Genomic DNA, 288358 nt, shown 5'->3' with positions numbered 1-288358 from the left:
TGAAAGGGCATAAAATTGCTCATGCTTGCCAGACATCTTCTGAAAGGGTATAACGCATTTTAACTGAAGAATTAGAAATGAAAAAATTATCTGCAAGATGGTTGCTGCGAGGTGACACACACATGTGCTGTCGCCATGGCAAAATTGCACGAACTAAGGTATGAATTGTTGCCAAATCCCCTTATTCACCTGATATGGCTCCGTCAGACTTCCGTCTCTTCCCAACTGTGAAAGTTTTTCTTGGCAGATGAAGATTCACTCCAAACGGAGAATTGATAGCAGGAGTTGACAGCTATTTAGCAGATCTAGAGGAAACTCATTTTTGAGATGGGATCAAGGCACTGGAACATCGTTGGACCAAGTGCATTCATCTATGAAGAGATTACAATTAAAAATAAAAAGGTTTCTGTGATGTAAGCACTTTTTTTCTATTACATTTCGAGAACTTTTCAAACCACCCTTGTACAACTTCTTGAGTGACACAGGCAATGGAGGTTATAAGAACATTTTGAAAAAGGCCAAAGCATGAAGGGATACAGCTGCTAAACTGGATCAAAATGGTAAATATTTTTGCAAAAATTTTAATTTTCACACATGTAATATGTTGCATTAAATGAAGTAAAATACAGTACAGTATCAACTACTGGAAATCAGCTAGTGCACCAGTATATTACATCTCGTAGCACCTGAAGGATTTACTGGAAGTATGTTAGCACCAATCTGATCAGAACGGAATGCAATATGTAGAAAACTGAAACAGAAAGAACTGCCATCTTTGTTGAAATCAGACTTCATATGAGCCAATGGTCTCTCATTCAAATGAAAATTGTCTAGCCACACATGGTATTTCTGATGTTGAAGCAAAGTGTTTCCGTGTTTGCTTCTAACACTAACAACTGAATATGTTATTGCACCCAGCTGTTTCATAATACAACTTTCAGCAATACTTTGGATCTTATGACAAACTGTGTGCTAAACATTTGCAGTCAATGGAGAGCTTGCTTACTTGTTAGAACTGAACAAAGGTGCCAGACCTGATAGAATCCATGTCAGATTCTATACCCAGTTCGTGGCTGTGCTAACCCTTGTATTAACTATAACCTATCGTAGATCTCTTGAACAAAAAATCATGCCTGATACTTGGAAGAAAGCGTAGATCACACCCATCTACAAGTCGTGTATCAGAAGTGAATAAGAATAAGAATCTTTATTAGCTGTTCAGTATTTTCTTATACAATGGGCTTCGTCAATAAGTTCAATTACAGTATAAAAATGGTTATATTCTCATAACAATGTATATATAAATCATATGAAATTTAGTGTAGTACAATAGCACACATTTGGAATTTTATATATTATTAATTTTACAATAAAAAGGAAAACATTATACAGATTTATATTAAGCAGGGAGTATTCATGTTGATGACACTATGTCATTATCATATACATGTTGATAACACTATGTCATTATCCTAAGCTATTGATACAAATTTAGGTCCTACTACAGGCAGAGGTACCTTTCTCTATGTTAAAACAGCAAATCTGCCATATTACAATCTTTAATTTCATCAACTGAGTAAAACGCTTTACCTTTGAGCCATTGACCCAATGTTGTCTTAAATTTACTTTTAGACACTATTTGTACAATTTTAGGGAGCATATTAAACAGTTCAAGGCCTACATATTTATAACTATTATGTATCTTAGACAGTCTAGAGTATGGCAGATCAATTGTGTGGTTTCGTCTTGTATTGTGGGTGCGGACAGATGACCTAAGGGGATATTGAGCTATGTTTTGTTTTACGTGTAGTAAGCAATAATAGATGTACAAACAAGGAACTGTCATGATGTTAAGTTTTTTGAAATGTTCCCTGCATGTATCCCTAGGAGATAAATCCACTACACATTGAAGAGCTTTTTTTTGCCATCTGAAAATTGATATTGAATTGGGAGAATTTCCCCAAAGCAGAATACCATATGAAAGATGGGGGTGACATAAGCAAAATATGAATGCAGCAGTAAGTTTTGGCTGACATTACTCCTGAGCTTATAAAGTAGGAACATAGCACGTGCAAGTTTAGAACAGATGTATGTGATATGTTTATCCCAGCTAAGTTTCTGGTCAATCATCATTCCTAACAGTTTAACGGACTTATTTTCTTTGTTTGATACCTTCAAATTAAAGAATATTTCCTCAGTTTTTGTTTCATTTATGAATAGGGAGTTTCCACTAAACCAATGAACCGATTTTTCAAATATTATATTATTTTTTTCTTGTACAGATTCAAGAGTCTATCCTGAATTGATAAAAGTTGTATCGTCTGCATAGAGGACTGTTTTACAGGGTAAGTACTGTGGCATATCATTAACATACACTACAAACAGGAAGGGCCCAAGTATGGAGCACTGTGGCACACCTCTTTTTATTGTTTGTGGGTTTGACAGCTGCCCATTTACACTAACAAATTGTACTCTGTTGCTTAAGTAGGGTTCTAATAATTTCAGGGTGTCCTCTTCCATGCCGTAGTGTCTTAATTTCATGATCAAAGTACTATGAGATACAGTGTCAAATGCTTTACTCAGGTCTAGGAGAGTAGCACATGAGATTAATTTATTTTCAAAGCCATCATATATATCACTAACAATATTTTCAACTGCTTTAACTGTGGATAGTTTAGACCTGAATCCATACTGTGAGTTACTTAACAAATTATTCCTCTCAAAATAGTGATTCATTTGTTGGTGAACACAGTCTTCGATTATTTTAGATATTATTGGGATTAATGAGATAGGGCTATAGTTACTTGGATTTGATTCATCTCCTTTCTTAAATATGGGAATAGTTACTGCTATTTTCAAGCAGTCGGGGAAAATCACTTGCTGTAATATACGGTTAATGAGATTGGTTAGAGGGGGCTGAAGATCACTTGATATCTTCTTTATGACAAAGTTTGACAGACCATAGAAGTCCTCTGCTCTGGAACTACTTAGTTTGCCTATTGCTTTGCTAACATCATTTTCAGTTACTGTTGCCCAGCTGAATTTATGGACTACATACTTATTTGAACCTAAAAGAGTTTTAGCATCAGGCATGGCGTTGAGGGGAGACAAATCTTGTTGTAAACTGAAGTTAACAAAGTGTGAGTTTAAGATATCTGGGGCTATGGGTATAGCTAGTTGAGTTGTTGGTCTATTTATTTCACTTTTAATTACTTCCCAGGCAGCTTTACAGCTGTTTCTGGATTTAAGAATATAGTTATCATTCGCCCTACGTTTTGCCAAACTTATTTCAGATCTATAAATTTTTCTTATTCTAATGTACATCTCTTTGTGCTCGTTGCTGTTATGAGATCTGTCCTTAAACATAAGAAGCATAATCCTGATGCTGTTGAGGTATGGTGTAAACCAATTATTTAGTCTCTGTGATTTATGAGCTTGGTTATTATTCTGTCCTTTTACTAATCTGGGACAACACTCATCAAATATTCTTGCAATTTCCTCTATAAATAATTTGCTTGTGTTATTCACACACATATCTTTGTATAAGATGTCATTCCAGTTAACTGACCTTAATCTAGTTCTAAACTCTCTTATGTTGCATTCATTCACAGGTCTAACAGTTTTGTGTTGTTCATCTGGAATGCTGACTGGAAATGTAATCCATAGGCCATCATGGTCAGCTAGGCCTAACTTCACTACTCCAATTTCAACATTATTTTCATGGATATTACTTATTATATTGTCTAAGCATGCATTATATCTTGTAGGCTTATCATTTAGACAATAGCAATCAAAAGCTCTTAGGCTATCCAAGAATTCCAATATGATATGACTCTGTACCCTGATATCCATATTAATATCACCAAAAATTAAGATTCTTTCGTATTTATATTTAGGCTTAGTTAGTAAGACTAACAGTTTTTTAAATTTACCATAAATTCATATTCACTAGAAGATGGTGTGCGATATACAGATGCAACAATAATATTAAGTTTAGGTATATGTACAACTGCAGCCTCAAAAATGGTGTCTATACACAGGTCTGTGACATCAATAGTAAAGTATTGTAGATTGAGTCTATTGTTGAGCTGGCCGCAGTGGTCTAGCGGTTCTGGCGCTGCAGTCCGGAACCGCGGGACTGCTCCGGTCGCAGGTTCGAATCCTGCCTCGGGCATGGGTGTGTGTGATGTCCTTAGGTTAGTTAGGTTTAAGTAGTTCTAAGTTCTAGGGGACTTATGACCTAAGATGTTGAGTCCCATAGTGCTCAGAGCCATTTGAACCATTTTTTTCTATTGTTGATCCAGGAAAGTAACTCCAATATCCTTCACATCCATTTGTTGCACAATCTTAGAACATATTCTGACCTCAAACGTAAAGAGGTATCTCAAAGAGAATGACTTGCTCCATGCCAACCAGCATGGATTTTGAAAACATGGATCACGTGAAAACAAACTCGCAGTTTTTTCACAACGTACTGGAAGTTGCACTTTTCTCAAATGGCATACTGTGCTGAAAGGCATGAATAAAGAGACTCAGACAGATGTGTTATTCTGAAAAGTATTTGACTGGTACCATACCTACAATTATCATCAAAAGTATGATAATATGGGTGTATCAAGCGAAACTTGTGACTGAACTGATGATCTTCTTGTTAGGGATGACACACAAAGTTATCTTGGATGGAGAGTCTTAGACAAAAGTAGAGGTAACTCTGGGCGTACCCCAGGGAAGTCTGTTGAGACACTTGTTGTTCAGGTTTGTGTTTAAGACCTTGCAGACAATATTAATAGTGACCTTAGATTTTTCTAGATGTGTAATTAATTCACTGTAGAGGAGTACTATCTGCAAAAAAGTTGCACAATACTGCTAATATTTCAGTGTGGTGCACTGATTAGTAACTAGCTTCAAGGGGACTTGGGCGTCATGAGAGCCCAAAAAATGGAGTTTTTTATTTTATTTTAATAAAATTCTATGACTTTTCCCAATTCTAAAAATATACACTTTATGTATAATACCCCACCATTGTCATGTTCAATGCCTTTCTAAAGCAGATGTGACACATGAATGTCTAGCTGTTACACTAGTGTCAAACACAAAATCTTGCCTATTTCTACATCTACATCTACATGGATACTCTGCAAATCACATTTAAGTGCCTGGCAGAGGGTTCATCGAACCACCTTCACAATTCTCTATTATTCCAATCTCGTATAGCGTGCGGAAAGAATGAACACCTATATCTTTCCGTACAAGCTCTGATTTCCCTTATTTTATCGTGGTGATCGTTTCTCCCTATGTAGGTCAGTGCCAACATAATATTTTCGCATTTGGAGGAGAAAGTTGGTGATTGGAATTTCGTGAGAAGATTCCATCGCAACGAAAAACGCCTTTCTTTTAATGATTTCCACCCCAAATCCTGCATCATTTCTGTGACACTCTCTCCCATATTTCGCGATAATACAAAACGTGCTGCCCTTCTTTGAACTTTTTCGATGTACTCCGTCAGTCCTATCTGGTAAGGATCCCACACCGCACAGCAGTAGTCTAAAAGAGATGGACAAGCGTAGTGTAGGCAGTCTCCTTAGTAGATCTGTTACATTTTCTAAGTGTCCTGCCAATAAAACGCAGCCTTTGGTTTGCCTTCCCCACAACATTTTCTATGTGTTCTTTGCAATTTAAGTTGTTTGTATTTTGTTACTTAATTTTGGCGTTGCTATTTCCATAGTGACTCATTTGTGTAATATGGGTTGTAATATGAGCAGGGATTTATTGCAATTAACCTTTTGGTTATACAAGTAGGTCTTTTTTTTATATGGCCCTCAATGTGAGTACACTATGTAGCCACTAACAGTCAAAACTGGAGTATCTTAAACTTACACATGAACATGATTTATTAACAAAACTAAACATTATGTAAATAAAGGCAAACTTAGTTTCTAAACACTGGAGTTTTCGATTTTTTTTTTTTAGTTCATCTACTCTAAGGTTCTGTGGTCCAATTTTAAAATTGCTCACTAAAATAAATCTAGAAGGACAGCAAGACACTGCGCTCTCATTCCTCATTAAAAGACCAATAATACTTGCAGAGAATGGAACCCTAAGATAGTTGAGATCTGAAAGGAACTGTTCTCTATGTTGACCGTACTACAAGCAGGCGAAAATTAAATGATTAATGTTCATGACATCTGAGCTGTTGCAATGACAGGGGGTTGAATTTCTTAGATGCATATGAAATAAATGGGTAGCAAAACTGCCGTGATTAAATCTCATCCTCATGATTGTAGAAAAGCTTTTTGATGTATAGACATGTTGTGAAACCAGGGAAAGCTGGGTATATGGGGTTGTATCCAAGTATAATATTTTCCTTTATTAACAGATGATGTCTTCCATTCCTCTTCCCACTGGGATGTGATATCCATTTTAATTTGATGTAATAAATTGGTGAAGGTAAGTTGATTTCTAAGAGAGTTCCAGATAAGGCAGCTTCCTTGGCCAACAGGTCTACACTTTTGTTAAACGAAATGCCTGCATGACTTTTAATCCAAAGTAAATAAATATATTTGTTTCTTCATGAACATTCCATTATTTTGTTAGCTATGTCAGCAGGAAGTTTACTGCTGTGTTTATCCCTTATTTCCATTCTGAGTGGCATGAGGGATGCTTTTTGAATGAGAAATAATTACAATCCTTTCACCATTCTGGGTCAAAGAGTACTTAATGGCCTTAATGATTGCTACTCCTACCATAGTACAAGAAGAGGATGGTGAAGGAAGCTTACACTGTTCAAAGTGACCCGTTCTTGGACTTAAGATAGCACATCCTAAGTTACCTTCTGACACAGTTCTGGAACCATCTGTGTAGATATTTCCCCATTTCTCCTGAACCATCTGTGTAGATATTTCCCCATTTCTCCTGGAAATATGTGCTAGTTATCACATTAAGGTTACTGCCAATCTATACCCCAAAGTCCAAGTAAAGCAGTAGATCAGAGAACGTGCAGATGTAAAGCAGCCCCTCATAAATAGGAAGTCTTCGTGTTGAAAGATGGTTCAAGATCTTAAAACTTCTAAAAAATCTGGTGGTCAATACAGTATTCTGTTGTCCAAGACATTGTGTAGCATTTCATACTTCTTAATTACTGGACGAGTTGTAAATGCTATCCTTTCTAGTATATATTTGCTGGCAAGACATTGACGCCTAAAATGAAGTGGCATTTCCAGTGCCTCTAAGAGAGGATTAAGAGGTGTTGCTCTCATAGCCCCTGACAAGTTCAGATACAATTATATTGTAAAATATTTAATTTTACAAATATGTTTGATGCTGGCATTGCCATACACCATGCAACCATAACGGATCCTGCCCCTAATTAACACCCTATATATGATCAATAGAACATTGGAGTTCACACCCCACCAAATTATGATTAAAGATCTGATGATGTTCATGATTGGGAGACAAGTATTTATAATGGAATTAATGTGAGGAATCCAACTGAGCCTGGAAGTGAACCACATTCCCAATAATTTGGCTGACAGTTCAACTTGGAATGAATAATTCCTTGTATGAACTTCGCCATGATACATGTCATCTTGAAAATGGAAGACTTAAAAGAAAAAAAATATCGAGGCCATTTGAATATAACCAGTCCTTCACTTCTGCTATTGCTTCTATCAGCTTGTCAACTGCAGAATCCTCTGTAGAACCAGAAGAATATAAGCATACATCATCAGCATACTGCAGTGAACATTTTGAGGAAAAATTTCTCCAAGATCACTACAATAAATTCGGTATAACAAGGGGCTAAGGATAACTCCTAAAGCTAAGCCTCTGAATAGAACCAGAGAGCCTATAAATTGTTTCTGATATTTGACATAAATTGTTCTCTTTGTGAGGAAAATATTGTCATATATGCAGCTGACAGTAAGACCAATTCGCTACAGATTTTCTAACAAGATTGAGACACGAACATTTTCATAAGTTGAGGTCACATCTGAAACTAAAGATGTTAAGAACTTCTTTCCATGTAAAGCTGATAGAATGACATAGTACAATAATGTTATGTTGTCCAGTGTTCATTAACCTTTAATAAATTCAAAAACTTTGTTTAGCCACAGCTTTGGAACACCCAGAGTCCCACCAGAAAGCATGTTGTTTTGCAGAGTGAATCTCTGTTTACTGCTGACAGATACACTGCCTGCTAGATCTATGTCTGACATAAGTGCAGCATAAGCTTCCATTGTTGTCCATGCCAGATACTGTTTTTTGAGAGCTTCCCATATAGATTTTTGATATTTTTTTCCAAGCAAGCATCCTTTATTTTCCATGGCTGCTTGAATAATACTTCCTTCTCAAAACTTATCTCTAGGTCCAATACTATTTTAATGAAGAAATGCTCTGAACTCATAGGCTACCTTAAGATTTCCCACTTAGAAATTCTGTAGAAATCAAGAGACACAAGACTTAAGTCCATTGCACATTATCGTTTATAAGGGGAAGGCAACATTGTTGGAGTGCTATCATTCAGAATGACCAAATTGAGATGATCTATTGCACTAAAGAAACAACAAGCCTCTGGGCCACTGACATCTCTGGTTCAAGCACTGTGATGAGAGTTGAAATCCCCACAGATAAGCAAGGGAGGAGGTAGCTGAGTAAACAGCTAATACCCAGAATCGCTACTAGTTATAGACTGTAGTGATTTATAAATGGACATGATACAGGAGTTCCCATTCGTTGTTTCTATTTCTGCAGTGCCACTTGAAATACCAGACTGCTTAAGCTTAAACGAATTCTGTTGTACCTGATGAATAGTGCCACTTCTCCTTTACCGTATGGTCTTTCTGACGTTACTAAATTGAATCCTTTGCAATTAACTTGCATTTGTGGCTTAAACCACGTTTCATGGAGAGCTACAATGGTGATATTGTTATTCAGTTCCTTTTCCAGTGTTTCCCTGTTTGAAATAGCTGATGTCACATTCCATTATAATAAATTAAGGACCATCTTGAAATGAGAAGATAGTTTTGGTCCCTTTTTACTTCCTATTAAACCAGAGGAAACCATCTACATCTACATCATCTACATCTATACTCCACGAGCCACCTTACGGTGTGTGGCGGAGGGTACTTATTGTACCACTATCTGATCCCCCCTTCCCTGTTCCATTCACGAATTGTGCGTGGGAAGAACGACTGCTTGTAAGTCTCCGTATTTGCTCTAATTTCTCGGATCTTTTCGTTGTGATCATTACGCGAGATATATGTGGGCGGTAGTAATATGTTGCCCATCTCTTCCCGGAATGTGCTCTCTCGTAATTTCGATAATAAACCTCTCCGTATTGCGTAACGCCTTTCTTGAAGTGTCCGCCACTGGAGCTTGTTCAGCATCTCCGTAACGCTCTCGCGCTGACTAAATGTCCCCATGATGAATCGCGCTGCTTTTCGCTGGATCATGTCTATCTCTTCTATTAATCCAACCTGGTAAGGGTCCCATATTGTAGATGTTTGCATGCTGTAAACTGTTGTATTAAACTAGGTTAACTGTGTTATCATATTTAATATTCCACACACTAGCTTTTCAATCAGTGCTGTGTTCTTGTTCTCCCCTTCAGGAAGTTGACCACATGTGTCTAATTGATTGCTGGGAAGCTGCAGCCTGTAGCATGGTAAGTAAGGATTCTCAGCGATAGGGAACGCCAACAGGTTTATAATGGCAAAGAGATTGGGAGGTGTCAGCAAAGGCTGTGAAGGTTTTGGTGTATTAGGATGAACAATTGTTGTGGATCTGTGCTGAGAGGTTTGTGAGGGAAGAAATTCCTTCTCCCAATCCAATTTGCTCTTAGTAACGTTTCCTGTCACTGTAGCATACGGTCAGCGATTTACATATTCCTCAGCTTCCTTGATTGAAATGTTGAGTGTAGTTGAAGTCTTCTTAATCTCCTGCTGTTTCAGATACATTGGACAAGATTTATCTCTCAACGTGTGATCTCCTTTGCAATGCAAACAACAAGTAATTTGGCACGTACACAGTGTTGCCTCATGGTTACCTCCACAAGCATTACAACAGGATTCTGATCTGCACTGAAAGCTTAGGTTACCAAATTGTAGACAACAGAAGCATTGTTTGACAAGTATAGTGTACATCGCATACCATATACTGAAACATATTCTGGTAAGAAATGTGATGCAAATGTAAGAACACACGTTTGTCATGGGACAGTGCCCAAGTGAATTATGTGTTTGGACATCCTATGAATATGTGTAAAAGGTATCATAAACTGAACTGCATCCTTTAGCTTTTGCTCTGACAGATCAATATCTACATTTCTTATAACTCGCTGGTACCAAGTTCTGTGACTTGGTATATATAAGCAATCACCTTTTCTGGGCCTCAGTGCGTTGATTTCTACAAATTTATTGGTGACTTCCCTTGTAGCCAAATCAGTTCAAATTCCATTCTTCCCAACGACTCTGAGATGTGCAATTTTATTTTCATAATTGGAGTGTGAGGTGAACAAATTTTCCCAGAACCGTGGGATGATTCTTAGTGACGTTCCCTTTAATTCCATCGACAACACAGAAAAAGGGTCAACTACATCAACTTGATACTTGTTGGATTTATTATGATCATAGATTATATTTATATTTCGATGAGTTGTAACTTCACTCTGTGCAGTCTGTGGTTCTTGCAAACGTTGTTCTCTAGCTGTGTTAATACCCAACAACTGGACTAACATCTCTGTGTGGGAAGGGCGACTTGGACCCTTATTTAAAGGAAAATTGCCAGGCATAACTATGTTGAACAATGTACTGTTCATTGCCACTGTAGTTTCTTGTTATTTGTTGAGTTGAATGGTGATCACTATGGTAGTCTTTTCTCCTTTAGATCTCTCGTCCCTTCTAACATACATTTCATTCCAGATCTTGTCAATTGATCGACTTCCATAATCAAGCACACGAGAGCTTCAGCACACTGCAACTTGCGAACATGCTATAGAACATCTGAAGAGGGACCTCCTCCCTCCCCTATGGGCCCACTGTCCATACCTAGTGAACCACTGCCTCATGAGATTATGTATACATTAGCTCATGACGTAAAAATCATACACACAAGTTTTAAGTGCCTTGAAAGGTCTACCTGTAGAGGCACAATTTCTATCGTTGCTAATCGAAGATCCATACAAGTAGATTACATAATAGTAATACACACATATGAATACAAAAAACATGATGCATGGAATGTTAGAATCAAAGGTGGCAATCCCTTCTGATGATAACTGGTGGTGGTAGAAAGAAAGTGGTGTCACTAAGTTAGTTTTTAAATTTGGAAAATAGCTTTTTTTCCTCTCATATATTCATAAATCTTGTCTGTTTGTTCCAGTAACTGATGACAGAGTTTAAAGTACTTGCCACCGTCTTTTTGAGACATATATCACCCATTTACATGCATTTGACATCTTTTTAATGGCAAACACCACAGTACAGCACTTGTCTCCAAGCATAGACCTGTCATTGTATCCATCCCATCATTGGTGGTTAAAATCTAACCTACTTCATACACAGAATAGATTCTAACATAACGTAACTTAACCTCTTTGAGAGAAGCAAAAATTAACATAGGAGATCAGACGAACCATGACCAAGCTGTCAGGCAATGTTACTGGGTGACTTCTGGTGATGGCACCTGATGTCCCTTGTCAGTGCCATTGTGAACACAGCCTTATCGATCGGGCCAGTCACACAGAGGATGGCTTTTTTGTGTTGGCCACTAGCCACCTGTCATGTGCAGCTACAGTCTGTCTCACAATACAGATTCGCTGCTGTGGCCGGCAGCTGTTACTGCCCACAGGCCCATTCTTTCCTATGTTCTCACACTGATGGCTGAACCAGTAGAAGCAGGAGGCACATCTGTTGTATCGGTGGGTACATAACGCACACAGTGGAAATGATGGAAACAGAAAAACTTATGGACAATTGAGGAAGTGCAGCTTCTTGTGCGATACAGGAAATGGATGTTATAAGAACATTTTGAAGAAGGTCAAAGCATGAAGGGATATGGCTGCTAAACTGGATCGAAATGGGACGTATTTTTGCAAAAATTTTAATTTCCACACATGCAATATGTTACACAAAATTAAGTACAGTACAGTATTAACTACTGGAAATCAATTAATGTGCCAGCATATTACATCTTAAAAGCAGCTGAAGGATATTGTTTCACACATGTAAGCAACAATGTGATCAAAATTGAATGCAATATGTATAAAATTGAAACAGAAGGAATTGCCACTTTTGTTGAAATCAGATTTCATACAAGAAAATTGTGTCTCATTCAAACAAAAATTAATTCTCTAGCCTCACACGGCATTTCTGATATTGAAACAAATTATGTCTGTGCTTGCATCTAACACTAACAACTCAATATGTTACTCCACCCAGCTGTTACACAATACAATTTTAAACAATACCTCCGATTTTAAGAGAAATTGTGCACTTAAAATCTGCATTAAGTAAAGACTTTACCTACTTGTTAAAATTGAACAAAGCCACATGGCTCAATGGAACACCTGTCAGAAACTATACCCAGTTTGCAGCTGAGTTAATCGCTCTCTTAACTATAATCTATTGCACATCCATCGAACAGAAAACCACTTTGAGACTTAGAAGAAAGGATAGGTACACAGCCACCTACTAGAAGTGTATCTGGAGTAATCAACAGAACTACCATCCATCTATCGTTAAAGATGATGCCGATCGGACTAGCGGGTGTAAATAGTTCTGATAAAAAGGATAAAAGTGAAGTGAAAAGTGGTGATAATTGCAAGTTATGTAACAAAAAAAGTCAGGAAAGGTATCCAGTGCAAATAATGTAAATGATGGTTTCACGAAAACTGTTGCAAAATAAACATAAAATTAATGACTGTGGACTACTCGTAGTCGTGTGATGTGAGTGTAACAGAAATGTGTGAAAAGAAGTATATAAACATTATCAGAGACAAGGATTCAATTATTGAAATGCTGCAAAGTGATATTAAAGTGGAGAACCCAAGTGGGAAATCTTGGGGAGCAGCAATAATTTAAAAGTGAATGACAACAAATATACTGTGACTGTTAAATTACGTGAACCCAAAAATTGTGCTGCAGCTGCAAAAATAGAACACAACAACTCAGGTAAAAATAGTGTAAGAATAGCAGACGAGCACCAACGTTCCATAAATATTCAAAACCCGAACAAAAAAAAGCTTGTGTCTGACAATGTTGAAGACAGCTCTGCAGTGTTAAAAATCACAAAAACAAATAAGAAATCTCCAAAGAACAATTCTTCAACCATGCAAAAACAAATACATCATGAATTCAAATTAAAAATATTTGGAGACAGCCATGCACACAATGTTTCAAACTTGGTATCAAGCTCTGCTAAGGAGAACGTGAGTGTGTCAGCTGTTGTTAAGCCTGGAGTGAAATTCGGAAATGTAACCAGCTATATACAAAAATAATGTGCCAGTTCCACTAAAAGTGACTGTGTTGTTCTCATAGCGGGATCAAACGATGTTTACTGCAATGAGGCCAGTGCATTTATAAGAAATCTGATTGTTATCTTGCAGTTGCTATCAATTACAAATGTCATAGTAGTGTATTTACCTCTGAAATTTGATCTGGTGGACTGGTCTTGTATAAATAGTGAAATTGGATGAACAAATCAAAAATTACAACATTTCTGCTCCAAGTTTAAAAACTTAAGACTTCTTGACGGCAACAGCTACGAAAACACTAGTTTCACAATGCATAGTCAACATTTAAATCTATCTGGTAAAAAGAGACTTGCATCAGACATAAACAAAGCTGTTGACGTAATAATTCGTGAAAACAGCTGTGAAAACAGACGGGCTATCGCCCTAAATCCCTACACGCAGGGAAACTAGTGGAAAGGGCCAACTCCAACCAGATTTGGCCCAATATAAACAATCCAAAACAGGAGGAAATTCAAAGTGACAAACTAAAAGTACCATTAAGGCTCATGCACTTAACTATACAATATCTTAAAAATAAGCTCAATGTTTTGCAGATCTTTGTACATGATCATTCACCTCATGTAGTTATGTTAACCAAGCATGGACTGAAATCTGAGGAAATTATTTACTTTAAACTAGATGGCTATTTCCTAGGAAATAGCTACTGTAGACAGCATCATAAAGGTGGAGGTGTAGCAATATTTGTTAGAGAGCAGCTCAAAGTAAATAAATTAAACCATCTAGATCTGTATAATAATGAAGGCTTGACTGAAGTGACAGGCGCTGAACTCCATATCAAAGGTTGCGGTAAGGGCATGGTGAAACAGAAAATTATTGGGATTTATCATCCACCAAAATCAGAGGTAAGGTATTTCATAGGTATTTTAGTAGAATAGTGGCACACTGTGACCCAAATGAGGTAACAATACTTGGTGACTTGAATATAGAGGCAACATCTTGCAATAACCATAACAGTAGGCTAATAGATACCCTTAACTGCTATAATCTTATGAATGCAGTAAATTCAGATACAAGAGTTACTCACTGTCCTTCTAGGATAATAGACTACATAATACTAAGTAAAGAGGTAAAAGATAGTATTAGATACTGGAATGTGGACTTCCACTACTCAGACCACAAATGTCAATTTGTAGACTATGAACACACAAGCATCCAAGAAAGGATTTAGGTCGTAGAACATAAAAGAATGCTTAAAGAGAAAAACATTAATGCTTTTAAAAGTAAACTAGCATCTGAGGAATGGCAACTAGTTCTTCAGCAAACAGGGTCCGATTACAAATGGGCCAAATTTTATGATATTATTTTACAATATCTTAATTTTTGCTGCCCAGTAAAAGAAATTAAGAAAGTAGTAACTCACAACCAAAATGTAAAAAACACCAGACTGACTCTTCCAGCTTACCTGATTAAAGTTGGGCAAAATATCGAGGATCTAAGTTTGCTACTTAAGTCAACTAAATTGCAAATACAAGCAATCTAAAAAACAATTTCAGGAACAGCTCTCAAATTTAAGAAAACAGATCCTAGATAAGGAAATAGCTCAGTCAACAAATATAGAGAAGACTTCATGGAATATAATAAATAGATATTGCAAAGCCACCCCTAAGTTAGATGCTCAAAGTGACAGAACCCAACATGAAGGAAACCTTATTAATGATCCAGATAAAATCTGCAATACATTTAATGAATATTTTATATCTTCAGCTGAGAATCCAGTTAATAACACAGGTCTGACTCGGATGATAAAGCATTATCCTAGGCTGGACACTGCTTTTGAATTTAAGGAAGTGAGTGTGGAAGAAATAGGAAAAATAATAAATAACTTAAAGAATAAGACTTCATCTGGCTGGGATGGACTGAGTAGTATTATAATTAAAAAATGCAATAATGAAATAGTTGGAATTATTACCCGTATGATCAACAGTAGTATCAGTGAGCACACATTTCCAAATACATTGAAGAAAAGTACAGTTAAACCATGCATAAAAAAGGATCGAAAGAAGAGCTATCAAGCTTCAGGCTCATATCACTAATACCAATTTTCAGTAAAACATTTGAAGTTGTTCTGTTGACATGACTTATGGATTATTTCACAAAGAATAATTTACTAGTAGAAACACAGCATAGCTTCAGAAAGCATTACAGCACCATTATGGCAATTACCGAATTTCTCCACATGGTGTATGGTGCCCTGGATGAGGGAATGCAGACAGCAGGGATATTTCTAGGCCTTACTAAAGCATTTGACTCAGTGAACCATGAGCTACTACTAAGCAAACTGGAAACTTACAATATAAATGGCACATCCTTACAACTACTGATCACTTATCTAACCAATTGTAAGCAGTGTACAAAGCTAAGTTATGAAATTAATGATCAGATCAAACATTTCCAATTCAGTTATGAAACAATAAAACAAGGTGTACCTCAGGGCTCCGTATTGGGCCCTTTCCTTTTTCTGGTCTACATTAATGATTTAGAGGCACCTCTGTACTCCCAATTAGTAAGTTATGCAGATGATACCTCACTTTTGTTCTTTTGCAAACAAACTAATGACTTGACATTGGCTGCAACTGATGGCTTAAGTCAAATAACTACTTACTTCCATGATCAAGGTCTAAAAGTCAATATTAGCAAATCCCAGCTATTACCATTTAAACTTGGTAATTCATACCAAACCTGTATTGATAATATAAGTGGCATCAGAAAAGTAGACACTGACAAATGTAAATTTTTGGGGATATTCCTAGACGAAAATCTTAGATGGGTAGACCATATCAATTTTATACAATTTTGGTAAACATTTTTGGAAAACAGTGATCAATTAATTATTATATTTTGACTAAAGTTCAGTCTTGATCACACCATCTATGTTTTAATGATATAGGTAACTGGTTTCGGTTCTTTTTACAAAACCATCATCAGACCCATGGCTCCCTTAGGATGGTAGGCGGAGCTCTCCTTGCTGCTATGCAGTCAACTCTATATCATTAAAACATAAATGGTGTGATCAAGACTGAACTTTAGTCAAAATATCATATCAATTTTGTATGCAATAAAATCAGCAGTTCACTGTACTTAATTAGCAAACTATCAAAATTAGTCTCTGAACAAATATTACAAACTGCTTATTATGGGACAATATTTGCATATATTAATTATGGAATAGAGGTACGGGGATGTGCTGCTGATAGACACATGAACAGCATCCTAACACTGCAGAAAAGAGCAATCAGGACAGGACACAGAGATTCATGTAGGGAAACCTTTGTACAATAAAAATATCTAACAGTATATTCCTTATATCTGCACAAATTAATAACATTCTTTGTGGACCATAAAAATAATGAAACTAAGTGCTCTGATGTTCATACCCATAACACAAGACAAAAAGATTGCTTCTTCAGAAACAGAACTAAACTAAAGACAACAGATCATAATCCTTGGATTAATGGCCAGATATGGTTTAACAAACTGCCAAGTGCTATAAGATGCCACAGAGGTAAAGTATTCAAAAGGGAATTAAAATCATTCTTAACTCTCAAATGTTTATACTCACTGAATGAATACTGATATTAAAATATAGCTATTCTTAAATGTAGGCCTAACTCTTCCATCTGTATGATGTACTATTCTGAGGTGATCGTAATATATATTATTTTTGTAACAACATGCTGTAAATTCAAATACCTATACTATGTGACAACTGTATGTTGCATTATGAAGTACTGTACCATATATTGCCAAGTGCATAACCCGTAAGTGGCTTCTTGACATGTGAATTACAAATTCCTACTGTTTCTACAAAAATTGTATAAAAATACTATGACGTTTGCAAAAGTCACCAGTTGGTGACTACATACAAAAAAGATAATAAATAAATCTTTCACATTCATTTGTCATACAATCTTAGAATATATTCTGACCTCAAACTTAATGAGGTACATCAAAGACAATGACTTGCTCCAAGCCATCCAGCACAGATTTCGAAAACATGGATCATGTGAAAACCAACCTGCAGTTTTCTAGTGACATACTGAAAGCCACACTTTTCTCAAATGACCTACTCTACTGAAAGACATGAATAAAGACACTCAGACAGATGTATTATTTCTCAGTTTCTGAAAATCATTTGACTGGTACCACACCTAGAATTATTAGCAAAGGACTGTTGTATGGTTATAATGTGACATTTGTGACTGGATTGATGATTTTTTTTGTTTTTGTTTGGGAGGACACACGAAATTACCTTGGATGGAGAGTCATAGACAGATGTAGAGGCATAACTTTGGGCAAACCCAGGGAAGTGTGTTGAGACCTTGTTCACATTGCGTATTTAAGACCTTGTGGACAATATTAATAGTAACCTCAGATTTTTGCTGATGTGAAATTATCTGTACAGAAGAACTGTCTGAAAAAAAGTCGCACAAATATTAATTCAGTTATTGCTAATATTTCCATGTGGTAGACTGATTGGTAACTTGCTTCAAGGGAACCTGGATATCATGAGGGAACAAAAATGGATTTTCTTTTTATTTAATAGAATTCTGTGATGCTTCTTGATTGTAAACATATAAATTTAATGTATAGTATCTCGTGTCCGCCCCGGTAGCTGAGTGGTCAGCGTGACAGACTATCAATCCTAAGGGCCCGGGTTCGATTCCCGGCTGGGTCGGAAATTTTCTCCGCTCAGGGACTGGGTGTTGTGTTGTCCTAATCATCATCATTTCATCCCCATCGACGCGCAGGTCGCCGAAGTGGCGTCAAATCGAAAGACCTGCACCAGGCGAACGGTCTACCCGACGGGAGGCCCTAGCCACACGACATTTCCATTTTTTATCATCTCTGTGTTCAAACATCTTTCTGAAACAGATGTGGCATCTGAATGCCTAGCTGTCACATTACGGTCATACACAAAACCTCATCTGATTATTTAATTCTAGCACCACTATTCACATTGCAACTTATTTGTGAAATATCCTTGAAGAACACATTGACTGTACTATGACCAGGGATTTATTGCCATGAATCTTTCTGCTATACAAGTAGATTACTCGAGTTTACTTATGGTTTCTGTGTGTGTTTGTTTTGTAATCTAGTTGTGACTCCACACTTCAACCATTTTACATTAGAAAATGCCAAAAATGAAGAAATTTAATTGCAGTTGTAACTTTTATGGTAATCAACATAAGTGTGTTGTCGGAAATTGTAAAATTGAAGGAACTGTTGGATCGCAGTCAAGTGAGGTTACCAAAATTGAACAAGATGTTAGTGTTGTAAACAGAGAAAATAACGATTACATTTTAATTAGTAAGTGCAAGCTTTCAAAATTGCAATTGTAAATACGTAACAGTAAAAAATCCCTTACATTTAGTCAGGACAAGTAAGAGAAGAGTCCTATCCAGCAAAACTATAGTGGAATGTAAAGTGGTACATTAACAAAATGTGCAATGACATCTCCTGATACGTGCACAGAATATATTGAAGTCAACATTCATCTTGCTTATGCCATGAGGTGTATTGGGAAGTAATGGTGTAAAAATGGCTGCAAGTAGAAGTGCAACATTTCTTAGTCTATGTAAGGACCCTAATTTAGATGATGAAAAGTGTAGAAAATGTGAAACATTGTTGAAAACTGGCATCATGTGTGTGGAATGTAAACATTCTTTCCATTTTTGATGTGCTAGAATTGATCCATCAGTGAAAGAAAGCAACAGATTCATGACAGGCTGGAAGTGTATTCAACACTGCCTCAAAGAGACAGGTAAAATAACAAATGTGAATAACTATGACTGTAAGTGCGAAATTTCAGCATTAGTTGAAGACTTAATAAGTGAAATTCTGTGTCTAAAAGCTGAGGTTTCTCTACTAAATAAAAAGGTGAATGAACTAGATCACAGTACCTGCTCAACAACTGTAGGCCTAAATTAAAAACAAAAGGAAACTTTCCGGCCATTATTACTAAAAACAGGTATCATAGTCCTGATGAAAGCAACATTCCAAACTGCAAAAAAAGCTGCTGGTAATAAGTCCAAAAAAGAAGCCCTAACCTCATGTGCTAACCTAAGTGAACGTAAACAAACTGTCCAAGATAACAACGAAAACCGTGAAAGTGCATGGAAGAAGAAACTGGCCCAAGAGAACAGTAGAAGATGCGAGGTGAATCAAAAGCAAAAGAAGGGACGGATTCTGATATACGGAGACAATCACAGTCGTGGAATAGCGCACACCATCGCAAGTATCCAGGACGACTTTACAGCTGTGGCTCACATTCAACCTGGAGCCCCTCTTTCTACTGTGGTGAAACCGTGTGTGCAAAATAGTGAGTCTTTTTCATCAACTGATTGTGTTGTAATCATGGGAGGTACAAATGAAGTAGCAAAAAATCAAGCACATGGAAGTGGCACTTGGTAAGTTGATTAACACTAAAGTAATTATCATTAATATTCCATAGAGACATGATCTAATGAAACAATCTATAGTGAACTTCGAAGTGCACAAGGCAAATGATAGGGTTAAAACAACATGTAATAAATTTCACAATTTGTCCCTGGTTAATGTCGGCAATCTAGAAAGCACCTGCACACAACTCATGGTATGCACATGAATAAAAGATGCAAAAAGACTGTCAGCAAATTAATTGTCGAGGAAATTAAACAAAATTCTCCACAAAGTGGTGTAAGTAAGTGCATTGCCGTGGAATGGTACAATCCCCCAAATCAGAAACTGCCACACAAACAGCCACTGCAGGCAAGCCTGGGAAACTTCTAAAGCCTGTTGGACAGTTTGGTAGACTTAAATCATCCTGTATAGTCCAGCTGGAGAAGCTCAGGCTTAATGTCATACACCAGAATTTTGAGAGTCTTAAAAACAGGCACAATGATCTGGATATTATTACATGTCTTGATAAACCCGATACTTTTAGTCATAACCGAACATTGTTATACTGAAGACCTAATTAGCATTAGCCAACCACTCTCCACGAAATTTTGTTCTGACTTTAGAAGGAAAAACAAGTCTGGGGGTGGCATAGCAATCTTCACTGTTACAGCTAGTAATTTCAGTGTTATTGATGTACGTACATTCTGCATAGAAGGAATGACAGAATTTGTTGCAATAAATCTAAAATGGGGTAGAGAAAATATAGCAATTATCGGTTTGTATAGGCCACCTGGGGCATGTACGGATACATTTTTTCAAAAATCTATCTGACTTGCTGATATATTACATTTTCTGGGTTGAAACTTCCTGGCAGATTAAAACTGTGTGCCCGACCGAGACTCGAACTCGGGACCTTTGATTTTCGCGGGCAAGTGCTCTACCATCTGAGCTACCGAAGCACGACTCACGCCCGGTACTCACAGCTTTACTTCTGCCAGTATCTCATCTCCTACATTCCAAACTTTACAGAAGCTCTCCTGCGAACCTTGCAGAACTAGCACTCCTGAAAGAAAGGATACTGCAGAGAAATATCAGTGCACACTCCACTGCAGAGTGAAAATCTCATTCTGGAAACATCCCCCAGGCTGTGGCTAAGCCATGTCTCCGCAGTATCCTTTCTTTCAGGAGTGCTAGTTCTGCAAGGTTCGCAGGAGAGCTTCTGTAAAGTTTGGAATGTAGGAGACGAGATACTGACAGAAGTAAAGGTGTGAGTACCGGGCGTGAGTCGTGCTTCGGTAGCTCAGATGGTAGAGCACTGGCCCGCGAAAGGCAAAGGTCCCTAGTTCGAGTCTCGGTCGGGCACACAGTTTTAATCTGCCAGGAAGTTTCATATCAGCGCACACTCCGCTGTAGAGTGAAAATCTCATTCTGGATTTTCTGGGTTAAATGGCCATGTACGAGGGTAAGTCAATTATTATCCACAATTTATTTATATTTTTGTTTATTTTGGTAGTATTGTCATTTCACATTGATGACGCACGCTTTGTTGATTTGTTGTTATACCTTTGCAATTTTCAAGCTGCTAGGTTAGTTCCATTATTGCTACCGTGCTGTTAATCATGGCTGCTCCGTTGTCTATTTGCACCAAAGAAGAGCATCATTCAGTGATCCGTTTTTTGTGGTTGGAAGGCGTATCAGGGGCCAAAATTCATCGAAGACTTTTGGTACAGTCACAGAGTAACATATACAGAGAGGAAGCCCCCCCTAAACCACTGTCCCGGGGGTGTGCTCGTAGTTCCGTTAGACGACAGTAGATGTCAGGCGTGTCGCCTGGTTAGTTTCGGAAGATCACGCTAGAGGCGCTTCGGCAACAGGCTCCCTGACGTCAAGGGTAGCAAGGTGGGGTGACAGAGGGGTGAGACGGAGAGAGCGTAGCCGCATCTGTGTAGGCAGCAACAAGCAATACTTATATAGAAAATTTGGGCCAACGCTTCCGCGTGACGTCACTGTCGAGAAGAGTCGATTTTTCACGTTCGTGCATGGCCGTATTCCGCTTAAACCACCATTAATTTGCTAAACTGAAGGGCGATGTAATAAGATATGAGTTCGATTGAAACTTACCTACACAGGGACTTACTGCTTCCTACGGCAATGAAATTATCATATTGTCTTTCTAGTAATGACAGATGTATAACTACGTATTTGGATCACCTTGACATATACATTCTATTGGTTAACATTTTCTATGAGATAAGTTATAACTTGGCATCCGTCAGTCGTTATTAAGTATTACACATTTTTAATAGTACAGGAAACGCAACAATCATAAGAGCTTTCAGTTTCTAAACGGCGATCAATACTGAAGCTTCAGGATCATCAAACGCAGAAATGACAAGTAAATGGAATTATATCGTTTCCTTTCTACTTAATATCTGCACGAAAAAAAATGTTATACACGTAACCTTCCGCAGCGACTAAATGTCTCAGAACTGGATGGTGCCCTGTGCCGGCATTTGAGGGGAAGTGGTGGTGGGGATTTCCACTGCCACGGCCTCGTGTGCAGTTACCTGCTGCCCGCTGTCCGAGCAGTTTCGCACCCCAGCGCCATCCCGTGTCATCTGACAGAACTGCTGTAACCCCCCCGTCCCGCACCCCTGTCCACGTCAACAGGCCCTTACGGAGGTTGCCTGTCTGTATATCTTTGTCTGTGGTACAGTACAGGAACAGTGCTTTGCCACCACGGAGTGTCTACGAATGGACTGAAAAATCCCGAAATGGTCGCACAAGTGTTACATACGATGAAGGAGCCGGATGACTTTACTGGCACAAATGAAGAAACCATAGAGTGTTCACATGAAATGATTCTCTTAGAAAGACAATCTACTATTGACAAAGTGGCAAATCATCTGCAAATTAGTCACGGTTCTGCCTACGAAATCATCCGCAATAGACTTGGTTTTCATAAAGTTTGTGCAAGATGGCTCCCAAAACAACTCACACAGTTGTATAAACAAATGTGCTTGGACATCTGCAAAAATCATTTGTATCACTATGGTAATGAAGGGGACAACTTCTCTGACAGGATCATTACTAGTGACGAAACATCGATCCATCGTTATGAGCCGGAGATTAAACGGCAGACTATGGAACAGAAACATCCAAATTCGCCATGCAAGAAAACATTCAAGACCCAATCGTCCCCAGGAAAACTGATGCTTATCATTTTTTGGGACGCACAAGGTCCAGTACTGGAACATTATGGGAAAAGGGGCACAACAATAAACAGTGTATATTATAGCCTGCAAATCGAAGCAAACACCGAGGACTGCTGTCAAAAGCTGTTGTGTTGTTGCACAACAATGCCCGTCTGCATACTGCTACCCACACTGCTGAAATGCTCCAGAAACTCAAACTTGAAGAACTGGATCACCCTCTATATAGTCCTGATCTTGTTTGGTCCACTCAAACAGGCATTAAGGAGCCGTCGAATTGCCTCAGACGAAGTTGTGAAAGAAGTGGTGCATTCCTGACTTGCAGCTCAACTGAGAACCTTCTTTTATGAGGGCATCAGGAAGCTTGTACAATGATGGATCAAGTGCGTTGAAATGCAAGGAGACTATGTTGAAAAATGATGTTCTTGTAAGTTTCCTATTTGATAACAATAAAATTTTATAACTACTTTGTGGGTAATAATTGACTTACCCTCATAAATACTATAATAACAGGGTATATAAATATAGACTTATTAGCCAATGATACCAACACCTAAAAGTTATACATCCTACTCGATGAATTAAATCTGATGCCACTTATCTGTGAACCAACTAGAGAGATTGGCAACTGCAAAACTTGTCTGGATAATATAATAACAAACATGACCCATCTTTCCTACAGTAAAGTTATTCTAAAACTAGCCATCTCTGATCACCATGCAGTACAGCTTCAATTGGAGACAAATGAGATGCCCTTTGTCACTAAAAAGAAACTACATGCAAGCAAAAGAATTATGTATAATGGTAACACCAATAGACTAAACTGCATGTTAGCACACATACTATGGTTTGAGAATGATAGGTTTTCCTATGATAGCTTTACTGCTGACTTCTAATATTATTTTGATGCCACATGCCCAGTTGTAGCCACAAAAGTTAAACAAACTAAAAATATAAAGAAAGGTATATGGATAAATAATGATGACATTGAAGCATAGGAAAAGTTAAAATTATTCCACAGTGCAATATGGAATAATAGACTAATCTCAAGCTAAAGGAGGTCTTCAAAGCTTCAAGAATACTATAAAGATTTATTAATACAGACAAGGAGCACCTACGTTGCAAACAAGCTACAAGCTTCACGCTTCACACAGTGTCATTATTGGTGTCTAGGTAGTGATAAACAGTTTTAGAACAGGCAGAGACAAATGCTGTATGGACTTCAATATTGACCACAATGGAATGGTAGTAAAAGATCAACTTGAAATTGCTAATATATTCAATGAATATTTTTCTTCAGCAGGGGAAGCCCTCAATGACAAACATAATAACCTGCAGTATAATTCTAAAGGCAATCCATCTGAGCATTGCATATACCTAGCCCCCACAAAATGAAAATAAATAATTAACACCATTATCTCTCTAAAATCTTCCAGTTCCGCAGGGCATGGTGGTCTCAGTATTAAAAGTGTGCAGACAAAGTGTGTCTCTACCTCTGTTTGTAGCAATAAGTAATATAATAGAACCAGGCATCTTCCCAGACAGACTAAAAATAGCTCCGGCAAAACCAATCTTTAGAAAAGTATTATTATATTATTAAGAAAAGCAGCCTAGATATTCTGTGCTATGATGACTTCCCACCACTACCTGTCAAATCTGAGAGGTATTAGAAACATTTTCATAATGCCCTATCGGATTTCAGTGAAGTATGTATGAAGAGAGCAGCAAAAGAAACTGTTGACATTTGCCAATCTACTGACATTTTTGCTGAATTGGATGGCTTCTGGGGGAAGAGAGGCCATACATGGGTTGTCAGTTACCTCTGTAGATACAGGCAAGGTGCTGGACTATGAATGTCTGATGAATCACTGCCAAGGTTGTGCCAATAAGGTAAATGAACACAGATGTGACAAAAACTATGAAGGTTTCAGTGGTGGTATGGTATGGAAAGCAGTAGTCTCTATTTTTAGTAGGTCAATTGCTAAACACATGTGTGCAATACACTCACTACCCTGGTGTGGTGACTCTAAAGGCTTCAAAAGTATTGTGGCTGCTAAATCCTAAGGTGAAAACAGAATGTAAAGGAAATGTGCAGAAGAGAATGAGGCAAGACTTAGGAAACTTTGCAATGAAAAAGACAGGAAAAAAAAACTGTTTGATGGCAAAGTAACTGGAGGACAAGGCAGGCTCAACAAATCAGAAATAGAAAAGCTCACAGAATATTATGCTGTTGCCATCAGGAGAAACAGTGAAAATGTCAGGGAGATATTTGTTAATTTTAAATACACCCAAGATCAATGCGATTTAACAGTGTTCCCCTTTCAGGCCACAAATCAGTGTCCATAATGTATGCTAATAGGATCAGCTCTGTCACTCCTAGTGGTGCATTGTCCAAATCAAAAATGGTGACCGCTAGGCCAATGAATGAAAGAACAATTGACAAGTTCAAGGCTTGGTTTTGCCAGAAAAATGATAGTAATATTTGTGTATCAAATAATGCGACAGCTAAGGTAATGTTTGAATATTTCTTCAACTCATTTCTGCAAACATTCAATGACAGTATTCCCATTAGAAGATTTAAGATAACAGACAGTGGCTGTAAAAAAAAAGGGGGCCGAAAAAGAAAAATACCTGGTACACAAAAACGCTGTACGATATGAAGGGTCATGTAAGGACTCTGTTAGATATATACAAAACTACTATTACTGATAATGTAAAATCCTCATATGTAAGATGATTATAAAAAAGTAATTATTGAAGTTAAAAAGACACACAATGCCCAATGCACTGAGAGTGCTAACAATAAATGTAAAGCTGCTTGGAACATCATAAACAGTGCTGTCAAAGAACAACATAAGGTCAAACTCAGCATCTCTTCACAAGAGTTCAGAGAGTATTTTATTAAATCTGTGGAGGAATTAAGCAATTGCATTAGTAAGCCTAATAAAAGTGCAGCTGAACTGTTAGAAAGAAACTATCATGGAACAGCCTATGATAACACTCTCACTTTCTCTGAGGTTGCACCTAATACAGTATTGAAAATAGTAAGAAACTTCAAATCATTACCTAGTGTTGATATCTATGACATGTCACGCAACTTACTGAAAAAAATAATTGATTCTATTGTGTATCCATTGACGCATTGCATAAAAAATTTATAACAGGGGGCTACTTTCCAGAGCAGCTGAAACTATCTAGGGTGGTCCCTGTCTACAAAAAGGGTAACAAAGACAACCCTGCAAGCTTCAGACCAATATCAATAGTTCCAATCTTGGCCAAAATAATAGAATATATCATATACCATCAGCTGTCAGCTCACTTTGAAAAACTTGGAATATTTAATGAACCACAATATGCTTGGTTGGTTGATTGATTGGGGTTGAAGGGACTAAACAGCAAGGTCATCAGTCCCTTGTTTCAAATGTGGTCCATTCAGATAGTTTGAAATCTCAGAAAAGTCATAACGATAAAAGGGAAAAAGACTAAAAAACGTAAAAGTTCAGTCGTGTTATCAATGGTAAAAACAAAATGAGGTAAGCCAGCAAGAGAGCCACCCCAACGCTATGCTAGAGGCTGGAAATATCCCACCTCTGAAACAGTAGAGGCAAGACCACCTGCTATTTAAAAGCGTTCAACTGCTAGAATGTAGAAGTGTCTATGGGAAAAGGAGACTAACCAATTCTAAAAAGTGATAAAAACAGAGTAAAAGGGAAAGAAAAGAGGATCTTGGCCAGGGAGGGGAGTCGGGAATCTCCAAACACAGCTTACAGTGGGAGACACCCCAACCATCACCGCCCTGCCCCAACACCAGAGTGAGATTAAAAACCTTAAAACTGAGAATAAAAACCACTTTCACAGAGGAAACAGAGAACCAGTTTGACCATTCGGGAATCGTCAGCCAACATTAAAGGTAAAGTGCGGGAAAGTCTGTACTTAGTATGCGGACCCAAAAGAAGGGGGCATTCCACCAAAATGTGGGCTATGACTGGAAGACTCCACAACCACAAAGTGGGGGTGGTTCATTACGCAAAAGAAAACCATAGGTCAGCCTGGTATGGCCGATGCAGAGACGACACAGGGTGGTTGAGGCCTTTTGGGAGAGGCGGAAGGAAGAACGCCATGGGACAGGTGTCACATTAATCGCACTAAGTTTATTAGACAGGGAGGTAGCCTCCCAGAGTTGGCCCACGATTGCGCGAAGTGGGATTTGATGTGAAGCCGTAAATCCGCTGTAGGAGGGGGTTACAGAGAAGGGGGGTAAGTGACTGCTCCCCCAGCCAAATGATCAGCAAGCTCATTAGCTGGGATACCCACATGGCCAGGGACCCAAAAGAAGTCAGCAGAACAAGCAGCATGGTGAAGATCAGCAAGATGGTCATGGATGGTTGAGACCAAGGGATGGCAGGAAAAACACTGGTAAATAGCCAGAAGGCCACTCATTGAGTCCGAACATAACAAAACGAGGTTGTGTTGGGACTGTTTAATAAAGGTAAGGGCCTGGGAAATTGCCATCAATTCCGCAGTAAACTCCCCACATATAGGTGGCAGCAGATGATTTTCCATGCCAACAGAGGACGTGCAGGCATATCCCACACTATCAGCAGATTTACAGCCATTGGTGTGAAAAACAACAGCATCCCGAAACTCCTACAAAATTCGTCGGAAAAAACAGTGGGACACCATCGGGGGAACGGAATCTTTCAGACCTCAGCGGAGATCCATCCGAATTTGGGGCCAAGGAACTAACCAAGGAGGGGTGTTGGGGAGAGAGTGCGAGGGACAGGACAAAGAAGAAAGCTGAAAATCACGGCGAAGAGACGCAAGGCAGAGCCCAACCGGTAAACCTGCCCGAGGGCAGGAATCAGATGGGTGACGTCCATGGTCTGGGAACAGGATAAAATAGGAAGGATGAGTGGTAGAGGAACGGAAAGCGATTGCATAAGAAACCAGAAATTGGGACCGCCGAACAGAAAGGGGGGGGGGGGAAGGGGGATCCTAGCTTCAAACAGGAGACTATCAACAGAGCTAGTAGGGAACGCACCGTGGCCAAATGGATACCATGATGGTGGACCAGATCCAGCTGGTGGAGTGTGGAAGGAGCAGCCGAACCATAAACTTGACAACCATAGTCCAATTGAGACAGCATTAAAGCCCAATAAAAGCGGAGAAGGATGGAGCGGTCTGCACCCCAAGAGGTGTGGGCAAGGAAGCAAAGGACATTGAGTTTACCTTCAAAAGTCTGATATGAGGCAGCCAAGTGAGCTTTTTGTCGAAAAGAAGACCCAGGAAACGAAACTGTGGGACCACAGGTAATCGTTGCACATTGAGATAGAGCTCTGGATCAGGGTGGATCGTAGTATGGCGACAGAAGTGGACCACCCATGATTTTAAAGGAAAGAATTGAAACCCGTGTGAAAGGGTCCATGTAGAGGCACGCCGTATAGCTCCCTTGAGCTGCCATTCTGCAGAGGCCATTGAAGAGGAACTAACCCAAATGCAGAAATCATCCACATACAGAGCAGGGGTGGGCATAGGACCGACAGAGACCACAAGTCCATCAATAGCAATGAGGAAAAGAAGTACACTCAATACGGAACCCTGTGGGATGCCATTCTCCTGGGCCTATGGAGAACTAAAAACAGTACCAACCCGAAACCTGAATGATCGATGGAACAGAAACTGGCAGATAAAAATCGGGTGTGGGACCCGAAGACCCAACTCATGAAGTGTAAGAAAGATGTGATGGCGCCAGCCATGTCATAGGCCTTGTGAAGGTCGAAAAATACTGCAACCAAATGGCGGCGCTGGGAAAAAGCCTGCCGAACTGCGGATTCCAAGCGAAGTAAATGATTGATAGATCGTCCCTCTCGGAAGGCACACTGGTATGGGGACAATAAATCCCGAGATTCGAGGACCCAATTGAGCCAATGGGATACCATCCGTTCAAGTAATTTGCAAACATTTGTCAGACTAACTGACCGATAGTTTTCGACAAACAGGGGGTTCTTACCAGGTTTAAGGACAGGAACCATGATGCTACCCCTCCACTGAGAAGGGAAGTCACCCTGGAGCCAAATACGGTTAAACACCCGGATAAGATGTTGCCATTGTGGAGCACTGAGATGTTGAAGCAGTTGGTTATGAATGGAGTGTGGGCCAGGGGCCATATCATGAGAAGAAGAAAGTGCAGAAAGAAGTTCGCATTCAGTAAAAGGTTCATTGTAAGATTCTGACTGACAAGGGGTTGGTTGGTTTGTGGGATGAAAGGGACCAGACTGCGATGGTCATCGGTCCCTTTTTCCAAATACTCAAAACACCCACAGAGAATAAAAACGAGTAACAGAATAGATCACAGACAACACAGAACAAGAGAGACTTAGACAAAGACCAGACAAGACAAACGAAAATCACACAGAGTGTGACGGTGGTTGGCCGACCATAGAAACAAAAAAAGGAAAAGACAACCACCGAGAAATGCATTAAAAACTCAGATTAAAATCGTAGGCCAATGGCCAGAATCAACACAAAAGAACATAACAAACACTCAGAGTAAACAATAAAAACCCCCTTCCCGAATAAAACGTAAAACTAAGCCAACCATAACAGGGTCATCAGATAAAAGGGCAGGGAGCGTATCAGGCAGCGCAAATGTCTGCCTGACCACCGCTAAAAGAGGGCAAGCCAACAAAATGTGGGCCACTGTCAAAGCCGCCCCGCAGCGAGACAAAGGAGCGTCCTCCCGACTCAGTAAGTAACTGTGTGTCAGCCGAGAGTGGCCAATGCGAAGTCGGCAAAGGATGACTGAGTCCTGGCGGTTGGCTCGCATGGATGACCGCCACACAGTCGTCATCTCCTTAATGTCACGGAGTTTACTGGGCGTGATCCGACCGCGCCATTCAGTGTCCCAAAGCGAGAGAACTTCGTGGCGTAAGACTGCCTGCAAATCAGTCTCCGGGAGACCAATGTCCAGGATGGGTTCACCAGTGGCCTGTTTGGCCACGCTGTCAACATGTTCATTGCCCGGGATACCGACATGACCGGGGCTCCACACAAAGACCACAGAACGGCCGCAACGGGCAAGAGTATGCAGGGACTCATGGATAGCCATCACTGGTCGAGAGCTCGTAAACCGCTCAGGGAATCGCTACAGATAACGAAGGACTCACCTGAGCAGGAGTGGATATACTCTAGGGCACGAAAGATGGCGACCAGCTCAGCAGTGTAAACGCTGCAGCCAGCTACCAAGGAACGTTGTTCAGAATGATCCCCTAGAGATAGCGCATAACCGACTCGACCAGCGACCATCAAGCCATCGGTGTAAACAACTCCAGAGGCCTGATACGTGGCCAGGATGGAATAAAAGTGGCATCGGAAGGCCTCCGGAGGCACTGAGTCCTTCGGGCTCTGTGCCAAATCGAGCCGAAGACAAGGGTGAGGCACACACCAGGGGGCGTGCGCAGAGGTGCCCGGAAAGGAGGTGGAACTGGGAAAAACCCAAGTCCAGAGAGGAGCTCTTTGATGCGTACGGCGATCGGACAACCCGACTGGGGCCGACAGTCTGGCAGATGGACGACTGACTGCGGGAACAGGACACGGTAATTTGGATGCCCGGGCAAGCTAAAAACATGGGCAGCATAAGCAGCCAGTAATTGTTGGCGTCGGAACCGCAGTGGAGGGACATCTGCCTCCACTAGTATGCTGTCCACAGGGCTGGTGCGGAAAGCACCAGTGGCAAGGAGTATCCCGCTGTGGAGAATTGGGTCCAGCACCCGCAACGCAGATGGGGATGCTGAGCCATAAGCCGGGCTCCCATAATCCAGACAGGACTGGATTAACGCCTGGTAGAGCCGCAACAGGGTAGATCGGTCGGCACCCTAGCGGGTGTGGCTCAAGCATCTCAGAGCGTTTAGATGCCGCCAACACGCCTGTTTAAGCTGCCGGATATGAGGCAGCCAAGTCAACTGGGCATCGAAACCCACCCCCAAAAACATGTGTGATTCCACCACTGAAAGAAGTTCGCCGGCAAGATAAAGCTGCGGCTCCAGGTGGACAGTACGTCGCCGGCAGTAATGCATAACGCAGGTCTTGGCTGCCGAAAACTGGAACCCATGAGCTACAGCCCAAGACTGCGCCTTGCGGATAGCGCCCTGTAGCTGACATTCAACAGCTGCAATGCCAGTAGAGCTGTAGTAAAGGCAGAAGTCGTCAGCATACAGGGAAGTGGAGACAGAATTTCCCACAGCCGCAGCGAGTGCGTTAATGGCTATTAAAAACAGGCAGACACTTAAAACAGAACCCTGTGGCACACCGGTCTCCTGGACGTGGGAGGAACTATATGAGGCTGCGACTTGCACGCGGAAGGTACGATACGACAGAAAATTTCTGATAAAGATCGGCAGAGGGCCCCGAAGACCCCATCCATGAAGCGTAGAAAGGATGTGATGACGCCATGTCGTATCGTACGCCTTCCACATGTCAAAAAAGACAGCGACCAGGTGCTGACGGCGGGCAAAGGCAGTATGGATGGCCGACTCCAGGCTCACCAGATTGTCGGTGGCGGAGCAGCCTTTACGGAACCCACTCTGAGACGGAGCCAGAAGGCCCTGAGACTCCAGTACCCAATTCAAGCGCCGGCTCACCATCCATTCAAGCAACTTGCAAAGAACGTTGGTGAGGCTAATGGGACGGTAGCTATCCACCTCCAGAGGGCTCTTTCCAGGTTTCAAAACGGGGATGACAATGCTTTCCCGCCATTGTGACGGAAACTCCCCCTCGACCCAAAGACGGTTGTAAAGATCGAGGAGGCGCCGCTGGCAGTCCACTGAAAGGTGTTTCAGCATCTGACAGTGGATGCCATCTGGCCCAGGAGCGGTATCAGGGCAAGCGGCTAGGGCACTGCGAAATTCCCACTCACTGAATGGAGCATTGTAAGATTCTGGGTGGTGGGTGCGAAACGAAAGGCTCCGACGTTCCATCCACTCTTTAATGGAGTGGAAGGCCTGGAGGTAATTCGCAGAAGCGGAACTCATAGCAAAATGTTCTGCTAAGCAGTTTGCAATGACGTCGGAGTCAGTACAAACTGCTCCATTCAGTGAGAGCGCAGGGACGCTGGCAGGGGTCCGATAGCCGTAGACGCGTCGAATCTCGGCCCAGACCTGCGATGGAGTGACAAGGAGGCCAATGGTGGACACATACCGGTCCCAGCACTCCTTCTTGCCTTGGCGGATAAGGAGAAGGGCCCGCGCACGCAGCCGTTTGAAGGCGATAATGTGGTCTATGGAGGGATGTCGCTTGTGACGCTGTAGTTCCCGCCGGCAATCTTTAATCGCTTCAGCGATCTCAGGCGACCACCAAGGCACAGCCCTCTGCCGAGGGGACCCAGAAGAACGGGGAATGGCAGATTCAGCGGCAGTAACGATGCCGGTGGTGACTGATTGAACCACCGCATCAATGTCGTCACTTGAGAGAGGCTCAATAGCGGCAGTGGAGGAAAACAAGTCCCAGTCAGCCTTATTCATAGCCCATCTGCTGGGGCACCCAGAAGAGTGACGTGGCAGTGACAGAAGGATCGGAAAGTGGTCACTGCCACACAGGTCGTCATGCACACTCCATTGGACAGACGGTAAGAGGCGAGGGCTACAGATCGAAAGGTCGATGGCGGAGTACGTGCCGTGCGCCATGCTGAAGTGTGTGAAGGAACCATCACTTAAGAGTGAAAGATCGAGCTGTGCCAATAAATGCTCAATGGTGGCACCTCGACCTGACGCCACTGACCCACCCCACAGAGGGTTATGGGCGTTGAAGTCGCCCAGCAACAAGAAAGATGACGGCAATTGGGCTATCAGCGCAGCCAGCTCATGCTGCGCGACATCACCATCCGGTGGAAGGTAAAGACTGCAGACGGTAATAGCCTGCGGCATCCACACCCTAACAGCGACAGCCTCTAAAGCTGTTTGTAGAGGGACAGACTCGCTGTGAAGAGAGTTAAGGACATATATGCAGACGCCACCAGACACCCTTTCGTAAGCTGCTCGGTTCTTATAATAACCCCGATAGCCACAGAGGGCGGGGGTGCACATTGCCGGAAACCAAGTTTCCTGCAGAGCAGTGCAGAGGAAAGGATGAAGGCTGATAAGTTGGCGGAGCTCAGCTAGATGGTGGAAGAAACTGCTGCAGTTCCACTGGAGGATGGAATTGTCCATGGCTGAGAAAGGCGTGACGGGACTGGGAAGGCAGATTACGCCGTTGGGTCACTTGCTGTCTCCAACTGAGCACTGGTGCTAGCGCTATCCATGGCGTCTGAGGGACCGGCGAGATTGAGGTCCTCAGCAGACGCCAGAATCTCCACCTCGTCCTCAGACGCAGAGCTTGTAGGAAGCGGCGGGACGGGTGCCACCACAATGTCGGTATTCTTGGGGACGTTCTTCTGTTTCTGTTTCTGTTTCCCTTGTTGTGCCTTCGGTGGTTCAGGCTTGGAGAGCTTCACAGGGTCAGCCTCAGGGACGGACGATGACCGTGAGGCCCTACGACCAGGGACTGGTGGTTGTTTGAGCCACTTGCGGGTGTCTACTGTGCCGCCGCTGGTCGGAAATTGTGAAGGGAGGTCCCCAAGGGACCCCTTCCTTGTGAGAGTAGCCGAAGAAGTCTTATGCTTCTCCGGCTGGGATGGGGGAACTGATGTCCCCGATTGTTGGGGGGGGGGGGGGTGTGTTGCTCCTGAAGTAGATGGAGCAGGAGCAACAGGTTGTAAAGTGCCCCCCACAAGCAAGGGGGCTGGTGGATGCTGACCGATCTTAGAGCCGATTCGTGATGATGGGAGAACCGTCGTTGCAGCAGCGGCGTAGGTTGACGTCATTGCCACAGGATGGAGCCGCTCGTATTTCCGTCTAGCCTCTGGGTAGGTCAGGCAGTCCAGGGTCTTATATTCCATTATCTTCCTTTCTTTCTGGAATATCCTACAGTCCGGCGAGCAGGGGGAATGGTGCTCTCCGCAGTTAACACAGATAGGAGGCGGGGCACATGGAGTATCGGGATGCGAAGGACGTCCGCAATCCCGACACGTGATGCTGGAAGTACAGCGAGATGACATGTGCCCGAACTTCCAGCATTTAAAACACCGCATCGGAGGAGGGATATATGGCTTCACATCACAACGGTAAACCATCACCTTAACCTTTTCGGGTAAGACATCACCCTCAAAGGCCAAGATGAAGGCACCGGTGGCTACCTGATTATCCCTCGGACCCCGATGGACGGCCGGACAAAGTGAACACCTCGTCGTTCTAGGTTGGCGCGTAGTTCATCGTCGGACTGCAGAAGAAGATCCCTGTGCAATATAATACCCTGGACCATGTTTAAAATTTTATGGGGAGTGATGGTGACAGAAACATCCCCCAACTTGTCACAAGTGAGCAACCTCCGTGACTGGGCAGAGGATGCTGTTTTGATGAGAACCAACCCAGAGCGCATTTTGGACAAGCCCTCCACCTCCCCGAACTTGTCCTCTAAATGCTCCACAAAAAACTGAGGCTTAGTTTGCATAAAAGATTCACCATCGACCCGCGTACAGACAAGGTACCGGGGTGAATAATCTCCACTGCTGTCTTTAACCATGCGTTCCTCCCATGGAGTGGCCAGGGAGGGAAATGATCTTGGATTGAATTGCTTGCCGTTGAGGTTAGACCTCGATCACTTAGAGACTGCTGGTGGAGGCCCACCAGCGAGAGATGATGTACCACACTTCATTGCGGGTCATCCGCCCTGATGCCACCCACTCCGACCAGGGGCTCTCCCCACGGGCGCCACCCAGCCACAGCAAAGACCACCTGGCAGGATGGCCTTTGCCGGGAGTCCCGATGCCCCAGAGGGATAAGCATCTACTCCTCGGCATACGTGGGGAGGTAGCAGCTCAGGAATCAGCAGTGTGATCCCTGTGTAGTCAGGGGGCTACCACCAAGAGGATAAATGATGACCCCACCACAACAGACTGGCTACCGTGCTGGATGTCGGGTGTCGAATATCCACATGTGTCAGGAGGGCAAAGATGGAAGTTCATAATGGAGGGCATGTATGCTGCCCGGAACACACAGCAGCTGATGTGGCTGGAAGAAAGTTGTAAGGCCAACTACATGACAATATTGGGTGTGCCAGATCTTCGGGCAAGATGGATATATAATACACCACGTAAGGTGTCCTTCCCCAAATGGTACGCACTAACAGAAAATTTTGAAAGGTAGTGGTCAAACCCCTTAGGGGACCATCACATTAAGGTCGAAACGTTTGAGACTCCTTTTAGTCGCCTCTTACTACAGGCAGGAATACCGCGGGCCTATTCTTACCCCCGAACCCGCAGGGGGAAACAAGGGGTAAAACATAAGCTTCGGCCCGCTGTTTCTGGTGAACGAAAGCAGCCAGATAGGAGGCTGATGCTGATGCTGTTGCAAAATGGGTCACAAGATGTTCCGCGAGAATCAATGGGTCTGTGCAAAGGCCATTCGGGAGGTGAAGGCCCGGGAGGGTAGGCTGACGATGGCAACCTTGGAGAGAACGAAGTGTAGCCCATACCCGTGACATAGGGACAGTAGAACCGAGGGAAGAAACAAAGCTTTCCCAACACATCTGTTTGCTCTGTTTGATTAAGTAACGGGCAGGCGTTTAAAGGTAATAAAGTTGGCAATGGGTAGGTGCCTCTCAAGGTGTTGTAAAGCTCGACGGCGATTACGGATGACAAGGGCAATGGGCGTACTCCACCATGGGACTTGCCGGAGGCAAAATGGTCCAGATGAGCACGATACAGCAAGGCTAGCAGTTCGAACAATCGCGTCAGACACGTCATGCAGGACATCATCAATACAACCCGACAAAGAGGGAGAAAAAACAACCTGTGCAGTATATAGAGGCCAATAGGTGCATTGGAAAAACCAACGAGGGAACCTGTCCATCAGGGAGCAGGAAGGGAGTGAGAGAATCTATGGGAAATGGTCACTATCACAAAGGTCATCGTGTGGTGACCAGTGTAATGAAGGGAGGAGGGAGGGGGTGAGAAGAAAGAGAAAGATCAATGGCAAAAAAGGTACCATGACCAGCACTAAAATGAGTAGGGGAGCCATCATTAAGAAGGCAGAAGTCGTGGTCTGCAAGAAACTTGTCTATGAGAAGACCCCGACTAGATGGAAAGGCACTGCTCCACAAGGGATGATGAGCTTTAAAATCCCCGAGGAGGAGGAAGGGAGGAGGAAGTTGCTGAAGAAGGGCAGTAAAGGCAGCAGGTGTAAGAGTCCTGTCAGGAGGGAGATAAAGATTGCAAACCATGACCTCAAAGTCCAGGTGGACCCTAAAAGCAACCGCTTCCAATGTAGTTTGAAGAGGAATCCACGTGCTAGCAACATCCGTATGGACCAACGTACAAACGCCACCAGAGGCCAGCAGGAGGTTGAACCGATTTTGATAGAAAACACGGAACCCACAGAGGGTCGGTGAGTGATAATCAGTAAAATGAGATTCCTGTAGAACCACACAAGCTGCAGAGTAAGATGAAATAAGGGATTTCAACTCCTGAAGGTGACGGTAATATCCATCACAATTCCATTGGATAACCACAGAATGATGATTCAAATGGGGGTTGAACAGGCTAAAGCCAGTCATGCTGCCAAGTCACCACCCGTCACCGACAAGAAGGGGGTGACGTACATGAACAACAGGTCAGAATCAGGTTGCGAAGGTGGGGATGAGACCTCTGGTGACAGCAGAGGCTCCTTGTCCCGGGACTAATGTTTCTTCATCTTTTCTGTTTGAGATCGAGGAGGGCTGTGCGGCATAAAGGAGCCAGCTGCAGCAGGATCGGGAACAGAAAGAGATTGGGCAACCTGGGGGCCTACAGACCGTGGCTCTCCCAGCCGTCACGTGGCAGCAGACCTTTGGCCTAGAAGGTGCTGGGAAGGGGTATCCTGAATCACAACATCGATTTAGAAAAAAATTATCAACAGTTGATGCAATAGACACAATAATTAAATATATACTTAGAGTGTTTGAGGAGAAGGGCTATGCTGAGGCCACTTTTTGTGACATGAGTAAAGCATTTGACTGTGTAGGACATGACACACTGCTAAAGAAACTCCATTTCTATAGTATCAGGGATAACAGCCTTAAGCTACCAACATCGTACCTCCAAGACCATAGCCAAATTGTGTGTATTGGCTCAGAAAAGTCTTCTAAGAAACATACTAAGATGGTAGTTCCACAGAGCTCTGTCTTGGGACCATTCTTGTTTCTGGTTATGATTAATAGCTTACCCTCCTTTATAAGTCCCAGTACGGTCATATTTGCAGGTGACACAACCTTCTTAAACTACAATAATGACCTGAATAAGCTAAAATATTCTGTTGATAATACACTTGCCCAAGCATCATATTGGTTTAACTCAAATGGTTTTCTCCTGACTGAGAATGAAACACAAAACATGTTATTTAGCCCAAGGGACAAAAGCCCTATAAATGATCCCACCTATGTAAAGTTCTTGGGTATATACTCAGATGACAGCTTGTCCTGAGAACAATATATAAAATATATTAGTGTGAAACTGTCTAGAGTAATTTATTTATTAAGATGTCTTACGAAATATGTACCAGCAGCCTATGTTAAGACTTCTTACTTTGCATTCTTCCAAAGTATTATGTCATATGGACTTATTCTTTGGGTAAACTCGAGCCATGTTCAAAATATATTACTTCTGCAGAAGAAAGCAGAGTCATTACATGTTCCCAACACAAAGCACATTCTGAGCCCTTGTTCGCTGAAAGCAAAATAATGACTGTTATAAATTTATAACAGTCAATAGCTATAAGATTGTGGACCACAAACTATTTAATATGCTTCCGCAGATAGTACGAGACCTTCCAGAATGTGAATTTAAGAAAAAATTAAATAAGTGTCTTGTTGCCAACCCCTTTTATGAATTAAAAGTGTTCTTTGACTGTGACACGGAATTGTAAATCAACAATGCTTTAATATTCTTCTTACTAATGTAATGACTGTGCTGTACAAAAAAACTTGTCTATTGTACAAAAATTTGTCTATTGCTGTAACGGCCTAATGACAATAAAATTATTTGATCTTATACAAATCTTTGGTTTCAATTTCCCACAAGCAACATTTTTGCATCTTTAGATATCATTATCTTATCCAATATTAAATCCACAAAAATAAAATTTTCATTAATAATAATATAGTGCTTGTCTACACAGTAAACCACATTATTCTAAACTATATTAAATATTTTAAGCTAAATCATGTCATGTCCTTAAATTATTAGAACAACAAACTGACTTCTAAAAAATGAGGCAGCCTGAGACAGTGATCATGTGTGTGATGAAACTTCCTGGCAGATTAAAACTGTGTGCCGGACCGAGATTTGAACTCAGGACCTATGCCTTTCGCGGGCAAGTGCTCTACCAACTGAGCTACCTAAGCATGACTCACGACCCGTCCTCACAGCTTTAATTCCGCCAGTACCTCGTCTCCTACCTTCCAAACTTCACAGAAGCTCTCCTGCGAACCTTGCAGAACTAGCACTCCTGGAAGAAAGGATATTGCAGAGACATGGCATAGCCACAGCCTGGGGGATGTTTCTAGAATGAAATTTTCACTCTACAGCAGAGTGTGCACTGATATGAAACTTAGATGCATCGGTGTGAATGTGTGGGCATATGTTGTCTGATTCAGAAGGCTCTTTGGCCAAAAAGCTTACTTGTTTAGCAGTCTCTTTGTTGTGCCTGTCTGCGATTCAACATCTCCACTGTGTTGTGAGTAGCAATCTGTCCTTTTCATAATATTACCAAACTCTTACAAATTGGTAAATATTCCTGACTTACTGTTTCAACAGGTTAATAATTAAAAGAACACTTTTTTTACCTTTTATTTTGAATAGTGTGGAAGTGGAACCTAAAATAAAAATGTGACGTAGTTCAGTATGTAAGATAAAAACCAGTTTTTAATTTTTTCACATAGTGTTTGGTTAAAGTTTCATTCCAATGTGTCTTTGAAGTTTCTGAGTTATTAAATTTCAAAATATGAGTAAAAAATATAGACCACGATGTCCAGAAATTTAAAATTGTACCCTTCACAAAATGAAAAGATGTAGTATCCACACTACACAAGAGTCATTCATCATAGATCATCTACATGTACATACATACTCTGCAAACAACTATGCAGTGCACAGGGTTGCCACAAGTTACCCAAGTGAAATTCTCTGATATATCCCTGATTTCCAGACAAGCTTTAGCATTTTTCCCTGACAAATTTTGAGACCTCAAGGGAAAGTAGACATAAGTTGACAAAAAACTGTAAGGACTTCTGTATTTCTAAACATCTGAGCAAAAATCTTAAGTACTAACATCAACATCTTTTGTAATTAACTTTTTTTAGACATAGAAAGCAAGCCTAATGGTGTATATGTTTCATTAAGACCATTGACGTTATTTTATTTTTAAAAAAATGAAACACATTTGGTAACAAATTTAAAACACCTTCACTTATTTCAGAAATAACCTCAAAAAAGAAGGCCACTTGAAAGAAGTGTGCATCAGGGAAGAGTTGTGTAAACCAACACTACCGGTGATCGCCAATAGAATGTTGGTTCTACTACATTCATTACTGTTGGTTATTAGCCACTGTGTTACTTCTATTATTTTACAGGTATTTTATGGTTTTTCTTTCAAGAAATACATGAGCACATAGCGTACAAACTGCCAGCAATTGCTAGAATTTTCTTCTTCTTATTGTCCACACTTTCTAATATAGAAACTACTTTTTAAGTGCCAAAATGTACTGGAATAAATAAAATGTCTATAAAATGCTGCACTGTACAATGTACTTGCGGTGAGACAGTAGCAATCCCTGAAATCCACTGCCCGTGGCCTCTGGACTGCCGAGGAGCACTGAAGTCCTGGGTCAATGGATAAACCATGAAAGTCCACCACACTACGCCACACACAAGGGACCTGGCCTGCGGGCAGATCGGTGAAACTAGATCAGACAGGCAGGGATTGCACATTAGTGAGAAATGATGGGCTTCAGGTTGGCAGGCCCAATCCTTTAGAGATACCCACAGAAACAGCCTGCGGTTTTGCCTCGTAATGGAAGTCCATTTGTGTGTCACAGACACCATGTTGATGAAATGAGACTGCAGTAACCAATCCATGCAACAGATAACTTGTGCAAATACTCAGAGTCAATACTAATGAGGATTGGTAGCAAATCACCGTAAAGATGATTGCTGAGTCACAAGAAGGAACATATAAAAGACAATCATGCTCTGACAACTACATTTTTGGCCATAGCCTTTGTCAGAAAATGAGTGCGCACACACACAGTCACTCAGACAACTCATGCACACCACCACCTCTGGCCACTGTGTCAACAGTCTCTGAGAATTAGATCCAAACAAACCACTTCTCATGCCTCCCTGTCCCTCGTCAACAGCTGCTAGGCTAGCAGGAAGTCGTGGTGGCAGCACTGACTGCAAGCTGAGTGGAATGGTAGGAAGGGGGGAAGCAGTAAGAATGAGGGAGTAGGGAAGCAGCGCACGTACTAAGTTGCACCCAGCCAGCGACTACAAATGAAATGACATTTGAGTTAACAAACCATTCCATCTACTGAGACAAAAACCAGATTTATTTATTTTTTTTTTTTTCCAGATTTCCCTGACACATTTGAAATTCTCTGATTTTCAGAACTTGTGGCAACCCTCGGTGTATGGCAGAGGGTACCATGTACCACAAGTAGTCGTTCCCATTTCTGTTTCACTTGCAGATAGAGCGAGGAAAACAGCTGTCTATTTCGTCTCTGTATGAGCCCTAATTCCTCATGTCTTATCTTCACAGTCTGTATGCAAAATTATGTTAGTGGCCGTAGGATCGTTCTGCAGTCAGCTTCAAATGTTGGTTCTCTAAACTTTCTCAGTAGTGTTGTTTGAAATGAATGTCTTCTTCCCTCCAGGGATTCCCACTTGAGCTCCTGAAGCATATCAAAAACACTTGCATGCTGATCGAACTTACTGGTAACAAATCTAGCAGCTCGCCTCTGAATTGCTTCGATGTCTTTTTTCAATCTGACCTCATGCGGATCCCAAAAGACTCAAACAATACTCAAGAACAGGCCGCACTAGCATCCTATATGAAATCTGCTTTACAGATGAACTACACATTCCTAAAAATCTCCCAATAAACTGCAGTCGACCATTCGCCTTCCCTACCACAATCCTCACATGTTCATTCAATTTCATATTGCTTCGCATTGTTATGCCCAGATATTTAAACAATTTAACTGTGTCAAGCATGGCACTACTAATGCTGTATTCAAACATTATGGGTTTGTTTTTCCCACTCATCCACATTAACTTACATTTTTCTACATGAAGAGCCAACTGCCAGTCATCACACCAACTAGAAATTTTGTCTAGGTCATCTTGTATCTTCCTACAATCACTTATCTTTGACACTTTCCACTATATCACAGCATTATCAGCAAACAATCGCAGACTGCTGCCCACCCTGTCTGGAAGATCATAAAAAATAGCAACAGTCCTATCACACTTCCTGGGGCACTCCTGATATTACCCCTGAATCCAATGAACACTCTCCATCGAGGACAACATACTGTGTTCTATTACATAAGAAGCATTCGAGCCAGTCACATATCTGGTAGCCTATTCAGTATGCACGTATCTCCGTTAACAGTCTACAGTGGGCTACCCTGCCAAATGCTTTTCGGAAATCTAGAAATATGGAATCTGCCTCCTGCCCTTCTTCCATAGTTCACAGCATATCATGTGAGAAAAGAGAAAGCTGGGTTTCACACAAGCAATGCTTTCTAAAGCGTGCTGATTCTCGGAAATGAGCTTTTTGTTCTCTAGGAAATTTATTATATTCAAACTCAAAATATGCTCTAGAATCCTACAGTGAGCTGATGTTAAGGATATTGGTCTGTAATTTAGCGGGTCCGTTCTTTTCCCTTCTTATATGCAGGAGTCTCCTGCACTTTTTTCTAGTCACTTGGCACTTTGTGCTGGCCTAGAAATTTGCAATAAATGAAAGCTTAGTAAGGGGCCAGTGCAATAAAGTACTCTTTGTGAAACCAAAATGGCGTTCCATCCAGACCTAGTGACTTATTTGTTTTCAACTCTTTCACTTTTTTCTCTGCGCCAGGGATGCTCATTACTACGTCATCCATACGGGACTCTGTGCAAACGTCAAACAATAGTATGCCTGTACAATTCTCCTGTGTGAACAATTTTTAAACGTGGAATTTAAAACTTCGGCCTTCCATTTGCTGCCTTCTACTGCCGAACCATACTGGTCAATGAGTGACTGCACGGAAGTCCTAGAGTCGTTTAGTGATTTTACATAGGGCCAGAATTTTTTGGGTTCTCCACCAGATCTTTAGTCTAGGTATGACAGTGGTAGGTGTTGTATGCCCCAGGCGTACATATTTTCACAGGCTCACGAATCTCTACTAATCTCTGTCTGTCATAATTTGTGCATCCTCTTTAGAACCGAGAGTACAAGAGCCTTTACTTCCTTAGCATTTTCTGAATTTCATTCTTAGGCCATGGTGGGTCTTTCCCATCCCTAATCCACTTGCTAGGCAGATAGCTGTCCAGAGCACAATATACAGTCTGTTTACTCTTTGCCCATAATTCTTCTATGTCCATAATTGCATCTAAATGATTGCAGTTCATTGTCTAAGTGAGATGCCAACAACTGCTTATCTGCTCTTTCTACCAGAATGATCTCCTAGTCCTCCTGATTGATTTACTAACTTTCATAACCACAGTCACTATGGTGATGACATGATCACTAACCCCCGCCTCTATCCTGACATCACTGATAAGGTCCAGCCTGTCTGTAGTTACAAGGCCCAAGATACTTTGATTACATTTGGGCTGCCAAACAAGCTGCTCAAGACAGTTTTTGTAAAACTTTGCTCAAAAGTACTTCACAAATCTGTCTGTCTGTCTGTAGCCCCTCCAATGAATCCATTGCATCACAATCTATACTCAGTAGGTTAAAGTTAGCACCAACTACTATCGGATGTTCTGGGTATTTATGCACAACTGACCATAGAATTTCTTTGACTGACTCTAGTACTGTCACAGCAGATTCAGGTGATTGGTAAAAACAACCAACAACCAACTTGGTTTCATTTAGACCTATTATAAGGGACCACCAGATAAATTCATTGTCACACTGTATTTAAACTTAAGCAGAGACAATATTTTTGTCGACTGCAATGAACACTCCTACACCTATGGCTCCTAAACTGTGTTTCCAATAAACATTCCAAGATTAACCAAATATCTCAGAACTTTTTAGTTGGGGTTTTAGCCAGTATAATTTGAGGTTGAAAACTTTCATGGAGGGCAGTAAATTCGGGAACTTTGTTAAGAACAAATCAACAGTTTACAGATAAAATTTTTACAGTCAAACTTTCTCGACTACGGACGCAGTCTGATTTCCCTATATGCGTATCGACTGGCAAGTGTTTATGAGCGTACCTCAAACTACCGCCTAGCCTAAAAAAAAAACCGTGTGAAATCCACAGGTACCCTGCTACCTTAGTAGCTGCTTCCTTTGTGTAGTGCGATGCTGACCTATCAAGGGGTGTCCTACAGATTCCCACCCGGTAATGCAGGTCCAGATATCTGCAGCCGAGACCGTCACAGAGACAACAAAGCCTTTGGTTGAGACCCTCCACTCGGCTCTAAACCAAAGGACATCAATCAACTCTGAGAACGATGCTGCAAATTGCAAGCTCTGCTTGTACCCTGCATGAAAGGCCAGCAGTCTTCACCATTTCCGCCAGTCGCCTACAAGAACTGAGGACGGCTCAGAACCCATGCAACAGGCGTCATGGTACCAAAGTGAGCCACAAATTGCAGTCGACTGCACCACGTATGCTCAATAGCCACAGTCGAGACTGCCTCCTCATCTCAGATGAGACCCCCAGCAGACACACCAAGTGCACATTGCTTTCTTTCAAGCCCAGAATGCTACGTTCCCTCCCAATTATTGGAGCTCTCAATAACTAGCAAACCCCTGCTCACATGTTCCTGCTCGGACCCTGCTGAAGAACGACCACCTGTTCACTGACAGGGTGAATGGGCGAGGCCATATGTACAGCCTCCACACTGGCCCTCCATCTCAAGTGATGACGCAAACATGTTACCACCAACCACTCACCCTGCGTGTCCACCACGTTGGGTATGGCAGAAAGTGCCTCAGGTAGTAGAGCAACTGGGCAAAACAAGCGACACCTGAGTTGTCCCATGTGATGCTCCAGATGAGCATCGTGCTGAGCCACAGTAATGTTTGAGAACACAACATCGTCTGAGAATGGAGGTTGTAAAGAAGCTAGTTTGTAAGCCTTGAAACTTATAGGAGATCCGGGAGCAGTCTGAATGCAATGCCTCGTACTGTGTGCGACAACAGAACCAGGTGTAGGTTGATACTTAACAGTTGCAGAATGAGACACTCCTGATGTAGATGTGAGCTTGAGCGCAGTAAGATGTTCACATAATTCCTGTATTTCAGCTTGGGCAGCCTCCAATTTCTTAGAATTCACACAAATTTTGGATTGTAACACTATATTTTCAGTAGAAATGTTTGTATTTTCTTCCTCTGAGGAAATCACGGGAAGCACACTCTAAAAACTGAGAATTCTTTGGCATGTGGCTGTAAATATGAGGCCTGGAGCCACTAGAACCCAAATCAGTCATCATGGGATCTGATGCAGGACAGCAGTGAACATCGCTATGTTGTGGTGTGCCACATGTTGAGGTGCAGGGCAAGGAATTAAAGCTGCTTGCTTTACCAAGCCATACATGAACTGCCTCATATCCCATACGGATTTGTGTATTATAATGGTGCAAGAAATCAGCGCCAAGGATGGATTCTGCAATGTCCACTATAATGGCCTCCTACAGCATAGGTTCACAACCACAGTTCATGCATAGGAGTTTTGGAAGTGTTCAAATGGCTCTGAGCACTATGGGACTCAACATCTGAGGTCATCAGTCCCCTAGACTTAGAACTACTTAAACCTAAGAACATCACACACATCCATGCCCGAGGCAGGATTCAAACTTGCGACCGTAGCAGCAGCGCGGTTCCGGACTGAAGCGCCTAGAACCGCTCGGCCACCGTGGCCGGCCTTTGGAAGTGTTATCAGTGGCACACCAAGAGGCAGCTAATGTTTGTTTGTCTTGATTCACTGGCAATACTTTGACATATGCTCCTAAGCCAATGGAGCATATACACAAAACACAAGTGTCTGTGAAATATGATCAACATGGCCCTCAAGAAGTACCTAGAATGCAATGTTGCTCAAAGTTTCGTGAATGTTTATACTGCCAATGGTGGGTGTGAAGGCAGACCCATCGGCTGATTTGGAGACTGCCATTTGCTGGTCATGTTTGTTGGCAAAAGGGTTGGAAAGTTGCAAAGAACTGCAAACATCTGTTTTGTGACTGCTGATAAGTAGGCAGTGCTTCTTAGAACAGCAGCTAGCTGAGCCTAAAACTGGTCATTGTTTCCATTTGTAAGTGCAAGGAGAGATGCACTTCTTTGCTTGAGTTCACACACGCATATGGTACCACTACCTGTCAGAAGCTCATTTGTAGGTACTATGGTGTTTGTTGTGGCAGCATTTTGTTTATAACTTCTTTGGACTGCTGCTGAGAGAACTTACATCTTTTTCAGCATGTGGATCTGTTCTACTAATGGAAGCTCTAGTAGTGTCAGGTAAGAATATTGTTGTGACATCTTTATCAGTTTGAGGGGAGTCACCCGAATTACCATTTTCCAAAATATTGTACATTGTCAACAACAGTCAATGGCAAAGACATGTTGTCACTGTTAATGGAAACCACTACACTTTTAACTGTGAATGGTGGTTGATTAACACTTTCAAGACGGTGCCCCAGTTTTACTTATGCACTGGCATAATCACTGCTTGACCAAGACACGAATGCTGGCATGAAAGGGTAAAAGCAAAAGGTGCATAGGATTTTTTCTGAAATTTCTAATGTGATGTCAAAACTCATGGGGATTTGTCACCAATAGCCTCACTATATAATACCTGTCATATGTGTATGTCTCTTCATTTCCATACATGGTGAAGCACATATTCCTTGAGGTGCTGATATTTGCACACAGTGGTGGTGGCATGAATAATGTCTCTCAATAATAATAATAATAATAATAATAATAAACCCCGTGGAGGCCCGGAAAAAGGATAGGCCTCCAGTATGTCCTGCCAGTCGTAAAAGGCGACAAAAAGAACAAACCACTAATAGGGCTAACCCCCCTTTTAGTGTGATTAATTGGTTCAGGACAGAACTAATGAAGCCTCGGATAAGTGTTGTCATGGTCGGGGACGATGCTTGAACCCTATGCCCCGTCCACAATGGTAACGACACTGCTAGCCACATGGAAAATGATTTAAATTCAAATAGAGGTGTTTTGCAGGATATGGTTCCTCCAACCACTCTAGAAGGAAAACAAATACAGAGGATGAGATGGTCAGGTGAAGTTAACCGACACCTCATGTTCTGTTATTACCAAGCAACAAACTTAGGAACCAACACAACTGGATACAGATCACAAGTATACACAACATTTATTACCAGATATCCAGAATTAAAATTTTTAACAGAACAACGACTAGCTGATCAGATCCGTGTAATAATAAAAAATAACAGGATACCTCAGTCAGAATTAGAAAACATCAAACAGCAAGTACAACAAATACTGGAACAAAATAATGTGCAACCAGAAGAAGAAGAAAATACAGTAATGGACTCAAACATCCCAGAGCAAACAAACAAAGAACACCACACATCAATTAAACAATCAGAGGAAAACGACATTTTAAGACAGCCACCAGAACAAGCACAAATAGAACATGAAGTGACACACATGTTAGATATAGAAGAAAAATTTCAGCTAACGTATATAGAATACAAAGACACAAATACAGACATTAGACCATTCTTGCATAGACCACCAAATAACCCACAAGTCGAAACAACAATAACAACTATCAACACAATCATACACAACAAAATAAATGAAAATACAACTACGGAAGAGTTACAACTACTGGTTTATGTAGGAGCACTCACTACACTAAATATACACACTAGGCAGAGATCAGAACAAACCAACACACAGAAGAAACCCACAAAACCAGCATGGTAACACAGGCTACAGATCAGAATAGAAAAACTGAGAAAAGACGTCGGACAGCTAACACAATTTATAAGAAATGAAATATCAGACAAAAAACGAAAAAGATTAGGTAAAATTTCACAACAAGAAGCGATAGAGCAATTAGATGAAAAGAAGCGGAAATTACAAGCATTGGCCAAACGACTTAGAAGATACAAAAAAAATGAAAATAGAAGGAAACAGAACCAAAGATTCAACACAAACCAAAAGAAATTTTATCAGACAATAGATAACACACATTAAAATAGACAACCCATCAAACATAACAGACATGGAACTCTTCTGGAGCAACATATTGTCAAACGCGGTACAACATAACAGGCATGCACGGTGGATACAAGCAGAAACAGACACATACAAGATGATACCACAAATGCCTGAAGTGATAATTTTGCAACATGAAGTCACCCAAGCAATTAATTCTACGCACAATTGGAAAGCCCCTGGAAAAGATAAAATAGCAAATTTCTGGCTAAAGAAGTTCACCTCAACACATTCACATCTAACTAAATTATTTAACATAAAAACAAAGATGAGGTGACTTACCGAACGAAAGCGCTGGCAGGTCGATAGACACACAAACAAACACAAACATACACACAAAATTCAAGCTTTCGCAACAAACTGTTACCTCATCAGGAAAGAGAGAAGGAGAGGGAAAGACGAAAGGATGTGGGTTTTAAGGGAGAGGGTAAGGAGTCATTCCAATCCCGGGAGCGGAAAGACTTACCTTAGGGGGAAAAAAGGATGGGTATACACTCGCACACACACACATATCCATCCACACATATACAGACACAAGCAGACATTGTGTCTGTATACGTGTGGATGGATATGTGTGTGTGTGCGAGTGTATACCCGTCCTTTTTTCCCCCTAAGGTAAGTCTTTCTGCTCCCGGTATTGGAATGACTCCTTACCCTCTCCCTTAAAACCCACATCCTTTCGTCTTTCCCTCTCCTTCTCTCTTTCCTGATGAGGCAACAGTTTGTTGCGAAAGCTTGAATTTTGTGTGTATGTTTGTGTTTGTTTGTGTGTCTATCGACCTGCCAGTGCTTTCGTTCGGTAAGTCACCTCATCTTTGTTTTTATATATAATTTTTCCCACGTGGAATTTTTCCCACGTGGAATGTTTCCCTCTATTATATTAAATTATTTAACAGTTACATTGCAGACCCATACACATTCCCTGATACACTTACACATGGAATAACTTATCTGAAACCTAAAGATCAAGCAGACACAGCAAACCCAGCAAAATATTGCCCCATAACATGCCTACCAACAATATACAAAATATTAACTTCAGTCATTACACAGAAATTAATGACACATAAAACACAGAACAAAATTATAAATGAAGAACAAAAAGGCTGTTGCAAAGGAGAACGAGGATGTAAAGAGCAACTGATAATAGATGCAGAGGTGACATATCAAGCTAAAACTAAACAAAGGTCGCTACACTACGCATACATTGATTACCAAAAAGCTTTTGATAGTGTACCCCACTCATGGTTACTACAAATATTGGAAATATACAAAGTAGATCCTAAACTGATACAGTTCCTAAACATAGTAATGAAAAATTGGAAAACCACACTTAATATCCAAACAAATTCAAATAATATCACATCACAGCCAATACAGATTAAGCGTGGAATATACCAAGGAGACTCATTAAGTCCTTTCTGGTTCTGCCTTGCTCTGAACCCACTATCCAACATGCTAAATAATACAAATTATGGATACAATATTACTGGAACATACCCACACAAAATCACACATTTGCTATACATGGATGATCTAAAACTACTGGCAGCAACAAAACAACAACTCAGTCAATTACTAAAGATAACAGAAGTATTCAGCAATGATATAAATAAGGCTTTTGGAACAGACAAATGTAAGAAAAATAGCATAGTCAAGGGAAAACACACTAAACAAGAAGATTACATATTGGATAACCACAGCGACTGCATAGAAGCGATGGAAAAAACAGATGCCTATAAATATCTAGGATACAGACGAAAAATAGGAATAGATAATACAAATATTAAAGAAGAACTAAAAGAAAAATACAGACAAAGACTAACAAAAACACTGAAAACAGAACTGACAGCAAGAAACAAGACAAAAGCTATAAATACTTATGCTATACCAATATTGACCTACTCATTTGGAGTAGTGAAATGGAGTAACACAGACCTAGAAGCACTGAATACACTTACATGATCACAATGCCACAAATATAGAATACATCACATACATTCAGCAACAGAAAGATTCACATTAAGCAGAAAGGAAGGAGGAAGGGGATTTATCGACATAAAAAACCTACATTATGGACAGGTAGACAATTTAAGAAAATCCTTTCTAGAATGAGCAGAAACTAGCAAAATACACAAAGCAATCACTCATATAAATACATCGGCTACACCACTGCAATTTCATAACCACTTCTACAACCCTTTAGATCACATAACATCAACAGATACGAAGAAAGTAAATTGGAAAAAGAAAACACTACATGGCAAGCAACCGTATCATCTACCACAGCCACACATTGATCAAGACGCATCCAACACATGGCTAAGACAAGGCAATATATACAGTGAGACGGAAGGATTCATGATTGCAATACAGGATCAAACAATAAACACCAGATATTACAGCAAGCACATTATTAAAGATCCCAATACCACAACAGATAAATGCAGACTTTGGGAACAACAAATAGAAACAGTAGACCACATCACAAGCTGATGTACAATACTAGCAAATACAGAATACCCCAGAAAACATGACAATGTAGCAAAAATAATACATCAACAGCTTGCCTTACAACATAAACTTATAAAACAACATGTTCCCACATACAAGTATGCACCACAAAATGTACTGGAGAATGATGAATACAAATTATACTGGAACAGAACCATTATAACAGATAAAACAACACCACATAACAAACCTGACATCATACTCACCAATAAAAAGAAGAAATTAATACAACTAATCGAAATATCCATACCCAATACAAGAATATACAAAAGAAAGCAGGAGAAAAAATTGAAAAATACATCCAGCTGGCTGAGGAAGTCAAGGACATGTGGCATCAGGATAAAGTTGACATTATACGAATTATATTATCAACTACAGGAGTCATACCACACAATATCCACCAGTACATCAACGCAATACAGCTACATCCAAACTTATATATACAACTACAGAAATCTGTAATTATTGATACATGTTCAATTACCCGAAAGTTCCTAAATGCAATGTAACATATACCATACTGTTAAAAGGAAGTCACGCTTGATCAAGGTCCGCGTCACTTTCCATTTTTGACCAGACATAACGTCTGAGAAAAGAAATAATAATAATAATAATAATAATAATAATAATAATAATAGAGTGAGTGTCCAGGTGCCACAGATAAGTGAACTGTAAACTGTCATCATCACAAATGCCATATGCCACAAATGAAAGCTCCAGTATTTTGAACCAGCAGTCTGACTCTTGTGGCACACACAGCAGAATTACTGTCCGTTGGACATCTCACAGAGCAGACAACACCCAGTTATACTAATACAATTGAGTGCGACAGCTTCATGATTTATATGTCAGTGCCGATTCACAAATATCATTTGAACCCCTACAGTAATCAAGAATTTGTGAGTAGAAGGTGTAATGGAGAAGGGACTCTGCAATGCAGTGTGTGATAAGATGAGAATTTGGGTCGAATGGGAACCCTGTCCCCATCACTGAGAGGATTAAGGTAATAGTTCTAGAGAATGGAGCATCTGAGTATGAGCCCTGGTCCAGCACAAATTTTCAACTTTTGCCATTACGATAGCACAATGCACTGTGCGGATGGGAGCCGTGATTTCCCACCTAACCTCCTCTTTTTTTTCCTTTTTCTTTTTTTTCCCTGCCTTTACTCTATTTCAGGAAATCAAATATGAACTGTTGGTGCCAGAAGTAGATTTTTTGTATTATTTGTTTATTCTCTTACAAATACAGCTGTGCCAAGGAAGTGAACACGAAACCCTTACATCACGTAATAATGTTATATACCTAGTATTATCATGCTATCAGAATGAGATTTTCACTCTGCAGCGGAGTGTGCTCTAATATGAAACCTCCTGACAGATTAAAACTGTGTGCCAGACCAAGACTCAAACTCGGGACATTTGCCTTTCGCGGGCAAGTGCTCTACCAACTGAGCTACCCAAGCACAACTCACCACCCGTCCTCACAGCTTCAATTCTGCCAGTACCTCGTCTCCTACCTTCCAAACTTCACAGAAGCTCTTCTGCGAAGCTAGCAGAACTAGCACTCCTGGAAGGAAGGATTTGTAGAAGAGCCTCTGTGAAGTTGAAAGACTTACACCAGAGCATTGAACCACAATGAATTATTATTATTATTATTATTATTATTATTATTATTAGCTGAACTGTCAATTATATAGCCACAATGTAGTAAAGAATAATAATTTACATGTAGACTTTGCCTTCTTGTTTAGAACTGCGAATGGTGTTACGTACTCTGGTGGCAAGATATTCAACAAGTTTCCATATAACATAAAGAAACTGGGAATACTGACCAAATCAACAGAAAATTAAAAGCATACCTCTTTACCCAACTTTCCACAAGTTATCTGAATGTCTAGAGTTAGGAACTGATAAGTTGTTGCCTATGAAGCAAATACCACAGTTCTCTATGAAACTGTATGCCAAGCAGTGATGTACCATAAGTATGTATCAGTAATTAAAGGTTCATATCAGTAATTAGGTTCATATTTTGTTTGAAATATGCCACTGTAATCAAGTATATATTAAGCCATCAACAATAGATAAGCAGCAGCTATATAGTATAATCGAAATGGCAGTAGCTTTTTATTCAAAGAAGCAGATTGCCTTCCGATTAAAGTTACTCGATTAACTTTAACTGATGTAAGCATGAAAAGTGTTAAGCAGTGTATTGATAATTTAGAATTAAAGCAGTTTGCAGATTATGTTTCCACAATTTTCCTATCTCTTGTTAACAAACCACGTATGTTGGCTCATTCCACATCCCTGAAGGCTATCTTTCTTATCAGAACCTACAAAACATGATGAAGATATGAACAGAATTCTGCTCGATTTACATCTATTCCCTAATTGTCCTGTGTGGATATGAGAAAGTAATGATCCCCTATTATTATATGATCTCTTCCAAGAACCTTCCACAAAGAGCTTAAATCACAGATGAAGTCACTGGGCCATGCACTTTCACTTAAAAATACTTTAGTAACCTAGTAATCATTTACCAAAGAGTTTCAAACTAGTTCTGACATTACCACTTTTGTGGATACTGTACAGAAGTAGGCTATTTCTGTTATTCTTAAAAGTTTTTAGAGGTCCATATTGATGAGAATTTAAACTGGAAAGAATTACATTTTGTAATTCCTAAGAGAACTTCGCACTTTGAATCGCTGTAAATCCCTGGATGAGACAAATCAACATTTATTTTATTTTATTTATTTATTTTTTTTGCACGTATTCTCATTCAGTAACTTTATATGGAATACCGTTCTGACACAACTCATCTTTGACAAAGAAAGTGTCCATAGCTCAAAATGAGCTGTAAAAATAATGTGTGGTGCTCACATGTGACCATTTCTCAGACATCTGTTTAAAGAGTTGGGCTTTTTGACTACTGGCTCACTCTCTACTTATTAGCCTCATGACATTTGCTGTAAATAATCCACTGCAGTTCAAAAGGAGCAATGATACACATAATTACATTACTAGAAAACAAAAATTATTCCACAATGAGGTCGACCTTCGAACAAAAAGAGCTGCATAATGGTGCAACCATAATTTTGGTCACTTGCGCTAGAACATAAAATGTCTGACAACAGAAAAGTTAAATTTGAAACAAATAGAAAAGTTTCTTCACATTATATGAATGTGTAATGAGAATGTAAAATGAGTTGTTTCATCATCACAATGATTAATTGTACAAATGTTCCATGGAACACAAAACTAAGTAAATCAGTCTCCAAAGCATTGAAGCTACTTGAGACAGCTAGACTGAAACTAACAGACTTGCTGTGTCACCTACATCTTTGCACTGATTTAGAAGGCTTGGTGGTAATCCAGTCTTCTAGTCCAGACTAATATTACAAATGCAGAATGCAGCTCCAAAAACTGCCAACTTTTATTGCACTACTGCCAAATCTCTTTCAAGATAAGCTGCTCTTTTTCAAATACTGTGTGGCAAACGTGACAATTAGTGCATTTCCAGCCATTACAAAATTTTGTTGTTTCCCATGTAGGTTGCATTGCAACATCTCACACGAAAATAATGCTTGCATTCATCATACTGCCATTCGTGACAATTCTTTAAAAGTAGTAGTAGTAGTAGTAGTAGTAGTAGTAGTAGTAGTAGTAATTCTATTTGTCATTGGAGTACTTTTACAAGGGTAACAGGCATGTCAGGTACTACAATTTATGAACAACAAAAATAAAATATTTCACGTGTAAAGATGTTTGTATACTTACAGGTATATTTTGACAAGGATGGAACAGGTAGTCGGCTGTGGTCTTATACTATAATAGGTACGATCCTAAATTTGCCTGAAGTAATTCAAAGAAACCACGGAAAACCTAAATCAGGATGGCTGTACGAAGACTGGGGCCTTCACACTCCTGCAACAGTTTGTACACTTGTTCATTATAATACTTAACATATTTGTTCAGACGCTAGGTTAAATAAAGATAACACACAAATGATTTTTAAAACACAGTTTCTGTAAAACGGTTTGAAAATAAAATTTACTTTGCGACAAATGAGTTACATAATATAAGAGTAGATTTTAAGCTTAAATACCACGGACCGGGACACCACAATGAAATTTATTTTACGAGAGAATATGAAAAAATGTCAATTGATGATAATTTTAATCTAGATGCAGACGTTTGCCACAGAAACGGTTGTTAGGTTAGTGCACAGCTACTATCTAATTGAGATAAAACGAAGTAATTTGATGATATTCAATCAATATTTTGTGAAGACTGCAGTAAAACTATATACTAAATTTAGCTACCGCTTTGGTTTACAATGTCGATGCAATGTATTTTATAACAAGTATCATTTACTAGGTTTACATAAGCATATTATATCGCAGCAACTGTGAATGCACTGAACTTCTGTAACTATGAAACTTTGAACAGCTAATTTTGCTAACCTGAAGAGCAGTTCAATAATAAAAACCATACGCTACATTACAAATCGAGCTGTCACCTCAACCTCCATTCAAATCATGTAATTAAAAAAAACTCCAGTCTTTTGGACTGAAATATCAAGGAAACTGTAAGAAACCTCTATAGAACGTCAAACAATTTAAATTCCAGCGCTCAGAAACATTTACATCGTTCCTCGTTTCTCATTGGATACTTAAAACTGTCTTCCCATTGGCTACGTGAAACTGGCGCAGTGCCAATATAAGTGCTTGGAAAAAATATCAAAGTTCCATCAGAGGGTTGGATCCCCTCATTCGAAGGCGTCCGATTGCAAAGCCTGGGCTACTCTCAGGTTGGAATCTCCGTCTTCGAAGTTTGTGTCTGTCTGTCTGTCTGTCTGTCTGCTCGTCTGCCCGTCTGCCCGCCACTTACTGCTGTAGCTGTTCGTTCGTCCGTCCGTCCGTCCGTCTGAATGCCTGCTCGCTGTCCGTCGCCGCCGCTACCACTGTTGCCTGCAGTCCGTCCGTCCGTCCGTCCGTCCGTCTGTTCGCCGCCGCCACCGCTGCCAGCCGGTGCTCGCCACCGCCGCCGCCGCCGCCGTCTTCATCTTCCTCTGTCCTCGTCTTCCTCCGTCTTTGTCTTCATCTTCGTCTGTCCCCTGTTTGTGTCCTTTCCTTCTGTGCGTTATTGTTTCTCCCTGACGTCATGTCCACCCCCACCACCAACGCCACCACTACCACCACCGCCATAGTTTACACTTCCCCTTCCGCCGCCTCCACTACTATAACGTGGTGTGCCCAGTCCCACCCCCCTCCTTCCATCCCACCTCTTCTCACTCTCCCTTCGCCCTCGCTCTTTGTCGCCCCCTCTCCAGCTTCTTCCTCCCGCTCCTCTCGATCTGATCCTTTCCCCCCACTCCCCCAGCCTGTCACTGCAGCTCCGGCTAGGGTGGTGGCCCGTCGGGCCACTGTCCATGCCCAGCTCCCCCCGTCGCTTTCGCCATCACCGCCGCCACCGCCACCGTCATCGTCATCGTCACCGTCACCGTCACCGACTCCAGCCCCGGGACCTGCCACTCCCCGTCACATTCCAGTTGTTCCCGTCCCCCACACCTCCGCCGCCGTCAAGCGCCCCAGTGGCACCCCTGCCTCGTCTGCTCCAAAAAAGGCTCTGCCTCGTCCCCCTTCCCCCACCCCTGATGCCATGGATGTCTCCCCGCCCGTCCCTGCCCCCTCCTCCTCCTCCTCTACTCCCTCCTCCTACCGCTACTTCCTCTCCCGTCCGGATCCCTCCCGCCTTGAAGCCCGGAACCTCACCCTCTTCCTTCGCCAGCATTGTCCTGGGGCCCCCATCTCCCTCCTCACTCCTCGCCGTGATTCGGTACTCATCTCCTCCCCCAGCCCTACCCTCCACACAGACCTCCTTTCCCGCATCCCTGTCACCCACTTTGGCCCTTATGCTTCTCTCACCCCTGCTCCCTCGCCACCTCCCTCACGCCAACCTCAATCTCCGCGTCGCCCGCCGACCCTCACCGCTGTGATCACTCGGCTCAGTCCAGTGATCACGGAGGAGGAGGTGTTGGCGGAGCTTCAGGCCCATCCCCATCTGGAGGTGCGTGCGGTTCGCCAGATCCATAACGCTGCCGGCCCCACCCGCCTTATGCGGGTTTTTTCTGAGCACGCTCCCTCCATAGACCGTCTCCTGAAGGAGGGTGTCCTTTTTTTTAACCAGCGTTATAAGGTTGACCCCTCCCGTTCCCCTCCTCAATCCCTGTGCTGCCAGAGGTGTCTGCGCTATAACGCGCACCCCACAGCTGAGTGCCGCGAGGCCCCCACCTGCCCCCATTGTAAGCAAGCGCACTTCCTCAGGCAGTGCCCTAACCTCCAATCGCCTCCTTCCTGCAATACCTGCAATCTCCCCCATCCCACCTACTCCCAAAAGTGTAAAGCCCGACCCCCTCCGACCACTACTGAACTCACTGTCCCTGTCCGTCCCCTGGACGCCCCCACCCCTCCTGGCAATTCCCTTCGTCCCCCCCCCCCCCCCCCCTCTGCACAAAACGCAACACCGCTCCTGGTCACGATCGTGTCACCTCTACCGTCACCTTCGTGAAGCTCCTGTCTCTTTCCTCTCCACCCTGGCCAGGCTCTGCAATGTAGTCCTGTCCACCGGTTACTACCCCGACCTGTGGAAAACCTCCCGTATCCTCATGTTCCTTAAACCTGGCAAACCGCCGTCCGCCATCTCCTCCTACCGTCCCATCAGCCTTACCTCGGTCTTCAGCAAGGTCCTGGAATTTATCCTCACCCGACGCATCCACCAGCATCTCTGCCAGCACCGCCTCCTTCCCGTTACCCAGTGTGGCTTTCGGCCGTCCTTCTCTTCCGACGACCTTCTCCTTCACCTCACTCATCTCCTTTCCGAACAGCTTAATTCCCGTCGCTCCGCAATCTTCCTCTCCCTGGACCTCGAACGTGCATATGACCGCGTATGGCATTCCGGTCTCCTCTTCAAGCTCCAAACCTTCGCCCTTCCCATTAACTACGTCCGTTTGATCGGCTCCTTTCTCTCCCGCCGTCCTTCCTATGTCACCATCCATAACACGGATTCCTACACCTTTTTCCCCGCCACCGGTGTGCCCCAAGGCTCCGTCCTCTCCCCCCTCCTGTATCTTTTGTACACGGCGGACATGCCGCCGCCATCAGCCCCCGTCCACCTTCTCCAGTTTGCCGATGACACCGCCTTCCTTGCCCTTGCCCCCACCCTACAGCGCTCCCAACACCTTCTCCAATCCCATCTTGACCGGTTCACCGCTTGGTGCAACCAGTGGTTGCTCAAGGTCAATCCCTCCAAAACCCAGGCGATCATTGTAGGCAAAACCACGCCTTCCTTCCGCCTCCTTGATTTCTATCTCACCATCTATGGCCGTCCTATCGCCCTCACTCCCACCCTTAAGTACCTTGGCATCACCCTCGACCGTCGCCTCTCCTGGACTCCCCACCTCCGGACAATCCAAGCCAAGGCACGCTCCCGCCTCAGTCTCCTCAAGCTCCTCTCTGGCCGTACGTGGGGTCTGGACCCCTCCACCATCCTCCACACCTATAAGTCCCTCATCCGCCCTATCCTTTGTTATGCCCATCCGGCTTGGATCTCCGCCCCCCCTACCTTTTATAAATCCCTCCAAATCCTTGAACGTCATGCTCTCCGCCTCGCCTATCGCATCCGTCTCCCCTCCCCCACGCGGATCCTGTACAATCTCATCCCCTTCCCCCACCTCCTCCTTTTCCTTGAAAGGATATGGATCCTGTACACCTCCCGCAAACTCGGTCCTCCTCACCCTCTCGTCTCCCCGATCCTCTCCCACCCCCGCCCGCAGCCGCGCCTGTATTCGCACGTCCCACCCGGTCACCATCTCTCCACCCTCCTTACCCTCTCCCAAGGTGGCTTCCGCCAGCTCCCCCTCCCTGATGATGTCCTCCTCCCCTCCATCTACCCCTCCTATCAATTTTGACCCTGCCCCACCCCCCACTTCCGGTGTCCTTTCCTTTGGGAACCCTCCCTCCCTTCCCTTCCCTTCTCTTTCCTTTTCCCACGTCCCATCCCTCCGACCCTCTCCCCCGGGTTTCCCCTCCCCCTTCCTCCCTCCCCCCTTTCTCCCCTGCCCGTGGCATCTCTGCTATCCCCTCTCGTTCTCCCACTCCCCTTCCTCGTCCTCCTCTCTTGGCAGGTCCCCGGACTCGTACACGCATAGTGAACATTCGCGCGCCGGAGATCATCGACATCAGTATCTCGTGTGTGTGCTTCGTTTTGTGTTTCGTGCAGTTACGACTCCACTGTTCACATATGCCATCGCCGTTCTCCGTGTTTTGTGCGCCGTGTCCACAAGTGTTAGTGTGTTTATCGTCTAACGTGAACGGCTGCATGTTTATTGTTTTTTTGTACCTCCATTTTTTGCCCGCCGTTTTTTGTATTGTCTGTATCACCTCTTTGTCATGTTATTGTTCCACTTAAGGCTGAAGAGCAGCGTAATGTGCTGCTGCCAGCCCGCCTGTATAGGTGATAAAAATTACAATAAAGGAAAAAAAAAAAAAAAAATCAAAGTTCCAGTTATTCTTTGATAACCGGTATTTTTAACGGTTATTAATAACTGTCCAGTTATTTTTCACTACCGAATACTCCGACAGGGTCACAGTTAAATAACGACATAGTTGGAATCCATCAGTTTAGTTATGAGTATAATTGCGAGTAGTGTGAAATGGCAGGAATGTCGTATGAATCGTGTCATAACCTTAGCTAATTAACTCCGGGTACATTTCAGTTGAAGTTAGAACGATTATTAGTGTTTCATATTATATATATGTAAGTTATCGGTCGCTATTAGAAATATTATCTTCGCAGCTGCAACAGAAAGTATGCGGAACTTCGCCACAGCACTGATTAAGTAGAATGTTAACAACGTGCATTTTTTAGTATGAAGTAATATGTAAACTGAATACTGTAGGTTAAATTCGAAGCTTAATTTCTTGTGCTGCTTACTTAATAGAATAAGTGTACAGCCTTGTAATACAACAAAAAATATAATGTGACAGATTTGTTTACTCCTGTCCTGTACAAGATAGTCCTATGGGGGAAAGTGTGAGTACGCTAATCCAAGTTTTATATGAGATTTGGAAAACTGCTCGATTTCTCCAGCTACAGCATGTTTATAACATATGAAGACATGCAGATCGAAAAGGTTGACAGCGTTACATTTCTGGAAATACAACTCAATAATAAATTCAGGCAAACCTACGTTTCTAGCATTTGTAGACTTAGAGAAAGCTTTTGACAATGTTGACTGGAATACTCTCTTTCAAATTCTGAAGGCGGCAGGGGTAAAATACAGGGAGCGAAAGGCTATTTACAATTTGTACAGAAACCAGATGGCAGTTATAAGAGTCGAGGGACATGAAAGGGAAGCAGTGGTTGGGAAGGGAGTGAGACAGGGTTGTAGCTTCTCCCCTACTCCGAATTTTTCTTTTGTTTCCTTCACTGCTTGCTCAATATACAGATTGAATAGGTATTAAAATCCATGGAGAAGAAATAAAAACTTTAAGGTTCGCTGATGACATTGTAATTCTGTCAGAGACAGCAAAGGACTTACAAGAGCAGTTGAACAGAATGGATAGTGTCTTGAAAGGAGGATATAAGATGAACATCAACAAAAGCAAAACGAGGATAATGGACTGTAGTCGAACTAAGTCAGGTGATGCTGAGGGAATTAGATTAGGAAATGAGACACTTAAAGTAGTAAAGGAGTTTTGCTATTTGGGGAGCAAAATAACTGATGATGGTCAAAGTAGAGAGGATATAAAATGTAGACTGGCAATGGCAAGGAAAGCATTTCTAAAGAAGAGAAATGTATTAACATCGAGTATAGATTTACGTGTCAGGAAGTCATTTCTGAAAGTATTTGTATGGAGTGTAGCCATGTATGGAAGTGAAACATGGACGATAAATAGTTTGGACAAGAAGAGAATTGAAGCTTTCGAAATGTGGTGCTACAGAAGAATGCTGAAGATTAGATGGGTAGATCACATAACTAATGAGGAAGTATTGAATAGGATTGGGGAGAAGAGACGTTTGTGGCACAACTTGACCAGGAGAAGAGATTGGTTGGTAGGACATGTTCTGAGGCATCAAGGGATCATCAATTTAGTATTGGAGGGCAGCGTGGGGGGTAAAAATCGTAGAGGGAGACCAAGAGATGAATACACTAAGCAGATTCAGAAGGATGTAGGTTGCAGTAGGTACTGGGGGATGAAGAAGCTTGCACAGGATAGAGTAGCATGGAGAGCTGCATCAAACCAGTCTTGGGACTGAAGACCACAACAACAACAATAAATTCAGTTGGGAAGGGCGTACCACAGAATTTATGAAGTGCCTAAACAAGTCTGTATTTGCAGTGAGAATGATGTCGGATGTAGGAGACATAAATATAGAAAAGCTTACATATTTTCATTCCATTTTTTCATAAGGGATCATATTCTGTGGTAACTCATCAAACGGAGAAAATTTTTTTCGCATGTAAAAGCGTGTGATAAAAATCGTTTATGGTATAAATTCAAGAACATCATGTAGGAACTTGTTTGTGGAACTTTGAATTCTAACCACTGCTTCCTAGTATATTTATTACTTAATGAAATTTGTTGCAAGTATTTCCAGCCAATAGCTCAATACATATCAGTACTAGAAATAGGAACAGCAATGAACATAATGACCTAAAATCACTTATCTTGGTCCAAAAGGGTTCCAATATTCAGGAACATGCATTTTCAATAAACTGCCAGCAAGTCAGCAACCATTAAAAAGTTGGTTTCAGATAAAGCACCGTTTACAGAGTGTTTGAAAGACTTTTTGACACAGAAGTGTCCAATCCCACCCGTCTGCTTTGACCCAGGACGTCATCAATATGGCGGAAATGGCTATTTTAAGTGTGTCTGTGACGTCACTACACACACATAATAATAATAATAATAATAATAATAATAATAAAGATTTTATTGTCTTTAGGCCATTACAGCAATTGACAACGTCAAATGAAGTTACAATTTATAATACAGTGTGATAAGGTATTGACTACTGGCAACAAACATGAAGATGCATATAAATAATACAATAACATCTCCCACCAAAAATACAGTCAAACCAATGGGACAACTGCGGGAAGTTTGGGGTTTTTGAGTGAGGACAAGCTATAAAAAAAAAAAAAAAAAAACACCATGATTCCAAAACACAAAATGAAGAACAAAAAGGAAGAAAAAATAAAATTCAGCATCCCGCTACACAATCTGCAGGAATCGGACACTTCCGTTGAACAATATAGGTCAACCATAGGTGACCATACCAAAACACCAATACCCACAACAAAAATTACGAAAATTGGAATTGGACATTTCCCTTGACCTACACAGGTCAACCTCAGATGACGATACCAAAACATCAACACCTACAACTATGAAAATGGGAATCGGTCCACATAACATATTTTCCTTCTTTGTGTGTGAGGAGTGTTTCATGAAAGTTTGGCTGTACCTTTTTGTAACACCCTGTAGGTCCACCACAACTACTGATGCCAAAAAACCAACACCTACAACTGCGAAAAATAAAACCAAAACCACAACCTCAAAAATCCACAAATCAAACATCCCTACATAAATTAAAACACCTTCAATACTCCATAAATACACAAAGCATCACAACTAGAAAAAAAAAGTTAGTTATCACCAGCAAGATGGGTCAAATCGGATGCTTCCATTGACCCCTCCTTCTACTCTGTAGACGAATATCTTAACAGAGACTGTTAGAACAGCTTAAGTAAAAATTCTGCTATATTTCAGTTTTGACAGCACTTGGTCGCAACAGTCAAGATTGGGTATTCTGTGTACGATAAATTTATGAAAAGTGCATAACTGCGTTTCTATTCTGACGATGTATCAATTCTGTAAATATTAGCAGTTACTGTAATATATTCACATATTTTGACAATCTCCTGACAAATGATGAGGATAATAATTATTATTATATTCAAATGTATTATTTATAAAACTTCCTGTCAGATTAAAACTGTGTGCCAGACCGAGACTCGAACTCGGGACCTTCAGCGCACACTCCGCTGCAGGGTGAAAATCTCATTCTGGTATTATTTATACTTTCTGACATATTATTATTTGTCATTTGACACATTATTATTTGTCATTCGCGATGGCCAGTGGCTATTTCCGAAGCAGTACGAAAATATTTGTTCTCTCCAGTAACTATCCTCTCTAGAAATATCACCGGGGCCTACGACTGGAGTCACTGAATCAGGAACAGACACACAGTTATTCCGTTACAAACTTCCAGGTTACCTGTAGTTGTAGCCCGATAACTGCCAGAGAACAAGAACTGTGAGCCAATAACGATAACTGCCAGAGGAAAATACCGATCTCTGACAGTTATTTCATAGTCGCTCGAATTCCTTAAGGTAACTCTCTTTATACTACCCGTCCAAGCTTAATTCACATATAATCCGGTGGCTTAAGAGAACGACCGTACTTGTTAATGCCTGTACTGCAGCTCCTATCAGCCACCGCTCGGACATTAACTTTATTTAATTGTTTGTGCTAACAGTAACGAAGGCGCACGAAATGGTACACAGCTCTTATCAACAGATGGCGTGCAGTTTCACAGTTATTCCCATGGCCTATAGAACGCCTTCTACATCCCTCTCCTTCGTTCGTAGCCAGATCTCCGATGAGCTGAGGCGAAAGCGTAGTACCACACTCTAACATGTTATCGGTCACCAGATGGCGCGAGGCACTGTTGACACTAGACAAGTAGACAGTTATTGAAAGAACTGCCAGTATCAGAGGAACGGTTATTGCAGTAACTGTTACTTCTCAGTAACCGGTTATTTCTATCAGTTACGTTATTTTTTGCCGCCTCTAGTTGACACTAACCCTGATATGAACTGAAGAACTAGCATATTGGGTTTTATTTCTTCCAAGCAAGTTTTGTGCTGTTCATAGGCCTATACACGCACCAATTTATTGACCAACTGATCGTCCACATTGTTTCGACCAACAAATTATGCTGTGCGTAGCGCTGTCATGCCAACACTGTGCATGGCGTCATTTTATACGTTTGGAATAATAGCTCTGGAAATCGTCAGTAACACAAAACGAATGTTTAACATCACGAAATGAGATTTTCACTCTGCAGCGGAGTGTGCTCTGATATGAAACCTCCTGACAGATTAAAACTGTGTGCCAGACCAAGCCTCGAACTCGGGACACTTGCCTTTCGCGGGCAAGTGCTCTACCAACTGAGCTACCCAAGCACAACTCACCACCCGTCACGAAATCTTGTTTCTATTCTGAACAACAAGAGGAAAACATGACAAATGTTACATAGTAACGTATTATAACTACTACACAATACATTAATTATATGCATAAAAAGAAACATGTATTACGGGCCACAGAAGATGCTTCATAAGTAAAATCAGCAAAACGCATATGTCAGAAAAACACACTCCCTTTCATTTAATTACACACACCCCATTTACATGCGGCTCTCAAAACCGGATTTCTTAAACCAATTTCCTGATGCCGATTCTGGGTGGTCATGTAAAGGCTTCAAAATCGATTCTGGAAATCCGCTTCAATATGGGCTTATTGTACAATGAAGGAAAATCAGATATATTAGACTGAGCATTAGACTAAGATTTAAGTGAAGAGAAATAGCGATTGTACAAACAAAATCAGAAACAGGATCAGCTGTTTTCTGGGCGCTATATTTGACTGGGGTAGAAGATCCGCTTCTAACATGTAAACACATCAGCTTTCCGAAATTCGGTTTTCGTCTTTCGGAAGATGTGTCGAATGTAAAGGTAGTGCGACAGAACGTACCTTCATGGACTTTTGCACATGTTTGTAATTCCTCACTGGTTACTGGAGTTTTCTTGAAACGTTGAAATTAGCAAAAGTGAGGCCTCTGGTTGAAAAGGCTCAAAGAACAGAGATAAAAAATTACGGACCAATCTCTATACTGTGTGGCTTTTCAGAAATATTAGAAAAAATATTTTATAAGAGATTGGTTTCATTTTACAGAAGAAAATAATCTCGTCTCAAAATCACAGCATTGTTTCTGTAACTATTGGTCCACAGAAACGGACGTTTTGATTTTTGAAGCGAAGCCCTGACGTCAGTAGGTGACTTATCTGCTATATTTTTTTTACCTCACCATAGTTTTTGGTGTTATAAACCATAAATTGGAAGATGCAGGAGACTGAGACACAAATGGATACAATCATACCTGAATGAACAACAGGCAACAAATAGTGGAACTTAATTAGCAAGAAGTGAAGTAAGGGAAACAGATTGTTAAATATGGTGTGCCTCAAGGATTCATTCTAGCTTCAAACTTGTTCCTGCTGTTTATAGATGACTTACAGTCATCAACCCCTTTCTATACATGTATAAAATTTGCAGAAGACATCAATATTCTAATGAAAGGGGAGATTGTAGATGAACTGGAGAATGCTTGTTACACATAACTGACTGTTTCTCCAGAAACAGTCTTATCATAAATGCAGAAAAGACAGTTATAACGCGTTTACAATACTGCATAAAGCATACACACATCAAACCCTATCATAATGTTATGTAGCAAACAATTAGAAACTGTAAAAAGAACTAAATTTCTTGGAAAATGGGTCCAAGAAAACCTAAATTGGGACAAGCATGTAAGCTTTATCAAAAACAAATTAAGCACCACCTGGTATCAAGTGAAAATTATTACTGGCTGTGTGACAAAACAAATGATTAATATATACACTCCTGGAAATGGAAAAAAGAACACATTGACACCGGTGTGTCAGATCCACCATACTTGCTCCGGACACTGCGAGAGGGCTGTACAAGCAATGATCACACGCACGGCACAGCGGACACACCAGGAACCGCGGTGTTGGCCGTCGAATGGCGCTAGCTGCGCAGCATTTGTGCACCGCCGCCGTCAGTGTCAGCCAGTTTGCCGTGGCATACGGAGCTCCATCGCAGTCTTTAACACTGGTAGCATGCCGCGACAGCGTGGACGTGAATCGTATGTGCAGTTGACGGACTTTGAGCGAGGGCATATTGTGGGCATGCGGGAGGCCGGGTGGACGTACCGCCGAATTGCTCAACACGTGGGGCGTGAGGTCTCCACAGTACATCGATGTTGTCACCAGTGGTCGGCGGAAGGTGCACGTGCCCGTCGACCTGGGACCGGACCGCAGCGACGCACGGATGCACGCCAAGACCGTAGGATCCTACGCAGTGCCGTAGGGAACCGCACCGCCACTTCCCAGCAAATTAGGGACACTGTTGCTCCTGGGGTATCGGCGAGGACCATTCGCAACCGTCTCCATGAAGCTGGGCTACGGTCCCGCACACCGTTAGGCCGTCTTCCGCTCACGCCCCAACATCGTGCAGCCCGCCTCCAGTGGTGTCGCGACAGGCGTGAATGGAGGGACGAATGGAGATGTGTCGTCTTCAGCGATGAGAGTCGCTTCTGCCTTGGTGCCAATGATGGTCGTATGCGTGTTTGGCGCCGTGCAGGTGAGTGCCACAATCAGGACTGCATACGACCGAGGCACACAGGGCCAACACCCGGCATCATGGTGTGGGGAGCGATCTCCTACACTGGCCGTACACCACTGGTGGTCGTCGAGGGGACACTGAATAGTGCACGGTACATCCTAACCGTCATCGAACCCATCGTTCTACCATTCCTAGACCGGAAAGGGAACTTGCTGTTCCAACAGGACAATGCACGTCCGCATGTATCCCGTGCCACCCAACGTGCTCTAGAAGGTGTAAGTCAACTACCCTGGCCAGCAAGATCTCCGGATCTGTCCCCCATTGAGCATGTTTGGGACTGGATGAAGCGTCGTCTCACGCGGTCTGCACGTCCAGCACGAACGCTGGTCCAACTGAGGCGCCAGGTGGAAATGGCATGGCAAGCCGTTCCACAGGACTACATCCAGTATCTCTACGATCGTCTCCATGGGAGAATAGCAGCCTGCATTGCTGCGAAAGGTGGATATACACTGTACTAGTGCCGACATTGTGCATGCTCTGTTGCCTGCGTCTATGTGCCTGTGGTTCTGTCAGTGTGATCATGTGATGTATCTGACCCCAGGAATGTGTCAATAAAGTTTCCCCTTCCTGGGACAATGAATTCACGGTGTTCTTATTTCAATTTCCAGGAGTGTATTACACACAGGTGGAATCACGTTTGAGATATGTCACAATTTTTGGGGGCAACTCACCTGCCAGGAGAAGTTGCTTTATTGTCCAAAAAAGAAATATAAGGAAGAAAGGAGGTGAAACTGCTAGAAGCTCGTGCAGGCCACTATTTAAGTACCTACACATTCTTCCACTACCTTGCTTATATATTTTGGAAGTCACATGTTTCATTAAGAAAATAATGGACACTAAAGACCAATTAGTGCAAAAAAATGAAACAGTTCATAAGTACTACTCAACAGAAAATGGGACTGCATAGTGAGTATGAAAAAGCAGAACTAAGACAAGATGGGCCTGTATTAGCAGGGGAAAACACTGACAAGTTACAACAATGCATATAGACACAAAAAATTAAGGAACTTTAAAATTGCTCTAAAAATGTAGCTTTTAAATAAATTGTATTACAGTGTTGATGAATATATACAATCTTAAACTATACAGAAGCTAGTGAATCTAACTGTTCCAAAAATATGGACAAGTTCCTGTAGAATACTTCAGTTAGTAACATAGTGTTAGACTCTGTCACATACATTGAAAATATCTTCTAATTTTAAATTTGTGTCTTTTGTATACATGCAAAAGCTATAAACTAGTCATGAAGCTTCCACTAAAACTGTAAACATTACTCTGCTTTTTTAATTAATCCTCTTGCTTTCTAACAAGAAAACTGTTATAAATTCTTGAGACGAACGAGAAGAGAGTAATCTATATCTTTACATTTGATTCCAGTTTTATGTCTGTAAACTTATTTATATTGCAGTAGATATACAATTCGTAATTGTAAGATCACTTCACGTTGTCTCATCTCATCGTCTCACAAAAATTGACTTGCTCAGTTTCACTTTGTAACTATGTACAAAAGTGATGAAATGAACTCCGGCATTGCCAGTCACAAGCCCGGGCCCCATCTCGCAAGCAATGGGGAAGGAGGAGGAGTAACAACCTCATAAAAAAACCTAGGTCCATCTGACTCCAGATGGTAGCACCCAGTTAGGGCTCCTACCTAGGGTTACAGGCGAAGCCCAGCCAACGGTCTCGAAGGCGGAAGAGGAAACGTCACTTCCCAACGATAGAGAGAGCAGAAGAGCCACTGAAACACATCAGGTAGCGGCTGTACTCCATGTTAGGGGCGGCTATCAAAGGCATCTGTGTCCCCCATGTCAGGGGTGGCCTGAACTCATCTTCTGGGGCTAACAGCTTCAGTCTTATAACTGGACAGACACAAGCTGTGCCAACAAAAAAAATTTTTTTAGCTCACGGAATGGATCGCACTATTGAATTGAGATTACCACAGAGGGACAATTCTCGTTGACCAAGGTAACCCAACCGGGCATTCGACTGCTGGGGGACCCGCCAAAAAGGGCACAAGGGAAGAGTTGGAGCTCCCGAGAACCTCAGAGAAGATTAAAACTAAAAAGACTCAAAATTGGAACTATAAATGTACAGACAATGATTATGACTGGTAAACCTAAAAAGGTAATAGATGAGTTGAAAGAGAAAAGCATTGGAATACTATCAATGCAAGAAACATGATACACTGACGAAGATACAGTGGAGCCAGAAGGATTCATAATACTGAAAGGGAAACCACGAGTTAGAATGGGAAAGGAAAGACATGCACCTAGATGCTTTGTTATGGGGTTCATAGTAGACAAGAGATACGAGGATGGCATAACTGAAATGAAGACCAGGTCAGAAAGAACATCAACACTGACATTTCAAGCAGAGAACAAAAAGTATACAATAGTAAATGCACATGCACCTAAAAACGACAAGAATAGGAAAGACAAGAAAGTTGCAGACAGTTTCTGAGAGGAGCTAGATGATACACTGAAAAACATACCATATAGACATGTAAAGATACTCGTAGGAGATTATAATGCACAGATTGGAAGAGTGAAGCAACATAAAGGAGTAGTGGGTGATGCCCCTGCACACCAGGGTACAAACAAAAATGGAGAAAGACTAATTGAACTGTGTCGAGAACACAAAATGAGATTGATGACCAGGACCAAACTGAGTAAGAAAAAGACATGGGCAAACCCATGCACCCATCTTGGGGCATTCCAAATTGACCACATAGCAATCAGCAGGACAAAGACTAAAGAGATCATGAACACAAAGGTCAGGAGGAACACAAGAATAGAAACGGATCATTACCTTACAAAATTTAAGTGCCTTTGGATTACAAACAGGGACAGACTGCCACAGACAAATGGAAGAACCGGAAACATGTAGACAGACAGAGACAAATTAAGACACAATTGATCCAGATATGAGGAATGAATTGACTCATTGAATGAGTGGAACAACATAATGTGAAATATGGCAAAACAGGCTGAACTATGGGGTAAGGAAGGAAAGAAACGGAAGCACTGGTGGTGGAACAAGGAATGTGAGGAAGTGGTGGAGACTCGCAGGAAAACGTGGAGAGACTGGAGCAGCAAGGAGGACCCAGAAAAATGGGAAGTTTTCTTAGGAGCAAGAAAGGAAGCAGTCCGAACAATAAGATGGACCAGAAGACAGAAGATGAAGCAGGAGCTGGATGAGATTGAGACCAACTTCAGGAAAAACAACAGACATTTTTTCAGGAAATTCAAAAAGAGTCTGATTGGATATAAGTGTAGAGAACTGTTTATAAGAGATAAGAAAGGGGAGCTGGCTGTTAGAGCAAAGGAGAACTGCAGGATTATTATTATTTCCTCAAAGGTTTTAATAATTTCAACAGTTGCTCTGAAAGATCGCATTGTGCAGTAATCAGAATGTCAACATCACAGAACATGAGATAAAGTGCAACAGCCTGTTTTTGTTCCATTAGCCTTGCAAGCATATAATAGGTGGCATTCCACTGCGTACTGACGTTTTTCACCAATTCATGCTGAAGGAGATCCAAATCTTTTTGGATGGAATGCAGTTTTTCCTGTGCAGTGCAGATCCTCCTACCTGTTGCTGTCATTCCAGTCATATTTGGCTGAGCCTTCACACAATCATTAACAATTAACTGAAGAAGTACGAGGGCAGTTCAATAAGTAATGCAACACATTTTTTTTTCTGAAACAGGGATTGTTTTATTCAGCATTGAAATACACCAGGTTATTCCCCAATCTTTTAGCTACACAACACTATTTTTCAACGTAATCTCCATTCAATGCTACGGCCTTACGCCACCTTCAAATGAGGGCCTGTATGCCTGCACGGTACCATTCCACTGGTCGATGTCGGAGCCAACGTCGTACTGCATCAATAACTTCTTCATCATCCGTGTAGTGCCTCCCACGGATTGCGTCCTTCATTGGGCCAGACATATGGAAATCTGACGGTGCGAGATCGGGGCTGTAGGGTGCATGAGGAAGAACAGTCCACTGAAGTTTTGTGAGCTCCTCTCGGGTGCGAAGACTTGTGTGAGGTCTTGCGTTGTCATGAAGAAGGAGAAGTTCGTTCAGATTTTTGTGCCTACGAACACGCTGAAGTCGTTTCTTCAATTTCTGAAGAGTAGCACAATACACTTCAGAGTTGATCGTTTGACCATGGGGAAGGACATCGAACAGAATAACCCCTTCAGCGTCCCAGAAGACTGTAACCATGACTTTACCAGCTGAGGGTATGGCTTTAAACTTTTTCTTGGTAGGGGAGTGGGTGTGGCGCCACTCCATTGATTGCCGTTTTGTTTCAGGTTCGAAGTGATGAACCCATGTTTCATTGCCTGTAACAATCTTTGACAAGAAATTGTCACCCTCAGCCACATGACGAGCAAACAATTCCGCACAGATGGTTCTCCTTTGCTCTTTATGGTGTTCGGTTAGACAACGAGGGACCCAGCGGGAACAAACCTTTGAATATCCCAACTGGTGAACAACTGTGACAGCACTACCAACAGAGATGTCAAGTTGAGCACTGAGTTGTTTGATGGTGATCCGTCGATCATCTCGAACGAGTGTGTTCGCATGCTCCGCCATTGCAGGAGTCACAGCTGTGCACGGCCGGCCCGCACGCGGGAGATCAGACAGTCTTGCTTGACCTTGCGGCGATGATGACACACGCTTTGCCCAACAACTCACCGTGCTTTTGTCCACTGCCAGATCACCGTAGACATTCTGCAAGCGCCTATGAATATCTGAGATGCCCTGGTTTTCCGCCAAAAGAAACTCAATCACTGCCCGTTGTTTGCAACGCACATCTGTTACAGACGCCATTTTAACAGCTCCGTACAGCGCTGCCACCTGTCGGAAGTCAATGAAACTATACGAGACGAAGCGGGAAAGTTTGAAAATATTCCACAAGAAATTTCCGGTTTTTTCAACCAAAATTGGCCGAGAAAAAAAATGTGTTGCATTACTTATTGAACTGCCCTCGTATGAATGAAACAAGGCATTGAGGTCAATTCTATGTCACTAACGGTTTTACTAAGTATCATCAGTTATCATCAATAACGACATAAATTTTTTGCCAGCTGGGTATCCCATTAACTTGCAATTTCCAGTAAACTAATCATTATGTTTTCCGCTGTGTGTTGTCCCTCAGAATGCTTGATACTCAATACTTCATGTCTGACATTAAATTCGCAATCAATAAAATGGGCAGTAAAACTTAAAAAAAAGGAACTGTTTTGATTATGCAAGTACATCCACATGTCACATGTGACACAAATAAAATCAGTCCCTGAAAATAATCTTTTCATTGTCTCAACAACCTTACAATACATTTCTCAAATTATTTTGCTTGAAAAGTAAGGGCAGCTCGGTATTTTATTCGCGGCAAAGCACTATTGACCAGCCTCCTAAAACCGGCCTTTCTATTATATTTATTGTCTCATTGTGAAGTGCTATCATTTTGGCAACTAAAAGACGGTATTTTTTAATGTCGGGATTATTAATATCCCATAGTTTATGTATTTTAGCACATTCTTTGAGACTCAGTTGCTTTTTTGATGTCGGAGGTTTACGTACATCTGTATCTTGGTCTGTACTTTCTTGCTCCTTAGGAAGAATAGCCTGCAACTTATGATGTTTGTGTCTGTGTGTATTTTTCAAATAATTTATCATTTGTGATGTAGTCGCCTTCCTTCCAGCGCCACCAAGAGAAATTTTGCGCAATTTACATACAACAGTTTTTGAATTATTTTCATCGTTCTAGAAGTATGTCCATTAGGCGATTTTTTTTAGAGCATATAATTGATTGTTATTACTTAGACCTTCCACAGTTTCAGTTTCAAACAAATCAAAACATAGAAAGTACGATACCCTGTGATTAGGTATTGACGATGTGTATCAGATAAACTTGTCAACAAAACACACAGCACGGTAATAACTGTTCGCATGGGATGGTGCGACGAGGGAGAGAGGTAAGGCCGTGGTCACAGTAGCTCTGATATTGGTGGATTCCGCCACTGCCCAACACTGGCTGAAAGTGACCGATCTCTTCAAATCAGTACACCACTATATGTGTGGTCACACCATAGCCGACCTTACCACGCGAATGTACAGACTTCGGATGACAATTGGTGAAATTCAAACAAGTTTGTTTTCCTTGGCCAACTTGAGCGATGTTCACACACATAAAATATGGAGCCTGAGAACCTGATAAGTATCACTGCTCATCACGTGTCACCTGAACCACGCCCCCCTTTCTCACAATATATAAGTCGCTCTCAGACACCCGACCAGTCAGTCGGCAAGACTCAGCGGAGCAGTGCCTCTGAGGAAGTCCAGCGCAGTCCTGGACGAAACGTAAGGAGCAGAAAAGTTCTTGGACCACGACCTCACATCCCGGAAAGTATATCAACAGCCATGTCACCCAGTCGTGAAAGCCTTCATTCTACAACCTGATAAGTTTGTTGTATGTTAACTGGGGACCCAGAAATGATGGAGAGACTCTGTCCCCACCACAGCCACAGTGGTCCACAACCCCACGATGACTGCTGCAGTCTGCTGCACCCCTCCGCCGCCCCACACCAAACCCATGGTTATTGTGCGGTTCGGCCACCCCCCCCCCCCCCCCCCCCCCCCCTCACAGGGAATGTCTCACACCAGATGAGTGTAACCCCTATGTTTGCGTAGTAGAGTAATGGTGGTGTATGCGTACGTGGAGAACTTGCTTGTGCAGCAATCGCCGACATAGTGTAGCCGAGGCGAAATAGGGGGAACAAGCATGCATTCTCCGAGGCAGATGGAAAACCACCTAAAAACCATGCACAGACTGTGCTGGCTCACCAACCCTCGACACAAGTCCGCCAGAGGGATTCGTGCCGGGCACCAGGCACTCCTTCCCGCTTTGGAAAGCCGTGCGTTAAGACCGCTCGGCTAACCGGCAGGCACCTGATAAGTTTAGTCGAAGAGAGAGTGAGTTTGTGGCATCCTGAGGATGAAAATATCATAATTGGGATGAGTTTGTTGCATCCTGAGGGTGAAAATATTACAACTGAAATATAGTTTGGAATCTATGAACTGATATCGCAGGTTGATTCAAAATTTCAAATAGGCAAAATCTCTCTTGGAAATATTAGGCATAGAGTATAACATCAAAAAATTATTTGTTCGAGTGAAAAGGATGGCATATCTTATATGCTCATAGCTAGTGTACTGGTTCTTTTTTGTGATAGATTGTTGTTAGTTGTCTTACTGGGATTTTGTGCCAGTAGTGTAATTATGTTCATGTAAAGGACGGGTGGTAGGGACAGAGCATCGAGTGACATTATACTGAGTGCACTATCCGAAAATTACCTCGAGCAATTAAACAGAGAACCGACTCGTGGAGATAACATCTTGGACCTACTGATAACAAACAGACCCGAACTTTTCGACTCTGTATGTACAGAACAGGGAATCAGTGATCATAAGGCCGTTGCAGCATCCCTGAATATGGAAGTTAATAGGAATATAAAAAAAGGGAGGAAGGTTTATCTGTTTAGCAAGAGTAATAGAAGGCAGATTTCAGACTACCTAACAGATCAAAACGAAAATTTCTGTTCCGACACTGACAATGTTGAGTGTTTATGGAAAAAGTTCAAGGCAATCGTAAAATGCGTTTTAGACAGGTAAGTGCCGAGTAAAACTGTGAGGGACTGGAAAAACCCACCGTGGTACAACAACAAAGTTAGAAAACTACTGCGAAAGCAAAGAGAGCTCCACTCCAAGTTTAAACGCAGCCAAAACCTCTCAGACAAACAGAAGCTAAACGATGTCAAAGTTAGCGTAAGGAGGGCTATGCGTGAAGCGTTCATTGAATTCGAAAGTAAAATTCTATGTACCGACTTGACAGAAAATCCTAGGAAGTTCTGGTCTTACGTTAAATCAGTAAGTGGCTCGAAACAGCATATCCAGACACTACGGGATGATGATGGCATTGAAACAGAGGATGACACGCGTAAAGCTGAAATACTAAACACCTTTTTCCAAAGCTGTTTCACAGAGGAAGACCGCACTGCAGTTCCTTCTCTAAATCCTCGCACAAACGAAAAAATGGCTGACATCGAAATAAGTGTCCAAGGAATAGAAAAGCAACTGGAATCACTCAATAGAGGAAAGTCCACTGGACCTGACGGGATACCAATTCGATTCTACACAGAGTACGCGAAAGAACTTGCCCCCCTTCTAACAGCCGTGTACCGCAAGTCTCTAGAGGAACGGAGGGTTCCAAATGATTGGAAAAGAGCACAGATAGTCCCAATCTTCAAGAAGGGTCGTCGAGCAGATGCGCAAAACTATAGACCTATATCTCTTACGTCGATCTCTTGTAGAATTTTAGAACATGTTTTTTGCTCGAGTATCATGTCGTTTTTGGAAACCCAGAATCTACTATGTAGGAATCAACATGGATTCCGGAAACAGCGATCGTGAGAGACCCAACTCGCCTTATTTGTTCATGAGACCCAGAAAATATTAGATACAGGCTCCCAGGTAGATGCTATTTTTCTTGACTTCCGGAAGGCGTTCGATACAGTTCCACACTGTCGCCTGATAAACAAAGTAAGAGCCTACGGAATATCAGACCAGCTGTGTGGCTGGATTGAAGAGTTTTTAGCAAACAGAACACAGCATGTTGTTATCAATGGAGAGACGTCTACAGACGTTAAAGTAACCTCTGGCGTGCCACAGGGGAGTGTTATGGGACCATTGCTTTTCACAATATATATAAATGACTTAGTAGATAGTGTCGGAAGTTCCATGCGGCTTTTCGCAGATGATGCTGTAGTATACAGAGAAGTTGCAGCATTAGAAAATTGTAGCGAAATGAAGGAAGATCTGCAGCGGATAGGCACTTGGTGCAGGGAGTGGCAACTGACCCTTAACATAGACAAATGTAATGTATTGCGAATACATAGAAAGAAGGATCCTTTATTGTATGATTATATGATAGCGGAACAAACACTGGTAGTAGTTACGTCTGTAAAATATCTGGGAGTATGCATGCGGAACGATTTGAAGTGGAATGATCATATAAAATTAATTGTTGGTAAGGCGGGTACCAGGTTGGGATTCATTGGAAGAATGTTTAGAAAATTTAGTCCATCAACAAAGGAGGTGGCTTACAAAACACTCGTTCGACCTATACTTGAGTATTGCTCATCAGTGTGGCATCCGTACCAGGTCGGGTTGACGGAGGAGATAGAGAAGATCCAAAGAAGAGCGGCGCGTTTCGTCACCGGGTTATTTGGTAACCGTGATAGCGTTACGGAGATGTTTAATAAACTCAAGTGGCAGACTCTGCAAGAGAGGCGCTCTGCATCGCGGTGTAGCTTGCTCGCCAGGTTTCGAGAGGGTGCGTTTCTGGATGAGGTATCGAATATATTGCTTCCCCCTACTTATACCTCCCGAGGAGATCACGAATGTAAAATTAGAGAGATTAGAGCGCGCACGGAGGCTTTCAGACAGTCGTTCTTCCCGCGAACCATTCGCAACTGGAACAGGAAAGGGAGGTAATGACAGTGGCACGTAAAGTGCCCTCCGCCACACACCGTTGGGTGGCTTGCGGAGTATCAATGTAGATGTAGATGTAGATGTAAAGTGGTTTGCAAATGTGGTGTATGGTATGTATTTCTACTTTTAAGTTCTTTAGGTTTTCAGAGTATCTTTTGCTACACTTTATGCTTGTCTTTCACTCTAGTGCTAAATGAAGTCACTGAATTTTAAGTGATGTACTTCTGCACAACGTTAAATACAGCGAAACACCGTGTTTATAACTTGCTTTTCAAGGTTAACACAAATTATCTCAAGTAAAAGAACTTTTCTCCCCTCATCTCATTTATTTGTAAAACTTATCTGGTTATTCTGATAACTGATGCCAGTGCGTATAGAACTTGCCACATTCTTTATGAGACAAGAAAGCTCATTCACATGCATTAGGCATCTAATTAGCAGAACCAGCTATGCAGCACTCGTATCCAAGCACAGATGTGTCATGTTATCCATCCCACCCAAAGAGGTTAAAATCTAACCTACTTCATACATAGAATAGATTCCAACCTAACGTTCTTGACCCCACCAAAAACTGACGGAGGGGATCAGACACACTATGGCCACACTGTCAGCCGATGTTATCGGGCGACCTCTGGTGATGGTGTCTGACTACCATTGTCGCTGCCACTGTGAATTCAGCCTAAGTAAATTTGAGCAACAAGCGAAAAACAAACATGTCGATACAAGTTTTCCCACCATGCACCGGCCAAATACTTTTGCCTAATATTCGGCTAGATATCCCGCAGAATATTCAGTATTTGGCATATGGCTAAATATACTCTTTGTAGGAAGTCTGAAATTAAGCACTCAGGGACAGTAAAATATATATAGATTTTTTTTGATTAAACATCTGATGACTGTCTGACACTTTAAAAAAATAGAATCCAAAAAGTGAAAAATAGGCAGTTGATGAACTTTTATTCATAAACTACCCAAGGCAAATTAGTACTAAAATCAGCAAATGGGGGAAATATTTATAAAGTTTTGAAACTTTGGGAAAATACTTGTCGAAAAAAACCACTTCTGTAAGACTTGGTATATTTCATTACAGATGTCCACGTTACAACAAGCTGTACAGCCAACTGATCATGCAAGATGGAGTGGGCCATTAGGTTAACAGAGTCAAAGAACTAGCAATGGTAGAGAAATGTCATTCATTCTTGTCGACACCACAACACCCCCCCCCCCCCTCCCCCTGCCCCGCAGTGTGGAGCAATGTTTGAGCGCAGTGGAAGGGGAGCATGTCCAGCAGTGAGGGAGACAGCAGTGATGTGATGGGGATGTCCATCTCTGGAGGTTGTTGTGGCAGGGGCCATGCTGGGAGGTCGATGTGGAACTCCTGTAGGTGGTGTGGGTGGATGAGGCGTCGGCCCACGCATGAGCATGGAGCAGTGTGGGGAGGGACTGTGTCACCCACATGATCAGCTGGCAGCATTTGAACTGTAACCATCCATAGGGGGTTTACCGTAGCTCAGACAAGAGTGCGGTTGACCCTGTGCGGGAGTGGGCGATCGACTGACGAACTGGGTCCCCGGTCGGGTGGGACGAGTTTTCTTGCAGCAGGATGAAGGTGTGGTTGTTATCAATGAGGATGGTGACGTCCTCCACATGTTTGGACAGGATGTCGGTTTGCAGAACCACTAGAGGGGGTAGGGGGGAAGGAGGTAGAGGGAGAAGGCAAAAACTCAAGGAACAGCATAGATGGTGATGCAGACACATGTTCGGGTGAGGGCTATGGCGGCAGCTCTGAGGGTCATAGTTTGAGTGCGAGTCCTCAGTGCTGGGAGGCTGCATAATGCCGTCGAGCATGAAAGATGCTGGGTCAAAGTGTGCCAGTTTCACATGATGGAGAGAAACAGTGGGTGGCAAATTTTAACCCTGATATCCATTGTGTTAGCCATGCAGTGTATGACCTCGTATGGGCCTGAATATGGTGGGGCAAGTGGGGCCCGGGTGGTGTTGTTGCAGAGAAAAATGAACATGCATGGAAGGAGATTGGAGGATGCATAGGAGTGGGGGGTAGGGGGGAGTATGGCTAGATGAGGGGCCAGGGAAATGTTTGCAAAATGCATTCGGATTCGGCATACAAAGTCGGGAAGGAATTGTCGGAAGAGGTAGGTTGTAACAGCTCCCCATGGAGGACAGGGTTTTCAGCACAGACGAACTCACTCGTGGTGCCCTCAATATCCGATTTGTACGATGACTGTAGCCCGAGGAGTACCCTTGGGATGGCCTCGGTCCAAAGGTTGTCGATATACTGCAGTGTTGTCTTGAAAGTGTGATGCCACCGCTCTACAGTCTGTCTACGTGGGGGGGGGGGGGGGGAGAAGGAGTGGTAGGAAGTCATGTGACCTTGGTTGATACCACACAGCTGGCAGAGTTGGGCAAAGAGTGCTGATTCAAACTGCCGGCCCTGGTCGGTGGTGGAGGTACGGCCTCTACCCACCAAGATAAACGATCAATGCAAGAGAGACCATAACAGAAGCTCTCTGATGGGGGAAGAGGGCCAATGACATCCAGGTGTACGTGGTGAAAGTGGCCAGACAGAATGTTGAATTTGCGGAGATGTGGAACAGCGTGCCTGGTGACTTCATTGTGCTGGCAGGTGATGCAGTTTTGGGCCCAAGTCTGACAGTCGTACTTCACGTCTCGCCACATGAGGCGTGTTGATGACTTAATTCTGGGTGTGTTAGAGAATGTAGTGTGACAAAAACTGAATGACAGGGGGGGGGGGGGGGGTGAGGATGAGGAGTCAGAGGGTGCTGGTGGAGGAGTCGCACCAGGCTTTCTCTTGGACGCCAGTAAATTTTGCTTTGATCTGTAGGGATGCGAGGTCGGAAAGGTTGACAGCCATTGAGATGGTGCTAATGTTGGGAAGGAAATCTGCAACGATATTGTTGGCACCTTTGATGTGGCGGACATCAGTAGAGAACTGAGAGATGAAATCGAAATGCCAAAAGCGACAGGGGGGAGGGTCGTCAGGCATGTTGTGTATGGCATCTGCTACTGGTTTATGGTCAGGCAGGATGTGGAAACGTCTGCCCTCAACATAGGAGCGGAAGTGTTTCACCACCTCATAATGTGCTAAAAGTTCACGGTTGAAGGCTGAGTATTGAAGTGCATAAGGTATGTTGATGTGACTATATTAAGGAATGTAATGTAAGGAAACTAATTAATCAGAACGCTGCACAAGCAGATGATAAAAGTCTGAGATCCTCTTCCTCTTATCCATTTCAATTACAAGAAAGACTGTTTCATATGTGCTGAAAAGTGTGATATAGAGGTGGAAACAAAAAAACCACTCCACAAACACCGTGGAATGTTTGCAGTTCACTCTATAACTGTGGAACACATGCTGCTTGAGAAAACAGAGAAAAGCAATGATGATTTCCGTAGAAAGGCTGCTGAACACATTAAAAGTGTTGTATGTTTAGTAACTGCAGAAGCCCATTATTATCAAGAGACCACTCTCAAGTTACCAACTTTTATGCTGCTTTTCAAGAAGCATTCAAATTTATAGATAGTTCAGAGGAAATCGATTTTCACTGCTCGATTTGTTGCAGAATGTCTCCCAGAAGGAGAGACAATGACTATAAAAACTCTGAAAAATAAATTAGCTGAACACTTTGGTGATGGGGTTTTGTTCACCACAATGCCAAAAAAAAAAAAAAAACCCCAATTGTATATTTTCATGGCAGTGGCCACAAACTTTTGAATCAATGGTACAATTAACGAGCTGTTAATGAAAAAGACGAGAGAAAAAGAATAGTAGAAGCAGCAGCAACTCCCATCATCTGTGAAGATATAAGAATGAATCCTTACAGTATTGCCGATTACCCAGATGTCAATGAATTGACAGAGAATGCTGAAGTTATGGCTCCTGACACTTAACATGCATTTGTGAAAGGTGTGGTTTTGTCAAAAAAGAAAGGTTGTGAACAGCCCCCTTTAAAAAACTGTACAGCAATATCCCACGTGATTGTGTCAGCTACCAGGCCTTGTTCATTCATCTACCCACTGCAACTTGGTCTTGCAATGTACTTGCCTGTAAAGTGGGATCAAAAAAACATTGTTGAAATCGTCTTGAATGTGGGTTTCTGCTATTCATATAGCACTGTGGCTTTATTTGAGGCTTCTGCAGTTCAGTTCTGGAAAACAAATATGTCAAATGATTCATTCTGACAGTTTGTTTTCGATAATTCTGACTTCAATATTGCAGGTGTGAAAGCTAAAGATATAGTTGCAGTGGAGGCTAATGGAGGGAATGAGTGATTCACTAATGTAGTTATTCGATTAGGAGGCTTTCACTTGACAGTATCTTTTCTACGAGAAATAGGATTCTTATTGAGAGACAGTGGACTCGCTTACCTTTTGGATACTATATGTGCTGCGGCTTCTGTTTCCCATATACTTTCTGGTTGTGCGTACATGAGGGCAATTCAAGCTCACTCTGCAGTCATGTGCTCCTTCCATCATAATACTGGAGGAAATAGCAGTCATGGAGGAAGAGAAGCAACATATTAAAGACTGTATTTCTGTTACGAGTGGAATCAGTGCATCTTTTGCCGGTTCGGAAAAAGATCAAGTGATTGAAAAGCTGAAAAATAAATTTGTAAACACAATGGATGATATTGAGCAAAGAGGGAAAACTTCCCAGTTATGGATACAATACATTCAGCTTGTCATCTTGGCATTGCATTTCATCCAAGCAGAGTGTATCGGGAATTGGGAGCTCCACATAGAATGCTTGAGAGCTATGCTCCCACTATTCCATGCAACTGGACACTTTCCTTGTGCTAAGGTGTGTCATTTGTACCGCCAAGACATGGACTGAAACCATGAAACCTGCAGAGTTTGATAAATTCTTCAAGGACAGCTTCTTCACGGTTCAACGCTGTGATAACTACTGATGTGGAGTATGGACTGACATGACGATAGAACAAATGCTTATGAAGAACCTGAAGAGTGTTGGAAGTGTGTCACATGGAAGAGGTCTGACCGATAGTGTTGAACCGATGGATTTGTGGTATACTAATAGCCCATCATCACATATGTGGAGCTATGGAGCAGTTCTGCAATTCACATTTGGCTTCAAGTGATCAACACGTTGAACTGAAGAGTGGGAGGATAGAAACTGACGAGAAAATTCGCAGAAGATTTCAGCTATGGTTGCAACAACGCACTCCATTTGCTTATAAGGAGCAATTGTATTCATTAGGATCTGGATTAGTAGCTTCTCAGGAAGTAAACTGCTACAAAGCTGTATCTATTGGTGAAGAAGCTCTTTGAACAATAGTTACTGTCTCGCCAAAATTTGGTTTTCTGTAGCTTAAGCGATCCAGCATGGTTAGGACAATGTACGTGTCAACTGTTAGGCTTGAAAAAAAAATATAACCAAAGTAGATACAACTGAGTTACTTCAGAGAATACTGTGCACATTTCATTCACCTGATGATTTAAAGGATTGCTTCAGGTACGAATTATAGAGTGTACCAATGTCTCTGTTTGACAGCAGTGGATTGACAAAGAAAACAAAAAAGTTGTCACTGCACAATCTTTTCAATTAAGTAGCTGAAAGGAATATTGACAATAATGAATTGAAGTTCTTTGTTATAGACTGAGGATTTCTTATCCACCACGTCATGTGGCCCACAAATGCAACTTTTGGTGGCATTTATAAAACCTTAATAGCCTATATTCAGAGACATCATAAAGGTGATGTTGCTGTAGTATCTGACGGATATTCAGAAAGCTCTCTGAACATAAAAACTATTGAATGCCAAAGGCGAACAATGAAGCAGACCTCACGAGAAATTTTCTTTAATGATGAGACCATTTGCGTTGCATCACAGTCTGCCTTTCTTAGTAACCTCAGCAATGAGGAAAAGTTTATTATGCAGCTTGTACAAAAACTAGACAGATTTGGTATTGAAACCAGGATTGTGGATGACGATGCAAATGCTGAAATTGTTGCAAAAGCAATAAATGCCTCAAAATTTTACCAGCAGGTGATTATAGTGGGTCAAGATATGGATCCTTTTGTGCTACTTATCACGCTTGCTCCAGACAACACAGACATAAACCTGATGAAGGAAGGTAAAGGTAGCATCAGAACAAGTTGTCACGGTTCTAAAGATATACATAACATCTCACTCGTTCATGAATGCAAGAATTCAGTACAGTTTCTTCATGCAGTTAAGTGGTTGCTACAGCACTTCAGCTTTGTTTGGTAAAGGAAAGCTGCAAGCTTTCCAACTACTCAACCGGTATCCCCAACTTCATAACATTCCACAGATGTTCAATGATCCTGCTTCCTCTCTTAATACCATTGCAAAAGTAGGAGAGAAATTTATGCTTGCTCTCTACACAAAAACAGTACAAAGTCCTAATGATAACTGACATGCCATTCGAGTGAAATGTTTGAATGTACTTGTGGGTCATCCAAACAATGCTGTTATACTCTCTCATTTGCCAAACAATGCTGTCATACCCTCTCATTTTCCACCCACTACTGGTGCAGCACGCCTACAATCTTATCGAGTTTACCTACAAGTCCGACTGTGGATGGGGAACAACTTGGATCCCAGAAACTGGGGCTGGAGGGAATCAAACTCATCCCTCTCCCCGATTCATGAAACCACCACCTGCTCCAGACAAAATACTGCTACTGATTTCACGAATCTGAACTCAAGGTTGTGGAAGAAAGTGCAGATGTGTGAAGAAGGATGACCTACATTGCACAACAAAACTGTCATGGACATACGCTGCACTAACGTGCCTCACAGTGATTTGACAGAAGATTTGGATGATGGTTTTATGTTTAACAAAGTATTTACAAGAATTTCTTTATTTGATAGATATTGTTGTATTTTCTTTATCTACATGCTGTACATATGATTGTAAATACATTACAACAAAAGTTGATTAGTTTTACGGTAAATCTTAATTTTCATGAAAAATATTTTCATTCCAATTATTTAACTTGCATAAATCTAAAGTAAAAGACTATAAAGCAAAATTGTTCCATATAAATAAAAGTCTCTTTGAAAGAAATTTCACTTTTTTTACGTACAAATTTTAGCACTCATAAACTAATTACCTTGCTTAAACATGCATTTGACATTCTCTGAGTAGAATTTCACCAGAAATATTTTCTGTCATATAGATAACTTTGTTAAATGAACCATTTTCTGTAAAGTTTGGAAAAAGGAAAATAAATTACATTAAGGGTTGGAGGAGGGGGAAGCTTCCCCAATAAGGGAGGGAACTTTCCTGTATTTTTACTTCTTCATCCCCTAAGAATGTTTTCCCAAAGTTTCAAAACTTTATGAATTTTTCCTCCATTTTTCCTAATCTGCCTGGACTAAAATATATATATGCAATGTTATAGGGAGCTTTTTTGCCTACTAATGACCACATGAAATAACTTACGTATTCTTTCTTTTCTCCTTTCTTTTTTTCCAGTAATTTTTTATCCTTCCCCCATGTTTTGCTCTTCTTTTTTCTGAAATAACTTATGTATTCTTTCTTTTCTCCTTTCTTTGGCTCTGAGCACTAAGGGACTTAACATCTATGGTCATCAGTCTTTCTCCTTTCTTTCTTTCTAGTAATTTTTTATCCTTTCCCCATGTTTTGCTCTTCTTATTTCTGTCCATATCACACCTGTCTTTCTGTTTACTCCTGGTCTTTGTTTTCTCTTGAAACCTTTTACTTTTGCTCTGAACCTTTCTCTTTCTCCCATTTCTTCCTTCATTATTTCCATTTCCTTCAGGTATGCATTAACTTCTTTTGTCCGCATCATTGATGTTTTGGAGTTTCTGTCGAAGAAGTTAAAAATTCTTTTTGTTGTCCTGTTTTCATCTAGCCTTTATATGTGTACATAGGATGCAACTCTTCTCTTCTTCATTGTGTCTGATATTCATGCTATTTTTTCAAAGTTCTTTGCTGCTTCTCCGTTTCCATTTCCCATCTTCATATTTTGGCCTCAAGATTTTCCTGATTATTTTCCTTTCCTTCTTTTCTATTTCACATGATTGTTTGGCTGTATTTAATGAAAGGTGTTCTGGTGCATAAAGGCATTCTGGTTTGATGACAGTCTTGCAATGCAGAAGTTTCGCATTTATGGAAATAGATTTCTTGTTACACAGTTTTTTGTTACTTAGTTGAAAAGCAACCTCCATTTTTCTTGCCCCTGCTAGATTAGCTTCTTTGTCTTAAGTGTTTGGTTGTATTATTTAACCTAGATGTTTACATTTTTTAGCCTTTTTTATTCTACCATAATCAGTTTCCATGTTTTCAGTGCCTCCTATACATCTGTCATGCACTCTATTTTTTTCAAAAGATATACGTAGGTCTGCTTTTGAAGCTGTATCTTATAGAAGATTTATTTGCATTGTTGCATCTCCTACAGGTTCAGCAAAGATGGCAAGATCATCTGCAAAAGCCAGACAATCAAAACTCATATTATCCTCTTCGCTCCCAGTTGTGATTCTTCAAATTCCTTCTTCTGTTCTTTCCCTCCATTCCATGATTACCTTTTCTAGTGCACAACTGGACAGCTGTGGGGACACTATCTCCCTGCCTTACACCAGTTTTGATCTCAAAAACCTTGGGGGTTTAGCCTAAAAATTTAATTTTGTATTTGTTAGTGTGTCTTGTATGATTGCCACTGATTTGTTATCATTGTAGGGAGTATTACTTGTTTGTTTATTTATTTGTACACAGAAAATTTGATACAATACTGTCAGACATGTCAGAAACAAACAGAAGTAATACATACATATAAAACATTTCCAAAAGAGGATGCAATAAGGTGAGGATAGAGTAGGAAATGGGCCATGGCCTAATCAAAGAAACTATCCCAGCATTCAACTTTGTGACAAGGGTAACATATGGAAGGCTCAAGTCAGGATGGCTGGATAAGGAGTAATCCCTGTCATCCAGAACGCAAGTCCAGTACATTAAGACTGAAGTAGTCACCTCGCTTGGTACACAATTGGAAGAAGAATAACTAAATACATTGTCTGCATTGTGAGTGCAACATGTATGATACATAAATGAATGAAAAGGAATTTTGTAAATAAGAAAACTTCTGAAAAAATGAAACACACACACACACAAATTACATGACACTGCATAAAAGTACAAAATGTACAATAAGTCAATCAATGATGTAGATAAAACATGAAACTTTGATTCAAAACACCCCTCAAAAAATAAAACACAAGAGCATATTACAAAGTACTGCTAAAAGGTATGAAGCAACACGAAAACCTGCTGACACTAAAATCATCACATTTACGTTAGCATGAAAACTTGCTGATACTAAAACCATCACAATTAGGTTAGCACAGATCCTTCCTCGGCAGAGGTGCATCACACACCATCTGAAACAGAGGAAACAGAAGACAACAGCAGAAATATTCTTTGCAAAGACAAGCACAGCACCGATGATACATCAGTCAATAGAATCAAAAGAGCCCAATGATAATTGAAGGCTAGTAATCCTAAAGACTAACATATTCATTTACATTGTAGAAACACTTCTCAACAAGAAATGATTTTAGCACTGATCTCTGATCTAAAAGCTATTTCCTTTTCCGGCCTCTTAATGTATATTGGCAGTGCATTATAAAGAATGGAACCAAAGTGACTCACCTATCTTTGAATAAGGGTTGTTCTAACTTTATCTGTATTGAGGGAGCCACAGTTGCAAGTATTATAACTGTGTTAATTGGAATTTGTTAGCAGGTCACCATGTCTAGCTCTTGTCACTAACACACATTTGTATTTGTACTAGGAGGGAACAGCAAGCAAACACAACTTTTTTAAATAGGGTTTTGCAGTGAACCCTAACCAAGATACATGACAAGATTTGAATAGATGTTTTGTGTAATGTAAAAATTTCATTTAAATGACTGCTAATTTGACCCGAGAAAACTCTTCCATAAGCTACAAGGGACTGGAAGTAATCGAAATAAGTCATTCAAGAAACAACTAGGGAACAAACTTTCATAATAATTCCCACAGTAAAACATGCAGAACAGGATTTCTGGGAGAGGTTAGTTGCAAAGTGTTTCCAGTTTTAGTCTTGGTCAATACACATTCCTTAAAGTTTTGTGCATAGTACCCTTTCTACCTCATTTCCGCCCAGTACCAGATGGAGATTTGGGGTTTTGACTCTTCATCCCAAATTGTATATAATTAGTTTTCTTCACCTTCAGCATCAGCCTATATGTATTAAACCATGAATGCAAGGACTTAAGGACTTTATCACTTGTAGTGGACAGAGATTCATTAATGTCACTTGCTATTACACTAGTATCATCTGCAAACAACATGATCTTGGCAGCAGTTTTTGAGGTGTGTACATCATTTCTATATATATAAGGAACTGGAGGGGGCCTAACACACTACTCTGGGGTACATCTCTTTGACTTTCCTTACATCACATACTAGTTTGATTTTATTATTAGCATGAGCTGATGTGAGCATTACAACCTGTAATCAATTTTGCAAATATGATTAAATCCACTTGTTTTCTATACCTTTCATCTCCACTGCATCCAGCTTATCTAAAATGATTTCACGACTAATTGTATCACAAGCTTTAGAAAGATCTAAGTTTACTCCAACAACACTATTGTCGTTATCCAAATTACTATTTTGTCAGTGTGGTCATTTATTACTGTTTCTGTACTTCTACCAGTATGACAGCCATGCTGGTTATTATTCAGTAGGCTATGGTCATCTGAGTACTTGGAGGTTCTTTGTTTAATTAATCTGTCATTTACATTAGAGGATTCTGAGAGAAGTGAAATGTGTTAGTAACTTTCAGCATAATGCCTATTTCTACAACTGAATGAAGGTATCACTTCTGACATTTTTAATTTTTCGGGAAACACACCCTCAAAGAGTGATAATTAACAATGTGAGTCAAGAGCTCATTAGTTGGAACTAGCCTCATGTGGTACGCTGGTGTGCAAAACCTAAGTTTTTCCTGATTGCTAAAATTTAAGCTGTTTCTGGGAAGCATTTATAAAGTAATCATATGTAATTTGGTAGGTCTTTTTGCCAATATTGTTATCATCAGCATTTGTAAGAGTGATTTCCTGCTCTTCTTGTATCTTCCCTGTTTCCTTATTTACAATGTCCCACACAGATTTTGATTTGTTGTGGGACATTCTTATTATGTTATCATTTCTAAGCAATTTTGCTTCGCAGTTAACCGTTTATATGTTTTCCTATAAGTCTTAACATAGTCAATAAACTGGGAATCTGTGGATCTTTTCATTTGAGAACTGAGTATTTTTAAAGTCCAGCTGGAAATATTAATACCGTGGTCTGACATGAATGGGCTCAAGTCAGTTTCTTAGGAAAACTGTTGTGGATTGGCAGGAGAGCCAACCCATGGATATTAGAGGAAGCCGAAAGGCACGCGTTTTAACTCACGCAGGCTGGTGTGAGGTCTGGAACAGGACAAGGAATTTAGACTTTAGAAAAAAACGGACGTAGCTGGTGGAATACTTAACTTTGATCCATTAATGGTGAACGTTGGTCTTGCCGTTACATGATTCACAATATTAATAGCAACTGATAATGGCGCCTTGCTAGGTCGTAGCAAATGACATAGCTGAAGGCTATGCTAACTGACGTCTTGGCAAATGAGAGCGTATTTTGTCAGTGAACCATCGCTAGCAGAGTCGGTTGTATAACTGGGGCGAGTGCTAGGAAGTCTCTCTAGACCTGCCGTGTGGCGGCGCTCGGTCTGTAATCACTGATAGTGGCGACACGCGGGTCCGACGTATACTAACGGACCGCGGCCGATTTAAAGGTTACCACCTAGCAAGCGTGGTGTCTGGCGGTGACACCACAAAAACACATTTCAAAACTGGACATGAATACTGAAAACATTATAAGCATTGTTAGTACTTGACTGTGGAAGCACTTCTGATGAGGATGCATTAGTTAAGACTATAAACAAAACTAAACACAATTTTCTGCAGATAATTTCTTTTATAAGAAAGAAATACATTCCTTTCTTTCATAGGTACAGCGGGAATTGTAAGGATTAGGACATTATATTCAGATAGCGCTATGTTAGTACTAATTCCTCTCTCAGTGGTGTCAGTATTAGAAAGAATGTTGTCTATGAGATTTTCCATTCCATTTGTTATTCTTATGGGGTTATTTATAAGAGGAAACATATTTAAGCTGTGCAGTACATTAAAAAACAGCTTCCTAGATGCAAATTCATGCATAAGGTCTATATTGAAGTCCCCACAAACAATTATAGTGCTTTTTCAGTAAATATAATGTCCAGCAGATACTTCAGTTTATTAGTCTATCCTCACTAGGAGCTCTATAAAATGCTATAATTACGATGTTGCCCAGCTCGCCATGCAGTCGAACACCGGCAGCTTCGAAATGCTTTTCAATACTCAAAACTTCTGCCTCACTCCTCCTTTTGTATTTCACATTAGATTTTAGCAAAATACAAACTTCACTACCAAACTAACTAACCAACCAACATGTAATGGTTGATGTTAACAGAACTCAATTCTAGATCCCTGCACCAGCACTCCGCGATACATATACAGCCAATATTGACATTCTTAATACCAGTTCAAAAGATTTATTTCTCAGACTCTGGGTATTATACCTTAAAATATGAAAACTGCCGGGATAGAGGCTGGTGACTTGTACTCACACTTTGCCACGTTACAACGGAAGCTGTTTTGAGGCGAGATACCAAAAATCCCCGAGCACTATAAGTGTCCTGCTTCTTGCAAGTCTTCGTTTCGGCTGCACCGTAGTGCTCTCCACAGCAGTTATTGGCGAGGCCGAATCGGTAGCTGCCAGAATAGAGTTTCCCACTACTGCTGCAGTTGTCGGCGCAAGGCCCTCTGCTGCTGACGGGGGCTCCCCACTGCCACTGAGGAGTCCCCAGCCACCAGCCGCCAGCCGCCGGTGAGGAGTCCTCTGCTGCCGACGAGGTGTCCCCCCTGCCCACTGGTGATGTGTGCTCTGCTACCCGTGTGTAGTCATCTGCCAGCCTCCTCTGCAGGCAACCTGGCCTCTACTGTGGGTAATCTGATGTTTGCTGTAGGTGACCGGGCCTCAGTTGCGTGTGACCCAGCCTCGGTAGCAACAGTACTCGATTTCAATGTCCTTAGGATTCCAAATGCTGTAGCTTCTTTCCTCATTCTATTCAGAAATCCAGTTGATGGCCAAGCCTTCTGCTATCGAGAGCAAAGTGTAGCACATTTTTCCAGTTATAACAGTTGCAAACACTTCATTTCTTACCTGTCAGTTGCTATACATATTTCACAATATGCACCATTACCATTTGTAGTCCTTCTACTTCTGATCTAAAATAAGTTTCTAGTTGTTAGAATTATAGGGGATACATTTTATGCTACATCCATAAATAAATACACAAAGTGTTCACGAATAGTATTCGTTTTAGAAAACAGAGTGCTGTGTTTGAGTGACTACTAACGTATTAACCGAACATATTTTGTGTAATTTTCAAAAGTTTTCTGATGGGGGTTTCTCGAGTAAATAATACGCAAAAATGCAATTACACTTTTAGTACCAAATGCATCCAGAAGAAAGGAGAAGACTGGACCGAGGTGAAGATGGAGAGATGGTGGCAAGACAGAAGACGATGGAGAGACCTATGTTCCATACAGACCCAGCCAGAGGCTGGAAAATGTCCGTGATAATGATGATGAGTACCAAATATATATGTAATACAGATAGCTGGAGCAGAGAAAATACTGTTTATAATTACAACAGTGGTATCCTGTAATATGACAGAAAAGGTAGAGTTCTGTGATTTTTGAAATTAGGAAAAAATTAAAAAAAACTGGAAAAAGTAACTTAAATTTCGCATTTTCATTTTAAATTTGTAAGTTAAAGGAAGCCCAAAAAAGTGCGGGTGTCAACTAAATTTCAACACACTAAGGGGCAGCTTTAATGCCAAACGTTTGTCAGGTCTCTTTATTAATAGCACGCCAACCGTAATGGAATTAAATAAAGCCTTTGATACCACTTTACCAATTATCAACCAAATTGCCACTTTTTAATCTAGCTTGTGCCTCAAGTTACACTACAGATCACTACACTATGCCACCACAAGATTTCGTATTCAAATTTGTTGGCCTCGAAAATTCACAACAAACTTTTCACCTTTCAACTTCGTCTATATCTTGGGCTATGCTACAAATCACTGTCATCACAGCCTACTTTCTAAAAAATAATGTAGATACAAAAAACCTGTCACTGAGCTGTTCTTTCCCTCGTGCATGTATGATGCTACATGCCGTATCATTAGTACTGCCCGGGATACAGTTGATATCTGGTACTGATAGATTCAGTTGTCCCATTATCCAGTGTACAAAGATATGTACTTAATTACTAGTGGAATAAGAACTATTGCAGTCCATTTTTCACTTCTAAAGCTTCTTGAAACTACATACATCTTGAATGACTAGTCAATTACAGTACAGTTTCCCACCAATATTTTATAATATTGAATAATATCTTAATCAAAATATAAAACGGAACTAGAGAGCTTACTTATAATGTATGGTTTACATAACACAATACAAAACTATACGAGAATAGGTATGAACATTCAAACTGCCATTGATTACATAATTACAAATATTCAGTCTGGCAGATATGATTGCCTTATAGAAGACATGAATTTATCAGATCACAACTCACAGGCAGTAATAATAAAAGAAGTAGGGAAATTAGATTCACTCAGCTTTATCCCTTACAGAGATATGAGGAGTTTTAACCCAACAGACCTAAACATAAAACTACAAAATGAAAAGTGGCCAGAAATGTACTTATCTAACAGTGTTACTGATAAATATAACAATTTCTATATTTTTAAATCATTAAAGAGTGTTTGCCAACCAAACCTAAACCAATGAAGAAAAAGCAAGGAAATCTGCCACGGCTAACAAAAGGTCTATTAGTATCCTGCAAAAAGTTGAAACTTCTTCATGCAATTTGGAAAGCTCCAGATAGGCCTGGAAACAGGAAGGTCATAAGGAAATAACAATGAAAGCAAGAAATAACAATAAAAGCTTAAGCTCAAAAATCAATTATGTTGTAACAGAAGATCCAATAATCATTAGCAATACTTTCAACCAATATTTTACCAGCATCTGCCAACAACTTACACAGGGTAACAATAGTGATGCTCTGCAAACCCAAAAACTAGTTGAGAATAAACAAAAGTTACCCAGTAACTCATGTTACCTGTATTCGGCAACTGATCAAGAAATGAGAAAAATAATAGAGAAACTAAAAAATAAAGCAACCACAGACACAAATGGCCTGTCAAATAAAATTTTGAAGCTAACTACTAGGGAAATTGCTAAACCCCCTCTGTCACTTAATCAACACGTCTCAAAAAAGGAATCTTCCCAGATAAAATGAAGATTGCCAGAGTACTACCACTATTCAAAAAAGGTGGCCACATGTGCCCTTATAATTACAGACCAGTTAGCCTCCTTCCCATTTTGCCAAAGATCCCAGAAAGAATAATATTTGTTAGGTTAATGGCATTTTTTGATAAAAACTGTATAACACATGGTAGACAGTTTGGGTTCCAGAAGGAAAAATTTACAGTGTCAGCTGCATTTAATTATATATTTTTTAATATAATCTCTGCAGGCCTAGATTAAGGCCAAATCCCAGTTGGTGTTTTTTGTGACTTACTTAAAGCTTTTGACCTTGTCAATCACCACATATTAATAATGAAGCGACTCCACAATGGAATTCGAGCAACTGCTCTTGATATCGTAAAGTCATTTCTGCAGAACAGGGAACAAGCAGTGGAACTGTCACACAATCAAGGGAAACAGCTATCAGAACTACAAGATATAAAACATGGGGTGACACAGGGTAGTATTCTAGGACCCCTCCTTTTCCTTATATACGTAAATGATTTACCTTGTAATGTAGACAGTGAATTGATACTCTTCGCAGATGACACAACAAGCATAACTGTGAGACTGAGCTTACGGGAGGCCATAAGTAAAAGTAATCAAAGAGATGAAATGATCACCCAATAGCTTGAAGTTAATAGGTTAATTCTCAATTATGAGAAAACTAATGCAATCCTATTTAGGAACAACATAAGAAAAACAAGTGAACTGACAAATTTACAAGAGCTAGATGTAAGAGGGATGAAGTAGTGAAGGCAGCAGAGGATCAAGTAGATAAAAAGACGAGGGCTAGTAGAAATCCTTGGGTAACAGAAGAAATATTGAATTTAATTGATGAAAGGAGAAAATATAAAAATGCAGTAAGTGAAACAGGCAAAAAGGAATACAAACGTCTCAAAAATGAGATCGACAGAAAGTGCAAAATGGCTAAGCAGGGATGGTTAGAGGACAAATGTAAGGATGTAGAGGCCTATCTCACTAGGGGTAAGATAGATACCGCCTACAGGAAAATTAAAGAGACCTTTGGAGATAAGAGAACGACTTGTATGAATATCAAGAGCTCAGATGGAAACCCAGTTCTAAGCAAAGAAGGGAAAGCAGAAAGGTGGAAGGAGTATATAGAGGGTCTATACAAGGGCGATGTACTTGAGGACAATATTGTGGAAATGGAAGAGGATGTAGATGAAGATGAAATGGGAGATATGATACTGCGTGAAGAGTTTGACAGAGCACTGAAAGACCTGAGTCGAAACAAAGCCCCCGGAGTAGACAATATTCCATTGGAACTACTGACGGCCGTGGGAGAGCCAGTCCTGACAAAACTCTACCATCTGGTGAGGAAGATGTATGAGACAGGCGAAATACCCTCAGACTTCAAGAAGAATATAATAATTCCAATCCCAAAGAAAGCAGGTGTTGACAGATGTGAAAATTACCGAACTATCAGCTTAATAAGTCACTGCTGCAAAATACTATCACGAATTCTTTACAGACGAATGGAAAAACTAGTAGAAGCCAACCTCGGGGAAGATCAGTTTGGATTCCGTAGAAACACTGGAACACGTGAGGCAATACTGACCTTACGACTTATCTTAGAAGAAAGATTAAGGAAAGGCAAACCTACGTTTCTAGCATTTGTAGACTTAGAGAAAGCTTTTGACAATGTTGACTGGAATACTCTCTTTCAAATTCTGAAGGTGGCAGGGGTAAAATACAGGGAGCGAAAGGCTATTTACAATTTGTACAGAAACCAGATGGCAGTTATAAGAGTCGAGGGACATGAAAGGGAAGCAGTGGTTGGGAAGGGAGTAAGACAGGGTTGTAGCCTCTCCCCGATGTTGTTCAATCTGTATATTGAGCAAGCAGTAAAGGAAACAAAAGAAAAATTCGGAGTAGGTATTAAAATTCATGGAGAAGAAATAAAAACTTTGAGGTTCGCCGATGACATTGTAATTCTGTCAGAGACAGCAAAGGACTTGGAAGAGCAGTTGAATGGAATGGACAGTGTCTTGAAAGGAGGATATAAGATGAACATCAACAAAAGCAAAACAAGGATAATGGAATGTAGTCTAATTAAGTCGGGTGATGCTGAGGGAATTAGATTAGGAAATGAGACACTTAAAGTAGTAAAGGAGTTTTGCTATTTGGGGAGCAAAATAACTGATGATGGTCGAAGTAGAGAGGATATAAAATGTAGGCTGGCAATGGCAAGGAAAGCGTTTCTGAAGAAGAGAAATTTGTTAACATCCAGTATTGATTTAAGTGTCAGGAAGTCATTTATGAAAGTATTTGTATGGAGTGTAGCCATGTATGGAAGTGAAACATGGACGATAAATAGTTTGGACAAGAAGAGAATAGAAGCTTTCGAAATGTGGTGCTACAGAAGAATGCTGAAGATTAGATGGGTAGATCACATAACTAATGAGGAAGTATTGAATAGGATTGGGGAGAAGAGAAGTTTGTGGCACAACTTGACCAGAAGAAGGGATCGGTTGGTAGGACATGTTCTGAGGCATCAAGGGATCACCAATTTAGTATTGGAGGGCAGCGTGGAGGGTAAAAATCGTAGAGGGAGACCAAGAGATGAATACACTAAGCAGATTCAGAAGGATGTAGGTTGCAGTAGGTACTGGGAGATGAAAAAGCTGCACAGGATAGAGTAGCATGGAGAGCTGCATCAAACCAGTCTCAGGACTGAAGACCACAACAACAACAACAGATGTAAGAGTAGTCGAAAATGCTAAATTTTTAGAGATCACCGTGGACAGTTGTTTAGGATGGAAAGATCATATTTCCAATATAAGCAATAAACTTAGCAGTGCTGTTTTTGCTCCAAGACAAATTAAGTCAGTAATAACTGAAGATGATGTGCGCATGGTGTATTTTTCATACTTCAATGCTATAATGAGCTATTGTATAGAAATCTGGGGCCACTCGACTGAGGCAATTAAAATATTCAAATTACAAAAGAGAGCAACTAGAGTAATAGGAAACAAAAGAACAAGAGATATTTGCAAGCCTCTTTTCAAAAAATATAAGATTCTAACCTTCTACAGCTTGTACATACATAAAATTCTACTCCTTGCTTGGGATCATAAAGATCAATTCAACAAAAATGAAGATGTACACCTCCACCACACCAGAAACACCAAGAAATTAAGAATTCTGCAGCATAACACAACTCAATATGAGAGAATCAGTGGTTACATGGCAGTAAAGTTGTACAGCTCTTTACCACCACACATCACTAATGCCACATCGAAGGATAAGTTTAAACAGTCAATCAAACAACTGCTATTAGAAACCCCTTTATATTCAATCAGAGAATTTCTTTCAAACGAAAATAACTGAAGCAAACAGGCATAGTATACTTAAAAAAAAAAAAAAAAGTACACAGGTATAGAGAAAAAGAAAAAGTAAAATGTGTTAACTTCTTAACAGCATTGTTTTATCTAAATATTTTGTTTTCTACAGTATTATTGCTGTTAAATTTTTTTAAATGTAAACAAAGCGGGATCTACATGACTGTATTATACCACATATATAAAATGATGAACCCATAGCATAGAATTATTGCAGTTAAATGTTCAGTAATTTAGGTACACAGATTATGTATGCCTCATAAAATCCGTTCAGTTTACAGTATCTAAAATTTTATAACTATGATGTAAATTTCCAGAAATGTTGTGGCTAAAATTTAGAATCAGTAAAAGTAATATATTTTATCGGAAAACTGACAAAGCAAATATGTACTTGGACTTACTCCATAGATGTACATCATAAGCTGCTAAATAAATAAATGAACTTAGTACTCTCATTCACTGATACTGGATAAATATAGTCTAGTTATTCGAAAAGATTTTGGGCTTGCAGCCGGTCGTCGTTCGCTTCCATCCACGGTATTTCGACAGGACTACTGCCAGCCATCCTCAGGTGAGTCTAGCTATTTGGCCTTCATAAGCTACACTACTTTTTCACCCCCACCACCATCCCTTTGATAGGTAAGTGGTTCTTACCTCCAATACGATTCTTTCCAGAGAGTAAGTGATATGTGTGTCGAGTTTGGTTGAAATTGGTCCAGTGGTTTAGAAGGAGATGTGGAACTTATATACATTTTTAGAATATGTATGGACATCATGTTTTCTTTGTGAAACTTGGAAATAAATAAAATTTTTGAAAAAAAAAAGATGGGTCAAATGACTTGTATAAAAGCAAGGAAAAAACAGACCAGAGAAACATTCGATGTGCTTTTGAATTGTGCTTGAAATCATGTAGAGCAAATGAGGTGCTGGTTGAAAATTCGAAGTTCAATGTTCAGTTTAGGATCTTAGAATTTTAAAGAATAGTAGAGGATATTATGCTGGTGGAATTTCTCTTAGTGGTCACCTTATGTCACTAACATGTGAGTGTCCCAACTGCTGTACGTGATATTGAGCACCATTCAAAGGTGCTTCAAGTGTTACCCTAACCTGTTTCATTTCTTACTTTTAGACAGATCATTTTGCAAAACATTCGACCAATCTTATTCAAAATTTTTATTTATTCTGTTACATATGTGTGGATTCAAATGTGATGATCCATCCCAATCTACATAAATCAAAAACGTAAACTGGACAATGCGTACAGTGATGATATTCCAATCGTTTACAAGTATCTTAAGGTTGGACATAGTGTAAGAGACTACTCATTTGTTATGGACACAATGGACCCTCTGAACAGTGTTTAAATTTTATGTATTGAGTTTTGCTGTCCAATTTGTGGTTTCCATGTTATGTACCATGGTGTGAAATGTCATGTCATGTCATGTCAGTACTCACACAGTTATTGTGATTGGGAAATTTCTTGTGCTTGATAACGATCAGTAACAATCGAATACAACAGCAATAACAAAAATTTTCATAGCAGCTGCTGGCAATAAGGGATTTTTGATGAATCACGGAACTTCTCATTTGGCCATCTCCTACTACTCCAATACTATTTTTTTCCCACATCTTAATCACCCACCAATAATTATTGGACAGACAGTGTCAAACTTACAACAGGAATACAAACTATTAGGAATATACCCACAATCAAACAGAAATACATGAAAAACATATACAGGGTGGTCCATTGATAGTGACCGGGCCAAATATCTCACGAAATAAGCATCAAACGAAAAAACTACAAAGCAAACAAAAAAACTACAAAGAACGAACCTCGTCTGGCTTGAAGGGGGAAACCAGATGGTGCTATGGTTTGCCCGCTAGGTGGCACTGCCATATGTCAAACGGATATCAACTGTGCTTTTTTAAATAGGAACCCCCATTTTTTATTACATATTTGTGTAGTACGTAAAGAAATATGAATGTTTTAGTTGGACCACTTTTCTCGCTTTGTGATAGATAGCGCCGTAATAGTCACAAAGTTATAAGTACGTGGTATCACGTAACATTCCGCCAGTGTGAATGGTATTTGTTTCGTGATACATTACCCATGTTAAAATGGACTGTTCACCAATTGCAGTAAAGGTCGATATCGTGTTGATGTATGGCTATTGTGATCAAAATGCCCAACGGACGTGTGCTATGTATGCTGCTCGGTATCCTGGCGACATCATCCAAGTGTCCGGACCGTTCGCCGGATAGTTACGTGTTCAGCCACATGTGAAACATCAACCACGACCTGCAACAAATGATGATGCCCAAGTAGGTGTTTTAATTGCTGTTGTGGCTAATCCGCACATAAGTAGCAGACAAATTGTGCGAGAATCGGGAACCTCAAAAACGTCGGTGTTGAGAATGCTACATCAACATCGATTGCACCCGTACCATATTTCTATGCATCAGGAATTGCATGGCGACGACTTTGAACAGCGTTTACAGTTCTGCCACTGGACACAAGAGAAATTACGGGATGATGACAGATTTTTTGCACACGTTCTATTTAGCGACGAAGCGTCATTCACCAACAGCGGTAACGTAAACCGGCATGATATGCAGTATTAAGCAACGGAAAATCCACAATGGCTGCGACAAGTGGAACATCAGCGACCTTGGTGGGTTAATGTATGGTGCGGCATTATGGGAGGAAGGATAATTGGCCCCCATTTTATTGATGGCAATCTAAATGGTGCAATGTATGCTGATTTCCTATGTAGTGTTCTACCGATGTTACTACAAGATGTTTCACTGCATGACAGAATCGCGTTGTACTTCCAACACGATAGCTTGCGTGCAATTGAAGTGGTATTGAATAGCATATTTCATGAGGGAGGGAGGGAGGGAGGGAGGGAGGGAGGGAGGGAGGGAGGGAGGGAGGGAGGGGGTGTTTTATCACTTAGTAGGGTGTGAGAGTGGTAAGAGGCCATTGGCAGTGACGTCAGGAGCATAGGTGGGTGGTGTCGGCTTTGGTCAAGGGTTGTGTGGTTGATGTCAGTTCCTGGTTGCTGGGTCGGCATTGATCACGGGCTCTGTGTTTGGTGTCAGCCACAGGTTGCCTGGTTGGCATTGCTGGTGGTTATGAGTTGCACAGGTGGTGTAACCATTGCTCACAGCTTGCAGAGAGCATCCCTGAAGGCTGTGTTCACAGGGATCTCAAGATAGGTCTGGAAGGTCGCTCGCTACATTTTCTGATGTTTTGCTCTCTTATTCTCCTCCCACGTGTCGATCAGGAAACTTATTGTGTCTGTCTGCTTTTTTTGTGATGACCAAATCGCCATTAGCCACACTGTGGCTACCCATTTTGATCTTGGAAAAGCGTAAGCATCAGGGATGGTGAATGCCATGAGTGAAGTGGTTCAACGGTCAGTTCTGTTTATCAGTGCTACTTTTTTTTTTGCAGTGTCAAATGGTCTACCCATCTGCCTGAATAGAAACTGGTGCTGTAATGTGTCCGTTTCATTACAAAACTCGCATCTGTCTTTGTACCACACACCTTTGGTGTAGGATGATATGGCTTACTCTGATTTGTCCTTCCAGGCTATGTTAGCTACTTGGTACCATGGCCTCTCCACTCTAAGTCTCCCATTTCTGATGGAAAGCAATGCTGTTTTCCTGGGGTTCAACTTCGCGTCTGTTGCTTTTTCAAATGACTTCATGATCTGCTGAGTTTTGTCAATGTCTTCTTCGCCAGCTGCGAGGGCTCCCATGCCATCTGCATAGGCCACACAAGTGACTGTGGAGTGTCCTGTTTGGTAGCCTTTGATTTTGCTTCTGAGTTTACATAGCAGAGGATCTAATGCAATGGAGAATAAGTCCATGGAGAAAGGACACCCTTGGCGCACTGACTTTTTTTCCCCTTCCTGACGTCCATCCATTTATTGTAATCTTTGAATTGGCATTTGTGACAATGTTTTTGATGACTCATACGAATTTTGGACCACAACCAACTCGCATGGGTGTCTTTATTAGGTAACAGTGACTGGTCCTATTGAAAGCATTGTAGACATTGATTGATACAATCGCTGCTGTAGTATTAGTTGTTGCTGCATGTGAGATTATGTCCCTGTATGTGGTGACAACACAGAAGATGCTCCTGCCCAGCGCTACATGTCTGCCACAGGCGATGTCCTTTTTCGTGGCTACTTTTATATTTTCCGAGGAAAATTTTGCAACTGTTTTATAGTTGGCATTTAGTAGCATTATGGGCCTGCAGTCATCAATATGTTTCGCTGCCTGTTTCTTTTGGATCAGAATTACCATCCCTTCCAGGACAATTGGTGGTATTTCTTTCCCATTTATAATTTTGCTGGCCACTTCCATGATGAATTCGCCGATTACATCCCAGAAGTGTTTATAAAATTCAGTTGGTTTTCCTTTTACACTGTGTCTTAAGTTGACTTTTAGCCCAGTGTGTGGTTTGTTCTGTGAGGAGGGCTGGGTCAGAGTTTGTTAGAGCTTGTCAGGTTTCTAGGATGATTTGCTTGCATGATTTCAGTGTTGTCTATCTCAGCTTTGCCAAAGAGGTTGGTGAATTGCTCTTCGCTATGGCCCATGATTTTTCTCTTCATTGTCAGCCTGCTTCCTTCAGCGTCATGGATCTCTGAGACTGTCTTGCTGCTGGCCCTTTGTCTCTCTCTGTGCAGGTGGTGCAATGTGGCAAGTTCATCTCCGATGTCACCGTGGAGCTGCCTCCGAGTGATAACTCCTTGCATTTCTTGTTTCTTGCCATTGAGGTGTCGTGCCTTCAGCTTCCTCATGTGCGTCAGGTACAGAAGGTCATCCTCTGGGGCGTGGACCATCCTTCAAGCAGAGTGCACAGAAGTCTGCCATGTTTCTTCACCAGAATGCCTTCTCTGTTCTGGATCTTATTAACATTATTCTGATCACTGGCTTGGCTTGTTGCACCGGCCACTCTGTGATGGAACTGTGGGTGCCTCACCTCTCTGTGCATTCTTCTACTGTTTTTGTGATTTCTACATGTAAACTCCCATCAAGCAGATGCTGCATGTTCAGTTCCCATCTTCCAGTGTTTTCTTTTGCAGGAGCTAAATGTTACACTACTAATAAGTACAGTGATCAGAAAACATCGCCAGACAGATTTCTACATATGTGACAGAGCTGTCCATTTCTCTGCTCACGACAGGGTTCCCTCTACGTTGACTGCAATTCTGTGGCCGTTGAACATAGGTTTTGCTTTTCCAGTTTTGTGTCCTGTCTGACCACAACTGCAGTTGCCATGTTGAGTTTCTAGATCGATGTTGGTGAAGATGTCATATTCTGGTACCCATTCTATTCTCAAAGGTACTACATCTTGTAGCATTATTATGTCAGCTGCTATGTGCTGCAAGAAGTGCATAAGAACATCTCTTTTTATTTCGCTACTCATTTTATTTACATTGCACAAGATAATCTTGTAGTTTCCCATCCCAAGCATTTATGCATTTGGCGTAATTTACTGGGGTATTTCTTCTTTGTGCTGTGGCCGGTCTGGCTGTAGGCTGACCTCTGCGTTTTGCACTCCTGTCATTGCGGACAGTGTGTCCGACACCTCCGCACTGGACATGTCTGTCTTTTCTTTGCTCTTGCTTCCTTGTCTGCTGCTCTGGACAATGACTGCTGGTTGTCATTTGTCTCTTTTGGTTTGTCGTCTGCTTCTTTGAGGATGCATGTGAGTTTTGTGACTAGTTTCTTTATCACCATCTCACCTGCCTCGGTGTATGAAGTGCATGTGGGTGAGGCGGTGTCAGGGCTGGGCCTGGCTGTTATGATGACAGGCACAGCTGATGACTTGGTGGCATGTGTGCCTTCACCCACCGGCCAGCAGTTGGCCTCCATTGAGTTTTTGTTGTCCGAGTCGGAGCTCGGGACTGCTTGTCCCCTACGCTGCCTGTGGTGACTACTGCTGGAGCCGGTGTTGCCAGCTGGACGGCCTCAATGGCACAACCACCACCGCTACTTCTGATATGGCCAGTCCATCATTTGTGCGCAGGCTCTCGCCCATCAAAATTCCGGCATAGCTTGCTGCCTGCTCCGTCCCATTTTCAGTGTTTTCGTGTGGCAGCTGAGCCATTCTCTTGGTTATCGGGCAGCTTCCATGCATATGATTGATCGAGCTGCAGATGGAGCATGTTGGTGGTTGTCGCTGTGCTGCATGACCCCCCCCCCCCCCCCCCCGTGTCCCCTATAACCATGAAGGATGGCACATGTTTCTTAAAACTATGCTGACAGACTTGACTCCTGGCCTGCACCTCAGAAGTCTCTCCTTACAGAGAGAACTTCTCCATACAGTCTGAGGCAGTGCGTCACTTCCTGATTTGGAACCTCAAATGGGAGGTTATATACTCAATAGTTCTCACTTCAAGTCTGGCGTACATAATTTTCACATCACTACCTCGACCATCCCTGTGCTTAAATTTTCTGATTCCCCCCATTTACATTTACAAGTGTCTCGTATCTGACCTCCATTTTAAGTTTCAAGAAGAAGCTGAGCAGCGTGAAGTCTAGCTTCAGCCCTTCTATTTTGTTCTTCCCTATTCTGAGATCTTCATACATCCACTCTTGTGTATTGAAGACAGATGGTTTATGGTATTTGCAGTCAAAAGCGAATTGCACTGTGGTGTTGGACCAGTTAAACATCATCATGTTGCTTGTTGAAAAGCTCACCAAATCATTGCAAACAGGAAGATGGTCACCAATGGTGAATGGCTAGGGCTGGTGTGGTGCTGAAGTTAGCAGGTGGCGATTGCGGGTGTTGTGCTGTGAAACGTCGGGTGGCGGCAGCAGCCGGGAAGTCCTCGCTACCTGTGACGCACGATGGAGCAGTGGCACATTTGTTCACAGACAGATAGCCAGCAAAGACTTGAACCCTGGGCTCCTACTTACCAGGCAAATGTGCTAACCCCTACACCACCGTAGCGTTGGGAATATCACAGCTACCCGGACTACTGTTATCGAAGATAAAGTTGAGACTCATTTGTCTCCAGAAAAATGTAATTCCATCAGATCAACAGATCACCTGTGCCTGAGGTGCAGGCAGGATTCCCCCATAATGTACAAAGCTGGAGAGCTATTCCTCAGCCTCAGCAATACTGACAATTTAAGAATGGGAAAATGGGCTGAAGCGTGAACTGAAGTTTTTGTTAGGGAGGGTAGAGGACTAGGGTAGTTCGTGCAACTGTGGTAACCACTATGTTACAGTGGCGTAATGGTTGGCACATTTGCCTAGTAACCAGGAGGTCCAGGTAGCTGATATAAACAGGAGCGATCCACGCAACATACAAATTATAACATTCAGCATCCCTATTGCAAAACTGTTCCCCAGACAGACGCACAGACCCAGGATGTGGATATTAGCCTTGACAGCCCATGCAGTCATTGTGAAAAGACAATTGGACAGTGTGCAATTGCTTATGGGCTTGTGAGAAGAACACAAGAGGGCAAAACAACACACCAAATACTGTGAGACTTTCCTAAACTTCCTGAAGATCCCACTGACTGCCACCTTCAGGCATGCCTGCCGCAACATGACTTGATCATTGCTGCCGCCCATCCCCACAATCCCCCATACCTCACAAATGTATATATAGGGCTATGCTACACATTAATCTATTATGGCAATTGTATTTTTGTGTTGAGATTCATTGGTTGCCAACTGACAAGCAAATAATCACATTCCAAACTAACCAAACTATGTAACCAACCTTAAAATCCATGATAACCAGGTCAGTAAGAACAAAACCAAACAATGGAAAAGACACACTGGAATAACGATAATATTATGAAAAGGATAGATCACTGTTCTTTATATAGTGGATATGTTGAGTTGCAGATAGGCACAACAAAATGACTGTCAAAAGCTTTCAGCTGGCTGCCGCACTGGACACTGACATACAAAATTGTATTGACGTATAAAATTATCCCTAATGATCCCATTACAACTACCCAGACTGTGTTACAAAAATACTGAAAAAGCTAGGACTGTCATAAACACTACCAGCTGCTTACATAGCACTTCTTATACTTCCTGACCCACACAAGCCCACTTTTACCTACTTCCCAAATATCCAAGTACAACCATTCTGGCCGTCTCATAGTAGCCGGCTAAAAAGCCCCCACTGAACACATCTCAGCCCAGGTTAAGCACCACTTTAAACCCGTCACACAGAGCCTCCCATTGCACATAAAAGTCACCAATCACACTCTGGAACACTTCAAAATAATTCCCATCCGTTTTGCACATATAACCCTCCCCATCACCATCTTCACAACCTCACTTAACACAAACATCCCACATACATGTATCATGTCAGCCCAAGAACACTCTCTCTCCCATTGGTCAGCTGGAAGCCTTCCAAAAATGTTGTTTATTGTCACCTTAGCCAACTTCATCCTTACCAGATACTTCACTTCTGTGGACCATACACAGAGTCCCACTGCAAACTGTTAACAAAAAGCCCAGCATACAGATTAGGTTCCCTGATATGTAAATGGCTCAAAGACTTCTTAAGTAATAGAACCCTGTATATTGTTGTCAATGGCAAGCATGTGTTAGAAACAAGGGTATCTTCAGGAGTGCCTCAGAAAAATTGATAGGACCGTCTTGTTCTTCCAATACATAAATGATCCAACAGAGTGGCGAGCAGCAATTTGTGATTGCTTGCTGATGATGCTGTAGTGTATGGGAACATATCTTAGTTGAGTGACTGTAGAAAGATAAGGCTGACTTAGACAGAATTTGTATGTGGTGTGATGAATTGTAGCTTGCTGTAAACATAGAAAAGCATATGTTAATGCAGATGAATAGGAAAATCAAAACACAGAAGGATAGGAAAATAAAAATGCAGAAGAATAGGAAAATCAATCACGTAATGTGTGAATACAGTACTACTGGTGTGCTTCTTGACTTAGTCGCGGCAGTTAGGAATAACTTTCCAAAGTGATATGAAATGTAATGAACAGGTAAGGACAGAAGCAGGGACGGTGACAGGTCAACTTGAGTTTAGTGGGAAAATCCTAGCAAAGTGTAACTCACCTATGAAGGAGATCACAAACAGAACACTTGTGCGACCAATTCTTGGGTACTGTTAGGGAATTTTGGATCCCCACTGGGTTGGGTAAGACATTGAAGCTATTCAGAGGCGTGCTGCTACATTTGTTACGGGTAGGTTTGATCAGCATGCGAGCATTATGGAGATTCTTTGTGAACTTATGTTAATCCCTTTGGGGAAGAGGACGATGTTTTCATGAAACACTATTGAAAAACTTTAGACAACTGGCATTTGCAGCTGACTGCAGAATGATTCTACTACCCCAAACATACATTTCACATGAGGACTACAAAGACAAGAAATTAGGGATTGTACAAAGGCATATAGACAGTTGTTTTCCCCTCACTCTGTTTGAAAGTGGAACAGGAAAGAAAATGACTAGTAGTGGTACAAGGTATCCCCCACCTGGAACCATATGGTAGCTTCCAGAGGATGTACCTAGATGAGGATGTACAAAAAATGAAGAAAACTGCTGTGGGAACCAGGATGGTCCACACAAAAGAGGCACTTCTCGAGACAGATGGACTGGACCACCTGGCTCTGTACTAGTTTGTTGACAACATTTGGGTTATCCAGACTAGTGACAAAGAACACTTTCAATTCTTGCAACAACCTGACTGTTACCCCCAATTCTCATTCAGCTGGTTCAACCCAAAGTCATCATTCTTGGCTCTGACCTCACTGAAACCCACATCCAAACCTCAGCCCATGTAAAACCAGCCAATAACCTATGGCAAACATACCTGCTATACCACTGAATCACTCAACACCTATAGCAGCAATCTCTCCCAGACTTTCCTTTCCCACAACTACTTCACAGGTCTTACCCACAAACGAACCTTCTGACCAGTAGCCTCCTCCCATCCCCTGACTGATACAGTTCACGCTTTGGAAAAGAAGCTGAGAAGCACCCCTCTCATCAGTCAGTACTACCTTGGCCTCAGTGCTTTACTCTGCAGAGGGCAATGATTTTCTGAAATAGAACCCTGAAATGTGATCCTCTCTCCCCAATATCCTCCCCACTGTCACCATTCATTGCTGTCTTTACCTCAGTAAATCCTAGTTTAGCCTTACGACAGTCCTAAACAGTTACTGGTACCCCAAGGTTCCTTCCCATGCAATTGTTCCCACCATATAGTCTTTGCTGGGCCCCACCATTGGTAAATTCTACAATTCCACAGAGTAATTTGTGAAACCACAGGGATTGTTTATCAATTAATTTGTGCCCATTACTCAGCACATTACCTAGGCATGCTTGCCACTAAACTGGCTGAGCTCATAAATGGACAAACAAGAATTGTCAACCTTAGGGATAGCCAATACTCAGTTGCTCTACAGCATGTCTCAAGGGATCTGAGTGCCTGCTACACCTCATGGGCTATTTGGACTACCTCGCCTGACACTACTTTCCCTGAACTCTGAAGATAAGAACTTGCCCTCCATCACATCCTTGCATCCCAAAAACTTTCCTGTCTTAATCTCCATTAACATGCCCCATCCCCCATTTGCCATCTTTTTCATAACTTTTTATTACATGTGCAGTGACTTTTTCTGGACTGAAACAACCACAGTGCTTACTGATGTATTATCTCTGATCTACTACTCTCTCTCACCTACCCCCCCCCCCCCCCCCGCCCCTTTTCATTTACTTCTACCCACTTCTTCACTAATGATGAGTCTCCCTCATTCTGGGATCTAAGCCACCTGCACGTCCTTTTTAACCTTCACCAATCCATCCCTTTTCTCCTCACCAAGGGAAGAGCTGTTGGTTCTAAAAGCTGGGAAGTATATCACGTTCATAACTGACAGTCAGCAGTACCGTACATTTTGCTTCCTGAAGTAAGTACTGGCCAGAGGATGTGTCTCATAATTTAATCAAACAAATAACCCAACCTATAAATGAAGAAAATTCAAAACAATTTTAATTACATTGAGAATTTTAAAGCTCCAGGCAAAATGAAACAATGGAAAATATTGCTATCACCGTATAGCGGACATGTTGAGTTGCAGACAGGCAGAACAAAAGGACTGCTATACGCGTGAGCCTTCAGTCAAAAAGCCTTCTTCTAAAATAGAAAACATGCACACATTCATGCCAGTACGACTCGTACACACAAGACCAGTGTCTCTGGCCACACTGCAAATAACTGCGGCTGATGGGGAAAGCAGTTTAGGTGGAGGGGGTAAGAAAGAGGCTTGGGGGGGGGGGGGGGGGGGCAGGGAGCACAGCAGGCTTCGGGGGGCTGAGCCGTTATGTTGCTTGTGGAAGCATACAGGAGCATGGAGGGGACAGGGTAGGAGAGACTAATGGGTACACTGGTGTAACAAAAGGCTGTGCAGTACTGGTCAGGGAGTAGGGAACGGGATAGATGGGTGAAGGACAGGGACAAGTCAAGGTTGAAGCCAGGGAGATTAGGGGAATGTAGGATATATTGCAGGGAGAGTTCCCTCTTGCACAACTCAGAAACACTGATGTAGATAGGAAAGCTCCAGATGGCACAGCCTGTGAAGCAGTCTTTGGAATGAAGAACATAGTGTTGGGCAATGTGTTCCACAATAGGGTGATCCAGCTGTCTCTTGACCACAGTTTGTCAGTGGCCAGTCATGCAGACAGACATATTACTGGTTATCATGCCCACCTAGAATGCAGCACAGTGGTTGCAGCTTAATTTGTAAATGGCATGACTGCTTTCACAGATGCCTTTGATTGTATAGGTCATGCTTGTGACCAGACTAAAGTAGGTGGTGGTGGTGGTGGTGGTGGTGGGAGGATGTATGGGATAGGTCTTACATCTAGGCCTGTTGCAGAGATATGAGCCATAAGGCAAGAGCTTGGGAGCAGAGTGAAGTAGGAGTGGAAAAGGATACTGCATAAGTTTGGTGGCTGGCAGAGGAGAGTAGGCAGGATATTCTTCTCCTAGGTCATGAAGAGAGGTAGTCAAAGCCCTGGTGGAGAATGTGATTCAGCTGCTCCAGTTTGGGTGGTACTGAGTCACGAGAGAAATGCTCCTTTGTGGTGGAACGGTGGGAATGTGGGAGGTGGTAGGTGACTGGAGAGACAAGGCATGATGAGGTTGAGAGGGTCATTTCGGTCTATGGAGATCTCAATATGACCCTCGGTATATGTGGTGAGCGTCTGCTTGTCACTACACATGCGATGGCTGTGAGTGATGAAACTGTATGGCAGGGAATTTTCATATGGAATGGGTGGCAGCTGTCAAAGTGGAGGTATTTCTGGTGGTTGATAGGTTTGATATGGACAGAGGTACTGATGTTGCGATCTTTGAGGTGGATGTCAATACTGAGGAAAGTGGCTTGTTGCATTGAGGAGGACCAGGTGAAGCCAATGTGGGAGAAGGTGTTGAGGTTTTAGAGCAATGTGGATAGGATATCCTCACCCTTGATTCAGATCACGAAGATATCGTCAGTGAATCTGAACCGGGTGAGCAGTTTGGGATTCTGGATGGCTAGAAAGGATTCTTACAGATGCCAAGGAATTGAATGCCATACAATGGTGCCATGTGGGAGCCCTTTGCTGTACCACAGATTTGTTTGAAGGTGATGCATTCAAAAGTGAAGTAATTGTGGGTGAGGATATAGTTGGTCATGGTGAACAGGAAAGAGGTTGTAGGTTTGGAATCAATTGGACATTGGGTGTAGGGGATGTGAGTGAAGAGAGAGGTGGCTTCTATAATGATGAGCAGGGTGTCATGTGGTAAAGAAACAGGAACTGTGTAGAGTTGATGGAGGAAATGATTGGTGTCTTTGATATAGGAGGTAGATTATGGGTACTAGGCTGAAGGTATTGATACACAAGAGAACAGATTCTATCAGTGGGGACATAGTAACTGGACACAATGGGGCATCGTGGGTGATTGATTTTATATCCTTTGCGAAGAATGTAGAAGGTAAGGGGTCAGAGAGTGGTAGGGGTGAGGAGAGAAATAGAATGAGGGGAGATGTTTTACAATGGGCCTAAGGATTTGCGGAGAGACTGGAGATCCTGTATTTCCGGAATGCAGTCACTGTGGCAGGGCTTTATGGGTGAATAAATCTGACAGCTGGTGGAGTCCTTCTGCCAGGTAATCACTGTGGTTCAAAACCACAGTGGTGGGGCCTTTGTCAGCAGGTAGGATTATAACGTCAGTGTCAGTTTCTAGGTGGTGGAGTGTGAGTTCTGCAAGGGTTGCAGAACAGCTTCTGTAAAGTTTGGAAGGTAGGAGATGGGGTACTGGCAGAAGTAAAGCTGTGAGGACGGGGCGTGAGTCGTGCTTGGGTAGCTCAGATGGTAGAGCATTTGCCCGCGAAAGGCAAGGGTCCCAAGTTCGAGTCTCGGTCTTGCACACAGTTTTAATGAGCCAGGAAGTTTCATATCAGCGCAGACTCTGTTGCAGAGTGAAAATCTCATTTTGGAAACTTCCTTCCTGTTCACCATAGCCAACTATATGCTTATCCACAATTACTTCCCCTTTGAAGACATCACCCACAAACAAATCTGTGGTACAGCAATGAGCACCCACATGGCACCATCATATGCCAACCTGTTCATGAGCCATCTAGGGGAATCCCTCCTAACCACTCAGAATCTCAAACCCCTCACCTGGTTTAGATTCATTGATGATACCTTCATGACCCGGAACAGGGTTGATGGCAAACTATCTTCATTCCTCCAAAATCTCAACACCATCTGCCTCATTCGCTTCACCTGGTCCTCTTCAATGCAACAAGCCACCTTCCACGATGTTAACCTCAAAGATGGCCACATTGATAACTACATCCATATCAAACCTACCAATAATCAGTAATATCTTCACTTCGACAGATGCCATCCATTCCATACCAAGAAATCCCTTCCATAAACCACTGGTAGCCTTTGCACCTATAGTGACAAGCAGACCCTCTCCAAATATACCACGGGTCTCACTGAGTCCTCCATAGACCAAAATTACCCTCCTAACCTTGTACAGAAACAGATCTCCCATGCCTTGTCTCTTAAGTCACCTACCAACTCTCAGATTCCCACTGTCCGTCCAGAAAGGTGGGCTCCCTCACAACTCAGTACCACCCAGGACAGAAAAAGCTGAATCACATTCTTCACCAGGGTTTTGACTAATCCTCACCATGCCCTGAAATGAAGAATGTCTTACCCAATAGCCTCCCACCCCTCATACATTGGTATTCCGCAACACCAAACCTACGCAACATCCTTTTCCATCCCTGCTCCCAAGTCCTTGCGTCAAGGTTCATATCCTTGTAGTAGACCTAGATTCAAGACCTGCCCCAGCCACTTTCCCGCCACCACCAACTCCACTCCGGTCACAGATAATCACATATCCAATCAAAGTCAGGGCCATCTTTGAGAGCAGTCGTGTAATGTACAAATTAAGCTGCAAGCACTGTGCTGTGTGGGCATGAAAACCAACAAGCTGTCTGTCTGCATGAATGGCCACCAACAAACTGCGCCAAGATAGCTGGACCACCCAGTTGCTGAATATGTTGCCCGAAGAAACGCGCTTCACTTCAATGACTGCTTCAAACCCAGTGTCATCTGTATCCTGCCTATCAACGCCAGCTTTTCTGAATCATGCAAGAGGGAACTCTCCCTGCAGTATATCCTATGTTCCCATAACCCCCTGGTTTCAACCTTCACTAGTCCCTATCCCCTTTCCTACTCCTATTCCAGCACTACACAGCCTTCTCTCCCACCAACACATCCACTAGTCTCCCTCTCTCTTCCTCACTCCCCTCTACTTCTCTCCTTCCCCCCCCCCCCCCCCCTCTCTCTCTCTCTCTCTCTCTCTCTCTCTCTCTGTGTGTGTGTTTACTACTTATCCCTTAACTTCAATTTCCTTTCTTCCCAATATCTTCTTGGTTTTCCACACGGCTTGCTCAGTGTGCAGGCAGAACAGCGTAGGGGATGAGGTGCAACCCTGCCTAATTTCCTTCTCAAATATTTCCTTCCTTTTAGGTTCTTTGACTCATAACTGCAGTTTAGTTTCTGCACAAGTTGTGCATAAGCCTTCATCTCCGTATTTCCTACATGCGACCTTCAGAATTTGAACGAGTGTATTCCAATTGACAAAACTTCCTCTGGATCAACAAATGCTATAACTTATCCAGTGCTGTTAACTTATTCTTGCAGAATCACGTCTCCCTTCCCATCTTCATTTACTTCTTCTGGCCCTCCATCCCCCCCCACCTTCCCCTAAAAAAAAAAAAAAAAAAGTCTTTGAGTCTCTTTTCCTTTTTGAAGCCATTCCATGTATTTCTTCTGCTTTTCTGCCTTCTTTGCTAAGTCTGGTTTGTCATCTGGGCTCTTGATATACTTCTGGCTGATTTTTGTTCTCCAAAGGTCCCTTTAGTTTTCCTGTAGGCAACATCCATTATTCCATCAGTCATGCACACTTATACAGCTTTGCTTTTTTCCTCTAGGCCAATCCTGATTTGCCATTTTGCAGTTTCTATCACTACAATAATTTACAAGGTCCATTTTTATATATTTCTCTTTTCATAATTAAATTCAAGGTCTCTCTTAAAATAAAGGATTTCTACTGGACCTTGTCTTTTTGATCCTATGTTGCCTTCACTACTTTATCTCTCAAAGCTACCATTTGTCTCCTATTGTGTTTCCTTCCTCTTGAGACCATTGTCCAGTGCTACTTTTGAAATGATCATTAATCTCCTGTTCTTTAGACTTATTCAGAAGCAATCTCCTTCAATTCCATTCTGCAATTTCTTCAGTTTTAAACGGCAGTTCACTCTCTCTCTCTCTCTCTCTCTCTCTCTCTCTGCAATGTTTTCGGAAAAGTTCTAATCCATTTTCATTTTTAAGAACTGTGTAAGCATGAGGGAAAGTGCATCGTGTTTATGGCAACAGCCAGGGATGTAGCTTCTGTAAAAAAAAATTGTGCACTAAATAGAATAATGTTATTCCCACTGCAGAACTTTAAGTTGAGAAAACGGACGAAATTTTGTTTTACAGTCAGCAGGCATAGAAAAAGTGGCAGCCTGTGTACTTAGTAGAAGGGCAGACTCAAGCATAGCAAAGTTTACGCAAATGGTACTCCACACACTAGAAAACAAGACCTGCAAAGCAGATAAATTTTTAGAACTATACAATGTCACTGACACTGTTAACCATAAAATAATACCAAAGAAACTAAAATTACTAGGTTTACGAGTAGTAGTAAATGAATGGTTCTGATATAATCTGGAAAACATATCACAGAGGGCAGAGATAGTACAGGCATCAAAATGAAGCAAACTTTTTAGCAAAAATTTCAAATATATTAATACAGAATTTCCTCATTGTAGCACCTGATGACAATGGTGGAATTCATTACTGTTAATATAGCAGGTCGCCGTGGATAGGATCAAATACCTGTTGTACTGGATAGCAGGACTGCACTTTTTGTAATATAAACCGTGACAACAGGCTCCCTTCCCTCGAAAGTATCCCAACCAGTTTGGAGATTTCTACGTAGTGTACATAGATAGGATATGTCATACCAAACTGCACAACCCCTGCAGCAACTTACTCAGAATTATCGATTTTTCATCAAAATGTACAGTTCGTTAAAAATAACACACACCAACAGTGAAGTTTAATTATATTTTTTGAAAAGCACAGCCGTAAGAATTTGAGAGCACTGGTGTATTGATACTGCAACATAGCATATTGTAGTATGTTCACATGAATATACAAGTTACTACTGTAGAACTACCTTAAGTAACAGAATCCAGTATGTTGTCCTCAATGATTAGTGTTCATCACAGACAAGGGCATAGTAAGGAATCTATATACATAAATAATGTGGTGGACAGGATGGGCAGCGATCTGTGGTTGTTTGATGTGATATTTGGGTAGGTGTCGAAGTTGAGTGACTGTAGGAGGATACAAGATGACTTATACAAAATTTCTAGTTGGTGCGAGTAATGGTAGCTAGCTCTAAATGTAGAAAAATATAAGTTATTATATCTAAAAACAAAGATGATGTGACTTACCAAACAAAAGCACTGGCAGGTCAATACACACACAAACAAACACAAACATACACACAAAATTCAAGCTTTCGCAACCAACGGTTGCTTCATCAGGAAAGAGGGAAGGAGAGGGAAAGACGAAAGGATGTGGGATTTAAGGGAGAGGGTAAGGAGTCATTCCAATCCCGGGAGCGGAAAGACTTACCTTAGGGGGAAAAAGGACAGGTATACATTCGCGCGCGCGTCCTTTTTTCCCCTAAGGTAAGTCTTTCCGCTCCCGGGATTGGAATGACTCCTTACCCTCTCCTTTAAATCCCACATCCTTTCGTCTTTCCCTCTCCTTCCCTCTTTCCTGATGAAGCAACCGTTGGTTGCAAAAGCTTGAATTTTGTGTGTATGTTTGTGTGTGTATTGACCTGCCAGCGCTTTTGTTTGGTACGTCACATCATCTTTGTTTTTAGATATACACTCCTGGAAATTGAAATAAGAACACCGTGAATTCATTGTCCCAGGAAGGGGAAACTTTATTGACACATTCCTGGGGTCAGATACATCACATGATCACACTGACAGAACCACAGGCACATACACACAGGCAACAGAGCATGCACAATGTCGGCACTAGTACAGTGTATATCCACCTTTCGCAGCAATGCAGGCTGCTATTCTCCCATGGAGACGATCGTAGAGATGCTGGATGTAGTCCTGCGGAACGGCTTGTCATGCCATTTCCACCTGGCACCTCAGTTGGACCAGCGTTCGTGCTGGGCGTGCAGACCGCGTGAGACGACGCTTCATCCAGTCCCAAACATGCTCAATGGGGGACAGATCCGGAGATCTTGCTGGCCAGGGTAGTTGACTTACACCTTCTAGAGCACGTTGGGTGGCACGGGATACATGCGGACGTGCATTGTCCTTTTGGAACAGCAAGTTCCCTTGCCAGTCTAGGAATGGTAGAACGATGGGTTCGATGACGGTTTGGATGTACCGTGCACTATTCAGTGTCCCCTCGACGATCACCAGTGGTGTACGGCCAGTGTAGGAGATCGCTCCCCACACCATGATGCCGGGTGTTGGCCCTGTGTGCCTCAGTCGTATGCAGTCCTGATTGTGGCGCTCACCTGCACGGCGCCAAACACGCATACGACCATCATTGGCACCAAGGCAGAAGCGACTCTCATCGCTGAAGACGACACGTCTCCATTCGTCCCTCCATTCACGCCTGTCGCGACACCACTGGAGGCGGGCTGCACGATGTTGGGGCGTGAGCGGAAGACGGCCTAACGGTGTGCGGGACCGTAGCCCAGCTTCATGGAGACGGTTGCGAATGGTCCTCGCCGATACCCCAGGAGCAACAGTGTCCCTAATTTGCTGGGAAGTGGCGGTGCGGTCCCCTACGGCACTGCGTAGGATCCTACGGTCTTGGCGTGCATCCGTGCATCGCTGCGGTCCGGTCCCAGGTCGACGGGCACGTGCACCTTCCGCCGACCAATGGCGACAATATCGATGTACTGTGGAGACCTCACGCCCCACGTGTTGAGCAATTCGGCGGTACGTCCACCCGGCCTCCCGCATGCCCACTATACGCCCTCGCTCAAAGTCCGTCAACTGCACATACGGTTCATGTCCACGCTGTCGTGGCATGCTACCAGTGTTAAAGACTGCGATGGAGCTCCGTATGCCACGGCAAACTGGCTGACACTGACGGCGGCGGTGCACAAATGCTGCGCAGCTAGCGCCATTCGACGGCCAACACCGCGGTTCCTGGTGTGTCCGCTGTGCCGTGCGTGTGATCATTGCTTGTACAGCCCTCTCGCAGTGTCCGGAGCAAGTATGGTGGGTCTGACACACCGGTGTCAATGTGTTCTTTTTTCCATTTCCAGGAGTGTATTTTTCCCACGTGGAATGTTTTCCTCTATTGTAAAAATATAAGTTAATGTGGATGAGTAGGAATAAAAACACACAATGTTCACATACAGCATTAGTAGCGTCCTGCCTGGCATAGTCACATTGTTTAAACATCTGGGTGTAACACTGCAAAGTGACATGAAATGCAACGAGCAAGTGAGGATTGTGGTAAGGAAGGGGAATGCTCAATGTCAGTTTATTGGAAGAATTTTGGGAAAGAGTGGTTCACCTGTACAGGAGACCACACGGACACTAGTGTGATTTACTCGTCAGTACTGCTAGAATGTCTGGGATCCGTATCGGGTCAGAATAGAGGAAGACATCAAAGTAATTCAAGCCTGCTAGATTTGCTATCAGTAGGATAGAACAGAATGCAAGTGTTATGGAGATGCTTCGGAAACCCAAATGGAAATGCCTGGAGGAAGGTGATGTTCTTTAAAAACGCTACTGAGAAAATTTAGAGAACTGACTGACTGCAGAACAATTATACTGATGCCAATAAACATTACATGTAAGGACCACAAAGATAATAGATGATAAGTTAGGGCTCATGTGGAGGTATATAGACAGTCGTTTTCCCCTTGCTCTATTTGCAAGTGGAACAGGAAAGGAAATGACTAGTAATGGTACCCTTCCCCACACACCTTACAGTGGCTTATAGAGTAAGCATGCACATGTAAAGGGTGAGGGACTGTGTATTTATACGTGAAGTGGTGCACATTTTAAAGCCAAATGTGATCTGATCACAATCAGTGTAGATACACATTTCGAATTGGTGGCCATTGAACTAATATAGCTATACATTCATAATAAGTTAATCATTCTGTGTGTATACTGGTAATGTGGAAACTCCCTAACAAATTAACTGAGGTCCTGAAAAAAGTCTGAGCCACCAAAACTAACTTTACGTTATGTGGAGCCATAAGTACTAACAAAGATGTTGAGGGTGAAATTAGTAATAACTTCTTAAATGTTTTGAGCACTTTTGGCATGACACCGATGGTAAATACTGCTACTAGGATATCAAAAATCTCAGCATCAGTCTTATACCATGTACCTATAAACACCAACAGAGAATATTGTATAGTATTTATAACAGATCTTGCCATTTCTGATCATTACTGTCAGATTATAAAGTCAAAGTCAGACTTATTAGACCAGCAAAACTGCAGGTCTACATAAAGATTTTCTCAGACCATAAAACACGCACTTTTTCTAGGGCACTGGCAAGTCAAACCTGAAATGATGTCTGTAATGAAAGCAATGTGGGCGCAAAGTTCTCTAAATTCTACATATCATTTAAATTAATATTTGAGGAGGCATTTCCAAAGGTAGTCACTTCTACAGCAGCAGCTAAGGAAAATGGATAACTATGGGTATTTGAAAGTCCTCCTAAACACTTAAATTTCAAATTCTTTACAAGAGCATTACAGTAACCTACAGTTCCTAGGTTACTATAAAAGATATAAGAAATATGCACGAGGGTACTGCCGCAAAAAAAAATTATTCAAACGCACACAAGTAGTTAGAGTAACAGACAAATCAAGAATGGGAGCAGAATAATTGAAAATCCCCAAGAATTGCCACATTTTGTAAATGAATTTTTCTCTGCTACTGCAGAGGACCTGCAAATAAATCGTCCTAAAACACATGTAACACTAACGACGACATACACAGCAACTACAATGACTTTGTTCCTCATGCGAGAGCTTAAGTCAGGATGACATTATAGAAATCACAAAAATTAGAAGTCAGCTGGTATAAATACAGTTCCAGCCCCAATTATGAAGGTGTTCATGTATTTTTACAGAGTACCTAAAGCACAGAGTTGTTATGCCTTTGAAAAGAAAGGTTATGTGGCGGGTACTGAAGACCACAGGCCAGTTTCATTACTGTCTACATTCTCCAAGATAACTGAATCAATCATAATAGACTAATGAGTGACAGGAACAAATACATCTTTTTTAATGGAGCACAATCTGGTTTCCAGAATGAGAAAAGTACAATGTCAACCATTACAGAGTTTACAATAGTGGTACTTGAGGCTCTTAACAAGAATGATTGTGACACAGCCATATTTTTTGTGTGTCCAAGGCCCTTGACAATTGATTGTTAAAAACTACAAACCAAGCTAGAAGTACTATGTGTAAGAGAACTAGCAAATAAGTGGTTTCACTCTTATATTAAAAACAGAGTGCAGAAGGTAGAGAGAGTTCACACATCTGCTGACAACAAATTTTTAGTAAAACAATTGTCAAACAAGAAATATATAAACACAGGTGTTCCTCTGACATGCTTTTCTTACATATACTCAATTCATAGCTATTGGAGTCTTTTCTGGGGAATGAAGGCACACAACATGGATTTACCTTTTACGCTGCAGAAATGGGCTATAAAAATGAGAACTAGTAAACAGGCTCATTGCAAAGCTGTTTAGAAAGCTAGGTATTCTTACTGCACCAAGTGAGTAGCCTACATCTAACAGTCTGCTATGCAAATCAGTGAAAAACACTATGAAATATTGCACTAACAGTTCGAAGCATAATCATGGACCATGAGCTTTAGGACTTACATTCACTAAGGAAAAACAAGAAACTTAAAACTCCACACTCTATTAGGAAATAAAACTGTACAATAAATTGCCAAAGGATGTGTAAAAAAAATGGTTAAAACATTCATTACAATTAATATATAATACACTATTAAATATTACTTGGAGGATTCAAAGTAGTGGTTAATAATGAAAAGGGATATCTACACCACCTTGTCACATCACAACAATGTAATGCTTTTGCAAGAAAATGATGTGCCAAGATCTATAGTGCATTTTGTCAGTTTTCTGGATCGACTGGAGACAGTGCAAGGGGCATAGCAGCAGCTTCATGGTTTTACAGTTATTAGCAGGGGTCCTTGATATGTGCAGTGATATAAAGGAAAACTATGTTAGTATGAAACATCGTACAACAGGGGTCACCTGAAAGAAGCAGTGCAGCCATAATGAAGCTGACCTTATATTCATTAGAATGGAGCTTTTCTCTATCCCACCAACCTGATTTACATTTACAGGCAAATGCCAGGATCATTTCTTCGTGAAAGCCATAGCTAACCATGTGTCCTATTTTCTTAAAGCATACTTATATGTACAGTATGTCTGTAGAGTTTTGAGATATTTATTTTCATTGCATTATGTTGCAAATCCTACATTATGAAGACAGATACCGGATGGATGAATAAGTATGTTATTGTTTTTGACATACAGCTACAATTTTCCACGCAATATAACTGTCTGCGGCTCAGAATCTCCGCTATATGATGACCATACTTTTCATAATACTGTTATCTTCCAGACAATGTTAAAAATGGGGATGAACTTTTCTTGGAAACAGCAGCATTGTCATTATCGATAAAACGTCAGAAGTCCTGGTAGAGAAAGCAGATGAAATTGACTGGGACGTTTACAAATGGCAAATGAGTAATACTGAATACAAAGAAATCAAACTGCAAAAACTTCAGTTTGAATATGGAATGTGAACTGTTACATTAAACGCAGATAACAATTCCACAGATCCTACAACGTAAAATCTTTGTGGATGAACACTGTCAGTTGAAGTAAATAAGCAGAGCCTGTCATCAGTACGTTAAGCACCCATCAATAGTATGCAACAATGAGTGCCTTGTATTTAATTAGCTACATAGTAGCCCTATGTACACTCAGTCCTTAGCTACGGTATGCTATTTTTGGGCCCGAGTGCACAAAAGGTGGCTGTCATTTTCATTCTATAGAAAACAGCGATATGAATTAGAACATTAGAATTAGTATCACTGTAAAAAAAATGTGTTTCATACGATAATTGAGTGCACTGTAAAAATCTCTTTGAATTGATCTAAATTTAAACACCATCTAAGTATAGACTTATCTACCAAACTATTGTGCAAATTAAGAGATATTAGTATTTGTTACACTTACAGCTCTACTCCAGATCACAGAATAAGAGATTTAATTCTTAAGTCACATATAATTAAAAAAGTCTACCAGACAGTCCAACAGTACAATTAATTACCTAACAAACTGAAAGCAATAACTTAAACCAACGTGTTTTAAAAGGTCATCAGACAATACTTCTAAAATGATAAAAACTATACAGTACAGGATTTGCTCAAGAAAACAAACTGCGAGCTTGTAAAACATGTTAGGGCACGTAAAATTTTCAAGAATATTTTTGTGTTATCCTGTTATTTCGCAACGATATGTAACTCCACTTACAATAATAATCAATTTTTCTTTGTACTGTAGTGCCTTAGTCGTTTACACACAAATGTTTAATCATGGGCCTTAGTTATGTACGGAAAATGGTCAAGTTTTAATGTTTTGGAGACGACAATTTTTTTTGTTAATACACTCGACGTCTATCGCCATAGAATTCGGGTAAGTGCTATTCAGTTTCTTTTTAAAAAAGTTTTCTACATAAGTTATGTAGACTGACCCTGTTGGAAAAAGCGGATAAACACAGCAACTTTCATAATTTCAACAGTAAACGTAACGAGTTTTATTACAACAGACATTCAGATACATAATCTGATCAGCAAGGCTGGTCCGTTACACCAAAAGTACTAAAAGATTCAAGTTCTTGCCAGCCACGGGTCACATGACTTTGGCTTGCTTACTATACCACTGTACAGCTGTTCGCTGAAACTATTTAATCACTGGCATTTACAGGTTCATACGTTTCAGCGATTCATCAAGAGCAGATTTTATCTTCTTCCTTGTTATTGGAATTACTTTCTCGATATTATCCACACATTTCATAGCACATTTTTCAAAATCTGCAGTGTACCGCTGAACTTCCTCTTGTGTCGGATTCGGTCCCATTTTGTCCCTTACTTGGTCATTGCAATCCATGATACATCGCTGAAGTCTATTCTGTATGCTGTCGAACTCACTTGTCACAAACTTCCCTGCACTCGTCAAAGGAGCGGCACAGTCATCAACACATTTCTGGACACCTTCGATTGTGGCAGCATCATTTTCACAACATTTCGCTGCACATCGATGCATTGCGGCTTGCATTTTTCGCATATGAGACCTATCAATCTCATTGCTAAGTTCCCTAAATGAATTTTCAACCCTTGCTCTCATTTCTTCAACCATTTCGTTTGTTGAAAAGAATCGACAAGATTAACTGTTAAAATGCACTAGCTGAGTTCTTTGCCGGCTGTTATATGAGGTAGTTCCAACAAAAAGCGCTTTGAAAATATTAATGCTCTATAACCTCTACTTGTCTACTATAAACAACACCTCCACGTGATAGCGCTCCACATACAGACCAAAGGTCTTCCGCAACGATGACAGTGTAGGAAACCTACACATCCAATTGTTAATGTTATGCAGTTGCAACCAGAACAGAAATTACCTTGATCCTTGCTCCTGCTTTCGACGCGCGAACACTTGTTATACATCATCTTTCAACGTCGACTGTAACACTTCTTGCGATTTATTGCATGACATTCAGAATAAGGAAACACGGTCTGGAAAATTTAGTTTAGGACCAGTCTTTGTGTGGTTATCATACTCCCTGTCGCTTCGGCAATCATCACCTTTACGTGAGGGATCATACATTTATTGGCCAGTTGTGTTGATTAAGGCCAATTCACACTGGGCGTCACGTCACATCCCGGCGCATGAAAACATTCTACAATGCATTTCAAATGGCGGCATTCACATTCGCCGTTCCGTTCCGCCACGGTGCCGTCAAGTTTTATCTGGAGGAGTTGGTATCCATCCTTTATATAAAAAATCTGGAAGCTCTGTTGTCCCATCTCATAGTAAAAGACAAGGAAATAGTGGTTGATGGTGATTTTAATGTGGATTCATTTAAAAGCTCGGTCAGTGACTAAAGCACTGACATTCAGCTCCATTCCAACTGTGACGTTTGCAACTGCTAGTGATAATATCTTTGTAGACTAATCTAGATAGAAAGAAATATCATAGATCCAATAGTAAATGGGCTATCTGATCATGACATGCAGCATCTTGTGTTAATTGATCAAACATACAAGGATATACAAAAATCTATTAAATTTGAGTACAGGTGGGTAATAAATCAATCAAAAATTGAGAATTTTAGGAGATTCCTCAAAGATATGAACTGGATACATGTTTACAATACTTCTGACATACATACATTAATCCTTGTTCCATAGATCATGAATACGACATTTCGTAATGATGACTTGGCGTTGGGAACAGCTCGGCTCGAAACGAGTCCAACCAATAGCATTTCAAGGTAGTTAGAGCAAATAGGATTGCTTCGCTTCAGATGCACCTGGCGTCTTCGACCATAGTATCTATGGTCGAAGCCTGGCGTGGACATTTTTATCTTTGATGTTTACATGTCATCTTCAATAAAATAGAATGCATACGCACCAATCTTTTGCGATAGTTACTGTTTTTCTCATTTATAGCTGAAATCAAGCATTAAAAAGTCTTGTCATATTGCCTTTACACACGTAGAGATACAGTTAACGTAATTACTGCGAAATTCCTTATATTAGTACGATAGTTACCGTTTTTACATGCAGCTAGGTGAAACATGTTGACAACTCTTTTTACGAGCAACAAAATTACGCATCATCAGTGAATACCTGTTTTCCTTGCACCGATGGTCTTTTAGTTGTACAATTACTCAGGAGAAGAAGACAAAAATATCTGTTTGGCAACAGCTTTTTGACGATTTCACAACTATACTTGTGAAACTTCCCCTTCTGAAATTCGTCAATTGTGCAATAATGTAATATTTCACGTTTCACATCTACTTCATGTGCCGACTGTTAATGTTCAAAGAGGCACTTTTCAGAAGTATTTCTTTTATTGCACAGGGCGCACACAAACAATTTTTTCTGCTCTATTTGCAGTCCATGAACCTCTAACAAGTGTCTATTCAAATTTCCTTTTTTTTTTTAGGATAGACCTTATCACACACATGACACTGAAAAATCATGTTGGACAAAACGAAAATTTCATTGCTTATACGTACTCACTCGACAGCACAAAGTAAGAGTAAGGGCAAAATAGACTTAATTCCATTAACTACGTATTTGCCGACAAAACTGCATGTGTAAACTTTCCAAAGATAAAAATGTCCAAACCACGGCTCGTTCGAAACGAAGTAATGCTATTGGATATCGTTACTCTGAAATGCTATTGGTTATTTTTGTTTCAAGCCAAGTTCTCCCTAACATTTCTTTACACAAAATAATTAATTAATTTTTTCTTTTTTTCATTTTACCTTTTTTTTTTTTTACAGTTACTACTTCATATCTAAGAATTCATCTACCGAGTAGATGGAGTTCTCATTCAGAAATTCTTTTAATTTGCTTTTAAATGTTGGTTGGTATCTGTCAGACTTTTAATACTACACTCCTGGAAATGGAAAAAAGAACACATTGACACCGGTGTGTCAGACCCACCATACTTGCTCTGGACACTGCGAGAGGGCTGTACAAGCAATGATCACACGCACGGCACAGCGGACACACCAGGAACCGCGGTGTTGGCCGTCGAATGGCGCTAGCTGCGCAGCATTTGTGCACCGCCGCCGTCAGTGTCAGCCAGTTTGCCGTGGCATACGGAGCTCCATCGCAGTCTTTAACACTGGTAGCATGCCGCGACAGCGTGGACGTGAACCGTATGTGCAGTTGACGGACTTTGAGCGAGGGCGTATAGTGGGCATGCGGGAGGCCGGGTGGACGTACCGCCGAATTGCTCAACACGTGGGGCGTGAGGTCTCCACAGTACATCGATATTGTCGCCAGTGGTCGGCGGAAGGTGCACGTGCCCGTCGACCTGGGACCGGACCGCAGCGACGCACGGATGCACGCCAAGACCGTAGGATCCTACGCAGTGCCGTAGGGGACCGCACCGCCACTTCCCAGCAAATTAGGGACACTGTTGCTCCTGGGGTATCAGCGAGGACCATTCGCAACCGCCTCCATGAAGCTGGGCTACGGTCCCGCACACCGTTAGGCCATCTTCCGCTCACGCCCCAACATCGTGCAGCCCGCCTCCAGTGGTGTCGCGACAGGCGTGAATGGAGGGACGAATGGAGACGTGTCGTCTTCAGCTATGAGAGTCGCTTCTGCCTTGGTGCCAATGATGGTCGTATGCGTGTTTGGCGCCGTGCAGGTGAGCGCCACAATCAGGACTGCATACGACTGAGGCACACAGGGCCAACACCCGGCATCATGGTGTGGGGAGCGATCTCCTACACTGGCCGTACACCACTGGTGATCGTCGAGGGGACACTGAATAGTGCACGGTACATCCAAACCGTCATCGAACCCATCGTTCTACCATTCCTAGACCGGCAAGGGAACTTGCTGTTCCAACAGGACAATGCACGTCCGCATGTATCCCGTGCCACCCAACGTGCTCTAGAAGGTGTAAGTCAACTACCCTGGCCAGCAAGATCTCCGGATCTGTCCCCCATTGAGCATGTTTGGGACTGGATGAAGCGTCGTCTCACGCGGTCTGCACGTCCAGCACGAACGCTGGTCCAACTGAGGCGCCAGGTGGAAATGGCATGGCAAGCCGTTCCACAGGACTACATCCAGCATCTCTACGATCGTCTCCATGGGAGAATAGCAGCCTGCATTGCTGCGAAAGGTGGATATACACTGTACTAGTGCCAACATTGTGCATGCTCTGTTGCCTGTGTGTATGTGCCTGTGGTTCTGTCAGTGTGATCATGTGATGTATCTGACCCCAAGAATGTGTCAATAAAGTTTCCCCTTCCTGGAACAATGAATTCACGGTGTTCTTATTTCAATTTCCAGGAGTGTATTTGGCAAATGACCAAAGATTTTTATGGCACCATAATTCACCCCTTTCTGTGCCAAAGTGAGATGTAATCAATCCCGAGTAGTGAAGATTATTTTTTTCTTCTAGTATTGTATCTATGCACTTGAACTGGGATAGGCTATTAATGACAAATTTCATAAGTGAATATATGTATTGCAAAGGTGCTGTGAATATCCCGAGTTCCTTAAATAAATGTCTGCAAGGTGATCTTGAGTGTGCTCCAGTTATTATTCTGATTACACGCTTTTGTGCAATGAATACTTTATTTGTTAATGACGAACTGCCCCAAGATATGATGCCATATGAAATCAATGAATGAAAATAGGTGTAGTAGGCTAATTTACTGATACGTTTATCACTAAATTTTGCAATAACCCTAATAGCATAAGTAGCTGAACCTAACTGTTTCAACAGATCATCGATCATTTTTAGTATTCTGCCTTAGCAACAGACTTCTGTTCATAGTCTATATCTGTCAATGGTGTTATGCCATGTACTGTACAGAACTGAATAAACTGTGTTTTCTCAAAATTTAGTGAGAGTCCATTTGCAGAGAACCACTTAATAATTTTCTAAAAGGCATTATTTACAATTTCCTAAGCTTATTCTTGGTTGTTGGGTGTGATTACTATACTTGTATCATCAGCAAAAAGAACTAGCTTTGTATCTTTATGAATATAGAGTTCGCAAGTCGTTAATATATATTAAGAACAATAAGGGACCCAAGACTGAACCCTGTGGGATACCATTCTTGTTAACTCCGCAGTTAGAGGACTCTGCTGATTTTTGCAGACTATCTGTACTGTTAATTTCAACCTTCTGCATTCTTCCAGTTAAGTATGAATTAAACCATCTGTGCAGTGTCCCACTCACAATACTTAAGCTTATCTAGAAGAATTTCATGATTCACACAATCAAAAGTATTTAAGAGATAACAAAATATCCCAATGGGTGATGCTCGGTTATTTACTGAATTTAATATTATTTGACCAGTGAAAGCATATATAGCATTTTCTGTTGAATAGCCTTTCTGAAAACCAAATTGACATTATGTTAATACTTCATTTTTACACACATGTCATGCTACTCTTGAATAAATTACTATTTCAAGAATTTTGGATAAAGCTGTCAGAAGTGAGACTGGGCGGTAGTTGTCAGCACCAGAGCTATCCCCTTTTTTATGTATGGTTAACAATAGCGTACCTCAGTCTATCTGGAAAAATGCATTGTTTCAGTGAGCTACTACATACGAGGGGTGTCTGTAAAATAATGTTCCCACAGTGTAAAACATGTTTATTTCATGAATGCGTACATTTTTGGAAAGTTCAGACGTTAACCTATTTTTCTACATGGTAGCGACTGAGGTCAATACATTTTTGCATGGGATGTTCGAGATTTTGAATTCCCGAGTCAAAAAACTCTGCCGCCAAGCCGAGCAGATACCTGAGAATCGCTTCTTCCAGCTCTTCTCTGTTGCTGAATGCGTTCCATCAATAGCAGAAGTTGAGAGGAAGGGAAATTTTGTGAGAATTTGTTCACTTCCCAGAGCAGGCATTGGTCGGCGCTGGGAACCGACACATAATTTACGCGATTTGCGCTGCAATTGGCATAAGTGATTTTGCTGGAGGGGAAATCGAGGCGAAGAGCGGACTGGGAGAAGTCCCTGCAGTAGTCTTCCGTTCCCAGCTTGCCTAGAGTGCGGATATGGCGTCCTTTACTCAGCTTGTCTGAGAGAGAGTGAGCATCTCTGCAGCTTAGGACTTAGCAAACGGAACGATTGAGCTTGGAGATAGAAAGTTTTCCTTTAGCTATGTACTGAGCAAGATAGCTAGAAGTGAATAGGCGGGCGGAGCCTTGCAGTACCACAAGGTCGGCCGACGTCCGCATAAGGACGCCGCGCCGCCACGCTGAATTCGGTGATGTTGCACCCGCTCCGGCCACTGATTAGTTTGTTGGATCACATAGGCAAAGTTTCCACGAGGGTTTCATGGGCCGTGTATTGTAGAATTCTTCTCGCACTTCGCATTACGCCCGGGTCAGACGATAGGAATTACTTTTGATTTATCGCGCTTAACTCCACGCAAACGCAATTTACTACCACTGCCTGTTAGGAGAGTCATGTAATGTGATGATTGAAGATCGTGAGTTAAAATAAATCTGTGCTAATCGACTACATCCGTTTTCAATCAAGTAGTTGAAATCCCAAGTCACTTTCTTAATTAATTTTATGTTCAACATTTGCATCTGGTGTTCAATAGCTGAATATAACATCAATGTGCACCCATTTTTAATTAAAAGGGATCAGTTCTGAATCAATTAATGTCAACACTGCCACCGCAGTTCAATTTGGAGTCACAGGCTCGTATTACTTTCTTTGTGTTATCCGACATTGCGGCAGTTTTGCACTCTCTGTTGACCTGTTAGTCAATTATCTGGGGTGAACACACACAAAAACCAGATAAGGGATGGGTGGGATGGTCCAATATGTAGGAAAGAAGTTCCCTGTGATCACCAGTGTCGATAGACTCATTGACCTGAAGTGAGATCTTATGGCTGCCGTTTGTTTTCTCCTTCAAAGTGTCTTCGATGTCACTGGACATGTTAGTGACATACTGGCTAATTGTTTCAGGAGAGAGTGGAATTTTTGAAATTTCAGTTGCAGCTTCTGAACCAATGACCATGTTACCACTTCTTTACATGCAGGCATAAACAACGTTTCTGTTGTTGTGTGTGGGTTTTTCGCTTTATGGTCAGCAGCTACCCTATAGCTAGCTTCCTGCACTTTTTGCATAAATCGTAACAATGTACTCACGAGCTTCATTTGTCTGTTATATTGTTCCAGCTTAGTATCGCTATAATAGAGAATACTGGTGTGGCAGTTACAAAATTCACACTGTCGCAGATCCCAGCTGTGTTAGAACTGGACTGAAATACTCAAACAATAGAAAGTCCTCAATGGAATAAGAACAAAATTATTGAACTAAAATACCGTATTGTCATCTGACATTGTGTAATTCGTTTGGTGGCGAACGAAAAGAGCAATGAAATTTAAGAAGTGGTTGCAAACTGGAACAATTATCAAAACAAGGCAATAAAAATAATAAGAGAGGAACATTTTCTTTAATTCCCAGAATTTTAGGTAACAGCACAGACAGCCAGCTGTACACGAAAGAAGTAGTGTCACAAAGTACTCTCACTCTAGTGGGGAACCAGTGCAATGACGCAGGTGAGAATACCATTAACTGAAGATAAGTCAAGTATAACAGTCATACTGAGTAGATAACTTGCATGTGATTTCTATGAAAGTATAATAGTTATCAGCATATATTAAGGTATTTATGAAAGAATAAACAACAGCCTTTATATTAAAATGGAGGGAAATAGATAAATTTAAATTCTTTAAAAACATAAAAATTCGTGGTAAGTATAAATCGAAGTTTCTTAATTTCTTACAATTCTTTGTACCACAGTTTCCCACTTTGTGGCGCAGAACACTGATATAAATAATGTGAAGGAGTTTTAAGGTTTAATTAAAGAACTTACTGTTGAGAAACTTCTTCTACCTTATTGAAATGTATCTTTATACAGGGTGTTACAAAAAAGGTATGGCCAAACTTTCAGGAAACATTCCTCACACACAAATAAAGGAAAGATGTTATGTGGACATGTGTCCAGAAACACTTAATTTCCATCTTATAGCTCATTTTAGTTTCGTCAGTATGTACTGTACTTCCTCGATTCACCGCCAGTTGGCCCAATTGGAGGAAGGTAATGTTGATTTCGGTGCTTGTGTTGACATGCGATTCATTGCTCTACAGTACTAGCATCAAGCACATCAGTACGTAGCATCAAGAGGTTAGTGTTCATCACGAACGTGGTTTTGCAGTCAGTGCAATGTTTACAAATGCGGAGTTGGCAGATGCCCATTTGATGTATGGATTAGCACGGGGCAATAGCCGTGGCGCGGTACGTTTGTATCTAGACAGATTTATCAGAACGAAGGTGTCCCGACAGGAAGACGTTCGAAGCAATTCACCGGTGTCTTAGGGAGCACGGAACATTCCAGCCTATGACTCGCAACTGTGGAAGACCTAGAACGACGAGGACACCTGCAATGGACGAGGCAATTCTTCGTGCAATTGACGATAACCCTTATGTCAGGATCAGAGAAGTTGCTGCTGTACAGGGTAACATTGACCACGTCACTGTATGGAGAGTGCTACGGGAGAACCAGTTGTTTCCGTGCCATGTACAGTATGTGCGGGCACTATCAGCAGCTGATTGGCCTCTATGGGTACACTTCTGCGAATGGTTCATCCAACAATGTGTCAATCCTCATTTCAGTACAAATGTTCTCTTTACGGATGAGGCTTCATTCCAACGTGATCAAATTGTAAATTTTCACAATCAACATGTGTAGGCTGACGAGAATCCGCACGCAATTGTGCAATCACGTCATCAACACAGATTTTCTGTGAATGTTTGGGCAGGCATTGTTGGTGATGTCTTGATTGGGCCCCATGTTCTTCCACCTACGCTCAATGGAGCATGTTATCATGATTTCATACAGGATACTCCACCTGTGCTGCTAGAACATGTGCCTTCACAAGTACGACACAACATGTAGTTCATGCACGATGGAGATCCTGCACATTTCAGTCGATGTGTTCGTACGCTTCTCAACAACAGATTCGTGACCGATGGATTGGTAGAGGCGGACCAATTCCATGGCCTCCACGGTCTCCTGACCTCAACCCTCTTGACTTTCATTTATGGGGGCATTTGAAAGCTCTTGTCTACGCAACCCTGGTACCAAATGTAGAGACTCTTCGTGCTTGTATTGTGGACTGCTGTGATACAAGACGCCATTCTCAAGGGCTGCATCAGCGCATCAGGGATTCCATGCGGTGGAGGGTGGATGCATGTATCCTCGCTAATGGAGGACATTTTGAACATTTCCTGTAACAAAGTGTTTGAAGTCACGCTGGTACGTTCTGTTGCTGTGTTTCCATTCCATGACTAATGTGATTTGAAGAGAAGTAATAAAATCACATGTTCAGATAACACATTTTCTTTCTTTGTGTGTGAGGTATGTTTCCTGAAAGTTTGGCCATACCTTTTTGTAACACCCTGTATATAATTAAATTAAATGTACATTTTAACTTCTTTCCTCATCCTGAGGATCCATGGAATATGACTAATGTGATGCTATAAAACAAATAGACCAAGTACAGAATTAGACTACATAGAAATAAAAAAAAATATATTTGCATTGTGCCTATTCTGAACATGACACTGACTATTCTAAAAAAAAGGGAATAGGAAATGTGAAATTACATCGAATTATGACGGAAGTTTCACAAAGATATGGACTATTAATCCTAAAAAGACCACAGGGATCAATTCGCGAAAATGGTGACTGTTAAAACTAAAAAGAGGGAGCAACAATGAAAATAAAATCAGAACAGACAACTGTCAGTGTGATGAGAGAAAAGGGGTGTTATGATGAATCTGTTCCATACATAGACATTAAAAAGAAATTAATGTATGTTGATATTTTCTTTAAAGTGCAGAGTCATCATTGGCTAACGAAGTTCGATGATATATTATCGACTTTATCCATATCAATTCCATCAATTTAATTTCAGTAAACTGATTGTAACTGATTCATGAGGGCTACAATAAACTGCTGTGTGATGCGATAATGAAACTGTTGAGGGCCATTGTTACTACGAGTTAGTTTTAAGGAATATGTATATTTATATGTTCAGAGCAAGCCATCTGCAGAAAATTGGTTAATTAACTGTCCTAACATTACTAGTTACAGCTTTGTTTGCTACTTATTTGCTTTGATTGTTAATAACAGCAAGAAAAATAAAATGGGAGTCGGAAATAGCAATATACTACCCCTAATGCTCACAAGTTTCTTAGCCTGACAGGAAAATGTCACGGAATGGGTGGAAAACATGAAGTGGTACCCTCTTGAGAATAGAAGTAAATTATTTAGAGGAAGATCACTTACAAATTTTCAGGAACCAATATTAAGTGAAGAATCTAGAAGTATTTTTCAGCTACCTACAAATGGCTCCTATAAGGGTCGCGAAGATACAGCTAGCCTAATTATAGCACGCACAGAGGCATTGAAGATGTTATTCTTACGGCACTCCAAACGCTACTGGAATGGGAAGATACTTTTACATGTGGTACCATATCAAGAACTCACTGCCATTCATTTCACGATGGTTTGATTAGTATAGGTCTAATAGGAACTTGTGGAATACTTTATCAGTTTTCACTCTATAAATGAACTAGATTCTGTCTGTAGCTATTAAATGCATCACTTTCTCAAGTAAGCTACGGTTCCCCTATAAAATATTATTTTCTCAAATAGAATCCATTTGTGTTCTTAATTATCAAGCTTACGTCAGTTGCGTGGCAACACTGATAATTAACTCAGTGTTGCTAGCACCAGTTTTACTGTTTTGTAAGTAATTACGTTTAATTATTATTAAGGAAAATAATATGTAAGAACATGTGTATAGCCTTTCTACTACGTAGCAATCGAGATGGTTCTACTCTATGTTACGTATTATCTCCTTGTGTATTGCAACTTTTTGTTTATTGATCTTTGAGTCTTGAGAAGAAAAATGACATTTGCCTATTCGAGCAGGTAGAATGGAAGTGGTTTTTAAGTTGTTTTATGATTGTAGTACTCGTTTCGTTTTTTGTGGTCTTTCATGATGATATGTATGTTGGCGTTTGGTTTGGCTCGCGGTACTGTGTGATCGTCTGTTAAAGTTAGATTCTAATTGTGCGAGGTAAGCGTAATTGATCTATATTGTTTTAACAGAGTTTTTTTGGTATTATGTATGTGTATGTAAGCCTCCTCTTTCCAAAAGAGTGCAGAAACAACAACCATGTATCATTTTCTTTGTATCGATACGTGTGTCTGAAAATGTTGCTGTCGTATAACTCTATTGTAAAGTTGATTTGTGGTATATCGATGTATAAGTGAAATAAGATCTGGTCATCACCATTTTACAGTGCTCTTGAGCATCGTTGATGAGTAGCAATCGTGTTGTGATGTAAGAATTCTGGAAATTAGTATTGATGAATAAAGATATACCAAATCGTTAAATAAACGGTTCTCAAGTCATTTAGAAATTTCCTAGTTTTTTGCGTATCAACGAGGAACACGTTCCTATAATGTGACGATACCCCCCAAAACAGTCAGTGCTGCATAATTTTTCTGTAATTTTGTAGAGAATTGAATGACAGAATTTTGTTTTGTTTTACCGTCTCGTAACCTTTAGATGATTTGCTAGAAACATTCTCATTTTCTGCAGCAAATGTTCTGCACTTGCCTTCAGCATAACATGAAATAGACAAATTTTAAAACTGTTAGCATAATCTTTAATCAGTTCAATTTTTTATTATTTCTTCATTGTCCATAACTCTATTCGTTCTTTCTACTATAGAATTGTCTTCTAGAAGCCAAAGGGATGAATGTGATTAAAGTTGAACCGAAAGAAAACAAAAAGCATGTACTTATGCTTAAAGAGGAAAATCGTCATACAAAACAAAAATGGTGAATCTGTAGACAGCATAGCAAACACAGAATGCATATTGGAGGGCAACTGAAATTAACACACAAAGACACTGTCAAATAGAATACCAAAAATTATTCCTTTAGGGTCCTCTTATCATTTTGTAACAACCAGTGCCTCAAGGTGACATACTGTTTCTGTGTTCACTATGTAGGCCTACTTAGTAATGAAATTCATATCTGGGATTCAAATGTGCAAAACATTGACATAATTTTCAAGTTGCAGTAATGTGTCATAAGAATAACTGCTCCATATATAAATTCCTGAGAATATAGCACACACGTGCATGGGTTACATTTGTCAAGTTTCGTTGCAGGTTATCAGTTATGTAAATTGCGAATATGTTGATTTTCTCAGGGAAAATGTATCATATTTGAGAACCTACTAATATGTCACATCATGATGAGTTATGGACATGAACCATGCAACACACTAACTATACCAAATGACATAGCCAATATCGTTGTAAAAGTGATGCTCTACAAATGAATACTACTACTACTACTACTACTACTACTAGTGCCGCTGTTGGTGCTGCTACGTCATTGTCTTTGGCTTATAGATCATCCCTTTCGCTGCTCAACAATCCTCAGTTTCTAAATGGTTTGTGTGAAAAGTCCATGTGTGTATAATCATAACTCAAAACTGGTAACACACATTGACTATAACCATTGCTTCTGAAACAAATGAGAAGGTTAATTTAGTTTCATCGAAACACTTGTGCCTTTCTAACTCTGTTTATTTTATTTGCTGTCAGTTGACTTATATTCAGCTGCTTTAAAAACAATAAATCAACCAGTTCTGTGATGTCATTGTTAAATTGTACTACTTTCTTGTCAATCTATTGACTATACATTATTTATTTTTTTATGATTTATTTTCAGGAATAGAGGGTAACTTGCATGATTAAGCTCTTGAATGAACTACACTTATTGAATATAACTGTATTAGAAGCAAGCAGCAAAATTTCATAAGCAACATGTAGTTAATTAGCAAGACTGTGATATTTTATTTATTTATTTTTTTTATTTATTTATTTCGTATTCAATTAATCCGTATTGTGATAAATCACAAGGATGTGGAATGAGTCATGATTACATACAACAGATATAATACACATATATAAAATGACAAAAATGTACCATAAGATTATGAATAAGTTTGTAGGTTAAAATCAAATCAAAGGTATAGCTCAAGTAATATAAAACAATAGCTAAAAAGGAAATATAGTACATTTTCCAAATTAAACAAATAATACACATATATAAAATGACAAAAATGTACCATAAGATTATGAATAAGTTTGTAGGTTAAAATCAAATCAAAGGTATAGCTCAAGTAATATAAAACAATACCTAAAAAGGAAATATAGTACATTTTCCAAATTAAACAGTTAATGTGATCTATAGCAAACAAATTTTTATCAGTATAAAAAATAATGCAAGTGGGGTGTCTATCTTCCTTACGATTTACAGGGTGAACATTAATAAAACTGACAAACTGCAGGCGCGGATTCTTGGCTGGAAATTGAGGAAAGAAAGGTCCAATGAACATGTGCCTGGAAATGTATGATTCGTGTGATAGCTGAAATGCATCATTTCTTGATAGGGGCTCTGAGGAATGAGGGTCCTCTGATCACGTGCTGTCTGTAGCCCACATATATGACTATGCAGATTGTTGATGCCAGTTCTGGAAAATGTTGCTTTGTTGTAAAGAGGATTGATGACAGAAACCCCATAATTGTGATGGTCTGGTGCAAAAACCATCGACAAAATCCTTTCCGTATAGGGAAAATTGCTTCTGATAATCCTGGCACTCAATGCAGTTGATATGGATTGTAGCAGTTGTCATGGAGGATAAATATAACTGTACTTTGGCTTACATCATGTTGCCAGGCCACTCGCACGGAGTTTGTACTAAGGAGCCAGTGTCACGTAAATGCCCGAAAAGGGCTTGGAATGTTCTTTGATGTGGCTGCTGTCTGTGAGGGTAGTACTTTTTTTGGTATAGCCGTGCTGTCTCTTTACAGTTTCCATTTGCTTGGCCATACACACACAGCATCTCATCTTGTTCCTGACATGAATACCGGACCATTCTGCTGCTTACAGTGCGCTGTGTCAATCATTCAATCTGGAACACACGGCACTTGGTAAGAGGAACTTTCATTTGTTAGCGCCATCTACCATTGCAGTTTTCAGACACTTGTTACCACCATTTTCAGTGAGGAATCCATTCCTGCAGTTTGTTGGTTTTATTAATGTTCATCTTTTATATACTGGTCCATACTTTCCCTTTTCAATGTATATAGCATGACCAGTTTTTATTTACTTCAACTTCCAGCATAACATATCACAGCAAGCCTGAGAAACTTGTGCCCACATGTTGTCTCTTTTATGTCTGATTTGCAGAATGGAGACAGTCTTCTCGATAGTCAGAAAACTGGATGGAACCATTGATAATTCTCACAGTTGTTTGATTTTTTCCTTCTTACGTCATTGTTACTATTGACAATACATAGATATACATGGCAGTCATCACATTTTATTTATTTTTTCTGGGAGATCAAAGCACGTGTACACGTTGTTGTTGTTGTGGTCTTCAGTCCTGAGACTGGTTTGATGCAGCTCTCCATGCTACTCTATCCTCTGCAGGCTTCTTCATCTCTCAGTACCTACTGCAACCTACATACTTCTGAATCTGTTTAGTGTATTCGTGATGCCTCAGAACATGTCGTACCAATCGATCCCTTCTTCTAGTCAAGTTGTGCCACAAACGTCTCTTCTCCCCAATCCTATTCAATACCTCTTCATTAGTTATATGATCTACCCATCTAATCTTCAGCATTCTTCTGTAGTGTTGTTTATACTGACACATTCAATATTTGCTGTTCTGCGAAAATATTTTGCAGAGAGCTCTCTCTCTCTCTCTCATTATACTGTTCCATGGATCATTTTGCGCGATAGTGTCATGTTATGGAATGAGTCATTTTACATTCACATCAGAAATTAATTTGTGCGTATTGTCACATTCTGTACAATTCCAATATTTTTATTTCTTACCCACCACATCTTACACACTACAGTGATAGTAATTCTTCTGTGAAAAAGGACTTCTCGAGGAGAAGCTTTCTCCATATGTTTTTAAATTTTACTTTGTTGTCTGTCGGACATATTGTATCTCTGGGTAAATGATCAAAAATTTTTGTCACAGCAGTGTGTACCCCTTTTTTGTGCTAAAGATAACCTTGATATGGAGTAATGAGTGTAATTTTTTTCTGGTATTGTAATAATGTATATCGTTGTTTCCTTTAAGCTGTAGTGGATTATCTACGACAAACTTTGTTAGGGAATAAATACACTGCAGAGTGATAGTTGGAATTCCCAACTCCTTAAACAGATGTCTAAAAGATGATCGTGAGTGAGCACCACATATTCTTAGAGCACATTTCTGTGCAATGAAGACTCTACCTTTAAGATGAGATACCACATAACATTATTCCTTATGAGATTATTGGATGAAAATATGCAAGTTGTCAACTTGCTGATTTCTCGCTCCCAAGATTTACAATGATTCTAAGTGCAAATTTAGTTGAACTAAGTGGTTTCAGAATTTCGAAAATGTGCTTTATCAAGTTTAAATTATCATTGATATAGACCGTGTGGATTTTCAAGTTTCCATCCTACGTATTATTTCCTCACCATGTGTTACACTTATCATTGTTGTAGTACCCCTAGACGTGCAAAACCGAATAGGTTGTCACTATTTAAAATTGAGAGTGAGAGCATTTGCAGAAAACTTAAAGATACTTTTAAGGGCTTTCTTTACCATTTCTTGTATTTCTCTGTATATGCTTGGTCTGATAACAGTACTAGTGTCATCTGCAAGAACTAGTTCTGCTTGTTCCATATTAGACGGAAGATTGTTTACATATGAGGAACAATAGTGGATCTAAGACTTTGCTTTGGGGGAACGCTATACATGATTCCTTCAGTGTCAGAATTACATCCCTGGACTGTGTTGGTTGACTTACTGATCCCAACTTCTGCATTCTTTTGGTTAGATATGACATAATCCATTCATTGGTTTGCTACACCATCAGTCCCATAAAACTTCAATTTATCTAGGAGAATACTGTGATTCACACAGTCAAATGCCTTAGACAGGTCACAGAAATTACCAGTTGGTGCTGTATTATTACTTAAGGTGTTAAAATCTGGTGAGTGAACATGTAAATGGCATTCTCAGTAGAGCAACGCTTCCGAAACCCAAGCTGTGATGGCGGGTTCGTGCTTGGCTACCACAGCATCCCAGCCTTTGCAGCATCTTTCCCGTTCTGTGCTGCATGTTTGTCCTCTAGCTATTCTTTTCCCCCCTCTCTTGTGGAACATGTCTGGGATGTTTTTGGAAATGTTCTGCATTTTCAGTAACAGATTGCAGAACGGCCTCATTGTTTTTCGTATCGTTTTTCGTATTGTTTTTCTTTCTTCGCTCCCCTTCTCCTATCCTTCCTCCGCTTCGGCGTTTGAGGTTCCTCTTTTTCTTCACCCTCCCTGTGCACTGCTGAAGGCTAACCCATGCATTTGACATGTAACAGGTGACTGTATTTCCCAGCCCTGTGTCGATAGGCAGGGTTCGCATGTACCCCCTGGTACTGGCCAGGCCCTGGGAAGGGTGATTGCCTGAGCTGCTACCTTTCCAAATTGCCGATTTGCCTGAGCTGCTACCTTTCCAAATTGCTGATTGGTCCCTCTGTCTGGTGTTCGGCAGGTGTGACCTGAGATGTGAGCAGTCACCTAAGGCAGGTTCCCCCCCCACCCCCCCACCCCCCCACCCCCCACCCCTTATCGCGCCCTCTGAGGGGGCCCCCAGATGGAAGGTGTGCACCGTTGGAGGCTTTGGCTATCGTGGGGATTTTTTCACAATGAGCCGATCATCGTCTTCACAGTCAACGTCTATTAAACGTAAACGGAATGAGGCTAACGCTGCACCATGGTTTCTCATGGTTTTACATACTGAAGATGGTCATTCCTCCGCTATGATAAATCCGTAGGTGTTGATGCAGTTGCCAGCCCTATGAAATCCTGCTCTCATTTGCGCAATGGAATTTGCTTTTGGAGACAACTTCTGATTCTCAAGCACAACTACTGCTTGCAGCTTTGTTCCTCCATTGCTATCGTGTTCGTGTTGAGGCTCGTCGAACACTGAATTCTTCCTGTGGTGTTATTTACACTAGGCTGCTTGATGGTCCGACCCAAGCAGAAATCCAAACATACCTCTCTGATCAGGGTGTCATTGCTTTCCACCAGGTCATGAAAAAGAGAGATGCATCCTTAGTGTCCACACGCACTCTTTTTCTTGCTTTAAGTAGAGTGGTATTTCCATCAGAGATCAAAGCAGGCTATCACGTTATCACAGTCCGACCATACATTCCGAGCCCAGTATGCTGCTACCAGTGCCGTCATTATAACGACATGCGAATGTCTTGTCGACACCCAGCCAAATGTGTAACCTGTGGTAGCGGTGCTCACGAGGGCGATTGTCTTCCTCCCCCTACCCACTGGATGAATTGCAATGGTGACCATGCCACTTCTTCCCAAGATTATCCCATATATCTCGTGTCCCATATATCTCCATGAACAGGCAGTCCAGGAAATCTGGTGAAGGAAAAAGTGCATTACTTGGTCACTCGCAAGTTGTGCCCTGTGGAATGTTTGTCCCCTTTTTATTGTCAGGTCAAAGCAAGGTTTGTGGTTTCAACATTTCCTCATAATTGAGAAAACCGACATTGAAAAGACTCCTCCACTTTGTAATTGGGATATATGAGACTGGTGTAATAACCTCACACTTTAAGAAGAATGTAACATTTCAAATTCTAAAGAAGAGCTTTTCTAATATTACCAAACCGTTATGTTAATAAGTGCACCTCCACAACTAAGTGTCTGACTGCTACTGAGAAGGGCATCTGACAGGATTATTTCATATATTTTTTTATCTGAACATAGAATAAATATTGGAAAAGTAATTAAAGTTCAGGATTTGCCAGTGACTTTATAGTTTCATCACAGTTGGCAGAGTCTTGGAAGATCAGTCATGGTGATTGTGGTGGTGGTGGTGGTGGTGGTGGTGGTATCATCTTGAAAACACATCAGAAGATGATAGTCAACAAATGTAAAAAAGCAGTGCAGCAGTGTAATCAAATTAAGTCAGGTGGTCGTGTGGGGAAATAGATTAGGAACTGAGTCTGAAGGCAGCAGATGGAAGTGGTGGAAGTAAAGAGTGCACGAGAGGTAGATAGGCACGATTAACCCTCGAGGTAAGCAAATGCATAGTTTAATTTAGTTTAGTTAAACACTGATAAAATAAACTTACTTTACATGAGCTGAACCATTGTTTAATTGAACTTTCTTTATATCACTCTGATGCTGCGTACTGGTGTTATTCCACAGTAATGACACACTCGAAGTGTTAAACAATGCAGTTGTGTCAGATCACAGCCAACAGCTTATTCGATTACTACTTATCTTGTGTACAACTGCCACATTGTGGGATTGTGTCACTAGCTCAGAATCTTTATCATTTTCTTCTTCTACATCTACATCTATACTCCGCGAGCCACCTTACGGTGTGTGGCGGAGGGTACTTATTGTACCACTATCTGATCCCCCCTTCCCTGTTCCATTCACGAATTGTGCGTGGGAAGAACGACTGCTTGTAAGTCTCCGTATTTGCTCTAATTTCTCGGATCTTTTCGTTGTGATCATTACGCGAGATATATGTGGGCGGTAGTAATATGTTGCCCATCTCTTCCCGGAATGTGCTCTCTCGTAATTTCGATAATAAACCTCTCCGTATTGCGTAACGCCTTTCTTGAAGTGTCCGCCACTGGAGCTTGTTCAGCATCTCCGTAACGCTCTCGCGCTGACTAAATGTCCCCATGACGAATCGCGCTGCTTTTCGCTGGATCATGTCTCTCTCTTCTATTAATCCAACCTGGTAAGGGTCCCATACTGATGAGCAATACTCAAGAATCGGACGAACAAGCGTTTTGTAAGCTACTTCTTTCGTCGATGAGTCACATTTTCTTAGAATTCTTCCTATGAATCTCAACCTGGCGCCTGCTTTTCCCACTATTTGTTTTATGTGATCATTCCACTTCAGATCGCTCTGGATAGTAACTCCTAAGTATTTTACGGTCGTTACCGCTTCCAATGATTTACCACCTATGGTATAATCGTACTGGAATGGATTTCTGCCCCTATGTATGCGCATTATATTACATTTATCTACGTTTAGGGAAAGCTGCCAGCTGTCGCACCATGCATTAATCCTCTGCAGGTCCTCCTGGAGTACGTACGAGTCTTCTGATGTTGCTACTTTCTTGTAGACAACCGTGTCATCTGCAAATAGCCTCACGGAGCTACCGATGTTGTCAACTAAGTCATTTATGTATATTGTAAACAATAAAGGTCCTATCACGCTTCCCTGCGGTACTCCCGAAATTACCTCTACATCTGCAGATTTTGAACCGTTAAGAATGACATGTTGTGTTCTTTCTTCTAGGAAATCCTGAATCCAATCACAAACCTGGTCCGATATTCCGTAAGCTCGTATTTTTTTCACTAAACGTAAGTGCGGAACCGTATCAAATGCCTTCCTGAAGTCCAGGAATACGGCATCAATCTGCTCGCCAGTGTCTATGGCACTGTGAATTTCTTGGGCAAATAGGGCGAGCTGAGTTTCACATGATCTCTGTTTGCGGAATCCGTGTTGGTTATGATGAAGGAGATTTGTATTATCTAAGAACATCATAATACGAGAACACAAAACATGTTCCATTATTCTACAACAGATTGACGTAAGCGAAATAGGCCTATAATTATTCGCATCTGATTTATGACCCTTCTTGAAAATGGGAACGACCTGCGCTTTCTTCCAGTCGCTAGGTACTTTACGTTCTTCCAGCGATCTACGATAAATTGCTGATAGAAAGGGGGCAAGTTCTTTAGCATAATCACTGTAGAGTCTTAAGGGTATCTCGTCTGGTCCGGATGCTTTTCTGCTACTAAGTGATAGCAGTTGTTTTTCAATTCCGATATCGTTTATTTCAATATTTTCCATTTTGGCGTCCGTGCGACGGCTGAAGTCAGGGACCGTGTTACGATTTTCCGCAGTGAAACAGTTTCGGAACACTGAATTCAGTATTTCTGCCTTTCTTCGGTCGTCCTCTGTTTCGGTGCCATCGTGGTCAACGAGTGACTGAATAGGGGATTTAGATCCGCTTACCGATTTTACATATGACCAAAACTTTTTAGGGTTCTTGTTTAGATTGTTTGCCAATGTTTTATGTTCGAATTCGTTGAATGCTTCTCTCATTGCTCTCTTTACGCTCTTTTTCGCTTCGTTCAGCTTTTCCTTATCAGCTATGATTCGACTACTCTTAAACCTATGATGAAGCTTTCTTTGTTTCCGTAGTACCTTTCGTACATGATTGTTATACCACGGTGGATCTTTCCCCTCGCTTTGGACCTTAGTCGGTACGAACTTATCTAAGGCATACTGGACGATGTTTCTGAATTTTTTCCATTTTTGTTCCACATCCTCTTCCTCAGAAATGAACGTTTGATGGTGGTCACTCAGATATTCTGCGATTTGTGCCCTATCACTCTTGTTAAGCAAATATATTTTCCTTCCTTTCTTGGCATTTCTTATTACACTTGTAGTCATTGATGCAACCACTGACTTATGATCACTGATACCCTCTTCTACATTCACGGAGTCGAAAAGTTCCGGTCTATTTGTTGCTATGAGGTCTAAAACGTTAGCTTCACGAGTTGGTTCTCTAACTATCTGCTCGAAGTAATTCTCGGACAAGGCAGTCAGGATAATGTCACAAGAGTCTCTGTCCCTGGCTCCAGTTCTGATTGTGTGACTATCCCATTCTATACCTGGTAGATTGAAGTCTCCCCCTATTACAATAGTATGATCACGAAACTTCTTCACGACGTTCTGCAGGTTCTCTCTGAGGCGCTCAACTACTACGGTTGCTGATGCAGGTGGTCAATAGAAGCATCCGACTATCATATCTGACCCACCTTTGATACTTAACTTAACCCAGATTATTTCACATTCACATTCGCTAATAACTTCACTGGATATTATTGAATTCTTTACTGCTATAAATACTCCTCCACCATTGGCGTTTATCCTATCCTTGCGGTATATATTCCATTCTGTGTCTAGGATTTCGTTACTGTTCACTTCCGGTTTTAACCAACTTTCCGTTCCTAATATTATATGCGCACTATTTCCTTCTTGCACCAATCTTCCTTTTTTTTTTCTTTCTCACAAAGTTTACTGTTTATTTTGTATTACTGCTGATCACTTGCATGTATGACAGCGCAACTTTGCACTGTGTTAGGTACAGGCTCACAGTTGTAAAGTGACAACAGAATCGTATGAGGCAATATTGTTTGCAGTTGGTGCACTTTGTACGTGGATGCACCCGCTTGACGGTTGAGACAAGCTTCAGTGAAAGAGAGATCTGTTAACATCAGATATAAATTTGAAAGATGGAATTGTCAATTTGCTTGTTGAGGGAAGTGTAGCGGGTTCAAATTTTAGAGGGAGACCAAGGCTTAAATATTGTGAGCAGGTTAAAGTGGAAGCAGGGTACAGTAGTTATGTAGAGGTGAAAAAGCTTGCACAGGATAGACTAGTGTGGAAAACAGCATCAAGCAAGTCTTCTAACTGAAGGCTACAGCACCAGCAATTGGTACGGGACACCTCTAAAGAAATCACTGTTACTAACAGACTCTGAAGGAAGAAAACTACGAAAGAGAGGAACAGGAATGTCCTACTGTTCCATTACTAGTAGTTAGATGAACAGCACAAATTACTGTTAGTGGTTGCAGAATCAGTTCAGTTCAACTCTCCTGCTCCTAATAGCACAATTTAAGAGAATGAAGTCCTTTTATTTCTTCCTGTAATGAAAGTATATTGTCGTGGCTGAAAAGTAAGTGATTGCCTTCCAATACATCAAAATAATGGAAATCCAGGCTCACTGTCACACTCGGCACCCCTTCCAGACTCACCTCTGTAGTGCCACTGCCTGCCTGTGACAGTCAGCTGGGTCTCTGAGTCAGCTCTTCCCTACCCTCGGCTAATCTGCTCTTATCTATGTCTCTAATGACCATATTTTTGCAGGGTGTGAATCATTAATCTTTCTTTCCATATGGGGTGTAATGTGTTACGCAGAGTATCCTGCCCACACTCACCTTGCAGATTATAACTTGAGTACAATATTATTGTGCTAATGTACTGCTTATATGCCATATGAAACAGTCGTAGTCACTTGGCTTCTGCGTCATTACCGTAGTGAATTAGTTACATATGTACCTGATGCTTGAATTGTATTACTGAACGTGATGTTCTTTTCTTTTTTTTCAGATAAAGGAGGAAGAACAGTGGATCACCAGTAAGTATTTTTTATTAATTAGCAGTTTTAACTTTGCAGTAATAACTAAAAATAAGTGTGCAGTTCATTCCAGAAGTTTGTTTAAACTGTGGAGAATTCTAACAAGGGAAACTCCTCATCACATCCCTCTCAGATTTAGTGGTAAAATGGGCCAGTGGATAGCCCACCAAAAACTGAACAAAGACCAGGCATGAAAACAGGAAGAAGCTGTACTGAACTGTAAAAAAGAATCAAAATAGAAACAGTGAAAAGTCCAAGCCAAGATGTGCTGTATCAAGAACTATGAGGCTGTGATTATATGCTCATGGTTTTGGACTCACACACACACACACACACACACACACACACAATTATGGACTTTCTGTCTGGTCATTGACGTGTCTGTTCTTCTTCTGTAGTCCTGAATATTGCGATACTATACATTAATTGTAGAATTGAGTCATGTTGTAAGAATACGTTACCGTTGCAAGTAAATATAATGAATAGTGAAAGCAGGTGAGATGCTGCATAGACCTCTCACGAAATGAAAACAACAAATAAATGGGTGTGAACTACATTGTTTGTTACAACAAAGGAATTAGAGAGTCAAAACTTCCAAAACGGAATGCAAGAGTTGCAACATGTAATGCTTGTATAGTACAAGTAGGAGGTACATATGTCTGGAGGCACCTTCCTTACATCTCACTGTTGCGAACAGAGAGTATACCACGACACAGACACAAATTTGAATACAGTGAACAGATATGTCAATGACCAGATGGACAGTCCATAATTTTGTGGGAAAAAATGGGATATGAGAGAGATTTGAAGAGGGATCTCTCCCTTCACAATTCAACATCATGACCACGTAACCAGGATGCTGTGGCTATCATAAATTACTTGATATTGCGTCTTGAGCTTGGACCATTCACTGTTTCTATTTTGCTTCTTTTTTCACAGTTCGGTACACCACCTTCCTGTTTACGCACTTGATCTGTGTTCAGTTTTTGATGGGTTATCCACGGGCCACCTCGCCACTAAATCTGAGGGGGGCCACGATGGAGAGTTTCCCTGATAAGTGCAATTAGTAATTTTATTTATTTATTTTCTCATATAGGGATGATCTTGCAAGGAAGCAAGATTTGTCATCATAATACTATGAAAATAAATTGCTCAAACTCTACATAGAAATGTACAGAATTCATAAGTGTGCTGTTATGTGGATAGCACATGTGGTTGGCTGTGACCTTGATGAAGGAACCATCCTGCCTTCAGATGATTTGGGAAAGCCAAGGAAGCCTAATTCAGGATGGTTGGACAGAGCAAACTCGTATCTTTCTGAATATGACTTGACAATTAAATTGCTTCATTTGGTCAGTCCCTGTTGTAGAACATTCTTAGATACACACAAAATGTCTTCCAGATAACTTATTTTATAAAACATAGTTTTGCACTTCACCACTGCACACACTAAGAACTGTTACCGGTAACTCCTGGACAACAAATGTGCTGCTGTGCTCTTTTCATCAACTCCAGAGATTTTTCAGAAAATTGGCGTGGAGGCTCATAGATGTGTAACTGTGCCTCATGTGTGTCTTCATGTCCTCCTCTCGACCCTTCTCATCTTCTGTGAAGTCACCCTCTCCAGAAGGTGAGGAGAACGACACTTGTCAAAAACTTTATCAAAAGGAGACGAGGGACACTTATCGAAACATTGTAGAATTTGAACACGGAGAATATTTTATCACACAGTATTACCGTTCTACAATAATATTTATTTTATATTTTGTTTCTATGGGCTATTGTTAAACAACTTTATACTGGACAGACAATCTGCAATTATCATGGAGAGCCAGCTGTCCAAAGACTGTACTTTCCAAGCATATGGGAAAATTTTTCATGTAAATTCGTATTTTTCAAATTGTCACATATCTTTGAAGACACATCTTTGTACAGCTGGAAGCTTTCACTGTCCAGTTATAATCTGCCACAGTAGGCTAAAGTCAGCATTTTTTAAATTTCTACAACAGAACTTTGTGTCTTTGTGGTTCTTTATGGACCCAGTTGTAATCTAATTGTTAAAGACGAAAGCCTTTGCATTCCTACATTGCTGATATTCTGATCTCCTCTCTCCCAGTGTTGGAAGCAGAGGCACCGCAAAGTTCGAGTACCGGAGAGTCGCTATTGACTGAGAATGCCAGACTGGAGAACAAGGTGGCACAGCTCAGCAGGGAGAAGGAGGAGCTGCTGCGCAAGGTGGCCCACTACGAGGTACGTGAGTGAGTGGGGGAGGCACAGTTTGTTAAAACCACAAAAAGACGACTGCTGCGCAAGAGAGATACGACACCACACACGGGCACCACATAAAATACCAATGTACAGGGTGTTTCAAAATGAATACACAGGTTGTAAGGGTTTGTAGCACATATTACATTCACCTTACAATTATAAATAATACACCAAATGAAAGAGAAACAGAAACAGTTTTTCTTACAATTATTTAGTGTGAACACCGATCACACATCGAGTCAGTAGGTGAATTGTTCCGAAACCTTAATCAATGTGTCAGAAGTAACTGTTGTGATAACACTATTTTTAAAGTCGGATAGATGGGCTGGTATTTGAAGCATGGGCCATAGCTGTAGCATATCAAGATAAGAAAACTGTTGTGACTCGCCGATCATTCAAAGCGCCGCCGCGCAATTACGTGCATCCTCTACGTGCGGCGCTGTCTGCCAGACATGCAGCAGCTGCGCCACCTAAGCGGCCAGCCGAGCAGCGGCCGCTAGACCGAGACTCAGCGCTCATTCGAATGCTAACGTGTACACATGTCTTGCTTGTCAACTTACTCTGTGACGTATATGTGTTGTGTCGTTCTGAAATATATTTGTTAAACTTGACGTTATAACAATTGGCGACGAGGTAGTGGATTTTTCCTTTTCACCGTTGACCCACAGGGTTCCATGGCTACTGTCGAGTAACTATTGCAAAATCTCCTTGAACAGCAAATGCTTCTAACAGCGGCAATTCGCGATTACGTCGCGGCGTCAAATGCGGGACGTTTCTTGTCGTTGGCTGTACCTCCTTTTCCTCCTCACGACGAGACGGCGGAAGACTGGTCTGATTATGAAAAACGTCTTCGACAGCACTTCTTGGCATTTCATGTCACGGACGAACAACCATGTAAGTATCTGTTCCTTTCCTGGATTTCACCTCAAATGTATCAGTTGTTGTCGCAATTGGCTCCTTTGAAGGATCCTGCATCTTTTTCCTTTGCTGAAATGTGCTCACTTCTGTCTGTCTATTTTCAAAAGCAAACACATGTGGTAGCCTCTCGTGTTGCCTTTTATCGTTGTCAAAAACAGCCACATCAATCCTATCGTGCTTGGGTTGCTGAACTTCACGGTCTCAGTCGAAAGTGTCAATTTGTTACTGACGTTCACAAAGAATTCTATGCCGATTCCATGGTACGGGATGCTATTATCCGGTCGGCGCCCGACAAAGAAGTTCGGCAACGTGCCCTTCAGTTGGCGAATCCGGCTCTATATGAAGTTCTCTCCATTGCGCAGTCTTTTGAAATTTCTCGCGCCGCTGGGGCGCAAATAGAGGCGTGGGGTGATGTCAGGGAAATACAACCTCTGTGCGCTGTTGACGACGCGTGCGGCGCGTCCCCGCCGGCCGATGTGGCCGCAGTGTGCTCCCACGTGCAGCCTCGGCCTAGCCGTAAACAACCTGCTAAGAAACTGCAGCAAAACCCCCGGCAACTTTCTTCATGTCCGTGGTGTTTTACGAAACTTTCACGCAAGGATTGTCCCCAACGTTGGGCTGTGTGTTACAATTTCAAAAAGAAAGGTCATGTGTCTTCCGTTTGGAAATCTGACCGCATACATGATGTTCATGAACATGACGCTGATTCTGATTCTGTGTTGTCTGTCAATTGCACTTCTTCCCTTTCAGGGAAGTTATTCCTCACTGTCCAAATCCTTGGTTGAGATGTTCGCATGGAAGTGGATACCGGTTCTGCTGCCACTATAATTAATTGTCAGACGTATCTTCAGTTGGGTTCTCCACTCCTGTCACCTGTCACTCGGCAATTACGGACGTACAATAAACAGAAGATTTCTCTCTTGGGACAGTTTAATGCTGAGGTATCTTACAAATCTGTCGTTCGCACTGTTCCCATATTTGTGGTCGACCAGAGCAACGCAGAAAATCTTTTTGGTTTCGATGCCTTTCGCGTTTTTGGGTTCTCCATAGATGACTCTGTCAATATTGTCTCTTATGCTATTCCTTATGCTCAACTGGATTCCTTGTCGACGACATTTTCGTCCCTTTTTTCTCCTGGGTTAGGCCGTGCAAATGACTTTGAAACTCATATCACGCTCAAACCCACTGCTCGGCCTAAGTTTTTCGGGCTCGGCCCATTCCTGTGGCCCTTCGTGATCGGGTAAAACGGGAGTTGGATCGTCTCACTACTTCAGAGGTCTTGCTTCCTGTCACTTCCAATGAGTGGTCCTCTCCTGTCATTGTTGTTGCTAAGCCAAATGGTGATATTCGTCTCTGTGGCGATTTCAAAGCCACTGTAAATGCTCAATGCCTCATCGACACTTACCCTATGCCCCGTCCTGAAGAACTGTTCACTAAACTTGCTGGAGGCCAGTATTTTTCTAAAATTGACCTGTCAGAAGCTTATCATCAACTTCCTCTCGACACTGCTTCCCGGCAGTTTCTGGTCCTTAACACGCCTTTCGGCCTCTATCAATACCAATGATTGCCATTCAGGGTTGCCAGCGCCCCTGCTCTCTTTCAGTGATTCTTGGAACAATTATTGCTCCCTGTCCCTGGGTGTATCAATTACATGGACGACATTGTTGTCACTGGCTCCACCACTGAAGAACATCTTCAAAATCTCCGCACACTTTTTCATGTCTTACAGACTGCCGGTCTTAAGTGTAATCTTCAGAAATCACAATTTTTTCAGGCATCTATCGCGTACTTGGGGTTTCAACTCTCTCGGGATGGTATTCGTCCGCTTCAGCAAACTGTTGCTGCGATCGATGCCCTTCCTCGCCCTACATCTGTTAAGGAACTGCAGGCCTTCTTGGGGAAAATAGCATATTAGCATACTATCACGAGTTTTTACCGTCTGCGGCTTCGGTGGCTCAGCCATTGCATCGCCTGTTGCATAAAAACTTGCCTTTTCACTGGTCTGCGTCATGCGATGCGGCTTTCCAGAAATTGAAGACAATGCTGAAACAGGCCCCGTGCCTGGCTACTTATGGACCTGGCCAACATCTTGTTCTTGCCACAGATGCCTCTCAATACGGAGTCAGTGCAGTCCTTGCGCACCGTTTTTCTGACGGTTCGGAACAGCCCATTGCTTATGCCTCCAAAACGCTCACAGATGCCCAACAAAAGTATTCTCAAATTGAAAAAGAAGCTTTGGCCATTATTTATGCTCTTCATAAGTTTGGTGTTTTTCTCTATGACTCAAAATTTCATCTTGTTACGGATCACAAACCACTTGTTTCCTTGTTTCATCCATCAACGTCACTTCTCGACAAGGCTGCACACCGCCTCCAGTGTTGGGCTTTTTACTTGTCCCGTTTCAATTATGAGATTCATTTCCGGCCAACGGCTCAACATGCAAATGCTGATGCTCTGTCTTGCCTTCCCATGGGTCCTGATCAGGCATTCGATAGGGACGAACTTTTGTGTTTCCACCTGGATGTTGCCGAGCAGCGGGTTGTGGACGGGTTCTCCATCACTGGGGACAGGCTGGCGGCTGCTACGGGTTCTGAACCTACCCTCTCCCGGGTTTTACGCTGTATTCAGAAGGGTTGGCCAGATCGCCCATCCGCTAAGACTTCTGATCCGTTGCGGAACTACTACGCTTTGCGCTACCGCATCACGGCTAGGGATGGTGTTATCCTCCTTTCCACTGACGATGCTTCGCCGCGTGTTGTGGTACCTGCATCTTTGCGTGCTTCGGTCTTGTGCCTCCTTCACCAAGGGCACTGGGATGTGTCTCGCACAAAATCTCTGGCGCGCCGTCATGTGTACTGGCCTGGCATCGACTCTAAAATAGCACACATGGTCGTTGCCTGCGGCCCTTGTGCGTCACAGGCCGCTGCCCCGAAGTCATCTTTGTCACCGTGGCCTTCGCCTGAGAAGCCCTAGGAGCGCATTCATGCTGACTTTGTGGGACCCTTTTTAGGTACTTATTGGCTCCTCGTAATTGACGCCTACTCTGACTTTCCTTTCATTGTCCGTTGCACGTCGCCTACCACCGCGGCAACCACCAGTGCTCTCGCCCGCATTTTTTCTTCGGAAGGTCTCCCCTCTACTCCTGTTACTGATAATGGTCCGCAATTTGCCTCTTCTGAATTTGCGGATTTTTGTGCTCGTCACGGCGTTATGCATGTCACGGCCCCACCGTTCCATCCACAATCCATTGGTGAGGCTGAAAGACTGGTCCGCACATTTAAGGCTCAGATGCGGAAACTTCTGACTTCTTCTGCTGCTGATGATGCGCTTCTCCAGTTTCTGGCGTCTTACCGTTTCACCCCCATGGGCGACCACAGCCCGGCTGAGCTCTTACATGGCCGACAGCCCCGCACGCTACTTCATCTTCTGCGGCCTCCCACCTCACGGCCGTGGGTGCCTTTCCTTGGCCGGTTCACCGCCGACGACCTCGTCTGGGTACGGGGATATGGCAGGCGGCCAAAATGTAGCCCGGGCCGCATCTTAAGACACCGTGGCAGACGTCTGTATGAAATCCAGACGGACACGGGTGTTGCAGTGCGTCATTCAGACCAGCTTCGGCCTCGTGTGCCAGCAACGCCTGTTCCGAATGCCGCTACACCACTTTTGGCCCTACCTAAAGCTTGGGATCTTGGCATCTCTCAACACTCACGACGCAGCCCTCTCACCGTCATCGCGATGCCAGCACAAGAACGGACGCCACCAGGAGACGTGCCCATGCAGGAACCGGATGACCATCCTCTGTCAGAGCAAATCTACTCGTCTCCTCCTCCAACGGATGCTGACACATCGCCCATGTCTCCTACCATATCAACTGGACTTGCTGCAATGGGCAGATTGGTGCAGGGGGCCCCAACAGATTCGACCCCTACGTCTCCTGTCATCTCGACCCGTTATCATCGGGGACACTTCCGTCTGTACAGGAAGCCTCCTCCCTCGAGACTTTACGGCGAGTCAAACAGCGCCTATGGATGTTAGCCATCTCCAAGACACCTCCATCAAGACCAGTGCAACAATTTCAAAGGGGGGAAAAGTGTTGTGACTCGCCGATCATTCAAAGCACCGCCGTGCAATTACGCACGCCCCCTACATACGGCGCTGTCTGCCAGCCATGCAGCAGCTGCGCCACCTAAGCGGTCAGCCGAGCAGTGACCGCGAGACTGGGACTCAGCGCTCATTCGAATGCTAACGTGTACACATGTCTTGCTTGTCAACTTACTCTGTGACTTATATGTGTTGTGTCGTTCTGAAATATATTTGTTAAACTTGATGTTATAACAAAAACATCAGTTACAGTTGATTCACTGAAAAAAAAGAAAGGCTCATAAACTTTCCTCGGGGACATTTCTTGGGGCTAAGTGTGAAAGAATCACACTCGATCGACACTTTTTTCAGTCACTCATTGTCATTCCGTACTCTTCCCATTGTGTACAGGAATATAAACAAAACTGTTTGAGTTGCTCTTTCATTTGGTGTATTATTTACAATTGTAAGTTGAACGTAATAAATGCTACAATGCATTAAAACCAGTATGTTCATTTTGAGAAGCCCTGTAAATATTTGCACGCGATAATGATGACAAAATTATCGAAATCCATTGTGCTCTGCATGAAAAATCTTAACTGGTGCAGCATTTTATTATTTAAATCATGAATGACACAGTTGCAGTCTTCCAAAAAACATCAGTTGTGATTAATGGAATAAAATTATCTGCACAATTACTCTGCGATTCACACTTAAGCTCTTACCAGAGGTTTGTATAACCATTTTCAGACTTCCTCCAGTGTTCCATCTTGAACAGCATGTGGGGAAAATTAAAACCTAAATCTTTTCATACAAGATGTGATTTCTGTTATTTTTGACACACTGATATCATCTCCCTTTATAGGTGGGCTCAAGAAAATATGTTTGTTTTCGGAAGAGAAAGTTGAAAGGTTTCAGTGCAACAAAAAATGCCGTTGTTTTGATAACTGCCCCCTCAACTCGCTCATTGTATCTGTGACACTCTGTCCCATATTTCACTATAATGCCAAACGAGCTGCCCTTGTAAGGAGGCCACGGTGCACAGTAGTGCACCAAAAGAGGACACACACACTTGGTGTAAGTGGTCTGCATTTGTTGCATCATATAAAACGTTCTGCCAATAAAACAGTCTCTGGTTTCCCTTCCCCAAAGCATTTTTTATGTGATTATTCTAATTATAAGTTATTCTTAATTATAATCTGTAGGGATTTAATTGCCTCAACAGCCTTTAGATTTGTTCTTTGTTGTGTAACTGATATTAACAAAATATTTTTATATTGATTGACTGTTCCTTTGGTTCTTGGTAGAATATTTTATACATTGTGAATGAAAACACACATGACACTGGCATAATACTCTACAATATTAACTATTGATTTCACGAACCGAGTCCGCAGCTCGTGGTCGTGCAGTAGCATTCTCGCTTCCCGCACCCGGGTTTGATTCCCGGTGGGGTCAGGGATTTTGTCTGCCTCGTGATGACTGGGTGTTGTGTGATGTCCTTAGGTTAGTTAGGTTTAAGTAGTTCTAAGTTCTCGGGGACTGATGACCATAGATGTTAAGTCCCATAGCGCTCAGAGCCATTTGAGCCAATTTGATTTCACGAATCACATATGTGGGGCAGTAAAATTTTTGTAGGATCAAAGATATTTTAAATTGGTGCAGATAGACTATCTCCACTTCCGAAGGTGAACATTGACAACGTTAGCTTTAGGAATAAATGGAGAGGAATTATTTCAGTGAGAATGCAATTTAAGATGATTTTACTTAGATAAAATATGTTCTATATTAACTAATGAAATGTATTATGTCACATCCATAGAGGAAGGAAGGTGAACTGCCTTGGAATAATGGAAATTCATAAACGTATTTTTGTACCCCGCTTGGGGGGCGTCCTGTGGGTAAAGAACAGGAACAGGAGAAGGTACTAATCTCTCGGTACTGCAGATACAGTTAAGGCACCTTTACTAGCGGATAGCACTTGCAAACATATTACATAACTTGCAAGGTGGTATGAAGTTGAAGCGAAGTGTCCTGGCTGGCTGCACCTGATGAAATGGGCTGAAGCAGTCGCAGAGCTCGTAGACCTTGACAGCACCGGCTAGAGGGTGCTGTAGTCAGTGTCTCTCATAGTGCCAACTTAGCAGAGTGGACCTATGTTGTGGCATCGTAGCTATCGATACCACGCATATGTCCATCTGCTTAAGATAAGTACTCAATGACTAGACACAGTTCCTGTACACGCCACTCCTAACTGGAAATAGAGTCCGCACAGATAATGTGGTCAGGAGATGTTCTGTCGGCTGGGCACACGTGGGCAGAATGGTAGTGGTGGGGTTTACTGGCAAGTGCTGTAGGGGAAATGTTGAGTGCTGGAGGGGAAGTGCCATTCTAAAGTGAAGCATGTCCCCCCCGCCCCCCCTTTTTTTTTTGGTGCAAATTTTACACTTTGCCGTCCGCATGTCTCATACAAATTTATTCACTTGGTGCACAAGTACTTACAAAAACTTGTTGACGTATGTAAGTTATTGCTACCTAAACAAAACACTAACAGAATGCAAACGATACTAAAGTGCTGTCGCCAGCCACTGTGCTGACGACACCACTGTGGTGTCGTCGGCCACTGAGTGATACTATGCACACGACACCACTGGTGTCGCCGGCCGTTGACCGCTATTCCGCTCAAGACACCACTGAGGTGTCGCCAGACGCCGGTGTGTTAAGTGGAGCCTCTCCATGCCCACAATTGCGTGGTGATCATTCAGAAATATCTGCCACCACTGTTTCGGTTAGTATCTAAAAAGAATTCTGCTGCAAATTGCCTGGCTTGTTAACAGCATTTATAACTTTCAGAAAAGCATCATGAGTGACAAATTTTGTTGCCTTGTTAAAATTTGCTTCTTTTACCAAAGACAGTGGAGTTTACATGGTGTCACCTCACTAACATGTTGTGCAGACCAAACTATGAGAGAATTCTGAAATTGTGGTTTATTAGGAGAGGTACTGAGGAAATTTGGCAAATTGGATACATATGTTCATACATTTGTGGTTGTTTTAGATTAAAAAAGTGTTTTGTTTATAAAGTTGGAGTGCAAGATACTTACGGTGTTTCTTTACATATTTTCCAAACCACTTCTTCCCTCCTCGTTGGCACCAATTGACATAGAAAGAAAAAATTGTCACATATGCACTAGGCAATTTTTGCCATTCTGCTGTTTTTCAAAACAGCCAACACACGTATGACATATACTAAAAACTGACAATGACAGACGTAGTTATACATGAGACACCACAGTACCCCCATTCTCAAAAGCAGGTAGCACTTACATACATGCTCCACAAAATAACAACAGTACCATTAGACACAGACAGTTACAAAAAAAAAAGAAGTGAATACCATAATACAAATAGCCACAAGCAATGGACACAAAGGAAACTTAGTAACAAAGCTGAACAGTAAAATCAAGAAACAGAAAAGAACGAACACCCAGCTGTCATCAACAAAAGGACAGAGTATGGTACATAACGACATATGCAGAATATCTACAGAGACTGGACAGTGAACGTTGGGTGCGGCACCTGTCATCATCGCAACAAAGTCACGAAAACCTGTCCGTTCTCCCATGTGCTGCGAGGCCACACACAGCTGTGACTCGTGCAGTGTTGGAACGTGGGGCCACACTCATTGAGATGATTGATTGATTATAATTGGACACCTCGCTGCCCAACTGAACGTCTGTGTGGCTAATGCTGATACGCTCGTCCACAAGTTGGGATACTCAAAGGTCTGTGCCAACTAGGTTCCTTGCTGCCGGACAGAAGACCATAAAGGCCAACGAAGTACCATTTGTGCGGAATTGCTTGCGCCTTACAGGGCTGATCGGGACAATGTTTTGTCGAATGTGGGTTTCATCATTTTGAATCAGAAACAAAACTGCATCCGTGGAGTGGCACCACGCGACCTCTCTTTCAAAGAAAAAGTTCAAAGCTGCATCCTCAGCTGGTAAAAACGTGACGACGGTTTTTGAGCCTCTGAAGGGGCTATTCTGTACGGTGTTCTCTCTTAGTGCAACAATCAACTTGAAAGTGTATTGTTACCCCCAGGAAATTGAAGAAACAATTTCATTGTGTTTGTTACCTTAAAAATGCAAACAGACTTCTCTTTCTCCATGACAACACAAGACATCACACGTCTGCATACCCAGGGGGACTGTTCTTCCTTATCCACCCTACAGCCCAGATCCTGCATCTCAGACTTCAATCTGTTTGGCCCAATGAAGGATGCACCCTACAGGACGCAGTATATGGATGATGGGGAGGTTATTGATGCAGCAAGACATTGGCACAGATGTCAACCAGTAGAGTGGTACCATGTGGGCATAGAGGCTCTCCCAGAAAGGCAGCGTAAGACCGTTGAATTGAAAGGACATTAAGTTTAAAAGTAGAGGTTTGTAGCCAAAAGAGTGGCGAATAAAATGGTGTACAGGAATCCTGAATAAAACTAACCTGCTTTGAGAAAAAGTGTGTTTCATTGCTTATTGAACACTCTGCTTATCTCCGGAACAATATTGCCTGATATGTCTCCAAGGAAGCAGAGCTTCTGGTTTATGTGCTTGCTGACCACACGGTGTCTCAGCTATGTGGTGGATGGTTGCGTTAACTCCTTCCATTATATTTGTTTATGTTGTATTTGGAATTGAGCTAATGTGTATGATTCAGATTTTGAAATTATTCTTTAAGTGCTGTAAGTTAGTTCTGGAATCAAAATTGAGACTTGATAGTTGCTACTTCTTGTGGTACTCAATGCTGTGTATATGGAGGATGATGATCAAGGAAAATGTGTCTTAGGTGTAGGCACATTTTTGAGAAACAAATATTTCAGTGACAATCTTTATTTAGATAGAGTGCAGCTTGTGTTGTGGTGAGGTTGTGAATGTGGAGGTAGATTTTGAAAACTTTAGATGTGCATTGATGTTAATATTATCTGACAAGGAGACCTTAAGGACTGGCCTGCTCCAATGTTATTCCTCTGTGTTATACTTGGTTACCCCCCCCCCCCCCCCCCCATCCACCTCCTGCGGGCCTGGGGGTTAGAATAGGCCCGAGTTATTCCTGCCTGTTGTAAGAGCTGACTAAAAGGAGTCTCACACCTTTCGGCCATTATGTGGTGGTCCCCTGTGGGGGCGGACCGCCATTCAAAACTTTCCTGATGAGCGAGCCAGTTGGGGAAGGGTCATTGTGCGTCATGTCCATCGTGCATTGAGATCTTAAACCCAATTTCTCTTTGTGGCATAGCCACCCCGCTCATCCTTCATCTCTTGAGTGAGGATGACTTCATTGGTGCATTTTCTTCCACCCACTAAGCAGTGTCGTTTTCTGCTCTGATGAGGACCATGGAATTCTTTGCACCTCATATCCAGCACAGTAACCAGTCCGTAGTGGTGGGACTGCCATGTACCCTGTTAGTTGTAGCCCCCTGACAATGCAGGGATCGCTCTGCTGATGCCTGTGCCGTTAACTCCCCATGTATGCCATGGAGTAGATGCCCATCTCCCTGGGACATTGGTACTCCTGGCAATGGCCATCCTGCCAGGTGGCCCTTACTGAGGCTGGGTGGCACCCATGAGGAGGGCCCCTGGTTGGAGTGATTGCCATCAGGGCGGATGACACACCATGAAGCGTAGTAAGTCATCTCCTGCTGATGGTCCTCCGTCAGCAGTCTCTAAATGGCCAAAGTCTAACTTCAATGTTAATCATTTCCTTCCCTGGCCCCAACATGGGAGGAATGCCAGGCTAAGGATGGCAGTGAAGCTTATTCGCCCTGGTACGTCGTATGTACGAGAGTTGATAGGGGATCTTTCATGTCCATGAAGCCTCAGTTTTTTGTGGAGCATTTGGAGGACAAGTTTGGGGAGGTGGAGGACTTGTCCAAAATGCACTCTAGGTCATTCTTGATAAGAACAGCATCCACTGCCCAGTCACAAGCATTACTCGCTTGTGACAAGTTGGGGGATGTTTCTCTTACCACCACACCCCATAAGAGCTTAAATATGGTCCAGGGTATTATATTCCACAGGTACTTTCTTTTGCAGTCAGACAACGAGCTATGCGCCAGTTTAGAGTGACGAGGTGTTCATTTCGTCCGGCGCATCCATCAGGGTCCAAGGGGTAATCAGGCTGCCACCGGTGCCTTCATCTTGGCCTTCGAGGGTGACACATTGCCCGAGAATGTCAAGGTGTTAGTCTACTGCTGTGACGTCAAGCCATATATCCCTCCCCCAATGCGGTGCTTTAAGTGCTGGAAGTTCGTCCATATGTCTTCCCGCTGTACTTCCGGCGTCACATGTCGAGATTGTGGACCAGACTGCAGGATTTTACAGAAAGAGAGGAAAATCATGCAATATAAGACACTGGACCAACTGACCTACAGTGAGGCTAAGAGGAAATTTGAGCGCCTACATCCTGTGGTTATGACCTCCTCTTGCACCACCGCTATGAGAACAGTTGTCGCCTCTTCAGTTCCTTGCATTCCTGTCACCTCTCAGAACCAGAAGACTACACCTGCCCCCTTGATGCTGAGGGAGGGGGGGGGGGGGGGGCAGCACTTCCCTCCCTGTTGCTCCCATGTTGCTCCCACAGCACTTACTTCTGAAGCAACACCCCACCAACCATCGGGGATATCATTCCCCACTTCTGAACCAGAGAAGCATAAGTCTTCTTCACTCCTCTCACTAGGAATGGGTCCCTTGGGTCACTCCCTTCCCAGGGTTCTGCTAGTGGGTAAGATGACACCTGCCAGTGGCTGAAGAGCCCAAAAGCAGCTGGTCGTGGGGCATCACGCTCCTCCTCAACCCCGTAGACTGAATCAGTGAAGTCCTCCCAGCCGGGGAAACCCAAGGAGCAGCGAGAGAAATCCAAAAGGAAGGTACGCAAGACCAAAGGAATTGCAGTGGCACCCACACCACCACTACCTACAAGCTCATCGTCTGCGGATGAGGTGGAGACTCTGCCATTCGCTGAAAACCTAGATCTCACCGGACCCTCAGACACAATGGATATAGACTGCTCAGGCAAAAAGTCGTTGGCTCATTCAGTATTCCATGCCTTCCCAGTCTCACGATGACATCATCCTCCAGTGGAATTGTGGCAGTTTTTTCCACTGCCTGGCTGAGCTACGGCAACTGTTAAGCTCTAGATCTGCTTTCCGCATTGCCCTCCAGGAAACCTGGTTCCTGGAAATACGGACCCCTGCCCCCCACAGCTATAAGGGATACTACAGGAACTGTAGCGACTATAATAGTGTGTCAGGTGGAGTTTGCATATATGTCCTAAACTCAGTTTGTAGTGAAACTGCGCCACCGGCCGGGGTGGCCTAGCAGTTCTAGGTGCCACAATCTGGAACCGCGCGACCGCTACGGTCACAGGTTCGAGTCCTGCCTTGGGCATGGATGTGTGTGATGTCCTTAGGTTAGTTAGGTTTAAGTAGTTCTAAGTTCTAGGGGTCTGATGACCTTAGAAGTTAAGTCCCATAGTGCTCAGAACCATTTGAACCATTTGATTTTGAAACTGTGCCCCTTCAAACCCCTCTTGGAGCTGTGGCTTACAGAGTAAGGACGATGCAGGAAATAACTGTCTGCAATGTATATCTTCCTCCAGATGGTGGAGTATCCCTGAATGTATTAACTGCACTGATTGATCAACTCCCTAAACCTTTTGTACTTTCGGGAGATTTTAACGCCCATAACCTCTTATAGTGTGACACCGTGCCTACTGGCTGAGGCAGAGATGTTGAAACTTTACTGTCTCAGTTCGACCTCTGCCTCTTAAATACTGGGGCCGCCACACATTTCAGTGTGGCTCATGGTAGCTACTCGGCCATTGATTTATCAGTTTACAACCCAGGACTTCCCCATCCATCCACTGGAGAGCACATGACGACCTGTGTGGTAGTGACCACTTCCCCATCTTCATGTTACTATCCCGGTGTCAAGCCCATGGACGCCTTCCCAGATGGGCTTTAAATAAGGTGGACTGGGAAACTTTAACCTCTGCTGTCACCGTTGAATCTCCCCCACATGGTAACATCGATGTGATGGTTGAGCAGGTGACTATAACAATCGTTTTTGTGGCAGAAAACATGATCCCTCGCTCTTTAGGGTGCCCCTGGTGAAAGGCAGTCCCTTAGTGGTCGTCGGAAGTCACTGAAGCAATTAAGGAGTTTTGTGAGTTCTACAGTGGCATAAGCAGCACCCTACCCTGGAGCACCTCACAGCCTTTAAAATGCTCCATGCCCGTGTTCGCCAACTTACCAAACCACGGAAGCAGGAGTGTTGGGAGAGAGATGTCTCAACCATTGGGTGCCATACGTCACCTTCCCAAGTCTGGGCAAAGATCAAATGTGGTTTTGGGTACCAGACCCCAACAGGTGTTCCTGGTGTTAACATAAATGGCATGTTATCTACTGATGCAAACGCGATTGCCGAGCACTTTTTAGACCTCTATGCTCGAGCCTCTGCATCGGAGAACTACCCCCAGCCTTTCGCACTCTCAAACACCGGCTAGAGGGGAAAGTCCTCTCATTCACTACACGCCACAGTGAATCCAATAACGCCCCATTTATAGAGTGGGTGCCCCTCAGTGCCCTTGCACTTTGCCCCGACAGCTCCTGGGCCAGATCTGATCCACAGTCAGATGATTGAACATCTCTCATCTGACTACATGTCCTTAGTATCTTCAACCAGATCTGGTGTAATGGCATCTTTCCATCGCAATGGCGGGAGAGCACCATCATTCTGGTGCTCAAACCCGGTAAAAACCCTCTTGATGTGGATTGCTATCAGCCCATCAGCCTTACCAACGTTCTTCATAAGCTGCTGGAATGTATGGTGTGTCAGCAGTTGTTTTGGGTCTTGGAGTCATGTGGCCTACTGGCTCCATGTCAGGGCGGCTTCCACTAGGGTCGCTCTACCACTCGTAATCTTGTGTCCCTCAAGTCTGCCATCCGAACAGTCTTTTCCAGGTACCAACACCTGGTTGCCACCTTTTTTGATTTACGAAAAGTGCCCCGATTTTTATCCAAAATTTCCTGTCGCTTCATACTTTCCATGTCCAAGTTGGTGCCTCCCATAGTTCCCCCCATATCCAGGAGAATGGGGTCCTTTGCTGAGCAGTGTGTACAGGGAGCCATCCACATGGCGCAGTCATGGGCTTAGCTCACAGTTTCCAGTTTTTGGCCCCAAAGTCGTGTGTTATGCACTTCTGTCAGCGTCAAACTTTACCTGAATGATGATCCACCCACTGTAGTGGAGACATATCGATTCTTAGGACTTTTTTCGATGCCTGATTGACTTGGCTTCCTCACCTTCGTCAGCTTAAGTGGAAGTGCTGCCAGCACCTCAGTGCCCTCTGCTGCCTTAGCAACACCAACTGGGGTGCAGGTCACTCTATGCTGCTGCAGCTCTACAGAGCCCCATGTTCAATCCTGCCTTGACTATGGGAGTCTGGTTTATGGTTTGGCGGCTCTCTCAGCGTTGCATTTATTTGACTCAGTGCACCACTGTGGCGTTTGCCTAGTGACAGGAGCTTTTAGGACGAGTCCGGTGGCCAGTGTCCTTGGGGAGGCCGGAGTCCCTCCATTGCAGGTTAGGCGTGCACAACTGCTGGCCAGTTACATTGCATACATTTGTAGTTCTCCTGCGCATCCGAATCACCGTCTCCTTTTCCCCACCCACGGCGGTTCACCTCCCGCATTGGCAGCCCGGGTCAGGGCCTCAAATTGCAGTTCGTGTCTGATCCCTTCTTTCCGAACTGGAGTCCCTGCCTTTACCACCTATATTTGAGGTCCATTCACATACACATTCATGGTGTACACCTAGACTGCGGCTTCGCCTGGACCTTTCACATGGCTCTAAGGACTCGGTTAACCCCGCGGCTCTCCGCTGCCATTTCCTCTTGATTCTTGACATGTTACCTAGGCCACGAAGTGGTTTTCACTGAGGGTTTGATGGCTGATGGTCACGTCAGCTTCGCATATGTCCATTGAAGGCATATCGAACAGCATTCCTTGCCCGATGGCTACAGTGTTTTCACTGCTGAGTTGGTGGTTATATCATGAGCACATCCGTTCATGCCCTGGGTAGTTGTTTCTTCTGTCTACTGACTCCTTGAGCAGCTTACAAGCTATTGCCCAGTGCTATCCATGTCATCCTTTGGTAGCGACCATCCAGGAGATCATCTACACCCTGGAACAGTCCAGTCGTTCAGTGGTGTTTGTCTGGACCCCAGGTCATGTCAAAAATCCAGGCAACGAACTTGCCGACAGGCTGGCCAAACAGGCTATGCGGAAACCATTTATGGAGATCGGCTTCTCTGCAACTGACCTGCGTTCAGTGCTATGCCACAAGGTTTTGTGGCTTTGGGAAACAAAATGGCATAACCTCAGCAAGCACAACAAACTGTGTACCATTAAGGAGACCACCATGCGGGCCTCTTCCAGGGACACTGTGGTTCTCTGCCAGTTTCGCATTGGCCACACTTGGGTGACACATGGCTACCTCCTGCGCTGTGATGACCCATCTCAGTGTTGGTGCGGCGCCCGGCTGACAGTGGCCCATATCTTGGTGAGCTGTCCTTCTTGGTTGCCCTGCTATGGGCTCTTCAGTTACCGGACTTGTTGCCATTAATTTTAGGTGACAGCGCCTCATCGGCTAATTTAGTTTTACATTTTATACTCGACTGTGGGTTTTATCATTCTATATAAGGTCTAGCGCATGTCCTTTGTCCCATTGTGTTCTCCACTCTAATGCTTTTAGGATGGATGTTTTAATGTGTTGCAGAGTGGCTGGTTTTTCCTTTTTATTCTCATGGTCGGACAGCCACGGTCATCTGCTCTTTTTTTTACCTGTTTCTTGCTTATGTGTGGTTGTCTTTTCCTGTTTTGTCCATAGTAGTGTTGGTTGTCCTCCTTTTTGTTCTTCTGGTTCTTCCTTTCTCCTGTTATTGTGCTGTACACCTCCTTTCTTTTCTTCTTTCCCTTGAGTAAATATTTCACCGGGAACAAGGGACCGATGACCTTGCAGTTTGGTCCCTTACACCCCGTCCCCCTTCCCCCCTTCCCCTCTTTTAAACCAACCAACCAACCTACCATACTTGGTCAGTGGCCAGACATCAGTTTTCTTAGGCAGTACATGCTATTCTCAAAAGAAATTGAATAAAAATCGCCTGGCAAGATTACAGAATCAGTGACAGTTGAGTGTACACAGTAAGTGTCTCATAATCATGAAGTCACTGGTTTGATTCTCACTAGTGGCACTTTTTTATTTTATTTTGTTTAAATTCTGTATTTGTTGTCAAATGGAAGTGTTAGTTATCAAATACAGAATCCGAATTTTTAGTAAATATAAAATGTTTTTATGTTTGCTGATTTGAGGAATGCTGCTTTGGAACAGTAGGCCCACAACCGTACGATATTGAGGGAAATATCATAAATTTTTATTTTGTCTTTTTCAGTTGACTGTTCATACAATTTATTGCTGCAGTGGTTACCAGTTTCAAGCTGAGTTGGCCATTCTGAAACCACACACTTTATTAACCATAACAAGCTACAGAACATGGTGCCAAAAGGCATAAACTGCTTCATACAAGAAAGTCTGAGAGCAACAAATACACACATTGATATGACAGCATACATGTCTACTGTTTCACCTGAATGGTTGCATTGTTCAAGTTTTCCTCAGTCTTTATGTTTAATTTCAAACCATGTCAAAATAAACTAAAATGTGATACAGATGTGTGAAAAGTTTGTATTATTAAATTAAAAAAATCTGCACTTCAGTAATGCTGTTCAATCAATAGAAATAAGACTTTCTTATTGATATTGCAAATTTTTTACAGAATTTTAATTTATTGTGAATACTCTCATTTTCTAAATGTAAACTGGACCAGGGACTGAACAAATCCGAGACTTCTGCCACTCATTCACTGTTAAGACACTCCAAATATTTTGTACTTGATGGCGCTCAGATATCTTTGAAGCTCGGAAACATACCTTTTAGACTTTTTTAAAGAGTTGTGTCATATCACCTTAGGAAATTGATATTCCAGCACTGTCTCTAGTGTTAAAAGTTTGAAGAAAATCAGAGAGAGCCTATTTGCCATATCTCCTCCAGAGACTTTGTTTTAGCGATCAGTTTCCATAAACGATTAATGGAAAATCTCATATAAAGATGTGAAACAAATACTAACAAAGAGATAGAGGGGCTGGCCAGTACTTACCTCAGCTCAGTACAGCCAATAGATAACACGAAACAGAACAGAAAATTTACATTCCTAGCTTTCGGAACTATGTTCCTTCATCAGAGAGGAGAGGGGGGAAAAAAGGGGAAGAAGGGAAAGTGGATTTAGTTACTCACAACCCAGGGAAAGGTAAACAGGGAGGGTAGCAAGGATGGAGGCATGGTTGTCAGAGTGAAGCCAAAGATATTCTACTGTTAAGTACTGTGCCAGCTTCAAACCAAAGAGGATGCATACAGAAGTAAAGAGGTATATAGTATAAAGATAAACACAACTATGTGGGATGAAAAGATGCGTGAATGGCTAAAGAGGAGAGGGAAAAAGAAGAAGACTGAAGAGTAAATGGAAGTGAGGTTGGTTAATGTAGGTTCAGTCCAGGGGGATGGCGGGATGAAAGGATATGTTGGAGTGCAAGTTCCCATCTCCGCAGTTCCGAGGGACTGGTGTTGGGTGGGAGAAGCCAAATGGCACGTACATTGTAGCAGGTTCCTAGGTCCATAGAATTATGCTGGACAGCATGCTCTGCTACTGGGCATTGGACATATCCTAGGTGGACAGTTCGTCTGTGCCCGTTCATGCGCTCAGCCAGTTTAGTTATCGTCATATCGATGTAAAAGGCTATGCAGTGCAGGCATCTCAGCTGATAAATGACATGTGTTGTTTCACATGTGGCCCTGCCTTGAATTGTGTATGTTTTACCAGTAGTGGGGCTGGAGTAGGTGGTTGTGGGGGGATGCATGGGGGCAGGTTTTGCAGCGCGGTCGGTTACAGGGATAGGAACCGTTGGGTAGAGAAGTGGTCTGGGAACATTGTAGGGTTTGACAGGGATGTTATGGAGGTTAGGGGGGTGACAAAAGGCAACTCTGGGTGGTGTGGGGAGAATATTGTCAAGGGATGATCTCATTTCAGGGCTTGACTTGAGAAAGTCATATCCCTTGGTTGATGTTTTTGAGGCCAGGATAATATTGGGTGAGAAGGGGAATGCTTCTGTGTGGTCTGGGGGTAGGAACATTGTTGTTCTTCAAAACCCAAGCCATCTTCCTGGACGTTGACCTTCATCTTGTTGAAGCTCACATCCACACCTCTGTCCACATCAAACCCACAAACAAACAACAGTACCTTCACTTTGATAGCTGCCATCCGTGCCACATCAAACGCTCCCTTCCCTACAGCCTAGGTATTCGTGGCAAATGTATCTGCTCCAGTGACGAATCCCTCAACAATTACACCAATAACCTGACCAGAGCTTTCCTCTCCCACAACTATCCTGCAGACCTTGTCCACAAACAGATCTCCCAAGCAATACATTCCTCCCCATCCAACAACAATGTTCCTACCCCCAGACCACACAGAAGCATCCCCCTTGTCACCCAATGTTATCCTGGCCTCGAATACATCAACAAATTACTCCGCCAAGGATATGACTTTCTCAAGTCAAGCCCTGAAATGAGATCATCCCTTGACAAAATTCTCCCCACACCACCCAGAGTTGCCTTTTGTCGGCCCCCTAACCTCCATAACATCCTTGTCAAACCCTACAATGTTCCCAGACCACCTTCTCTACCCAGTGGTTCCTACTCCTGTAACCGACCACGCTGCAAAACCTGCCCCATGCATCCCCCCACAACCACCTGCTCCAGCCCCACTACTGGTAAAGCATACACAATTCAAGGCAGGGCCACATGTGAAACAACACATGTCAATTATCAGCTGACATACATGCACTGCACAGCCTTTTACATCGGTATGACTACAACTAAACTGGCTGAGCGCATGAACGGGCCCAGACGAACTGTCCGCCTAGGAGATGTCCAATACCCAGTAGCAGAGCATGCTGTCCAGCGTAATTCTATGGACCTAGGAACCTGCTACAACGTATGTGCCATTTGGCTTCTCCCACCCAACACCAGTCCCTCGGAACTGCGGAGATGGGAACTTGCACTCCAACACATCCTTTCATCCCGCCATCCCCCTGGACCCGAACCTACGTTAACCAACCTCACTCCCATTTACTCTTCAGTCTTCTTCTTTTTCCCTCTCCTCTTTAGCCATTCACGCATCTTTTCATCCTACATAGTTGTGTTTATCTTTATACTATATACCGCTTTACTTCTGTATGCATCCTCTTTGGTTTGAAGCTGGCACAGTACTTAACAGTAGGATATCTTTGGCTTCACTCTGACAACCATGCCTCCATCCTTGCTACCCTCCCTGTTTACCTTTCCCTGGGTTGTGAGTAACTAAATCCACTTTCCCTTCTTCCCCTTTTTCCCCCCACTCCTCTCTGATGAAGGAACATAGTTCCGAAAGCTAGGAATGTAAATTTTCTGTTCTGTTTCGTGTTATCTATTGGCTGTACTGAGCTGAGGTAAGTACTGGCCAGCCCCTCTATCTCTTTGTTAATTTCCATAAACGTAAAGTTTGACAGATTTAGGAAACAAAAAGGTTGTGGCAGGAGGGGGGAGAATTCCTACAATTCCTCACCGCATAGGCTGTCTGTCGACAGGAGTACACCAAGCGCCTGTGCACAATGCTGAGGAAGCTGAAGGGCTCAATAGACGGCCTCGCGGGCCAGAGTGCGTTGATCGGTGAAGCCCTGTCGTACAGCTGCGAGGCCGAGAACAGTGAGCAGAATGAAGAAAATGTCGTCCCCGAACAGCCGCAGATCCAGGGTGAGTCGCTGCCGTGCTAAGTGTTGCTGTGTGCTGCGAGGTCTGCCCCCACACTCTTTATATGAAGGTTATGAAGGTACCATTTACGTTTTTTCAAATGGTGGCTACTGAGGTGTGGCTTTACTGTTGTCCTAGAATTTGTCATTCATTATTGTTAAAACAACGGCAGTTCAGAAATTTAATAAACTCCTAGGCAGAACTGCCACAACCACTTAACCTCAAAAGAGGAAATGTATAATACTGCTGATACAAATGCGTCAAAGTGAGGCACTTTCACTTGTATACATGTTTATTGGCAGTTTTACACATTTTGCCTGTCGTGGGGAACTACCGACCTCTAATTCCATCTCATACTTCATTAGTTTTCTCGATATAATTTTCGTGAGTATTTAAAGAAATGCTGTTGAAGATTTTTTAATGATTTGTATGACTTTGTATAAAGGTATACCTTGACAACAGTGCCTCTGTTCGCTTAGTCCAACTTTCAGTGATCAGTCCCCTACAGAAAAGACTTTCTGTAACAGTTTTGCTGAAATTTTTAACACTTGTGATTCTGTCAATGACAAACTTTGTGGGCATTTTTTTTTATCATTCCAAATAAAAAATAGTGGTACTGTGCTCAACACGATCAAAGAAGACCAGTGGGTGACTTACCGTGAGGGGCAGGTGACAGCCGCAGTACAGTTAATTTTGTGTGAATGTTTAGCTGTGAGATGGCTCTCTTCTTGACACAGTCCACACAGTTTTACCAAAGATCAAAACTGGGCTCATATCAGTTAGTGTAATCTGTCTTATAAGATTATGATAGGAGATGAAATTTCAATTTATTTGCATGAGCAGGAAACTGAGTACATGTCGCTAGCATTGCATTAGAGAATCAAAGAACAGTTAAAGGTGAATGTTATTCACAAAATCATGAAAAATAATCTAAAATGTCACATCGTTCGTCAGTGTAACATTGCGACCTGTCACAAAATGTGCCAAACGACTGACTGACTGACTGACTGAGGGAGAAAAATACTGAATTCTGCATCTGTACTCTACAAGCCCTCTTTCATTGTGTTGTCTCATTGTCTGTATTCACCTAATTCATTGCCTATTTGCTGATAACTTCTTTTTGTTCTCTTTATGTTAAACAACAAATTCATGTACAGTGATTATCACCACCCGAATAAGTTGCTGAATCCTTCCAGGCTGTTTTTTAGGTACCATCTGAGTGTAAGGAATGTTTAGATAATTGATTTGAATGCATGTAAAAGTGTTTAAATTTTAAGAGGAGATATTTTTGAGAAACTGAAAAATAATTTGCATCCAAAATACTTTAATGGCAGATGCAGTACCATGTCTCTGATTCTGAAATGATATCTGGCTGTAATTCAGGCATTGTGCATTCGATTGGTGCATTAACAGTATTGGAGGCATTATTGATGAGCTCTTTGACAAAGACATTGTTCAAAACTAGCTTCCCCCCCCCCCCCCCCCCCCCCCATAAAGTTTCAGTTTCCTGGCTCTGGGATTAGTGTTAGAGGCTGTGCAGGATAAAGGGAGTGAGTAAACAGTGACAGACTGGAAGTTTGAGTTGGTCCAATAAAGCGTCCCATCCCTTATTGCCAAAACCGTCTGCCTCCTCCCCTTTCATTTGTTACTATAGATGTTCCACAAAGGGAAAAGATAACTATTTGACTGTGACTGTACCACCCGTTGCATGCTTGGGGAGGCCTCCCCTTTCGAGTCTTACCAAAAAAAGTGTAACAAAAACTTTTTTATTGTTCTGGTGTTTCTGAAAGTGTTTAACTTTAAAGTTCATACACTTGCTCATGGAATAATACCAGTTACGGAAATAATTTTTCCATTGTTGACACTGGTACCTCAAGAGCGTTGTTTTGGAAGAATTTAACAACTTCTCAGGGTGAAGAAAATGGCCATCTACCCATTTTTAGTTATATCAGACATTGTCAGGAATACAAAAGTGATCAAATTTAGATTTCTTAAAATTTAAGTTAAAAAAGATATTTATAATAGTCTAAATCACATACATTATCAACACGATGCCTAATTTGCTTACTCAACAGAAACTAATCATCAAATTTTAATCATCTGCAGTGTACGCAAACACGACAATTTTTTTTGAAAATATAAAAGACTTTAAGATACACATTTTTGATATACAGGAACAAAAAAAAGTCATTTTGTAATAAATAAGGGACACAGGACATTAGATGTTTCTTTCCATCAAATAATCAACTGTTTTTGTGACAGCTGTCATTGCAGTGGTGAAGAATGTTAACTTTTTAGTATTTTCTCCAGATTTTGTGATTGACTTTCTTCAAACAAATTATTGTCTCTCTTCAGCATTAACAGTTCAACACTCGAAAGCAATGGTCTAAATGTATGGAGTGTGGCCGAAGAAACAGAAGTCAATTTCTCAGAAGTGCTTTGTGAATGAACCACTAGTCATCTCGGTACACCCAGGCAGTTGATTGCTGCCCAGTTTACAGCTCATAGAAACATGTCAGAGTTTACGGTCTGTTACATGTATTTTACATTTCCTTGCTCAATTTTTTTGAGTATTTTCTTCCACAAACTGACATGAGCTTATTTCTGAGCTACAGCCACATTGTGGGGAATCCAGTGCTGATGGATCTTTTTCACAGCTAAATGTTTATGGAAAACCGAATCTGCAGCAGTCTTAAATATGAGGGTGGCTACATCTCACAGGAAGTCAAATGCCATTACCATTATTATTATTATTATTATTATTATTTTGAAACGACAATTGAAGCTGGTGGACTTTTATGCAATTGGTTGCTGACCAGAGTAAAATTCTGCATAGCAATTGTAAATAGTCCTTTCTGAATGTAAACAAAGCTATTAGACACATGCTTTGAGTTAGGTCTTTACTTGGGAAAGGGGGGGGGGGGGGGGGGGAGGGAAATCCTATGAAAAACCTCCTGTGAAATTTCCATTTTTCACAATACATCATTTTCAAATATTTACTGTAAACGAAATAATTCTGAAACTTCTGAGCTGCCATTGCATTAACAGCAACAAATGACAAATTTTAGAATAGTACTGTCACATGTCAGTAGTGCCATATAGTGCAAATAATTTGAAGAATGGGAATGTAAAAGGTTTCAAGTGCTGAATCTCACATTTATCAGCAGAATCAAATAAGCAATGCATATCTTTTTGTACGTAACTATATGTATACAAAGAAACTGAGAAGATTTTCTGATACCACAGAATAACAATGCCCACCTCAGAACTGCAAAGATAGTGAGACAAATGAGAAAATAAGTAATTTATTAAGAACTTTGTAGGTGCTGTACCAGGAAACCTGACTGGCTCTAAGTACCAATAAGAAAGTTTTTGTTTAAAATACCATTAATACAGGGGCAGAAAGTTTCATTTGTGATAACACAGAGAAAGAAATAGCAATATTTTAACTAATAGAGCTGTAGTCAACAAATCCCATTTCACATTTCTTTTAATTTTTTTAGACAAGAATCATATAATTCAATTCAAGGAAAAAATCCCCTAGTATTGACTTCTGCTTCTTACACTACTCCATTCTTGGAGACACTGGTACTGTAGAACACCATGTGCTGTTGAGGAAGAAAAGGCAACATAAAGGTTTTTTATCAAGTTGTTTGAGATGGGTGAGTATGAGACACTTTGATCATACTGCACTTGGAGATATTTCACACCTGCATCGAGAACAGTCTTTCAGCAGCATATTTAAAATAAAATTGTTGTAAGCATTGGAATTGCGTGGAATGGGTTCACAACTTTAGCTGATGCAACAATATTGTGTAAATATTGCGCAGCAAATGCCTTCTTACTTTTCTTCATTTCTCTATAATTCCAAAATCTTTACCACAGATGAAAAAGCTGTGCGTTCTCACCAAGAACTTGTGTGTTATCTCTTCAAACCATCCCAGGCTAAATGGAGGAGAGCTTGATACATAGCACTTAGAATTCCATTGGGAAGCACTGTTGGGCTCCATCCAGTAACAAACATTTGAAACATTTTCCCCAAGCCTAGAGACATGCAACAGCGTACTGAGAACACAACACTGAAAATGCATTTTGTGAAAAAATTACACTTAAAATGTGTTCCACTTCCACTCTTCATTTGTAACAACCTTATAGCTGACACATGTTTGTCCGCTGACCCCTGGTAAGTGTTCTGTTACTTTAGCTGATGGTATATCAGTACTTTCTTTGGAAACATAGTTACTTTCTATTATATAGTGGAATACATTATAGGTGGTTTTTGTGGGATGCTTCTACAAATTAGACCTGGTAATGACTTTTCAGTTTTAGGCTACACAGAAGCATTTCATTGCAAATTCATGGTTTACTGTGACAGTTGTGTCTGATTTTGATTGTGAAAACTATGTACTCAAAGTAATTTATTGTTTGAGTTTTTTAAAGGAGGAGAAGTACACAAGTAGTCTGAAAGTTTTCTCAGAACTAGTCATTTGTTTTACAGTTTTTACTTAACAGCAAAATGTATGTACATGTATTTCTCTCCATTCTTATGTTTCAGCAAAGAAACAAATGCAGACAGCTTCTGTTCTGCCCATGGTTCGTGGGTTTCCCATAAGGCGCATAATTGTGCCACTGCAGAGGTTAAATATCAATTCCCACAGGCACCGGCCAAACAGAATTCATGGTACGTACTGGTATCAAGTGCTTCTAAGGAATTCTGAGTTGCATTAGTACGTTTATAATTTATAATCTGTGGTGTCGAGCATTACAAATCAGACTTCTGCTTACTAACTCACTCTGTCCTTCGCATGATGGAAAAATTGATTAACCTACAATGATGTAACCAGCATTGTTGGTCGCAAATTATGTGATGGTTAGCTGAAAAGAAGTAGGCATGTTGAAATTGTGAAAGTTATAGGTAGTTTTGTGGAATGGCCTGATATATTTTGTGGTGCAAAATGACATTTTGTCTTACAAAACCCTGTTCCATTTTTCATTTTTAACAAGAGTGTTTATTCAGCTTCAGGATCACAATGCAAATTTTTGGACGATTACCGGTTCTGGTATTTTTAGTAGCTTTGTCTTCATATTCACTGGGACAGATCAAATAACACTATAATATTGTTCAAAGAGATATTAGGATTGCAAGTGGTCGTTGTAAACTTCACTCCACGATATTTCAGCTGGACACGTGGCAGTCATCTTCAGGTGAGCTATCGAAGACTAATGATGTTATCTGCTCCACCTTACATAGTGCGCTGATATTGTTGCTGCGCGCGCGTCAGGATGACTGTGACAGGAGAACTGCACTGCCCGGCAGCAGTGCTCTCGGTGGTGGAACTGCAAGGATCAGCTGTACCTGGTGTTGCTGCTAGCTGCAGTCAGTGGAGTATTCTGGCATCTTCATCTGGAGCAAATCTCGGAGATGGTGGGACTCCACGCATTATCCAGCTGGTAGCTGCTGTCACGGTTAATTAGATTTTCCGCAATGTATATTTCAATGAATTTTTTTATAATGGAGCCCCAAAAAGATTGTTGCTGTGACCAAAATTAATGTTTTGCCATACTTCATTGAATGTCTGTTGGAGGTACAATGTTCTGGAACTTCAGACTCGCTGAGTTGCAGAAGCAAGTGCAATGTTTATGTTCCGTGCAACGTTCTTTCACTGTGTGTGGTGTTTCTCCTATATAGGCTGTACCACACTGGCAAGGTATTTTATAAATTCTTGCCTTCCACAATAACAAATTATCCTTCACTGATCCCAGCAGGTCTGAAATCTTAGATACTGGGCGGAAATTCACTTTCACCTGAAAATAACTAAGCTTCTTGCTGTTTTGAAGGAAATGTTTCCAACAATGGTAAGAAAAGCTAGGGACTTAGCTGGCACATTTTCCTCTTTATCCAGTTCTGGGTTCTCGGTTTTAGCTGAGAATGCCCATCTGCAACTCAACATCTCCTCTATGTGATGAGTAGCAACCTGTCCTTCTTATAATATTGCCATTATGCCGTCCTGGACTTTCCATTTTTTGAGTATATAGTTATAAAACTGAGCCAGTGATAGAACAATGTTATCTTTCAGAAACTTCATATTGGCTGAAGACCTGTCAATACTGATGATAGTATTAAAATGGCACAATTTTCCTGGTCCTAGTTTGTGTAAAGCATTGTTCATTTGCGTCTCCTAAAATTGTGCACACGTAAGAAGGCAGGTGGTGCTATGGTGCGCAGTAGAAAAGAGCAGTGTGCTGCTCCAGTCGACAGCATCATTCTACTGCAGCTGTCTGTGGCACATGCTTCGGGTTAGTATTTAGTGTCGATTTACATCTCAGGTTAGGCACGTTGAGGGTATTTAGCAATTGCAGTGTTTATTACGGACAGCATAAAGCAAACGTGTAAAGTATTATGTTAGCGAGTGACAGCAATAGTTCAGAGCATGTAAGTTTTTCTAGTCAGAGTCAGAAGCAAAAACAGTGGTGCGATGCAGTGCTTACCCGGCACTGTCGGTTACTGGAGTATGCTGCAGCTGGAGTGCATGGCCCGAGGCAGATAAGGATGTGAGCACACTGGCAATATCGCAGAGTTTTCTCTCGTCTCTGTCTCCACACAGTACGCGTCACGTCCCAGCTTTCTGGCTTGCAAGTCACTCCGATTAGTTTCACCGTATTTGGAGAAATGGGCTGTGTTCCACATATCCTGTGTCTACACTGCTGACCTTAAAATTGCAGTATATTTTTCTTGTTGCTAGCTTTTGTGTAATCAGTACTTTCTAAATATTGACATACCCCAGAAAATTATTCCATAAAACATTATTAAAAGGAATTAAGCAAAATATGTCAAGAAGTTGAATTATTTGTTTCTGGGACTACCAATTATACAAAGAGCAAAATAGCTTAACTTAATTGAGCAGCACAGTAATATGCTTCTTCCAGTTTGTTTTCATCATGATGTATATCAAACGATGAATAGCATTCCACCCTGAAACTTCCTGGCAGATTAAAACTGTGTGCTGGATCGAGACCAGAACTTGGGAACTTTGCCTTTTGTGGGCAAGTGCTCTACTGTCTGAGCTACCTGAACAGGACTCACGATCCATCCACAGGAGCTCTCCTGAAGACGTTGCAGAAATAACAATACTGGAAGAAAGGATATTGACGAGACATGGCTTAGCCACAGCCTGGGGGATGTTTCCAGCATTCTACTCTGTTTACGGACTCTTGTTCATGTGCTACCTCAATTGTTGATATGATATGTTGTATAGAACTGAGTATAGCGAGTTTTCTTAAAATTTGGAGTGAGTCCATTTTAAGAGAATTGTGTAATAATTCTTTGAAAAACATCATTAACAATCTCTTGTATTGCATTCTCTCTAATGGGGTTTATTATAACACTAGTATTGAGCACAGAAAGTACCAATTCTGCTTGATGAATGTTAAATGGAAGGTCATTTGCGCATGTAAGGGAAAGGAGTGGGCCTAGATTTGAAACTTGTGGGACTCCTTTGATGTTGCGCCCACCCCCCCCCCCCCCCCTTCCCCCATTAACTAAAATTTTCTTTGGACTACTTGGCACAACATTTTGCATTCAGTTTGTTAAATACGATTGGAAACCAGTTGCATGTAAAGCCACGTATCCCATTTGTGAGGTGCCGTCTGCACGGTGTTGCAGCTTTGCTTTAATATCCGGGAGTGTAGTGTAGTGGTGCTCACTAGTCTGCGCAGTTCATTCTGTGATGTCCATTCGTGTCGGCGCTTCTGGTTTTAGGGCACAGGAGAGAGCCGTGGTGGCGCGAGACAGAGCCGGAGACACCGGAGCCGCTGCAGGAGACGCACCCGCACCCGCATCCCCACCGGCCAGGCCACGGCCAGCGGGTGCCGGTGCGGCGGCTGCAGAGGGTGGAGCGGCGCCCACACCGCGCCGTCGTCCGGCCACGGTCCCGGCCCGGTGCGCGCAGGCGGCAGGAGGCTGCCGTCGTGGTAAAGTCGCTTTATGGCCTGCTTCGATGCCTCGCTGGATGACGATAATTGGTCGCTAAACTTTGATTTGTTGAGTGCGACATGTTTCGGAAGCCAAGCTGCATGATGGGATTCTAAATGTATCTCTCAGATTGCAGTGACATTTGTTGGATTAATAAAATGGGAGGCTGTTTTCTCAAAAATCGGAATAGCGAGACTGAGTCTGTTAAAATGTGTGTCAATTCTTGCGAAAAAACTGATAACGACTATGTTAATAATCCTGTTCGTTAAGAAGTAGTTGGAATGTTGCCAGTTTTGGACAGATTGATATTAAAGTTTAAAATGACACAACGCTTACGTTGTGTGTGTGAAGTAGGCTATTTTTATTGTGGTGAAAGTAACTCAGAACGGTGGTGTCCTGGAAAATGTTGTCATTTTATACCACACTTGACTGCTTTTGAAGTAGTTCACATCTTGGTACATGCAAGCTGTGTAGAATAAGACACACAGTTAAATATTTCAGCTGCTCACAAGCAGAAGTATATTGTAGGTGGATAGATAAAAAATCTGTTCACCAGGAGGTGGCAGGAGAACACTCTTGGTAAATATAATTGCAGTTGATTGAAATTCCTGTGGAATCCAAAGATTTCAATGTTTCTAGGTGGATTGGTGACAACCACAATGGCAGTTCACCCACAGTAATGGCTGGTGTGGGCAGAGGGTGGGGGGTGGGGGGACACATATAAGAAACTGTTTGTTCAACACTGTAAATAGGTTTAATTCTTTTTTCTTATCTGACATAAGATTGGAATAAATAAGCTACCTGGCATACTAGATAATCAGGTGGTTTAACCAAAAGGAAATGTTGCTGGGGTTGAGGGGGAAGGACAGTGGCTTCAGGTATTATGTACTGTTGGAAGTTTTCAAAGTTCCAATGTAGATGTACTGTTTTCCCTGAGTTATGTTATCTGATATGTCTGAAGTGTTTCTCCCACTGTAGCCAGCTGCTGCTCTCACAGTTCATACTACCTGACCCACAAGATCTGCTCAGATGCTGCAGAAAAGCATCATACATAAGCATACTTCAGCTGCTAGTTCTCACTTGGATCTACTAATCCACATATTGCAATCTTCACCCTCGTCAGTCCTGTACTTCGACATTATCTGCCTGCCTTCCCTTGGATCATTGTCTCGGCCTTTTCATCTCTCCTAGAATCTGGCAGAAACTTCCTCGGCTCACCTGCCTTTCATTCGTCAGCTGCGTGCCCCACACACAACTCTGCTGCATTTTCGTTACAGCTGCAATTACGAGGTGTATTTGAAAGTATTGAACCTTCAGTAGGCACAAACAGTTTTTCTATTTGGAGATACAGGATTCTAATGCCATTCATAGCAGTCTTGGTAATGCACACACTATTCCCACTACTTCTACCACTCTTGGAAAACACTTTCCGAGAATGTCTTTTGGAGCCATGATAGGCTGGGCTGTTGCACTCCACGTGATGTCTTCTCTTGACTCAAATCGCATTTGGTGGGGTGAGGGGGGCATCTTCATCTGGGGAAATAGGCGAAAGTCTCATGGAGTCATTTCAGGGGAGTAGGGAACCCAACATACAACAGGAATGTTGTGTTGGTAAAAAAAGTTTAAACTGAATGAGTAGAACAGGGCGCTATGTTGTCATGATGGCGCTGCCGAGTAGTTTCTGGAGGTCAGGTAGTTCGTACCCCACAGTGTGATGAGGGCTTACCCATCTTGTTCACAGGTTATTGTAATACGATACAAAGGCCTTCCACGAGTGGGTTGCCATTTTGGTTCGGTGTGGGTCTGCCTGAAAGTGGATTGCCGTCTGCCTGTTTGCAGCAGTCTTCGAAGAGCTGGTACCACTGCTCTACCTATGAGTCACCTGTGACACTGTCCCCAAAAGCCTATTAAATCTTGTAAAAGGGTTCTATTTGGGTATCTCAGAGCTTTTGGCAAATTTTGATGCCATATAACTGCTCAATTTTTCCTTCATTTTACAACTTGCTGGAATCTGGCTCACTATGGACCTTGCTTGTGGGTTTACTACCAGCAACTGATGCTTCAAGATGGTGGGAAAAAATTCATTGCTGCACACAAATGTCATCCAACCACATCTCCACTGAAGAAAGTCTCCTGTGGTTCACCAGTTTGCATAGGAAACTGTATAATAAAAGAAAAATACAAAATTACAGTCACTATTTTATGATGCGGAGGTTTTAATGTGCACTAGGTTTTCCATAACTTGTCTCTAAAGTTAATTTTGCTAAGTTGAATATGCTGTCAGTCATATTGTTCTAGGAAAGTTATATATTTTTGAAAACAGGAAAGTTAAATCTACTAAATTGTAACAGTAAAATTTTGACAGGGTTATGTTTTTTAGATTTGTATGTTGCAGAAAATGATAAATTTCAGTAAGTCTAACTTTTGAATGAAATAGATTTTGGAAAAAGTAAGATGTTTCTTGCAAAGCAGAGAATGAAGATTTTCAACTAAGCTGTTTTGGTCGTGAAACAAACAGTTATCAGTGGGGTCAAATTTTGAAGAGCACAAGAGTTTTGTTAATCGTAAATTTTGAATATTTCTTTAAAGAAGTTTTTTCTACCAAAAGTATTGTCATCAGCACTCTGTAAATACCGTGTGGTTAAGAATTCAGCAATTTTAGGTGCTCACAGTACATGCATTGCTTGTATGATAGAAAGCAGGGAAAAAACCATATAAGAAGTGGAATCGTGGCAGGTGTAACTGTTCTAGTTAGCTATGCCCCTAGTTGGTAAAAGTCTCATCTTGTCTCTTCCTCTCGATCTCTTCCTCTCGATCTCTTCAACAGTGCGCAGATGGTGGGAATCTCGCATGACCAGTATTTGTGTTTGTCGGCAGGAACGGGCTGGTGCTCAAAACCGGAGGGGCGGTTCCTCTCACCAGATGCTGCAGGCAGGTGAGTGGAGGCTCCATTCTTATTGCCTTTAGTTACATACACACTCCAGGAATCTAGAAAGTAATGGTAAAAGTGGGTTCTCGGTGTGATTTCTATATACTGGGAAAAATATTGTTGTTTCTGCATGTTTTCTGATGTCATGTACCAACCTCCCAGTTGGTCATTGCCTTTCCCTTTTCTTATGTGGTGGAATCCAGCAAAGAACTTCCTCGGTGCATGTTCCATTCATTCACCGCCTGCATTTCCTGCCAACCTCCCACCTACAAAAAAATGGCAAACTGGTCATGCAACTTCACCATTAATTTGTAATATTTTCTTTTCGGTGTTTTTATGATACCTTGTTTTAGTTCTATCATAATTGATTTTCAGTACCATTTTCAAGCTGGCTCTGTTAAGTTGAACTACATTTTGTTTTAGTTTATCTGCATTAGAACCAAACAGCCCATTAGAGGCTAACATAAATTTCATTACGTGTTGTTCTTCCACCATCCACCCCCACCTTCCCCTCCATGATTTTTAAGGATTCAAAACTCCGTCTAGGATTTATGAAAATAGTTTTGATGATAGAGTAACATATACTTTTTAGTATATGAGACTTATAGAATAGTTGGCAAGTTTTTTGTTGTTTCCTTAACTTAATTTAAATATACGGTTCGTTGCAGTTGTTTTGCTGCAACGGCTGTCCTTAACACAGCACCAGCAGCAGCAACAGCAGAGAAGGGAGCAGGAATCTCAGCCTTCGCAAGCAGACGGCGTACGCACACCAGTCGTAATGCTGAGAGACATCTCGACAACTGTGCAGGTATGTGTTCGTGTGTCAAAATTAGCACACTTGTCAGATCTCACCTACTTATTAAACCGATCTGTGTTCGAACTGCGCAAGAAGTATCCGTATTATTATGCAGCCTAATGCACTGAGGATGTGTCTTAATGATACACACAGGTGCAAGAATTTCCCCTCTCTTTACAAATTATCTCCTTTTCTTCCCTTTTTGGGGTGTAGGAGTGAGAGAGAATGCTGTTGTTCATTAAAGGAATACAGGGTACGAAATTATCTGTGCAGTGTTGAAACTGTAAGGTTTTTCTGAAGTTTACTGTGGTAAACTTACAGCAGGATGATTGGATGAGGAGTTGAGAACTATTCTGTTGCTGCAATCTCCTAAACACTCAGTCACTGTGTCAAACCTTTACAGGTAAAGGGACTGCATTGGCACATCAGTTAATTTGAAAGCTGGAGGCAGCAGAGTAGTGTTTCAGAAATGTCTGACACTTCAGCATTTACTGAAGTACACACACAGTTTCTTACTCGTAGGGATGTTTAACCTACCACGAGGTACCGAGCTCCTCTGAAGGTGGACGCGATCGGGGTGCGGTAGCTCAGGAATTTCTGAGACACTCGAGCTTCTGTGTAGCGGCAGGTATCTGTGATGAACTGTTGCTCATAGTGCAGCTGTGCAGTGTACTTAACAAGTTATTGACAAACATTTTGACACTCAGTGAATAGATTAATAAAATCTGAGACAGAATTTCTGAGCAGTAATTACCTTCAGGAATGGAATATGTAGTGCTGGTGATACACGCCTATAAAAGTGCAAGTGACACACTGCCTTGTAGTCTGATGCCTCCCCCTTCACCTTTTCCTCCCCTCGTCCTCAGTACAGGTGAGTCCCGATCATCCTGCAGTCTGGGTGACTCGCTCTTACCTTTAATTCTTCCCCAAACCATCACTCTCTGCTCCCCGAGGAAGGTACTATCAGCTCCAAAAGCTAGGTCTGTCGGCAGTTTCATCTCGGGAGGATAAGTACTGGCAGGCAATTCTGTCTCGTTATTTATTAGTTCCGTTAACCCAATTTTCCTTCAGTACAATTGTTTACGTGGATTGACTAATCCCCAGCTATCATGCATAAACTTATCTTTCAGCTCGTTACATCTTCTGCAGTCCCAGGCCCACAGCTCCCACTCATATTTTTAAGTTGTTTCTTTATTGTGTGACTACGAATAACTTAAATGATATGCTTTTCATGAAGTTTCTGTTTTTCCTTTGTTTTTTTCCTCATTTCCAAATATAGTTTATTGTAGTGTCGATTCAGGTTGAAGTCCAGTTTTCTGTAAGATTTAGTGATTCAGAAAATGAAAGGGCACCCTCTCACAGTGACTGATCTGGATGTGTGTAAGTCATCTTTATAAGGTATTTATTGAATCAGATCTATATGAAGATAGAGAAAGTTAAAAAATCATCTTAGCAAAGAAAAAAATTAAATAGCATGTTTACTGAGAGATCACATTTTGAAATATTTTTATTTCCTCAATGACCAGTTTTGACAGAGTTGGTCCCCTTTGGTTCTGGAAATAATTATACATATTTCCAGAAAATCCTAAGATAACAGTTAGACACTGTCAATACTGTTCACGGAGAAAAAAAAAAAATTTAAATTCACAATCATGATTGCAAATATTTTTATTTATCAGCAAGTACTCAATCTTGCCCAGCAACATGTGTACCTTACAGGAGTTACTGAAATGCATCACTAGTTATTGACACTCTGCATTTACACCTTCTGAATACTTTGGTCATCATCTGTTATTTTCCTGCCCACATATCAAAACCCATCTACTACTTTTAATGTCTCATTTGCGAATATAATTCCCTCAGCATGGCCTACTTTAATTAGACTACAATCTATTACCATTGTCGTACGACTGTTGATGTACATATTGTATTCTCTTTTCAAGTACTATCCCTTTTGTTCAACTGCTCTTCCAAGTCCTTTGACACTCGTGACAGATCTGCAGTGCCGTTTGGCAATTCTCAAATTTTTAATTTCTTCTTCTTAAACATTAATTCCCTTCCTGAATTTACCCTTGTTTCCTTTATTGCTAGCTCGTGTTGTGTATTGAATAACACCAGGGGTAGACTACAATCCTGTCTTGCTCCCTTCTCAACCACTGCTTCCCTTCATGCCCCTCATTCTTATAACTCATGTCTGGTCACTGTATAAATTGTTAATAACCTTTCATTTTGTGTTTTATACTTGCTACCTTCAAAATGTCAGAGATTGTAATCTAGTCAACATTGCCTAAAGCTTTCTCAAAACGTGTTGCATAACTTGACTGAAAAAAGGATAGGCTCATAAGACACATTCAGAGGCATCAAGGAGTCATAAGTTCGGCAACAGAGGAGACTTGGGGTCATCGTCATCGTCGCCATCATCATCATCATCATCATCATCATCATCATCATCATGCCTTTCAGCGTTCAGTCTGGAGCATAGCCCCCTTATAAAATTCCTCCATGATCCCCTATTCAGTGCTAACATTGGTGCCTCTTCTGATGTTAAACCTATTACTTCAAAATCATTCTTAACCGAATCCAGGTACCTTCTCCTTGGTCTGCACTGACTCCTCCTACCCTCTACTGATGAACCCATGAGTCTCTTGGGTAACCTTGCTTCTCCCATGCGTGTAACATGACCCCACCATCTAAGCCTGTTCGCCCTGACTGCTACATCTATAGAGTTCATTCCCAGTTTTTCTTTGATTTCCTCATTGTGGACACCCTCTTGCCATTGTTCCCATCTACTAGTACCTGCCATCATCCTAGCTACTTTCATATCCGTAACCTCAACCTTGTTGATAAGGTAACCTGAATCCACCCAGCTTTCGCTCCCATACAACAAAGTTGGTCGAAAGATTGAACGGTGCACAGATAACTTAGTCGTGGTACTGACTTCCTTCTTGCGGAAGAGAGTAGATCGTAGCTGAGCGCTCACTGCATTAGCTTTGCTACACCTCGCTTCCAGTTCTTTCACTATGTTGCCATCCTGTGAGAATATGCATCCTAAGTACTTGAAACCGTCCACCTGTTCTAACTTTGTTCCTCCTATTTGGCACTCAATCGGCTTATATTTCTTTCCCACTGACATTACTTTCGTTTTGGAGATGCTAATCTTCATACCATAGTCCTTACATTTCTGATCTAGCTCTGAAATATTGCTTTGCAAACTATTGATCAAATCTGCCATCACAACTAAGTCATCCGCATATGCAAGACTGCTTATTTTGTGTTCACATATCTTAATCTCACCCAGCTAGTCTATTGTTTTCAACACATGATCCATAAATAATATGAACAACAGTGGAGACAGGTTGCAGCCTTGTCTTACCCCTGAAACTACTCTGAACCATGAAATCAATTTACCGTCAACTCTAACTGCTGCCTGACTATCCATGTTGTTGTTGTTGTGGTCTTCAGTCCTGAGACTGGTTTGATGCAGCTCTCCATGCTACTCTGTCCTGTGCATGCTTCTTCATCTCCCAGTACCTACTGCAACCTACATCCTTCTGAATCTGCTTAGTGTATTCATCTCTTGGTCTCCCCGTACGATTTTTACCCTCCGCGCTGCCCTCCAATACTAAATTGGTGATCCCTTGATGCCTCAGAACATGTCCTACCAACTGATCCCTTCTTCTGGTCCAGTTGTGCCACAAACTTCTCTTCTCCACAATCCTATTCAATACTTCCTCATTAGTTATGTGATCTACCCATCTAATCTTCAGCATTCTTCTGTAGCACCACATTTCGAAAGCTTCTATTCTCTTCTTGTCCAAACTAGTTATCGTCCATGTTTCACTTCCATACATGGCTACACTCCATACAAATACTTTCAGAAACGACTTCCTGACACTTAAATCTATACTCGATGTTAACAAATTTCTCTTCTTCAGAAACGCTTTCCTTGCCATTGCCAGTCTACATTTTGTATCCTCTCTACTACGACCATCATCAGTTATTTTGCTCCCCAAATAGCAAAACTCCTTTACTACTTTAAGTGTCTCATTTCCTAATCTAATACCCTCAACATCACCCGACTTAATTCGACTACATTCCATTATCCTCGTTTTGCTTTTGTTGATGTTCATCTTATATCCTCCCTTCAAGACACCATCCATTCCATTCAACTGCTCTTCCAAGTCCTTTGCTGTCTCTGACAGAATTACAATGTCATCGGCGAACCTCAAAGTTTTTATTTCTTCTCCATGGATTTTAATACCTACTCCGAATTTTTCTTTTGTTTCCTTTACTGCTTGTTCAATATACAGATTGAATAACATCAGGAAGAGGCTACAACCCTGTCTTACTCCCTTCCCAACCACTGCTTCCCTTTCATGTCCCTCGACTCTTATAACTGCCACCTGGTTTCTGTACAAATTGTAAATAGCCTTTCGCTCCCTCTATTTTACCCCTGCCACCTTTAGAATTTGAAAGAGAGTATTCCAGTCAACATTGTCAAAAGCTTTCTCTAAGTCTACAAATGCTAGAAACGTAGGTTTGCCTTTCCTTAATCTTTCTTCTAAGATAAGTTGTAAGGTTAGTATTGCCTCACGTGTTCCAGTATTTCTACGGAATCCAAACTGATCTTCCCCGAGGTCGGCTTCTACTAGTTTTTCCATTCGTCTGTAAAGAATTCGTGTTAGTATTTTGCAGCTGTGGCTTATTAAACTGATTGTTCGGTAATTTTCACATCTGTCAGCACCTGCTTTCTTTGGGATTGGAATAATTATATTCTTCTTGAAGTCTGAGGGTATTTCGCCTGTTTCATACATGTTGCTCACCAGATGGTAGAGTTTTGTCAGGACTGGCTCTCCCAAGGCCGTCAGTAGTTCCAATGGAATGTTGTCTACTCCGGGGGCCTTGTTTCGACTCAGGTCTTTCAGTGCTCTGTCAAACTCTTCACGCATTATTGTATCTCCCATTTCATCTTGATCTACATCCTCTTCCATTTCCATAATACTGTCCTCAAGTACATCGCCCTTGTATAGGCCCTCTATATACTCCTTCCACCTTTCTGCTTTCCCTTCTTTGCTTAGAACTGGGTTTCCATCTGAGCTCTTGATGTTCATACAAGTGGTTCTCTTATCTCCAAAGGTCTCTTTAATTTTCCTTAGGCAGTATCTATATTACCCCTAGTGAGATAAGCCTCTACTTCCTTACATTTGTCCTCTAGCCATCGCTGCTTAGCCATTTTGCACTTCCTGTCGATCTCATTTTTGAGACGTTTGTATTCCTTTTTGCCTGCTTCATTTACTGCATTTTTATATTTTCTCCTTTCATCAACTAAATTCAATATTTCTTCTGTTACCCAGTGTGCTCCCTGCCGCCGTTGGATAAGCAGCTGCAGCAGCAAGTCGTATACTCCTAGCTCACTCATTTGTTACATAGTTTAATTCTTAATTTCTTTGCGTGTTTTTGGTTCTTGCATTGTTTAATACATAAATTTCGGGCGTATTATAGTATTTGAGAGTTGTAGCATCGCGTTTTAGTACCTGAATAGTGTAAATTCGCGTAGTCGTTTGTCTACTGTTTTGTTTTGAACGGCCAGTGTCGGTTGGTCACAGTCAGTGTGCTCCCTGCCGCCGTTGGATAAGCAGCTGAGCAGCAAGTCGTATACTCCTAGCTCACTCATTTGTTACATAGTTTAATTCTTAATTTCTTTGCGTGTTTTTGGTTCTTGCATTGTTTAATACATAAATTTCGGGCGTATTATAGTATTTGAGAGTTGTAGCATCGCGTTTTAGTACCTGAATAGTGTAAATTCGCGTAGTCGTTTGTCTACTGTTTTGTTTTGAACGGCCAGTGTCGGTTGGTCGCAGTCAGTGTGCTCCCTGCCGCCGTTGGATAAGCAGCTGAGCAGCAAGTCGTATACTCCTAGCTCACTCATTTGTTACATAGTTTAATTCTTAATTTCTTTGCGTGTCTTTGGTTCTTGCATTGTTTAATACATAAATTTCGGGCGTATTATAGTATTTGAGAGTTGTAGCATCGCGTTTTAGTACCTGAATAGTGTAAATTCGCGTAGTCTCCTTCCGCCGCCGAGCAGTGTCAGCAGTGCGCAAGTAGCAGCATTACTGCATTTACTAGGCAATCTTGTATTTTAATAACCGTTTAAATTTTGTCGATTTGTTTGCGCTCTCTGTAGATTAGTTCAGACGTTCTTTGCAAAACAGTTTTTAGCATGGATAGGGACTGCAACTGCTGTGTTCGGATGCAGGCTGAGTTGGCATCCCTTCGCTCCCAGCTTCAGGCAGTGTTGGCTTCGGTCACACAGCTTGAGGCTGTTGCCAATGGGCATCACTGTGGGGGTCCGGATGGGGGTTTGTCGGGGACGGCCAGCTCGTCCCACGCATCCCCTGATCGGACTACGACTGTGGTTGCCCGGGATACTGCCCGCATTGAGGCTGATCCCTCACCTGTGGTAGAGTGGGAGGTCGTTTCAAGGTGTGGCAGGGGGCGAAAGACATTCCGGAGGGCTGAACGGAAAGCCTCTCCAGTTTGTCTGACGAACCGGTTTCAGGCTCTGTCTCAGGCTGATACTGATCTTCGGCCTGACATGGCTGCTTGTCCTGTTCCAGAGGTTGCCCCTCAGTCTGCAAGATCCGGGCAGTCGCAGAGGGTGGGCTTACTGGTAGTTGGGAGTTCCGACGTCAGGCGCGTAATGGGGCCCCTTAGGGAAATGGCAGCAAGAGAGGGGAAGAAAACCAATGTGCACTCCGTGTGCATACCGGGGGGAGTCATTCCAGATGTGGAAAGGGTCCTTCCGGATGCCATGAAGGGTACAGGGTGCACCCATCTGCAGGTGGTCGCTCATGTCGGCACCAATGATGTGTGTCGCTATGGATCGGAGGAAATCCTCTCTGGCTTCCGGCGGCTATCTGATTTGGTGAAGACTGCCAGTCTCGCTAGCGGGATGAAAGCAGAGCTCACCATCTGCAGCATCGTCGACAGGACTGACTGCGGACCTTTGGTACAGAGCCGAGTGGAGGGTCTGAATCAGAGGCTGAGACGGTTCTGCGACCGTGTGGGCTGCAGATTCCTCGACTTGCGCCATAGGGTGGTGGGGTTTCGGGTTCCGCTGGATAGGTCAGGAGTCCACTACACGCAACAAGCGGCTACACGGGTAGCAGGGGTTGTGTGGCGTGGGCTGGGCGGTTTTTTAGGTTAGATGGCCTTGGGCAAGTACAGAAAGGGCAACAGCCTCAACGGGTGCAGGGCAAAGTCAGGACATGCGGGGACCAAGCAGCAATCGGTATTGTAATTGTCAACTGTCGAAGCTGCGTTGGCAAAGTACCGGAACTTCAAGCGCTGATAGAAAGCACCGAAGCTGAAATCGTTATAGGTACAGAAAGCTGGCTTAAGCCAGAGATAAATTCTGCCGAAATTTTTACAAAGGTACAGACAGTGTTTAGAAAGGATAGATTGCATGCAACCGGTGGTGGAGTGTTCGTCGCTGTTAGTAGTAGTTTATCCTGTAGTGAAGTAGAAGTGGATAGTTCCTGTGAATTATTATGGGTGGAGGTTACACTAAACAACCGAACTAGGTTAATAATTGGCTCCTTTTACCGACCTCCCGACTCAGCAGCATTAGTGGCAGAACAACTGAGAGAAAATTTGGAATACATTTCACATAAATTTTCTCAGCATGTTATAGTCTTAGGTGGAGATTTGAATTTACCAGATATAGACTGGGACACTCAGATGTTTAGGACGGGTGGTAGGGACAGAGCATCGAGTGACATTATACTGAGTGCACTATCCGAAAATTACCTCGAGCAATTAAACAGAGAACCGACTCGTGGAGATAACATCTTGGACCTACTGATAACAAACAGACCCGAACTTTTCGACTCTGTATGTACAGAACAGGGAATCAGTGATCATAAGGCCGTTGCAGCATCCCTGAATATGGAAGTTAATAGGAATATAAAAAAAAAGGGAGGAAGGTTTATCTGTTTAGCAAGAGTAATAGAAGGCAGATTTCAGACTACCTAACAGATCAAAACGAAAATTTCTGTTCCGACACTGACAATGTTGAGTGTTTATGGAAAAAGTTCAAGGCAATCGTAAAATGCGTTTTAGACAGGTACGTGCCGAGTAAAACTGTGAGGGACGGGAAAAATCCACCGTGGTACAACAACAAAGTTAGGAAACTACTGCGAAAGCAAAGAGAGCTCCACTCCAAGTTTAAACGCAGCCAAAACCTCTCAGACAAACAGAAGCTAAACGATGTCAAAGTTAGCGTAAGGAGGGCTATGCGTGAAGCGTTCATTGAATTCGAAAGTAAAATTCTATGTACCGACTTGACAGAAAATCGTAGGAAGTTCTGGTCTTACGTTAAATCAGTAAGTGGCTCGAAACAGCATATTCAGACACTACGGGATGATGATGGCATTGAAACAGAGGATGACACTCGTAAAGCTGAAATACTAAACACCTTTTTCCAAAGCTGTTTCACAGAGGAAGACCGCACTGCAGTTCCTTCTCTAAATCCTCGCACAAACGAAAAAATGGCTGACATCGAAATAAGTGTCCAAGGAATAGAAAAGCAACTGGAATCACTCAATAGAGGAAAGTCCACTGGACCTGACGGGATACCAATTCGATTCTACACAGAGTACGCGAAAGAACTTGCCCCCCTTCTAACAGCCGTGTACCGCAAGTCTCTAGAGGAACGGAGGGTTCCAAATGATTGGAAAAGAGCACAGATAGTCCCAGTCTTCAAGAAGGGTCGTCGAGCAGATGCGCAAAACTATAGACCTATATCTCTTACGTCGATCTCTTGTAGAATTTTAGAACATGTTTTTTGCTCGCGTATCATGTCATTTCTGGAAACCCAGAATCTACTATGTAGGAATCAACATGGATTCCGGAAAAAGCGATCGTGTGAGACCCAACTCGCCTTATTTGTTCATGAGACCCAGAAAATATTAGATACAGGCTCCCAGGTAGATGCTATTTTTCTTGACTTCCGGAAGGCGTTCGATACAGTTCCGCACTGTCGCCTGATAAACAAAGTAAGAGCCTACGGAATATCAGACCAGCTGTGTGGCTGGATTGAAGAGTTTTTAGCAAACAGAACACAGCATGTTGTTATCAATGGAGAGACGTCTACAGACGTTAAAGTAACCTCTGGCGTGCCACAGGGGAGTGTTATGGGACCATTGCTTTTCACAATATATATAAATGACCTAGTAGATAGTGTCGGAAGTTCCATGCGGCTTTTCGCGGATGATGCTGTAGTATACAGAGAAGTTGCTGCATTAGAAAATTGTAGCGAAATACAGGAAGATCTGCAGCGGATAGGCACTTGGTGCAGGGAGTGGCAACTGACCCTTAACATAGACAAATGTAATGTATTGCGAATACATAGAAAGAAGGATCCTTTATTGTATGATTATATGATAGCGGGACAAACACTGGTAGCAGTTACTTCTGTAAAATATCTGGGAGTGTGCGTACGGAACGATTTGAAGTGGAATGATCATATAAAATTAATTGTTGGTAAGGCGGGTACCAGGTTGAGATTCATTGGGAGAGTGCTTAGAAAATGTAGTCCATCAACAAAGGAGGTGGCTTACAAAACACTCGTTCGACCTATACTTGAGTATTGCTCATCAGTGTGGGATCCGTACCAGATCGGGTTGACGGAGGAGATAGAGAAGATCCACAGAAGAGCGGCGCGTTTCGTCACAGGGTTATTTGGTAAGCGTGATAGCGTTACGGAGATGTTTAATGAACTCAAGTGGCAGACTCTGCAAGAGAGGCGCTCTGCATCGCGGTGTAGCTTGCTCGCCAGGTTTCGAGAGGGTGTGTTTCTGGATGAGGTATCGAATATATTGCTTCCCCCTACTTATACCTCCCGAGGAGATCACGAATGTAAAATTAGAGAGATTAGAGCGCGCACGGAGGCTTTCAGACAGTCGTTCTTCCCGCGAACCATACGCGACTGGAACAGGAAAGGGAGGTAATGACAGTGGCACGTAAAGTGCCCTCCGCCACACACCGTTGGGTGGCTTGCGGAGTATCGATGTAGATGTAGATGTAGATGTAGATTTCTACTAGCCCTCGTCTTTTTACCTATTTGATCCTCTGCTGCCTTCACTACTTCATCCCTCAAAGCTACCCATTCCTCTTCTACTGTATTTCTTTCCCCCATTCCTGTCAATTGTTCCCTTATGCTCTCCCTGAAACTCTGTACAACCTCTGGTTCTTTCAGTTTATCCAGGTCCCATCTCCTTAAATTCCCACCTTTTTGCAGTTTCTTGAGTTTTAATCTACAGCTCATAACCAATAGATTGTGGTCAGAGGCCACATCTGCCCCTGGAAATGTCTTACAATTTAAAACCTGGTTCCTAAATCTCTGTCTTACCATTATATAATCTATCTGATACCTTTTAGTATCTCCAGGGTTCTTCCATGTATACAACCTTCTATCATGATTCTTAAACCAAGTGTTAGCTATGATTAAGTTGTGCTCTGTGCAAAATTCTACCAGGCGGCTTCCTCTTTCATTTCTTAGCCCCAATCCATATTCACCTACTACGTTTCCTTCTCTCCCTTTTCCTACATTCGAATTCCAGTCACCCATGACTATTAAATTTTCGTCTCCCTTCACTATCTGAATAATTTCTTTTATTTCATCATACATTTCTTCAATTTCTTCGTCATCTGCAGAGCTAGTTGGCATATAAACTTGTACTACTGTAGTAGGTGTGGGCTTCGTATCTATCTTGGCCACAAGACTATCCCTGTAAAGACCTTTAATTGCTTGCAAAAGTTTGCCTCCTATTCCATAATCTCGTAGAACAGACAATAACTTCCTCCTAGGCACCCGGTCATATACCTTTTCTATATCTATAAAGCATAGATACAATTCTCTGTTCCACTCATAACGCTTCTCCATTATTTGCCGCAAGCTAAAGATCTGGTCCTGACAACCTCTAAGAGGCCTAAACCCACACTGATTTTCATCCAGTTGGTCCTCAACTAATTTCTCGCACTTTCCTTTCAACAATACCTGAGAAGATTTTACCCACAACGCTGATTAAAGAGATGCCTCTGTAGTTGTTACAATCTTTTCTGTTTCCATGTTTAAAGATAGGTGTGATTACTGCTTTTGTCCAGTCTGATGGAACCTGTCCCGACTCCCAGGCCATTTCAGTTATCCTGTGTAGCCATTTAAGACCTGACATTCCACTGTATTTGATGAGTTCCGACTTAATTTCATCCACCCAGCTGCTTTATTGTACTGCAATCTATTGACCATTTTCTCCACTTCCTCAAATGTGATCCTATTTCCATCATCATTCCTATCCCATTCTACCTCGAAATCTGAAACATTACTGATCGTATTTTCACCTACATTGAGCATCTCTTCAAAATATTCCCTCCATCTGCCCAAGGCATCCACAGGATTCACCAGCAGTTTTCCTGACCTGTCCAAAATACTTGTCATTTCCTTCTTACCTCCCTTTCGAAGACTGCTAATTACACTCCAGAATGGTTTTCCAGCAGCTTGACCCATAGTCTCCAAACCTGTTTCCAAAGTCTTCCCAAGATTTCTTCTTGGATGCTGCAATTATCTGTTTGGCTTTGTTTCTTTCTTCAGCATAACTTTCTCTGTCTACCTGAGTTCTAGTATGTAGCCATTTTTGATATGCCTTCTTTTTCCTTTTACAGGCTGCCTTGACTGTGTCATTCCACCAAGCTGTTTGCTTCCTCCTACTTTTACACACTACTGTTCCAAGACATTCTTTAGCCACTTCTAGTACTGTGTCCCTGTACCTTGTCCATTCCTTTTCCAATGACTGTAATTGACTACATTCAACTAACTGGTACCTTTCTGAGATCGCTGTTATGTACTTGTGCCTGATTTCCATATCCTGAAGTTTCTCCTCTCTTATCCTCCTACATATGGACCTGACCTCCTGCACTTTCGGCCTCACAATCCCAATTTCACTGCAGATTAAATAATGATCAGTGTCATCAAAGAATCCCCTGAATACACATGTGTCCCTCACAGCCTTCCTGAGTTCCTGATATGTTTATATATAGTCAATGACAGATCTGGTTCCCCTGCCTTCCCAAGTATACCGGTGAATGTTCTTATGTTTAAAAATTAGTTTGTGATTACTAAGCCCATACTGGCACAGAAATCCAAGAGTTGTTTCCCGTTCCTGTTGGCCTCCATATCCTCTCCAAATTTACCCATAACCTTTTCATACCCTTCTGTTCGATTTCCAATCCTGGCATTAAAATCACCCATGAGCAGAACACTGTCCTTGTCCTTTAACAACTACATCACTGAGTGCCTCATAAAAACTATCCATCTTATCTTGATCTGTCCCTTCACAATGCGAATATACTGACACAATCCTAATTTTCTTGCTAGGCACTGTCAAATCTATCCACATCAGCCGTTCGTTTACATACCTTATTGCAACTACGCTGGGTTCCATTTCTTTCCTGATGTAAAGCCCTATACCCCATTGTGCTATTCCTGCTTTGACTCCTGACAGGTAGACCTTGTATTCTCCCACTTCCTCTCCTTTCTCACCCCTTACCCGAATGTCACTAACAGCTAAAACGTCCAGCCCCATCTTACTTGCAGACTCTGCCAGCTCTACCTTCTTCCCAGAGTAGCCCCCATTGATATTAATACCCCCCTGCGGGTTCGGGGGTAAGAATAGGCCCGCGGTATTCCTGCCTGTCGTAAGAGGTGACTAAAAGGAGTCTCAAATGTTTCGGCCTTATGTGATGGTCCCCTCTCGGGTTTGACCTCCATCTTTCTAAATTATTCCGAAGAGCGAGCCGATTGGGGAAGGGCGCCTTACTTGGTGCATTGTGTCTATCTTGCGTTGAGAACTTTCGCCAGCTTATTCGTCGCTGCATTGCAGTCCTGCCCGCTCTCCATCTCTTGGGCATGGATCCGTTCCTGCGTGCACTTTCCGCCTTCCGATGAGCAGTGCCAGTTTCTGCACAGATGAAAACCATGGACGACGTGTCGCCTAAAATCCAGCACGGTAGCCAGTCCATTGTGGTGGGGCTGCCATGTACCCTCTTGGTTGTAGCCCCCTGACAACACAGGGATCGCTCTACTGATGCCTGCGCCGTTAACCCCCCACGTATGCCAAGGAGTAGATGCCCATCTCCCTGGGGCATCGGGACTCCCGGCAATGGCCATCCTGCCAGGTGGCCTTTGCTGTGGCTGGGTGGCGCCCGTGGGGAGGGCCCTTGGTCGGAGTAGGTGGCATCAGGGCGGATGACCCGCAATGAAGCATGGTACATCATCTCTCGCTGGCGGCCAGCCGCCAGCAGTCTCTAAGCGTTCCAAAGCTCACTTTAAGGCTCATGTGTATGACCCCAAATCGTTCCCCTCCCTGGCCACACCACGGGAGGAATGAAAGGCTATGAATGAGAGCGACAGATATTCGCCCCGGTATCTCGTCTGTACCAGAGCTGACGGGGAATCGTTTGTGTCTGTGAAGCCTCAGTTCTTTGTCGAACATTTAGAGGACAAGTTCGGGGAGGTGGAGGGCTTGTCCAAAATGCGGGCTTAAATATGGTCCAGGGCATTATTTTTCAGAGAGATCTCCTTTTACAGTCCGATGACGAGCTGCGTGCCAACTTAGAGCGACGAGGGGTCCATTTCGTCCGGCGTGTCCACCGGGGTCTGAGGGATCATCAAGTTGCCACTGGTGCCTTCATCTTGGCCCTCGAGGGTGACACGTTACCTGAGAAGGTCAAGGTGATGGTACACCGTTGTGATGTCAAGCCCTATATCCCTCCCTCGATGCGGTGCTTCAAGTGTTGGAAGTTCGGTGCTTTGTCGCGACTGTGGTCGACCATCCCATCCTGATACTCCATGTGCCCCGCCTCCCATCTGTGTCAACTGCGGGGAGCACCATCCCCCTTGCTCGCCGGACTGTAAGATTCTCCAGAAGGAGCGGAAAATAATGGAATACAAGACCCTGGATAGGCTGACCTGCACTGAGGCTAAGCGTCAGTTTGAACGACTGCATCCAGTACGTATGACGTCCACTTATGCTGCCACTGTCGCTTCTGTTACAGTTCCTATAGCTGCGCCACACAACGTTAGCTCTCAGAGCCAGAGAACCACACCTGCCCCCTTGATGGTGGGGGGCGCTACACTCCCTGTTGCTCCTGCTCCATCTACTTCAGGAGTGACGCCCACCCAACCATCGGGGACACCAGTTCCCCCTTCCCAGCCGGAGAAGCGTAAGACTCCTTCGGCTCCTGTTGCCAGGAAGGGGTCCCTTGGGGACCTCCCTTGGCAAGTTCCGACCGGTACAAAAGCAGACAGCCGCAAGTGGCTCAAACAACAACCGGTCCCTGATTGTAGGGCCTCACGGTCGTCGTCCGTCCCTGAGACTGACCCAGTGAAGCTCTCCCAGCCTGAACGATCGAAGGCAGAGCGAAGTAAGCTAAAAAAGAACAAGGTTCCCAAGAATCCCGCCATTGCGGTGGCACCCGTCGCACCGCTACCAACAAGCTCAGCATCTGAGGACGAGGTCGAGATTCTGGCGTCTGCTGAAGACCTGGATCTCGCCGGTCCCTCAGATGCCATGGATGTCACTCGTGCGGGTTCTGAATCGGAGGCCACAGGTGAACAAGCGGCGTAAATTGTCTTCCTAGTCTCTTCACACCTTCTCCGCCCTGGACAATTTCATACTCCAGTGGAACTGCAGCGGTTGCGTCCACCATCTAGCTGAGCTCCGCCAACTTATCAGCCTTCACCCTTTCTTCTGCATTGCTCTTCAGGAAACTTGGTTTCCAGCAATGCGGACCCCCGCCCTCCGTGGCTATCGGGGTTATTATAAGAACCGGGCAGCATAGGAAAGGGTGTCTGGTGGCGTCTGCCTCTATGTCCTTCACACTCCGCACAGCAAGTCTGTCCCTCTCCACACACCTTTAGAGGCTGTCGCTGTTCGGGTGTGGACGCCACAGTCTGTTACCGTCTGCAGTCTTTACCTTCCACCGGATGGTGATGTCTCGCAGCATGTCCTGGCTGCGCTGATAGCCCAATTGCCGCCACCTTTCTTCTTACTGGGCGACTTCAACGCCCATAACCCTCTGTGGGGTGGGTCAGTGGCGTCAGGTCGAGGTGCCACCATTGAGCATTTACTGGCACAGCTCGATCTTTCACTGTTAAATGATGGTTCCTTCACACACTTTTAGTGTGGCGCATGGCACGTACTCCGCCATTGACCTTTCGATCTGCAGCCCTAGTCTCTTACCGTCTGTCCAATGGAGAGTGCATGACGACCTGTGTGGTAGTGACCACTTTCCGATCTTTCTGTCACTGCCACAGCGTCAGTCTTCTGGGTGCCCTTGCAGGTGGGCAATGAATAAGGCTGACTGGGACTTGTTCTCCTCCATTGCCGCTATTGGGCCTCTCTCTAATGATGACATTGATGCGGTGGTTCAATCGGTCTCCACCGGCATCGTTACTGCCGCCGAATCTGCCATTCCCCGTTCTTCTGGGTCCCCTCGGCGGCGGACTGTGCCTTGGTGATCGCCTGAGATCGCTGAAGCGATTAAAGATCGCCGGCGGGTGCTACAGCGTCACAAGCGACATCCAGCCATAGACCACCTTATCGCCTTCAAACGGCTGCGTGCGTGAGCCCGCCTCCTTATCCGCCAAGGCAAGCAGGAGTGCTGGGAGCGGTATGTGTCCACCATTGGCCTCCATGTCACTCCATCGCAGGTCTGGGCCGAGATTCGTCGCGTCTACGGCTATCGGACCCCTGTCAGCGTCCCTGCACTCTCACTGAATGGAGCAGTTTGTACTGACTCCGGCGTCATTGCAAACTGCTTGGCAGCACATGTTGCTATGAGTTCTGCTCCTGCGAATTACCCCCTGGCCTTCCGCTCCATTAAAGAGCGGATGGAACGTCGGAGCCTTTCGTTTCGCACCCACCATCCAGAATCTTACAATGTTCCATTCAGTGAGTGGGAATTTCGCAGTGTCCTAGCCGCTTGCCCTGATACCGCTCCTGGGCCAGATGGCATCCACTGTCAGCTGCTGAAACATCTTTCAGTGGACTGCCAGCGAAGGCTCCTCAATCTTTTCAACCGCATATGGGTTGAGCGTAAGTTTCCGTCGCAATGGCGGGAAAGTATTGTTATCCCCATTCTGAAACCGGACAAGAACCCTTTGGAGGTGGACAGCTACCGTCCCATTAGCCTCACCAACGTTCTTTGCAAGTTGCTTGAACGGATGGTGAGCCAGCAGTTGAATTGGGTACTGGAGTCACGGGGCCTTCTGGTTCCATCTCAGGGTGGGTTCCGTAAAGGCCGCTCCGCCACCGACAATCTGGTGAGCCTGGAGTCGGCCATCCGTACTGCTTTTGCCTGCCGTCAGCTCCTGGTCGCTGTCTTTTTCGACATGCAGAAGGCGTACGATACGACATGGCGTCATCACATCCTTTCTACGCTTCATGGATGGGGTCTTCGGGGCCCTCTGCCGATCTTTATCCGCAATTTTCTGTCGTATCGTACCTTCCGCGTGCAAGTCGCAGCCTCATATAGTTCCTCCCACGTCCAGGAGAACGGCGTGCCACAGGGTTCTGTTTTAAGTGTCTGCCTGTTTTTAATAGCCATTAACGGGCTCGCTGCGGCCTTGGGAAATTCTGTCTCTGCTTCCCTGTATGCTGACGACTTCTGCCTTTACTACAGCTCTACTGGCATTGCAGCTGTTGAACGTCAGCTCCAGGGCGCTATCCGCAAGGCGCAGTCTTGGGCTGTAGCGCAGGGTTTTCAGTTTTCGGCTGCCAAGACCCGTGTTATGCATTTCTGCCGGCGCCCGACAGTCCATCCTGAGCTGCGGCTTTATCTTGCCGACGAACTCCTTGCTGTGGTGGAGACCCACAGGTTTTTGGGTGTAGTTTTTGATGCCCGGCTGACTTGGCTGCCTCATATTCGGCAGCTTAAACAGATGTGTTGGCGGCATTTGAATGCTCTGCGATGCCTGAGCCACACCAGGTGGGGAGCCGACCGATCTACTGTCCTACGGCTCTACCAGGCGTTAATCCACTCTCGTCTGGATTATGGGAGCCTGGCTTATGGCTCAGCATCCCCATCTGCGTTGCGGGTGCTGGACCCAATACTACACAGCGGGATCCGACTTGCCACTGGTGCCTTCCGCACCAGCCCTGTGGACAGCATACTTGTGGAGGCAGGTGTCCCTCCACTGCGGCTACGACGCCAACAATTACTGGCTGCTTATGCTGCCCATGTTTTTAGCTTGCCCGGGCATCCAAATTACCGTGTCCTGTTCCCGCAGTCAGTCATCCATCTGCCAGTTTGTCGGCCCCGATCGGGTTGTTCGATCGCTGTACGCGTCAAGGAGCTTCTCTCTGGGCTTGGGTTTTTCCATGTTCCACCTCCTTTCCAGGCACCTCTGTGTACACCCCCATGGTGTGTGCCTCGCCCTTGCCTTCGGCTCGTCTTGGCACAGGGCCCGAAGGACTCAGTCCCTCCAGAGGCCTTCCGCTGCCGCTTTTATTCCATCCTGGCCACGTATCAGGACTCTGGCATTGTTTACACTGACGGCTCGATTGTTGCTGGTCGAGTCGGTTATGCGCTAACTCTAGGGGACCATTCCGAACAATGTTCCTTGCCGGCTGGCTGCAGCGTTTACACTGCTGAGCTGGTCACCATCTTTCGAGCCCTAGAGTATATCCGCTCCTGCTCAGGTGAATCCTTCATTATCTGTAGCGATTCCTTGAGTGGTTTACGAGCTCTCGACCAGTGTTTTCCTCGTTCTCGTCTGGTGCTGGCTATCCATGAGTCCCTGCATACTCTTGCACGTCGCGGCCGCTCTGTGGTCTTTGTGTGGACCCCAGGCCATGTTGGGATACCCGGCAATGAGAATGTTGACCGCCTGGCGAAAGAGGCCACCAGTAAACCACCTCTGGAGATTGGCCTCCTGGCGACTGATTTGCGGGCACTATTACACCGCAAAGTTTTCGATTTCTGGGACACTGAATGGCGCAACCTGCCCGTGCCAAACAAACTCCGTCGTATCAAGGAGACGACGACTGTTTGGCGGTCATCCATGCGAGCCACCTGCAGGGACTCAGTCGTCCTTTGTCAGCTCCGCATTGGCCACACCCGACTGACGCACAGTTATTTACTGTGTCGTGAGGATCCACCTCTTTGTCGTTGTGGGGCGTCCTTGACGGTGGTCCATATTCTGTTGGAGTGCGCCCTTTTAACTGTGCTCAGGCAGACTTTTGCGCTGCCTGATACGCTCCCTGCGCTTTTAACTGACGACTCTACCGTAGCGGACTTAGTTTTGCGTTTTATTTGGGCAGGGGGATTTTATCGCTTAATGTAAATGTGTGTGTTTTTTGTGTTGATTCTGGCCTATGGCCTACGATTTTAGTCTGCTTTTTTAATGCATTTGTCGGTGGTTGACTTTTCCCTTTTTTCTCTATGGTCGGCCAACCACCGTCACACTCTGTGTGATTTTAATTTGTTTTGTCTGTTCTTTGTCGGAGTATTTCTTGTCCTGTGACGTCTGCCGTCTTTCCTGTTGTTTGCTTTTATTCTCTTTGAGTGGTTTTAATTTTTTTTGGAAAAAGGGACCGATGACCGTTGCAGTCTGGTCCCTTTAATCCCACAAACCAACCAACCATTGATATTAATAGCTCCCCATCTCATTACCATTTGTTTGCCAAGTTGTATCTTAGCAGTCCCTGGTTTGTCAGTTAGAGGTGGGACTCCGTCACCTCCAAAGGTGCGAGGCATTTTGCTCTGATTGTTGCCTGCATCATATTTAAAGTACCAGGGAAGCAGGTTGCTAGCCTTACTTGCCCTGAGTCTCATTGAGTTTTACCCCTAACAGTTGAGGGACTAACCGGTGGATTTGGTAGTCTTTGCCGTATGAGCACAAAGGTGACCACGACTCAGAATATGTCCAAGGTGCCAAGCCTTATTCCAAAGTAACTGGTATCCCGACTGTCGGGACCACTTACTTGGCCACTCATACGTTGCCCGTGGTTCATGAACTAGGACATGACTACAGGAACCCACACCATGAACCAGACTGGGGGTGGGGTGTACAAATTGTAGAGGGAGCCCAAGGTTTGAATACAGTAAGCAGGTTGAAACGGATTTACAGCACAGTAACAAATTGCTGACAATGGCCTTAATGGCCGAAAGCTATAATTGTGTGAATCTTTCTGTTGTGCCTAATGCGACTCAGCATCTCTGCTATATGCTATATGGTGAGTAGCAACTTTCCTTCTCTAATATTGTTACATTTCATCCTGGATCTTCGATTGTTTGATTTATAGCACAGAAGTTACATATGGATGCAGGCTTGCATAGGATAGAGCAACATGGAGACCACCTGTGTCAAAGCAGTCTTCAACTACTGCTATTACTACTTCAGCATTTCAAAACTGGTTTTGGACAGTGTCAGAAGCTTGTAGAATATCTACAACTGCTATAAAAGTGTGGCCAGCCGGAGTGGCCGAGTCTGGCTACAGTCTGGCTAGGCGCTTCAGTCTGGGACCGTGCGACCGCTACAGTCGCAGGTTTGAATCCTGCCTCGGGCATGGATGTGTGTGATGTCCTTAGGTTAGTTAGGTTTAAATAGTTAAGTCCCATAGTGCTCGGAGCCATTTGAACCATTTTTTTGCTATAAAAGAGGGTTTTTCTTTCTTCACTGTATCACCTAAAATGAATCCTTTTATCGCTTAGATAAGGTTGCAAGGTTTCTCGTAAAGCACTGTTTAATAAAGGTAAGAATTAAATGTATAAATGCATATTTGAACCCTCAGCTTTTTTTATTTTAAACCCAAATATCTACAGGTTTCGGTCTTTGACCATCTTCATAAATGAGGGTTAAAATGACATCTTGGGTTGTCGGGTGTTCTGCCGAATATCAGCGTTGTACTTGCACGATATTTCGGTCACGTAGCTCGTAACCTTCATCAGGTGCGACCTGAGACTGCTCCTCGAGTGGACCTGGTCCAGTATTTATGCCTATGGCCCTCCCCCTCCACCAACGGCTGCAGGCGCTTCCTCTGTGGTCCGCTCCCATTCCCTGCGACCTGCTGGAGCATTGCTGCTCCGTATTCCATCCGCTGCGGTTCTAGGTGTTCCCTCTGCGGTCCGCGCCCACCATATCCGCTCCTGGGGGTTTCATCTACGGTCAGGGGTACCAAGCGTTCCCCCTGCGGTCCGCACCCGCTCACCACGACCTGTTGGAGCGTTGCCACTCCGTTTTTCGTCCGCTGCGGCTCTGGATGTTCCCTCTGCGGTCCGCGCCCATCAGTCCCACTTCTGGGTGTTCCATCTTTGGTCTGGTGCGCCTGGCAGTCCGTCAGGGGCTCGTTTTCCATCTCCATGTCTCTGGTTCTTCTGTTTGTATAGTGTTGCAGCTGGCCCCGTTGCTCCTTTAACAGTTCCAGAGCCGGATCCCAGGCTCTGCTTAGCTGGTACTCTGTGTCACGGTTCATAAGATCGTCAGCCATTTTAATTTCTATCGATTCTCTTATAACACTGTCCCAAAATCTGGGTGTTTGTGCTAGAATCTTGGTATCCTCATACTTCATGGCATGATCTAGTTCTAGACAGTGTTCAGCAATGGCTGACTTAGTCACCTGTCTTAATCTAGTGTGCCCCTGATGTTCTTTTCACCTGATCTCCACAGTTCTTGTCGTCTGGCCAGTGTAGGACATGCCACATTGACAAGGTATATTGTAAATCCCTGGTTTTCGTAACCCCAGGTCGTCTTTGACACTCCCCAGCAGTCCCCCGATCTTGTTGGATGGACAGAAAACACACTTGATATTGTGTTTACGGAGGATCCTACTGATTCTGGCAGAAATAGAGCCAGCATAGGGCAGATATGCCACCTTCTTTGCTTCATCTTGGTCTTCAGGAACCTGTGGTATAGTGGCTGGTTGGAGTGCCCTCTCAATTTGTCTGTCCGTGTATCCATTCTTGGAGAAAACTGTTTTGAGATGTTCTATCTCTATAGATAGATTCTCTTGGTCTGACAGGGCCCGTGCTCTGTGGACCAAAGTCTTCAGAACCCCATTCTTCTGTGCAGGGTGGTGACAGCTGCTGGCCTGCAGATATAAATCAGTGTGTGTTGGTTTTCGGTACACACTGTGGCCAATTGATCCATCTGCTTTCCTCTGGACTAGTACATCCAGAAATGGCAGCTGGCCATTCTTCTCCAGTTCCATGGTGAACTCGATATTAGGGTGGCATGAGTTAAGATGTTCAAGAAACTCATTGAGCCTGTCCATCCCATGTGGCCAGATCACGAAGGTGTCATCCACATACCTAAAGAAGCATGTGGGTTTAAATGTGGCTGTCTCCAATGCCCTCTCCTCAAAACTCTCCATAAACATGTTGGCAACCACAGGGGACAGTGGGCTGCCCATAGCTACACCTTCAGTTTGCTCGTAATATTGGTTTCTGTACAGGAAATACGTGGATGTCAGTGTATGACTGAACAGGTCCAACAGAGCACCGTCAAATTTCTCTGCAATCAGTTCTAGTGAGTCCTTCAGTGGGACCCTGGTGAATAGCGATACCACATCAAAACTAACCATGATGTCCGAATCTGTGATGTGCAGTTGCTTGAGGCGTTGCAGGAAATCTTCTGAGTTGCGGATGTGGTGAATACATTTCCCCACATATGGAGACAGGAGACCTTTCAAGTACTTGGCTGTTGTGTACGTAGGTGCCCCAATATTACTGACAATTGGACATAGGGGCACGCCCTCCTTGTGTATTTTAGGCAGACGATACAGTCTAGGTGGCACTGGCGCTTTTTCCCGTAGTTGTCTGATGATCTTATCGGGCATCCCTGTTTCCTTCAAGAGAGCACTAGTCTTCTTGGCCAACTTGTCCGTGGGGTCACACTCCAGAATTCTGTATGCAGGGTCCTCCAGAAGTTGGCGTACTTTCTCATCATAATCCACCCGCTGCAAGATGACAGTGGAGTTCCCTTTGTCTGCTGGCAGTACCACAATGCTGTTGTCTTCCCGGAGTTTCTTGAGTGCAAGCCTCTCCTCGGTTGTGATGTTCGATTTCGGCGGCCTGGCCTTGGTGAGGGCCCTGCAGGTCTCTCGGCGGACTTCCTCTGTCACATTAGGTGGAAGTGTGGCTGCAACTTGCTCTACTGCACTGACGAAACCTGAAATGGGTACGTTTCTAGGGGTCGTAGCAAAGTTGAGACCCTTGCTGAGTACCTTTAAGAGTATATCACCAAACTGTATGCCACTCAGATTCGTCACCGTGCGTGTCTCTTCCCTCTGCTGTGCTTTCTTGCTCATGCGGTCAAACTTTGCAGATTGGCAAGATGAGGCATTCCTTCTAGCACACTCAGCTAAAGACCAGGAGGCACGGTCTACCCAATCCCAATCTTCTCTTGTTAAGGAAGCTGCCATGTACAGATGAATGTGTAACAGCTCCCTGGCCACAACATATAACCTGTGGCGCATATCTCGAATCCTCTCTCTCACCAGTGCCATGCTGGCTCTGCGTTTTATCTTGTTCGCCGCTCTGGAGTTGATGTGATGTTTAATTCTGGCAAATACTGGTACCACATCTCCATCTCGACACCTCAGCAAAAAACTGAGAGAACTCAACATCTTTCCTTTCTTCTGCCGAAGCTTGTCCATCTTCTTGATATTCTGATACATCTCCTCCCCATAGAGACTTTTGATGTAACTCTTCAGGCTTTCCCGGTGATCTAATGACATCTTGGGTTGTCGGGTGTTCTGCCAGATATCAGCGTCATTAAAATGGTTTAAGCCACTATATTGTTTTAGTCATTACTTAAAATCCGCAGTGCATGCTATGAATGTAAATATATGACACAGGACTTTAAAAGCAAATGTATGAATACTAAATGTGCACAATTTAAGTATACAAAATGCACACATTTTAAGTAATGACTAATACAGTATGGTGGCTTGAACCATTTTAACCCTCACCCGTGAAGGTGGTCAAAGACCGAAACCGGTAGATATTTTGGTTTAAAATAAAAACAGCTAATGGTACAGAAATGCGTTTCATACATTACTTAATGACTGTTGACAGGCACCTTCCAATAATGTATATAAGAATTAAACAATGGGAAGTACAGGTTGGAATTTCAGCGATATGGAAAGGATAGATTAGTACTCATCGTATGGATGACACATTGTGTTGCAGACAGGAACAAGAAGAAGACTGTTACACATAAAACTTTTGGGGAAGTCCTAAGCAGCCAGCAACAGTGGTTTTGTGTGTGTGTTTCTCTTTTCTGATGAAGGCTTTGGCTTAAAGCGTGTCATTTTTACAGTGAGTAAGGATAAGAATTAGTTCTTCACAACAGATGACACTTTCTACAACTGGTAGGTTGACAAGATGCCAAGTTCTTCTGGAAAACAGCTTTCCAATATTTCACATTAGGTGTGTGTTGCAACCGGCACATCTTGTCCTCGTAGAATGAGCAAGCCTTCATCAATTTGCAAATTGTCAACACTGCTCTGATGTCATTGGTAAGTGTATGAAGCTGATAAGGTACATTCCCATATGTACCCGCTGTTCAGATTTTGTAAGAGTATTCTGCGTTCCTGCCACATCTGTACCCATAGCTGCAAACAATGGTTTGTGTGTTCAGTGGGCTCAAATAAATGAAATTTATCCGATAAGTACCTATGGACAATATTTGCATGAATACAAAAAAAAAGAAGACTGGTACTCAGTTTTATGTCAGAGGCTACTTCTTCAGGCAGAAGGGGATGGAAGAGGGGTGAAGAAAAAGGACTGGAGAGGTCTAGGGAAAGGGGTAGATTTCGGGAAAGTCACCCAGAACTGCAGGTTGGGGGAGACTTCCCAGGCATTTTAACTGAAGGATAGTAGATCCTTCACCAAAGCAGCATGATCAAATTAAGGTTTAGGGCTTAAAGTGAGATCTTAGATAATACAGATAATTCAGGAGGGGAGAGTGCTTTAGATAAGAGGTTTAGGACACTGTACTGCTGTGACTGGTTCTTGGTATTATGGGTTGTTCTTAGCCTAGGAGGCAGTGGTGAAGGCTGTTGGTGAAGGCTGTGGGCTGTTAAGGAGGTTGGCCAAGCTCGGTTCGTAGGAGAGGAGTGTTGGTTGATGGTGTGGCTGTTTAGGGAGCTACAGAGGGACTGGAAGGGAAATACCACTGTTGAAGTAGTGTAGGAGAAGGTGGGATAGCTTTTTAAGGTGAAGTCTGGTATGTTGATGCAGTTTGAAGTTGGCTTGGTGGGTGATACCATCCAAGGAAACATGAAGTATAGATAACTGCAGGATTTTGTAGGAGGAGTGAAGTCTTGTGGAGTGGAAATTTGCAGATGAGGGATGCAGGTCACAGAATAGCCGGATAAGTGTAAGAGATTGGTGCATTTGAAACTGTAAAAGAGCCTGGTGTAGAGCAGGATTAAATCCAGAAACAGGGACTTCCACTGTTAACCCTTTGAGAGTAACTCCCAGGGATAAGTAGTTTTCAAGAAATAGACTGTAGGACATTAATTTTGATAGTGCAAAAGCATGTTTTCAAAAAGAACTGATGTGTAATGGGATGCAACATAGCAAGAATGAATGGTCTGGAGTGTTGGAAATGGTAGGAGTGTCAAAAAAGAAAAGCAGAGTTTGGAAAAAGATAGAAAAATGGAAGAAAAGCAAGGAAAAAAAATTCAGAAAAATCAGAAAGAGGTAATGAGGGGATGATCTATATGATGCAGAAAAAAAGATTGGGAAAGCCGTGAAAACAGACAAAATTTTAAAAATGGAGTAAACTGAAAGAGGTTCACAGGAGAAAAATGTAAACTACTTAGTGTAGTAATTAAAGAGATGTAGGAGACAGCAGTGAAAGTCAATCAGAGTGGTCTGGTGAAAAACAAACGCACAAAAAGCATGAAGGAATTACTTATAAACAAGGTAAGTGGAGGATGGGAAAAAAATAGCTGTCAAATTTGCAAATAAATTGGTGAAAGACGGTCAGAGAAGTGAAGAAAAGGACTAGTGAGGTTTAGGATTAGGGAGACTTTGGAAAACTCTCCCAGAACCCCATCTCAGGGAGACTTGATGGACAGGACACAAAGGAATGACTGGTTGTTGAAGACTGCACTGAATGAGATTTGGTATCCTGATAGCTAAAGGGTGGAAGATACTGCAATATGCAATAAAGAGATTACTGTCAAAACATGGTGCACAAGTTAATAAGAACTAAGTGCTTTTATATGTGGAAAAGGTGGGGGCAGGGAAAAATACACACATTTGGAAAAGAAAGGATATAGAAAACTAAAAGGAGAGGAATACTGAGACTGAAGAAATTAACCTAAATTAGGACCATGTGGGTGTCGAGAACTGAGGACTGTTGTAATGTCAGTTCCCACTTGTGGAGTTCTGAGAAACTACTGTCTGGTGGAAGAATCCAATCCACAATCTCTGTATTGCATATTGCTCTATCTTACACCCTTAAGCTCTCATCTGATGCAGCCCCCAACAGTATTTCCCTCTCATCATGTCTGGTGAGTCTCCCCTGACCCAGGGGTTCTAGTTAATCTTTGCAAACTCTCCCCATTACCCTAAACTTCACAAGCCCTTTTCCTTCTCTGCTCTTTCTTCCCCTTCAGCCCTCCTGCCAGGAGGAGGAGGAGTCACTGGCTCTGAAAGCTTTATCTGTGTATTTTCCTGCTGTTTCTTGGTGAGTAAGTTTTTTATCTATTGAATTACATTATATATATATTTTCAAAAATTAATTTCAAAGACACGTAATAAGGATAACATTGTGCTCAGCTAAACATTAACAAATTGTGATGCATGTTTGACAGACATCATGTATGGACTTGATGAATGCAGGTCCCACCAATGTATTGGCTGTCAAATACACATTATAATGTGTTAATGTTTAAATTCTGTACATAATGCCATTCTTATTATGTATCTTTGATATGTACTCATATTCTGTGATAAGACAGGTTTATAAGTACAGATATTATGTTACCTTGAAGATGACATATCATTTAGGCATGTCAGATATTTTGTGGCATTTCAACTTGCACTTGAGAATGACTGTAAAGCCGAAATCATGATGTGTGAAGTAAATTAATAGTAATTTACAGTCAAATAGCGTAAATTTCTTTCAGAAATGCACCTGCTAGATGTTTGTGGTTAAGCACCACTTACTATCTTATAGCATGTTTTTGGGCAATGAAAACATTCTTTTCTAAAGATAAAAATCAAACAATGGAAAATCCAGGATGGAATGTAACAATACCAGAGAAGGAAAGTTGCTACTCACCATATAGCGGAGATGCTGATTCGTGATAGGCACAACAAAAAGATTCACACAGTTATAGCTTTTGGCTCCTGTTGTCTCTACTGTATTTGACAAAAGACTTTTTGTTACCATTATTGTGCTGTTTATTTAGAATTGGTGGCACAAATTCCCTATAAAGGCCCAGTCAGCCTCATTTAATTTATGATCAAATTGTAGTGTTAGATATGCACGTTGATAGCATTTTTGAAAAAAATTGTTTTAAGAAAAAATTATGGCTGAGGGTGATTGATTCATTGGTTTGTCTTGTTTTCAGGTTGGGGATAGGGTGACTCCGAAACTGGAGGAGCCTGCAGCAGCAACCAGTAAGTAACATCTGTGCATTATTTGGCACTGTGGTGAGAGAGGGGGAAAGTGTGCAAGTTGTTTCAAATGTTCAATTGTGTCACCTGACATTATGGTAATTTATACTGTGTGTCAGCATTCATTTAGCTATTTTGTGTGTTTGTGGAGATTAGTAAGTAATTAACTACAGTTGACTGTTTGACCAGTGAAAGCAGCACAGGACAGATGTAGATGCACAAGTGTTGTCATCATCATCTTTGTCTTCAATCCAAAGACGGATTTGTGCCACAAATTTCTTGTCTCCCCAGTTCTGTCTAGTAACTTCTTATTAGTTATGCAATCTACTCATCTGATCTTCAGCATTCTTCTGTAGCAGCACATTTCAAAAGCCTCTATGCTCTTCTTGTCTTTGTTACTTCCATACATGGTAAACTATCTTCAGTTTTAACATATTTCTCTTCTTCAGAAACACTTTTCTTGCCGTTGCCAGTCTGCTTTTTATCTCTTCTCTACCATCAGTTATTTTGCTGCACAAATAGCAAAACTCATCTACTACTTTTACTTTTAATGCCTTGTTTCCCAATATAATCCCCTCAGCATCACCTGATGTTAATTCAACCACATTCCATAATCGTTGTTTTGCTTCTGTTGATTTTCATCTGATATCCTCCTTTCAAGACACTGTCCATTCCATTCAACTGCTCTCCAAAGTCCTTTGCTGCCTCTAACAGAATTACAATGTCATCGATAAACTTGAAAGTGTTTATTTCTTCTCCCTGAAATTTAATTCTTATTCTGAATTTTTCTTTAGTTTCGTTTACTGCTTGCTCAATGTACAAATTGAAAAATTTCAGGAACAGGCTAGAATCCAGTCTCACTACCTTCTCTATTCGTGCTTCCCTTTCATGCCGCCGACTCTTATACTTTCGTCTGGTTTCTGTAAAAGTTGTAAATACCTTTCACTCCCTGTATTTTACCACTGCTGCCTCCAGAATTTCAAAGAGATCATTTCACTCAGCTTAGTCAAAAGCATTCCTCTAAGTCTACAAATGCCATAAATATTGGTTCCTTCTGTAAATAATTTGTGTTAGTATTTTGCAACTGTGACTTATAAACCTGTAGTTCAGTAATATTCATACCTGTCAGCAGTTGCTTTCTTTGGAATTGGAATAATTACATTTTTCTTGAGCTTTGAGGGTATTTTACCTGTCTCATACATCTTGAACACCAGGTGGAATAATTTTGTCATGGCTGGCTCTCACAAGGCTATCGCTAGTTCTCACAGAATGTCATCTACCCCAGGTGCTTTGTTTCAACTTAGGTCTTTCAGTGCTCTATCAAATTCTGCTCGCAGTATTGTATCTTCTGTCTCATCTGCATCTACATCCTCTTCCCTTTCTATTATCTTAACTTCATCTCCCTTGTATAGATCCTATAAATATTCCTTCCACCTTTCTATTTTCCCTTGCAAGCTAACATCCCAAAGGTGTTCGGGGTCACATGCGGTTCCTCTTCATCGAAATGTCTTGGCTCAAACTCGTCTAGGGGTTGAACTGCATGTGTCGCGTTACACCTCTAAATTAGACACTTGTGACCCTGTGGTTAAATTGTCTGACTGATGGCAAGTTTGCGAAATTGTATGAAACGAAGTTAATGTAACATATTACAGTAATAATAATAATATTGGTAACTAAATTAATAACCCATAAATGATGTAAGCCACACAGTAGCGATTTGGTTAGAATAATGTTTATTCAGAAAGAAAACTAATAGCGAAAGTGGTCATATTTAGAATTACTATTACACGTGAGTGCATATCCGTTTGACACAGTTTGATCATTAACAGTCTCGTTGTGAAACATAAGTCCACCTTAATATTTACACCGCTCAGAGACTAAGTCCCACGATACCACACAGTGCAAAATTTTTTAAGTCGTTTCACTTCCTAGCTGCCTAAAGACCGACTGCCCGCTTTCGTGTCTCAGTCCGAACTGTACCCTTCAGTGTCTTCAGCCGAACTGTCCACTTTCGCATCTGCACCAGCCATGTCCCTCTGCTAGTCCCCAGCCGCGCTTCTCGCTCGCCGAACGTACTCGCTCAACTGACTAGCGCAGTTCCCTTTCCTGAAGTCGTCCATCTGATTGGCCACATCTTATTCTACATTATTTTACATTTTAAAATATTTAAATAATCAAAGCTTGACCAGAATGAGATTTTCACTCTGCAGCGGAGTGTGCACTGATATGAAACTTCCTGGCAGATTAAAACTGTGTGCCGGACTGAGACTTGAACTTGGGATCTTTGCCTTTCGCGGGCAAGTGCTCTACCACCTGAGCTACCTAAAAACGACTCACACCCTGTCCTCGCAGCCTTACTTCCGACAGTACCTCATCTCCTACCTTTCAAACTTCACAGAAGCTCTCCTTCGAAACTTGCAGGACTAGCACTCCTGTAAGAAAGGATATTGCAGAGACATGGCTTAGCCGCAGCCTGGGGGATGTTTCCAGAATGAGATTTCACTCTGCAGTGGAGTGTGCGCTGATATGAAACTTCCTGGCAGATTAAAACTGTGTGCTGGACTGAGACTTGAACTCGGGACCTTTACCTTTCGCGGGCAAGTGCTCTACCGTCTGAGCTTGTCCCAATTAGCTTTGTATTTGTATTTCACTGAAAATAGTGCTCAACGGTGTAAATATTGACAGAATGTACTCAGTGCCTCGTTTTATTCACTTGTGGTACCTGCTGTTGACAACAGTAATGCCCTTCTTACTTCACTGCCCTCAACTTTGCATGCAGTACTGCTCGGTTCTGTCTAGTGTTTTATATTCCGGTGTAGTTAATTGCAATACATGGCACCTTGGAAGGGTTTTCTTACGGAGGTATGCACCTCAAATACGGGTTCACGGAATGCGGTGTTCGAGTGGCACGGTGACCCTGTGCTGAACTCTCTGCTCTGATGGCAGCTGCGTCACAGTACTTCGGAATTGGTCTGAGGGTTGTTACATTACTCTGTGTTGTGTGGTGTACAATTCAGTTATTACGTGTTACGGTTTTTTTCACTGTTGGAAGGTATTTTCACAGAAATAAGGTGGATTGTGGTAGTAAACTGAATAATTCTAATTGCTTTATTACTCTGTAATCAGCTACTGGGGACCGTGGGCCCCTTATACTAAAATACTCAGAAGGTATCCCTGAACAACCTCTGCAAGTTTGTTGGTGGAGTTCTGGTTCACACTGTATACTATCTGTGATTAGGACCACACTATCAATAAAGCAGATGTTGTCAATCCACTTTTTGCTTACCTCAACCCTACCTTCTAGAGTTTGTTGAAAAATTGCTGCTGAAGAAATATGAATTTGTTTGTAGTTGGACAGGCCACTGTGCACCAGTTCAGCCTACTAGGAATGCCACTACGTTTCAGGTGTAAAGATGAAGCCCACAGAGGGGAGTACCGCCGATCCGTCAGTCCAAGAGGAGGGCGACGGAGCGGGTCTGGACGTTGCCCGAGCAGGGCCGTCAGGCTGGGCAGGTGTCGTGCTGCCTCCCCCTACAGAAGCTGACACGGTAGCTGTGGCCGGTGAGGCCGCCGGTGGCTCGCAGTCTGAAGATACCGGTGCAGCTCTGTCAGATGGGCCAGAGGCTGAAGTGGGACCCTGCCAGGAACTGCCCCCTGTTCTCACACCTGCTGAAGTACGTTACACAGTCACATATGTTTGGGACAATACAATAGTAGTAGTAGTAGTAGTAGTAGTAGTAGTAACAGCAGTAGTAGCAGGAGCATCAGCAGGTTGTCGTCATCGTCATCGTTGTCGGCCACATCCACATTTCTTCCATTGCCAAATTTAAGATTCCTAGATGCCTTAGTATGTGTTCTATCAGTCTGTTCTTTAACTCAAGTTATACCACAAATTTCTTTTCTCCCCGACTTGATTCGTTACCACCTCATTAATTATTTCATCTAACTTCCTAACCTTCTGCATTTTTTGTATCACCACATTTCAAAAACTATTAGGCACATTTCCATTCCACACATGGTTACCCTGCAGATAAATAGCTTCAAAAAGACTTCCTCATGCTTACTTCACTTTGTTAGAAAAATTTCTGTTTTTCAGAAAATATTTTCTTACTATTACCAGTCTTCATTTATATCCTCTTTACTTGTTATCGTTTCAGTTATTGGAATGTCCAAATAACAAAACTCATTTACTATTTCCATATTTCATTTCCTAATCCATTACCCTCAGCATCACATGGTTTATTTCAATTAGATGTTTTACTGTTGTTGATATTCATCTTATCTCTCTTCAAGTCACTGTGCATTGTGCTCACTACTCTTCCAAGTCTTTTGCAGTCTGGTGATCCTCAATGTTTAACAACAGTGTAGGAAAAGGTAGATTGCTGCTTACCATAAAGAATACATGTTAAGTTGCAGACAGGGACAATTAAGACACCTACACAAAGCTTCTGGCCACAGCATTCATCAGCAAAAAACACACGCACACACACACACACACACACACACACACACACACAAGTAGGCATACCTTATACATACATGACCGCCAACTTCTATCCCTGTCTTCATTTCTTCAAAACCTCAACACTTTTCCTGCCATCCACTTCACCTGGTCATCATGCACCTAGTGTGCCACCTTCCTAGAGGTTGACCACCACCTCTGATGGCTCCATCTGCACCTGTGTCCGTATTAAACCCGTCGACCACTGACAGTACCTACATTTTGATAGTTGTCATCCCTTTCACACAAAAACAAAAATCCACTGAGCGAGGTGGTCCAGTGCTGAGCACACTAGATTCGCGTTCGGGGGGTCGACAGTTCAAACCCAAGTCCGGCCATCCTGATTTAGTTTTTTTGTGATTTCCATAAATCGCTTCAGGCAAGTGCTGGGATGGTTCCTCTGAAAGGGCATGGCTAGTTTCCTTCTCCATCTTTCCCTGATCTGATGGAAGTGATGACCTCACTGTTTGGTCCCCTCCCCAAAATCAACCAAAAAATCCTTCCTGTACAGCCTGGCACTTGGCAACAGTGTATCTGCACTGAAAAGAACTCCCTTGTTCAGTATGCTGAGGGTCTCACCATGGCCTTCACAAATAGGCACTATCCTCCCAGAGGTAGTCCACAACAGATCTCCCATGCCATTTCCCGTCACAGCTGCAGCGCTCCCACCCTTCCAGAGTACAGGGCACAAAGGAGTGCCCCCCTCCGTCACTCAGTACCACTCTGGACTGGAACAACTGAACCACATCCTTTGCCATTTCCTTGATTACCTATTCTCATGCTCTGAAATGAGGACATTCTATCAGAGATCCTTCCCACCCCTCGTAACGTGGTGATGCCTCGCCTTCCCAACATCCATAACATCTCAGTCGACCTTTATGCCTCTCCCAATCCCAACCCTTTGCCACAAGGATCATATCCCTTTGGAAGATTGAGGTGCAAGACCTACCCAATCCACCTATGCAGTACATCCTATTCCAGTCCTGTCACAGGTTTATCCTGCCCCATCAGGGGCTGGGCCACCTGTGAAAGCAGCCATATCATTCAACAGCTGTGCTGCAACCATTGGACAGCTTTTTATATTGGTATGACTACCAATCAGTTGTCCACCCAGATCGACGGCCACCACCAAACTGTGGTCGAGAGCAAAATAGACACCATGTAGCACAACATGCAGCTGAGCATAACACGCTTGATTTCAATGGCAGCTTCACTACCCAAGCCATCTGGATGCTCCCTTCCACCACCAGCTTTTCTAAACTGTGCAGATGGGAATTGTTCTTCCAGCACATTCTGCACTCCCGTAATTATCCTGGCCTCAGCCTATGGTAACACACAGTCCCCACACACTCCATGGAGCAGCTTCTGTCCCCTCTGTCCTATTATCTCTTCCCCATTCTCATCTTCGAGCCTCTTGATTTGCTGCCCTCTGTCAATGCACCCACCCATCTTTTCCCACTCCTCTCATTTTTCCCTCCCCCCCCCCCCTCCCCACCTCCCAGCCAGACAATCTATTCTACTTCCTGCATGCTACTTCATACAGCTTCCTGTGCCGGCACCCCCCGCCCCTCCCCCCCCACTCCACCCTTACATTGCAGTCCCTTCATCTTTCCTGCCCCCCTCCAGAGTGCTGCTGTCATTACAAGTGATATTGCATTCTGGCCTGAGCTGCTGGAGTTGGCGGTCATGTGTGTGCATGAGGTGTGCTTGCTTGTATGTATGTATGAATGGTATGTGTCTGTCCCTTTCTGTTTTGCCGCTGAAGGCTGTGACTGAAAACCTTGTATAAATGTCTTTCAATTGTGCCTTTCTGCAACTTAAAAACACGTTTTCTTTACAGTAAGTAGCAGTCTATCGTCTACTACGTTGTTGATATTCGTACATGGAATTCCTGTTGTTTGAAACATCAATGTTTTTATTTCTTCTCCCTCCTGCGATTAGGACCTTCAGGCCCCTCTTTGCATCTATCCAGTTCCTAAACAAGTAAACATTGCTATTTGTGTGATTCATGAGCAGTATATAATTAGGATGATGTCAACAAGTATAGTAATTAACACATAGAATTTAAGAACTTTCAGTCTTGTTAACATTAAACAATTTCCTTATGTTTTTGGCAAACACGTGTAATCAAGTCTAACAGAGACATACCATAACAGACCAGAAGAAAATAATGGATCAGAGGAAGAGCAAGGAGCAGTAGGGTAAGATTAGCAGTGGAGATGGAAAGAAGAAAACATTAATAAAATGGAATGGGCAAGGTATAGTGAGGGAAGCTACACCAGTGGTAGAAGATTAAGCTTTAACCTCAACTCGAATACAGAGTAGTTTCGGGTAAGACAGAGGTCACAGGGTAGTTTGTTTCACAGTCGTCTAGATGCAGAGAGGTGCAGCTGATACTTGTATGATCTGGTTTTGCAGTTGGAGAGTGATGTAGGTATTTCTTATGTGAGGAAAGGTATTTGAGAGCACCAGTGACTGATAAACAAGTGGAGCAAAGAGTGTGAAAATAGTGCCGTCTATCTAGTCACATCTAACCTAAATGAGTGTAGGAAGGACTAATACAATCAAACAATGAGTTGTCTGTAGTTTTCATTATTTGTGCTTTATTGTACATCACAGTAGTAAGGGTTTGGCAGGATAAAGCACAGAACTAGTTTTTGTTTTGTTTGAGGTGGAAATATTTTTCTAAACTTTTAAATTGCAAGTTGCAGCAGCTGAAGTTATGCCAAGGTTGTTCACTGTTTCTTGAAATGATAATTGGATACCATTGAGGAACATCAGAGGGACTGTTTTGCGAAAATGTCGGTTGGTTGACTTTCAATGAGAGATGATAGTGACCTGTGACATGTTAGGGTCTAGTTTAGGACTTAGGTTTCATGCCCATCGTGATATAGAGAAAAGATCATCCCAACTGTTAGGTCAGCAGCAGTGTTCTGAGGGCTGGCACTCACCTACAATTGTGTATCGTCAGCATAATAGTAGTAGTTACAAGAGTGAAGCATCCATGATAAATGCCAGGAAAAGCAGTGGGTTGAGAGTGGAACTTTGAGCGCAGCACATTTCTTGATCGTGGCATCTCTGACCCACAGATTTTGAGGTAGCTATATTGATCTGTTTGAGAAATTCAGCTGTTTCAGTTTGGTAAGAACCCCATCAAAATTGATACTTTTGAAAGTTTTATATTGGCAACTTCATATTAGATGATTAGACTTACAAATTGGAAAGGGTGTCATGCCACTTGCTGGAAGACAAAGTCTTAGTGTTTGGTAAATTGACTGTTAAAAAAAGTGGTAATTGGGAGCTTTTTGATTGGAATGCTTGCTTTTGCAGAAAGCTAGAACATTTCTTCGGAAGTTGTCTTTACTTGGTTTCTTATTTTAACTCTGTTTAAGCTTTCAACAAATTATTGTTTCTGTCAAGAAACAGCATCATTTTCCCACTGGCGAACAAAATACTTCTCTGATTCAAGGCATCTCTAGACATTATTTTTCTTTTCGCACTAAATTTGATGATTATACAATCTGCAGAATACCGATTTCAATCTTTTGTGTAGTTTGGCTACATAGTTGTGTGACCTGTACTTGACAATGCAACATGTAGAGGTACTTAGTGTTTATGTAGAACTGAAAATCTCATGTTAGGTGAAGACTCTCAGCACAATTGATATATGTTCACAGGTTTTGTTTTCCGGACACTATAGTATGGACACTGGCTGTAACTGGCACTTGGCTACAAGTGTAAACACACTACAATTAAGACTGCTAGAGGGGGAAGGACAGTGCAGGGAAATCTCTCTCTCTCTCTCTCTCTCTCTCTCTCTCTCTCTCTCGGCCATTCTACACAGGTCCCTGTCGGTCCATTATGTTACATCGGCTGGTACATATTTCTCGAGTCAAAAACCTTTACCAACAGCCATATGTTTTGGTGTATTTTATTTTATATCTCAAATGTTACCAGTTTCAGCAATTCAATATTGCCATCTTCAGGCCCCAAGCGCTATTAGCGTATTAACAATCTTATCGAATGGTGCCATAAAACTGGAATCATAAATGTGATTGTTATGCATCAGATTCCTGTGAATGGTTGACACTGACTCAGTCAGTGATCGGATCTACGATTCCAGTTTTATGGCACCATTTGATAAGATTGTTAATGCGCAATAGCGTATGTGGCCTGAAGATTGCAATATTGATTTGCTGAAACTGGTGACATTTGAGATATAAAATAAAACAAACCAAAACATACGGCTGTTGGTAAAGTTTTTGAATCAAGAAATTCTACACAAGTGTTCTGTATTTAGGTAAAAGCAGATTGACACATGGTCATAGAGTTGCCAATCCATTCTCATGTTGAGCATAGTAATTGGACTCCATGGTAGACTGGGCTTAGTGTCTTAGCTCGTTTCAAAATAAGAAAGTGACACACAACGTTTGGTAATAGCTACTACGCAACAGCTTGTTGGGGTTGACAGTGTCCTAAACGAGATAGTCAAGGCTCGACTTGTACTGGTATTTGAAGCAACCCGTGGTCAAAACACTGGCCACCTAAACTACGATGTTAAAGTGTTCGCATGATATTGAGTTTTGAACTTTAGCTGGCAGACGGATGTGTTTGTTTCTTTGTTCTAAGATTCTGGGTCCCTTAACTGAGGCCCATGTTGCATTACGCCGTACACGTCTAATACTGACTGTCTGATCACCCACAGTCGGGGGGCATCGGAACTCAGAGTGCACCGATATGCCGTTACGTCCGCTTACTTTTTATTTTTCATGCTTATTCTTACACCTGTCATTTACAAACTGAACTTCACCAGGTGATGTGTGGTACTGGCGACTGCAAATTGGTTTTTGATATTTGTATTCAGAAAATAAAGCCATTTCAAACTCTGATAAAATAATTCATTTGGACACACTTTGTTACAAAATAGCATTTATTCGCATTTTGAGGCAGAATTTGCAACTGTACTTGCATATGACACAAATTCAAATTTTTCATTCCCCACTAACATCATGATTTCAGCAAGGAGAATTCACAGTGAGTGCGGAAGAAGCAGTGGGTGAGAAAGCCGCCGAGCCGCCACCGCCTCCCCTCTCTCCGTCTCCACTGTGTTGTGGTGGACACCCAGCTGGGGCTGCGGCCGATGAAGGGGCGGCTGCTGAGGATGAAGGTGGAGCTCTGCTGCCTCCCGAGGTACTGCATGCTGGCTGTGTACTGCTGCTTCATCTTCTGCGCCTAAGGCCACTGGCGGGGATTTGCATCGTGTGCGACAGTTGCTTATACATCTGGCTCAGAGCCGGCCGTTGGTTCAGAGTCCATTATTTCGTTGCTGTGTGTGAGACGGGCCGAGCAGCTATAGCTTCTTCTTAATGTTCATTCTTTTCTGTCAATAGATCGCATGGCATGTTACATACTGTCAGAAAGCTGATAAATTGATCTGTGGTGGTGTATGTCATGCTCCATTTCTTTAGATATTTTGTGAGATACGAGCAATCATTTTTGGGGTTATTTCACGAGCTTTGTAGCAGCGATCAGTGCCATACCTTAAAAAGTTTTTCTCAGAAGAGGAAAGTCCATTAAATAAAAGTGACAGTGATGTTTCTGAAAGCGATATTTCTCATAGTTCAGATAATGAAGACAGTGAGGGAAATATAACCTTTGACAATAAAATTCGGTGAATGAAGTCGGAACAGTTGATTGGGCAACACTGGCGACTCACAACACTGCACCTGTGTAGCAGCCGATGTTGATAACCTGCTCTCACCGTGGTTCAGTTGAGCATTGCGTGTGTTGTGTGTTAGACCTGTTGGATGAAGTGCGTTGGTTCTGAACTGAGAACAGGACACTGAATGAGCAAAGGATGAATTTAAAGTTTTGTTTTAAGCTTGGAAAGACACCAAAAGAAACACATCCGTTGCTGGTATGTGTTTATGGGCATCAAGGACTGTCCATGAGGTGTATATACGAGCGGTTCGCCCGTTGTCGAGGAGGTCGGGAACGTATTTCTGACAATCCCCATAGTGGACGAACGGCAACTGCTGTCAGTGACGAAAGCATTGAGAAAGTGAGGACATTAATCACAAATGACCATTGATTAACTGTGCCCGTGATAGTGGATGAACTGCAGATGAACCGTGAATCCGTGCAACAAATCCTTACTCAGGAATTAGGGAAGAGGAAAACGTGTTGTTGTCTGGCGATCAGAAGCAGACACGTTTAGAGGCTTTACAGGATTTTGTCGAAACGGTGGACGTGACACCCAATTTCTTGAACTGTATTGTCACTGAGGATGAAACCTGGTGCCTCCGGTACGGCCCTGAAACGAAATGGCAAAGCCTGGAATGGCGTTCTGACATCACCTTGTCTGAAAAAGGTCAGAGCCAAAAACTCACGCATCAAAACGATGCCCATCAACTTTTTTGATAGTTTAGGCATTAGCCACAAGGAATTTCTACCTGAGGGAACGACGTTGAACACTGCACAGTACATTGAAATTTTGATCCTTTTCATGCAATGTCTACGCAGAGTACGACTTCAGTACGCACAACAAGGTTCCTGTTTTTTTGTTCACAACAACGCTCGCCCACACACAGCCAATATTGTCAAACAGTTCCTGGAAAAAAAGGAGGTGGTACAACTTGAACATCCACCATAGTTGCCGGATCTCAATCCTCCAAACTCCTTCCTATGCCCTCGACTCAGACTTGCTTTGAAAGGAAAGGGGTTTGGTGATATTACTGACATACAAAACGGTACATGACCTTTGAACACAATCCCAAAGGAAGACTTTTTGCAAAGTTTCCAGGACATGAATCGCAGAGCTCAGCGGTGCACTGTTATGAGAGGTGACTATTTCAGAGTACAGTAAGGTTACTGTAGTTCACAGTTCATCTACGTTTATGTTACAGGACTATACACCGATCTTTATTGTCAGAGGTTGCAATATTAGTGATGACAGAGAGGCAAATGAAGCAGATAGCATGTGTTGCTGCAACAGGTGCTTGTGTTGCTAAAAAACAGAAGGTAGAAAAATGGAAATGGGGAATAAATCAGTATAAACCTTACAAAATTTCATTTTCTGCTTTTAGTGGCATCAATCTTCCAGTTCAGAGACAACATCCTCAACAACTAACCCCCTTAGATATGTACAGAAAAATGGTCCACATGTCTTTCTAGGCGGATGTAGCAGTAGAGCCAAACAGATATGCAACAGATGGTTACAAAAAATGTGCTACTTAGAGATCAAACAATGCTAGGTTTCCTACTATATCTGATGAAATTCAAGTATATTTTGCTTTATGTGTTGTTATGGCACAGGTGAAGAGGACAACACTTCAGTCATAATGGTCCTTAAAAAATTCAATTTGTACTCCTTTCTTTTCTGACGCTGTGCTATGTAGATTCTTGCATATTTCTAGGTTCCTTCGTTTTTTAAATAATGAAAATGCTGATTCTGCAAACTGTCTGAGCAAGTTGCAACCTATTGCACTGGCCATATGAAACAAAATTTCCAAAGTGTTTATTTCCCAGATGATGATGTTGCATTTGATAAAAGCCTCATGAAATTTAGAGGTAGACTGCTATATCCAATCCAATCACCAAATAGGGGCATTTTTCAGAAAGTTCTTCAAAATTTGTGAACCACTGTTCAGAATTTGATATTTATACGAAAAAAACCTGAGCCGAACAATAAACAAACACTGATCGGTGAAACTCCTGTTAAGGACCTCATGCAGCCTCATTTGGTTGGTGGCCGTACAGTACATCTCCCCTCACTGAGAGGGACACAGATGCAGTAGGGACAGTTGGATCCACACTTGTATCCTTTTCACACAAGTTCACTATCTGTACAGGTGTCAGTATGACCACAACAGGAAAAACTGATAGCCCCAGTCCAGAAGTCCCAAGGAATTGCACATTACAAAAGTTCAATGAACGCATTTTACATACAGGACCACAGTTGTCATCTTTTCTTCTCCTGAGAAGATATGCCAAAGGATATAAGAAAAAATTCTTTTACTTAATGGACATTTGTATTTTCAATTCATATGTCATACTAAATGAAGTAAGAAGGAAAAAAATCTTGTTTCAGTCTGTTTATAATTCAGCTGGCTGAGGATGTATTAGATCAGGTCACTTTACCAGACTACCGTAGGTGTGGACGGCTCCAGTCTGATATTTCCCTCATTGGGCAAATTTTGTTAGGTTTAGCTACCCCGTCCCAATCCTACGAAGAAATCGTGCCAGACACTGTGTAATGTGCAAAGCAAGTACGAAGAGTGACACACGGCACGAGTGTCAGAAACATGGAGCGCCATTACTCGCGTCTAGATGTGTCGGGTGTACTACACCGACAAAAACTTATAAAACTGTGTTGACTTCTCTCCTAGTCACTTCGATAAATAGTAAGATAAGATTTATAAAGAATTCTTATAAAAAAAATTATATAATTTTGAGAAAAGTGCGTCAGACAAAAATGCCGATTTCTGTAGATTGAAGTGGTAAATTTGGGGTTGATGGGGGAAAAAATATTAGAAGTCCATAGGTTGAACAGTATAACATCAGCTGCAAATATAGACTGCTGTGCTGTTGTCAGACTTGCAGAAATTTAAATATATCTTATAGCAGTGTGATCCTTGTGAAACATTAACTTGAATTTTACTACTACTAGATACCTTGTCTCCAAAATTGTGAAACAGAAGACTATAAATAATAGGAGGAGTAAAGGTAACAACTCGTTATGTAGCTGAGGTGTCAAATTATCGGTAGGCACGTAAGTGAGGCTGAGCGTGTTGCTGGGGAGTGAAAGATCCCTCCTTTGAATCTGTAGGAGGAGGATTTGTCTGAACAAGGTGTTGTTACCTTCACCCCTTCCATTATTTCTATTCCACCAAGGACTTTTCATTACTCTATAGACATAAAAATAGGTCCTTTAATGCTTTTTCAGACAATTCTGTCAGAGATGGAAGCAATGCCAAGCAGTGAAACTGAAACAGGTAAGTAAAACATTTCCTCTTTCTTCTTTAAAATGTAAAAGGAAAAATAACAAAATGTTGCATTGCTCAAAACACTTTATGGCTGGAACGTCAGATGCCTGAAATTTTTAAATCTAGGTTCAGTACGTGCCTTGTTTTTAAGACATAGATAGGGGTCGACTAAAGTCAGCCTCTAAATTGTGAATGGGTGGTGAATTGTGGAAGGGCACTTTTGATTTAGTTTGCTTCCTTTTAATTTTGTATCACTTTTCTCCCGTCATTTATTTTATTTGGTATGTATTTTTCAGGTAATAATTTTATTCATTGACTTTCAAGGAAGTCTGCAGGCTTCATAATATCTCAGCTTTTGCTAGAAGCTGATAATCATAATCATTAAAAAGGAAATAAATTGATATTAAAAATATAACAAAAAGTGCAAAAAGAAAAATAATGGGCGTAATTTATAATAAATTAGTGGTTTTAGGGGTTTTTAAGCTCGTGGAAACACTAATAGCTCTGTTGGAATGAAATTTTCACTCCGCTGCCAAGTATGCAGTGATGTGAAACTACCTGGCAGATTAAAACTGGGTGCTGGACCAAAATGCATACTCTGGACGTTTGCCTTTTGCGGGCAATTGCTCTACTGGCTGAACTACGCAAGCAGACCCTTGATCCACATTATGGCTTTATTTCCACCACAACCCCATCTTCTACCTTCCAGATTTCACAGAAGCTCTTTTGTGAGACTTGTAAGACCAGCGCTCTGTAAGAACGGATATTGGAAGGTACTAGATGAGGTACTGGCGGCAGAAGTAAAGCTGTTAGGACGGGCCGTGAGTCGTGCTTGGGTAGCTCAGTTGATAGAGCACTTGCCTGTGAAAGGCAAAAGTCTCGGTCTGGCTCACTGTTTTAATCTGCCAAGAAATTTCATCTCAGAATGTGTTTGACACTGACCACAGTGGAATTTTGTGTTTGTGCTGCTATATCGTCACAGACATTATCTGAGAGTGATCAGTTAATCACACTATGCCTGGGGAAGATGTCAAAACTTCACCAATGGTATATTATTAATGTGTATTTCTTATTTATCTTAATCTTTTCAAGTAGCTGTGTGATTTGTGCTTGTTTGCAGATTTTTTGAGTAGTTCCTGGTTTTATTCGCATCTGCTTCTCAAAGCATATAATACTCATAAGATACTGACTCATTTTCCGTATGAGTGGCAGGTGGTAAAGTGACATTAGAGGTTCCAACACTTCATTGTTTTGTCAGTATTCCTTGAGAGTTTCCCAGCTTTGTGTGTAATTATTAATCACATGATGCATCTATGAAGCAGAAATGCATAACATTTTGGTATAAACAGTTTTTTTGTCGGTGACATTATTCTGTTATGATGTTTACACAAACCTTCCATTTTTATACATTGAGGAGACAAGAGTCACGGGATACTCCATAATATCGCGTTGGGCTTCCTTTTGCGTAGTGCAGTGCAGCGGCTTGATGTGGCACGGACTCGACAAGTTGTTGCAAGTCCCTTGCAGAAATACTGAGTCGTGCTGTCTCTGTTGTGTCATACAGGTAATTACAAAAGTCTGCCGGTGCGGGATTTTGTGCACGAACTGACCACTCAGTTGTGTCTCATAAACGTTTGATGTGATTCACGTCAGGCAGTCTGCACGACCAAACCATTCAATCAAATTGTCCAGAATGTTCAAACCACCTCGATCAATTGTGGCTCAGTGACATGGTGCATTGTTGTCTATAAAAATTCCATCGTTTCTTTGGGAACGTGAAGTCCATGAAAAGCTGCAAATGACCCCCAAGTAGCTGAACGTATCCATTTCTAGTCTATGATCAATGATCACTTAATTTGGACCGGAGGACCCAATCCATTCCATATAAACACAGCCCACACTATTACGGAGCCACCACCAGCTTACACAGTGCCTTCTTGACAACTTGGGTCCTTGGCTTTGTGGGGTCTGCACCATGCTGGAAACCTACCAAAAGCTCTTACTAATTGAAATTGGGACTCATCTGATCAGGCCACAGTTTTCCAGTCGTCCAGTGTCCAATGGAGAGGCACTGCAGGTGGTGTAACGCTGTTAGCAAGGGCACTCGTGTTGGTCGTATGCTGCTGTAGCACATTAACACCAAATTTCGCTGCACTGTCGTAATGGATATATTCACTGTATGTCCCATATTGATTTTTGCAGTTATTTCACACAATGTTACTTGTCTATTACAGGGTGTATACAGCCCGGGACATCCGGGAGATCCGGGAAAAACCCGGGAATTTTTTCATCCGGGACAAATCCGGGAAAAACCCGGGAATTTTTTAGAATTCCGGGATTTTTCATTGTTTTAGATTTCAGTTAAAGTTTTGTAGGTTTGACGCGTAAGATCTGATACGCTGACAAAGAACTTTAGTCCACTACTGCTGAATAATACTGCAGAAATGAAACATAAATCAGAGAATAACACCAAAATAAAAGTTTAGTAGTTGCATAGAAATGGGTAATCCACACAATGCACAGACCAGTTTGCCGGCACCGAAAAGTGTCAAAGGCTTTAGGTCGAAGATTATGCAGTACGTCCATAACAACTAATGTGCATTCGATGTGCGTCACGTCACAATTCTTTACATTTCTAACAGATCACCAGAAAATATTACGAATAGTGGCTTGAGATGCATTACTTACAAATTAAATTTCCACGCAAGATGATTTATGTTACATGTGAGAATGTGCAGTGAATTTCTTAAATCGCAGGGCGTTATAACTCTCATTCAAAACAAAACACTTTGAGGATCAGCCATTTGAAAAATGTCGGGCCCAGAAGATAAGTCATTTATGCCACTATTTAAAATTTTACCGGCACATTTGTATTTGATATGAATTAACATGTAACACACACTAAAAAAAGACCGAGCTTCAAGTTAGTTTTCATATTTAACATTGTTCTTTCATAGATAAAAAATTATGCAATCGATGGCAAAAAGTGTAATTGACCTTCAAAAAGATGTGCATAATGTGTTAGTGAGCAATGTCACAAGCCTCTTCATGCCAGAACACCTCGACTTTTCTACGCAACTGATAATCATTTTGGCACGATTTTAATTGCCAAATTAGAGCCTGTTAGTAGGCGTACGGACTTCCTATCATTATAGGACTAATAACAGTGGATGCCAATAGACGATGCAATTCTCGTTCGTACATACACATCTACTTACGAGTTAACCGGTGTAGAAACGCACTTTGCTGATTTGAGCGAGCTCGGCCTACCTTCGTAACGTACGCGCCGCGGACTGTCTTTCTCGTAGGCCTCGTGCTCTGAGTAGCTGCCGTCATTCGCTAGCGAGATCACGTGACTTGAGCTATGACTGGCTGACAAAAGTGCATCGCTCAACGCAATCTCTATTTTAGAGGTTCGGAAGCTACCGTGCTGTAATTTGTGGAATTTGTGTATATACTTTCGCAATACGAAAATAAACTTTGTGCATATTGTCTTGCATCAAACAACTTTCCAAACGCATTGTTTTTCCTGGATTTCGTTTCCTAAAGTGCTGCTACGTCCTCTGCCGGTATAAGACCTTTACGATTCAAAGGACTGATGGGTTTTACAGCTCTGAGGGAAAGCATACTGTTACTTAACACGGATGTATATTCACCCTCTTTATACGTAATTTCATCCGGGAGAAATTGTGTTTTTAACCGGGAAATCCGAGAATTTTTTTTTCTTGTCCACGTAGACACCCTGTATTAGCACTGACAACTCCACACAGACGCTGTCGATCTCGGTCGTTAAGGGAAGGTTGTCATCTGCTGCGTTACCCATGGTGAGAAATAATGCCTGAAATTAGATATTTGTGGCACACTCTTGACCAGGCGCGGCTCGTGGTTTCTATACTGGGGAAGGCTGCGGCATTTATCGATCGGAACCAACATAGACCTCGAGTTACGCTACAGATTAGTCTGACACAAACAACTAAGAATTCAGAGGAAGGGGGGTGGGCAGATCACTCTCTGTCCATAATTTTACGTACTGTATCTTCTATAATCAGGTATTAAATATCATTAGAAACTAACTTCGAGTTAAAATCTTTGGTTAGTGTTTTCATACGTCCTCATTACATTTTCTGACACTTTGCAGCAAATCATATGAAAAGACGCATTTCGGAGAGATCTTTAATGCGGTGAATGTTAACTTTGCGGCTGCTTAATATTTTTGGTGTTTTCAGTTCTAAACTTAAGGCATTTATTGTGGTTTACCTCCAAAGCCCGAAGTTTACGAGTTCGCACGACGATACTGTGATGTTTTCGTGACGTCACAGGTCTTGTGCTGTGATTGGGTGGCATGAGCAATCCGTGCAACTGCCATATTAATTCACATGTTTGAGAAGCAAACAGTTCGTATTTATTGTGTATTATGAAAATATGCATTTATGTGAAATAATGCACTAAAGATCTCTCCAAAATACGTAATTTTTAGTACGGTTTGTTGTGCTAAAGTACACAAAATGTGACACTGTAGTGCAACACACTGTACCGGCACCAAAAGTGATTCGTTTCGGAAAATGTCATCACCTTTATGACTGGCCAAACATGACACTACCCTTTTTTAATCACTTCACTTAATAGGCTAAGTAGGACTTCATATAAAGAAATTACCTCTTATCAATTATGAATGCACTTTTGCTTAGCCTACCTCAATTCATTTGTATATAGACGAAGTCAGCTCGTCTCCCCTTCTGTGGAGCAAACTGGTCTACGACCATTTCATTGAAATTTGGCGGATTCAGTAATTCTTTTTCTAAGGAACACATTGCAGGCGCACGAAGTCTGTCCTCATTCATAGTGTTGCACATGAATGTTTTCACTCGCGTTAACGTAGAGAAGCAGCGTTCTGCCTCTCCGGTCGTCATACTTCAGGAAAAGCTTTAGCCAGATTGTTACCGTAAAGAAAGTTCAACAAGGTCAAAGCACCTGAAGCCTTCATAAAATCTTTTCAGCTGTACAACACATTCAGCTCATGACGTAGATCTGAAGACTGAATTGAACAAATTAACAACTATTTTAAGGGAAAAATAGTTTGATGTTTTGCAAACAACGATGAATCAAACAGCTGTGCAACCGATAAGTGATCATTGAAACTGAATCGTTCTCTGATCTGAGTTGTGATGAGGTCGCAAATGTTTCGTGCACATACTATTCTTGATTCTGTGAAACATCCCCGTTTTGCAGTCCCCACTGTCCCCAGTGATAGTTTCAAGTGAGGCCCTAATTTGCTGGACAGAATCTGCAAAGTGTGATACATATTCAACAGTTTTCACTGCATCAATCTTCCTATGCTGCAATTGATTAAAGAGAATGTCACAATGAGGCATGACTGTATTAAAAAAATTTAACCAGAAGAGGAAATCTTCGTCTTGCAGGAAACCCTTCAGTCCCGTGGCCTTGTTTATTGTCTTGTAATCACTGGCATCATCATCAATAATTCTTTCTAGGCACTCAACAATTTCCTTTTGGTATTTGTACACAGTGGTTACGCTCCGTGATTTAAAATTCCATCTGATGGACTGAGGACAGGTAGGAATACGCTTCTTCACTACATCGTCAAGAATGGCTGTACGCCTAGAAGACCGGGAAAAAAGGTGGAAATTCCTTCCAAGTTGCTAAAGAAGATCCGCACTTGTTTATTGCCCGTCACACAACGTTCAACAATTAAATTTAACTGATGGCCGTAACAGTGAATAAAGTGACCATTCCTGTACATTTCTCTAATTCTAGTTTGAACTCCACTTTTATGGCCACTCATAACAGGAGGACTGTCATAACACTGAGCTATCAGTTTTTCAGGTGTTTCCTGTACATTCATTATCTCTAGCTCGCAGAGAACAGCTGCAGTTACATCGTCTGCACTGTGACTTTTTGGGCGTACAAAGGAAATAAATCTTTCATTTATTTGTCCCAGTATCTCATAGCGAATTATTAGGACTAATTGTGACAAATTTGCACAGTCAGTAGTTTCATCAACTTCTACTGCGAGAAAGAATGCCTTCGACAGTTCACTCCTGATGAGATTGAGGCATACTTTATGAATTGATTCCAGGAGTTCATTTTGAATTGTTTTCGAGAGGCCTAAGAAAACACGGTTTTCTGATTTCTCAATGTGCTGCTTCAAGACGCAGTCCAGTTCTGCCATAAGACTGACTAATCCTCGAAAAATTCCTGGGTTTTTGGAATCTTCTGTTTCGTCATGGCCCCTTAAGGCAAGCTCGAATTTGCCGCAAAATTTAATACAGTCTATCAGTTTACCCAGAATATACCGATTTTTTTGATACATTTTCATTATATATCTTTATATTACGGCGGTAAGCACTGTCTAATTGGCACATAATGTCCACTTTCTCTAGCATCGAAAACTCAATGAAGCTATTTATTGTTTTCGCTGGAATTATGTTTTTTCACCTTTGAGTGAAAATTCTTTAAGTCAGTGATACCAGTTTCAGTCCAGGCACTATCAGTACTATTTGTAAGAAGACAGGTGAAACAGAAAAATGCATTTTTCACTTCACAACCACACAACCACTCAGCTGCATCATACATTGCTCTGTTAAAACTGCGTTTGTATCCTTGCCTAGATTTGCACTGTTTCTGTTCTTGATTGATCATTAGATCGGGTCTGGGTGCACCAAGTTCTTTCACTTTCATCCTGTGGCCGTGTTCCAAGTTTTACCTATTAAATTGCGCACTGAATTCATATTGCGCTGGTTTCATACTCGCGGTGCATCGCAGACATTCACAATACTAAAATGTAGACTTTCACGGCCGGAAATATCATGTCCATTATAATTATCCGGGCTGTTATGCCGTGGTTGATTGACGAATTCTGTGTCGATTCCCAACATTTCGTCTCCGACTGCGGGAGACATCTTCAAGAGGGTCCGTAGCTCGATGGAAGGTCCAATACACCCACTGGCTCGCTACTGACTGCTGCTAAATTCCGTGTCCGCGCGCTCCCACTCCGCGGCGTGACGTCACGTGTTTTGAAAACGTCAGTGCAATTGACCGCTGTCCGTTGCTGTCGATCGCCGTTGCCATCACCCAGTAGTGGGTGGGTGGTACACATCTTCTTTAACACCGGCATCCATATGCCATTTAATTTCACACCCTCCTCCTTACGGTTGAAATTATTAGGGTGTTTAGCGATTTTGATTGCCTCCCTGTAGAGCCTTTCGTAATATCCGCTTGTGGCCATTAGTACTTGCGTCTCCTCGAAACGAATATTGTAGTTCCCTGGCTGGAAAGCATGCTCCGCAACAGCTGATCGTTCTGTTTCTCCTCTTCTGCAATTTCCCTTATGCTCTTCCAAACGTTTAGAAACAGTTCTTTTAGTGGTACCCACATAAACATCACCACAGCTGCATGGGATCCTATGCACTCCAGCTTTTTCCAGTGGTTTGCGAGCGTCCTTGGCAGGCTTAAGGTATTCCTGTATCTTCCTGGTAGGCTTGTAAATTACGGTAATATTCCGCTTCGTCAAGATCCTCCCTATTCTTTCCGTTACATTTTTAACAAACGGCAGGAAAACCTTAGATTTTGCAGTAGCCTGTACGTCAGTATGATTTCTGCATGGGTGCCTCAACGCACGTTTTATTTCGGCGGACGAATATCCATTCTTCATTAGTGCATCTCAGTGTCGAGCAACTCAGGTTCACAAATATTTCTAGCTCTGTCCGCTAACGTCTTGATAACACCCCGCTTCTGTTGTGGGTGGTGGTCCGAATCCCGGTGTAAATAACGGTCCGTGTGCGTGGGTTTGCAGTATACTGAGTGGCCCAAACTACCATTTTCGTTTCTAAAAACAAGCACATCGAGGAAATGTAACTTGCCGTCTACCTCCTCCTCCATTGTAAACTGAATTCTCGAGTTTATACTGTTCAGATGGTCGTGGAACCGGCTTAGTTCCTCCCTACCATGTCTCCACAGCACAAACGTGTCATCCACGTATCGGAACCATACATTTGGTTTCTTGCTGGCAGTACCTAAGGCCTGTTCTTTGAATTTCTCCATAAAGAAGTTTGCAATTGCGGGACTTAGGGGGCTTTCCATAGCCACGTCATCCGTTTGCTCATAAAACTGTTCATTCCACTTGAAGTATGTGGTCGTCAAACAACACTTAAACAGTTCTGAAATATCGGCAGGAAAAATTCGATCCAGCTGTTCCAATACATCATTAAGTGGAACCATGGTAAACAGCGATACCACATCGAAGCTGACCAATATGTCCTCCGGCTGTGCCACTATGCCATTCAATCAAGCACGCGGACACGGAATTTAGCGGCAATCAGTAGCGAGCCAGTGGGTGTGTTGGACCTTCCATTGAGCTATGGACCCCCTTGAAGATGTCTCCCACAGTCAGAGACGAAACGTTGGGAATCGACACAGAATTCGTCAACCGACCACGGCATAACAGCCCGGATAATTATAATGGACAAGACATTCACAAGCAAGTAAAACTCACTAAAATCTCGCAAAATACACTCCGAAAAATAAATTTGCAAATATCAACAAAAGCAGTCAGCATCAGCAAGCAAGGAAAGTAAAGTAAAGGGGACAAATTTCGCGCGCTTTGTCCTCTAATCACTTATGAAACTCTCGCTAGATGGCAGTACTGGTATGTTACTGTAGTCTAGTGCACTCTGGCGGGATATTTGCAAACTTATTCTAAATGTAGATAAAATAGCCAATGGCGGAAACAAAACAACTATGTAAAACATTATCAAAACAATAATACTAAACATCGATTAATGACGCATCAAAGCGTAGTAGAGATGTGCAGAGACAGAGATTGGATAGCGAAGTTTCGGCCACTCTACATTCCTTTATTACATAGATAGTGGACCGTGAAAAACGTGTGGTGGTTGGTATGCCACCCTTAGGCTGCAAGCTCTGAGCCTTCGGCTCGCCCATAAAGAGCAGTACTATGTAGAAGCCACGCCCCCAAACCGCTACTACATGCAGTTTACGGACGTTCCAAGGCGCAGCCTAAACACTACTAACCATTCGGAAAACATCTATAGATACAAACAGTTCCAAAAATGTTGACCGTCGTTATTTTAAAGCCGCGCTTGCTCTTGACACAAATATTAGAATATTTAATTCCCTAACTATTTCCAAAATGGAATGTTCTAGCTCCATCTACTATTCCACACTCAAAGGCTGTTAATTCATGTCTTGCAGCCATAATCAGATCAGAAACCTTTCCGCATGGATCAACTGAGTGCAAATGACAGCTATGCCAGTGAAGTGTTATTTTTTTCCTTGTGCATGTGACACTACTGCCATCTGTGTGTGTGCATATCGCTATCCCACGACTTTTGTCCCGTCATTGTACTATGAGTGTGCGGTTGCCTCACTCTTTTTCCATGATCTAGATAACCAGTTAAAACTCCTGGTGTCTGTTATTAGCTGGTTTGTGTGCTGGAATATGGAATAAATATGTATTTAAAAACCATGAAGTCAGATTTTCGTCTTTTCAGAAATTGGTTTTGTCCCTAGTATATTTGCTGACCTCAGATTTGTGTAAATTTTTTGTAGGTGTTGACGCAAGTGCATCTGATGACACTTTAGTTGCCCAGCCAGAGCCTGCTCATCTGCATAATGGTGATACAACCACATCGGGACAGAATGAGGTACGTTATTCTGTCTATTTTGTGTCTTGTGCTTCAGAGTTTTTAACTAGAACAATATTGAGGGAAATAATGGAGTGACATTGCTCAATGATCTGTTCTGCTTCAGAAATGGTAAAGATTGGAAGCAATGCTTTTGTGCACATTTCATTGTGATGGTGGTGGTGGTGCTGATTTGTTTGGACTTTTAGGCTATTTCCTCTCTAAACATTTTGTGTTTAGAAACTGTTAATGTTGCACTGAGCCCAGATCTGATCTGTTTACAAAATGGATCCACTATACAATAATTTCCATTTGATATAAAGAGTTCTATTTGTGGGGCTTCAGTACTGCACATCATAGAGCCTGCACACAAATATTTTTTCACCGTGCACCACGTGCGTAACCATCATTCGGCAGATGTTACCAAATGGGTTTCGAGTGAAAATCATAGTGACCGTGCTATAATGTGCCTCCCTGAGCCAATAACAACGCACATTGGTAGGGTATGGCCATAGTTTGTAATTTTAAAAGTGAAACGTAAAGTGTTGCTGGCCATGCCTGACATTAATATAGATTGCCGCCAAAGATAATGCCACGTAAGGCAGATGATAGACTGGGAGTCATTGGAAGAATCCTCTGTATATGTAATCCACCCACAAGAGATGTAACTTGTCAGATCAATGCTTGAATATTGCTTGACAGTCTGGGATCTGTACCGGATAGGATGGGTAGAGCAAATAAAGATTGAAAGAAGAACAATCTGTTTCCTTACAGCTTCATATAATATGCATGAAAATGTCACAGAAATGGCCAGCCAATTCCAGTGGCAGACACTACATTCTGCATCATCATGGTGTGGTTGTTGTTGTTGTGGTCTTCAGTCCTGAGACTGGTTTGATGCAGCTCTCCATGCTACTCTATCCTGTGCAAGCTTCTTCATCTCCCAGTACTTACTGCAACCTACATCCTTCTGAATCTGCTTAGTGTATTGATCTCTTGGTCTCCCTCTACGATTTTTACCCGCCACGCTGCCCTCCAATGCTAAATTTGTGATCCCTTGATGCCTCAAAACATGTCCTACCAACCGATCCCTTCTTCTAGTCAAGTTGTGCCACAAGCTTCTCTTCTCCCCAATCCTATTCAATACCTCTTCATTAGTTACGTGATCTACCCACCTTATCTTCAGCATTCTTCTGTAGCACCACATTTCGAAAGCTTCTATTCTCTTCTTGTCCAAACTAGTTATCGTCCATGTTTCACTTCCATACATGGCTACACTCCATACAAATACTTTCAGAAACGACTTCCTGACACTTAAATCTATACTCGATGTTAACAAATTTCTCTTCTTCAGAAACGATTTCCTTGCCATTGCCAGTCTTCATTTTATATCCTCTCTACTTCGACCATCATCAGTTATTTTACTCCCTAAATAGCAAAACTCCTTTACTACTTTAAGTGTCTCATTTCCTAATCTAATTCCCTCAGCATCACCCGATTTAATTTGACTACATTCCATTATCCTCGTTTTGCTTTTGTTGATGTGCATCTTATATCCTCCTTTCAAGACACTGTCCATTCCGTTCAACTGCTCTTCCAAGTCCTTTGCGGGCTCTGACAGAATTACAATGTCATCGGCGAACCTCAAAGTTTTTACTTCTTCTCCATGAATTTTAATACCTATTCTGAATTTTTCTTTTGTTTCCTTTGCTGCTTGCTCAATATACAGATTGAATAACATCGGGGAGAGGCTACAACCCTGTCTCACTCCTTTCCCAACCACTGCTTCCCTTTCATGCCCCTCGACTCTTATAACTGCCATCTGGTTTCTGTACAAATTGTAAATAGCCTTTCGCTCCCTGTATTTTACCCCTTCCACCTTCAGAATTTGAAAGAGAGTATTCCAGTTAACATTGTCAAAAGCTTTCTCTAAGTCTACAAATGCTAGAAACGTAAGTTTGCCTTTTCTTAATCTTTCTTCTAAGGTAAGTCGTAAGGTTAGTATTGCCTCACGTGTTCCTAAATTTCTACGGAATCCAAACTGATCTTCCCCGAGGTCCGCTTCTACCAGTTTTTCCATTCGTCTGTAAAGAATTCGCGTTAGTATTTTGCAGTCTGAGGGTATTTCACCTGTCTCATACATCTTGCTCACCAGATGGTAGAGTTTTGTCATGACTGGCTCTCCCAAGGCCATCAGTAGTTCTAATGGAATGTTGTCTACTCCCGGGGCCTTGTTTCGACTCAGGTCTTTCACTGCTCTGTCAAACTCTTCACGCAGTATCTTATCTCCCATTTCATCTTCATCTACATCCTCTTCCATTTCCATAATATTGTCCTCAAGTACATCGCCCTTGTATAAACATGGTGTGGTATACTGTTAAAATTCAGTGTATGTTGCCCACCTCCATCCCTGCCCCAACTCCCACCCCACCCCTGCTTTCCATATGTTAGGTAGTAATAGTGTAGTTATGCTCCCAGAATTCCCTGCAAAAAGTGCTGAGTAATATTCTCTGTATATTAGTGACTTGTAGGTAAATTTTAATTAACACTGAAAACAATAAAGTAAGCCAAAACTAAATAACAGACAGTGCAGTACTTAAAAAATAAGCCATGAGAAAATAACACCAAAATTCACAAAAAGGGTTGCCGAAATTGGTCGTAAAACAAAACGTGCTCCACCTTCAGCCCCCCCCCCCCCCCCCCCACACACACACATTCTTTATAACTGTTGTTATTGTCAACCATTTGGTGCTTGATTTCTTTTTGTCTGAAAGTTTTTGGGTGTATTTTATCTGTAGAATTGCGGCACACACAGACTGTGTCTCTTCAGGACACCCACTAATGGTATATGGAGTTACGCTGCAACTGGGACATTGCCCACTATAACATGAGGGAGATGAGAGGCTCCATTGGACACTGTGTATCCATGTGTTTTGAATGTGATCGTGCGTACCGTATTTACTCGAATCTAAGCTGCACCTGAAAAATGAGACTCGAAATCAAGGGGAAAAAAAATTTCCTGAATCTAAGCCGCACCTGAAATTTGAGACTCTACATTCAAAGGGAGAGAAAAGTTTTAGGCCGCACCTCCAAATCGAAACAAAGTTGGTCCATTGTAATATGAGACACAATTTAGGTCGAATGAATGACGATACAGCTACGGTAGTTTGGTTCAAGTCGTAAGCTTCGCAGTTAAGCTTTACCAGTTAGCCTTTGCTATGCGTCAGGCGCTCCGTCCGTATTTATATGAGTACCCTTCCTTTTTCACGTGCTTCATCTGGTTTGAATCGATTGCTTATTTTTCTTTGATCTGATAAGTGCTGTTCTCTTTGTTATAGGTGTTTATGTCACTCTAAGCTGAAAATGCAGTACTGTACTGTGTCATGCATTGTTTGTCGCATTCTGATAATGAGTGTTTACGTCCTGTCGCCGCTCGAGGCATGGCTTGCTTTTGTGCACACTACCGCCGCTTACAATTAAATTAAAAAAAGAAAGAGAGAGAGAGAGAGAGAGAGAGAGAGAGAGGAATCGTCTCATTAGTGAAACAATGGCAAGAGGCTGCTATTTGTTGTTACTTACACTGTTGCTTTCTTTGATAATATCAACAAGAACCAAATAGTAGACTGCGTATGATAGTAGATGTTCTGAACGAGAGTTTAGTGAAAATTTTTCTCCGTTTGAAAATCTTTGCAGACGCCTCTTTAGTACGTCACATTCTGCACAGAAATTAGTCATCTTAGATTTAAAAAACTAGTCAATTGCCGTGCTTTATTTCTGACTGTATCACTATTAGGCGTAAGAGTAATACGAATATAAACATGACATGATACGTATATTCTTCCGCGTTTACTGTTGTCTCACTCTAATTTTGTAGTTTATTAGGCAGATAGGATTTAAATGAGATAGCAGCAAACACGAAAGAATACATGGCAAAATGTTTATATTCGTATTATTCTTATGGTGAAGAGAATACTGGATGTGATTTCACAATTCATAAAAGTTCCTATTAGCAACCATCTCTTCTCACAGGTAGTAAAAAATTCAGAACGTAGAGTTGGCCATATTGACATACATACCAAACAGTCTTGCCAGTCGGATTTTCGTAGTACAATGAAATGCTGCTACATTTGAAGATGAACAATACAGAATTTGTATTTACTTCGTTGGATAATGTATGAAAATACAGTGGTCGAAACTCGGGGCAGTGAAAAAAGCTCGTCTTCCACATTTTTTTAAAATTTATTTATTGACGCAGAGATTTTGGTGCCAGCATTCCTGTTCAGCACTACATATATTCGACGGCAGAAGTTAGTTGTGGCGGCACCTACCAACATTTTTCAGAACATCCAATTACTTTGCACTCGATTCTAAGCCGCAGGCGGTTTTTTGGATTACAAAAACCGGAAAAAAAAGTGCGGCTTAGGTTCGAGTAAATACGGTAACTGTCAGGGTCGCTCTGCCTGCGTCGCATCCTTCTATTGTTCTCTTATAGAGTGCTGCTGCCACCTCTGTCGCCTTTCCCACTCCTTTGTCAGTGTCTGACTGGTTTTGACGTATCTTGCCACACCTCCCACTTAGAGGCCAATCTTTTCATCTCAGAGTGAAGAAGGGATAAAGAAAAATAAGCTGTCAGAAAAAACACCAAAATCGGGAAAAAGTGACAGCGAAATAAAATGTGCCCTCATTTCTTTGATTCAATACTTGAGTAACTATGTTAACAGAATCTTCCATCGGTTCTTGGTGGAAAAACATTATAATGAATGAAAAGCACCAGTTTGCTTTTGTTCTGCAATATTACTTTGGTTGTGTTAACCGGTTTTTTGGCCCTCTTCAGACATTTACTGAGTATTGTCACCGAAGAAGTTAGTGTTTGCTAACAACATTGGAAGAGAAGTATTACGTGTAGACTGAAGCAGAAACATACAGTAAGTAACATCTTTGACAGTGTGGTGATAATGCAATGAAAAAGTAAAATAGTGAACAGTACATAAATAAAAATGGAGTAAACAGGAAAAACATCAACACAAAATAGGAACAGCATGCCTACATAAGTTTCTATTAATAAACAAAACTAATAAAATTAGTACTTGACAAGGCTACATCAGGAGGTATAAAACATGGAGAGTGATACACAAACCAGTTAGAAGAAGAAACAATTATCATTGTAACTTGATTAACTCATTCTTGTTTCATCTAAATGATTCAGTCTTGTTTTCAAACTCATTAAAAGTTGGTTTCATTTTTACTTGATATTCAAAAATGTGAACAGTGATTGAGATGCTCATTTGCTACCTTCTTGGTAAATTATTACAGTTCCTGGTAATCAAATAAAATATTGTACTGTATTAAGAGACAAGTAATATTTTCTGAGGAGAGCATTTTCCTTTTTGACTTCAGCCATACTTTAAAATCAGCCTAAATGTTTATGTATTGATACACATTAATGATGTATGAAAAGTCTTATTGGAAATTTGCTGAAATAGATTAAGAGTTTGTATAACGGTGGGACTGAATGATATTTCCTCCCGTGTTTTATGAAATTGTCAATTTTTAAGCTGAGTTAAAACCTCTGTTTGTGGCTAGTTTATAGTTTCACTTTTACTCGTGCTGCATGATTAAATGTTACGTAATGGTCTGAGCTGTGACATATTGGGAAATCTTGATCCAGTTTGAGTGCGAGTGTCCCTTGTACCTCCCTAAAAATAAATCTGCATGTGACCTCAGTGCCAAGCTTTATTTATAAATATGAGATGGCCCCTATATTAATCTGTTATACAACATAAAAATGACCTCTGCAGCAGCAGTGTAATGTACGAATGTAAGAAGACCCTGTATTTTTAAATGACTTATTTGGAAAAAAAAATCTCACCTTAAAATGAGATATGGTATTCCTTTTTGAATAATGTGGAATTGCTGTAGAACCCATTTATTGGAACTGTGTGGCTTGCGTTTTGGATGTGTGTAACTATAGCAGATTTATGTGCTTTGTTGAATCTACACAGCTGGTGATTGAGAGAGAGAGAGAGAGAGAGAGAGAGAGAGAGAGAGAGAGAGAGAGAGAACGAATGAATATCAGCAGACTGACTGCTAGTAGATAAAATTAGGAAAGGTTCGGACACTGTCTTTTTAGCCATTGGCACTTGTTAAATGGTGATCCACCACCACTTTATGCTCATTGTTATCAACCTTTGATGGTTTGCCATTTCCTGACCGAATGTCCTTTTTTTAACCTGTTGCCTTGTAGTATATGTTTGCTGTCTGAGTTATCAGCCATTGTAGCGAATGACTCACAGTTGTCAATGCATTTAACTTCTTAACCGTCATAGCTATATGGCGTCGAACATTTAATCTCCGCTGTCTCTAAGGCATTTTTCGAGGACCTCCCTCCGAGAGGAAGTCCTTATATTTAGCTCTTTCCCTCCATCGATTGGGCTTAATGTGTAGTCACTGTGAAATTATTCTTCTGGTTAGTGTTCTAAGATTATGACATGGGCACTAATGACCTCGGTTGTAGATTTTATTTTACAGTATATAGTTTTGTGTTAGACTTGAAGCAAATAAGGATGATGGATGAGTCCCAGATGTGTAGTGCCCTGCCCACATAAGCAATAAGTGCGATCGCATTAATAATTTTGTGTGACTGGCTGTGGTCATCGACATAGTGTCTCTGTCATGGACAAACATTTCTGATACTGTAATCATTGTGCTTGTTTTATTTTATTGATTAATCACTGTCTGCATGACTGTACTGTTAAGACCACACAATGTAGTGTAAAAGCTGTGGGCAGAATTGTGTGCTAATTAGCGGGTTCTTTCAGGTATCGCCACCAGAATTGTCGGGAGCCTGTTCACGTACCTCTTCTGACACTCTCTCTTCTGAAGGCAGTGGAGCACTCTCTCCGAGGCCCCTGGCCCCGCAGAATAAGGCAAGTATAGTACTTACTGGAGCCTGAAATAGTCAGCTCTCCTTGCAAGTAAAAATCCAGGATTTCATTTTCTCACACCATTGATGGTAAGAGAAAAATTCATAGACATGTGACCGGATCTTTCGTATCATATGAGCACACAGTTTTGGTAAGTGCTGTCATCAGGTGCACCAATAAAATGACTGCTGGTGGGTGAAGATGGGCCTTTTATTTCCATTCTGCCCTCCCCATCTGACAGTAGCCTGTGGCATGTCTGCTGCCACTCTGTCCCGAGTTCCGCAAGTATTAGCCCCCGTCTGACGGTACAGCCAGAGGAAAAGAAGAGCGGACACAAAGACACAGTGACTGCTGCATCTCTTCTGTGTTGTGGTGCATTATCAGAAAAAAATTGCCAGATTCTAAAGGGACTCTGGATTAAAGCAGTTTTCTCCTGCACTGTAACTACTGTGCAGTGTGAAGGGCAACCTCAGCCTACACTTATGTGGGGTCACATCCCAGTGCAGTGTGATACAAGTATGATGTTGTTTATATTATTGAATACTATTCCTGTAAGCACTTGTGACATCTTAAACTACTGTGTGAAAGAAAGTCTTGCATTTACAGAGCATTATCTCTCAGGGCTACGTGGCACAGACAACTGTACAGTGGTGGTTTCGATACAGACTTCAGACCGTATCATAAAAGAATCCATAAAGACAGCAGTAAGACAGTTTCAATGACCGTGACAGGAGTTAATACATTGGTGGGGCCTGGGATCCTGCAGTCAGACTAGGAGATATAGTCATACAGCAAAGGGCATATGGCCCTGAAAAAAAAGTTAGAAAAAACTTATGTTAGCTATTTCTTGTGAAAATAGTTCACTTTTTTGTGTAATTGCCGTTCACTATCTGTCTGAAACAACTTATTTGACACTATCCGCAGCGAGACGCCTAACGTATTGTGCCAACACTGCTGCAGTGTGCTCTGGCCACATCCTGTATGTGCTGCATCTGTGCTCCTTCCCTGCTGGATCACAGTATGTCACTGTATTGTGTGCATTGCACCTTGAGTAGAGCACTTTTTTTTTTTTTTTTTTTTTTTTTTTTTTTTTTTTTTTTTTTTTTTTTTTTTTTCAAAATAGAAACAGTAGCTGGTTTTAAGAAGCATCTATAGGTCAACAAGTTTCTGATAATTGGAGGGTCACAAGTTTGGTTTCTTTGCAGCATAAGTATGTCGGCTCAAAAGTGCTATCAGTAGTGAAGGCACATTGCCACTGGTACTGAGAGCAGAGTATTGGTCGGTGCCGAAGGCATTATTCCGATGTAAAAAAATACAGCGTAACGGTCGAACCGGTGTTCCAACAGTAATCAGTACAAGGTGTGCATCGACCTGACAAGCATACCCACAGAGTACGGTCCAACAAGTGTAGAATGTTTATACTACTTCTAGACTTGTATGCAGATGTCAGATTTGGGCACTGAGCACGAGCTATAGCTTAGTCCCAGGAATCGTGCAGTCCATGTGACAGGCGTGTGTTGACATATGTGGACCGACGTGCTACAAACATTTACGAGTAAATATGGCTACTCGTGATTTGCAAGGTGATAGATATTGCCAACCCATTTTGTAATATCCACCCTGTAGATAATACTCAGATATGCGCCGCGGCACCTGCTGGCACCGTAAATGTTGAATATTTCACCATCAGCATCTGTGCAACCCAGCCACGAGAGACTGCTTGTTGTGGGCCATACGACTCGTGCACATAGCGCAACATCTGCCGAGACGTCTGCTGGAGCCCTCTGTGCAACAGGCACTCGCTCTTGTGTTGTGGTCATAGTTATTGTCAGCAACTGTTTGTATCAGTACCTGGATTGTTTCTATGTTTGTGTCTATGTTCTCAACTGTTGTTCACTTGTATGTGGAGGAAGAATAAACTTCTGTTCATTTTGGGCCTACTGTTGTTTGTGGCTGACTTTACGACATAAAGTTTACTCATTTTGCTTTTAAGCTGCAGAATATCAATACGAGAATATTGTTAAATAATGTTGAACGTATATGGTCATGAGGTTGACATACCGTATTTACTCGAATCTAAGCCGCACTTTTTTTCCGGTTTTTGTAATCCAAAAAACCACCTGCAGCTTAGAATCGAGTGAAAAGCAAGCGGAAGCTCTGAAAAATGTTGGTAGGTGCCGCCACAACTAACTTCTGCCGTCGAATATATGTAGCGCTGCACAGGCATGCTTTGTAGGCACAAAGATAAATACTGGCGCCAAAACCTCTGCGTCAGTAAAAAAAAGAAAAAAGGGGGGGGGGGGGGGGTGGAAGACGAGCTTTTTTCTCCACCCCGAGTTTCGACCACTGCATTTTCGTATATTATTCAACAAAGTAAATACAAATTCCGTATTGTTCATCTTCGAATGTAGCAGAATTTCAATGTAATACGAAAATCCGACTGGCAAGACTGTTTGGGATGTTTGTCAATATGGCCAACTCTACGTTCTGAATTTTTTCCTACCTGTGACGAGAGATGGTTGCTAATAGGAACCTGATGAAATGTGAATCACGTGCAGTATTCTCTTCACCATAAGAGTAATACGAATATAAACATTTTGCCATGTATTCTTTCGTGTTTGCTGCTATCTCATTTAAATCCTGTCTGCCTAATAAACTACGAAACTAGAGTGAGACAACAGCAAACGCGGGAGAATATACGTATCGTTTCATGTTTATATTCGTATTATTCTTATGCCTAATAGTGATACAGTCAGAAATAAAGCACGGCAACTGACTAGATTTTTAAATCTAAGATGACTCTAATTTCTGTGCAGAATTTGATGTACTAAAGAAGCAGCAGCAAAGATTTTCAAACGGAGAAAAATTTTCGCCTAACTCTCGTTCAGAACTATGTTCTATCATACGCGCAGTCTATTATTTGGTTCTTGTTGATCATTATCAAAGAAAGCAGCAGTGTAAGTAACAACAAATAGCAGTCTCTTGTCATTGTTTCGCTAATGAGACGATTCCTCTTTTTTAATTGTAAGCGGCGGTAGTGCGCAGCGCACAAAAGCAAGCAATGCCGCGGGCGGTGACAGGCCTTAACACGGACTGTCAGAATGCGACAAACAATGCATGACACAGTACAGTAATGCATTTTCAGCTTAGAGTGATGTAAACACCTATAACAAAGAAAACGGCACTTATCAGATCAAAGCAAAATAAGCAATCGATTCAAACCAGACGAAGCACGTGAAAAAGGAAGAGTACCCGTATAAATACGGACGGAGCGCCTGACGCATAGCAATGGCTACCTGGTAAAGCTTAACTGCTAAGCTTATGACTCGAACCAAACTACTGTAGCTGCATCGTCATTCATTGGACCTAAATTGTGTCTCATATTACAATGGACCAACTTTGTTTCGATTTGGAGGTGCGGCCTAAAACGTTTTTCTCCCCTTGAATTTCGAGTCTCAGATTTCAAGTGCGGCTTAGATTCGGGAATTTTTTTTTTTTCATTTATTTCGAGTCTCATTTTTCAGGTTCGGCTTAGATTCGAGTGCAGCTTAGATTCGAGTAAATACGGTACTATGTACTGTGCTAACATTACTTAACTTTTTTTTTAGGATAAAATGTGTTCTCGAACAAGATTTTGAGACACATGTGGCAGATGTGTCAATTTTCCCCTGCTCTTTCCCTACCTTAACAGCCCACTCCACTGTACAGTACTTTATGCTCGAGCATTAGACAGTTGCAGTGGGGCAGAGCATTCAAGAAACAGCTGGTGTGTGAGAAATTTTAAAGGTGTACATTCAGAAGCTCATAACTACATACATCTGAATTATGGTCCAAATTTTCATGTGGGATTGATGTCTCAGACTTATCTCACAACTGTACTTTGTTTTCCTTAAAATATAGGTTTGATTTGTTTCCTAGTCAGCCATTGTCGTGTAGTGTTTGGTCTTTGAGTGTGTAGATATATTCTTGTTATTGTATATATATATATCTCTGGCTTCAGAGAAGGCTGAGCTCAACCTTTTTGTCCTCTATTTCTCCCTCATTACTCTGGTTTCTCCCATGTATTTAAACCTGTCCACCTTTTTGCACAGTGCCTTGTTTTCAAATCCCCACTGATATACAGTCCTCTTTTAGGTGATACCCAGTCCCTTCTGATGCTAACTTGATTAGGCTGACGAACTCTACATCATTCTGTCTCGCTTACACTTACTCTGTCATCTGCAAAGGCTAGGCAGTCCACTTGGGCCCTGTTGTTCTTTGTGTGCACCATGTGCATTTTTGGTTTTAATTGTTTATTGCTCTCCACCCCAGTTTCCCCATTGCTTTGTTGCTTCTGATAGTGTTCCTCTGAATCTTACCATTGCCTTTGTGTTCATTAGGATTTTCATTAGCAACTCTCGTGTAGTGCCATCTAGTCCCCTGTTAATCAAGATCATTCCGAAAGTATCACTCAAAGGAGCAGTAAACCTTTGTGAAGTCCACAAAGGTTACTGCGTGCTCTCTCTCTCTCTCTCTCTCTCTCTCTCTCTCTCTCTCTCTCTCTATAAAAAAAAAAGCCCTGTGTTCTCTCAGTTGTTTCAATGTGAAGCTCTTGTTCTGTGCATCCTTGTCCCGTCTTAAATCCTGCTCGATTGTCTCCAACTTTACTTCCTATCTGTTCTTCTGCTCTCTTCAGGAGTTTCAACAGCACCTTGTATCCAGCCTCTGGTAGTAATATTCTTTATAGTTGTTTGCATCTCCCTTGTCCTCCTCTGTAAATATTGCCACTGCAATCCCTTGCTTCCATATGTCTGTTAACTTCTTTGTCTTCCAGTCTGGCAGATTACCTCAGTCACATTATGTACCACTGTTTTGTCTACCCACTTTATTGTCTCAGCTACTACGACATATTCTCCAATTACCTTAAGGTTCTTTAGATTGTGACCTGAATGACCTAATCCCTGGTTGGAAGGCATTAATGTCTCTTTTCTTTGTCTGTCCACCAATTCCAGCTAATCTTCAGGCAGTTCATGGTTCAGCACGTCATGACAGTACTCACTAATGGCCAGTTCCTCTTTCCTATCTCTTATAAACTGTACTCTGCCCCTGTATCCATTCAGATCCGTTTTTAATTTTCGAAATAAGTCTTTAGTGTCATTTTTAAAGTTTTACTCAACCGTGTCCATTTTTTCCTTCATCTTCAGACTTCTGGTCCATCTTATTGTTTATGTCACTTCCTTTCTTGTTCCCATTAACATCTCCTATTTTTCGGAATCTTTCTTGTTGCCCTGATCTTTGCAGAATTTTTTGAGGTTCTTTACTGCTACCTGACAGTCATTGTTCCACTTCCAGTGTTTCATTATCTTTCCTTCTTTCCCCTTAGTTCAGTGTGCTTCCATATGTTCAGCTTCATGCCTTCCTGTTCATAATATGTTTCAGTTCCTTCCTCATTTTTGCCTTGATCTTAATTTCTCTCTGCCTGTTTTATGCCAGAGACAGGCAAAATGTACAGAAAGGTGAATAACATACATAGAACTGCCATTTTTCAGGCAAAGAAATGACTTACGCAGACACAAGTACAGGAAACATAAGGGGACTACCTTACAAAATTTTAACAGAAAAAGTGAAAACGCCACTCATCATACCAACACTGCAACAAGATAATGCCACATGAACACTTGGGTAGAGGAGCACTGAAGAACACTTACTGCAAAAACTCCTACTTGATGATGATCTAAACACAGAATACAGACACAAACCAACCTACAGACAGAACTAGAACTTGACTACAGAACAGAAACGATCATTTGTCCTTTTGCACGGGAGCAGTAATGAGACTAAAGAGGAAAAAAGCCCCTGGGCCAAATAGCATGCACACAGAAGTCCTACAGCAGGTTGCACTACTCATTACCCACTTTCTCATCCTAAACAAAGCCCTGTGACTGGGGACAATATTCACAGTGTGGAAAATAGCAAACACTAATCCTCAAGAGCGCGCGCACACACACACACACACACACACACACACACACACACACACACACACACACACACTCTTTTGCTTAAGTCAAGGACACCGACTGACTATAGTCACATAGGGAGCCAATGGGACCTGAATCAATATGGATTTTGGAAAAACAAGTCAATTAACAATACAGTAAATAGAGCCCTCCACATACTAGAAAGCAGAGATCATAAACATGTAAATGATCTAATTAGTGTATGTCCGACTGACTGCTACTTAGTCAGTCTGCAATGCCCCCGTGATTGTGCATGTCTTTTTCTTTTGTGGTTTGTCCTAGAAACGTATTCCAATAAGTCACAGTTCAGTTGCCCTTTCACAGCTTTTCCTTGCCTTCCTATAGTGATGGTTATTCATTAACTATTCCCTTATATTGGTTCTTCCTTTCAATGTGTGCATTATAGCCACCCAAGAGAATCTTCCCTTGTCTATGTAGTATGATTTTCAGAGTGTCATCCACCTCCTTCTAGAAACTGTGTACTTCTGTTAGGTCCTTCCTGTTCTTGTCATTTTTCTTTGTGTGTCCGTTTTCTGTTGTGTGAGTTTAGTTCCTTGCCCAGATGGTCAGCTTTGAGATCATCTGTTGCGACCTACTCTTCACTTCAGTTATGCCACATCTGATCTACTATGAACCCCACACAAAAGCACCTAGGGATGTATCTTTTCTTTTTCACTTCAGTTCCTAGTTTGCTTTTCAGAACTACAAAGCCATCTGACTGTGCCGTATTTTGTCTCTTGCATTGCTGTATCTCGTTGCTGCTTTCATACCATCTGCTACCTGTTTATGGTCTCAATTTTGAAAATCCACTTAATCTTAATCTTGGTTCTTGAGAGCTCCTATTCGTCCTTTATGCCATTTCTGGCAAGTCCCCCAGATTCTGGATGCTTGCTCACATCAACCTCGGTTGAGAGTGTTTGTTCCCCTTGGGATAATCTCATTTGGATTGTGCAGTCTGTTCTGTGATCTAAAAGGAATATTTGTTGGATGGCTAGTGTCCATGTAGTTTGAAGACTGAGGTTTTTACTCCCAGAAGTTGAATTCAGACTGCTTCTGATGTGGAGGCACAAGACACCTTTGGTCACTTCCCCTAACGTGGAGTACAGACACAGTGACACATTTTGGTCTCTCTGTCACTGCCTCTGCTGTTGGGAAGTCAAATTCCTCTTTCACCTGACATACTATTTGCTGGACTTCACGTGTTGTCCTAGGGAGAGGCCAGTCCTAGGAAGAGGCCGTTTATGGTTGCTACCATCCAGAGCTAGATGATTTCAATTTTTTATGGGGTTGCTACTCCTCTCCCTTCTCTTTCGCTATTTTTTTTTTTTTTATATATCTCTATAAGTGTAAGCAAACATTCTGGTCAGGGGAGGATGAAAGTTCAAAAGCGCAATCAGTACCACTGCTTTTTATGAGCATATTTGTTGCACAGCAACTCGTGTTGAATGCTATTCAAGTCCTGTTCCCTTAGTCTCACTCCTACTTGTTCATAGAGAATTAGTCTCGCTCTCAACCAACCAGTCAGTCAGTCTGCTGTCAACTATTTTAGTCATCTGTTTCTGTTTACTAGCCACTGATGAAATTCTTAACTTCGCTCGTGGACACACACATTTCCAGTCAGAACTATCTTGAAAATGACCGGTGATATTTCTTTTTCAGAATGTTGTGGTCTTACTGGCATTCCTCTTTCGATTTTTTGAATTTCCTTCCCAAAGTAACATAATATGTCTGATTTATCTGATTTTCATTGCTTGTTGCTATAAAGAAAGAAGTCATTTTCTGCTTAACACACTCCATGCCAAGCCCCTAAAATTTATGGGCCACTGGACTTCAGAAAATCGCCATGCCCGTAGAATTTACGGGCTACAGTGTTTTCGTCGAGTATCATTGCTTTGACACAGTTCTGATGGTTTTGAACAGTGGTATGGGCTTCCTAGGATCTTAGCTCGGGCTTGTGTTCGCAGATGGTGCGAGAAGTATCTTTCTCTCAGGGATATTTGAGGATAATGTATCTTCACGCCAACGTTTGCGCAAAGCGCTTTATTCGCACCAGCGCCGGCACGTGGACGAATTGTAGGTTGTGAACTTTGTTTGAAATGACACGGAGAGTACTATCCAATCGGTAAATAAGTGGCTTACTCATGATGGAAGAGGTTTTAGATGATACAGAGAGTGCAGAAGAGGATGAGGAAGAGAATGGCATTTTTAAGGTGCATGAATTATTACTTATACATTATGTGGTGGTGTTACTATTTACACAAGAAACTTACATTGTGTTATGCATTTTGTTAGGCTTTGCTCCAACCACACTGTCACAGGCTATATTATTGTTTTCAGTTGACGATCTGAACGAAAGTAGCTCGTCAGAAGGGGCTGGAAGCAATGAGGAATTTCAGTACACACTGCATGATGTTTCTGTTGCTGAAGCTGATGTCTGGAGTGCAGCTGATTTTTTACATCTTCACCTATCAACACAATGCCAAGAAAAATACTTGCAGACGTCAATTCTACAAGTTTTTCTAACGGACAAAGATGTTGGATACTTGTAAGCACAAGAAAATCTATATGCAGCACAAACAATTATAAAGAAACACAGTAAAAATGAACTGAAACCTCATTCATTATTGATTTCGTGGAAGCCAGTTACGTTGACTGAAATGAGATGTTTCTTGGGCATAATTTACCATATGTGCGTTTCCAGAACGCCAAGAATGGCAGATCACTGGTGCTCTAATCCCGTTGTAAGTTGCAATTTCTGTCCACATGTAATGAGTTGTTCACGGTATAATCAGATACTTTCTTGCTTACATCTCACTGATAACGGTAAGCAAAAAAAGCCAGGAGGAGGAGGAGGATTTCACCCACTCTTCAAAATCCTTCCTTATCACAACAGGCTGAGGGAATGTTGTATTTAAGCATTTCATCCATACGGCTTGAAGATGTACGCTGTTGCATAGACAAGCAGTGGTTATGTCCTCAGTTTTCAAGTGTATGCTGGAAAGCAGGCACTTGACAACGCATCATCAGCAGTTGTCTTGAGGCTCCTGTCTGAAGGCAACCTGTTGCATAAAGCTCACACTGTGTACTTTGATAGATTTTATTCGAGTCCAGATCTGTTTCAGCAGTTGGCTCAAGCAGGAACTGGTGCTGTAGGCACTTTGAGCAAGTCGGGGAGATCGATGCCCCAAGATTTAGTAGCAACTAAACTACAGAAGGGAGAAATGACCTACAGACGTAGAGGTAATGTGTTGGAAATGAAATGGAAGGACAAGAGGGATGTGTATTCATTATCAAGTAGGAATGACATCATTTGGTACACACACAAAAAGGAATGTTTCATTTGTACCGAAGCCACTTTAATTGCAAGAAGGCTGGGGTCGACCTAGCAGACCAACGCTTACAGTACAATGTATTTCGACACAGGACAGTAAAATGGTGGAGGAAACTGTATTTTCACCTGCTGCTTATGGGAGTGTCAAATTCATTCTTGTTGTACAATTTGGTGCACCAGAAGAAAATGAAAATCACTGACTTTTTTATAACACTTACAGCTGAGTTCACTCAGGAGGAAGTGCAACAAGTCGTTGGTACAAGTGTACAAAGTGAAACTGTGGGCAGATTATCATAAAGGCATTTTCTGCAGCACATCCCATCAACATCCAAGCAGTACACTGCACGTGTGTGCCATGTATGCAGCTCCAGGAGCAAGAAAGGAACTGGAAAAACTTCCTGCAAAGAAATGTGGTACCAATGTGAGCAGTGTGGTGTTGCATTGTAGGTGGAACTGTATTTCAAAATTTACCACACAAAGAAACATTATGATTCTGTGTGAGAATTGAGTTGAGGAATAAAGAGTGGATATAAATAAAATATTTTCACTTTATAAAATTTTTGCTGTATTTTATTTGAATATATGACTTTTTTAAATTTACAAAAACATGGCAGTTAATTATGTGATTACCTTCAAACGCTATTAAATACGCCATAAACATCTCACCATAATTTAAAAGTAGAAGGAAGTAGAATTTAGATGGTGGGCTATTTATCAAAATACATTAACAAATGCGACCATAGCAGGTATCTAAATATTGAGAAAATTGTCTGGTTTCTGAAGCCGGATAGACAGAATAGGGCTGGAACTGAAAGTGTTAATAAGAAAAGCATGTGCTTCACCTTTGCAGGAAGAGCCATCAGATCCAGTTTCTACACCATCCAGCAGCCGCAAAAGGAAGGCGTCTGCCTCTGTGGACAGCCCTGAAAAGTGTAATGGGTGAGTGCCCTTGATGATGCTTAACGTTAGACTTAGTGCTCACTGTTGCTTAAGGAACAGAGTGTGATTTTGCTGTAGGGTACCCATGTAAATGTTGAAATCAGACACACTCTTAACAATTGTCTATTTATTGTTGACCGTTTTCAGTTAACTTCCTTTTCACAAAGCATCACCAATTGACTTACTGTGGGCCATACTACTGTGTGAGACATATAGTGACAAAAATATTAGCTAGCTTTAATATTTGATTCACTGGTGTCATAGAATAGATCAGAACACTCCTCAGTGCATTTCAGATAGATCTTCACACAGTCAGTTTGCAGAATGTAATGTAATTGTCACTGTTTCTTGGGAAGAAAATTTGGCCAGTGACGTATTCTGCTAGCATCAGAAGTTAACCTATTATTGTTGTGATCTCTCGTGTTATAGTACTGGGATTTAAGCTTTTGTGACTTCTCAATCCTGCTATTATTGATTGGTTTATTTGAAGACATATTATGAAATAGCCTGAGGACTCCGTGTTCCTTCATGCATTCTCTCATGAAAGTCTCTCAGTATGGAAAGCAAAAAATTTAGTTTTTGCAGTACCTAAAAATAAAGCTGCCAATATGCATTGATAAGTGTTTTAATGAAAATTACTTAAACAGTGAAACATCTAGCTCCATTGCAGAAGAGAGTGCATTTTTTGTTGTTTTGCAGGCAGAAAGAAAACAGGATGGATAAAGTGAAAAGACAATATTTGCTACCTTGTGTTTTTTAATGTGTTTCTATGTATGTATTTTCTTGAGCAACAAAATGTTGACATTTTGTATGATAGCTTTCCTGTTCTTTCAGATTCTTATAGTGTGTGGAATTTAACATATAGGCTGTCAAGAATACCCATTATGAATGCTTTTTTGCCATCAAAAAAATTGACTGGTATTGGGAGTTCCTTGAGACTTTGTCTGCCCCACAAAAGTCAGAATAGTCTCATATTACCTCACTTTCACTCGTCAGACTGAGTGATATGCTGTTCTGTTGATGTTTGGTCTAGTGTGAAGACATCACCATTTGATGCTGCCGACCCATTCTGCTGACATCCATTGTAAATTGACCTTGACCCTACCATTTTTGTGAGAGCGAAATATGCCTCACTAAGCTCAATATTTCCACTGGTTCGTTGTCGATGGAGTCCTGTAAGTTTGATGTATACGGAAAAATTTGGTTGGCAACTCTAGTGGTAGAGGGGATCCCCTGACCAGAGCAAGCATCGCAGGAACATGGTAGCACATAACCTCATGGTGTAGTGTTCAGTTGTGGGAAAGATCGGTAAGAAGCCCCGGCAAGTGTGAGCCATGTACTGTGGTCTGCTTGCTACCCACAGAAGGGATAATGCCTCTCGAATTTTTTTCACGAATTGAATTGGTTTATGGTGAAGGTGTTATGAACAGAACAAGTGTGTTTAAGTGGTGTGGGGATTTTAGTGAATGCAGAATAAATGTTCATGATGAACTGAGGATGACCTACCGTTTTGATTGATGAATTGGTGCAGAAAATCAACTAAATTGTTAGTCAAGACCATTGATTGACAGTGGCCGAAATTTCTGTTATGTTTCCACAAGTTTCCACAAATCTTATGAGACATTCACAGAAAGACTGAGATACCAGAAACTGTGCGCTTGTGGTGTTCCAAAACAGCTGACAGATCAGCACAAGAAAAATTGCCAATAGCCCCTACAAGTTTCTCGAGTGACTTGAGATGGAGGATGTGAATTTTCTGACCTCTGTTGTGGCTGGAGATGAAATGTGGTTCGGTCATTACACACGTGATACAAAAATACAGTCGTCACAGTGATGCCAGACCAGTTCCCCATCTGCTAAAAAATTCAAAACCACAATTTTAGGCAAAAAAATAATAGCACAAGTGTTTTTGGACCAAAAAGGCATCATTTTGATCTAATTTCTGCCTCCGGAGGAGACCGTCAATGCTAAATGATATCGTGAAACCCTGATGAGAGGAGTGTGCTTGTTGCACGACAGCGCCTGCCCCCACGCAGTGTTAGCCGCTGAAGCACTCTTGGACACATTCGGTTTGGGATGTTTTGAACCCCCTCTCCCTTCTCTCCTTCTGTATTCTGTCGGCTTGGCACTTTCAGATTATCATATTTTCAGCTCCCTGAAACCACACAAGTGAAATTAAATTCTCAACTGACGAGCAGGTGTAGAAAGGAACTCGCAGGAGAGTTCTTCGAAAAAGCATAAAGAAGCTCGTGCCACGTCTCACACTGTATGCGTCGAATGGGATGGCTCTTATGTTAACAAGTGTAGCAACAGTTCCTTTTAATTTTTTTCTTGTACACTTTTGTAGAAATATATAAAAATTAGTACACTTATTTTCTGAAAATTTCTCATAGTTGGTCTAATAATTACGTGATAAGCTGATTAATCAGGTGAGCGGTTTCCAGTCAGATATCACACAGAAATGTTGGAACACGTGAGGCAATACTAACCTTACGACTTATCTTAGAAGAAAGATTAAGAAAAGGCAAACCTACATTACTAGCATTTGTAGACTTAGAGAAAGCTTTTGACAATGTTGACAGGAATACTCTCTTTCAAATTCTGAAGGTCGCAGGGGTAAAATACAGGGAGCGAAAGGCTATTTACAATTTGTACAGAAACCAGATGGCAGTTATAAGAGTCGAGGGGCATGAAAGGGAAGCAGTGGTTGGGAAAGGAGTGAGACAGGGTTGTAGCCTCTCCCCAATGTTGTTCAATCTGTATATTGAGCAAGCAGTAAAGGAAACAAAAGAAAAATTCGGAGTAGGTATTAAAATTCATGGAGAAGAAGTAAAAACTTTGAGGTTCGCCGATGACATTGTAATTCTGTCAGAGCCCGCAAAGGACTTGGAAGAGCAGTTGAACGGAATGGACAGTGTCTTGAAAGGAGGATATAAGATGAACATCAACAAAAGCAAAACGAGGATAATGGAATGTAGTCGAATTAAGTCAGGTGATGCTGAGGGAATTAGATTAGGAAATCAGACACTTAAAGTAGTTAAGGAGTTTTGCTATTTAGGGAGTAAAATAACTGATGATGGTCGAAGTAGAGAGAATATAAAATGAAGACTGGCAATGGCAAGGAAATCGTTTCTGAAGAAGAGAAATTTGTTAACATCGAGTATAGATTTAAGTGTCAGTAAGTCGTTTCTGAAAGTATTTGTATGGAGTGTAGCCATGTATGGAAGTGAAACATGGACGATAACTAGTTTGGACAAGAAGAGAATAGAAGCTTTCGAAATGTGGTGCTACAGAAGAATGCTGAAGATAAGGTGGGTAGATCACGTAACTAATGAGGAGGTATTGAATAGGATTGGGGAGAAGAGAAGCTTGTGGCACAACTTGACTAGAAGAAGGGATCGGTTGGTAGGACATGTTTTGAGGCATCAAGGGATCACAAATTTAGCATTGGAGGGCAGCGTGGAGGGTAAAAATCGTAGAGGGAGACCAAGAGATGAATACACTAAGCAGATTCAGAAGGATGTAGGTTGCAGTAAGTACTGGGAGATGAAGAAGCTTGCACAGGATAGAGTAGCATGGAGAGCTGCATCAAACCAGTCTCAGGACTGAAGACCACAACAACAACAACAACATCACACAGAATCAAAACTGCATGCAGTGAAGGAGAATTTACTTTTTGATTTTACTGAATGAACACTGTCAATCTGATGTCTAAAGTGAGCTTTCACTAGAGAAGACAGTCTCACACACTCTCCAGTAATGTCTATGCAGCTGCGGGAGAGTACGGATGTGTGCATTGGCAGGGTATGGAGTGACAATCTTAGTGTGTTTGGCTACTACACGTGTAAAGGTCACCAGAAGCCTGAGCTGAAATATTCTGGGGGCAGGTGACACGTATCTGGCAGTTCTCTCAAAATTTCATGAAATATACTATTTTGATTATACATGTTCCTTTTTTAAAAAAGCGGTTTAAAGTTGTCACATGTAACTGACCCTGTGTACTCCGCAAAAAGTAAAAGAATGTCAAGCGTACTATTTGTTGTCCAGTGACAGGAGCTGTTGCTATATATTTGCAGCTCTTAGTAATGATTTTTGATGGACTGTAAAATTTTTGTTGAAAGACATGCAGTTCACTGTCTTAAAAGTTGCCACTCTATAATGGTTATCTTGTAATGTCATGTGTGTTATAAAAGAAAAAAAAATTAATGTATGTTTTCATACAAATATTGGATCTCAGTACTTCGTTGCGATAGGCACAACAAAAAGATTCACTTAATTATAGCTTTCGGCCATTAAGGCCTTTGTTAACAATAGACACACGCGCGCGCGCACACACACACACACACACACACACACACACACACACACACACACTCACACTTATGCAAACCCAACTTGCACACACATCTGCAGTCTCAGGCAACTGAAACCACACTTGTGTATATATGTGTCTATTGTTGACAAAGTCCTTAATGGCTGAAAACTATAATTGTGTGAATCTTTTTGTTGTGCCTATCGCAACTCAACATCTCCGCTATATGGTGAGTAGCAATTTTCCTTCCCTAATATTCTGACATTCCATCCTGGATTTCCCATTGTTTGATCTCAGTACTTCGGTTAGTTAGCAACAAGAGGTCTTTATTCAGAATTTGAAGTAATATTGAAATAAATATGATTAGAATCTGTACTTGATACTGAACTGAAATATGATAAAATTGATGTTGCCCATTTGCCATTCGAGGAATTCACTGTAGATTTCCTCTCGTCTTCCAAAGCACGTTATCTCGCTGATATTACTTCTCTTGCTGTATTGTAGGGGGAGTACTGCTGTCAGTCGTTACCCAGCAGTCACTGTATGTTAGATACTACAGCAGTTTTCTTATTTTTTGTGCTGATGTATTTGTCTCGTAAAGCCTTTACTTCATTGCTTCTGGTATATGTGATCCTCGTTGCATTAGAAACGTTATTATCCATTCGAGAAATGTATTTACTTTCGTGTTCGTAATCGTATTTCCATCATCAGAATGTATTTGAATTTGAAACAAATACTTTGTCACTCATGGTTATTTCATAGTCGCCTTTAACTAGTAGCCGACACTGCCCTAGTGTTTCTATGCTTGTGAAAGCGTTAGAGTGATTGCACTGAAGTGTTATGCATAATTGAATTTGAAGTTCTCGCATTTTTGATATGTTACATTTGTTAAGTGTGGTGATGTCTGCTAGCTCAGGTTGGTAGTGACAACCGGTCGAAGTTATTTGACTCCTTTTGATTATGTGTTGGGTCACAACCTGATTGTGTTAAATTTTCTGCACAGGTCACCTCAGTCTGATGTGGAAAGAGAACAGTCACCGCATTCTGAAACTGAACAGGGTACGTATATAACTTTTTAAATCTGTGATTTCAACATCATTGCTCTTCGAGACTTGCTCATTACATTAGTAACAGGTTAAACATTGACTAAAATGTGTTGTAATCCCAAAGTGTTTTGTTACATAATGCTTGGCAGTAATTTATAAAGCAGAGTGGCACTGCGGTAAGGCCAGTTTCCTTGCTCGACACGATCTCGTGCTCCATCTTTAACGACGTCATCGTCCGTAGCGTGCAAAACCCCATTCTTCCTCCCCTCCCCTCCATTTGTCCTCGCAAAAGGTGAGCGTGTGTGAACCTCAGCTCTGACGATCTGCCCATCTGTTCTAACCTTTCACTGCCTATTTTTCTTTTCTTCCTGGGGAAAGAACTAAGTGCTGAAAGCTAGGGGTAGTTATTATACCAGAGCTGTGTGAAGTCTGTTTACCAATTTAAAAAAAATATTGTTACATAGGTAGAGGAAAAAATAGATATGCAAAATTTATCACAAAATGAAACGTAATGAAGTTTTTCCTGTTTAATACACCTCTCTACGGAACTAGTTGTCTCATCATGTTCTCTGTAGCGACCCTTTCTGTGGTGGCAGAAGCAATCAGTAACACTGTGCAGGAGGTGAATGTCCCATATGTTTGATTGAAACACTATAGCTTTAACATAACCCCATTGACAGTGGTTGAAGGGCATGTACAACTTGGTGCACTGTGGAGTGTGGTAGCTGCAACTGTGTGGCAGGCCTGGGAGCACAGTCAGAGGCAGTCCCACACGACGATCGTTTCCCTCGGCTGTCCTCTTATCAAACACTGCCACTGTCCATAAGTTTCTTGTGCCGTACACAAATTTGTGCACGTGACACCGGATCTCCTCCGCAGTAAGTCTGCATGTCACATTTTGTGTCAGTAAACAGTGATACAAACTGTGCCTTCTGTTGAAGAGTAGATGTTTTATATGGAGTTTATCAGTATCTCATCCAGCAAATATGTAACTGAAACACACAGATGAAATGCTGTTTAAAAATTTGTTAACCACCGAGTTTGTAGTAAAAAGTAAGAAAGACATCCTCATTTACCTTTGTTATAGAGTATTGAAATTGTAGAGTGACTTGTGGACACCACCACATATTTTTCAGTGTGTATCAGTAGTATTTTGAATTTTATCACCTTATGTGCGTTGTGACAAAGCACTTTCTCTTCAAAATTCCAATGTTAAAGTTCCTACATCAAGCACATAGTATGAAAATTACCAAATTGGTAGAAACAAATTCCGCTCAGAAAACATTGTCACTCAGATCATTAAGTCTGTTGTCCTGGCTGCAGTGAGCTAATTAGTTTCATCAGAAATTATGGCAATCAAAAGTTATTGCAATTATAAAATTTAATACATGTAGCCATAGGGGAAAATCTGAACTAATATGTAAATTCAGAAGGAAAGACCACTTCCAAATTAAAGAGCTATTTTTCCTCTGTACTGAAAAGTATAAGGGGCGTTCAAATGAAACTCAGTCACTAGTGTAAAGTAGCGGTAATGATTTTATTAATTCAAAAATGTAGTTATACTACACAGTACACATATTCAAAAATAGTTGCCAAAACTGTTGGCCTATGTATCCCATTGCGACACCAGCCGGCCGATTCCGTCCTTGAAGAAGCTAGTAGGCTGCTGTCAGATCCAGGCCTGGACTCACTCACACACTGCGTCGTCCGTTGCGAATCGATGTCCGCGAATAGCTTGTTTTAGAGGTCCAAGCACATGAAAGCCACACTGTGAAAGGTCGGGACATTATGGTGAATGTTGAGCATTTCCCACCGAAACTGCTGCAAAGTCGTCTTCACCACATTGGCCATGTGTGGGCTGTTGTTATTATGCAGGTGGATAATGCAATTGGACAACGTGCCTTGGTGTTTCGACTTTATGGCTTGTCTAAGGTTCTGTGAAGTGGCTTGATGACGCTGGGCATTGATGGTGGTTCTCCGCCGACAAGCAGTGGCCCCTTGTGGTCAGAAAAAGAGGACATCATGAGCTTACCAGAACTGGTGTGCATGGCCTTTGATTTCTATGTAGGTGGCGAAGTCGCATGTTTCCACTGCTTGCTCTGACGCTTGCTTTCCAGTTCAAAATGGTGACACCATGTTTTGTCGCCTGTGACAATATGCCACAGAAAGCTGTATTCTCCTCATGGTAATGTTACAGATGATTCAAAGACAGCGCCATTAGCATATTGCACTGTTCAGCGGTCAGTTGGTGGGAAACCCACTTCACACAGATCTTTCGAAAGTTCAAGTGTTGATGTATTATGATGTGGGCGGCGCCCACACTAACACCCAGTAACTGATGGATCTTGTCCACAGTGTTTCTGCGGTTGTCTAAGACTAAAGCATTCACTTCCGCAACCATTTCCGGTGTGATCACACGATGAGTGTGTCCAGGACGAGCATCGTCTTCCAGTGACTCGCGCCCCTCAAGGAATTGTTTGCGCCATCCCACAACAGTTGAACGATTCAGACTGTATTCACTGTACACAGCCTTCATCCATCAATACATTTCATGGCCTCCAGCTCCTTCTGCCGCCAAAAATCGAATCACTCCTCGTTGTTCCTGCTTACTGGCCTGAATGTTTGGTAGTGGATGATAACTTTTGTGACCACCTTCTCTTCAGTGTGAAACCACACTGGTGCTTTGAAACATCAAATGGTGCACACACATCAGTCTCTCTACTAATAGATGGTGCCACCATACCCGCAGTTACGTGGTGCTACCTTATGTGCAAGGAAAAGGTAGATGCACTGACCAGGTTTAATTTGAATGAACCTCGTATTTACATTAACCCACAAATAATTAGTTAAAAAGATATTTTTAATTAAAAATTTCACCTGGTCGAACCTTTCAGTGCCAGTTTCAGCCAAAATACTGTAAATTTCAGGGATCTGTTGATATGCTTTTCATGACCTGATGTTTCTGAATCTGTTGAAACCCATATTAGTGAGTCTGATATTCCGGTACGACAATTTGGATGGCTCGCCAGAAGGCACAGGTGTAGATGACAGCTGCTAGGCGGCGCCCATATAATCGGCGAGCACTGCTGTCGCTGCCACAGTGCTATCACTGCCATGACTGCCTGTCAGCACTCACAGGGGCCCTATAAAGCCTGCAGCGCATGGGCTCAGAAGTCAGTCGTGTTGTTATTACGCTCTTGTGTTCTGTACCGTACGCATCTTTGTTGGTTCCTGAATCTCACTACGTCGTGGCTCTCCATCTGTTTTATTCTAAAGACTTGTGTACTGTCTTATCTGTTCAGTGTTGTTGTTGTTGTTGTTGTTGTTGTTGTTCTTCTTCTTCTTCTTCTTCTTGTTGTCATTGCTGTGTCCGTTCGTAGTTGTCGTCATCCTCGTTGCCATCCATTGCTCTCTTTCTGTGGGTTTGGGTGACTCATCAATGAGTCGGCCTATGGCTTCCTATCTGTTTCCAGTTACCAGAATGAGCAATGGAGTTTAATTAAAAATTACTAAATTTTCAGTAACTGAATTTTAATGACCAAGATGGTTATAAACCTGGAATTCCCTACTGCGTAAGCATAAATTAGTATTCCATATTTTAATAAATGCTGTTGGTGATACATTATGTACAATCAAAATATAACAACAAAACCAATAGTGAATAAAAAATGAACTTTCTGACCTATAGAATTTGTAATTATTTATAGAATTTGTAACTATTATAAGTGAATCAAGTCTTTATAAGGCTGATGCTTGCTCCATTTTTACTCTTGCTGTGGTCTGTGCTATCACTCACACTCATTCTGTTCAGTGCCAGTCTATTCTTAGTCTGTTTCATCTGTTCTTAGTCTTTGCTACAGCTTCAAGGTTATCTAGTCTGGTTTTTTAAAGCCCAGCCAAGGGGCCATGTGTATTTTGTCTTTGTTCATTCAATTGAAGCTGAGAGGACTTTTTTAGGTATTAGGAATATATCTCAAAATGTGTATTTTGATTCGTTGGAATAATATTTGTGAGTGCAGTAACAGTTCTGTGACTTTTTGTATTTAATTGCGTGTGAAGCAACAAATGATCTCTAAACATGTACTGCATGAAATCTTTCTTTTTTGAAGAAATAAAAACTACTATGCTCCGCATAAGTCGATACTACCTACCTGTCTGTAAACGTGAGGGACCTGGTAGGATCTTAAAGATGTGATTAAAGACTGGTAAACTTCCAGTTGTGAATTTACAAAGGAGTTTTTGGCTAGTTATTTTGAGGATAGAACCTACATCAGCATTTTCAGGGGGTGATCCAATGAAACTGTGCAGCTACTGTTGGCTTATTCCGTAACGGGCACTTCTTCCCACGACACGCATCAGACCCTATAAGCTTCAAAATCATATCCCATTATCACTTTGGTGGAAGAGTGTGATAAATACTATAGATATTCCTATTTTGCACTGAATTTACACAGTCCAGTCACAGTAATGAGACCACACTCACTCTTGAACTCTTCAGTTTGGCTTAGTTCAAAGTCATGTTCCATTTTAAATTTCACCCAGCAGATTCATATAGCACTACTGATGTGGGGAATCACTATTCTAGTCCTGTTTAACAAACTTGGTGTACATGTTGTTGGTGATATTTATCATTAAATGTTTTTTACTGTAGCTTAGCCAGTAATTCCTTACTATCATTAAACAAATCAGTTGCTACTGTTGAGCTTTATAAAATAACTTCTATCAAATGTTTTGAAGAACTTACACTTGAAAAATGGGACACTTCTTTTACATAGAACTTTTCTCCTTTGTAGGTTCCCGCCCCAGGAGAAGATGTGCAATCAGGACAAACTATGCTCTTTTTTTTGCAGGATGGTGAGTAGCTGTCTTACTTATCTAATGTTTATGCATCTCAAAAAGTCTTTAGATATGTACATAATACGCTCTCAAAACATCAAATTGTAATTGGCGTAAACAACTGTGTGGCAACCACTTGCTATTTCTAACTGTGGAAACTTCATTAGATTTCCATTTCGGTAATTTCTAAAAAAAATCAGTATGTGTCACAGAGTTTGTCATGTGGGACTTTCCTTTGGTGTTATCATAGGATTGGCAAGTGTGTGATTTGCCAAACAGGTAATACTGTCATAAAGTTTGATGACCAAAATGTAGTTTTAGGTGAAATGAGCAGACACTGAGAAAACTACTGTTGCTAAATTGATTCATTTTTGAGTACAAATGCAAATTGTATGCAGCTGCCTCTGGATGCTTTTACCAACAAATCACATAATGTACCAAGTCTATTCCTTGTGATACTAGTGGTACTATGTGAGAGCAGTTAATGGTGTTAAGGGGGGTAGAACGTCAAACGGGCCGACGTGGAGCAGGAGAGGCACCACAGGACATTTTAATTTCCACTGTCTATACTTTTACAAATAAATTCAGAAAACTTTGACAGCATGACAAGGAAGGATTCAGGATTCATACTCATAGCAGTGACAGCTCAAAAACGTAACAAAATACATTTTTTTACATGTGAAATTTCATCATTTTTTCACTTACTACTGGCTTTAATTTATGAAAGACTGAATGAACTGTTAAATTTTAAATTTCATGTTTAGAAAAAACTGAAATTTTATAGTTAATTATCTGTTTTTACCACAGTTTTTTAATAGATTTGGAAAATTCTAGAGTTTCATTCACCTGTAAGTACTGTTCGTATGCTGTGCAAAATTCATCGAAGAATCTCTCTTACTTAGGAAGAAAAGTGTACCTATAGCAACAAATGCAGACAGTAGTAAGTGAAAAAAATGATGAAATTTCACTTCTAAAAAAAGGTATTTTTCTATGTTTTTGAACTTCTACTGCTATGAGTGAGTCCTCAATCCTTCCTGGTCATGCTGACAAAGTTTTATGAATTTATTTTTAAAAGTATAGACATTAGAAATCAAAATGTCCTGCGGTGACTCTCCTGCTCCAAGTCTGCCCGTTTGACGTCCTACCCCCCTCAACTGTTTTGTAGTACTTTCAGTGATGTTTATTGATTTAAACTGGGAATGTTGGTGGCATCCTTCATTAGTCTGATGCAATATCTCAATGTTGCTTCATGTTTCATTTTTGTTTCCTTTTTTGAGATGGTTTTGACTGGCATTAATGAGGTTTTTGTCTGTTTCCAGGAATGCTGATTAAAACAACAAAGAAAGAACACAGTTTTAGTAAGAAACTATATTATTGTCTGATACATATAACTGGAACTGTACAGTATTAAATATATGAGCAAATGCTTAATGTACTTATTATAATTTTTGATCTGGTGGAGAATGCGTGTGCACCAATGAAATTCAGATTATTAAAAATGTTTAGTATGGTGCAAAACATGTACTGCTTTTCATGAAATTGTTGATTTGCTTGGGCAGCTTAGAACGTGCTTTAATATAAATGAAAAGTTACATAGTGCCATATAAGATAACAAATGGCAAAGACACATTATATAGCTTTTTGTGTAGGGTATGCAAACCCAGAGTCATCATGACCCTCAAGTAAGGGAGAAAGAAACCTTTCCGAAAACTCCTGCTTAACAGGCAGTAATAGTATCACCTATGTTGGTTACTTCTCTTTATTTTTATGTCATCGATTAATATTAAATATTATGTGGCATCAGAAATGAAATTAATGTGCATTGTTACTTCATTACCAGAAACTGAAAATATTTATATAATTATGAGAATATTTTGAGCTCTTTTGTTTCTTTATACTCTTAAAAAAGTTGAGAATTGTGAAGCACTTTTGTAATTACTGTTACAAACAAGTAGAGTAAAGAAAGCTTTTATTTGCACCAAATTGTATTAATGTAACTTAAATAAAATAATGCTTCAGTCAGAAATGATTTGGTACTGAATATTTATTTATTTATTGGGTGTAAGAAGGAAACAAACTGTAGTGAAATTTATCTGCTAAGTGATGGCACAAGACATTTTAGTGTTTCTGCTTTTCCTGTTGTGACATCATCTATAACAAGAGTATGATGTAATTGGATAGATAAAAAATCTTCTCACCAAGCAGTGGCAGAACACGCACATAAAAAAGGTTATAATTAGAAAAGTTTTTTGAGCCAGTTCTGCCTTCTTTAGGCAAAAGGGTTGAAGGGTAAGGAAGAGGGGTGAAGGAAAAGGTCCGGAGAGGCCTAGGAAAAGGGGTAGATTTTGGAAAAGTCACCAGAAATGCGGGTTAGGAGAGACTTACAGGATGAGTATTCTCTTGGTGGTGGGGGGGTACCTGTTAGAGAACAGAAACAGAGTGAGTGTGAATGTAATGTTCCAAGTTCACAGTGGGAGGACATTAGTTATGGGTCAACATTACGAACATGTACAGATGGCGTGGTATCGCGTATGCAAGGTATAAATGGGCAGTGCATTGGCGGAGCTGTCATTTGTACTCAAGTGGTTCATGTGTAAAGGGGTCTGTGATAATGGCCACACAGTGTGAATTCATATTTGGAATGGTAGTTTCAGCTCGACACATGGAACATTCAGTTTTGGGGAAAGTTGGGTAATTCAGTATTCCAAGATCTGCAGTGCCAGAAGTGTGCCGAGAATACCAAATGTTAGGCATTGCCTCTCACCGAGGACAATGCAGTGGCAGACAGCCTTCACTTAGAGACTGAGAGCAGCGGTGTTTGTGTGGAGTTGTAATTGATAATAGACAAGCAACACTGTGTGAAATAACCACAGAACTCAACCTGCGACGAACAACGACCGTATCTGTTAGGACAGTGTGGTGAAATTTGGCGCTAATGGGCTATGGCAGCAGACGACTGATACGAATGCCTTTGGTAACAGCATGACATCAACTACAGTACCTCTCCTGGATCCGTGATCATATCGGTTGGACACTAGACAACTGGAGAGCTGTGGACTTGTCAGATGAGTCCCCATTTCAGTAGGTAGGAGCTGATGGTAGCAAGGGCGTACCCAGGATCTGAACTGGGGGGGGGGGGGGGGGGCAGGTCATACTAGTCTCAGGAAACAAGGACTTGAGACAACATACAGCACTTTTTATTAAATCAAACAGTAAACCAGTGAAAAACTGCTTTTAATAAACATTTTAGATACAAGAACGCATTTGTACAATCCGAGAAAACATACAGCATTTCTTGTTAAATAAAACAGTAAACTAGTGAAAAACTGCGAATATCTACTGGGGGGGGGGGGGGGGGGGGCCAGCTGCCCCTCCCCCCTGCCCCTCGCTGGGTGCGCCCGTGGTTGCCACGCTCTACTCAATGACACTATCCCCACAAACGGCACAAATGTGTCTGGCTGCCTCCGCTGCTCTCACCCCTCGCTCCAATCACAAAATAGCGACATGTAAACTCAAATAGCAATACTGAGCTACAAACAAAAAAACGACAATCGATAAATAAATCCATAGCAACCGAATACGAACATGCAAAACAAAAAAGCTACGAACTTACGTACAAACCTAAAAGTTCGAAGCTTATTGTAATTTTCTGCCTCACAACACACTGTTTCGGTATCAGCTTCCACGCATGTAAGTTATATGTTCACAGTAAAAATATGAGAAAAATAATAAAAGCAACAAGGAACATGATATTCCAGTCAGTATGTCACCAACATGTCAGAATTAGGATACAATTTCGTACCTATAACATGTGGCTGCTGGCAGATTTCGAGTTTAATGTGTTACACATTCAACAGAATTCAATTTTTAGTGCACCATACACTTGTCTTTTAAACCATCACCACTTGTTACCGATGTTGCCTATCTCCAGAGGTAATTCTTAACATTTCTGTTCGCAACGAAAGAAAGCATTATTGTAAATCATGGCAACTAACGATTGGATTATCCGGAATTATCAACGGATACATTTCCAGTTTAGTTCGTTGCAAAAGGTTTCTTGTACAATAACATAAACGAGGAGAGTCGATTAGAAGACATTTATAAAGAAAGCCGCAAACGAACCCAGTGCGATTTTTAAAGGGTCACTTGGGTTCTGTTGATCACAGAGATAAGCGGTCCAGTGTTTTGGGTAGTCCTTGGCCTAGCAACCATTTGTGCAACTATTCGAAGAATGGGCATACTCTAGTTGTCCTACAGTACAGACTCAAAATCTAATCATTAGGCACTTCCTCCAGCCAGGCAAATCGGTTATTTCTTCTACATCAGGAGTTGTCTAGGGTGGACTTTAGGCGACTTATAAAAGCACCGTTTGTTCCTGAGGAAATCTCGAAAAGCCGTGATTGTTGAACACGAAAAGTACCAATGGTGGGATGGGTACTTCTACGATTTCTATTCGTGGCAGATAGTCGATATTTTTACCATGCGTTCTTAAGATATCTCGGGAACCTCGAAACTTTTTTCGATATCATTATCAGTTACCCAGTTCCAGACGTTCAAAGTTATTATACATATGCACACAAATATGCAATTAAATTTATTTATAACTGACATAGTGAACACATGGCGAAGGTTCTAGAGTCATCGGAAAGTTTCTGAGGTCATCAAACTGTGTTTATAGTCAGCATTTTCTCACCAATAAAATTTTATGACACCCTGTCTCTGTATAATGGACACTTCATGTCGATCCGAATAGCTCGAAAAGGCACTGCGGTGAAAAAAAGTTGGCTAAAAAGGGTCTTACAATAACTGAAAAGAACTTAACATATCTGCCAAAAATTATGTAAGACTGGAACGACTGCAATTTCAGGAAAATATGTGTAATAAGTTTATACTGTTTTAAGACACAAATCATGTCGGGTGTTGTCGATGAATTGCGATCGATGAGCAAAATATATTTAAAAAATGTAAAGCGAACAATTTTGTTTTAATCATTCATTTTGCACACTTATTTGTTGTTCATATGTTACAGAGTATATAAATAAACTGTCAAAACTTAACCGAGCTATAGAATTCATTTTACACCGAAGCCCCAAAGAAACTGGTAGAGGCATGCGTATTCAAATCAAATCAAATCAAAAAAGTGAGATGCCTTTCTTAGGGACCACTTTCTGCTCTTGATATTTATACTGTATAAGGACAGAAGGCTGCTTCATCCACTCCTCCCAGCAATCCATTGTAGTTCTTCACCACTGCAGGTCTATCCACGGAGATCTTATATGTCTTTTTGCGGTCATATAGGCTGCGTACGGTGACGACCTTGTCGCAGTGGGTAAACAGGCAGAATACGGCGCTGAGGACTGCAACGTCTATATAAGACAACAAGTGTCTTGAAAAGTTGTTAGATCGATTACTACTGCTACAGTGGAGGCTATGAAGATTAGAGTTCGCACGTGGTGTTAATAGTCAGCGCACGAGCAATGGGACACAGCATCTCTGAGGTAGCGATGAAGTGGGGATTATCCCGTACGACTATTTCACGAGTGTATCGTGAATATAAGGAATCTTGTAAAACATCAAATCTCCAACATCGTTGCGGCCGGAAAACGATCGTGCAAGAACGGGACCAACGACGACTGAAGAGAATCGCTACAGATTTCAATGCTGGGCACGAATGTGTGACCTATCCAATGAAACATCAACGATATGGGCTTTCGGAGTCGTGTACACTTGATGACTGCACGACAAAAAGCTTTACGCTTCGCCTGGGCCCGTCAACACCGACATCGGACTGCCGATGACTGGAAACATGTTGCCTGGTGGGATGAGTCTCGATTCAAATTGTATTGAGCAGATGGACGTGTACGGGTATGGCGACAACCTCATGAATCCGTGGACGTTGCATGTCAGCAGGGGTCTGTTCAAGCTGGTGGAGGCCGTGTAATGGTGTGGGGTGTGTGCAGCTGCAGTGGGATGTGGGACCCCTGATACATCTAGATACGACTCTAACAGATGACACGTACGTAAGCATTCTGTGTGATTACCTGCATCCATTCATGTCCATTGTGCATTCCGACGGACTTGTGCAATTCCAGCAGGACAATGCGACACCCCACACGTCCAGAATTGCTACAGAGTGGCTTCAGGAACATTCTTCTGAATGTAAACTCTTCCGCCGGCCTCTGAACTCCACAGACATGGACGTTATTGAACGTATCTGGGATGCCTTGCAACGTGATATTCAGAAGAGATCTCCATCCCCTTGTACTCTTATAGATTTATGGACAGCACTGCAGGATTCATGGTGTCAGTTACCTGCATCACTACTTGAGACATTAGCTGAGTCCATGCCACGTCGTGTTGCGGCGCTTCTGCGTGCTCGCAGGGGCCCTATACGATATTAGGCAGATTTACCAATTTCTTTGGCTCTTCAGTATATATAAGTAGCAGGGAAAAGAAGGGAACCAGTGTAAAAATGTTCCTGCTGGAGCACAAAAAAAGCCGAATATGTTCCTCTCTGAAAGACTGTGGGAGAAAAGCGAGGAACCAACTGGCTCCATTCTGATTCTGCCTTCCTCACCAGTTTTGGCATGCGAACGCAAGCACCCTTTTTTGTGGTGGACGAGACTAGCAGAGAGGCAGTGACGGTGGAAGAGAGATGAGACACTACCAGACGTGTGGCGCTTGATGCAACAGTAACGTGACTTTCTTGTACGGCCACTCACCTTGCATTTTGTTGATTAACTGTTGGTACTGATATCGCTTAGTGATTTCTCCCCTCAAATGTGACAGCAGTAGGTGGCAAAGCTGTGGCCCTTTCACAGGTAGTGGAACTGGAGACATGCTATTTGAGTCTTCAAAAGGTGTATTGGCAAGGAGACACCTCATAATGTCCATCTGGATGTCCTTTCAGTTGTCCAGTTCCTTGTATTCAGCAGCCAAGTGTTGATGACCATAATGTCCCGAAAGTGAGATGCCTTTCTTAGGGACCACTTTCTGCTCTTGATATTTATACTGTATAAGGACAGAAGGCTGCTTCATCCACTCCTCCCAGCAATCCATTGTAGTTCTTCACCACTGCAGGTCTATCCACGGAGATCTTATATGTCTTTTTGCGGTCATATAGGCTGCGTACGGTGACGACCTTGTCGCAGTGGGTACACCGGTTCCCGTCAGATCACCGAAGTTAAGCGCTGTCGGCACTTGGATGGGTGACATTGCTTCTGATATCACCAACTGCCGCATTGGATTCCAATAAATGCTACACTTACTCATTTTCAGAATGCCCACAAACATGATGACTACCATACATTTCTTCATTTATTTCCTTTCAACAGGTCGGATACGTTTGCTGTTGGTTTTCTGTCTAATGAAGAGATTACTTTGAAATACGAATCTTTCCAGGATGTCATTGGTAAGCAGTTTTTCAAAGAACTTACTGGAGGAGCGATTGTGAGATTCAGGTCGCTAGGCTTAGTATCTGTCACTTCACTAGAATGAGGTCTTTTCAGAATATCTCTCTTCTGCCAACGATATACAATGTACGTCTTGAATGTGTGTCGTTCTTCACTAACGAGAGAGTTGGTTGCGTCAGGATAACGGCTCCTCTTGCTTGTTGGGCATTGTGTAATCAGGTTCGGTTTACTAGAGCTGCATGCCAAATCTGGCCTAGAGAATGGTCTATTTGTACTTCCAGCTTCATTATCTTCAATATGGGAAGAGTTACTACTTACCACTTCATCCTGTGGCATATTCTTCACTGAAATCATCTTCGCTACATTACAACCACTTTAGGCATTTTATAAAATATTTGAAGCATTTATTTTAATTACACACTGAGAACAACTGAAGATTATAAAAATTAAAATCACACACTCACCTGGCACCAATCCCAGGAGCTTTCTCGATTTCGAAACTGTAACAGTCACTAAGCCTGTTGGTGCTGCCATCTGCAGTCACTGAGATGAAGCAAATACGTAGCATTCACTGACCAGAGATAATAAGAGAGGTCTTTATATCTGTCACAGACTACCCAAATCCTACATAGAGGTTTGCGTCTTGCACGGGAACCCACCGCAGCTAAATTCACTGAATATCCTTCAGTTTGCCTCAGACGTTTTAGAAATGCCTCTTGTGTTGGGTGTACCGGTTTTATGAAACTGCTAAAATGATAACACTGTTGTTATAACATCTGAACACGTTTCTGTGACGACATAACAGATTTCATTTATAAATAAATAGTTCTGTTGTCATCGCAATCGAGCGATATGCAATACCGAATGACAGAAGAATGCGCAACTCGACACACCGAGATGTTTCTTATAGATGTTTCAGAATGCAACTGGTCTATGTAGCTATACACTTTTTGTTGTAAGATTTGCGCAAAACTAATCTCCTGTTAACTCATGTGGCTTTCATCTATCAATAAATTTTCAATCACAAGACGGGATACCGCGAGAAAAATGTCCACGTTAAAAATCTGGCTTCGTAACTGCTTCATATCTTGGTGTTAGTCCGCCTGCTTTGCTGAGTGGCAATGCGCTTGCCTCCCAAGTAGCGGGCCCGGATTCGATTCCCGGCCGGCTTGGAGATTTTCTCCGCCCGTGGCCGGGTGTTGTGTTCTTATTCATCATCTCATGCTCATCGAGGCGAAAGTCGCCCAATGTGGCATCGACTGAATAAGACTCGCAACATGGCGGCCGAACTTCCCCTGGACGGGTCCTCCCGGCCAACAATGCCATATGATCATTTCATTTTATCTTGGTGTTGGTAGGTACAGCTGAATGTTTCCGTCATTATGTATTTAAAGACACAGATGTCTCCATTCACTATATTCCCACGGTTATTTGGTTTCGCCAGGAATGTAAAGAGGACCCTGGAATCCCATTCTCATAACAGACGCTTCACGAGGAGCTTCCCACTCGTTGAATCTACATAAATAAAAATCATCTGCCGCACGCATGAAAAGATCTTCACTTGAGAATGACTCGACCGATCTGTATGATTCTTTTTTGTTGTGTTTATAACTGTCAGGACATCTTTTGTATGGTAGAAAAATTTTGGAAATTCCACCGAGAAGTCGGAAATTTGGATGGTGTTTTTGTATGAAAATCTCAATGAAAGAAATGTGACGGTCGGTTTGACAGTTCTGCTGTCACATGTTTTCATACTAACAACAAATTTCGCCTTGAATATCGATATTTTGCGAAAAAGGATACAATTCAAAGTGATATTTCAGTGTGTTATTGGTGGTGATCATATCTTTGGCCTTGCAAAGACTGAATTGATGTCAGTTCATGGTAATTCAAAATGTTGCAAACATTCAATTGATTTTAGTTCGTGGTTTATTTCTGTGGAAAAATGCCGCCAATGAGGCGTCAAAATATCGCTCGGCGTACGCGCAACGCAGGCCATCAACGTGATCGTAGAATCAGACTGAAGAAGAGCGTAGACAGCGTTTGGAGGCAAATCGAACAAGAATTTCTCGAGCGCGATTATTATGACTCCCGAACAACGGACACAGCCGAGGTCTCTCGCTCAGCGTGAGATTACGACAAAACAGCTTGGAACGTCGACAAAACAGACAGCCAAATGTGAAAGTTCGAACTGAGCGTCTGGTGTTCGGACACAGTCCAACAGTCGATTACGCCGTGGATGTATTGATAAATTTCGGAACAGTTAAAAATATTTCTCAACATTGCAATGCTTTGAGATTTGGCCACGAACCACCAGGATTACGTAGTGCGAGTGGAAAGGCCAAATTACTACAATTAACACAACCACCAGAGTCCCTGGCACCATTGCTTTCTGGCGAAGAACCTCTGTCGGATTGTTTCTTGCTTGATGTATGTTAGTACAACGGTTCCTTCCAAATGACATCATTTGGTGGGATTGTTATCGGAGAACTAGGTTTTAAGGTAAGTTCTTTGTCGACTGTATCACACATCACATATACAAACATCACACAAAGAATGTGATTGAAGCAAAGACAGTCATAGGACAGTTCAAAGGCTAGTATGTTCTGATTCCAAGTACACCACTGATTGCAACTGACTTGCCGTTTCAATTTAAGCTTGTCCAGTTTCCGGTTCGCCTTGCATTCGTATTGATGGTTGATAAATCGCAAGGCCAGTCGTTGGAAGTGTGTGGAATAAACCCCGAGCTGCCGTGTTTTCACCATGGGCAGTTGAACGTGGCGTGTCCTTGAGTCGGTAAACCATCACCGCTATTCATTTTCTCTCTGGACGGGAAGATAGAAAATATCGTTCATCACCAAGCGTTGTGATTACCCCTTAACACACCAGCAAATTGTTGTCAGAACAATGAATTCCGATTAATTTCATTTCAATAAATTCATGATCTTACCGAAACTGGTTTGTTTCAATTCACACAAATTTAAGGAAAGATTCGATTGTATAATTCCCTTCTTGGCCGACTAACTGACTGAGGAACAACACGCAGCCTAAACCACAGGAGAGATAGACATGTTGTACAATAAACCTTTCTGTAAACCTGTTTGCGGTAAAGAACATGCTAGGCTGTCCCGTGAAACTGTGCGGATTTTTTTCCCCTTCTGCAATCATTATAGAAGAAAGCTGGAAAGTTGTGTTTATGGCTAACTTTATAGTCCTGTCTGTTCATAGAATAAAACCGTGCGACATACTGTCATTAAAGCTACTATCCTCACAGATCCAGTAGCTGCAATTGTCTCTCTCATACCCCACGTGCTAATGAGTCCAACTGATTTATGCATCATTTTTTTCTATTACCAATCAAGGTTTCGTTTGGTATAACAATAAATAAAGTCACGGAGAGGGAGCAGGAGGAGATGGATAGAGTAGGGTAGGAAATAGATATGAAGAAGGGGCAGCAGGATATGGACAGAGAGATGAGGGGAGCAGGAGATGGGTAGTGTGTGGGATAAGAGGTGTACAGGGAGCGGGGGAAACAAATGGTTCAAATGGCTCTGAGGACTATGGGACTTAAAATCTAAGGTCATCAGTCCCCTAGAACTTAGAACTACTTAAACCTAACTACTTAAGGACATCACACAACACCCAGTCATCATGAGGCAGAGAAAATCCCTGACCCCGCCGGGAATCGAACCCGGGAACCCGGGCGTGGGAAGCGAGAGTGTGGGGGAAACGTAGTGGACAGACATAGGGAGCGAAGGAGGAGGAGATGGACGAAGAGAGGGAGGAGGGGGAGGGGAATAGAGAGATGGGGGGGGGGGAGAAGAATATTAGGACGTATAGCCAATTCGCATCCATATTTTGCAGTTGTGAAGCATTACTGGATTCACGGGTTTTTACTAAAAAGGAGAGATTTGAACGTTCCCTCAACGATTCGACCCTATTTCAGCATACGTAAGGTTCACGACTGAGACTTCCTGTAGGCAAAAATATGAGGCGCAATTCTAAGTCACTGTTGAGAAAATCGCATTCGAAAAGTGACGGTGTAGTTCTTGTCTACTTGCCACCTGCTTGTCACTCTGGACCAGTGGAGGCTCAATGGCAAGAGTCCTTTCTCCTGCAGGCGAAGTCCACATAAACAGATCTTTTTCTAGTATGCACTCATTTGAGTCAGTAAATGTATGTGTATGGTTTTATTTGATATTTATAATTATTTGAACAGTGGAATAGTAAGTAAGAGCAGGAATCAAATTTTGTTAAGAGCCAATGGAGATGGCTAAGTGGGACACGCCTGCCGGCTAAACAACCGTTGGTTGGTTGTTTTGGGGGAGGGGACCAAACAGCGAGGTCAACCGTCCTATCGGATGAAGGAAGGATGGGGAGGGAAATTGGCAGTGACCTTTGAAAGGAACCAACCTGGTATTTACCTGAAGAGGAAAACCTAAATTAGGATCGGACATAGGGTTTGAACCATCGCCCTTCCGAATGCGAGTCCAGTGTGCTAACGACTGCGCTACCTCGCTCGGTACAAAACCGTGTCACAGCTGAATATCAACACGGGAGGCCCAAAGTACAAACAAACTATGAGCACATTTCTTCAGGCTATGTGAGAGCGAAGCGAAGAACTACAGATTCAGCACTTCGACAACAGTGGGGATACAGAAATAACGTGCTACTTTGACGAGGTTAGGTGTAGTGGCTTCATGTAGAGGTGCCATAAGAACACCTTATTACATGCAAACTTCACACAAATGAACCCTGTGAAACCGTAAACACTAGAGCATCCGAGAGCACCGAGAGACTCAGAAAACGAGACGAGATTCGGTCACCAATGTGTGTATGTGTTTGAGTGGGGAATCACCTCATCACCTGCTGTAAAACCTGCGCCGTCCTCGAGCTCATCCTCAGAGTGAGGCCGTTCCATCTGCAACACGGATACCAACGGAAGACCAGCAACGTTACGTTGCAGGATACTCTGGTGAATTCGACAAGCGTGTACAAGCTGCCGCCGACTTGTGGAGTCCACTGCTGCAAATGTACAGCCGTCTGGCCCTGGAACGGACTCTCGATCTGCAAACCGCATTCCTGCCGGTTACGACGGTGACTGACTGAGAATGGGGTGGGGGTCGATGTTTCGTGGATGAAGAAAGCGATCTGTCCGCCCGCAAGCGACCGTGCCCCCACTGCTGGGGCAGCGCAGGGACCTGAAAGCCCGTCTCACACGGAGCAAGATTCGCTGTACGTTTCCTTGCTGGCTCGCGCGACGGCTACCTCGCGGGCTCCGTCGTCTGCTAGCGGGCTGCCTTGCTGGGAACCTCGCAAGATTTCCAGGATAGGTCCGGTGCTGTTTTTCTTGTAAGGTTCCCTGCGTGCTACCTGCGTTGGCCAATCATGAGACGTTTCTTTTGTGACGTCAGACGCGGAAAGCTTGGGTGGGAAGCCTTTGTTGATAGTCGCTTTTCTGTTGTTGTGAGTTGCAGTAGGAAGTTCTCATAATTATTAAATAACGGCACCGCAGTGGTCCAAGGAAGCGATTGAAGCATTGATATGTAATTATAGGGAAGAGCAGTGTCTGTAAGTCGTGAAAAGCGCGAACTATTACAATAAACACTGTGGTGTCACCGCCAGACACCACACTTGCTAGGTGGTAGCCTTTAAATCGGCTGCGGTCCGTTAGTATACGTCGGACCCGCGTGTCGCCACTGTCAGTGATTGCAGACCGAGCGCCGCCACACGGCAGGTCTAGAGAGACTTCCTAGCACTCGCCCGAGTTGTACAGCCGATTTTTCTAGCGATGGTTCACTGACAAATTACGCTCTCATTTGCCGAGACGATAGTTAGCATAGCCTTCAGCTACGTCATTTGCTACGACCTAGCAAGGCGCCTTTATCATTTGCTGTTTATCTTGTGATGCATGTACCGTCAGACCGATGTTCACCAATTATGGATTAAAGTTAAGTATTCCAGAAGCTACGTACCTTTTTTTGCTAGTCTCTATTCCTTTAACTGTTCCAGACCTCACGCCAGCCGGCGTGAGCTTAAACGCGTGCCTTTCGGCTACCCGTCACAGTGGATTGGCTGTCTTGCCAGTCCACAACAAACACTTGCTTGCAGAAGCACTCTAAAGAGTTGCAAGTGCCGTGTGTCTCGTTCGACCATATACGACGAGCAAGGAGTGCTATATCAAAAATAAAATAAAGTCGTATACAACAGTCGTTATTGGTATATTTATAAAGTCAAACAGTAATGAACTGGTGATACTTTTCAAACAAAAGTAGGTGTTATGCGAGCTAACTTCAACTCTTTATGAAGCATGGAGAGCACACGGAGCAAGGTTCGCCGCAAGTTTGTGAGATGGCGTGCATGCCTGCCCGCTTGCATGGAAAGGAGCCGTCTATCTTCCATGCCGAAGCTCTCCCACGGTGCAAGATCGGCAGCTAGTTGTGTTGTGATCGGCTGCATGTTGTATCGAACGAAGATGGCTGCTTCAGGCACAGGTGTCCAGAGCAAACTGGCGTTATTAGCTGTTTTGGTGCTAAACGATGCAGAAATGCATGCTAATGAGAGAAGAAGAAAGAAAGAAAGAATGGACGAAAAACTGGATTAAGAGGAGTAACACTGGAAAAGGTGTGCTCTCCATTCTTCATAAAGATTTGAGGTTAGTTCGCATAACAGCTACTTTTGTTTGAAAGTATCACCATTTCATTACTGTTTGGCTTTATAAATATACCAATAATGACTGTTATATACGACTTTATTTTAGTTTTGCTACAGCACTCCTTGCTCGTCGTATATGGTCGAACGAGACACACGGCACTTGCAACTCTTTAGAGTGCTTCTGCACGCAAGTGTTTATTGTAATAGTTTGCGCTTTTCACGACCTACAGACACTGTTCTTCCCTATAAGTACATATCAGTGCTTCAATCGCTTCCTTGGACCACTGCGGTGCCATTATTTAATAATTACGAGGGCTATCCAGAAAGTAAGTTCCGATCGTCGGGGAAATGGGTACTACTGTAAAAATCAAAAATGTTTTATTTGCAAGAACTAGCCACAACTCCCAGCTAATTATCTAAATAATCGCCGCTTCGACTTAGACATTTTTCGTGGCGTTGTACCAATTTTCAATAGCCTTGTCATAGAAGGCAGCCGCCAGTGCTCTCCGCTAATTCTCTACGCAGGTCTACAGCTCTTTGTCTGTGCCAAAATGTTGTCCTCATAGCCCGCGGTTCGTGCGAGCAGAGATGAAACTCAGGGACTCAACTGCGGTCTGGGTGGTCAAATACTTCCCACTGAAAACGATGTAGCAGGATCTTCATTGCCCCTGCAGAGTGCAGATCAGAATTGTCATGAAGAAGGAACGGCGTGACAGTTGTGTTACGTGGGCTGCATAGCGTCAGGCGAAATTTCTCACCACGCCCTCGTACTTGGCGGGAGACTCTATTTTCTAGGTACATTTACGTTCTCACTGCGCGCTCAGGACTGAAAAGAGCGATGTGACGCGATCGACGGGCGTTCTACAGACACTGCTCAACACATCTGTGCAAAACTTCATCGGATTTTTACAGTGGTTTCCATTTCGCGACCGATCGGAATTTACTTTCTGGATAGCCCTTGTATAAGAACTTCCTACCGCACCTCACAACAGCAGAAAAGCGACTATCAACAAAGGCTTCCCACCCAAGCTTTCCGCGTCTGACGTCACAAACGAAACGTCTCATGATTGGCCAACGCAGGTAGCACGCAGGGAACCTTACAAGAAAAATAGCACCGGACCTATCCTGGAAATCTTGCGAGGTTCCCAGCAAGGTAGCCCGCTAGCAGACGACGGAGCCCGCGAGGTAGCCGTCGCGCGAGCCAGCAAGGAAACTTACACCGAATCTTGCTCCGTATGAGACGGGCTTTACCGGCTCTGTGATGGCACCGCCGCTGTCTTTTGTGCTGCTGCTGGGTTTTCAGCCTGCACACCAGCTGGCCAGTCGGCAACGGGAGCACGCAGCAGATCTCTGGCGCCAAACCAAAGCGCAGCCGCACTCGTCGAGGGCGCTGGGCCCCTGACGGACGTCCGCAGCCGCGCCAGCTGTGGGGACGCCCGGCCGCCGCGTCCTCCTGCGGCGGGTCTGCGGCACCGACCGTAGCCGACGCAGGACCTGTGCTCTGCGAGTTCATCGCCGGGCACTAGCGCGCCTCCTCGAGCTTTCCAGCAGTGCGGTCTCATCACGGCCGCTGTTAGGCAACGTCAGGAAGAAGTTGGAGTGATCCGAAAACTCTCCCCAGTAAATATTTTTTAATTCAGTGATGTTTCATTAGAGTCCCGGCGCTCTCACTCACCCCCGTTCTCCAGTTGACCTCCTGATAACAACGTGACCCCGCCTTGGGTCGTAACAAAATGTAAAACTTCTCTTTAATGGAATGGATAATGTAGAAAATTATCTGTCTGTGGAACATATTCATGCAGTGACTCGTAGTACCTCTGTTTCATTTTCTCCGTGCGGCGTGATCAGATTTTCTATGGCAGTGGGGGTGAAGTCTGAACTCTCCCATCATCTAGGGATTGAAAATAGGGCCATGGTAAAAATTGCTGTTTTGAAGAGCGCGCCGCAGCGCGTTGTGTGAAGTAGTCGCCCTCCGTTTCTGGTGGCGGTGGCGCCGCTGTGGCAATCGCAGCTTTGGTGTCTCCCTCTGGTGGGAAAGGGTAGCCTGTTCACGTGCATTTAAGGGGTGCTATGAGCTCGCTAGGGGTCCCTCCGATCCTCACCCCCCCTCCTTTCCTCCATTCTTTTCTTGGGCTCCCTCTCCCCCCTTCCATCCTCTTTTTTCCCCACCTACCCTCTCTCTGCCCCCCTTCTCTCCCCAGAGTCCTTTTGCATTTCCCTTTTCCGTCTTTCCCCATTCCCTCTCCCGTCTGCCCTGCCACTCCCCCCCCCCTCCCCCTTATGAGTCCTCTCCCACTCTCCCTCCTTTGGTTCCCCCCCTTTCGTTTTTCCTCTTCTCCCACCTTGTTTTCCCCCTCATCTGTCCAGGTCCACCCCCTCATCTGCCCTAGGCTATGGTGTGTCCTCTTTGTGCCGACATTTTAGTGCAGTGTTTACAGTGAGTGTTCAGTGTTGTGTGTCTTTTCCAAAGTGTTGCGAACGGCCATCATACTGTCGCTGGATGTGATTTTATATCTCTTGCGAACAGAAACCAGACTGTCGCGATGTTTTTTTAATTATCTGTCTACTATGTTACCTGTCTGCATCCTGTGTATTTTATTTGCTTTGCCAACCCTTTGCTTTATGTTTTAACTTTCCACTATTTTCCACCGTTTTACAATTTAAGTCCCCGTTTTATCGCCTGCTTTTGTTGTTTCTTAACTTCTTCTTACGTTTTAAAAAGTCTGTAGGCTGCAGAGCAGCGTACTAAGCTGCTGCCAGCCCGCCCCATTCGGGGGGAATCGAAATAAAATAAAGGAAAAAAACTCGCTAGGGGGCGAGTCTGGTCAGTTGGTCAGCCGGGTCAGTGTGGGGCAGTCAGTGTCTGTCTGTCGTCCAGAGTGCTAGTATGTGTTAGGCCGCCAGTCTGCACGAGTTTGTTCAGGCAACGGTCGTCGGCGGTTGGATCGATCGGTTGGTCGGTCGCGCACTGGGACACAAGATGACTTGTCCGTGTTGAGCGTCGGCGCATGTGAGGTCGCCACGTGAGTCCAGTGGGCCTCGCCGTATAGCGAGGGGTAGTGGCTTCGCGGCCGACACGAGAGCAACAGGAGTCAACCCACGACATCGGTCTGGCCGGTTTGAGCTGCGACGCCGTGAGACTGGAGAACGGCGAGCCTTCCTGCGTCCTTTGAAGCGGCTGGCAGCGGACGGTTCGGGAGAGCGATTTGGGGCTGCTGCGCCAGGTCTTCGCCAGGTCTTCGCCAGACATCGCAGTTTATTAGAAGTTAAGTGATTTGTCATATGTTGTTTCATTTACTTGTTAAATTCTACTTGTTTTCTTGGTCAGTCTCTCGTCCCCAGCTTGCTCGTCTGTCTCCAGTCCGTATTTGTTAGGCAGTTAGTGTCTGTCTGTCTGTCGGTCTGCCGTACGTTAATAGCTACCTCTGTCATGTCTGTCGGATTCGGTGTTAACGAATTTATTGCTTGGAGTCTAACGGCCGAATTCCTGAAATATGTTTTGATCTTGCCTATCATCTTGTAAAGGGGTATATGTGTAATGTAGAGCATGTTTGGCCAACCTTGTATATTTTATGTAAGACTGCAAAAAAAAAGAAAAAAAAAACATCAAATGTGTGTGAAATCTTACGGGACTTAACTGCTAAGGTCATCAGTCCCTAAGCTTACACACAACTTAACCTAAATTATCCTAAAGACAAACACACACACCCATGCCCAAGGGAGAACTCGAACCTCTGCCGGAATCAGCCGCACAGCCCATGACTGCAGCGCCCTAGACCGCTCGGCTAATCCCGCGTGGCTGTAAGACTGCATTTCATGGGTTTTTATTTAAATGGTCATTTTAGTATATAAAGTTGCCACCCTTCCACCGTAAGAGTTTTATTTTTTATTTTTTTTAAATCAAGTTGCACCTTCGGTGGCAAGTTAATCTTTTAATGTTAGTGTTTGTACCATTTCCATCCCTCCTACGGGGTGCATAGTTTATGTGCTTGTGTGAGTTGTTAAAATTATTAGTTCAAAGTGATCTGGTGTGTTGCAAATTTGCATCAGTATAGTCTTTCAGAGGTTCTTGTGATCGGTCGTGACTACGGCCGTGTCAAAAGGGAGCGGCAAGGTTCTCAGCCCGAAAGCTCATGCAGTCAAAAATTTGTTCTTTCTGCCTCTGAATAAAGTGTAACTTGATATTTAGAGGGTGCTTTCTGATTATAATTTTAAATCTGTTTCTAAAAAAAAGAAGGCTTTTAGGAATAAAATTTCCATTTGTTGAAAGAAATTTGATTTGTTTCCATCAGTTACCCACTGGCAACTACTTCCACGCTTACATAGTGAGATTAAATGTGTTAATGTTCTTGATGAATTGCTAGTAAATAAAGTAAATTCTTAAGAAAAGGTTTTGAAAGTAAATCCACGGTTCAAAAAGTATATTTAAATTGATCGCTGAAAAGTTCTCACACTGTCATCTTGTGGAACTGAGTGTACTACCGGTGTTCCGCCCTTTCCCGACACGATATTTCGACTTTGTTAACTCGGCCTCTTCGTCACTCGTTTGCTGAGACTGGCTGACAAGCTCACCTGGTCCCATATCTGTGCCTGGGCGGCGTCTGGTGTTCACTATTCCGTTCCCGCCCGTCGTGGCCGTTTCTGGCGGCGGTATTCGTCCCCAGGCGTTCCGTCTGACGTCGGCGCCCGATGCGGCTGTTTACCCCCTGGCGCTCCCTATTAGGTCCGCGCGTCCCGCCACTCTCGTAACGCTGAAGACGCTTCTCACGCTGTTCGCGACCGCTGAGGATTTCTATCGTGACCTCCTCGAGTTAGGTAAGCGCCTGCAAGGTGCTCTTACTGCGTTGTCGCGCTGCTGTAGGAGTTGCATATGAAGTCCTCGCACGCCGCAGCAATATCTCGTGGCGGTGGTAGCTGTCTGCAATTCTGTCCTACGTCTGCTCCCAGGTTCTCTGGTGCGTGAGGTTGTAGGCTCTTGATGTCGTTCCCTGTCTCCTCTGTGACTGCTGTGGCTGTCTTCCGAGGAGGTAGTTGTCTCCTGGTGCCCCATATGAGGTTTGAACCCGTGAAATACGCCCCTGGTCATCTGAGGATCATTACAGGCGAAAAGAAGTTTCTACCATTGTTTCTGGTGTAGTTAGAAAGACGGATCCCACTCCATACCGAGCTGGTATCATGCTTCCCGGTTAATCAATTTCTCTGACACCTACATTTCAATAGATTCAGCAATGACACAGTCCCAGAATCTGGGGGTCTGAGCCAGGATCATGGTTTTGTCAAAATTCATGATGTGTTCAAGTTCAAGGCAACGTTCTGCTATTGATGATTTAGTGGCCTGTCGTGGCCTGATATGTGCCTGGTGTTCCTTACATTTCATGTCAGTTGCTCTGGTGGCGTGACGGATGTAAGATATACCGCATTCGCATGGCATGTAGTACATACTAAGTTTTCTTAACGCCATAGCATCCTTGACCGTTCCAAGGGCCTTGTTCGTCGGGCAGAACACACTTCATATTTTGTGTTTATTCAGGATTCTGCTGATCTTAGCAACTATACGCACTGCATACAGTAAAAAAGCTACCTCCCTAGTCTCCTCTTCTTACTCCTCTCTCGTTGTATCAGGTCGTCTGGGGGATATAACGCTTTTAGAATGTCGATGGTTGAGTATCCGTTGTCTGCCAACACTCGCTGTAGATGTTTTAACTCTGCTGCCAAAGTGTCTGGGTCGGAGAGTGTTTTGACTCAGTGCACAAGTGTTCTCAGCACTTCTGTGCTGGGTGATGGCAGCTGTCACCCTTTGGTCTAAGTCAGTGTGTGATGGTCTGCTATACACACTGTGGCCTAAGATGTCGTCTGCCTACCTTTTCACCAGGACGATCCTAGAATGGGAGTTGACTATCATTCTTTAATTCTATGGTGAACTCATTGTTCGGTGTCTCGAGTTCAGATGGTCCAGGAACTCGGAAATTTGTGGTAAGGACTATGGGACCAAAGTGATGAGGTCATCGGTCCCTAGGCTTACACACAACTTAATCTAACTTAAAGTAACTTACGCTAAGGACAACACACACACAGACCCATGCCCGAGGGAGGACTCGAACCTCCGACGGGGGAGCCGCTTGAACCGTGACAAGACGCCCTAGATCGCACGGGTACCCCGCGTGGCGGTTCAGGAACTCGTCGAAGCTTTTCCGCTCATGTGACCAGATGACGAACGTGTCATCAACATATCTGAAGAAACACGTCAGATGGTAGGCAGCAGCTGTAAGTGCCTCATCCTCGAATTTCTCGGTAAACAGATTTGCCACTACCGGAAATAATGGACTACCCATCGCCACTCCTTGAGTCTGCTCATAGAGTTGGCCTCCACATATGAAGTAAATCGATGTTAAAGATGCAGCAGAGCTTCGTCAAACCTGTCACTGTGTAAATCGAGTGTGTCCTGAAGTGGTACCCTGGTGAAAAGAGATACAACATCAAAGCTGACCATAATGTCTGTGTTCAAGATTCGTAGGTTTTTGAGATGTTCCACGAAGTCCGAGGAGTTGCGGATGTGATGGAGGCAATTTTCCGCATATGGTGATAACATCTTCTTGAGGTGGATGGCTGTGGGGTAAGTGGCTGCACCGACATTGCTTACGATCAGACGAAGCGGTCCACCCTCTTGATTAAACTTGCGTAATCCATATAGCCTGGGTGGTACTGTTGCCTTAGCTTTCAGTTGCTTGATAATTTTCTCAGTCATGCCGTTTCCCAAAAATATTCAATTGTGTGTGAAATCTTATGGGACTTAACTGCTAGGGTCATCAGTCCCTAAGCTTACACACCACTTAACCTAAATTGCCCTAAGGACAAATACACACACCCATGCCGAGGGAGGACTCGAACCCTGCGCCTAGACCAGCCGCACAGTCCGTGACTGCAGCGCCTCAGAGCGCTCAGCTAATCCCGCGCGGCTGCCGTTTCCCCGTCATTCTCTAGTGGACTGTAAAAAGGATCCTCTAAAAGTTGACAGATGCTATGGTCAATGTCGGTGTCCAGCAGTTCCCCGTGTCTGCCAGTAACACCATTTAGCTTTCATCCACCCGCAAACTCTTGAGGGCCATTCGCTATTCTCTTGAAGTGTTCGTTTTTGGCGGTCTGGTTCTGGTTGGCACCTTGCATGTCTGTCTCAGAATCTCTCCTGCTCCACAGTGCTCAGGACGCAGGAAACTGGTAGGTCTCTAGGAGTGACTGCAAAGTTGAGGCCCCTTCCGAGTACTTTCAGTGGAGCATCTAAGTGGTAAATCTAATGTCACCAGGAGGGTAGCTTTTTTGCGGTATGCAGGGCTTATATCAGCTAAGATCAGCAGATTCCTAAATAAACACAAAATCAGAAGTATGTTCTGCCCGACAAACGAGAACCTGGGAACAGTCAAGGATGAGATGATCTGGGGTTAAGAAAATTTGATATCTACTATATATCATGTGAATGTGGTATATCTTACATCGGTCACACCTCCAGAGCAATTGACATAATATTTAAAGAACACTAAAGACATACCAGGCTCGACAATCTACTAAATCTGTAATAGCAGAACATTCCCTGGAACTATAGTAGAACACACCATGAATTATGACCAAATCACGATCCTGGTTCAAATCACCAGATTCTGGGTTAATATTATTACCGAATCTAGTGAAATTAAGGTGGCAGAGAATTTGATCAACGGGGAAGCATTATACCAGCTGAGTGCGGCGTGGAATCCGTCTTTGGAATTACTACGAAACAATGGTAGAAACTTCCTTTCGCCTGTAATGAACCTTAGATGACCAGGGGCGTAATTAACGTGCATCTACCTTGCACTTCTTTCATTTATTTACGATTTACGATGTTGTAGTCATATTAGTATCATTACCAATACGGCATCGCATGCCTCCTATTCTGCTGATTTTTCAGTATCGACAATATAATGAAACTGGAGAGAGGATTGGAGCAAGGTACTTTTTATTTTATTTTCCTATTCAGTAGTCTCCATCAGCTAGCCATGTTGGCTTTCCTTTTCCCGCGCAGACCTTTTAGCTTGGAAGCATGGGCCGGTAGTTTGAACGACTTGGAGAAGACAAAGTAGTTCTTCTTCTTGTCCTTATAAGTATTAGTAACAACCTAAAACTCAGTTTCTCCTGCACGTTTGGCCTTGTAAAGAGGCCTGCCTGACGACTCCCTGACTAAATTCCATCCAATCACTAGCCATTCCTCCAAATCAGGAATGTCTGCTTGAACGGCAGCTAGCTCGGTGGCAGATCCGTGCCCCCTGATTGGCCAGCGGAAAATGCGCCAATTCCCACCCCTACAAGGCCCGGATCCTCTGTAATAACGGCCGGTAAGCGGTTAGCAGTCGTGGGGAGTCGGTGGCGAGATCCAGGAGAAGACGGCTGCAAGCTGGGAAGCAGAAGTGGATTGAGTCGCGAGTACATATTAAAGTGGTGATCTTTATTTTCGGGAGGATTTGCGCCTCCTTGCATTTATTTCTTCCTCATTTTGCAGTTTTGTTCTTGGACTTGGCGTCAGAGCCCGGTCGGTTGCAGTAAGCAAAATATACGTGGGCCTCTCAGTCACCACCTTCGGTATAATTCCACCCCCCTCGTAACCACTTCACCTTCAGCAAATGTCCAATACTCTGTGATATTAGTGGACATTTCATAACGGCCTTTTGTGTGTTAGGTTTCCACTTCTTTGTCACCCACGTGTGAACAAGTGGCGAACAGTACTGGACACGACATCTAAACTGAACCAGAAGTAGCATGGCCAGTGTTTCTTGTTATCCGTATTCGTAAATCAAGGTGTTGCAGAATGAGTTTTATGAATGTTATTAGTTTACAGACGGGAGGCCGCTTTAATAACGTGCATCCACAAGTAGTTCGTAGTTTGCATTTTCAATATATTTACGTATTAGCTATTGGATGCCGTCTCTTACCTTTCACTAATTATTATAGTAAATTCTTTTCTGCATGGTCAATTCCCACCTTTCCTGGTCCATTTCGAACGGTAGTGTAGTGGGTGACTGCTGAATTTAGGCCATATCTCCCTACACTCTCCAGTCTTGTATTGACATCCAATGTAACAAAATATGCATACTCAATAATTATACTTCGCTTGTACAAGTGTAATTTTGATTTGTAGTAAATTATTGTACTTTTAATCCGGCATTCAATGAAAATCGTTAACTCCATTTATAGAGGTATCAATGAAATACTGGCATTGGAAAGCCCACTGTTGAAAATGCTCCCCTTAAATTCAATGAGTAGTTTTTGTTTGATCGTGGTGGATATTATTTATGCAGTCAGATTGACGATCCTTGCGCCAGGCCGTGATCTTTTCTGATGCGTTGACGACTCATGTATGAGGTTCACTGTACGATATTCAACCCCAGTCCTACATTATAGCAGTTATGAGCAAAATCCACGTTATGTGGTGAACGGGGACGTCCTGCCATTCCCGATCTCTTCTTAATAGGCGAGGCACCTCTTGTAGGGTCAAACTGCTTATGGAGAACCAGGCGGCAACTGCCTCCTCGGAAGACAGCCACAGTAGTCACCGAGGAGACGACATCAAGCATCTGCAGCCTCAGGTACCACACAACCTGGCAGCAGACACGGGACAGAACCCGAGAAGGTGGCCACCGCCGCGAGAGATCGCTGCGGCGCGCGCGGACGTCGTATGCAACTCCTACAGCGGCTCGGTGTCGCGGGAAGCGCACCTCGCAGGCGCTTACCGCACTCGAAAGCGCAGGAGCTCGATGCGGCCACGAGGGAGAATCGTAACGATCGCGGACAGCGTAAGAAACGCCTACAGCATTACGAGAGTGACGGGATGGCGCCTGGCGGGCGCGGCCCAAATACGGGACGGCAGGGGTCGGCCGCCACCGGAGTAAACAGCCCCAATGGGCGCTGACGTAAGACGGGACGCACGGAGACGGGTACCACCGCCAGAAACGGCCAAAAGGGGCGGGGAAGACACAGCGGGCACCTGACAGCTGACAGGCGTAGATACGGGACGCGGTGAGGTTGTCGACCAGCGCATTGCTGTTACTGAAGGCTGCGCTACCGCCGTGCGCAAGTAGGGGGAGAGAGCGGACAGACGGTGCTGCGCGCCGGATTGCAGAGTTGTCTTGCTGCTGTTCTCACGGCCGAGGGCGACTTGTCGCGTCTCCTGGAGCACAGTGAGACCGAGCAGGCGCCGGCTCAGTGCCGGAACACGGAAGCAGACCGGACGCCGTCGGTAACTCGGCCTGCCGGAAGCACCGACGGGCGAGTGCGAGAACAACATGAGGAAGAAGACCGCGGTGCATGCTTCCCCCTATTATATCTCTTAAAAATGTATAACTATATATTTTTAGAGGAAACACTGTCCTAGTAAATTTGTTTGTCCGTTGATTTATCGTGATCTGTCACTGATTTTTAGTGTAGTTAGTTTTTACGTTTAGCTTTCAAAAAAATACAAAAGAAATATAATAAGCAAAATAATGAATTTCGAGCGCCAGGCTCCCTACAAATTACTGTAAATGCAATAGCTCAGTATTACTCAGCTCCAGTTCATTGATATGAAATTATTACTATCACAGAAAATAGACAAGTTTTAATAAAATTTCGCCGGCCGAAGTGGCCGTGCGGTTAAAGGCGCTGCAGTCTGGAACCGCAAGACCGCTACGGTCGCAGGTTCGAATCCTGCCTCGAGCATGGATGTTTGTGATGTCCTTAGGTTAGTTAGGTTTAACTAGTTCTAAGTTCTAGGGGACTAATGACCTCAGCAGTTGAGTCCCATAGTGCTCCGAGCCATTTTTTTTAATAAAATTTCACTGGATTCCTTCAATTAATCTCACTGAATATTTTTAGATAATTTCTTCCGCTCCGGCTATCAGACATTGTGCTGTGAAAAAATATTTTTAAATGTGCCGCGTAATGGTGGCTAATTGTTAGCAGTCAGAGATCACTGTTACGCGCTCGGCAGCAGCTGGAAACATGCTAAATAATTTTCATTAAATATTCTTTTCATAAGATAAAAGTGGCGTAGGTTCTTGAAATAACACACGGAGATCACTTTATACTAATATATTCTTACTAGGACACAGTTTACGCCATTAAATATTTGGAATTACATTACGACAGAAACAAATGCTAGCGCAGCACAATAGCTTGCGTACCTTCTTCCAGCTAACACCGGAACGAACAGAACAAAACAGACTAGACAGAAGAATGAGCATTGCATTGTGTTTTATACTCTTACAAAGATAATAATACTTCTTTTAATTACTTACACATTATAATCTCATACAATAAAAATAATATCTTTTCTGCATCTATCGATCTATACCGTATATTTTTACAGTTAGTGTTATTACCTTTCGCAGATAAATCGATGTTTGCAGTTCATTTTGAGTCACATACACTAATTTTTATTTATGTTTCACCTCGATAATGGTGAATATTGGAAAAGGGGCACTACACCCCCTGTACATCCAGTGCACGGGACACGAATGAGTAGATCTCTACGACCTGACATCAGAGCGCTGCAAGTCCAAAGTCGGTGGACTGCGACACCGTAATCGAGCTGCAAGCGGCGTACGTGGGCGCCGACATTGCGGACAAGAGGGCGGCACCGCAACCCCGAAGTGTGGAGCCCAGCGATGCTCCCCCGAGGGGACTGCCTCGCGTCGTCAGCGAGTAGGAGTGCGCCGAGCAGGATTCCACAGCGCAGCAGTCGAGCTGCACAACCGGACGAACGAGAAGAGGGCGCCGCCCTTCATCGTCGCTGTGCAAACGGCAAGTGGCGCAGACGACATCTTCGCAGTGCGGGAGCCTCTAGCCTTCCCTGTCGAGACGGAGGGTCTCCCATCCGAGCAAGATACAGCAGCCCAATGCTACAGATGGCAGGAAGAAGGGCGCGAGGCAAAATGCTGCGAGATGCGTGAAGTGTGCAGGGCAGCACGCCGGCCGCACCTGCGCCGCACCACCAGCAGAGAGAGGCGGCCGGGCGGCCTGTGCCCTTCGCAGACTGGCGCGGCTGTCGGAACTTCGCACAGCGCAGCAACAGTGAAAGTCGCCAGCTCTATCTTCTTATCTCGTGTTTTCTACTGAAAATCTCGTGCTTGTACTCTTGTTAGCTTTACTATTACAGAGATCGCCTAAACTCTATTTTATTTTATTGGTCCTGTGCGCAACAAATAACTTACTTGGTCTTTCTGCTGCCACTGCTCGATCTGCTGCATTCCATTATTTAACAAAAACATACAAAAACCTATTATTCGTGCTGAGTGCAGTGCATGTTCTGTGTGGCGGCTCCTGCTGCTGCTGTGGCTGCTGCTGCTTACTACAACTACATATAATTCAAGAGAAAGGTTTGGTCAAATCTAAACCCGATAAATGATAACCCAAACACATAACTCTTTTTTTTCCAAAACTATATTCTGAAAGCGATTCTTTGTCATTCAATTCAAAACGCTAGAAGCTCTTCGAACAATCGCTTCATTTGTAAATGTACCTCCAGTGGCATTAAAGCAATATTACAAATTAATCAAACTCTTGAGACAGACTGAAATACTTCTCAATTGAATACATAGTGAAACAATTTCCTGACAATTACAAAAGAAACAATGACAAAAATCAATACTTAATCTAACAATGGTTTCCCCTTAAGAGTTCAACTCCTATCATTACCAAAATTACCGTCTGCTGCTACACACATACACAAACCCTTTTCTTTAAATTAATAAGCGCGCTGCAAATTATAAAAAATATCAACTCAATACCAAATCCTGTGTGGCTGCTGGCGGACACGGCAGTACGCCAGCTCGGCGACGACCCCTCGCCCAACACACGTGCGCACCACAGCAGGCGGGCAGGCGGGCTCCTACACTGGCCTCCAATCTGCCACTAGTTAATCCGTGCACTGCGAGGCGCGACAACAATATCTTAGATTGCAGAGCTTGTGTATGCGCGCTCTAGCCAACCTTTACATCCTGTAAGAGTATTGCCAACTCTCAACAGAAGTGAGAAGACGAGGAGACCCGCTGGCACCGCTCAACCGAGAAACGGAGGCGCAGGAATGGGAAGAACACAACCTCGCCCCCAGAGAAGTCCGCAGACGCGACGGCAGCGGCCCCTCCCTCCCCCCCCCCCCCTCCTTGTCCCACCGCCATTTAAGGCATTGGCGGGAGGAGGGGGGCGGTCGGCGCCTTCGCGTCGAGCAGCAGAAAGATCGTCACTGCTGCAGCAGAGGCGGGGCCGGCACGTCAGCAGTCAGCAGGCCACAGAGAGGGCGACCGACACTACCCTGACGTCGACGCGGCTCCACAGGAGGCCGAGAGCCGCTTCAGGAGGGAGGTGTGGGGGTGGAGGTGGAGGCTGCCTGCCCCCTCACCTCCAGCGGCTGCGTCTCGAGCCGAGGGCGGCGCAGACGGGCGCGCAGTGGTGCGACACGGCGGCCAGCCCGGCAGAAGAGCGCTCCGTGCAACTCGGGAGACACGCGAACCGGCCGGCGGAAGAAGAGGGCGGCAAGCCGCGCCACGCAACCGACGAGCGGCGCCAGACAGGAAACGTTAGCGACAGCCCTGGACATTTGCACGAGCCCCGCCCATTTACCCCCTCCACACCTACCCCCCGCTACACCAACCGAGAGCACATCAATACGATCTTTGGTAGTTCTTGTCGCTGTCGTGTTTTTGTTCGTCGTTTTTTGTTTCACCGCAGTTGTTCATACTAGCAATGTTGTGCTGTTAGTACTTCTTAGCAGTTTGTGTAATACTGTCAAAATGAAACATAGATATGCACTCTCAATAAAGTTATCAAACACAAGGTACCTCATCTTGACGGTTGTGGCCAACTGCTGTCAAAACTGATATCTAACAGACATTGAAGTACGATAAGATGTGTTGGAATGACACTGACGAAATTATGTACATATGTTTAACAATAGTCAGCTCTAAAGCTCTCAAACACTGACGAAGAACTCAAAGTAATCTCGTGTCTGCTATAAGCAAGCAGTCATAAGAGTTCACAAGTAAAAATTCACCCATTACACAGGCAAATATTGATGAAGAATGTCACTGTATAAATATCTGCTTGCATTACGCATTTCTACATTATCCCACTCTTATATTCTTTAGTCTTAATGAGGTAATCAGAAACAAACTAAGACATCGACTTTGCCTTGTTTATGCACAAGATTGACTTTAGACAGTCGAGATAATGGACAGCATCCTTGGCGATATTACCAATTAATATTTCCCAACAGAATTTTTTACACTACCCGAGGTGACGCAAATTTGCGCTCACTGCAGTTAACAAATATCAGATTTTTTGATACAGTGCAGATGAAAGCTCATGAAATAAAAAAGTCAGTGTGGATACCATTTTTATATTTCTTTCTTTTTGATGATTTTTCAACTCGCATATTCAATGAACGTATTCCTAATTCTTTTCACAATGGTACCAGAAAAACTGTATTTCGTACTAACTACTGATTTTCTCCCTTGTTATGACTGGCATATCTGTGATACGAACAACTTTGATGTTGGAACATGCGGCAGACCATGGGCGGAGCTTCTTAGGATGTGGATTGGTGTGGAGGGGGGTGATTGGGCGGGACTTGTGCGCCGTCGTGGGCTGTCGCTAACGTTACGTTCGCCAGACAAGACGCGTCAACAGGGGGGGGGGGGGGACAAAGGCAGGAGTCCGTCAACCGGGAACAAAGAAGATCGGTGAGCGGGGATATAACGGAGCGGACGATTCCAAACTTGGGGGTAGCGGGACGACCACCAACGCAACTGGCTGGAGATTGGGAAGATGAAAGAGCGTGAGAAATGAGAAAAGGGAACATGCGAGGGAGATGGAAGGCAGCGACCGCAGCAGCAGCAGCGGCAGCCGCCAAGCCAACTGCCGACCCCGCCGCTCGGCGCCGTGCGGGTTGCAGACTCGCCACGCGGGACGGGGCCAGCGTAGACGCACCGAGACGTACACACGAAAAGGTGGCAACATCAACAGTTCCAGGCAGGGTTTTGGTGGTTTTCCCTCGGCCGTAAGGGGAATGTCGGGACTGTCTCCAACATCCCCCTCTACCCACAGGTGGGAAAATCGAAACTGCTCCTCCTCCCCCCCCCCCCCCCCCCCACATGTACGGCCAAGAGCCAAAAAGGAATTCATCCTGTAATCCAAGATATATCAAGAAATATGAAGCAAATGGAACCAAATAGCAATCCCTAGCCCTGAATAGGATAACTGCAAGACATCGAAAACCTCGCTCGCGTCCTCAACAGTCGGGAATGAAACGGCGACAAAAAAGAAAAGGAAAAAAAATTAAAATACCTTGTCGACTAGCCTCAAGAAACACCTGATAAAGACACCGAATTACGACGTCGAAATATTGTGTTGGGACAGACGTGGAACACCGGCAGCACACCCGATCCTACGAGATGAAAACGAATCTCTGGTATAGTCTAAGAAATTATGCAGCTCTCATAATGATAACGTAATACGTTCTATGAAAGGGTTGCATGGACAACACAAATTTTTACGTAATATTTATTTCTTAAATACTGGTTTCAATGGTAGAATGGCGAACTCAAATTTTTAGATATGTACGCCATTAAAAACTGATTATTGGACACATAACTTATTTTCTTATACGTGTTGCAATTTTTTGCCCATGTGGATGAGTGCACATTAAAAAACCATGCACAGATAAGGGCTCGATCCCACGAAATCGTCTTATGCGTCCGTGCGTCTACCCTGCACCACAAATTCCGTAATACAATATGAATATATTATGTATTACGAACACCAATGTAAAATTTTTGAAGATGGTTTTCTCGAGATTATCAAAAAATTACATTTTATTCGCCTGCCTATATTATCTCTATGCGACGGACTTGACGTATGCTTAAAAGTGAATAGAACAGGTGAGGGAACTTTCATCCTCTCCTGTAAGAAGAATATCATGTACCTTAGTATTAATGACTTTCAAACTTCTGCAGGAATATTTTATTTATGCAGTGCGAATTCTGTCCACGACCGCACATCCTGTATGCAGACGAAATGTATCCCGCCAGCGGTACCGTGAAGTTCCTGCTGCGGCTTTTTCTCGTTGTTACTTTCAAGAGCAAAGGAAGAACTTTATTTGTATCGCAATTAATTGCAGTTTTTCGCCAAGATTTCAATATACTTCACACAACCTGCACATTCATTTACTATTCGGGGAGCTTATCGTTAAGTCCTTTTCGTAATACATACGTAAATGTCGTTGTTGTTGTTGTTGTTGTTGTTGTGGTCTTCAGTCCTGAGACTGGTTTGATGCAGCTCTCCATGCTACTCTATCCTGTGCAAGCTGCTTCATCTCTCAGTACCTCCGGCAACCTACATACTTCTGAATCTGATTACCGTATTCATCTCTTGGTCTCCCTCTACGATTTTTACCCTCCACGCTGCCCTCCAATGCTAAATTTGTGACCCCTTGATGCCTCAGAACATGTCCTACTAACCGGTCCCTTCTTTTTGTCAAGTTGTGCCACAAACTCCTCTTCTCCCCAATTCTATTCAATACTTCACCATTAGTAATGTGATCTACCCATCTAATCTTCAACATTCTTCTGTAGCACCATATTTCGAAAGCTTCTATTCTCTTCTTGTGCAAACTATTTATCGTCCATGTTTCACTTCCATACATGGCTACAATCCATACAGGTACTTTCAGAAGCGACTTCCTGACAATTAAATCTATACTCGATGTTAAGAAATTTTTCTTCTTCAGAAACGCTTTCCTTGCCGTTGCCAGTTTACATTTTATATATATCCTCTCTACTTCGACCATCATCAGTTATTTTGCTCCCCAAATAGCAAACCTCCTTTACTACCTTAAGCGTCTCATTTCCTAATCTAATACCCTCAGCATCACCCGATTTAATACGACTACGTTCCATTATCCTCGTTTTGCTTTTGTTGATGTTCATCTTATATCCTCCTTTCAAGATACTGTCCATTCCGTTCAGCTGCTCTTCCAAGTCCTTTGCTGTCTCTGACAGAATTACAATGTCATCGGCGAACCTCAATGTTTTTATTTCTTCTCCATGGATTTTAATACCTACTCCGAACTTTTCTTTTGTTTCCTTTACTGCTTGCTCAATATACAGACGTAAATAAGGAGTATCAAGTTCACAGGCTGGCACTTTCAAACAAAGGAAAGGCAGCAGTGGATTCCAGAGTTGCAATAAATGTTTCAACCGAAGATACACTGCCGCAAAAAAAGTTGCAGTATCAGAAAATACTTAATGTAGAGTAATGAAATTTCGGGAATACATTTGTGTAGGTAACTTACGTAAGTGATTAACATTGCAAGATCACAGGTTAATGTAGGTGCGGGATAAGCCACTGCCAATGTGAAATGCTGGTACATTAATAACCGGTGTAACAGCCGTAATGTTGAAACTTCCTGGCAGATTAAAACTGTGTGCCCGACCGAGACTCGAACTCGGGACCTTTGCCTTTCGCGGGCAACTGCTCTACCATCTGAGCTACCGAAGCACGACTCACGCCCGGTACCCACAGCTTTACTTCTGCCAGTATCTCGTCTCCTACCATCCAAACTTTACAGAAGCTCTCCTGCGAACCTTGCGGAACTAGCACTCCTGAAAGAAAGGATATAGCGGAGACATGGCTTAGCCACAGCCTGGGGGATGCTTCCAGAATGAGATTTTCACTCTGCAGCGGAGTGTGCGCTGATATGAAACTTCCTGGCAGATTACAACTGTGTGCCGGACCGAGACTCGAACTCGGGTCCTTTGCCTTTCGCGGGCAAGTGCTCTACCATCTGAGCTACCGAAGCACGACTCACGCCCGGTACCCACAGCTTTACTTCTGCCAGTATCTCGTCTCCTACCTTCCAAACTTTACAGAAGCTCTCCTGCGAACCATGCAGAACTAGCACTCCTGAAAGAAAGGATATAGCGGAGACATGGCTTTGCCACATTCTGAAAACATCCCCCAGGCTGTGGCTAAGCCATGTCTCCGCTATATCCTTTCTTTCAGGAGTGCTAGTTCCGCAAGGTTCGCAGGAGAGCTTCTGTAAAGTTTGGAAGGTAGGAGACGAGATACTGGCAGAAGTAAAGCTGTGGGTACCGGGCGTGAGTCGTGCTTCGGTATCTCAGATGGTAGAGCACTTACCCGCGAAAGGCAAAGGTCCCGAGTTCGAGTCTCGGTCGGGCACACAGTTTTAATCTGTCAGGAAGTTTCATATCAGCGCACACTCCGCTGCAGAGTGAAAATCTCATTCTAGCCGTATTGTTGAATGCAAGCATTCAAATGTGTATGTACTGTGTTGTACAGGTACCAGACGTCGGCTTGTGGGATGGAGTTCAACGCCTGTTGCACTTGGTAGACCAACACAGGGAATAAAGCTGGAGTTGATGTGCTATATGTGCTCGATTGCAGACAGATCTTGTGATCGAGCAGGCCAAGGCAACATATCGTCACTCTGTAGAACATGTTGGATCACAATAGTGGATTGTGGGCGAGCATTATCTTGTTGGAAAACACCACATGAAATTGGGAATTCGTGAATGGCAGCACAACAGTTCGAATCGCCTGACGGACGTCGCACGAATTTGCAGTCAGGATGCTGTCATACGAAATCGTATTTTACGAAAGGAAATGACGGAATATGGCTACTTTTTGCTAGTACTTAAGAGTGATTTGAAAATAACATGAAATGCAGATGTCACAAATGTGCTTGACGTTGACGCTTAGTCGAAATTAGCTAATCGCACGGTTAAATAAACATTGCATTGCAGCGTACTGCGGACTGTATTTACGTTTATTAAGTATCTTGGAAGCAAAGCTGGACTTGTTACGGGATAAGGACAAGTTCACCAACATCTAAAAGCAGCTAAGAGACTGCGGAGTGTCTTTAAAGGCTGGCAGTGTGGCTGAGTGGCCCTAGGCGCTTCAGTCTGGAACCGCGCGACCGCTACGGTCGCAGGTTCGAATCCTGCCTCGGGCATGGATGTGTGTGATGTCCTTAGGTTAGTTAGGTTAAAGTAGTTCCAAGTTCTAGGGGACTGGTGACCTCAGAAGTTAAGTCCCATAGTGCTCAGAGCCATTTGGACCAATTTGTTGTCTTTAAAGGAAGTTGTCGAAACATCCAGGAAACGTGTTTCTTAGTGTCCACATCTAATTGAGTGTCTTTCTGCGCATTTTTTTCAGGTGGGCATGAATATCTGTTTCTTCGTATATGGCCATAAAGTATCCTTTTTTCGCTGTGTGAAGAATTACGAGGTTGTTTTCGATGGTCTGCACCGTGTGACTACCTTGAATGAGTTGAGCTGTGCAGGTAAATCTACTTCCTGTGTTTTTGCTTTTTAATTGTGATTGTTGCCTGTACTGCGTTTTCAAATTCCTTCCCGTCTGCCCGATGTAACCAGCTGTACAGTCTCAGCCGCAGAGTTGTACCTGTCACCATTTTTGGAGTAAGTCTTGCGTTGTGTAAATGTGGAATATTAAAAGGAAGTAGCAGTGAAGGTGTACATTACGTTGTTTTATAAAGACTGCTGAATTTATATGTGACCTAGCCGTAGAAACGAAGCGACACTGACCCGTGTGTCGGCTCTCAACATATATCGCGCTCTTAAGATTGCTCTGAGTCATTCCATTCCGTCGTTAATTGATTCTTTCATATCTATCTTTATGCTGCGTACGATTCTGTTGAGATTCCCCTCTGGCGGCGTGTCTGGTATTATCGGTCTTCGAGTCGTTGCTTCCTGTTAGCCTTGTGTAAAGGAATAAGATCTTTGGGGGGATGGCCGGTTGGTTGCCTAGCGGTGACGAGTCGGTCGGTCGGTCGGTTTTTAGGATCGGGAATTAGAGAATGTCGTGGTGTGGCAGTAGAGAGTTGGCTGTTGTTCCGACAAGCAGCGTGGTCTGTGCTGGCGGTGCGAGACGTGTGGGACGAGTTGACGGGAGAAGGCTGTAAGCTCTTGCTGTGAACACCCGGGGGCCACGGCTGTGGTTCCGAGTCACTACTTGGTGGGAGCGGCAACGGATGTCTTTAAATTGGCCGTCTGGAGGCGGGAATGATGGACTAGTAACTCGCCTAACCTGAGGAGTGGTATTTCGCCGCCGTGGGTGCAGATAAGACGAGGGCTCCGGTGACAGAGCGCGTGGCTGCGTGACTGTGCCCAGTCGGGTACGCTGGCGACGTGGACACGGTCGGGTGTGAGGAACCCTTGCATCGGAGTTCACCTGCTGTTTCTCTGATAAACTGCAAGTTAAGTTGGTTAAAGGTTTAGATGTTAATTGAAGAATTTTGGTTTGTGCAACCAGCGTCTTTTGTGCCTTGTGGCCTCCTGCGTTCGGGTTTCCTGTCCCTGTCGCCGGTGTATTTATAGACAGTGATCTTTTCCGCTTCTTATTAGTACTGCCCAGTAGGAAGTATATTTTTGGGCAGGGATTATTGTTTTAGATTACATTTTTTTCTGCCTTGTGGCCTCCTGCGTTCGGATTTCCTGTCCCTGTCGCCGGTGTAATTATAGACAGTGATCTTTTGACTTCTTATTAGTACTGCCTGGGAGGAAGTGTATATTTGGGCAGGGATTATGGTTCCTGATTCGATTCCAACTCCTCCCCTGGCCTCGCGTGAGATCGATGTGATTGCTGGATGTGAGGCGTTGTGGGTCTGTTAGTCCGCTTCTAGCCTGAGCATCCTTCGGGAGACAATTGTGGCCGCCCTTACACCCGGTCGGTTAATTATTTCTATCCCAGGACATTTTGGTGGCAGGACATGGTATTAAAGTTGTTAGTTATTGTAAAATGTTAAATGGTTGTATTTTACTCTGATTGTTTTTGATCACTGTTTAAAAAGGTTAAGTTTGCCTTTCATTAGTGGGTTTTTTTAAAATTACGTGGCTTTAAAATTGTTAGTGATTGTAAAAGGTGAGTGACTGTGTCCTTACTTTGATTGTTTTAATCTACTTGGCATCCTTTGAAAATGCTAGTTCTGCCTCCCTGTTAGCGAGCCCTTGTAATTCAATATATTGTTGTGCCAAAATTTAAAAGAAGTGGCTCCCTACATGTTCGGTATCGAAAATGTATGCAAATTGGTGTTTTTGTTTCATTACTTAGAAAGTTTTAATTTTGTTATTAAATGCTTTATCAAAGTCTGTTTAAGATAAAATGGCTTGGCTATTAACGGTGAAGTAAAGTTGTTAATTTCATTACCTGGAAAATTTTGATTTGTTATCAAACGTTTTATCAAAGCTGCTTTTAAGTAAAGTGGCTGGGCCGTTAACTGTAAAGTAAGTCGGGGTCAGGGATTTTCTCTGCCTCGTGATGACTGGGTGTTGTGTGATGTCCTTAGGTTAGTTAGGTTTAAGTAGTTCTAAGTTCTAGGGGACTGATGACCATAGCTGTTAAGTCTCATAGTGCTCAGAGCCATTTGAACCATTTTTTTGTGAAGTAAGTTGTTTTGAAAAGGCACTCATGCCTGCTAGCTTTTTTTGATCTGTTCCTGATAGAGTGGTAAAGGAATGACTTTTAATGGTTGAAGTAATCAATAAAGAAATTGTAAATTGCAACTCGACAGTAAGCAACTAATTTTGGCCCCGTTTCCCAACTGGGTGTTTTCCTTGATTAATCGTAACACCCGGCTCAGTGATAATGCAAAAAAAGTCACTAGATCGCATGCCGATCAAAGGATCGAACAGAACCCGAGATTTCCCCAGCTGTAACGTATAATGTTCGAACAGTTAGAATCGTTCAAACACAACCCGAATATCAACAACAATGTCAGATTTCCTAGACTGCTGTTGTCTTTCAAACAATTACTATGGCCATATTTTAAAATTTAATAAAGTTACGTTTGTTTGTGTGGCCATCTTCTGCAGGATTTCTTGGCATCTGTTACTATAGGTTGGCCGTCTTGAGCTGACTGCAGTTTAATTGAAAAGAATTACACCACATGCGTTTCGCTTTTATTCATGAAGCATCTTCCGTGGTTATCGGTGTTTCGTTACGTATTCTGCTCCCTCCCTCCTTGTTAGCAGCGGTTGGCGTCGAAATGTAGTGAACTTCGTGAAACGAAGTGAATAAAAACGAAACGCGTCAGGTGTAACTCTTTTCAATTAAATTGCAGTCAGCTCAAGACGGATATCCAACAGTAACAGATGTGATGAAGTTCTCTGCCATTTACGCAAATAACATTGGAACGGTACAGTAGTTTCCGCTCCATAAGCAACAGGTTTCGCTGGTCGCTCGCACCGGGAAATACAAACAGAGGGGGCTCCGCCGCCAGTTTTATTACACGGCGCGGCCGGCCGCGGGTGCAACAGAACCCATGTGGATGGGTGGAAAGAAATGTCAGGCTTCATAATACGTATTTATATGTGTCGTGTATTATGCATTTCTTGCACGTGAATGTGAATCTGCACATGAACTTTCCTAATCCTCCTCACACCTTTCCGTAAAGCGTGGCCAAATCTTAGGTGGAAAGTAGTTCTGTAGTATGGTAGTGCCAATGTTACTCCTGGGTAGGGGACCAGAGAGACAGCACAGGCAGGTAAACGTCAAAGACGTTCCAGTGTCACAATATTTGGGGTGGAGAGGTTGGTCACGGCCAAGTGGTTCGACCATCCCCTCCACCGGGCCCAGGAAGACCTCTGGGTGCCCGCCATATTCTGGGAGTGTTGCAGAAGACGGGTAAGTGAGCAGACGTGCCCTCAGTGCGTCTGTCTCAATGTTCACGCATGGAAGAGAGGTATTTGAATATTTGTACTAATTCTTTTATTTCCAGCTTCGGATTGTGTAAGAAAATCAACGTGCTCGTTTAATTCCGGAAATTTGATCCCCTGTGTTAATGTGTGAACGTCTTATGTAAAATATTGGGAGACTTTGGTGGTATACATTTGGCCAACGCAATTCCGTCTTACCCGTAGAAATGT

The 288358-nt window shown here is 42.5% G+C and overlaps 1 protein-coding gene across 5 annotated transcripts; it reads left to right on the top strand.

Annotated features, from left to right (window-relative positions):
• Positions 1-128492: 128492 nt before the first annotated feature.
• On the top strand, positions 128493-253360 carry LOC126424778 (uncharacterized). 5 transcript variants are annotated; one of them, XM_050087539.1, is made up of 18 exons: positions 128493-128581; positions 140151-140178; positions 142295-142428; positions 162242-162407; positions 166960-167085; positions 170164-170375; positions 173254-173311; positions 173974-174113; positions 200756-200804; positions 204207-204475; positions 210322-210492; positions 214247-214295; positions 223875-223969; positions 230767-230874; positions 241052-241140; positions 246456-246511; positions 251292-251352; positions 252654-253360. In XM_050087539.1, coding segments are annotated over exons 2-18 (1797 nt in total). In that variant the 5' UTR covers positions 128493-128581; positions 140151-140177; the 3' UTR covers positions 252667-253360. The 5 variants fall into 5 exon arrangements, with proteins under 5 accessions (XP_049943496.1, XP_049943495.1, XP_049943499.1 ...); XM_050087538.1 differs by lacking the exon at positions 128493-128581 and adding an exon at positions 128712-128915; XM_050087542.1 differs by lacking the exon at positions 128493-128581 and adding an exon at positions 128712-128915 and having other exon boundaries at positions 230767-230878; positions 241056-241140.
• Positions 253361-288358: the final 34998 nt, after the last annotated feature.

Source organism: Schistocerca serialis, chromosome 10 (genome assembly GCF_023864345.2).
Source record: "Schistocerca serialis cubense isolate TAMUIC-IGC-003099 chromosome 10, iqSchSeri2.2, whole genome shotgun sequence".
In the NCBI taxonomy this organism is placed as follows: domain Eukaryota; kingdom Metazoa; phylum Arthropoda; class Insecta; order Orthoptera; family Acrididae; genus Schistocerca; species Schistocerca serialis.
The sequence above is the reverse complement of the archived record's forward strand: the minus strand, read 5'-3'. Positions and strand labels throughout refer to the sequence as shown.

Bases quoted from the DNA above. Each gene is read 5' to 3' on its own strand.
- LOC126424778 (XM_050087539.1), top strand. The intron at 142,429-162,241 runs GTACGTGAGTGA...GTCTGTCGACAG, and splicing joins GCAAGGTGGCCCACTACGAG to GAGTACACCAAGCGCCTGTG. The intron at 170,376-173,253 runs GTAAAGTCGCTT...GTTTGTCGGCAG, and splicing joins GGCAGGAGGCTGCCGTCGTG to GAACGGGCTGGTGCTCAAAA.